Genomic DNA, 285857 nt, shown 5'->3' with positions numbered 1-285857 from the left:
TTTTTCTGACAAATCTAGATGTAATCGTCTAGTTTTATGAATTTATTTATAAATCGCTGAATATAATATGAAAATAATTATTACGACCATCTATATATTTTATTGACCCACACAAATGCGGTGGTATGCTTCCGTGATCCATAGTTCCACGCATAATTTTTACATAAAAACCAGAGGTATCGAATATCGATGTACACTGTTTTATTCTTACATTATACAAATATGAAACAATTGCAAATGCATCTTCAATTAAAACGACATTAGATAATTAATATTTTAAATTGTACAGATTATCAATACTCAATGCCTATTAAAAGATAATTTAAATAAAAATAATTTTCAGTTTGGCGCCCCTTAAGTGCTGGCGCCCTGGGCAGTCACCCAGGTCGCCCATAGCTTTCGCCGGCCCTGAGTTTATACTGTTTATAGATTCTTTAAAAATTCAAAATTGTATATAAAATGATTTAATTATTTAGCAAATTATAAATGACGTATATTATGGACTATGGTTACTTCGTTTTTATGAATAGAAAAAGTTAACTGAATTATATAATTAAAAATACGGTTTATGATTTCAGGAAAATATGTTGGAAGTCGCCCAATGAAAATTGAAAAAAGTAATTGGAAAAAAAGAAACACTGATATCGTATTGCATACCTAATTTGGAATTGCCATTTATATGGAATTAGTTTTTTTTGTATTATTTAAATATTTAATCGATCAATACAATAACTATACTATTCATGTATTATTATATTAATGTATTAATTTCAACTTTATAAGTAGGTTTTTATTTACATTTGGGAAAATTTTTTTTTGTTATATTGTTAAACTATTATCATTGGGTATACCCTGTGACCCTATATATAACATGATGTCAAGTAGTTGTTACAACATTCATAGAAGTTGTCAATAAAATAAACACAAAATTAGTCGTCATCCAGAGCAATAGACTCGTGATTTTATATTTTTATGTTTGTAACTTTAATGTATAAATGGTGAACACGACTAAAGAATAACGTTTACCGGACGACATAGGCGAATCTACAGGGTGTGCCTGGTGTGCCAGGGCACACCCTGCGACTCGTATAAACCTGTGTATAGGGCCCATAATACTCATTTCAGTTACAATGGTATTGAGTCTAAACATTAAACAATTTATATTTTAATTTTAAGAGGACGTGATACCTGCATGTGTTGTCTCTGTCTTACAAGTGCGTTTGAAGTCAGCAATTGTCAGAATAAGAAACAATCCTGAAGAGTATGAAGAAGTTTACAGACAAACAATTCAGATGTGCAATAAACATGAAATTACCATTCCAGAGGTAAAAAAAAGAAAAGTTTCTGTGAAAATTGATACAAACAAAACCACTCAATATTTTACAGAAATAATTTATGATGAAATGAAGATCAATGTATTTTTCTTATTGCTAGATGATTTAATTGGAGAAATTGATAAAAGATTTTTAACAAAAACATTAGACATTATAGGTGCTGTAGGTAATCTAATTAAGTTAAATCTGAGTAAATATGATTATACTATGTTAGCAGATTATTTCAAAATAAATGTAACCGAACTAACAACAGAAGTAAAATTATTAAAAGAAGCTGAAAATATTCCATCCGGAACATGTTCACATACTGTCTATAAATGGTTAGATTGGTTGGCCATTTCAAACCGACAAGATGTATTTAACAATTTCAATCAAGTATTATCAATGTTTGTAGTGATACCCGTAACTAGTTGTGGATGTGAGCGTATTTTTTCAAAAATGACTATTGTTAAGTCTAAGTTAAGGTCCACTATGTCTCAAGATCGCTTAGAATCTCTCTTATTTTTATTTGTGGAGCAGGAATTAACTAACTCAGTGGACATAAATAATGTAATTGAAGAGTTCAAAGTTATGACTCCTAACCAAAGAAGACTAATTTTATAAAATGTACCTATAAAAAATAGTTGTTAATTACTACCAGTTATATTATATATTTGATACAATTCTTTGTTATAATTATAATAAAATTAAGTTATATATTTAATGCATTTCTTTGTTATTAATGATAATAAAATTAAGATGTTATAGGTATTAAACTTCCAAGAATTTTAAACATAATTGATTAACAATTTAATTGTTGGTAGACATATGTCCAAAAAAAATAACTGAGTAACATATATTGAACTTTGCAATAGTTGTAGTTTATTAAATTGAATAATTTTGAAACATAACATGTATATTTTACAGCACGAAAAATAGCATCTAAACTAGGTAATAAAAATTCATCTTAATATTATTTAATATTATTAATATTGTGATTTCAAATGGGAAACATATTTTAAACGTGTGATAACTGAGAGGTATTTTGAACTACAGAGGGCCTTTTTGAGGTAAAGGCACACCCTGCTATGAATTCCTAGATTCGCCTATGCCGGACGACGATTGTTGTGTTTGCCGACTGCTTATAGGGATCTTACTAAAAACAGAATAGATTTTATATTATTTTATTATATTATCATCACCTTTCGATCTTTATATATAAGTACAACAGTTGTGTGCTGAACTGCTGATAATTTGTATTCTGATGAACGTCATTATTATTATTGAAATAACTTAGTCAAATTTTGTTTTTTTTATGATATAAATATAAATACTCGTATGACAGTAATTATTAAATAATACTGTAAACGTTGAAAACAAATATTATTATTAGTATTGAAGACAATATTAGGAATACAATTATACAAATTTAAAATAATAAAAATATATATAAATATAATATGTATTACAATGATCAAAAACTATAGAGGACTGAGGGGTATTTAATCCCGTTTCAATTATCTGCTTAGCAGTTAGCTCATAAATCATAATATGTAGGTACCTATCTGATTCCAAGTAAGTTACCTACTAATTATAATGTTTATTTAAAATTAATATTAGCCTGGTTGTAAAAAAATCTGAAAAACTACAAATAATTGAGCATAATATAGTCTGTAGTAAGTACTAGTAACTAGTGAATGTTGTTGAACTTCGTTAATCTATAAACAAATATGACAATTGATTTAGGGTGTAGTTGCAGTGTAGGTGAAAGATTTATGTATATGTAGGTAAATATTTATACATCTTGAGTAGGTATGTGGGAACACAGTTTAGTAACATAGTAATTATATATAGGTATATGAATATATCATATATATCATAAACCATAACGACAACAACAATGTAAAATCTGTGCATACCACTCGTAATTTGTAAGTAGGTACAATAAAAAAATAGGTACTCAACTACTCGAGTATTCAACCGTTAAATTAAGTAAACTTTAATACTAATATTGTCATAGAGATTAGACGTGATTAATTGTGTACATTTATCTTGTTACGATTTTTTTCAATGATTATTTTTATTTGATTCTTATTTCTTCAGTCTCAAGAAAGTGTTTCTGCAGTGATACCATTGACATTATATTATGTCAATGAGTGATACTCTCAACTCTGCAGCGAGTGGCGAGTGCAGAAATATCTAATTATTACTGTATCTCTATGGTGTAGTAGACTAAGGTGGATATATTTTTATTTCACATTAATTTATAGGTAGGTACAGTACCTATATTAATATTATTACATTGTATAAAATAAATAAAAATAAATAGATATCCACCTTGGTGCAGATTGTTTAAGTGTATAAATAAATGTAAATAGCAGTAAGACATAACTACATAAGTGTATAACTTCTATAACTCGTATAGTCGTATCAATACATAATTATAGTTGTATACAACGTAACTATTAAGGTCTATAAATATTCAACCTTTTTTACAAGATTAAAGATTAACATAATTTTAGACACCATCTAGTAAAGGTAAAGAGCCTTAATAATAAATAGTAATAAAAACCTTAAGGCTCTCTAAGTAAAGGTATACCTTTAATCATGGTTTTTAACACAGACTAAGATATAATATCTTAGTCCGTGGTCGGTAGTTTTTAATCAAACTTTTCAGTATGATAAAAAAAGTGATAAAACAAGGGTATGATAAGGCAAAAGCGGTGAATCAGTAAAATACTAAAATGTAAATGGTGATAGAAATTGAACAGTGCAAATAGCAAATTTAATTAGCCTCGTTATTTAATATGAAAACACATAAATGTCACAATTCGTTATTAATTATAGTGACAATCGTATAATAAAATTATTTTTTTTATTATTTCCCTGTATTTTTTAACATAATCTATTCTAATTTTATTTAAAACAGTATTGAAAGGTAGTCACCACCATGATTTAAACAACACTAGAGAATAAAAATGAACTTTAAAAAAAGGTTTATCTTATTACTTCTATTTATAGTTCTAATTATATGCTTCATTTTGTATTCTCTATTAGAGAATCAAAATATTTACTCAGTAAGTTTCAAATAATTTGTAAATAATTTATTGTATTTTTATTATATTTATCTTATGTAAATTATGTTTTAGCAATTTGAAACAGTGAGAACTCCAATTTCTTATGTTGAAAAGTTACAATTACCGTCAAAACACCTCGATACACAAGACACAAATAATTTGGAAAGCATTGATAAAAATAATGAGCCTGCAGAAACATCTAGTTTGTTAATGGTAAAGTTTTATTATTACAGACATATAGGAACTAGGGATCATTATTATTAAAGCATCTACTATACATTGCAGTTAACTATTTTTTTTTTTCAATAATATTTTAACTTTTTATTGTATGTTTTTAGTCTACATTACATAATAATGTCGAAGAAGCATATTTATCAAGTGGAATATGTGATCCAAGTATTAATGTAAGTTATTTTTATGAATTTTAGACCCATAAAGAACATAATAATACCAATATCTTATAAAACTGATTTTTAAATAATATTTAGGCCATGAGACAATAATAATACAAACTGTTTTAGTTGCGGATTTATTTATCTTCTAGGAATGGGGGAGGGGGGCAGTAGTCTTTTTTTTAAAGACGTTTATTTTATGAATATTTACAATCTGTACAAGGGGGGCACAGTAAGTAAAAGATATAACATAAGATATAAAAGGGATAGAGAATGACATGAAGGAGCCTCACATTTGAAGCACCTGAGCTTAAAATTATTTAATTTGATTTAATTTCCTTAAAAGGTATGTATTAAGTGTTGAGTAGGTCTGGGCCGTTTTCTTTTGAGACGTCTTGGCGGGTTTACTGGAAGATGGTTGGGGTGAAGTTAAGCGATGAGGCAGTTGGGGTGGTCTACCGTAGTCTTTTTTTAAAAATTATATTTAAACTATTTACCCACTGACCACTTAATATGATAACACATTTAACTACAGAGGTTATGATTATAATTTATAAACACTCTGAATTTTTACATAGATTTCTGAAAGAAATGATTATTTTTAGGTAGTTCATGGTGTCTAGAGAAGTTGCTCCCCCCCTTCCACCCCTATACTCTGTGCCTGAATCGTATTGGTATTTGATTTACCGTTTAGTTACCACTTACAAATAATTGAGACTTGTATAAATTATTTTGATTTTATGGTAAAATTTATAATTTTAGGTTTTATACATTTTAATTTAAAAAATTGATGTAAGGTATTGAATACATTTTTAAAATTAATTTATGCAATTTTATCATCATTAAATATTCTGTGGTAAATACTAGATTATTTATTAAAGGATATATTTTTCAAACTATATAAAACACTTAATACAAATACTTAAAGAAAAACCTATGTTTATTAGTAATGAAATAAATATTTGAATGCGTTTAGGGCTTTTTTTATCATTGCAATTTTGCAATCTTTTATTTATATTTATTCAAAATTTAAATGAACTGTATGTCAGAGTTCAGCATGAACCGGGCCATAAGACAAATATTTCAGGTTCATTATGATTGGGTCGTTGTGTTTGGCTTTGGACCGAGTTGGTCAAAAACAAAACATGTGTAGTAAATTTTACAATTACATTTTAATTAAAGTAACAGGTGTTAAATGCTGTTCTACTGAATTCAAATAAGCCTGTTAAAATGATTTTGTTTTATTATAAGATTTTAAATGTCTTAAACAATTGATGAAATTTAATTTTTAGATGTGGGATTTATATGATAAACTACAATTCGATAACATTGATGGAGGTGCATGGAAACAAGGCTGGGATGTCAAGATTACTAAAGGACGGTGGAATGAAAATAATAAGTTAAGGATATTTGTAGTGCCTCATTCACATAATGATCCTGGGTGGAAACGAACCTTTGAAGAATACTATCGTAGTGATACTAAGAATATTTTAGATAATATGGTTATTAAATTATCAGAAGACAGTAGACGCAAGTTCATATGGGCGGAGATGTCATATTTATCATTATGGTGGAATGATATTGACCAAAGTACAAAAATTAAAGTGAAGAAGTATAAACTAACATTCTTTAATTAATTATCTTGTTTTAATTTTTTTGTATTAAAACATATGCCTATGTGTGTGTAGATTGATTGACAATGGGCAATTGGAAATAGTCACTGGAGGTTGGGTAATGACGGATGAAGCAAATACCCACTATTCATCAATGATCACTCAACTTACAAATGGACATCAGTGGCTACTGAGAAATTTAAATGTCACTGCCAAGTATGATTAAATTCTTACAAAAACTATTAATTATTTAAATGTGGGGTGATAAACTTTTATATTTATTATGCTAACAACTCAATGAAATGATTATTTAAATTATTATTTGTACAGTTATAGCTGGTGTATCGATCCTTTTGGTGTGTCTCCAACTATGCCATATATTTTGAATAGAATGAAATTTTCTAGTTTGGTCATTCAACGTACTCATTATGCTATTAAAAAGTATTTGGCAAAACAAAAACAATTAGAATTTCTATGGAGACAACATTGGGGTATATATAATTATAGATAATAATAATTAAAAAGGTCTATGTAGACTTCTACTTCATCTATGGAATAGCATAATAATTTGTTCCTATTTTAATTATTCTTATTTAGATACAGAATGCAATAGCAATAAAAATGAGTTGTTTACACACATGATGCCATTTTACAATTATGACATTCCTCATACCTGTGGTCCAGATCCAAGTGTTTGCTGTCAATTTGATTTTAAAAGATTTCCAACATTTGGGCTTAATTGTCCTTGGAAAGTGTTTCCAGTACCAATAACTTCATCAAATGTGCACCAAAGGTTAAACATTACATTTTAGATAAAAAAAAATTTACTTTGATATTTTTTTAATTAAGATTAAACAATAATTTATTAATAGAGCATTAATGTTATTGGACCAATATAAGAAAAAAGCCGAGTTGTATAAAACAAATGTATTACTTGTTCCTTTGGGGGATGACTTTAGATATACATCGGCCCGAGAATGGGATTATCAGATGAACAATTATCAAAAATTATTTGATTATATCAATAGCAATAGTGACTCTTTATATGCAGAGGTAAGTTTTATATATAAATACTACATAGTAAATAGTAAAGTATTTTTTGGTTTCAATATTTTATTATTTTTTTCAATTTATTAGGCATCATTTGGTACATTAAGCGATTATTTCAAAGCTGTACAATTGTCATCTAATTATAAGAATTTTCCAACATTGACTGGTGATTTCTTTACTTACGCAGATAAAGACCATGATTACTGGAGTGGATATTTCACTTCCAGACCTTTTTACAAATGCATGGATCGAGAACTAGTTGCTAGATTAAGGTATGTTTCTAATGTATAAGCTAAATTTATTTAAATCAATTTAATATGTATCATATAATAATCTATAGGCGGGACAATAATCCACCCTAGCATATGTTAGGGGACAACAATATTATTACGGAGACTATTAATAAGTAAATCAATACTTTTGACGAAACAGAAAATTATAATTTAATAATAAATTTATTTATAAATTGTGTAAAATTGGTTCCCAATCTATAACTGTGATAACTTTTTTAACACTTGTTTTTGAACTTGATACACAATAAAATGTTTTAGACTGATTTTTTTGTATGGTTTTGTGGTCATAGTTACTTATTAATAAACTCATATTTATAATTCATAGATTTTCCCTGTAAAGGAAAATATTGAGTACCTAGGTTGCTGTTTTTATTTTTAAATGATCTCTTTTTTGGCTAGGTAGATTGACTAAATTAGATAGTAGATACCATAAATCTCTATCGTTTACTTTAAGCTTGTACTATATATCAATATATGAGTATGCTTTAGAAATACTATCCTTATTATTTTATAACAGAATAGATATCTAAATATTGAACTCTACAAAAGAGCAGTATCACATTAATTTATTATGAGAATAATAATTTAATATAATAGTGGAATTCAGTCCTCCATAAAAGTTGGTTCTATATAATTTATAATTATATTTAATTAATCATAAGAGTTATTTCTGATTTTGTTTGAATAATAAATATAGATACATGCCTATTGTATAAAAATACTGAAATAGGAAAAATTCATCATACATAGAAAAGTTGTTGGCTCCTAAATGTAGTTGCCCACGGGTGGCAAAATCTTAAATACAGCCTATCTATAGATCTAAAATAGTGGCTTTAAAATAAAACTTAAGTGTTATTTATTTTGTCTAATATTTATTCATGTTTATTTTTCTTTTTAGAGCAGCAGAAATTTTATATTCTTTAGTATGGCTTAGTGCACCTTCAAATTTGACTTCCTGGTTATGGAAACCAAATTCTGAGTTGTATAATTATTTGCAAGCTGCTAGAGACGCTCATAGTTTGTTTCAACATCACGATGGAATCACAGGAACAGCAAAAGATGCTGTAGTAAATGACTATGCACAAAAGTAAACTAATACTATTTGGTTATAATATGAATAAATAATGAACTATTATCATGATTTCAGGATGCTGGATTCATTAACTAATCTAAATCATATCATTCAACACTGTATATATTTTCTGTTATACCAAGAAAAGGTTTTTTTTTTTTGTAATTTACATACCTATCAGGACCGGATTGTCCTCTGGAATGGTCCAAACAAGTATAAGAAGGGGGTCTTAGGTAGGTTAGGGTAAGAAACAGTTGGTATTTGAAAGTTGGACTCAACAAACAACTTAATACTTGAAGCTGCTGCTTTTGATGATTACCTATATCCGGCCCTGATACATATTATACTTTGATGAATTTGTTGGTAATTATATTTTTAAAAACATGAAATGTTTTTTTTTTTTTTTAGGAACAATATGTATTTGATACAAACATTAAGTACTTTGATGTAGATCGTTCAAGAGTCTATACAAACAGTATTGCACAATGTCGTGTTATACAGTTTGCTCATAATCAAGATTCTCAGAGTGTTATTGTGTTCAACCCTTTGACATCCATCATCAGAAATGAAATAATCACTCTGGTTGTGGCAAGTGAAAATGTAAAGGTTAGTCTTGTGAAATAAGTCTAACGGATAATGCTTAAATATACACTAAGTATAAAAAAAAACATTGAATGGTTAATGGACTACACTGAGTATTTATATTCATCATTTAATATGATAAGTGATCATGTTAAATCGTTTAAATTAATTTTTTTGTATCTATACGACAACATATTGTTGATTCCATAAACAACTTGGCAACTTATGGATTTGTGTGAATGAAATCATTTGAATTTAACAGCTTATTATTAAGCATTTAAACATTTTGTGATAATTCTATTTGGTTTTGTATGTGATAAAATACAGGTGGTCAATTCAGAAGGTGCAGATATTTCATTTCAAGTCGATTCTACCTGTAATCTTCTAGACACACAGTTAATGACACCTTGTTTTCAATTACACTTTATTGCTGAACTTGGTCCTTTGGAAATCAAAAAGTATACTATCATCAACTTGCCCACAGACATTAGTACCAAGTAAACTAGATACCTTCTATTTTTTATACAAAACTTAAAGTTGTAGAATGTTGTTTCTTTCCTGTTTGAGGTGCCAAATAATTGTATTATTTATTTATAATTTTTCAATAGGAAGTATATGTCACTAATCAGCGTTTATAACCCAAAAATCGACGAAGTTTTGGATCCTAGGATATATATTAAAACTAGTGCTATTGAAGAATTTTCAATTGAAAATAATAAAATTGTTGTAACATTTGGTCGAAACGGTATGTTACAAAATATTACTCTTAAATCTTCTGGAAAACAATATCCGGTTTCTTTGAAATTTGTGCAGTAAGTACAATTACAGTAACTAATGTTGTAGAATAGTGAATACTTTTTACTTGAAATGCCAAATCATTATTTTCAGATACAATGTAGCTTATGGTCCAGACATGAGTGGTGCTTATTTATTCATGCCATCAGGGGATGCTGTTGATGCCCATGTCACAGAAAACAATCCCACAATTTATGTGATTAAAGGACATATTTTATCGCAAGTGGTAATTCAGTACAGTAATGTAAAACACTCGGTACTACTCCGTCATACAAAAGGTAATTTAAATAAAGTTTAAAATTTATCTTTTTGCTAAAGTGATGTATTTTTACTAACTACAAAGTACATAATGTGTATGAAAAAACAAAACCTAATAAAAAAAGTCAACATTTTTAATTTATTTACAACATTATAATGTAAAATCAAACACAATGAACTATATCTGGTGTCGGCAACCCCAATAGTAAAATTTAGAATTTCTATAAAAAAAAGACAAACTAAGTTTACAGACTTGAAATGGCGGATTAAAACATTGTTTGTTTTTAAATATATTGTTAAATTAATTTACTTGAGTCTGATAGTTATTAACTTGATTAAATTTAATTTAATAGGACTATACATTTTTATTTAAAATGAAATAAGGTATATTATTCAAATTGTAACTTATGAAAAAATTTCATTTATTTGTGACCCTTGACATCAAAAAGGTTGCCCACCTCTGAATCACACAAATAAATACTGTCCTAAATTAAACTTCTCAAGTGTTGAATTGAAAAACTTACGGGAATGTAACTAATGCTTGTGTCTAGTTCATGGACTACTTCAAGCAAGTTATGGAATTTTATCCATGCAATGATCCATGCCATAGATTCTGCTAAGTACACAGAGAACGTGAGAATTTAATTTTGCATTCATGAAATCTGACCCATTTGTCACAATGATCCCCATGGTTTTTGCATACATTAAATAAACCCAACTGAACTACTACAAAATATTATTGAAGGATAATATTTCATAAGCATCTATCAACTAACAATTTTTATTTTAGATGCTAGTGATGTTGAAATACGAAATTTAGTTGATATTAGACAACAAATGAATTATGAACTTTCAATGAGAGTTACCACCGAGGTGAAGAATGATAATATTTTCCACACAGACTTAAATGGATTCCAGGTAATAACAATAAGCCTAAGATTATTATACTTATACTGTTGATTTATTGTGATAATTTTTTGTTATTAGATGACGAGGAGAAAATATTACAAAAAACTACCGATTCAAGGAAACTTTTATCCAATGTCTAGTGCAATGTATATAGAAGATGACACTACTAGAGTATCGTTATTATCAGTCCAACCTTTGGGTGCATCTTCATTGTCTAATGGCCAAATGGAGGTAATATCACCTAAATCATATTTTAAATTAAATTTAAAAAAACAAAACAATTGTCGTCTGTTTGATAGGTCATACAGGATCGTAGATTGCGACAAGACGACAATCGTGGGTTGGGCCAAGGTGTTTTGGATAATGTTCCCACTTTGACATTATTCAGATTACTTGTTGAAGAAAACATTGGCAACTGTCAGGTAAATATAATTTCCGACAAAAGTGTTCAATTATACGATTTATATTCACAATGTAGATGGATGTACCACAACTGACAGCACTTGGGATGACATCTATGATGACAATGTTGTATCCTCTTGTACAGTTAATCGATACATCTAGACTCGATCATCTTGAAGATACATATGTTAGTAACAAGTTGTCATTATTACCAAGAGATATACACTTAGTTACCGCTTCGTTGATTATTCAGCATTTGGAACCAGCTGTAGGTTTGGTTTTTCATAAAACCCAAACAACTCAATGTTATGGTTTTAGGGAAGCCAATCAGGGTGATAAATCAAATGCAGTAAGTGATTGTTTTTCTTTGGTTTTTTCTTAAAAATATTATCATATATTATTCTTGATTTTGACTTATAGATAGACCTTAAACCACTTATATCTTCATCTACGGAAAACATCACTATTTATGAATCTTCACTGTCTTTTGTGCACATTGGACCAAAAGTAAATGTCCTAAAACCACAATTAATGGAGCCAATGGAACTAAAAGGATATGTGATAAAAAAGTAAAAAATGTTTCAAACAACTTTTTTCCTTAAGGCAATGGGTCTCAAGCTGTACAGCTAAAGCATAAAATCACAATTTAAGATATACATGTTACATAGAAATTGATCTCCAGCAATGTGCTGTTTATCGCCAAAATCAACTGTTCGGCATACGAATAATGACAACTAGGCTCTCTCAGTATAATATGTAATTATATTATATAATATGTATCAAATTAATATAAACATATTCATTATTTAACTTCATTAATTTTTGTTTGGGCTCTGAATGCGCTTACTCACTGGCTATAATCGAAGATAAACAATGCGCATCAAAAGAAATGCTCAGTTGAGAAACCTAAATGTCTTAAATTGTGGCTATTACTAGGAAGCTGTATACAATTTAATTATAGAACTAATTGCGTACTTTTTTCAGTACAAATAAAATCTAAAAACCTGGATTATATGTTAAATGCCCCAGAAACCCTTAAGTTATTTTAAAATTGAAAATAGTAAAAAAAAAAATATGCTTATTAAAACTTCTTATTCTGATTTAAGAATGCATAAAATGTGTAATAAAATGGGCATTTATAGCTATAGAAAACAAACTATGCAAAGTACATTGAAATCTCAACCTCTACTTATTACTTTATATGGTGGGTGTACATAGGTTTGACAGATAATAGAATAATCCAACACAAATAATTACATAAATCGAGTATAATAAATAATTTTTGATAATGTAATACTAATAATAGTTTTTCATATAAAAAAAAAAAATGATAAACATCATACCCTTTTTACTTAAGAGAAATATAGTGAAACGATAATACTAAATATCTAAACCATTATTGTTTTTGGAATATTATTTATGAAACATTTCTATTTTAAGTGACTATAAATATATTATTATATAATATTTAAAAAAAAACATTGCACACATTTCTATAAAATAAACTACATGAAGGTAAATAAAATGGATAGAACATAATTTATAAATATGTATTCTTTAAAGATATAATCTTATTATTTATTAAGTTGCAATATAAAATAACTATAATCTAAATTATACTAATCATATACTTCAGAATCGCAGGGATTTTTAGTTTCAATCATATTTTTTATATTTCATAAACAAAGATTTATGTTTACTTCTCTGAATAAATTATAAACTGATCGAGTTACAAAATGATGTTGAAGTAAACACGTTATATCATTATGAAAATTTATAAATCAATAGTGATAGATAGAATTAAAAAAATTAATTTTCTCATTGTGTAAATAGGTAATAAATTGATAGGCAATAGATAATAAAAATGATGTGTTAGTAATACATTTTTCTAAAACATTTATGTGAAAAATAAATAATTTATTACTAGGATTAATAATAGAACATAACTTTTGAATCACACGACCACATGGAATTAAGAAATAAAATTAATTCCAGAAAAATAATTTTGTTCTCTTTTCATAATATAGTGTATATTATGTTATAAGTAAAGAATTTTTATTTAATTAAAAAAAGGAATTTCAAGCGCTAATATTTGTAAAAATACACATTTATGGGTATAGTCAAATTATAAATATAAAGCATACATATTTTTAACAAAAAAAATAAATAATAATATACTATATATTAAAATAAACATAAAATAAAACTACAAGTATAAAATTGCAAACATAATTTTAACACAAAAATAGTTTCATAAAACATATTATAAAAAATACCAAACAGTCTCCATAAATGCGTAAAAAAATGTATAAAAGTTAATAAATATTATGTTAAATGAGTATTCTATTTCTTTGGAAGACTAGTAACCAATATAAATAAATGATATATTGAATTCTAAGACAATTTGCATACCTCTCTCTCACTCAATATTTAAGTACTAAATTAATGTTGGTGTCATATATTATACTCAATATGTATTATAAATGTGTAATATATTGTGCCAACATTCCTTGCACATTGTTTTTATAACCTATTATTTTTAAGTCTTTATTTTGTTTGATCTATTTCCAGGTCTTCAAATTCAATTATTAAGTACTAAATGAACTTCAGTACTTAGTATATATTATTATAATATAAATGTTTAATATATGCAACATTGCTTGCACAAATCAATTAAAATTTTTTTTATCCTATTTTTAATGTTTTCATTTTTCCCCCTAATTTAGTACTGCACATTTCATTTTTAATATTTTTATTGTTAAAAAAGGATTTCAAATTATTTTAAAAATGTATAATTATCTTCATTATTCATATAAAAACAATCTTTATCATGTTTTTTTATTAAATCACATTAAACTAAACACATTAGGAAAATATTGAGGTTGTGTTTTGTTTTTAAATTTTAGTTAATATTGAGAGCATATTATATATTCAACTATTATGCGACTAATACATAATATTATGTAATATAACTTATGTCTAATGATTATATTATCTTGTACAAAAAGTGTAAAATGTATAATAAAAAATGTTGTATGTTTATAAATATATTTGTTTACAATTTGTTTAAAACAAAATTATACCAATATTGAGCAATATAAATCTGTTTAAAAAACCTGATTTTATTAAATTTTATTTGTATACATTTATATTACCATGGGTTATAAACAATTTTAAAATATATTATTGATTCATTATTTTAATATATTTTTTGAGTTAATTTAGTCACGGTCATAAAAATATTGTATAATTATTTATTTGGTTTTAGTAAGTGTATAAATAAAAATGCTTATTAACAAAAAAAAAATATATGTAGAGTATTATAACCACCATAAACTATGATAATCATACATTTTTGTGTAGCCTTACAAGGTGCATCGATTTTACTACATTTTAAGTATTTAAACGTAAAAAATGTATTATTATTATAATAATAATAATAGTATAAATGGTACACTATGGAAGAAATCAAACTTTATCATAACCAAACACAGCTATTGTTTAGTCTTTATTATTATAAATAATGCCTGTGCTAGTTTACCAAAAAAATTAACTTCTCACTACAATCATATTATTTCAAACTTTAAAACATATACTTTAGATAGAGCTACTACATTATAAACAAATACTATGTATTAATGACATCATTTTTGACGAGTCGCAAGGATACTGATTTCTATTGTGCATGCGCATCAGTACTTGTTGCATATTTATCAAATATATCACTTAACTAGCTGTGATAAAAATTGCGCTTGATAACGGTTGTACCAATTGAACAGATGAATGTGTGACATAAATTGCTCTCATGAGCGTTTGCCCCAATACCCTTTAGTTATGTTGGCTTCAAATGTTTAGGCAGTAGCCCTATCCATTGTATATGATCTAAGATTAATAATCATGAAGTAAGATATTATACTATCTTAATTTATGAACCAAACCTGTTTCAAAAATAAAGAAAATATTTCACTAGTTATATAAAATAAAAACCAATTTGATCATACTATAGGATGATTCACTGTACAAGCATTTTGCAATGGGTATTTGATGGACCAACATTAATCGACAACAATGACAAAAGCTGTGTTAGTTAAGTTAAATTTATGATTATGAAACTATGAATTATATACCATTAAATATGTTTGAAAATCGGTTAAAGTAAATCACAAATTTTATCAGTACACAAAAAGTTTAGATACTCTTAGTGATAATATTGTTAGAATAGAAGGTATGATACTTTTATCATAAAATTACCATTAGGTTATTAATTATTGTTTCAATATTTAAATTATTTTACTCAGATTCTATATTTGTATTTATATTATAATTATGTTTATAAGTAGAACTAACGAGATTGAGACTTGTTTGAAATTTGTAATCAGGTATTTATAAATAATAAATAATAATAAAAAAACTTGGGTTTATATCATTAAACTATTTGATTTAACATTATTATTGTTTATTGTTATACATATGTATATTAAAAAAGTCCCGTCGTATTCATAAGCACACCTACTATTTTTTATTTCAGTTTTATTTGCCCATTTGGTAGTGCACACGTATTCAAAGATATCATAATATTGTTGTATATTATACTCATTAATATTCCCATTTCGTGGCATTGTTATAATCTCCATCACCAAGTTTAAACATTCCATTTTTTCCAGCAGACAGATAATAACCCGTAACACTTTTAATGCATATCCTCGTTGGTTCTCTTAATTCAATAAAAAATCCTTCAGGTACATCAGATTCCACAGAAACGCCTTCGTCATTTGCATGCCAATATTTGTTAGTTTGACCTAAATGAAGATGAATAGAAATAATAATAAATTCTTTAATCAAAACCTTATGATAATACCTTTAAAAAATACAATTCCTTTATCAGACCGTTCAACTTGTATAGTCTCATATGATGCCTTATTACATTCAAGGCGTAGGCTTGATGATGACTTGTATCCAACAAATCCTTGGTCACATTTTAATACCAATATTGGTCTAAAAAGATAAGCCAATACAAATGTGTAATATAGGTAATTTAATAGTCATAATTTGTAAATCAAAAACATAAATATTTTATGGGAGAGCATACCTGTTTATGAGGTAAAAGAAATATTTGCAAGCATCATCAATAGCATCAACATTTGCATATAGATGACCAGACCGCTTTGTAGAGACGTATTTACCATTATTCGCACGGAAGCAAACTGATCCATCCCCTTGCCATGCCAACTCAAATAGAGCATTCGATGATCTATTTATTTATTTTTATCAAAAACAATAATATCATTAAACAATGATCAAACATAAATAAATATTATATTAAATTTACGATTTATGTAAAATACAAGACGAATAATTCGCATACTTCTTATCGGCAACAGCTTGTATTCCACCTCCGGTTTCGAGAGTCCAATACCTGTCCTGCATTGTACGTATGTACCATCTTTTAGTGGAAGGATCGAATTCCAGTTGAAAAGTCTCGTGATCGGATATTTCGTCTTGGTTAGCTGTAACGTCCACCCCTGCAATCGGATTATATTTATTAAAAAAAATGTTATTCTATAAGAACCCATAGAAATTGATGCCTATATGAAACCGGTAGTTACAATGTACCTACTACCTACATCCCTGGATATTTCAATGAATTTAAAAATAAAATAGGTGAAATTAAGTAGATCCATTTTTTTGTTAACTCTACAATTTTTAAATCTTTACTTTACAACAAAATGGTAAACGAGTAATTACCTAGGTTGAAGTTTGATTAAAAATCCAAGGCTATATGGATCTATCTTAATTATTATATAGGCTATATAGTATGTATATACACGGAAACCGTTTTTAAACAGATTTAAGACATATTATTAAGAGGCCAGCAAAATTACCCACATTTGTTATCCCTAAGTAGTAAATTTACATAGCAAATGTATATTATTTAGCCGTTCACTTCTTGTTAGATTTGATATCAAACTGAATTGACCTATTATTTAACGTAATGGTAACGAAATTCTCAGTTTCACTAAAGAGGTTTTTTCGTTATTTTATTTAAAAAAAACCTCATGACACGTTTTAACATTCAAACATCGAAAAAACACCGCCAATAAAACCATAAGCGTGCACAGACATAACCAGGGCCGGATTAGTATGGATTTAGTATAACATAATAATTTAATTATTGATAATAATATTGAATACTTAGGAGGAAGTTGGCAAAGAAGTCAAGTGCCTACGTTGAATACCCCTTGAGCACGATCATCAATAAATGTTTTTACCCTTAAGTTTATAATAGGTGGTACGGGATAGGTGATACAATTGTCTTTAACATAAAAACTAACAAGATAAACGTTAACTGCCGAACGTATATATTGTGCTATTCATAATTGTCATGCAACCGTCATGTGGATTTACAGGAGCAAGACGGAGACAAAAAATACTGGTGACATTTTTAGACATGATAAGATTACTTGTAAACAGAACAGTTTTTACAATAACCTATTAGGTACGAAGTCATTTAGTTTTAAAAGAAGTGAGAATTCGAGAATGTTACAATACACTATTTAATTTAATTTATTTGAGATTAACTATAAAGTTAATGTTTTATGACTAATTTCAGTAGGTACACCTTAATTTAAATCTTACCACTAGACTGAATACAATTACAATTAAATTAATTGTTTTGCGCGGACTATTTATTTTAAATGTATATCTAAAAGAACTATCCATAAATACTCCCTCCTCCTGTTGTGATAATTGTTACATGAATAAGAAACGTAGGTAGTGCAAAATACAGAATTTCCAATTCTTAAAACAACATGTTACTATTTCAATGTGTTCAGTAGACTGTGGTTTAACTATAATTAGCTTCATTAACTGAGAAGAGAATTTAGTAAGCTTTTTGCACAGTTACCCATCTAAACATTTTAACAGTTCTAAATACCTAGTCTCGGCGACTGAATGCCATACAAAATATCACGTTACTCACGAATAAAATATTTTCTTTTCTTTAGAAAACATTTTTGAAAATGTCTACAACGCGTATGTTTCATATAATATTGTAGAATCTGCAGCAATATAATTGTATATTAAAATTTAAAGCATGATATTTTTATAATGAGTTTTGCCAGTCTTTAATTTCTTAAACAAAAAATAATATTACTATCAATTATTTTAATTAGTCATAATAATAGAGTATCATAGTCCCAGTTTAGGTAATTTAGGTTCGACACATATTTTAAAATAAATACGTTTACATTTGTGTAATATTTACGACAACTATTTAACTTACATAATTTCTAGAATCTTAACCCTTTAGAGAAACATTAGGAAAAAATAAAAACCGGTAATTAATACCGACAAAAGTTTGAATGCACATGCAACTCAAGTATACGAAGTTATAATATTTGTACAATATACATATTACATATATATTATTTAAAATATTAATTATTACTAGGTAATAAATAATATCGCTGTGATTGATACTTATCCCTCACACGTAGATGCATGCGACAGTAGACCGCAAAAAGACAGTTGGACCATTCTTAATCAATTTTATTCAATATTTTACTACTTTAAGTTTGTAAGGTGAAGCAACCATAATTGTATTTATAAAGTGTTGAGTAGGTATCTGAATTAGTGTATTGTAAACATAAAAAAATGATGGCAGCAGAGGAGTAATATTGTTCACACAGAGCCTCCCTTGCTCTATTTCAAAGCAAAAAAAAAAAAATGTAATTCATAATATAAAATGGGAAATATACTTTATTTATGCACAGGGATGAGCAGTATACCCATGCAAGATACATGCATTATACATAAATTGTATATAGTATTACAATATGATACTCAAAAGTATCGAGTATCTTTATTTGTACTTATGTTCATCATATATCGATTACATATAAAATAGTGATTAATGATTACAAATTTTTAATTTAAAATAATAACTGACATTTAATAAATTAAATTAAATATTTAAATTTTTAATATGTTTAATTTGTAAGTACTTTCAACAAACTCCAAGGTATCTTAAATATTATTAATTGTACAACCACTATAATAATTGTATAATGCACAGAGTAGTATACTATCAATGAATTTTGAATATCAAAAAAGATTAATTACCAATATTAATTATTAATATGGTATAGTCTTATATGAAATATTATATGGTTTACAAATCTAACAATAGTTATGTATTCAAGTTTTTTTATAGTTAATGGTCAATGTTTGGAGAAATTAAAAAAATATGAAAATATTGTGTTATCTCTTACTTTATAAGTCATACCTAACTCCTAAATGTTAAAAGTGTTTATCAAAACATAATTATTTTGATGACGCCATTAATTTATATTTATAATTATTTTTTAGTCAGTACTCATTACCCATTAATTATAAACCATTACCTATCTAAAATTATTAAACATTTATACTCAATAATAAATTATTTTAACCAAAACAATATAATTAAGGAAGGGTATTTTAATATTCATTGATATATCATTATCAAATTGAGTTATTGAACTAAATTCGTAGTACCTATGCCAACATGTTTATTATAAATTATAATTAATAATTATCACTACCTGCTAATAAAACCAGTACGTACAGAATATCTAAAAATATCTAAATTAAAATAGGAATGAGCTGTTTATAGATAATCAACTATTTGCGGTTAAAATACGTTACATAATGATATTATCCTTATGCTTAATAATAATATTGATGATAATAGTTCCTGATTTTTTTTTAGCATAGTTAAAAATAAATGAATACATTTTCTCGTCAGACAACGATGAACGCAGTAAAAGGAAAAAATAATATTGTTTGATTTCTTTTCAAATACACTAGGATTTAAATACAATGTAACAAGTAAATACTGCACGCAGCTGTTAAAAGTACTATTTGCGTAGTTTTACGATAAAATAAGGGTGTGTCACCCTACTATGCCAGTAATACAGTATGTAAACAGATTCATGACCATGTGTACAATGTAGCTATCAGTATGTATTGGGTATTGTATTCTAGGTGGTGCCATAGACCTTATCCTAATAGAGTATACCTGTATAAGGTCTATCGTCTATGAACAGTACCTAACTACCCAACTTTTGAGATCATAAAAATTGATATACCTACAATACAACGGTCAATGCACGTTCAAGTTATTTAAAGACAATTTTATCAAAGAGGCTCTGAAACGTTAATTATATTTGAATACATAAAATGCTTTAATACAATGAATAATGATACGTCTAACGCTTAATTCCTATACATCGGCAAGTAGTGTTGATTAAATTCGGATTAAATAACAAAAATACATCCGTATAATAATAATAAATTGGAAACAATAATGATAGAACTATATTATAAAGAAAGAATAATTTTAATAATCAAATTGTAATGCAAACAAGAATGAATGACGTAATGACGTCGTTAGATTATACAATATACATTATTTGTATGCGAACAGAATATCCGAAGATACGCACGGTAAGTAAAATTGGAGATACAACAACCATGTATTTTGAAGAGCTACGAAAATGCGTCTCCGCCAGACCGTGTCAAATTAAAACAACAATTATAAAGAAGAAAAACGAGGTTTATTCACCTGTGTTATAATTGGTTTAATCCTCGAACTGTGGTGTTTAACAAGACGTCAAGACGAGTAGTCGACGTTAATATATAATGAAAAAAATATAAACTAGAACATAATATAAGAAATTACTAAAAAGTACCTAACTGCATGGTGCAGTTTCTATAGTGACTTTTAGCAAATTTACTTTTGCTTGCATAGTATTATTTTTTACATGACATGGATGTTTGTAAATTCGATTTTTAGCTGAACACATTTTGTAAAAAAAATTGTTTAAGGATTTTATTAAACAAAACTAACACGAATGACGCATTATTGATTCATTGCATTCACTGTGTTTTATTATTCTATCCATGTAATAACTAATAATATAATAGTATGAACTTCCTTCGGTGTACCACAATATTATTATTCTTAAAACAGTTGTAACAACATAGTTATAAAAAATTATGATTTAAGGATGTATCAAAAAAACTCGTACATAAACAAAATATAGTATATTATTTATTATTTATTATTATTCTAGTGGATACCTATAGTTACTAAGTACTATTTAAATTGTTAACTATATAAAAGTACGATATAGGATATAGTTATTAATGAGCCACATTGAATTTCATCACGATGAATTTTCAAAATTAAATACTCATATAAATATATAGACATAGTATTTTAATGCTCGACGAATGATACTTAGTATTTCATATGAATTGCAGAGTTAAATATAAATTGTTAAAAATAAATCCGAAAAAACGCAACTATATGTGTATAATTCGATGTTATAATTAAAGAAAAAAATTAAATGCATGGGTAATTAAAATGAATGAGTAAATAAAAACATTATATGGAATATTACTACTAAGCAAATTAACCCATGTATTCATTGTATTAATTATTAACATGACAAATTAAATTTTAATAAAATGTAGTTTGAATTAAAGGGGTCAATTATCTGTGCGTAAAAAAATAATATGTAAAATGTTATAGGAAAGCAAACAGGTTTTAATGCTGCGAGTTGAATTCCATACAAATTACTATAGGTGCTGTAATTTAGGACAGAATCTTTGTTCAAAAAATGCCCATCATTCACGGAACTTCAAAACACATGTACTTATTTAAAATTATTTTTAAAACTTTCTGAGTATTATGAAAGTTACTTCTCCACAAATTGTCAAACTAACTTTGTAATTAGGTATAATTATGTATTTTGTTTTTTTACATTTTTGTGTATAATTTATATTATACCAATCACAATGACATAATTGTATATAATTTAAAATAAGAAAATTAAATATAATTTTTTGCTGGAGGGCAAGTTAAGACAGTACCCATAAAAACTGAGAACTATATTAATTAATTTCAATGGTATAAACTATTTGTTTTAAAATATCCAGTGTGTTTGGGAGTAACGCAACCCACTATTTTAACAACATTACTAACTTTGTTTGTAACATAATCAGTAATTGTGTTAGAATTGTATATTTGTATCAAAATAATAAAATGTATTATCGTATCGAGTATTGGGAATTTAAAAAAACTGTTGTTTTAATTTCTAAAAAGTTCATTCATTTAGAAAAAAAAAAGTTTATGTCTTTTTCAGATTAAACCTATTACTATTTTCTACTTTTTTTTGTGTGTCAAATGTTGAGAAATTAGAGGAATACCTGTGAACAATTTATATTAACATAAAAGATGAATGTAAATATGTAATTTCCTGATAAAAAAATGAAGTCATTTCATGACAATTTTATTTGATTAACAATCAACATAACTTCATTACTTTTATCTTTAAGTGGCGAATAAAGTGACATGTGCAACACTGTTTTCCACACATTAAAAATAAAATAAAAAAACAATATTTAATAGACTAAAAGTCAGACACAAAGTTTTTTAATGGTAAGATATGATCTACTTAAGTGAAACCTGTGGAGTAAAACTAACACTCAAACTGACAGAATTTAGCAAGAACACAGAGGATCTGGACAGCAAATAATTATTCATTTACACCTAATCGAATTCCAAATATTATCAAATATTTTATTAATTAGTTACTAACCTTGTTTAACTGATACATATTTTGAATTGAGAGCAGCAATAAAACTTGCTTGTGGCAAAGAATCTTCAAGAGTAAACAACTCGTCTTTGGTAACTGTCTGTGATCGTGTTTTAAGAAGTGCTTTAGAACCAATTGGAGATAAATAACCACCAACTTTGTCTCGCAAAGCTAAAGACCCAGCTGAGTGGTACTCAAGTGAAAATAAACAATTGGATGTACACGTGTCTACTAATTTTCCATCTCTAGATAGATATTTATTGTTACATGTGTGTATGGCATATTTGAAGTCATCATCAGGTCTCACTTCGAGGGTAAAAAGTGTATCCTCGCCCCAAGGTATATTTGCATCAACATGAATTTCATCTAAGTTTTCAGACAAATGAGCAAAACGTTTTCGTCCAACTGATCTCAGGTTCACCTTAAATAATATATTTAGATTAAATAGTGTCTTAACATAAACTACATATTATACATATTTGATCATAACAATTGTATTTACTTGAGGTCTTGCAGCTAAATGAACTAGCCATAGTTCACTGGATCCTGCTGCTTTCGCCGTGCATTTAAGATTATCTGAGGAAGCACCTAAAAAGTAACCTCGTACTACGTTTTTCAATGCCCAGCTACCAGAGTTCCCATCAGTTACAGAAACTTGAAATACAGTTCCGGGATCAGTAGGATCATCGCCATCACAAGTCACATTTCCAAAAGTATCTACTGCTAAGTATTTATCTAAATGTGATCGAAGTCGAATTGTCGTAGTAGGACCATCACTTAATAGTGAATTATTAGAGCTTGGTTCCAAGGTCCATAATTGTTTTTTTTTTAACGATGCACCATTAGCATTGATTTTGAACCCAAATGTTTCGGCTGTTAAATAACGCTTAGAATCAACATTGACCAAACCAATTGTCCAGCAACTGCATGGTGATACTGAATGCTTATGACCTCCTTCGTTGATTTCATGATTATTGAATCCGTTCATGACTGAAAATCAATCTGAAAAAAAAACAAAAACAATCTTATAGTTTATAAAAATCATAATAGGCCTAATTGTATAAATACATAAATTAATAATATCATTAGATTCTCTTAAATTAGATAGTTATAAAACATTATTTTTTATATATATGAATATATTATAATGATTGTTTTATTTAGTGCATCATTTATAAAAATATTAATAGTTTATTACTTGTATGTATTTCTATTTTTAGACATATTTCGTTAACAAATTATTTAGTGGATTAAAATTATTTTTTTTCCGAACTGTTTTTATCTTAATAAAAATTTTTCTTTTACGTACCAAATCTAAAAATCAAATTGATTACGTTCAACCTTGGATTCAATAATTTACAATACTAAATAAACCGTATCACTCTTAATAAGCACATCATTTGCATTACTTTCTGTCACCTAATGAAGCCTTCATGCAACCTATAGGTAATCTACTCTACTATTTAATGTACCTATGTTTATATAGTTATTTTTATTTTACTATGAATAACGAGTACACCATAACCATATACTGATGTACCAACAGCCAACAGGCTATCATTATAGATTATTTATCACTATAGTGTATAACCATAAAGCATATATTGTAACAAGTAGATAGGTACATCAAATAGGTAGAATAAACAGTTTCTAATTTAAATTATCAATAAGTAGGTACCTAATGGCTATAATATAATACAGTATAATTTATACACATAACGCACAATGTGAAATCTATACTTATATAATATTATAAATTATAATGCAGTTATTAATGCATATTTGTATTATTTTTAGATAACCTTAAATTTCAACTTTAATTGGTGATAATTTATAAACATTATTTACTTATTTACGTAAACTTTGGATTGTTACGATATTGTTGTTATTTGTTATGTTTTAAAAAATGCACAGGTAAGTAAATTCAAAAATGTTATAATATACCAACACGTATTATAATTATTATTAAGTACCCATTTAAAATTAAAAATAGAACTTTTTAAATAATTAGAAATATTGAAGTACTAACATTTAGGTATCTAATACCTAACCTTTATTAAGAGGATTTTCATTATACTAAATGGGAACAAACGTACAATGCTTTATATTTGTGTACTCATATTCACAATGTACATGAATATATAATTAAACAATACGTAGGTAACGTAATATTATATTTTACATTTATAAAATCAAACATTTTCATCATGTCGTGTTGAATGTCTATCAACAAAAAACGACAAACGTTAAACAAGTTGTAGAAGTTGGATTGATCGATACAAATAAATAATACCTAATAAATAATAATAACTAATAACTAATTTTATACAATAATAAATGGGAAATTATATTAAACCATTGGAACAAAATACCGGAATACCGATAATAAAGGACCAAAGTTTTTTAATTTTGGTGTTATTTCGCTGAACGTGCATAAAAACAAATGACTGACCTTTAAAGTTTTAAATATAAACCTCATGGCATTTCGTTATGGAGAATCACGTTAAATATACATATAGTCAGTGAAGTATACGTTCTGCAATAATAAATAACGTAGCAAAACCAACAAAAAACCAATTCTTAAGTTCATCACAATACTGTGGTTTGTGACAAAAACCTACGAAATCGTAAAATAGCTGGATCACTGGATTGGTCGTTGGTCGGGATTTTGCGAAGAATCAATAACATTTTTAATACGTATAAACATATTATTTGAATAATTACAAAGTACACTGGTACAGTAGTAATTAATCAACACGTCTGCAAGTACAGAGAAGTATAGTAAAAAAACACATTGATGGGTCAGCACTAGTGCAGAAATCAAATCTGTATACTATAACTGCAAGAAACTGAGTTTTCAAAGGAAAAAATATATCTGCGGGCAGACGAGTAAAAGCTCGGTGAAAATAACCAACTATCGAATATGACAACCCCCAGGGGGAGGGGGGGGGCTATTAAGCTATATTAGTTATAATTATACATTTATGTCGATTACGATATTGTCGGGAGCCTGAGAAGTATACTATAATAATAATATGATAATATATCACTAACATATTATTATAATTATGGTATTATTTAATAAATATTATTGCTATATGATTTAATATAAAACTCTTATACTAAATGAAGCCCGTCCAAACGTTTCGGAGAGACGGTGGACCGGCGGCGACGAGGCGCACACCCGGTAATGGTTTGGGGTTGGTCACAGACGGATAGGCGGAAGCCAAGCGGCTGCCACCCCCGCGGACACACCACGCACGGTTTTAAAGTACAATTCATACCTACCACCAAGACAAGAGCCCTTTTTTGGGGTGGTGATGGAGAGGGTCGTAGTACATCAAAATAATATTATAATATACTAGCGCCTGCGCGTGCACTGCGCCTTCAAAATATTTTAAAGTAAACAAATCTATGGCGGCTGCTGGGGAGACGAAAACGATGATGTGTTGTGAGTTTCCCAAAAATTCGATACAATCGGGAACACAAAATGATATCCGCGAGGCGGAAAATCGATTTTCGCCGCGACGAAAACGCCGGCGAGCGGTCCGACGTCGGAAAACCCCGTACGCTACAACAACCGCTCAAACGATGAACGCAAGTTTATTTATTAAAATGCCTATTGATCCGATAATGTGATAGCCGCAACGATCGTATATTCGTATTAACATAATGTAATACTGTCGTCGAGTCTCGAGAGTAGCCTTTATTCATTTCTTCATATCGTACATCAATATTGACATATTATATATTGACATGATAATACATTGCGATTGAATAAAAAAATAACCTGCGTTATTACTACAATAGTAAATGTCACATGTGCATACGTACCGATTGTGTCGTGATATTATCTATTTAAACGACGACGACGACAAGGCTTTTCGGACGTGGAGAAGACGATACGCGTTAAACAGCAGACAACAAGACGCGAACGACCGGCACGAGCGCACACGAAGAGTGCAACAACGGGACTGCAGGACTACCGCTGCCGGACGAGTACGATTCCGTACGATGTTATGTTGTTATTTGTTTATAACAGTGACGACTGGGAAAAGGGAGGGGTTGCCGGTCGAGTTGCAGTGAGCCGGTGAGGAACGTATTGCCCCGCGACACCTATCGGATTGGAGCGACAGAATATGTGGCGTACTATACTATTTACTATTACCCACGACTGTATAGTGTATATTATACTGGCGTCTGCCGTCCGAAGAGCACCGGTGGTGCGCGTAGCGGACGACTTGTGTCGAAGACGAGCAGAATACCACATCCGCTACCACTGTTACCACTGCATACCGCGGTCCCACCGCGCACGCGTGTCGTGTCCTACCTTGAACTCGACACTTGTAGTTTGTACTATGTGCAACGTTGACCGTCACAATTCGCGGTCTCTTCGGCCGTCGCCTTCTATTTTTTCGTCCTCTCCAGTCTTCGATTTTACCTTTTCAGTTCTTCTTATCCCAGGCTTTTATATTTAGTATTATTATTTGTTATTTGATATTTGCTATTCGGCGCGCTGTATGATTTCGCTTTATTAGGTATTTTGGTATCTAAAGCACGTCACAGTGCGGCGCGTTTAAGTTGCAGTACCTACTTATATTTTAATGTTTAGGTACGAATTACAAATATGATGCGATTTCAATATTATATGTTTGTACATAAAGCATACATAGTATTAGAAAACTACCTAACATATTATTATAGTATATTACATATTTACATTGTTTTCAGTGTAGACGTCTAGTGCCGGTTAAGTAAGGTTAGTTTGTTTTAACACCATGGAGATTGCACATTTATACCTCGATACATAATCATTTATATTAGTATATTACTTAAGTTTATTGTGTACTATAATATGTATAATAATTAATATTATAAATTATAATATATTATACGCATTTCCATCGGTCCCATCACCGTGGCAAATACGCCATGAACAGGTTACGAGCGCGTATTTATTCATACCGTGATCCACTTTTTAGATGCTTTAATAAAATATATCTGTATACTTGTAAGTTGTATGAACATGTATATTTTAAATTATAATTAAATATAATATATTATATTATGCAAATATTTATGTTTAACAAATCCATTGTTTGTAGTACACGTTACAGTGTTACACATATTTGCATTCCCCATAATATTCCGCGATAGACCTTACAACTGAGAAAGTCTCCTAGTGTATTCACAAAATTTCACAAAATTTCACAAAATAGTTTAGTTCATATTCTGCTATATGCGATATGACTGTATCAAGTTTATTAATCAACAAAAAATTAATAAAAAAACTGAGATTTAAAGGCCAAACCAGTTTTTGTGAAAATCGATTTCATTTTTTAATGTAACTCTAGGAAAAAATAACCGTAAATACATGAAATTGTACATGGGAAATTGTATGCACTATACAATTTTCGAAATATTGCGTCACTCTGAGCTATTTATAGGCATAAGACAATTTCGAGTATTTTATTTTATTTAAGTCAACGCATGACGACAATTTAACAAATTTTAATTATTACTCACATTATACTTACATATATATATACATATATATATAATGTATAATTTATTAACACAAAATGAGTAATGTACACACAGATAAAAAAATTCAAAAAAACATTTATTGTGGTCCTGAACAAGGATCTTACTGTTTTGGTTTAGCTTATATTATTAGTTTTTTTTTTAATTATTGTCGATAAAAATGTGGGTATTAAAAACAGTTGAGCGTCAATTCACAATATTTTTTTAAATCGTCTGAAGATTTGAAAAAATTCTTCAAAATCACGAAAATGAACTATTTTGAGTTAGAAATTCATAAGAATTTCCCTAGGTATTTGTATCTAATTTTTGGAAATTTACAGGAAAGTCAAATTAATTTCTTATACGAGCATTTGAAGCGATTTGAAGTTAGACATTAGATCATTATTCATTACCATGATATAATTTTCAAAATATTTCGACTAGTTTTGAGTTATTTATAGACATTTTCAATTTTATTGTATTTTCCTGAATGTCAATAAAATTGTATTCGTTGGGTCGAAAAACTTTAAAATTTAACGCAAGGCTCTTCGTAAGTAGTTTCAAGCATATAATCATAATTCATAAGTCATAGCAGTTAATAAATATTAAAGATCCATAGACACGATTTTTTTTATTAAAGGTCAAATTTTGACAAGATTTATCAAAAGCTCGAAAGTTTTTAAATTATTTTTTAGTTAATCGTTTGTGTATCATAAAATATATTTTTTAATATTGCAGGCTGACGTCCGTCTTCGCTAAAGATCGTTTTTCATATACAATGATTTTATATCACTATAGCGGTACTCGGAAAGGTCATATAGGTGGTACTCAAAAAACATCCCTTTATATAAAAAATGAAATAGAACATTATTTACATTAAATATTATTTGGGTTAATAGATATTGATAATAATATAAATAATAATTTTACATATTTAATTTTCTTTTTGAGGATTAAATGCTTAAATTGTCATAACTTTATAGTTCCTGATAAAATAAAATTGTATACATTTGAAGTAAAGTATACATTTTTGATACATTAAAAAGGTTATTTGGTCAAGTGGTGGAAATGTTCAAACTGTGTATATGTAGTACGCGGATATAAAAAGGTCGAGAACTGCTGAAATATATAAAATATTGGATCGAGTAGGTATTTATTATGTACTTGATCCATTTTTACAAATTATTAATATTGATGGATTAACATTAATCACTAACATTTTCAAATCATCATAGCCCCCATATCTTCCACACTTCCTATCATCGTGGTCGATGGTCATAATATTACCTATTATACATTTATACTTAGTACACAAAGTTAAATAACTCTAAAACTACTCATACGAATTTAGATTCTGATACATCAACACTTTCGGAAAAAGTATTTTCTATACTATTAACAGTATATAAAAAGGGGGTTCTCATTTGAAAAACAGAAGTTTGTATTTCCAAAAGACACCCTAAGGGGTACAAAAAAATCTCAAAAAAAAAATTGTCATATTGTCCAAGAGGACCCACATAAATTTAAAAATCAGATTTTGAAGAACTTCATACTAAGGTCATTAAAGAAATAAAAGGGGATGAGCATGCTTGGTGAATCACCCTGTATAAAATATGATTTCTAAATTATATAATATTCATATACGAAGAAATATATTTTAATTAATATTGATGAAAACTTTAAAATTAATTGCATGATAATCAAACAACAGTATATGCGATAAATTATGACGGACAACTGAAGTTCACTTCCTACACGCGTCGCGGTGTTATCGGCCAGATAGTAAATTACTTAAACGATAATATTTATATTTTATTTTATTGTATAGGTACACATAATAAAAAAAAATTTATAAGTACAGATATTTATGTTATATTATTAGTATTTAGTAACATCAAAATGTTCCAATAAATATAATACATGTAATATATATGCAGTGGTGTATTGGTACGGATACGCGGGTATACGCCGTATACCCGTCAGCAGATTTTCGATTTTCGGCGTATACCCAATGTAAAATATCATTTTACGGGTATACGCTCTTAAAATAACTCGAAAACCAATTATTCATAGGAAAAATTGTTATTTTAATATAATAATGAATTTTAAATTAAATTTATTAATAACATTTTGAAAAATAGATGTTATTAAAATATTATGTAATATTACCAATATGGAGTATGAATGCTCAGTCCATGGTTCTCAACCTGTATTATGTCATTTATAACGCGCGGCAAATGTGTTTCTTGCGATGTTATGTTTTTGTAACCACTGATGTTATTAAGTGTTTATCAGGCTATGGCCAATTAAATGGTTTATGGTGTTTATTTATAGATTTATTTATAAATTATTGTTACTGCAATAATGGGTATTTTCCTTCTTGAATCTTGCTATTCGAGTTTACGACTTATTGTACTTATCGTAGTATCGTTTGACAAAGAAGAATGAATACTAGTCGGTTCCATTGATGATCAGTGTTAATTTTAATATTATTATATTAGTAAAAATACTGAAAATTTAATAAAGAAATAAAATAAAAATAATATAATATAAGAGATTAAGTCACCTAATTATTGTAATGATTATTGACTACGAGCGAAGCGAGAAAATTTTTTTTTGGTAGATTATACATATTTTATTAGTGCGTATACCCATAAATATATTTACCAATACACCACTGTATATATATATATATATATATATATATAAATCTTAATATATATACTATAGGTACTCAAATATGCATTTATATGCAATAACGAAAAAATATGCTGCATAAAATGTTGAGTATGATCCCCTTGTATTAGATAACTCACATTGTTTTGTGACCTCAGCAGAAATTCTCAGCCCTAGTATTAACTTAAAATTAATCAAAATATTTTGAAATTATATCATTACCTATAGTAAAATTTATAATAATATGTAATATACATAAAAATATTATTCCCCACTCATAATATTTTTAAGTAAATTGTCAAACTACTAAATAGTCAATATATTTAGAAAATTTAAAAAATAAATATTTAGTGAAAATTTCAAGTATCCACAGTTATTCGTTTTTGATTCACAATAAAATAATTTTTTGCTGTAATTTATATAATAAAAAATCGTTTAAAGAGAAATAATTAATCATGGAATATAATAGTAATACCAACGTCAAAAAAATGTTGAACTTCAAACCTTTAATATATCTTTGAACTCAAATTTAATACTATGATGTCCATTACAGTGAATTAGTGACTCACTCGACACTTATAGGTACAACAGAGTGGTACCCACATACTCACTTTTTTACTTTTCTTACCAGAAAAAAAATTGAAGTTGAAAATCTAAGAAAATTTACTGCTTAAAAAGATGGTAACAGAAACAACCATTTTTACATAAAAAATAGACATACATTATTATAAAATGTAGTATTTACTAAATAATGACATAATGTAGTATAAACAAACAACGAACTAGCACAGGTAACACACATTTCCATAAATTAACTTCAGAATTTTAACATGCGACATTTAAATTCGTGTAGTTATATAGTCGTATGCCCATATTATATTGATACCTACTAAAATTTTACTCGAATAATTAATTCCCTATATAATTTAAACATATTTTTATATGTGCGCTTGTGACCAGAGCGCTTGTGTATTGTATAATTACACGGTACGATGACATGATGTGCCTATAATATTATTATTATTAATAATAATACTCATGTAATCATATAGAATGTAGATAATAGAGAAATTATATTATTATTAATTTATAAAAACATGAAATATAGGTGTGATTCTTATGATATTTGAAACGCGCGGAAATGCAAAAGTTCTTAACTTTTACATTTAAAATGATTTAACACACATACTTCATATTTCATATATTATTTTAACACGGTAAAATATAAATATTTGTTTTTCTAGCATTAATCCATATATTATTAAAATGTTATATTATATTATTAGATATCTATGTTCTATGTAGAAGATATTAAATTAAAGTAAATATACGACTATATCTTAATGTATTAAAGCTGGATATCAGAATATTTAGTATGGGTAACTATAGAAATGGTTTCAGGGGGGGGGGGGGCAGGCCCGCCCAGACATATTATTTCCAAAATTTTTTTAATAATTCTACAGGTCCTAATATTACTATATTTCAAATTACATGTATGTCTGATTATATAATACATTATTATACGTATCATCCTGAGGTGCACAAACTAAGATAGTACTATTTTAATTCATGGTGGTCAGTGATTCCGATATTGTAATTTTACATTAACAAAAAATTGTGCCCCCCCCCCCCAGATCTTTGATCTGGATCCGTGCTTAGGTAACTACTATAAGTTTTATGACACATTTACATAATATAATATTTTTATTATAAATTATTTATTCAAAAATAAATGTAAAGTTACATTCTTTTTTATTGAGACGTTTTAAAAAAATTATTTTGTTAGTCTGCACTTTCTCCACGCCATAAATTACTAATATAGGATGACAGTACTTTTATTACCTAAATTTCAAACTATATAGTTTTTGTGATCATTAAATAAATGAGAATAATCCTAGTATACTTTCGTTTCCATGTTTAACTATATATTATGATGATGTGAAAAGTCAAAGAAATCATGGAGGTACCTATAGTAATTCCAACAGCCTGATTAACTGAATACCAGAATACTTTAGTATATACCTATAGAGTATAGTTATTAGGTATACATATAAATACTAAAATAAAATAAAAATACATAGGTATACAGTATGTTAGTATACTCTATAGGTACACTATAAATTTATAACGGTGTAATATTATACAGGTATAGTAACCACTTAGGCACTAAACACGTTTATATTGACACTTTTATTGCAAAATAGCAATTGCAAAAAAACATCTGAATAAAACTGTAAAAAATGCCGATGTACCCGTAGTATTTAGAAAAGAGCAATGACATAGGTATATATGCGTAGTTATAATATTAAAAACCGCTAAATTTAATTTATTGTGTATATATGTTATTACTTATTATATAGGTTCTTATAAATTAAATATTAATAAATATATTGGTGTTATACATAAATTATAAAGATATAATATAGGTTTAGCCGTAAGACGTCTTAATAATATCAAGTATAACATATTAACATCGTACCTGCCATCATACCTAGGACTAATGATTCGTGAGCTAAGAACCAAACGGTGCTTTCTACCTCAAAAAAACAAATTATTCACGACGAGAGCCATTTTCCAACTATTGAAACTATACTATCTTTTTAATAAAAAAATATTAGTACAATTTTTTCTGATGTTCAAATTTCGACGAAATTACATAATATTTAAACGAAGAATGACAATGTGTATTATTATTAAATATACGGAACACGACACGATGAATTGTGAACAGCCGGATTCACAGCTACGTCGTGTGTCGTGTCGTGTCGTGTCGATTAAGTCGTATTGTGATTAGAGTATTGGACTTGGCTTTTTTGGTATCATGTAATAACCAAATTATACAAAGGTACACCGAGTATACAAATAATTGACTACAGCTCAACTTTTAAACCATATTGGTTACCGGTTACCAGTTTTAATCATATAGATAATACCACGCCCTCGCACGACACGAAACGCGACGCAACTGCTGTTAATCTGGCCTAAAATTTAATAGCAATAATAAATGATATAAACATTAAACATAGACCTTAATATATGGATTATACTTCTATTGACAAGAATTGTTTATGACAACAGCATTACGAGTGGCATAACAACATCTCGCACTCTCACAGTGATGAAGACCGTCTTTATGAAAAATTACAATAATCTATTCATCTATATATATATGTTACGGGCAAAAGTCGAAATCGGGCAAACCTCAGAAATGCCCGGGCAAAACTCGAACTGCCCACAATCCTTGGGCAAAATGTCATATTTCGGCTTTTGACCAGGCAAACCTAGTTATGACCAACCTAATTTGGGCAAAACCGTATACTGACTTTTATCGTAATGGCAAAACCGTAGTGTCTTATATACGTTCGATAATATTAAATATAAATAGTGATTTTTGTCACAGGGATGGTTTAAAAATTCTACACGAGAAGCCACGTCATTCGCAAAGCCATCTGGGGAGTGTTGAGCGAGCTAACCAGGATTATAAACTCTACGGTTTGGCTCAAGTGGGGTTTAAATGTATTAATTAAGTTTATTCAATTATATTTGTTCAGTCGCTTATTAGACTCAAAATCGTCTGGAACGGACCGGACGTATCAAAATACATTAAAAAAAAATCGGGTATAAGACTCAACGCTTCGGTTATAAGACTCACATTTCGTAAAATAAATAGTAGAAAATAAACTTTTTTGGTTATAATTTAGAAATAAATTGGTATTGAAAAATTAAATAATATTCGTGTTGATTATTCCTAGTTTCTGTTGGTACCTTATAACGTATAATAATTTTTATAGCAGATAAAAGTTCACATTTATCGCAACGATTATCGTTATTATAGTGAGGTATCTGATTATCTGGCGGCTGCACAGTTATCGTAATTACGGGTACATAAATACACATACGTATATACCTAACCTTTATAATTTTTTATTAATGTATAATTTTTATAATATTTTTATATGTATTATTTACCTATTATAATTTTAGTTTCTTTTTATCAGGATTATTAAATTTATTCAACAATAAAGTATGTAATATGTAATATGTGTTAAAGTATTAAAATCAAAGCAAAATATGTAGTAAAATAAAATTTATAAATACGTAATTAATTTTTTTTTCCACTTCGCCTATAAGATTCATTCGGTTATAAGACTCACTTTGTGCTGGTCCCAAAGTGAGTCTTATAAGCGGCGTCTACTGTATTTATTTTAAAATTATTTATATTTAATATTACCGAACGTATATAAGACACTATGGTTTTGCCATTACTATAAAAGTCAGTATATGGTTTTGCCCAAATTAGGTTGGTCATAACTAGGTTTGCCCGGTCAAAAGCCGAAATATGACATTTTGCCCAAGGATTGTGGGCAGTTCGCGTTTTGCCCGGGCATTTCTGAGGTTTGCCCGATTTCGACTTTTGCCCGTAACATATATATATCTTACCCTGCTCTCACACACACACGCGCGACGCGCTTGACAACCACAGCAACTTTGGAAACTTCGCCGGAGTCAATAGTTATCGCCACTCGCCTATACATGTATGACATTTCTCGCGGCGCATCGGTTGAGAAAATGAGAACCGCTGCTCTAGGTTGTTACGTTTTCCATATACACTCATTGCTTATCAAGTAGTATAATAAGGTCTATGAATATAAATATCTAGGTACAAGGCCGTAGTCAGGTGAGGGGAGGGGGGTTCTATTAAACGAATTACTATGGACACTTCAGATTTACACCATATGTTTATTTCATCAATTCATATACTTGATAAAATGTTCAATATATTTTGACTAGTTTTTAGCTGTTGATGGTCATTTTAAATTAAAATTTTTTTTCTATAAATGTCAGTAAAATTGTATTGGTTGGGTCAAAAAGAATGAAAATTTAATACAAAATGACTCTTGATGACTTATTACAATAGCAATTAAAAAATATTAAAAATACATAGGCACGATTTTTTTTATAAGTGTTTAAAGTTCAAATTTTGAAAATATTTATCAAATTAAATATTGAAAATGATTTTGTAGTTAAAAATTTATAAAATGTTCAATTTTTATAGCTAAGGATTGAAAATCTTAAATAAAGTTCCACTTAAACAATTTTAAATAGAAAATCTAAGAAATATATGAATACTGCAGTAATCGGTGTTATGTTTTATATGGTTTAATTTCGTATAATACGATGTCCACCTTTGATTTCATCTTTGTTGACATTTCTTTGTTATGAGCATTCGTATGTCACCGGAGGAAATGATTTGTGTGGGTGATGATAGTGAAGATGTGATAGCGTTTTTGGCTGCGGAGTCAGCGAGTTCGTTTTCTTTTATATTCAAATGTCCAGGGAACCAAAAGAGTGTGATCTTGAAGTTATTATGGTATTGCAAAGTGTACATTTTATTTTGAATATGTAGGCCAATGTCTGCAGGATTATATGTGTTTTTTATATTCTTAATCGAACTGAGGGAGTCGGTGAAGATTATAGTGACTTGTATGTGAATGTGATTATCGGATATTATTTCGAGCGCTTTTAATGTGGCAATTGACTCTGCGGCTGTGAATACTGAGCAGGAGTTGGGAAGTTTATACATGAATTCCACGTTATTCCAAACTACTGCAGCTCCGACACCGTCTTGGCTTTTGGAATGCAGTTATTTTGTACAGACATTTAAGTTCAAATTTGGACACAATTGCATATTAACATAAAGAATAAAGTTTATCGTTTTGTTTTATATTCGGTTCCAAAACAGCTCAATTTTCTATAGGTATATTTAATATTTTTCCATCATCACTCATGATTTTAGAATAATATTAATTCAACTTACCGGCTACCATATTAATAATAAGCAATAACAATACAGAATATCCGAGTCACCGATGAGAATCGTTTTTCTTATATAACGATATGATATAATTGAATTCAAATTTAATACCATTCATTACATCCATTAATATCCTACACACCTAATGTACAGTAGAGCGACATCCACTTACCCGCTTTTTACTTTTTTGGATTTAGAGAAACATACTTACTATTAGTTTTACAATGTGTATTATTTTATTTATAATATTTATATTTTTTTGCCTATTATGTTTTGGAACAAATTCAATTTAAATTCAATATTGTAAGCGCTTACTAGTATAGGGTTGCCATTTATACAAAAATACAAGTCGCGACACTATAATACCTCCCCCCCCACAACACATTCTTTGGAATTTTTAATAATACCTTTTTTAGTCCAACGTTATTTAATATTTTTATTATATTATAATTTATAATAAATAAAAAAGTCAAAAATTAAAAATAGCACAAAATGTAATAATAGTATTATTATTATCTTATTCATAAATATAATTTTAAATTATCTAAAAAAATTAATTAGGTACACAATTTTTAATTTAAAACAGAGTGGTCTTCCTTATTTAGTAATATGTGTATTGTTTAAATATGCATCATTATTCATCATCGATTTCATCTAACTTCATTTTTCGAATTTTTTCATGTTTGAGATCCAGAAGCTTCCGTTTCTGATTTTGGATTTGTTGTTGAATATTTTGCAGTTTTATGAACTCGGATAAGCAAATCTTTATTTTTCGAAATGTCTTCGTAAAATTGTTGGCATGGTTTATTTTCCAAGTTAGTCTTAATGACTAAAGCAGCTTCTATTGTATTGATGCATAAATTACCTCGTGACTTTGTCCAACAACTGTTCATCAATGAAAATATCTCTCCACTGCAGCGTTAGATCCAGGCAATGCAAATGAAAATTCTACAATTTTTAATAACATAGAATAATCAATATTATTCTCTTTAAATGATTTAAATCGGTCCTCGGCTATCTCGGAAATTTCCGACAATTATTTATTATTTGTTATTCACACTTCACACGTGAACAATTCGGGACTTATTTTAAGAAACCGGTACTTATCCACGTCCCGGCCGGGAAATGAAAAATATCGGGACTCGGTAGTAAAAACCGGTAGTGTCCCGGCGAAATCGGGACGAATGGTAACCCTATACTAGTAGCGAATTTTATCTAGTTGGTTCATATAAGGTATACTCTAGAACAGTGGTTTTCAAACTGGGTGCCGCGGCACATTGGTGTGCCGCAAGTATCCACTAAGTGTGCCTCGGGGTTTCCATATTATTGATTGCATTGCATTTTTCATCTAAAAAAAATGTTAGTGTGCCGCGAAAATTGTTTGAAGTGTAGGGTGTTCCGTGTATAATACAAGTTTGAAAACCACTGTTCTAGAGTCTAGATACTTTGAAAATTTCCAGTATTACTTTTAATAATTGGTAAAACTAACAAAAAACAACAGGAAAACTGGAATATTTGTATACGCTTTTATAACTCCAATAACGCAACGACGTTTTTTAAGCTTTATTTCAATTTATGTTGATAACACTTTTGTTTCAAAAGCTAAACAATTTTATACAAGGTTTCTCGTAAGTTTTCTTTTAGGTACCTAATCGGAATTTAAAAATTAAAAAGCATAATTTATCTTATATTTTCCGAGATAGTGCCTGCAGTTAATGATAAATAAATGTCGGTCACTTTTCTTCGATTGATTACCTTATATATGTATAATTCATTATTCATGAGCATTAACTATGTTTAATATAATGAGTATTTTTCATGTTATTTGTTATTAGTTATTACTTACTTGTATGCTTCATATTGGTTGAATTGCTTTAACCCTCCGTTAATCTTATACTAAAAACTAATGTATAATTAAAAATGGAAGTATGGAATAGGTATTGATAAAAACTCTTTTAGATTGGCTTAATGCACATGTCTCATGCATGAGTGCATAGTGTACAGCAGCAATATTGAAATCTTAAATATTTTTTTAGGAACACTGTCAAGAATTAAAATAACTAAAAATAAGATAAACCTACATTAAACACTTTAAATATGTATATTTATATAGTATAGAGGTATGTATAGTAAATATACATTGATTCGTTGATAAATATTTAAGTAATTAAGTGGAAAGCATGCCTTCTGCAGTCGAATGAGCAACTTAATGTACCAATCTACTAGTCTACTAACATCAGTGTAAATGTGTTTACTTGCTGATCATTAGACAATAGAGTGAATCGGTATTAATATAACATTAACAGATAGGTTAATGTAATTTTAAATTTTAATTGTTTAAAGTAAGAAATTAAAAATAAACAAACCCAGACAGGTTAAGCCGTTAAGGGCACCATGATGACAAACAATAAGATTTCCATAGGTAGGTACTGGTTCGACCATACCGATGTCTCGGTAAAGACGGTAAAGTGTTTCGGGAAAGAAGTTTTTTTTCCCCAAAATTAAACTTCAATAATCAAGTATTTATGTATAAAATCATTCTGTTTAAATCACATTGGTTACTTGATTGACTGACGATGCATATTTTTTAATTATTTTCCCAGCTTAGTGAAGAATACAATCATTGTTTCCTCTTTCAACTGTTTCCTATCAAGTCACGACTCACGACATTTTTTCTCATACTCCGCTCATAAAATGTTTAATTTAAAATCTACTTTATATCTTTATGAACTTTAAACATAGACCTATTAACAAATAATAATATTTAATGTTAATACTTTAATAAGCCTATGTCTATGACTTCACGAATTAAGATATACTTATATACGTATGTCTTAATTCGTGCTTTAAATACTAATTAGGTGTATAACGTGGTACTATTTGTAACCATGGTCACACTTAAACCGTTCATTCAACATACCACTGATACCACAGATAAAATACAACGTCCCATCGAGTAGTTAACGGAGATTAACATGATAAGAGGTTCGATTATCAAAATTAAAACGTTAGCATTTAGTACTTACTAGCTACTATTTATTATTTATTCAGCAATACACATTTTGGACTCCAATTTTTTGACTTAGTTATCGTAATAGACAGTTACCAATAAAGTAAATCTATTGATTAATGTCTCTTAAGTTGTATAGTAAATTAGTATTCAAATTTATACACACGAATTGCCAGTTATTTTATTTCAGTAATCCAAACACAATACTAAAACAAATGGCTAAAAACGTATCATTGTCTACTATTTCTGGTAAACAAAACCGAATTAAAATCAAAGGTAAGTCCAAATTTCCACCGGGTATTGTAAAATTTCAAGTTCTTGGCAGTGGAGCAAATGGTGCTCCGAGGTGTTTATATTTGTTTACAGATCATTCTAGGTAATGCATTTTTAAACTTTATTATTCTTAAGTAGGTAGTACACATATTAAAATTCAACTTGTTTGCATACCAAATTTTAGGTACCTTTTTAATTGTGGTGAAGGTACTCAAAGATTGGCACATGAACATAAAATGAAACTGTCAAAATTGGAACATGTGTTTATCACACATTCAAATTGGTTAAATATTGGCGGTTTACCAGGATTAGCTTTAACTGTTCAAGATGTCGGAGTACCAAACATTGAACTGCATGGACCCAAAGGAATTGTAAGTGTTTTTATAATGTTGCAGAATATTTTTCTTACAATATAATAAATTAAAGTTAAAGTCTAAGTTTAATATACATATATTTAAAAATGTTAAGTAATGAATGATATTGCTAAGTTCTGTGATGCTTTCTGTATAATTTATACCACGATTATCATATATTAACTTTACTTTACTCATTTAAAAAAATACCGGATAGGTTATTAGATACAAAGGGAGTGTACGAGTATAAATGAGTTAGTAACCACACACAGACACACAGAAGTATTAAAATATACACTGCAATTACACTATGTAATTGCCTGCATAATAATATAGAACACTGACAAATTATTATAGTATGAGTATGCATAATAATATTATTGTAATGATATTTTAATATTATTTTAACCACTGTATAGAAGCACTCAATCCGATAATGCAGTTGTATTTGCATACATGTGTACGTATATGTGGCCTGTACCACATCCATTGTCTTGGATTCTAGTTCAGAAGTAGAGGTAGGACTTATACAGGAGAGTCCAAAACAGCCTATAATTAGATATGAATTTCCAGAGCTTGAGTGAGCACCTTCTTGCTAGTCATGCTCTTGAAATTATAAATTAAACTTATAAAATATTGACTAAAATCGTATTTTCCAAACACTTAGAAATATTACATTAATTTGAATATTCTAGGACTTAAAATAGTTTCACAGTTTCATTTAAAGTACTTTAAGTCTTTAACATTTACTGATGATAATCAACACATTGAACTTATTTAACAACATCTAGTCATCCTTATCCATCAAAAGTCTCCTGTGCATTGAGGCCTCTACACGATTAACTAATTGCTTTGAAGTGTTTACATAATACTTAATAATAGTACCTTCTCATTTAAAATATTGATTATAAATAAATTTATTAATTTTTCATAGGAAGAATTATTTGTTGCTACAAAAAGATTTGTAGTTTTACGTGATCTAAAAATTACAGCCAGTAAAAGTGATCCTTTTAAACCATATGAAGACAATGCAATAGTTGTCCATTATGTGCCATTGATATCAAACAAACAATCTAATGAATTTCGATCAATGTCTGAAAAGTAATATAGTTTATTAATAGAAACTTTATTTATTTTTCCTAATATTTCTTCTTTTTTATAGCTCAATTGAAATAAGTAGTTTACATAATCAACAAAATATTGATGATTCATTAGAAGATGATACTAATTATTACGATTATGATAATTTACCACAATCAGATAAAAAAGAAAGAAATAAACGTAAAAGAAGCAACTCTGAACCTAGAACTGGTTAGCTAGCTAATTATGGTATTTTTGATGCTACAAAATTAATTTTATAGTAAAATCATAAAATATTTTTTAATTGATTTCAGATGATAAAAAATTTATTGCTGATAGTTCTTTAAGTAGAATTAGTAATGTTGCCATGTCTTATGTTTGTCGTCTTAAACCAAAACCAGGATTTTTAGATTTGGACAAATGTGTTAAACACAATGTTCCTCCAGGACCATTACTGGGCTTATTAAAATCTGGTAAAGATATTACCTTATCTGACGGAACACTTGTAAAATCAAGTGATGTAACATCTCCCGATGATCCAGGACCAGTTTTTATTGGTAAAGTATTTCATTATAGTATAAAAATATCTATAAGTATTAATTTAATGATAATGAATTAAGATAGCTTTTTTTAAATACTGGTATAGGTACCATGTATACCATTTATATCCCCACCCCATATCATATTTCATGTTATTCGTGTCTGATTATTGTATCTATGAAGTATGAAGAGAGCGCCATACTCGTATTTGTTGTCTTTGTCATACAAACATTCAACATACCAAATTTTAGTTTAGCAGAGCTAATTTTGGGGTGATATTAGCTTTAATATGTGAGTGAATTGGACCTATTATTAAAATTAAAGATAAGAATATTACCTTAGTCATCTCAAAAGTTTTTATTGATATTTTAATTTTAAAATAAATTATAACCATGTAAAATTTAACTATTTTTAACTGCAACATACCTCGCTTTAAAATGTAATGATCAATATAAATCAATGAGGTGCCGTAGATTTAAATTTGATAATAAGTTAATTCATTCCAATATCAAATCTAACAACACAAAATTGTTATTAATAAACCATGACCCTGTTAGCACGTATGTAAGATGGAAAAGACACATTTGGTGGGTATCCTCTTTAAATAACAAGCTTACTTTATGCATACAATTTACCTAAACTCTTAAAAAAGTTTTTTTTAGCCTTACATTAAGTTACATTTTTTTCAAATTTACTTTGACTATTTCAGTATAATCTGTTTTAGTTGTTGAATGCCCAAGTGAAGATTATATTGACTCATTATTAAATGAGTCAATTTTTTCGAAACATCAACTTGGTGTAATTAATGATGAAGATATTGCATTTATGGTTGTTCATTTTACTCCACAGGATGTGCGAAATGATCCAAGGTACTAAGTATAATCAATTATTAAAATGTGATTCAATTAAAGTTAAAGCCCTATATTCAAATATGATTGAAGAAAGTAATAACTTAAATATTTATATTTTTTAGGTATCAATCGTGGATGAAATTATTTCCTTCTGAAACATACCATTTATTATTAAATAATGAAAACAAATGTCTGGGTAGTACTGCAATACATAGAATACAATATAAGCTGAATATGTTGGATGAAAATATTTATCCATTATTAAAAGACAATGGAATTCCTAGTGAGAATATTTTGATAATCTAAATGTTATGCTACCTATGTCAATAGTATTTGTAAGAAGTAATAACTTGAAGTGTAGTCAATTATGGTGAGATTAGGTTCAAGTTGTATTCATTGATTTAAGGGGATTGGTGAAGTCAGTTATTTTAACTGAAACATACCAATCAACTGATTAACCAAGTGATATGATAAGATGTTTGAAAAAATTATTTGAATTTGTTATTATGTGTACTAGATTAGACCGCTTCTCCCAATGTTTCCCCTTATAAACTTGAATCAAATTTTTTTAAATTTAAAAACATTGTACATGTTGATTATTCAGAATTGAAATCAGGAATCTCAAAATGTGGACTGATTGATCTCAAATACACATAACAAATTCAGATCAGTTTTCAGAAGTATTATCACATTATGAGATTGATTGGTAGAATTAACAGAAAGAACATACTTTTAGTCAAACACAACAAACATTCTGAAACACTTGCTCACAAATTTTAAATAATTCCTGTATTGACTACTTAAACTCCTTAAATCCCCATGAAAATAAGAAGACTACTGTTATCTGTCAGCCTATATTGTACGAAATAATTCACAATTTCGACATATATCATTTGTGACTTTGCACTAAACCTTTTTAGAATCCTTTAATTCAATTTTTGAACTTTGTTATAAAAATGTAAAAAGTTCATTTATTTGTCTATAATAGAACCAATCAAAGTAGACAGTTTAAAAATGTCTTATTTTTTTAGTTATCGATTATCAAGAAAAAGTGATTGATGCAAATCCAAGCATAAATTCTTTGACGATAAATGGGCAAACCAATCTGTCATTTAATTTGAGACCAAACAAATACATAGACAGGTAAGCAAACATCATACTATTTCTAAGTAAAATACATGTTAATTTACTAAAACAAAATTTAGGACTGGCACATTAAGTTTAGATGTTGATGAGTTTATTGCAGAAACATTCAAAGTTGATGGTTTTAAAGAAAAGTTAGCTGAAGTAAAACTGGAGATTTTAAATGCTTCTCCTACAGATACTAATATTTATCCTAAAATTACATTTCTTGGTACAGGTTCGTGTATACCAAGTAAAACAAGAAATACTAGTGGTATTCTTATGTATACTGGGTAAGAAATTGTTAACTTTTTGTGTGGAAAAATATTATTTTTAAATGTTATCTAGTGAGAATGAATGTGTATTGTTAGACTCTGGAGAAGGAACTTATGGACAATTAGTACGACACTTTGGTATAACTGGAGCTGAAACAGTTTTGAGTGACTTAAAAGCTATTTATGTGTCTCATTTACATGCAGACCATCATATTGGTTTAATTGGAATATTAAGTGTGCGTCAAAAAATGAAAGCAAATAAACTGCTTAAACTGAATCAGCCAATATATCTACTAGCACCTGTACAAATTATGACTTGGTTAAACTTTTATCACAGAAGATTTTCAGAACTAAATGAAGAATTTCAAATTGTGTCTAACTTAGATTTGGTAAATTACAAATGCTTAAATACTTAAGTGCAATATATAACTAAAATAAACATCAAATAAAGTTTATTTGACAATGATATTAATATATTTTAGGATTTTGAATCATCAACCAAGTTAAGAATAAAAGATTTATTAAAACAAACTAATATGTCAGACATAGAAACTACTTTAGTAAGACACTGCCCTAATGCATTTGGTGTATCATTTACTCATATAAATGGTTGGAAAGTCACATATTCTGGCGATACAATGCCTTGTGATTCATTAGTCAAATTAGGTTTGTAAAAGAAAAATAATAGTTATGATAGCAAACTAATTTAAAGATAGGTGAAAACATATAATAAAATTATGAATGTTTCCTTATAATTATACTAATAAACTGTTTAAATTACATAAATATTTTTTTCTTTAGGAAAGAATAGTAATCTTTTGATACATGAAGCTACAATGGAAGATCAGTTAGTGTCTGAAGCTAGGCGGAAAATGCATTCAACTATGTCCCAAGCCATTAATATTGGCAAAAAAATGAATGCTAAATTTACTATACTCACTCATTTTAGTCAACGTTATGCTAAAATTCCATATATGCCAAATAATGATCTTCCAAGTAATGTTGGAATAGCTTTCGACAATATGGAGGTATTATTCATATCTTAAATATTAATTTATATTTATGTTAATTCAAATAATACTTTATAATATGTTGGAAATTTGGAACGCAAAAATAACAGAATTTAAAAGTTATACATTTCTGTTAATATTTGATGCTCCTAAAATAATAGTTCTCTGATGACGGTAAAACATTAAGTTAAAATTTGCCGACAGATACGGAGCTGACATCTTAAAAATTTATGTATGCTATTTTTCAAAAATTAATAATTTTATTTCAATAATCATACACATTCGAAAATTGTAATACTAATATTGTATTTTTATTGTAATCCAAGTTAAAGGATCTGTTTTTTTGGTAAAGAATATCCCTGACAGGAAAAACTCATGCTTTGTGGTGTAACAAGATTTCGCAATTTTTTTTCTTGTTAGAAAGAAGAATACTTCTTGCATTAGGCACATTAAACACAATTTTCAATAGTCTTTTTATAAATGATTAATGGTTAGGTTTCCAGATTTTATAAAATTTCATAAAATTTGAAAAACTGGAACCTGGACCCCTTAATGAAATAATACATCAAAACTAAATATAGCTTGTGTCAAACAAACTGGCGGTTGGTGACTTCTTCCGCTACAAATTTATTTGGTGCTCTTTACTTGTATCTATGGGAATCCAGTTTATGTAAGTGAATGTTATCAAAAATAAAACCGTTTTGATTGCTGGTAGTGGAGTCAGCAACCACCAGTTAATTGACACTTTGACAAATCTTTACTTATACTATTTTTAGAACTTAATATTTTTGTATTTATAGTTAGAAATTTTAAAATTTTAATTTTAAATGTTACTTTTATAATTATATATTAACTATCTATTAAGGGGACGCTACCCCTGTATATGTGGTCTCAATGCTAAACAGCAAAAGCTGTATTTCACGGTTAAAAACCACTCAGGCTGTAGTCGAAACGTAGCAACCAATATTTCACACTTTAAAGAAGAAAAATTTAACTGGCCAATATTGTTTTTAATTTTTCAATATCACCAATACTAAAAAAAATCTTATCGTTAAAACTTTATTATTTTTGAGTTTTTGAAACATGAATAACTTTTTTTTTAGTTACGATTTCAAAAAAAAATAAAAACAACACTGTAAATATCCTCTTTAAAGTGCAAAAGTTTAATGACTTGTTTTTGCTGTTTTGTATTTGTAAGGAGAGAACACATGCAGGAGTAGCGTCATTTTAATACCTGATAACAACATTTTATTACACATTTTGATGCACGCAATTAAATTAATCAAAAATTCTTACAAATTTACAGATTGCACCAAATGTTTTACACAAATTGCCACTAATGTATCCTGCCCTCAAGATGATATTTGCTGAACATTTTGAAGAAATGGAAGCAAAATGTTTTAAACTAAAATTAAAAGAAGAAAAGGCTAAAGCTCAAACATAAATGCAAATATTGTACTGCATATATATATTTTATTTTAAAATATAATTTTCAACTAATCTGATTGTAGTATTTATGACAGTAGATTTTTTTGAAGTCTACAATTTTTATTTCAATAATTTTAATGGTTATTAGTTTATTTTTAGTAATAAATTCTAGGTGAAATTCATTGATTCTTTTTCAAATTAATAATTACAATTATTTTTCTAAAGTACAATATTTGAATTATGAAATACATAAATTAATGAAAATAAGAATATATATTTTTAAATATTTTAAATTTCTTAAGACTGAATTAATAATGGTTTCTAGTTATAAACAAATTTTAATGTATTTGTATGATTGGTTTTATTTTGTCAAATATTACCTGATTTTTTTTCTGTTTTAAAATGTTCATTAATAAAATATACTGTTAATATTGTTATAAAAAAAATGTATTTAATTGAAAGATAAAAAGGGTGTCCCGTGAGGATGTACATATTAGCCTTAAGGGGGGCTCGCCTCTGTGTTAAAACTGTGTCTTAGCTTTAATATTAGAGTGAATTAATCAGCTACAAAACTTAAAAGTAAAAACATTTTCTATGTTATCTTATTGGATTTGTATGATATTTTAAATTTCAAGCATAGTCTATATACAATGTCGTATTTAAGACTGGTTTCAAAGAAATTGAAAGGATGTAAAGTATTATAATATGATTTATAAATGCTCATAACTATCTAAACAATTTAAATATTGTAAAAACTAACAAGATAACACATATCATTTACATTTCATAATAGATTAATTAAAGCTAAAATTGTAACTGCTAAACAAATAATTTGGTATGTTATGTGTTCGTAAGACAGAGAAAACAACATGTCCTCTTAAAACCTTTAATAAGTAAAAGGAATACTAAAAAATTAATTATCAAACTACCAATTGCAATTCATTTAGAAGCAATAAGTATAGAATTACATGAAACTTTAAAATTTTTTTAAGTTAATATTTTGAAAAAAATCATTGTAGAACTGATATATAATTGTATAAGTTCAAAAATTACATAGTGTGGTTGATTTTTTATTTATTTAATACAAGGACGAAGCCCTTGTTTACAAGATGACAATACAATAGAAAATAATTGTATCTTATAAGATATAATAAAGTGAAATATAGAAAACAATTAGTAAAAGTATATACACAATATGGTTGTTAAATTTCATGATCAGACATAAGAAAGAAGGGATCATCATTGAGTGAGAGATATTAACCGCCTAATAGGCTCAATACACGTGTAGTTAGTGGTATGCAGGGAACTGTTCTCCTCAAAGTACACTAAGGAACATTAAAATAAAAAGCAAAGAGATAGGGATGGACGAATCTACTTTATTATTCAAGAGACCTTTATTGAGATTTATAGCTGCTAAACATTTACGCTCAGCCAATAGTGTTAAATTGAGTAATTAAGACAGGAGAATAATCATGTGGTTCACATGGAACATACAACAAATGACTAGGGAGCTTGAGTTAAGACACTAGAGCTAAAGCAAATAAATTATATATTTAAGTTATAGGCATTAATACTAAATTAACTTATCTTTATACTTATATATTATTCTTATTTAAACTTCTTAAAACTATTTGAAAGGCAAAGAAGAGTAAAAAAGTTATAATTTACAAATTAGACTAGCAAACTTAGTTAAACGAGTAAAACATTTCTAGAGGTTTATTCACTTTCCAATGTTTGTCGTGGACCTGTCGCAAAGTCTGATTTCCGTTTAGTGGAACATATTGATCAGATGTTGATGATACATAGATTAAAAAGCTTAGAGCTCGTTCTGGAAGCTCCGGAACAAGATCTAATGTAAGTCGCATCGCTAAGTATTTACTTAAATGATCAACTAAAACAAAAAATATAACTAAAATAAGCTAACCAGTATGAATATGAACATCTTAACCAAGTTATGACTAAATAAAAATTAATAAATTATAAAATATATTTATAATACATTGGAACAACTCATTTTTTTGGAATAATATATTAAATAGGTAAGAATTTTTTCAGTTATTTTGATATAAATACTTTAAATTGAATGAAAAAAAAATAATGTATTTTCATCAACACTATTTAATTTAAATATTATGAAAATCTTTTAGTTTTTAATATTTTAATTTTATTATGTATACATTATAGACTCTTAAATGTATACATTAAGGATTAGAGAATAAATTATAAAGGGACACTCATACAGTAGACTTGAAGCTACAAATGGGAAGTAGATTGAATCAATGGGAGGAAATCTGGAGGATGTGGGCTTGATAGAACTGAACCTCCCAATAGTTTGAATTACAGCCTTAAAAGTCTTAGCTCCCTAACCCTTACCTAAATATCTATAATATAACATACAGAATTGGCTAGTTTGATTAACGCACATACTTTCTTGAATCTTCACGTAACACATTATTTTAAAGGTTGACTTGATCCAAATTGAAATATTAATAATAATACATTATGACCTATATTTACTTTTTTTTAAAAGAATTTATTTTACATGCATTGTTATAATTTTAATTTTGAAATTACTCTAATTAAAATTAATAATATTTTCTAAATGTACAAGAATAGGTACCTAATTGTTTTTGAACTTTTTTCAGGTAAAAGTGTTTGTAAAACTTTATAAGTGGCCTTGTTAGAATTAATAAATCTGAGAGAAGCCACCCCTTTCTCGCCCACAATAATTACACCAAATTTCAGCTCATGATTGGGTCTAATAATGTATAGTTAATTTTTTCAGTAATAAGTTGCTTTTTAGCAAGTGATAGTAACTAGTAAGATATAATAAAGTTTTTATTTTTTTTAAGTTTTGCATATTAAGAACTTTTAATATTAAATTAAAAATCAAAATATATTTACCAGTAGCATTTGCAGTAGTTTTAATATATCGCACAGAATTTTCTTTCAACACTCTTATTAATTGATTATCGCTCCCCATTTCAGTTGGGTGAGGCTTAAAAACAAGTTCAATTTCATCTACTGATACTCCTCTAGAGGAGCCTTCACACTCAGTAATATCTGATCTGTCAACTGACAAAGATGCTGGACCATCATTTTCAGAAATCATTACAGATTTGAGTTTTTTGGCTACCTTTGCTTGAACTACTGTTCTAGTAACATAATCTTTGCCAAGCCCAAGATTGTTGGAAGAGGTTTTTAGTGTAGACGAAGAACTACTTTCGTTAAGCTCATCTTGATTCTTTTTTGTACGCTGCAAACGATTTTGTGTTTGAATTTTTATGCCTTCATTTATGGACTGTACCAAATTTGCTTGGCTATGGCTTTTGTTCAATTTTTCTAACACTCTGGTTTGATGGGCTTCATATTCATCACGGCTGGGATAGATTTTGGATATTAGTAGATCAAAATTTGGGTCAGGGCGCAATGAACGTTTAGATACTAATTTCTTTCGACAAGTAGGACACTCTTTATTACCAGAACGAAGAGCAGTAACAATGCAATCTGAACAAAATCTGTAAGCCAATATATTAATAGGTAGTAGATTTATTTCCAACAGTTTAATAACATTTATACCTGTGAAGACATTCTTTAGTGGTCATGGTCTTCTTGAGCATGTCTAAACAGATTGGGCACATCAATTCGCTGTGTAAGCTACGGGGGGACACGGCAATCTCTGTGGTATCTATGATTGCCTCTTGTGGGGTTCTATGAAGTTCATACAATGAAAGTTCCCAAGTTTTATTCAAGCCTATTAAGTCTGCCGACGCCATTGCTTGTGTTCAAGCAAAAAGTATCAACGTAGTATAAACATGGGACTTACTTCAAGCGGGCATATCAAATGAAAGCTGAGAACGTATGAAATACAAAATTATTTATAACTCATATGAATAATGAATAAAAAACTCATAATGAATAAATCGATAGTGCACGGGGCTTGGACTGGGGAGGTAAATCAACAACCGCAATCCAAAAAATATTAGACGACATGTTAATGGCAAATTAACTACGTGTTGTAGTCTTTAAACTTTGAAGTCTTACACATTTTAAATTCTAAAAACATAACTTCACGTCAATTATTAAAATTATAATGATGGTTAATGGGTAATGTTTATTGTTTATCAAAGTTATCAGCTTATCCGGTTTATTATTTGTTATCATCGTAGACCCAATCTTGGAGCTATAAGACTACAACGGATAGGCTACTAGGCCGAATACTACGGAATCAATGTGTATATTATACTAAAAATTGCATAGACCTATTTCTTTATAGGTTTATGCCCTACGGTATATTGAGGCAAAATACCATAAACCTATTAACTAAATAAGTCAATCAAAAATCCAAAGAAGAAAAATGAGGGTAAGTGGATGTCGCTTTGCTGTAGTTGTAGGTTACAAGTGGGTCACTGTAATGGATGGGGTTAAATTTGAATTCAATGAAATATTGATATAAAACCATTGTATGCGAAAAACGATTCTGAGCGAAGAAGGTCTGCCAGCCTATAATATGACTTAGTAATTTAGTGATGATATTATTGTGATAAAAGTATTAGAAAATACATTTTAAAAGTAATTTTGTGTATAAAATATAATAATAATAATACAAAAAAGACTAAAATTTTCAAGTACTCACGAAAGATATTTTCAAATTGCAACAAAATAACTTAAATCGTTATTTATTTTGTACACATTTGAACATAAAACAACTAAAGAAAAAAACTGTGATTATGTATTTTTAGATTTTTCGGTTACAAAATAATCTATTTACGTGAAACCTCATTTTAAATTTTGAAACCTTAGCTATAAAAGTTGAAAATTTTAAATTTTAAAATTATTTGTAAATTTCGAATAATATAAATGTAGTCAAAATTATAACTTTAAATGCTTATAAAAAAATCATGCCTAAGTATTTTTAATATATTTCAACTGATATAGAAACAGTACCTATATCAGTAGCCTTGAATTTTCACACTTTTTGACCCAACAAATATAATTTTATTGATATTTATAAAAAAAAAACTAATAAAATTGAAAATTAAAAATGTCCGTCAACAGCTTCAAACGAGTCAAAGTATTTTAAAAATGTTGTTAAGTATATGAATTGATAAAATAAACATATTGTGGTGACGTGGTGTACATTTCAATTTTCAAGTATCTGCAGTGATTCGTTTTTGAAAATAAGAAATTCACTTTATGAAAAATCGAGTGAATAATAATATCCAATAAAATGTCAACTTTAAACGGTCATAAAAATTTATTTTGCCTTTCCTATTACATTTTTTTTTTTGTTTAACGTAAGAAAACTTAAGGTGAATCGTGTATTAAATTTTCAAACCATAAAATTTTTTGTGAATTTTGAATTTTGATGAATTTTGTCAATATTTTAACTCCACACATTTATAAAAAAATATATGGATTTACAGTCAAATTTTTTTTTTTAATGCAGTAACAACAGCAAGGAACGCTGTACTAAAATTTTAAGTTTAGTATACATTTTGTATCGACAGTAAATTTAAAAAAACTAATAAAACTCGAATTGTTCTTATGCTTATAAATACAGATTAAAGAGTTGAATATTCCGAAAATGTTATGGTGCATAGAAATTACTAAATAATCAATGAAATCATCTGTATCAATTATTTTTCAGTTGAGTTACGCAATTTTTATCAAAAACTGTTTTTGAATAAAAATCTCAGTTTTTCCTTAACTTTTTGTTTGTTTTTTTCTGCCATTTTGAGAACTATTGTAATTTATTACTTCTAACCCCCTCCCCCTAAAACAGATTTTGTTTTTAGTGTAACTATTAAAAAAATTATTTTAGATACAAAATATTTTGAGTCATGTTAAACTATTTATAGGTAGGTATATGAAATGTTCGACTTTTATGATTTTTTTTGGAAACTAATGTCGATACAAGACTCCTCGCAGGTAGCTCAGAAGTCTGTTGATATCTTTATCAAAAACAAAATATTTACTGGAAAGTCAAATTAAATTTCCATAAGTGTTTGAATATCAATTTTTACAGCATTGGTTATTCATTCGATTTCTCATGGAACGATTTTCCCATTATGTGTAATTCAAAACAAATAACTGTAGAAGTGTAGATACTTGAAATTGATTTAGTCATGGTATAAGGAAATAAGGAATATGGGTTATGATAACATCTCGATTATCGAAATCATTCTATTATTACATAAATAAATCCACTGATAGTGATTTCCCATCATAAAAATAGGCCCAATGTGACTCATTTCGGAACGTTTTCAGAAACGGAGTTGAATCTCAATATCCCATTGAATATTATAATATTATAATAACTTATAATAAATAATAATTATACTATATATATAGTTCAATGCATTGTTCTATATAGCCTTCAATCACAGTATAGATAATATTTAAAACTAGACTTTATAGCTAACTAACTGTCCAACTATGTAGCCGACTTCATAGGCGTTCAATTTGTAACATATGTTAGCCATATGGCTATGTTAGACAGTCTTTCTGGCCCTAGTTGTTCTGAGGTAAGTTTTAAGCCTTCGTAAGCAGGAAAAACAATCATTACTTTATAAATATTTAAAAGTTTGGCACTAGTTATACATTATAAATAGAGACAATTTAGGTCCAAAACTAATTAAACTAATCAAAACTATTATTTTGCACCCCCGAGATTACGCCGGCTTAGGCCGACTATTTTTTTCATAATCGTTATCAATGAGTTTTTCTGCCATTTGTTGGGAATGTTAAAATCATGATTATTTAGTCATGATGAAAGCTACAATATTCATACTCTCGTCTTCGTGGTTTACATTAAGCTTAACGCAGTTAATGGAATAATCGGAGTTGTGGCCTTGTGGGCTGTTAAAGAATTTTTAATTTTTAAATCTGGAACTCGCACATACAATTATAGCATTGTTGCTATTGAGTATTGTTCTTTGATAATGGTATACTTTCAGTATGTCAATGGATTATCCACCCACGCCAACGTGTTGGCATAGTGTTACCACAGTGACAACACTTGACCCACGGTGTTACCAACACTAAAGGTGGCAACTGGTGAAACTGGTTTGCTCGAGAAATGGAATCTGAAGATGTGGAAAAACAACAAATCTCTCACGTACAATAACATTACCTATATATATATATATATATATATGTATACATATATACATACGTAACTAAACGTAATATTGTTCTACGGACGTGTAGTGGTGTGCAGGAATGATAAATGATAAATTGCATTGCATGTGTCATGTATGTGTATGAAAGAGACGGTCTTGTCATGTAGAATGTAGATAGCGAGATGAATAATAATAATAATAATAATAATAATTATTATTTTATGTAGGATGTAACTTACGTTCGTTGTGCCTACGTTTATTCTATTTAATTTTTACGTAATTAAATAATCATTGACGAACTAGATACGAATTGTTCGAAGTGTTGTTTCTGTGTGAGCGGTCGCGAAGTCGTTTGAAATCAGTAATGAAATAATAGTGACTACAGTAATTCATAAGTCGCAAATAAAATCCAAACTCCAAAGTAATTTCCATATTATAATACTTGAGGATGGAGGTATGAAGCGTTTGTGTCCACCGACTATGAGTGCTCACCATCCAGATTTCGGGAAATGAAAATGAGCGAAAATTATGAGTTTGATTCGAAGAAAAATCAAATTGGTTATCGTTTCGATTTTCATTATTGCCGAGGCGCTATATTCATATGCAGGCTAGTAAATTGTACCACTTTGTGTCTTGCCATTACAATTAAGATTAAACATTTATAATTAATTGTAGGAACTTAAATTTATTTTTGCAGATAGTAATAGTGCAATAGAAAACTGTAACAACACACATTCAGACTGTTTAAAATGTGATACCGATGGTCTTTGCAAAAAATGTAGGAAAGTATTAATTGTTGCTACAGGTCAGTGTGCTGAAAGTTGTCCAACAGGGTATGAATACTCATGGTCTACAAATTATCATCAGATGGGCAGGGTGTGCTCAATAACTGGTTAGTGTATTAAAAATGAAGCATGTTATATTATGATGTACAGAATCATTTTTTAATTACTGATTTAATTTTTATTTTTATACTAGATAAGACTATATTTGGAAATATAAAATTGTCTGGTCAAATCGCTGCAATAACTGTTGGTGTTATCATAGGATTTCTAATAGTCTCAACTATTTTATTGGTAGTAGGAATGGTAGTCAAATTTAAAAAATGTTCAAATATTAGATCAAAATCTCGTATGTCACCTAGCTTAGGACCCTTAACTAGTGGTTCTCATCGAAGTCAAGGTATTTTACTTTATTATTAGTATTGTTTTTAATTTTATTTTTAAGTTAAAATGTGATTTTATAGAAAGTGACGACTGTGACAGATTGGAGTTTTTTAAACAGTTGGAAAAGTTAAGACCTGATGCACCAGTTTTCTTATCAATGTTAAATGAAACAAGGAAACAAGTCCGAGAACTTCGGGGGCCTAGCCGCCAACATTCTGCAATTCAAGCATATCGGTATGCATATTATTTATTTATTTTATACAATTTAATTTATGTTACAGTACTTTATGATTTCATTTTAGACCAGTTTTAAAAGATTTATCCAGAATTTTAATACTATTAAACAAAGAAGATTGTTTTTTAAACCCTCCTTCTGACTGGGAAATTTTATTGGCTTGGGGTGATAGAGTCTTGCGAAGATACAAAAAACAACACCCTATAATGGTATAAATTATTGTTATAGAGATTTATTCTGTGGTAGATAATTTAAATTTAAAATTTTCACAGGTTACTCAAACAAGTTCAAATGAGCATTTTAGTGATAAACCAATTCAGTTGACTACTTTTACAAACAGTAAAAAACATAGACCATTATCAGCATCTTCATCATCACCATCTCGCATTAAACAACTCGCAATATCAGTGTTTGATGATAATTATAATGATCACAACAGGTAAGACAATCACACTAATTATTATATTTACTACTTTATAGTTATAGCACTACATTTATTATAGTTAAAAGTTAAATCTTAAATATTGATGTTAATATTCCGTAGACATCCAGATGAGAACGATGAGGTGATTATGCTGCGAGATAAGACTGTATCAACTTTTGGTCGATCCACTAGTCCAGCTTCTCTTTCATTATTAGAAGCAAATGCATCTAAAAGTATGTTAGTAGCTGAATGGAATGCTGAAATGCCGCCCTACAATTGTTACTCAACTGCAACTGATGAAGATGATTTTTTCACTCTTGGCTTCAGACCGCAAGATGAAATAACAACAGAACTTTAGCATTTATTTATGGTTTGTATCACTTTTATTTACTTAATTTTATAACAGTATGGTTGTTGATTGTACTGGTTCAGGTAACAATTTCCAAAACTATTATTAAATTATGTACAGTCCATGTATATTTATAAATTTGTTTTTGTACCAAAAAAGAATATCAAACATTGTAAATTTACTTATGCCAATAAATTATTATTTTTATTTTTTTAATAATTGTTACTGTTTTATTTAAAATATATATAATTTATTTAAAAAAATGTTCTTCTTGATTGTCTAGTTGACAAATATAACAATTCATAAGTATAATTATTTAAAAATCAATTATAAGCTTCTATATTTATTTATTTAATTGTTTACGCCCACAGTTGGGCTCAGTTAGGTTACATATATAACAAAAACAAAACATAATAACATAAGCAAATCAACTTAATATTAAACTATTTAGTTTTGACATATTTATATAATATATTAGTATTTATATTTAATACATAATAGTACTTGGTACCGTTAACACTTAACATTTAAATATTGATTTCAACCTGGTTAAACTGTCATGGAAAAAATCAAAATTATTTATTGAGTTACCAGAAATTTGCATTCTATCAATCGGTGCGATTTGACTATAATTATTACAATAAGTGGGTACATAAAACGTTTTTGACACACGATTATTTGCTTGAGGAACATTTAGAAGTATTTGGCTTAGTAGTTTTCTGGACAATTTATTTGATAGTTTAGCAGTATATAACCAAGACACATCATGAAATGTTCTCCTATTTTTAAGTGACTCGATATTATATTTGCTAGCTAGTTGCTCAAGCGAGATATCAGTTCTATTATACTTAAATGCTAGTACTCTCAAAAATCGATTTTGGACCCATTCAATTTTACTAATTAGTCCGGCTTGGTAAGGATTCCAAATAACTGATCCATATTCTAGAATAAAACAGACTAAGGAACAGTATAATAGTTTAAAGCAATTCGGGTTTTTAAATTCTAAGCAGTTTGTTGTATAAAACCAAATACTCTGAGAGTTTTATTATAGATCATGGTTATGTGATTATTATACTATAAGTCGTTAAATAATAGAATACCTGGATATTTTATCTGGGTTGCAATCATTAGATTAGAATTTCATTGTATATTGAAACTGGGAATTTGTTTTTTTTACATGAAAATGAAAAATATTTAATGTATATTAATATATATTTTTTTTATTGATCTTAAGCCTGGCAACTATGGCCATTAGCTGTTTGTAGGAGAGAATGGTTAATTTGAGCACATGTTTTGTGTATGTGTAACAAGGATTTGTTGCTTAAAATCCCGGATGGGTACCCATTTGGGAGCTAGCAACACCGGCCTGTACTTACCCTCAGCTCGTATACAACTAAATGTAGACACCTCGCCACATCATTATTTTATATGTATTCCTACTGGCTATTAAAATTAGATATTAGATAGTAAGTACTTAAATGTAGCCTTGAATTTAATAAGAAAAGAAAGGCACACATATCATCATCTGTAAATAATTTTATTACTTTTCAAATGAAGTGTAGCATCTCACATTTGGTGCAATGAACTAAAACATTGGTAAAAGAATGGGCATGCTGTGTTATTACCTTAAATAAATAATTAAATAAAGTTTAATTTAATTTTAAATAGCATTAGCATTTGGTCCATTATAAATATCTAAAATTAATATGAATTATCATTGATCATAGTTTATAAATATTAAACTGTATTTATATTCTAAAATGCATTTTATTATTAATATTCGTTGGTATAATATGATTTCAAATTATTTTTAATTAAGACAGTTGATTAAAAAAAAAAAACAAATAACTATTGATTTATTGAAAGATAACAATTAATAATCGACGGATTATAAAATGTTTAATAAAATTGCAAATATACATAATAGTGTCCACTCATAATGTTATTAGCAGAAAACTCAATTCAAGTTAAGTTAACGCTCATTACTCACAAAAACTAACCGTATTTGGGAATCTCTCTCATAAATGTTATAGACTACCTGACTACAAGCACTGATGTCGAACGTTGCAACATCAGTATTCAGTACTTCAAAAGGTACCTTAGCTTTGTATTATCCAGTGTTTGGAACGTTCACTAAAAAAATGAATTTGTTCATGTTCAGTCCTTAAAAAAGGAACGTGTTTACCACAGTCATTGAAAAAAACAAACACGTTCACTAGGTTGTTTATTTAATTTTCTTACCTATTTTTATAATAGGAATTATAAGAAGAAAATATTTTAAACATATATTTATTAAATGGCAAATAAATTGACTCTTAAAAATTGTTCAAATGCATTAAAATATAAACATTGTTCATATTCACATTATTATGGTGTTATGACCATAATGATAAAATAGTCTCATCCTCAATTTACATATAGGTTTATAATTGTTACTTTTCCAAAAATGCATTAATTGTTTAAGTGTATCATCATTTAAATCGATCTGAATAAGGCTGACATAATAAAAAAAAGGACCACTGTTCTGATCAAAACGACATTGAAATATTCAGGTACACACATTTTTTCAAACTATTGTATCCTTCTCATTTGTTTTCAGTTCAAGCACTGATTTTATTATATTCATAATGCATGTAACAAATAATAGTTGTGTAATATGTTAATATCAACCATTATAACAACATAACAACATCCATCTTATTTAATAAGTATTATTAATTTAAACTATATTTAAACTATATTTAGAATTTGTAGGTACAAAATAATCAAAATCACCAAAACATTACACATAAGTCAAGTACAAAAGACAAGTAAAAATCATTATTTGAACATATGTGCTCATTTTATTTCACAATTAAGTAATTTTAATTTTAATATCCTTTTCCTTGTTTAAGGAATACAAATGTCCAATTTTTTTGAATTTGGAATTTCAAATAAATTCATAGTTGTATACATAAAGTTATATTATATGTTTATTTATAGGTATAACAAACAAGATGAGAAAATAAAATTTAAAAGAAATTTAAACGTTTGTTTAATTTTGTGGACAATTTCTCCGTGTATGACCTATAAAAAAGAAATTTGTGAACAAAACATATAATATATTTGGAATAGGTGTTGCAAATAGTATTAAAAAATATACAGTTTACATATTATGTAAAAAACACATCATGGATAAAATTTGTATTTACCTGTCTGCTTACAAAGTCCACATTTTCTTTGTCCAGCGGAGTTTGGTTGATCTATAAACATTAATAATGTATTAATGTATATTTTATGGTTAATGTTGACATTTGAATAATATCAGTATTAGCAATGCTTTTTGACTAATGTGTAATTTTTTGTTTATAATCATGATTCAAGAAATATCAACATTATTCAGATTATATTAACGTTAACCAGTTAATAATTGATTATGTTAAAAGTTAAATATTAAACAGAGAAAGAGTTTTTATTAGCATTCTGTATACTATAGTTCCCCTCCCCTCCCAGCCAACATTGTAGACCGTGTGAGAGTATTTACCTGACATCAAAAGAAGACTTGCGGACTCAAGAAATATCATATTAGCAGTTGTGCACTTGTATCTATCGAAGATGGGTAATCCTATAAACTTGGCAATAATTAATGTGCTTCGCCACAGTTATTACCAGAAACCAGTTTGGTGTTTATCCTCTGTGTTTGTAGAAAAATTATTTAGGAAAATTGTCAAATGTCAGACGAAGGTGGTCTAGGTTACAAAAGGTGTTCTGTGTTCATATAAAGGGAAATGTGACACCAATTGATGTAAGTGTTAATCATCTAGAATTTTGTGCAATTAAAAATGTCATGAAAGCATGCCATGCAATTATAAAGGATAAGACTTTCATTCTATATTTAAAATTTTAAATATAAAATAAAATAATAAATTTAATGTTGTATCATTAGTAGGTAACTCATTGAAAATAAACTCATATTGTTTAATTATAATCATATTATATTATATTATTAGTATTATGTCTTTTGTTTTGCCAATTATTAATTGTGTCTTAAACATATTTAATATTGTTAATAAATTTAAAATTAGTTTATCTCATGCATGAAACATTTTTTATAGTTCTTAATACATTATATAAAAGTTCTTAGCTAATATAATATTATTTATATTTTAATATTAAAATTAGCCAATATTAAATGTTATATTATCCAGTTAATATTGATATTATCCAAATGTTAACATCCGTAACACATATACTAGAGAAAGTATATACCTACATGTTTCGATTAATAACAAAATAAATACTAACTGTTTACAGCTCTAGCTCTGTATGGATTATTCATTTGTCCATTATTATTTTGACGATTATTTCTATTGTTAAATTGTGTACTGGGAGGACCAGCAGCAGGCATAGGTTGTTCATCTGCCCACAAAAAGAAAGTACATCTATCAGTTGCAGAAATTGGCTTTGGACATCCATAAAATTGGCGACCCTTATTTGCCGTTTCTCTGGTCACTGTTAATCTAAAAAATTAAAAAAGATAAGCATCATAACATTACATTAACAACTAAGACTTAATTAATGGGTCAAGATTAATGAATAATGTTAATAATTAAAATTATTTAACTAACTTAATTTTAATTAAATTAATTATTTCAATGATTTGTTTTATTGACCTGTATAATTTATTTTAATAAACTATTAACAATTATGTACTGAGCTACTATTTAAGGTATTTATTGTTACAGTTATTTGTTGCTGAAATATTAGGTAAAATGCATCAATTTTATAATTGTTACAAGAAACTTACAGTTTAGCAGCATTTCCACACTGACAGCAAACTTGATCTAGAAAAATATTTAGAAATATATAGAAATGCATTGTGTAAATTGTATTTAATATAATCTTGAGTTTAAACTATTCACTTAAATTAGTGCACTCGCATTAATACTTGATCTTGGATTCAAATTGATATAAAATGTAATTTAGAGAATAGGCAGAATTTTATGGAACACTTAAGAATATTATATACTAATTACCAGGGCTCGTAAGTTCCAGCATTTGCATGATTTCCTTGCAACACAGGAAAACATACTAACTGAGATACAAATTTTTTTCACAACAATAGTAATAAATATATAAAATTTGATACTGCATGTTCTTGAATTTTTGGATGTAAAGGCATATTTGGCACATAATAGATTTTTGAGTTATTAGAGCAGATTTTTTCATAAAAAAAATATTTGAATTCTTTTTTATTTCTTATTTATTTTTCAATTTACAAAATTGTAGTATATGTTTTTATTTTTTTTTATTCTCAAACGACCACAGCTTATATAATATACCACAGATTCAATACAAATAAATGATAATAATAACGTTATAATGACAAAAAAGTGTTTAGCTGTAAAGTTAGGTTTTATAGTGCAATTAAATGTATGCAAATTAAAAGAAATAAAATTTGGATAAAAATATTTTTGTATTTCAAAATTTGCATATGATTTTTTAAAACAATGCATATATTGAGTGCATAATTTAAAAATGTAAGTGCATATTAATGCATATTTTGCAAATGTTGAATGCATGAATTTATGCTAATTTATGCATTTTTTAGAGCATTAACTTACGAGCCCTGCTTATTACAATTAATAGTGGTAGAAAATTTCAATATTGATTCATAAATGTTTTATTTAAATATAATTGTTGTATATTTTTAAAATGTCGTCTACTTCAACAATAGATGAAAGTATATGACACTTACATACCTACAACATAGCAAAAACTGTTTTGCGACGGGTAGAACCAGTCATTCTGTAGTCCAAGCTAAGCAACCAAATTTTCACACTATAAAGAGTAAAAAATTTAATGTGCAACATTGTTTTTATTTTTTTGAAATCACGAATATAAGAAAAGTTGAGTTACTTACTCAAGCTTCAGTAACATTTTTTGTATTTGTGGTATCAAAAAAATAAAAACAATGTTGATTTGCATACCAAATGTTCTCTTCTTAAAAGTGTGAAAATTTGGTTACCTTGTTTGGACTACAGCCTGACTGGTCCTATGTCACACAAAAAAACTTTTTGGTACGTTGTAGGTATGTAAGACAGACAACACATGCGGGTGGGACAGGACGTGAAGAGGACCTTCACAATTTAATTTGTTTAAGAAAAGTATTCCTATAACTTTAAACTCAAGTATGTATTATAATATTAATCTAAAAATAAATGATTTATGTATTCATATAAAGAATAAAGGTTGATGTGTTAGTAATTTAAAAAATAATTACATAATTTTACTTATAAATACCATTGTTGAGAGGCTGAGTATTCTGAGAGCTGCCAGGTCTAGAGAAATTATTTGTTGGACGATGAACATTATTTTCACGGGTAGGACCTGAAGTTTTTATTAAAGCATTTAATAGGTGATGGTGTATAATGTACATACATCATTACAAGAAATACAAATAATTAAAATTGAAATTATCTCACCCCTATTAGTTGTAACAACATTTCTGTTAGAAGGTTGAGTACTTGAAGAAGATGAAGGACGGGATGTGTTCACTTGAAGTATTTCACACAATGTAGAATCACATCCATTTATACAACCCTCATAAGTGTCTGGATAATGTGGTCGCATACTTCTAGCACTGAATTGAAATTTAATTAACTTAATACCTCCTGAACACTAAAAAATTGTACAAAATTGTAATAAAATATGATTAACAGCTTCTAACAAGCATTCAAAATTGTATTATTTAAGTACCCGAGAACAAACATTATCACTGACTTGTGCGTCAATAACACTAGGAGGTAACCAGTATGTATTTCTACATGTTGGAAAGCCAGTACACGTTATAAAAAATCCTTGACTGTTTTGCTTTTTTCTTAATACCAGATTAGTTTGTTTACAAACAGGACATTTGCGAATATTCTTTACTGTCATTGATTCATGTTGAGCATTATTTTGGAAAGCAATAGGTTGTGTTCCAAAATATTTTCCTAATGATTGATCTAATTTTTCCACCTACAGTTTAAAATATTTTAGCCATATTAAAAATGCAATCATAGGTAGGCAAGTCAATTACATACCTGTTCTGTTGTTTTGATAAATACATCTTTATATTTAGCTATTTGTTCTCTAAGTACTACTGAGGGCGATTTGGTTCCTTCACATATTCTATAAATTTAAATAGATTCTAGATTTAAAAATAATAAGTAATAACATAGCAATTTTAGTTACTTTTTTAAGTCTGCTTCGAGTTCAGCTCTTAAATGGGGTTTGGACATATTAAAACCCATATTATCATATCCTTCAACAAGACCAATACCAAGTTCTCCAGGTACAAAGTATTTATTTTCTAGTCCAACATATAACCGTGACTTGATAGTTTCGATGTGTTCTGCATGTGTAGCATCAGTACCTATTACAATGATTCAAAATTATGTTATGAGTACAGTTTCATTTTTAACAAGAGTTATTTTATTAACTACAGTTTACATTTGAATTTAAGTAGTCAAAATAAAACTATATTAACTAATAAATCTCTTTTACTGTAAATAACTAATTCTACAGTTATACTTATGAACTATCAATTCAATAAAGAATAAATGTGGAGAGGTAAATTTTAACAATGCTACATTCCAACTACAAACAAGTTAAAATTAAATTTAAAAAATATGCTGAATAAAGTACAAAGATATCCAACAAACAATCTATATATTGAACTTCAGTGCTACCATTAAAAAAATATGTATGAAAATAACTGCTATTTATATGAAGAACCATAATCTACTATGGCTTATAGTATAAAAGGATTGTATTAACGTCTAATACTACTTTTAGAATTTTGTCCACTATTTATATTCCTACTTATTGTACTACTAAACTGTAGATTTACTATTAATAATATATATTTATGAACTTATAGTGTAATTAAGATCTCCTGACCCCCACACAAATTCCTTCAGTAAGGCCCAATATTTAGTAAAAAATATTAAATTTCAATAAATTTAATACATACCAATGCCGTGTTTATCCATCAGAGAAATTAGATCAGCTTCTGTAAGGAGGTTTGGAGGACTAGTTTGTCCATCAATCATTTCTAATCTAGTTGGCATAAATGATTGCCCTTGGTTGTAATTATGGATCTGTTTATTAGACCATTTATCATAAGGATAAACTTCTAGGTAATTCAATGCAATAATTCGAAGTCCGTTTGCTAAAAACTAAAATTAAAATGTTATTTTTATAATTATGAAATTAAATCAATTTAACAAGGTAATACATGAACATTTAAACATATTTAAATTCAAAAATCACCTTTTCTCCGTTTATTTCAATATTTACAACAGTTTCTTCACCCTCAGCATCTTTAGATAAACAAGCTAAGAAATGTCTAACGACATATTCATAAACCTTACGTTCTCTATCTAAAATAATATTTGCTTAGTATTATATTATGTTTTACCACAAAAATATTGTATACAAATTTGAAACTATTTGTTGTAATATAATTTACCTACTTTCAGTAAAGTTATTTCATAGGTGATAGCTAAGCATAGTCAATGTATGTGTAATATTAACAATACAATATACCTAGTAATTGTGATTGAATAAATAATCTCATCATGGCATTTAAAAGTCAAATATAAATCATTTATAAAATAATGACATACAATAACCAAAATAAAGTATAGGTTAGTGTAACAGTGAATATTTATCGCCTAATTTGGTATTATTTTGTGAATAGTGAATATTATAATCTATATTTTTATAATTAATTATTATGAAATAATCTTTATTTTCATCAAAAGGTATAAGTTATGTAAAATGAATGATAAGATATATCAAACCTTGAAGTCCATGCGTATATTTAGTTGGATGTATTGGAGGATGCGCCTGATCCGATTTTTTACCTTGTCGCGGAGAAGGACCGTTGTTTAAAACGCTTTGTGCAAAATCTAAGCAAATTAAATAATTTTTAGTTATATGTGTGCCTATATTTTTTTTACAACTTGTAAAAAATAAAGCTCTTACCACCCCAATTATTATCCTGCACTTGTAATTGAACTAAATTTGATAAGTTTAATTCTTTAGGAAATATATTTGTTTCAGTTCTAGGGTAGCTAATAAAACCTTGACTATACAGTTTTTCAGCAATTTTCATAGTTTCTTTAGCGTTAATTCCGAGTTTACGACTAGCAGCTTTTTCCAACTCCTTAAAATACACAAGAAGTTATATTTATTATTTTAAAAATTAGAATTTTAACATATTGTTTCACATTATATATTCATAGATTGATAAATGCATATAAAATCTAAAACTAGTTTTTTTACAAAAATTAAACTTGCAACGATTTTAATTGGTTATTTAAATTACAAATATAAAATATTGTTGTGGATATTAAATGTATTGAAGTATGTACAAATTTCAATTTAACAAAAATATATATCTTGTAATTATTTTCTATGACAATCTATGGTATTTATAACCAATGATCAAAATTAAAAATCTTTCTGTACTAAATAATTTAAACTGCATTTTACATATTATGGTAGGAGAAAATAATGCTAAGGAATAGTGATGGGAATAATTGATCAATTTTGTTAATAATATTAGTTACACTCTACAGACATTTGTATTCAAATCAAATTAATCAAATCATTCATAGAAGAAGACTTCTATAGATCAGTGAGGCCCTTCTCCAAATGGTATATCAATATTCAATTAAAACACCCACTTTAAGAAATTTTACACAAATGGATAATTAACCATTAGATTATTAAATGAACCAGTTCAAAAAACATAGATCATAATATATTTGATTAAATCATTTGGTAATTTGATTATTCTTACTAATACATTTTAATTATCTTAGTAGTAGAAAGTGAATAACATTGAACTTCACAAACATTTCAAGTGAAAATATAAATATAATATTATTCGACACATAAAGATATAATTACTTACAATAGTATCTAAAGGTACTGGTCGCCATTTGGATTTAGGTTTTTTAGTTACTTTCAACACCAAGGCAGTTGGATTTTCTTGGCAACGCTCATAAAGTACATTACAAAGAACTTCATCAAATAACCTAACTCGTTGCCACGAAAATTCTACATCTAAATTTTCAATTTTGTGATGGACTAAAAATATGTTATACAAATATATCTGTAGTAATATATTATAAAAAAGTAACTCATTTTTATATATTTTAAAATACCTTTAATTTTCCAAAAATGTTCAGGTATAAAATTTTGAATGTCTTTATACCTTTCAACTACAAATCCTAATGTTGGAAACTGACAACTACCATAACTAATCAAACTTTTAGATAATACATCAGGAAACACTTTTTGTAAACGCATTGTTTGATAACGCGTAAATGCTGCACCTAAAATATATTTAAAATTGTTAGAACAATGAAAACATATTAATGCAAGTAAAAATATTTACTAACCAATTCTTAAATCTAATTCACTTCTCACATCAACTGCATCACTTATATTTTTATTTGGGGGCCCAAGGCTACTAATAGCTCTTTGTACTGACTGTCTAGTAATTTCAGATAATATAGCTCTAAAACAACAAACATTAATCAAAATAAACATAAAATTGTTTTTTTAAGATAAATATTAACCAAAAACCTAACAGACCTATAAACTTGAATTCTAGGATTAACTTCTCTACACACATCAATTATTTCAAATCCAATATTTTCTCCTTCTCGATCAGCATCAGTCCATATTACCAAAGTATTACATGATCGAACTTCTCGAACTAATGTTTTCTAGAATTAAATAATTAATGTTATTTTTTTTTAAGTTTTGTCAACATAATGGTTACTAGTTTACAATATTATTATTTTTAAATTTGAATGCTTAATGTATTTATTATTTGATCAAATAACTTATTAATATTAAGCAATCCAGTAATCGTAATACTTTTTGTACATGTTGCTTTTTAGATCCTTTGCCGGGAAAACATGTTCTATTTAAAATATCTATACAGAATAGAATAATATCAGGTGAATATTATGCATTTTACATGCATTCATACATCTATAAATGTATTTATAATTTATTCATACATTATAATAAAAGATAAAGGGTTAAAGGTTTTACTAACCTTAATATTTATAAAGTCATTTGGACATTCTTTTACCACAGGAATATGAAATAATTCAAGAGGAGAACAAGATGTCCATGAACGATATGAACCTTCGAATTCATACCCAAGTAAATGTCCAGAAACAGATGTCATGATCATAGTGCTTGGTGACCCTTGGAAAGTATGGTTAAACTCATAAATTTTGTTAAATTTTGAAAGACCTTCTCTCTGAAATGTTATTAAAATAAAATAATTAAGCACTTGTTAAGTAGTGTTGTAAATAATAAACTTATGTTGATTACTCTTTGTAGATTTCCGCCAGACAAATGTCCAGCAATATTTTTTGCAGCATCATTTTTTTCAGCAACATTCAATACTCTCATTTTCTTGCTTACTTCTTTAATTGAGTACCTGTTGAAGTGTATTCGATACACATTTTTAAAGAGCACCCACGAATTAATTTCATTTCTTTTAAGAAACATTCAGTTTTCATTTTTTAAATCACTTGACAAAAAAAATTTAGCATACATAATATTATGTGTAGACTGTAGGTACTATTTAAATTTCAAACTAAGCTATACGTAAAACTAAATATTATTATAGTTATTGATAAATAATAAGAATAAGACATCGATAAATTTATACACAATATGTTTAAATATTAATTTCTCGTAGAGAATTATGAGCTGTACTCGTCTCTCGTCTATTCTGTAGACGATAATTCATACAAGTTGGAAGTTTAAACTGCTCAACTGCTTGAATCGACCGTGGTCGGTTACCAATAACCCAGGAATGCTGTGACTCCAGCGTGTCGATATCATGGAGAATTACTCTGTGGCCGATATACACACGTTATCATTTTTATCTTGTTTTCACGGTATATTATCACTAAAAATTCTGTGATATTATGATATTTATTTGATGAGTTTTATTTTAATTTTTAAACTTCTTGTACTATAGTTGTACTCACGGTATCACCATTCACTACTACACTTCCACGGCATTACGGCAGGTGAGGTTAGGGTTCTTAGTTTTGGATTGTTTTTTCATTAAATTTTAAATTTTTATTAAGTTTTCATTTGTCAAAGATATCTGTTTTCCATTTTTGGGTTTTGTTTATGTTAATGAATTCGTTAAACTATGGGTATTCTCGAAAAAATTTCGGAAATCGAAAAGGAAATTTCCAGAACTCAAAAAAATAAAGGTAAAATAATTGTTGCAGTTAATATTCACTGATATTTATTATTCATTATATAAAACTCTCCATTTCTTTATAAATATAATCCTAATTTTAGCTACTGAATACCACTTGGGCTTATTAAAAGCTAAACTTGCCAAGTATCGTGCTCAGTTGTTGGAACCATCTAAAAAACAAGAAAAAGGAGAGGGATTTGATGTGTTGAAGTCCGGTGATGCTCGAGTGGCTTTGATTGGTTTTCCATCTGTTGGTAAAGTATGTATGATTGTGGTATTTTTAAATCTTTCCGTCCACTTCCTATCTGCCAAAAAATTAATTCAATTTTAATATTAATAATTATTACTTTAATTCATTGTTTAATATTTTTTTTCTCAAATGAAACTGAACTAATTAAAGGATATGTATTTTATTGTTTAGTCAACCCTTTTAAGTACATTGACACATACGGAAAGTGAAGCAGCTTCTTATGAATTTACTACTTTAACTTGTATTCCTGGAGTCATTGAATACAAAGATGCTAATATTCAGCTATTGGATTTACCTGGTATTATTGAAGGTGCATCTCAAGGAAAAGGACGTGGTAGACAGGTAAATATTAAGAATTTAACATTTTTTTGTTTATGTACTTGAAAATGAATGCATAAATAATTTAATCGTAGGTTATAGCAGTAGCCAGAACTGCAGATTTAGTATTGATGATGTTGGATGCTACAAAGCAAGATATTCAGCGTCAATTATTAGAAAAAGAACTGGAAAGTGTTGGGATACGTCTAAATAAACGGAAGCCAAATATTTATTTCAAGGTTATATTTTTAATATTATGCTTCGTTTTCAATACCTGAAAGGTGTATGTCTAATTATATAGGTAAAAAAAGGGGGTGGATTGGCATTTAATGCTACTTGCCCATTAAGCAGAGTTGATGAAAAACTTGTTCAAGTTATTTTACACGAGTATAAAATATTCAATGCAGAAGTTCTATTTCGAGAAGATTGTACACCTGATGAACTAATTGATGTGATATCTGACAATCGTGTTTACTTACCGTGTATGTATGTTTACAATAAAATTGATCAAATATCTATCGAGGAAGTTGACAGGATTGCCAGACAACCTAATAGTGTTGTAGTCAGGTAATTAAGAGTATTAATTATGATTTTAGGTTATATTCAATTGTACCAAAATACTTTACCATAGTGTACTGATGAGTAGTAGTATTAATTTATTTTACTACTTACAACATAAGACAAATATTGTTTAGTATACCTACAAATATTAGTACTCTCATAATGATGGTAAATATTAATCTTATTATTTTTCAGCAATTAACCTTGTTTTCTAATTATTATAATTCATTTAAATATAAAAAAAATTCAATTTAAACCCAACAAATATATAGTTATCTGTTACATTATTTTAATTGTTATGGTGTTGAAAAAGGATCATGTTACCATCAGTCAGAGATAATTTATTAGTATGTTATTAATCTAAGTTTACTTAACTGTTGGTAAACGCTCTCAGTCCACAAACCAAAACTAAATTACTACTGATAATTAAAATTAATTATTTACTTTAGTTTGCATACTTTTAACGTTGGATCTAATATAATTATTTACTCAATATTTTTGTCCATATTCACAATCCTCAAGTATTCCTTATTAGATTTCTTGACTTGGTAAACAAAAATGTATAGAGAGTACACTGCTATGCTTACTTTATTCAGCGACCTTATTAAACACACATATTTAAACATTAGCATCCCCTCTTGGCATAGTTCTGAGGAAATAACTGTTACATTTTCTGTAGGTGATATACTAAAAAGTACTCAACGAATAACTAATAATTTTAGAAAAAATACAATTATAATTTTGTTACATAATAGATTATAGATAAGATTTGATAGCAATATTAACAATTTTATAATTTATACATTTTAAGACAAGAACTATTTATTAGGTATTTAAATAAATGTACAATTTCCAAGGAGTGATTTTTTAAAGACCCTTACCCCCCTAATAAATAACATTACTTAATATTTATTACCTTTTAAAAATTCAAAATGAGCATTTTATTTTTAGTTGTAATATGAAGCTAAATCTTGACTATTTACTGGAAGTACTATGGCAATATTTATCACTGATTCGAGTGTATACTAAAAAGCCAGGCCAACCACCAGATTTTGATGATTGTTTAATTTTAAGAAAAGGTGTTTCTGTAGAACATGTTTGCCATTCAATACATCGTACCTTAGCAGAACAATTTAAATATGCTTTAGTTTGGGTATGTATTTGATAACTTTAAAATGTGTACAATATTTATGTTTATGTATCTTGGTTTTAGGGTACAAGTACAAAATATTCACCTCAAAGAGTGGGTCTGCAGCATATCATGCATGATGAAGATGTTATTCAAGTTGTAAAAAAATAAAATGTTTTACAAGAAAAAAAATGAATTTACTGATAATAAAATATAATATATTACTTAATATTTATGAATATAATATATATTTATATAAGTGATAATTAAAAATTATAAAACAATTAAAGTAGAATATTTAAATTTGATAGTTAAAGAATTGCACATATTAAGATGCTGAAATTTGCCTGAGTGGACCATCTAAATATGAAGATAAAGCTGTTATTTTTTCTTTTAGCAAGCCAAATTCCACTGATCGGTTTGCATACAAACATAATAAAATGTTGGCAACTTGCTTAATCGCAATTCTGCCTTCCTGCAATAATTAAACAATACAAACATTATTTTAAATTCTGGTCGAAAGAAAAACAAGTTTAGTATTAAAATAATATTCGTGGATAGATGATTTTATAAGTTATGAATATTATTACAAGCGGAATGGAGATTTGATTAAATAAGTAAGAAGTTAAAGAATGTACATTCAATTCAAATTTATGACAAAAAATGATTAATTTTAATTTGATAAGTGTTATTTATAAAATTATAAATATATAATTTGAGAGATAATCTATGACGTTTTTTCCATTTCAGTATTTATTTATGATACTTTGACAGTTATTAAAGAACAAAATTTAGTTTATTAATATTTCAATAATACACAGTATTGAGAAATATAGAATTTGATGATGAAAGAATTGTAGGTTCAATGAATAATAATGAGATCATGAATATTTGGGTGTATGACTAATGGTGTAATATTTTAATTTTATTTAAACGTATTAAAGACCGGCGGTAATTACAAGTAACATACATAATCATGAGGAAATAATAATTTTTGATAATATATATTTTAAACAATGATCAGAAAATAGAAGGGAAAACTTTAATCTATATATATATATGCATTGAGTGTGTGTAGCATTTGATAGGATGGTTATGATCATAGGAAATGTAATGAGAAGGAATAAAGAAAGATTTCTGAAGAAATAAGATTGATTTGTACAAAAATAATAGGATTTTAAATAACTCCTTGGTTACCATGTAAATGTTTGAATAGGTTACCTATAAGGTGGGTTAGGTTTTAATTTTCAGTATTTTATTACCGTACAGTCCATGAGAACCAGTTGCAATTGATCCTCTTTCAATGTAGCTAAACCATTCTTATGATATGTATTCCACAAATTAGCTGCAATTATAGCTGTGATGCTTGAATCTCTATCACCATAACCACTAAATGCTAATAAGCTTCCATCATGTGTCAACAGCCTTTACCACATAAACAAAAATAGTTGAATAAAATATAGTTGTAACTTATTATACAACAGCACTGCCATTATTCAGTGACAATGTATGATAAATTCAATTTGGTTTTAAGTTAAAAATTTCAATATTTAATACAATTCAGTTGAGTCATTCAATATAAAATATAACATTTTTAATTAAATGAGTTAATTACATTTAAGAGCATAGCGCCATAGCTTGTATATCAATTGACCAATTTGAAACAGTAACTAATATCTGTACGACTTATAATATATCCTTTCATTCAAACGCCAATTTTTTTCTGATCACACAATTAAATATTTATGAAAAGTAAATTAAAGTAAAAATCAAGCAAGTATATTTATTCAACAAAAAAATTGATTCAACAATTGATTAACATTGACATTTCATATTTAATACATTATAAAAACTGTGTTTACTTTAATCTGCGAGTTTAAATAAATTATTAATACATTATAAAAAATAATGCATATTTTATTTTGGGTATAGGTGCATTATAACTTACATTGTATTTTCAACACCGTTGCTATTAGCTTGACTTAAAACTTGGGATAACACTTTGGGTCTTAACATTGTTATTACAGTTAACTATTACAATAAAAAGTTAATATAATACACGAACCAACAGACGATGAGTGTTATTTAGTCAATTCTAAGATATAAATTACAAATAACAATAATTTAAATTTTAACTTCATATCTTCTTACTAAAATATGAGATTATACGTCTTCTTTGCCCGTAAAGTTAGCTGCTCCCGGATGTTTATCACATATCAATATTCTGATAACGTAGGTAACCGCATTCCTGCATAATCTATTGCCTAGTCATATCTTACAAGGAGCTTTAATTCAAATATTCATTTTTCAGATAATATAACTCACAGGATTCAAGATGGACGAATAAAAATTTTCATAAAATATATTATTAAGTATAATAATTAGGTATAATGCAATTAAAAAACATGTGAAACATTTTTAATTATTTTAATATTCTGAACTAGTATGAATACCTATGGTTCCGTAAGAAATGATTATATTATAAATAGGTACAAGCTTACAAATATCTCCAATTTTACACCACTGTTAGATTTTATCATAACTACTCTTACCTTTTTGTAACTATGTATTTTAAATGTTTGAGTAATTTAACTATGTTTGCATTACACAATGTATGTACGAAAACTAGCAACATTATCATTGCATGGGGTGTACACTTTATTATGTTGATTCAGGCATCAATAAAGTGCTATAAACATAAAAGTGATTAAAATATTGTAAAACTATGATATTCGAAAATTATATAATAAAAATAAAATACTTACTCATATACAATCACTAAAAAATGTGTCTAAATCTACAAAAGGGGCTTTACAGACGATTAATTCAAATCACCTATAAGAGCAAAGTTTATACTATCCGGCAATCACTAAGTTTATACATAAGCAAATACTGCTAATGTATTTTAATATAATTTAGGTGCCTAACTGAGCAGGGGATGTATCCAGTCGGGGCCACTGGAGCTTAGGCTTCTCGGCCTTCAATGTTCCAAGTTGGGGGCCCACAGCAGGGCCTGTATTATTACATTACACAAATATATTGAACATTTTTTTTTATCATTTAAATTATAGCTAGGTATGTTGAGTATAATTTGTTTTGAAATATGACAAAAAATAAACAGTTTTAGATTTTATTTTCTTGAATAATATTGAATTACATCAGTCATTGTTTTTTAAGCGGCTAGATATAGGTGTAAAAATAAATTATCATAACTTGTACGCAGTAATTGCTGCACATGCTGTGATTATTATTTTTAAGACATCCACTATCTTATAGGCTTCGATGATCTATAATCTAACGATGAATTACATTTGTGAGTCATTCCGTGGTCGTCTCCTAACGATACTAAGCAATATTTTTATTATAATTAACAAATACAGCATCAGAGTTTCTGAAAGAAAATAAAGCTACAGTACCCAGGAAAGACTTGACATCAGAGATAGTAAACTAGTATAATAGAAGAAAGAAGGAAGCCTCAGAATGGGACTACGCTTGAACATAAGAGAAAATACAGGGAACTAAGAAATATTGTAATGAACATCCGAAGAAGCAAAAGAAAAATAGTTAGAGGAAAAATGCAAAGATATCGATGAGACCTGGTAGTAGAGATGCAGCGTACAAATCAGTTAAAAAGTTCTTTAATGATTATAAACAAAATAAGGGTTCAATAGAAGATAGCAACAGAGTAAATATTTATGAGAACATTCTATGGAAGGAATATCTAGAGCAGCTATATTATAAGGGACTAAAACTCACCGGATGAGAAATAGAACATGAAGAAGTACTGGAAAACGGGTTAAATTATGGTGTAATAAGGGGAGAATTTGATAAAGCACTTATAGGGATCTTAAAGGAAGAAAGCCGTAGAAATCAACAAAATCCAAGCAGAACTTTGGAAAGAATCTGGCGAAAAAATGTGCAGTGAACTTTTTAAAATTATAAAAAAAAAAATATTAACTCAGGAGAACTTCCTCTAGACTTTACGCTAAGTGTAAGAGTATTCCTATCTCAGAACAACCGGCATCAAATGTGATCAATACCGTACAATTAGCTTGCTGACACATGTGTCAAAATTACTGAAGATAATTATATCAAGAATAGAAAATAAAATTGAAGTCATATTGTCAGAAGACCAGCGTGGGTTCAGAAAGTGCATGAGTACAAAGGAAGCAATACTGATATTCAGAACAATCATTGAGAAGAGAATTAGAAAAGATAATCCTACAAACATAGCTTTAGTTGACATTGAAAAAGCGTTCAATAATGTCCACTGGTCAATAATGTTCAAGATGCTAAAAAGAGCAGGTATAGACTACACTGAAAGGAGACTACTCTTTAAGACTTTAAATTATACCAGAAGGAAACGGGAATTATACAATTTGGCAAAACTGAAGAGGCATGCATAAGAAAATGAGTAAAGCAGGGTTGTACTCTCTCACCTACCATATTCAATGATAAAACCAAGAGGCGATTGACATAATTAAAGGGAAAATACATTTGGGTCTAAAGATAAATGGCGGGAAAATTGATATGCTACGGTTCGCAGACGATATCACAGTAATAGCTGAAAACGAAGAGGAATTGCAAAGAATACTGAGATGTGTGGAAGAAGCTCTGCTCAATGAACTGAACATGAAAATTAATATAAAAAAGACCAAAGTTATTGTATGTAGCAGGAAATTAGGCCAAAAATACATCTGCAAAACCATCAAGCAATAGAGCAAGTAGAAGATTTCACATATTTGGGAAGCATAATAAGTGAAGATGGCAGAAGTAAAAGAGAAATAATAAAGAGAATATGCCAAGCTAAGATATCATTTAACAAAAAAAGAGGACTTTTTATTTCAAAAAATATAAGCATACCTACGCTTTAGGATAAATCTTCTGAAGACATACGTAGGTATGGAGTTTAATGCTGTATGGAAATGAAACATGGACAATTGCCAAAGAAAAACAGAAAATAATAGAAGTGTTTTGAGATGTGGTGTTACAGAAGAATTCTTTAAAGAAGTTGGACGGATATGATAACAAACGAGGAAATACTTGAAAGGATATCTAAACGAAGAACCCTTATGAAATAGTATCATAAAAAGGAAAAATGAATGGATTGGACATGTACTGAGACATGATGAATTTCTGGGATTAATGATAGAAGGCTGTGTAGAAGGTAAAAATGCTAGGGTATGATCAAAAAAGAAGTGCATACAAGATACAACAATGCTATATTGTGTTTTCACAATGTACTTTACTGCCATACGCCGTCTCAGCTTAGAATCATTTTTCGTAAACAATTATTTTATACATTTTAAGAGTTCAAATTGTACATCCATTGCAGTGACCCACACTACATCTAATGTACAGAAGAGCAGTACCCACTTGCCCATCTTTTTATACATTTTCAGCATTTTTAATTTTGACCTCCCAAAAGTACTAACTAAATCCAATTTGTTACCAAAAACAACCTTCAATGCTGGGTGTCATAAAAACTGTCATATCCAAGTTCCAAGTTATGTTATTTTCATATTATATTTTTGTATAGATTGTAAAAAAATTTTCTAATAAGTAAAAATATTGAAAAAAATAGTGATAGTTAGTGATCTAACCATTTTCCCAAAATTGTTGTACACGAATAATGATCTATTGACTATTAATGAATTAAAATTTAATATATCCACCCTAGCCTAACCTAACCCTAATGAGTAACATTAATACAAAGCAAATGTATGATTAAATTCTAGTATCCTACTGTGCAGCAGGAGCAAGTATCATAGTTTTTATTTGTATTATTATTACTTTTAAATAAACAATAAAAATATTTAAAAATTTTAAAGAAGCATATTCAAAATTTTTTTAAACAAAATTGCATTTATTTACTTTAAATAAATTATTTTGATTTAAACTTTTTCAATTCTGGTTCACCGGTTTGTTCGTGGGATATTTCCATAAAGATTTTATTTTCTTTTGTCACCTTATATTGATTTGGACCTATAAACAAAGATGATTTTAACTAAAAATATATGAAATAATAATAAGTAATCACCTTTTTTCATGTAAGAAATAGTGGAATAAGGAGTAAAATGAAAATCTTCCATTAAATATCCCTGTACAATAAGTTCACCGAGAATCATTTCGGCCCGTGTTCTTGAAAAAATTGGAGACTGTACATCAAACAGCAATATTTTTTTGTTACCTTTACCATACCAAGTGTCTAGTAGCATTTGAGCTATAGAAAATAAACAATTAAGTTTTAAAATAGTTTTAAAATTAAGTTTTTTTATTAAAATTTAAGACATACCTGTAAACTTTGTATCATTTTCTAAAGCCGCATTTAATATGCTATACACATCTAGGCAATATTTATTTATACAAATACTCTTCACAGTTTTAGGATTACAACAATTATCACACATTGCATTACAATCATTTGATTCCCATGATTCATCAAAATGAGTAGATATTAATTTGCGTCTACATCTATAAGTTGAAAAGAAAAAACTTAAATAAGTCAACAAGGTAGTCTTATGAACAGAGGCGCCAAAAGTTGGTTACACACTTTTACTTACAGCATACTTCATATGAGTAATAACATAATTTATGGTATTGTAAGGTTATTTCATGACAGGTAAAGGGTAGTAAATGTTGTTTTTTAGAATTTTATTATATGTTTTTCCAACTACAGTGCGCCTCTGGTTGCAGTTAAATATCTTTGAACTTACTCTTTTACATTTAAACAATATTTTATGATAGAGTACAAATTAGGTAACCCAGTCTGTGTTGTAAATACCATTGTGCTTAATTTAAACACGTCACTCAACTTAAAATATAATAAGCAAGTAGAAGGTTTTCCATCTCTTCCTGCACGCCCACTTTCCTATTTTAATAAATTATAAGTGTATTGATAAAACATATATAGTTAAACGTTTTTAATTATATCTAATGTAAATAAAAAATAATAATGTTGGGTTACACATCAAATTATCAATTCTTTATTTTTCTTACTTGGTAAAAATTTTCTATTGATTTTGAAAGAGTATGGTGAATTACAAATCTCACATTTGGTTTATCTATACCAAGACCAAATGCAATAGTAGCTACTACTGCTTGATATTCACCATTCAACCATTTGTTATGAACTTTTGATCTTAGAGGTCCTTCTAGTTGGGCATGATAAGCACCAACTCTACATCCATGTTCTCTACGTATAATACATTTAATGTTTGTTTAAGTCTTAAATGTACAGAAAATAGAATATTTATTCTATTATGAATTTAAAACTAATTTAGTTTCTTAGCTAAAAATATAAAATAAATACATTTGATTATCTAAAACTATATTACTTTAAATCTTTTCGTAAGTTTTCACAATCTTTAATAGATGTAGTGTAAATAATGCCTGATTGATTCTTGAATTTATTTTTTAGCAATGAAGCTAATTCATCCACACATTTTTTACCTTCAGGCTTCAATTTAACCTAATGAATAATTTAAATTGTTAAATAAAACTTGGAGCCAAATTATTAATACTATATACTTCGTAATATAAATTTGGCCTGTTGAACGATGCTTTTAGTAAAGCACATCCTTGTATTTGTAATAGTTTTTGTGTATCAATAATAACTTTTGAAGATGCAGTAGCGGTGAGACCCAATATAGGGATATCAGGAAACATTGGTTTGAAAATTGTTAAATGTGTATAATCTATAACACAATTAACATTAAATTAAACGTCACAAAAAATAACTTAAAATAAAATACCAGGTCTGAAATCATGTCCCCATGTTGTACAACAATGGACCTCATCTATGGCTATTCTTGATAAATATTTCAAACTATGAGCTTTTTGTAATTTATTCATAAATGTTTTACTTTTAGCAATTCTTTCTGGGGTACAATATACAAGTTTTAAACCTGATTTAATGTCAGTCATCATCTAAAAACAAAATATTTTTCTTTAAATATAAAGGTAAAAAAGAAGGGAAGTAGGTTAACCTTAACCATTCTCCTGTGCAGTAGGTATAATAATTTATGTTAAAAATTTCAAGTACCAGCAAATAACATTTTTCAATTACAATAAACTAACTGAAAACATTATTTTTTGTTTAAATTTTAAATCTCAATTTTCGTCCAAACTTTGACTTTAAATGTCTATCAAATAAAAATTGAACCCTCAAAAGTACTAGCAAGGTTTTCTTAGCCACCAAAATGTCTATTGAAGCATTTTTTTTTACTGTTCCAAAAGATGATGATAGAAGAAAAAACACATTATTACACTAACATCATTAGAAAATCAATACATGAATTGTTCCACTTAGAATATGAAATACCAATATATAATAATTATATTAATACCTGAAATAATGATTTTACATCTTCTTTTGACGAATAAGAACTTATCATTTTAGCATTAACATCAAGTTTTTGCATTTGAATTATCTGATCTTCCATAAGTGATACCATAGGAGAGACCACAAGAGTAAAACCTTGTAAAACAATAACTTTATAGAAATCATTTTGGATAAGTAAAAAACAATATATTATAAACTATAAAAATTAATTATATCATTTAATGTGAAGCATAAACATCAACATTTTTTTGTACAAAATAAATAATATTTTTATAGATATACTGAGTTACTTTATAAAAACAATCCAGAGACTCTGAAAACAACTCACAAAATGCAATTATATAAATTTTAATAGTTTAATAGGTACCTTGATCTATAAGAGCAGGTAACTGATAGCAAAGAGATTTCCCTCCGCCAGTTGGCATAATAAGTATGGCATCATGTTTTGATAATGTAATATTAATAGCTGCTAACTGCTGTGAACGAAAAACGTCCAACTTAAAAACAGTTTTTAAGGTATCTTGTACTCTTCGATGCCAAGGAAAATCTACAAAGAATAAAATTATTTAATTATAAAGAAATTATAACATAATTCATATTAATATATCATTGGTATTTTGTTATGCTAAATTTCTAATACCTGTGTGGGTCCATTTATTCTGGTCACTAATAGAGTTAGTTTGTTTTTGATAAGATAACTGCTTCAATTTTTCTTTTTGTTCTAATAATTCAGTTTTACGCTTTTGAAGTTTGATAACTTTAATGTTAATTTCCTTTAATTCTTGTTCAATTTTTGATAGTTTATCTAAAGTTGAGAAGTGTTAAAAATACATAATTATATGCTCTAATACTATGTTAAAATGACGTTCAAATAATATGTAGATGTATTATGTTGTAGTTTAAAATCTGGTTTTAAATACCTAGACAAATATTAGTTATAAGAAAATATTGAAAAAGAAGAATTAAAATACTTCTTAAGCAGAACACTTAATTTTTTTAGTTTCACAAGAAAATTATAGCATAATGAATACGAATTAATTTTGGAAAATAAAATTGAGAGAAGAATGGCTTATGCAGTTATTACCTTCTTCATCTACTTCCATTATTTACTGTTTACTTTAATGACTGTTAATTAATTAATTAATATTTACAAACGATAAATAATTTAAAGTATTCAACAGAAAAACACCAAAAAGTGTATAGCTTGTATTATGCAATAGAACACTGAAGAGTGAAGAACTGAAGATTAAAATTTGAAAGTTACAGGCAGTTGAAATTTTGAAAAAAATTGATCTCACCAGGGCACCATGCTTTGATATGATACCATTATTTTATTCTGGTGCAGGATTTAAGATATGTGTATTTAATATACTATATAGGTATCTCATGGTATCATAGGTATCTCGATGTTTTATCTCTAATATTCATGGATCTATCCACCTTGGGTCTATCCCACGGTCTTAGACTCTTACATTATTACGATACTGTAATAGGGTCTATCGGTACTCGGTGGAGACCATATATATTATTAAATAATGTTATAAATTATAATATTATTAAATTTGTATTGGTGACCAAGTTCCACCTTAATTTGATAACGTCTCGAAAAGACTAAAAGAGTCTCACGATTAAACGGCCACAGCCTGCCCTGCCATCGCTTAGGTTGCTACTTAAACCAGTACAATATAAGGATTAGTAATGAATTTTGTTTTTTTTTGCAAAATGTATGTATTATTTTGAACAATGGCCCTTTATAAATTGAGTAGCTTGTACGATTACATATATACATGTGCATATTTGTTGCATATTATTTGCCCATGACATTTCGGGATAAGTACCCCAATTCTGTCTATAGCCATGATTGATACTAACTTCACTGATAACACAAAACAACAATAATAATAATCATAAATAAAAAAGATAGTAACAAATCAAAACATATATTAATTATTATCATTATTGTCTATGTTATTATTAAATTATTACCATTTCATTAGCTATATTAGAATTAGATCATTTTAATTTTGTAATTTGTTCTCCTTAATTCTCAACTGCAGTCTTTAGTATCCATTTATATATATATATTAGTACTCAATAATTTGGAAGTTATCAGAGCTCAGCATGATTTGTAGAAAATATTTTTCAAATTGCTTAGTGAAACAGAATTTTAATCCGTCTAAACTATATGTAAGTTGATGTTTTTTGTTGACAGCTATTCTTTAACCTATTATTATGAGTAGCTTTACAATATTTCAGGCTAAATATTTATTTAACAGTATGAGTAAATTTAAAAAAAAAATGTTCATGTTCATTTTTTAAAATATGATTGAAAATGAGAAATTACTACCTATTGTGCAATATAAAATAATAATTAAAAAAAACAATTGTTGTAAAATCAGATTGGTTTTATAATTTCTCTCAATAAATTAGCATGTTCACTGCGGATGATGCTAAATGGCTTTATTTGACATGGTTTACATAATATGCTGAATGACACCACTTGGTATCGTGTACTTTGTTATTAAATGCACTACAATATGGTCAGTGTTATAATAAAACTTTTCATTTTTTGTTAACGTCTCCTCTAAGAACTAATTCATAAACATATGTAAATTGTACATAGATTTTTTAATTTTTCAATTTTTAAGATTTTTTTTAGACTCTAAATTTTTTCAGCATCATAGAATAAATTTGAAATTGGAATTGACTTGTTCAATGTGTTTTGCTTGCTTGAATTCTTTCACTAATTAAAAATAATAAAATTAAATGTATTTAAATTATAAAATTAGATATTATAAGTATCCTTAAATCTTGACTCTAGCTGAAACGTTATACTACTTTTCTTACAAATATTTGAGGTTGACAGTTACCCACAATTCTACAGGCTCACTATATGGTATATTTAAACTTAAACTGTTAATAATTCAATTATCTGTCAATGTAATAAAATTGTAAATAATAAGTAATAATATAACACTGCCCTAGAGCATCTTCTCAGCATTTATTAAAACTATGTAGGTAATGTTTTATAAATTATGATCATATATTTGATCTGTTTTAATTGTTTAGCTAATTTGTATGACCAGAAATTCTAGTATGACAGCTAAATCAGTTGAATTAAATTCATTTAGTCGAAGGAAAAAGAGTAACACAGATATTGGATGGATTTTACTAGTAAGGTTAAATCTTTTTACTTATAATTTATTTGTATTAAATTAAAAATATGCTTTGTATATAAGGTGCTACCAATTTCTGCATTTGGACTGGGTACATGGCAAGTCAGACGAAAAATATGGAAAGAAAGTCTGATTGAAGAACTCAAAACTAAAACTAAATTTCCTGCATTGGACTTTCCTGAAAAGTTAGAATCTTTTCCTATTTGATTATAGTTAAATATCATAAATAGTTTCATAATTTTTACAGTGATGAAGAACTTAAAAACCTTGAATATCGTAGAATAAAAGTAGTAGGTGAATTTGATCATTCAAAGGAGTTGTACTTAGGTCCTAGATCCTGTTTAACTGATGGTGGAGCAGAGAATACCAATGGATTGTTTTCTGGATCTACAAAAAGTGGTTATTATGTCATCACACCCTTTAAACTGTCAAATAAACCGTAAGAAATGTTTTCATTCATTTTGTTCTACTTCTATTACTAATAGTAATTGTTTTAAGTTTCTCAATTTTAGTTAACCGTGGTTGGGTTTCTATGAAAAATAAAAACCCTGCATCCCGAATTTCTGGCCAAGTTGCTGGTGAAATTGAATTAGAAGGTGTCGTACGGTTAACTGAACCTAGACCTCAATTTGTATCAAAGAATGTAGCAGACTCTCGTTTTTGGGCATATAGGTATATTATTTATATATTTAAATTTAGTTGGTTTAATATGCTTAAAGTATTTAAAAAAGATTAGTTCATTGAACTAAATGTATTGAATGTTGTCTGTTGTTGTAGAGATTTAGAGGCAATGTCAAAATTAGTTGATAGTGAACCTATTATGATTGATGCTGTGGTTGAATGTAGTATTCCTGGAGGTCCCATTGGCGGTCAAACAAATATTTCATTGAGAAACGAACATGTTTCTTACATTATTACTTGGTAAGGCAATTCATATTATTTCACATTTTTAAATCCATCTTAATTATTTATTCTAATTTGGATTGAATCCCAGTTTTTGTATAATTTATCAAATTAATTTAGGTTTTTTGGGGGTTCATAATAGTAATATTAAAAAAAACATAGGCTGACAGACCATCTGTTTCTCAGAATAATTTTTTGTGTACAAGGATATATTATTGTATTCAGATTTAAGACATGTATTACAGTGATTCACTTGCTCCTTGCATTCTATTTTGAATCAGAGTATAGATCATATAAATATTGCAGATATTAAAATATTAAAACTTATAATTTTTTATATGTATGTGTAACAAAATAAATTGTATTATTAATTATTACAGGTATGGTTTAGCAATTGCAACAGGATACATGTGGTATGCAAAATATTCACATGCATTAAGATCAATTATTAAATAAATACTATTAACTTATGTATCCCAGTCAAAATATACATGCTAAACATAATATGAGGTACTTTTCATCAACTATTTGTTTCACAATTTATATTTTATTATGGTCAAATTAAGAACAATAGATAGAATTTTAAAAAACTAAACTTTATTATGCTTAACTTATGTATTAACTATTATAATAATATTTTGTTTTGCAGATTATATATATTTAAAAAAAAAATGTATTAAACATTTGTATTATCTAATCTAATTATTTTATATTATGTCTTATTTAAATTAATATGGCATAGAATTAGTTAAATATAAAATGTATAATACTATTAGAATATTAATGCTAATTTCCAATTCTAAAATTAACTATAATATATGAAAAATGCTCATAGTAAAAGCGTAATCTAAGAATGATAAAACTATATTATTAAAATAATAATACAACAAATAATAGTAGCTCATCTATAAAATTAATTATTTGTATAAATATAATAGATAGTCAGATAGTCAATAAAAAAGATAATTTTAATACTAGAAACATATGGTGGACATTTTTATAAATTAGCATACAATACAGAATATAGCAATACCAGAGAAATATAATTATACAATTATGATTTTCATAAAGTTAAAAAAAAATCCAAAATGAAGACAAAAAAATATTTTTATAATATACATAACCTGATTGTTAATACTTAATAACTTAACATACTTTAATTTCGTTTTGGCATTGGAACACTTGCTCGTTGGTCTTCCATACGACCCGATTGAAGGCGCATAATTAATGTAAAAAAGTCTTCATCGGGTACAGTTGGTCCTCGGTTTGGTGTACGTTGTGACTCTCCATCACTGCTAATGTTGGACACAGGTAACTCACTGCGTTGATCTTCCAGTCGTTCCCCTTGACATCGCATAAGAAGTTCTAAGAAGTTATCATCAGGTTCACTATCTGGTTTTGCAATACCAGGAAGTTGGTCCAATTCTACTCTTTGTTCATCCATTCGCTTACTCTGCATACCTGCTATCATGTCCAACAAGTCATCTTGACTTTCAACATGTCCGCCTAATAAAATAATTATGAATGATATAATTATAGGACGACTAAATTGAATTTTGCACTTAACAATTAACACATTTAATTTTAATGAGACTAAATATCAATTAAAATAATTAAACTAATGTAATAAAATAGTTGGTACTCAATAATTATGCATAATATATCATATTCAGAAATTATCTCTGTTTGTATTATAACTTACACCTGAATACAGAGAGTTCCATTTAACTTACAAAACGTAATAACTATTTGGCTGAAACAGAGGCAATAGAGTGTATAATATTGAAACAAACTTTCAAAAACCCAGTAATTGGAACTTGGACACAAAATAAAGTACCTATAGTCAGAAAGATTAAAATGCATAGTAATAATATTGTAAGCTACCAGAACGGTGATCGGTCAATCTGACCATATGTTTGAACATTTTTTAGTGAAATTTAAAAAGCAACTATTAATAGGACACTTGTAACACGCACGTGCGTCTCCGTCTTATCAATGCATAATATACCAAATTTAACATTCAGAAATTCCAATTTTGTGTTGTTAGCTTAAATATTAATATAAAATTCAAAACTTAAAAGTAAGAATATTATCTGTGTTTTCTCGTTGGTTTTGAACAGTATTTTTATTTTTAAGTGAATTATGAGTATGTAAAGTATTCAGTTAAAAGTAAATTGATAAAATACTGACCAATTTGGGAAATTAGTTTGTTCGCATTTTGATTTTCTTTATCTTCTAAATTTCTTGAGGAACCAAGAGTACAACGTTGATCATCCATTCGCCCAGCTTGGAATCGTGACAACAAATCAAAAAATGGATCATCTTCAGTTTTTTCAGACTATTTAAAACAATAAAACAGATATGAATAAACATGATAAATGAAAAAATACATCATGTTATACCTTTTTGGAAACAGTTGATGTAGACTGATAAATCTTGTCGTTGGAGCTGGGTACTTTACCTTTGTTGTCTGGAGTCAACTAGAATTATTAATAAATAATATTTTAAATCAAATTTTTAGTTATTGACCAAACTTAAAATAAAAGCATTTGTATTCGCAAGCTTTAAACTACTTGTTTACTTGATATAACATCATTGTATGCCAAAATGTTTTAACTGAACACCATAAAAATGTAATTAATGCATTATGTTTACATGAAATACAATGACAAACAAAAACTAGACACACATAAACATGCACACGCTACCTTAAGTAAATCAAGCTGTTCCATGCTTTGACGTCTCACCCGATAACGTCGTAGTTGAGGTGAAGGCTGTGTGTTAGAGATGGTATCCAACAATTCTTTACTGTCTGGTGAAAGTTGTCCATTTGACATACCCAAAGATTTTTTAATATCAACTATATTTATCTGTGCAGTTGCCTGACCAACTGTATCACCAATCTAAATAGAAATAAAAAAATTGTTATACAATTGTAACTTGTACAATCAAGTTATTAGTATTTACTTCTTTTGATATTTCCAAGTGTTTAGAAGCAAAATATAATGCTTTTTCATGATTTCCTAAAGCCAGATTTACATTTCCTAAACTCCAGCAAGCTCTTCCTATAATTGAGATAAAAATGAATTCAATATTTAATTTATACAATTACCTAAACACATTTTTATTACATTATTCAGTTTAATTAAAATTAACATTGAAATAAATTAAAATTCATTTAACTATACTCTGTCTTGTATATTAGAGTAACTTAGGTGGCAACCAAGTATTGGTCATACCCTTAAATAAACCAGTATTTGCCGTCAGTTTTTGTTTCTAAAGATCGGCCATGGCCAAAAATTCCTTTACCGTGTAGTCAAGGCAAAATTCAAGCTTATTTTGTATAAGTGATTGTTAGAACAATTAAGTAATGCATCCAAGAGATTCCAACAATTTGCAGTTTAAAAAAAGATAGGATACTTATTTTACAAACATTGTTAAAAATGCTTTACCTTCGCCAATCCTATCATGTAATTTTTGTGCTATGTCTAAATGTCTTAAATGGTAATCGACTGCCGTGTTATAATCTCTCAATAATGTATAAGTATTTCCAAGACTATAACAAGCTTGTGCTTCAACTGCTCGATCTTCCAATTCTTGAGCAAGGATCAATGTTCTCCTAATTTAATAGTAAAATTACTATTTATCTAATTTTTGATTATTTTAGTAGGTTAATTTTTTAATTTTACTTATAATGATCTGCTGCTTCTTCAAATTCACCAAGAAAAACATGAGAATTTCCTAAATTGCTATTTGCTCTGCGCTCAGCTGATTTGTCACCAAATTCTCTAGCAATTTTCAATCGCTAAACATAAATAAAATTTAGATTGTGATATTAGCATATTATGTTTAATAACCTTCAAAAAACATTACCTCTTCATGATATTGAATGGCTTCTTTAAAATTACCTAACAGATAGTAGGTATTTCCTAAATTACCACAAGCTCGACCAACAGCTGCACGATCATTGAGCTCTTTCATTAACTTTAAATTTTCTCTGCAAAAATTTTCATAGTAATATTCATATATATTATTTATTACCAATAAGCTTTTACTCTTTTAATAAAAGATTAGATACAATATAAAAACAAAATAAGGAACTATTGGCTATTGCGACTTCCTCTAAGATTTTCCATAAACATAATTCTGTTATTGGAATAACCACAGGGGGTTAACCTTGAGTTATATTATTTTAAGACAATTTAGGTGATCTACAAGACAAAATTATACAGTAAACAGTTCTAGCCAACAAAACTTAAAGTGTAAATTATATGCTAACAAATAAATTCCCTTTAACATGCATAGATACCTAATTCTGTTTTTCTTATAGGATTGAACATTTCAAAAAATCTGTTTCTTAATATTACGCTTGCTTTTTTAGTGAAATACTATTTTACTCAATACTCTATGCAAAAAAAGTCACAACAATTTTTATGTATCATGGTAAATCCTAGATTATTTTAGATGAAAATTAGCTTTACTGGCTTTATGCTCTACACTTCAAGTTTAGTTGGGCAGATCTACTTCAATTATTTTGTCTTGTAGATTACAAAATTGCCTTTAAGTAATATACAGGATAGATCGAGGGAAATAGGCCAAAAATATATAGACATAATTCTATTTTTAGCCCTTTTCCCAAAGCTTACCCTGTATATAATACAGTTTTAACCAATGTTGGTCGTAATAAGATAAACATGTTAACCAGTAAATTGTAAAGGTAGTTATAATTACCGATAGTAACTAATATGATATAAAAATACTACTTACTCATAATATTTAACAGCTTGTTCAATGCAAACTTTTACTTCTTCCGGAAACTCCCCTGGATCTTGCTGACCTACTCTTCCTATATGTTTGCCCTTAGCATGATACACATTCCCCAAATTGTATAAGGCTCGTCCTTCACTTAACTATTAAAATAATTAAAACCATTTTATAATTTAACAAAAAAAAATTAATCAGATGAATGCATAAAAGTGATACTGACTTTATCTCCCAATTCTCTTGCAATTTCTAAATGACGTTTACAACAAATCATAGCTTCATCAAAATTGCCCATTACTTTCAAAGTATTTCCCAAGTTTCCACTAGATTTGGCTTCACCTGGTTTATCCCCTAGTGTTCTAAATAAAGTATTTAAAAACAAGTATTTTAAAACAGTTTTATTGTAATATTTTAATATATTAATACAAATTGACAACAAATCTAACAATAAGGAAAGTATTTTTACTATTTTCATTAAGACTAGTAAATAAATATAAAATATAAAAACCTTGCTAAAGCCAAATCAAGCTTATGAAAGTGCAATGCTTTTGGATAATCTGCTAAATAAAAATAAGCATTGCCTAATTGACTGTATATGGCACTAAGAGTACGTAAGTCATTAGTTCCTGCTTGAACAGCAGCTTGGAAGAATGCTACCCCTGAACGACAGTCTCCAGCTTTGCACAGTCTTTCACCTTCCAGAGCCAATTCCAAACACATGTTGCCAGCATCTCTAGGGTTCTACAACAGTTTAAACTTGAGAATAAATGTTGTTAAATAAAATAACAATTGTTGATTGGTATAATAGTTAATTATATTAGTAAATATATTTTTATTACTCTCATTTATGAAGTAGGTACTTTTGCTTAATATTCATTAACTATATAGATATATAGGCATATAGCACTGGTTACGTATACCAAATACTAAATGCACTTAATCGATTTATTTTCAAATTATGTTAATACAATTGTTTATAAAATTAAAATCATAAGAATTGTAAACTCAAATTTGTCTGAGCATATAATAGATTCAGTGGCGGTACGTGTCTATTTGCAAAACCTACCCAAACTCAAGAAAAATTGAAAACATAAATCATAATAATACAACTAAGTACCTGTAGGGTTATTATGTTTAAAAATATAAAAATTCAAAATAAAAGAAACGACCAGGCGATTATCCGCGGCAGAACAGTATCTGTATGTATAGTAGGGCAGACTTATGCAGTAGAGCACACAATCGCTGTGCACATTTATACAATGAAAAAATTAAAACAAGTCAAAACATGCAATTCACATTACAATGGAATTGATGTGCACATCATCAATCAATTCGTTTTCAGCGAATTATTTTTGACATCTTCGCCGCACTTCAGCATTATAATTTATTTTTACTCCATTTACACACTGTTATACTCTGATTATTAGTTGATAATGTCCATTAACAATCATTTAATACAACCTATTAAGTATATTATACATTATGCATATTGCATAATATTGGTTACATTTTTTAGGGTGTGCACTACTTCATTAAAAACCAACGAGCTGACACTGAATAGCTTGGATGAAATATGATTATTATATTATGTTGTGATAAATATGCATTACATTAGTGCACTGTAGTTCTATTGTGTATCAAGTCGAACAAAATAATTACCTACTAATTGAGTATAATGAGTGTTTATTTACAATAATATTTATCTGACTGACATCAATTTAACATAATATTTAAAATTATTTATACTGATGTGGGTCACTTGACTTACTTGATCTTCTGAATTGTCAGACATTTTAAGTTTCAGATAGAATAGTTGTTCACACTATGATCAAAATACAATATATAAACATTTCATGTCAAGTGAAAATAAATTTTAATCGTTGCATTAATGAATAGTTACAAATTTTAATTTTAACTCAACCGTAACACATATAAGATTCAAATATATAGTATTTACTACCAAATGTATTGGACCAAAATGTAATGCCTACAATTAATATTTATTGTTATTAATTAATAACAGTATAACACATATTATTGCATGTATATGGTACTATTATATAGAATTTGAAAGAAGAAGTAAACAATAATTTTTAACCAATTATATTAAGACGATAACAACTCGTTGATAATATCAACAAATCGGTATGGATCTAAACAAAAATGTGGATGAGGTCATGAATGGATCGTAACAGGAAAAATGTCTTACTGTCCATGACGTCATTTTGACATATTTTATCATTGTTATCAATTACCATAATAATAGATAAGATAATATCTAAAATATACACAGATATATAAAACAATATAATAATAATATAATAATTTAATATATCTGTGAAAATATACGATAGTCATTGGAGTGGCGAACTGGCGACATATTGAAGAACAATTTTTAAAATTTCATTGTGTATAATGAATAATCTACATGATGGCTAAACGTTTAAAGTCCCTACAAACAATATTTTTTTAATACCAACTAAAAATTAGGTCGTTAATAAATGAAGAGGTACCTACCTAAAATTGTTGTATTTTGCTTCAATATTCAATTTTACTTAAAATTTGAAAATGTTCTTATGCATTTTCAATATTCATTAAGCAATAAGAAAATGTATGAGGAAACTTGTATCAGCTTTATTCAAGTTTTTTAACTAAGCATACAATTTTCTATTTATAAAAAAAAATTTAAATGTCTAATGACAAGATAGGCTAACCATAAATCTAGTCTAAATATTTTGAAAATTTCATAGTCTAGAGAATGATACGTAATAATCAAAATAACATGTTTCAAGTTTCTAATAGTAATACTTTTAGAATTACCTACAATTAAAAAACAAAAATCGTATGAAGATAAATCTTTATTGACTTTATTCCTTAACCCAATTTCGTTAAGACACTCACAAAAGGTGTTCATACAAGTATACCTAAGCTGAACTTTTTTGATATGAAACTTCTTCAGACGCTGCTTTGCCGCTTTCCATACAATCATTGCTTGTCTAGTCTAGTAGTATAAGGTCTTTTAAGATAAATTAATTCATAAATATATCTTTAATCGTGGTAACCGCAAGATGTATCAATCCACCTTGGGCCAATGTACATTTTTATCAGTGTCAAGGTCAACCATAGTTAATACAATGTATTATCACAGAATAAAATTAATGGTCAAGGTGGTTATATGAAGGTGTAAACAGGGAAAGTCTAATTGACTGAACCACAGACTATTGGCGATAGAAAGCTTTCAGTTCAGTCAATTACACTTACCTAGAAAGCTCTCTAGACTTACCCAGTTACCCTTGTATGAGACTATTTTCATATTGGCAATAAAAAGTGTAGGCCGTTACGGGGCCGCTTTGTATAATGTTATTTTTCCACGAGTCAAATTACAAACCACTCCCCGCCGGCATACAAATTGATAAGCTTTCTATCACCAATAGTCTGTGGTTCCACTGGTTCAGTTATTCTGTGGTTCAGCTTCAGTCAATTAAACTTTCCTGATAGAATCTTACATGCCGCGATATAATATACTAGATCATGATAAAATATATTTTATATATTAATTTATTTTGTTACTTTATCAGGTAGTAGATTATAGTCTTGTACCTAGACAGTGTATAGCACAACTAAAACTAGCAGGTTTAATTTCATATTTTTATTTTTCACTCATAATATATTACGGTACTACTTTTAGTACCTGCATTGTGATTAAAATACTACGATTTAACTTAAATATTCACTACGCTGACCTTAAGTCTACGACTTCGTGCATCGAACAAAATGGCAGAATACAGATAAGATAATAATAATTAATAATACTGTTGGCTAACTCTAAGCTGTCAATATTCAATTAAAATAACGTTAATCGTGATAATTAATATCAATATATTATCATATTGAATAGAAATCAATACAATTGGTTCATTTTAGTGCAAGAAATTTAAATTGAACAGTAAGAAAACTAATCTTTTAAATTAAAATAATTATATTGTAATTGCAAAGGACTATAATCAATATTATATATTTTTTTTAAATTACAGTACTTATTGAAATTCAAAATGTTGAAAAAAAATATTATTTTAAATAATCAAATGCACCGACAGATGTCTGATTTTGTAACTCAATATAATGAAAATCATATACCCACCACACCGCTCCAAAAGCTATTATTATCAATCGGTTCTGCAACTGTTTCATTGCTTGATCCTCGAAGAGCAGGTAATAACACTTACAATTGGAAAACTACTATTTTTTATAATATATATTATTGGTATTTTTGAAAACTATATTGTATTTTAGATATGATTGCCACTATGGGAGAAACTACTGGAACACATGCATTGAAATATATTAGAGATAAAATGATTAATAATCCCGAAGGCAACGAAATATTACAGTATATAGTATATAGTATAAAATGCTTAAAATTATCCAGATATTTCTATTCCATGTCTTATTGGTTATAATTGTATGAAATACTTTTTTGAAGGTTACAACCACGAATTAACACATCAACAGTTGATCTTGGAAAGTTAAAATATATGCCAGAAAATACTCTCGGATATGCTTACTTTAAATTTTTAGATCATAATGTAAGTTAAAATTTTTTTTAAGCTTTTAAGATTATATCAATGAAATGCTAATAAAAAAATGTTTCATTATTGTCTAGAAAGTAACTCCAGACTCTCGAGGATCAGTACAATTCATTGATGACATTCAATTGGCATATGTGATGCAGAGATACAGAGAAGTACATGATTTATTTCACACTGTATTGGGAATGCCTACAAATATGTTAGGTATTGTTTTTTTCTTATTTATTAAATATTTATATATATAAATATTAATAATATTTAGGAGAAGTAACAGTAAAGTGGATTGAAGCATTTCAGACCAAGTTACCAATGACTTTGACTGGAGGTCTTTTTGGAGCTGTACGACTTAAACCAAAGTAAACATTTATAAACTTAATTTAGATCTACTCTAGTTTTCAATTTAATACCTACTTACATTATTTTAGGCAAAGAGAACAGTATGTAAGACATTATTTACCATGGGCTATTCAAACTGGACTAAACAGTAATTTTATGCTAAACATGTATTTCGAAAAAAGATGGGAACAACCAATAGAAGAACTACAAAAAGAATTAAATATAAAACCTTTAGAAATAATTGATTTAAAATAAAAATTGTTGCTATGTGTAAGTAGTGTTAACAACTTGTTTTGTATTTTTTTCTAGCTTAGTATAACTTAATTCTTATGACTTAATCAACATTTGGAGCAAATACAAATTCTGTAAAACAAAATAAATATTTATTAAATTTAAAGAAAAAAAATAATGTAATAGGTGCACTGACCATTTTGACCTTCAAATGTTTTAGGCTGAAGTTGAGCCATGGGAATTTGTTCTGTTTTTGTTGATTTTATTGTATTGGAAATAAGTTGAAGTTTTAGAGACTCGTACTTGGACTAAAATTTAAAAAATGATTCTATAATAAACTGATATTTAATATTGATTTTGTATTAAAATTGCTTCTTCAACATTGTTTATTTATATTTTATTGAAAAATAAATAAAATTGAAATACTAAATACCAATGTAAAATTATTTTTTATGCAGTTTTGGAAAATATATGGCATTATAAAATGTACACAATATGCAATGAATAATATATACTATACTATAAGGGCAATTCACTGGCAACCAAAACTTGTAATATATAATACAAATTATAATTAAGCCAAGTAAGGTTAACTTAATCTTAGAATGTAAAACAATACTTATGTTCATATTTTTATGCTTTTTAGTAATTTATGCCACTATAAGTCTATAACTACATACATAGCCACCATGTAGACAGTTGCCTGGGTGCCTGAGCACCCATTGAAACTAGTTTAGAATGCTGAGGAATCTAAGGAATTTTCACTGGGTGACAGTAAAACATATTCTCAAAATAAATATTAAATTATAGCAGTGATGTAACTGGATAAAAATCTAGGCTAAGCAGGAAAATAATTTATTTACCATAATCAAAACCCTGATCTACCTCCATAAGTTTATTAAAACTCATTTTATGGTATAGAAAAAATTGTTGGTAGCTGGGTACCCATTTTGTTAAATGGTATTAAGAACCTACATAAGATTTCATATCAATACATATCAACAATATAAACGTGCTAAAAGTAGTTTAAAAAAGTAACTAGTATACATATTATTCACACATTTAAATTATAATGCATTCTTTCTTAACTTAAGAAGATACAAAGATTTGTGTTCTTGGATCATCTTGGTGGGGGCAAAATGATACCTTTGCCCTCCAAAATAATGCCACAGAATTATTTTTATGCTCGCCAATCATAGTTATTAAAAATAAATATTAATGCTAGAAAGTGGAATAGTAAAAGTTAATGAAGATGAGTTATAATTTATTTAAAATAAGTGGTGATTTCAAGGAAGATCATTACTTCATTATTTTTTTTACAGGTAGCATAAAAATTGTGTAGCCTAGTCTTTCAAAATACAATTAACTATGTGACAAAATATTTTCAATGGGCGATATACCTGTTGCCTAATTTACTAGTTTAAAAAATGTACTAATATATCTGAATAGTTTTTAGGGTTTTTTGTTAGGTACATTAGATTAACTAATTATCAGACGCTAACCTTTAATTTTGATATTCTAAATCAATTTAAATTATCATGGTGGTATAATCCAAATTATTAAGAATGGATGGTTAAATCTTTTACATGTTATTTTTTGATAAGGGGAAGGGGTTTTGACTTGGAGCACCCAATGATTTTTTTAAATCTTGGCATCTATGACTAAACATATGTTTACGATTTCTATTGCATATTGCTTATAAGAATTTGGTATAGATAGTAGATAAGTATAGATGTTAAATCCTTATATGCATAATAATTAATAATATATTCTGTTAATTTTATTTTATTATCACCTGAACTTGATGTAAGATTCTACTCTTTTCTATAAGCTTCTCTTCTATCTCTTGAGTTTTTCGTCTTTGTAATTCAGCATCTTTCAAAGCTGCTATAAATGTAATTGTACACTAGTTATAAATAGGCAATTGCATACCTATATATTATATTTGTAGTCATGTATTCCTAAATGTATACTTGCACTCAGATTTTTTTGTTTCAATTAAAATATGTTTTTGAAACTGGTACTCCATGGTTTCTATATTGATTTTAACCTGTTCAAATTTTGCTTGAAGCCTTTTCATACTACTAGTCTGAATGATTTTTTCTTGGGTCATTTGGTAATTCCAAAAAGACACTGCTCGTAATGATATGTCCATTACAACTTCTGGTCTTAAACCACATAATATCATCTAGAATTTAAAAATAAAAAAGAATAAGAAAGCCTAAATTTACAAATTTTAAAATAAGGAAGTGGGTAATTCGTGAGTACAACTGTATAAGGTACTCAATAATTAGAATACATACAGATTTAAAAGATTCATCTGGATTTAAGTTTATCTGAACAATGTCCAATCGTCTATTAAGGACTTCATTACAGCAAGGACATTTTTTTTCACGATTAAATGTCCGACTACCATCGTAGTCGCAAAATATGTGTGAGCAACTCGTTACCCACGCAAATGTGTTTAAAGCCTTGCGACATTTTTTATAATTGCAGACTAAATAAATTTCTGACATTTTTCAAATATTAATTTGATTGTTTCAACAATTGCTTCCGGTTGCAAGGAATAACGATTTTACAATATATTTATTTTTCACAATACAGTCACTGTCTACTCAGTACCCATTAATATATAATAACCACGTTTGTATAACCACCTAAACCACGACGGTGGGATATTATGTTTATATGCTATATTTTGGTTTATTGCGGTAACATTAAACGTGTTAACCATACGGTTAACGTACCTACACGAATAATAAATAGCTTCACTGCAATTAGTGCAATTACATCTATTCTGTGCAATTACTGCCTACCGTTGACTACCACAGCACCACTGACGTACTCGTAGTTGCCAGTTGGTAGTTCGTACAGTGTGAATTTTTAAAAGAAAATCCCGTCTGTATGACTGGTAATATCAACTATGGTAATTGTAAGTTAAAGTGGATGTACGGGAGTAAGGGACTACGGGATTTTATTGTATTAACAATCAACTAAAGTCAGTAAGTAAGTTGTAGACTTGTAGTTTGTAACTGTTTGGTTTCCCCCTACATTCGTATTATGTTTAAATAAATTAAGTGTACAATTATCGTAAATTCGTAAATATCAAATACTTGACATACGATGGGTAGATATTAGAGCACGAATTAAGTTATTACAACTTATTAACTAATTGTTATAAAAGCCGACTGGCATTAATTAATAAAATAAATAATAATAAATGTATCCTAATTCGTAGACAAGAGGTATTTAAAATATATAAATTTATGATGTAGAGAACTAGAGAAGATTTGTCTGTGATACCGTATACAACTATTACAACTGAACAATAATTAATATAGTAGAAGTACCTATAGAACTGTAAACACAGAATAACTTATTCTGTGCCGTACATTTGAAATTAATACAAACGTTGGAAGAAATAGTTATTATGTGCGTATGTTTCCATGAACGTGTCTAGAATATATATTGTTATCATTATAATATATTATGATTAGGTGTATATTGTGAATGCGAATTGTGAAATTACCATGGAAATTACTCAAATTAGTTATTACTTTTTTATGTAACGATCAAGTTTCAGACTTCTATAAAAACTAATTTTAGTTATAAATTATTGGATTATAGATTACGTGCAGGTACAGTATTTTAATTGTGTTAATCCTAAATGCTTTTATGGATTTTTTAATAATAGAAAGTGTTCAAAAAGATTTGGCCTATAAAATTGCTCTAATATCCCGTTTTATTTGACCTTAATGCCCAAAACGGAAATCCATTAGCTGTATTATGTTTCGAAGTGTATTTGATATATTTTAAAATTGTACACACGTAATATAGGTATTGTTATTCATTTATTTTGTTAATGATACCAAGATATTTATAGAACCATGAGCAGCACATATACACCAGGCACTGTTCCGACAGCACCATATGGATGGAATCAGCAGACAAGTGTTTCACCTGCAAGTCCTTTCACCCCACAACCCGAATGTAAGTGACTATCATCCAATTACATTAATTTAATTTAATATTTTGAAATTTATCTTATTTGATTTAGTTGTGAAAGCACCATATGAGCTTATTACCACTGTTGTTCCTGTTGGTCCCCATAGTACCCGAATGGTCTGCTCCAATTGCCGAAAAGAGATAACTACAAAAATAAATAAGAAACCAAGTTCAATGGCTTTTATATCCAGTTTATTGTTGTGTGTGTTTGGGTAATAAACAAATTAATTAATTATTCTTATAATTTTAAATAGGTATTCATTTTTAATTAGATTAAAATGCACTTAAGAGGACGCTTCAAAGACATGTGTTGTCTTAGTCTTATAAATGTGTAACATAACAAATGCACACTCAGTAGTAGTACATCATGTTTAGCTTATCTAGCTTAAAAATTAGAGTGAATCTATGACGTAACTTGATGGTGAGAACATTATTTGTGTTTGTATATGGGTTTTTTACAATAGTTCAATATTTTTAGCAGTTTTGTGTATTTAATATAGCATATATTAAAAATGCTCATAACTTACTTAAAAACTGAATTATCATAAAAATAACCCCATTCACAGATTTTTTATTTCTTCACCATCTTGTTTCATAATAACTTGTTGACCCTAATTTTTTAACTAAGAAGCTTAATGTTATCTACTGAGTGTATATTTTTTATGTTACGCGATTGTAAGACGGCTGCAACAAATATCTGTGTAACATCCTCATTAACATGCAAGTTATTTGTTTATTTTATTTTTTCTAACTTAAAAGGACGTTATACTTACATATTGTGTTACCCCTGTCTTACCAACACTCAGCATACAAATTGTATATTCAGAATAATTAATTTTATTCTGTTTCTTTAAAAATAAAGTGGATTGGCCTATTATAAAATTTTAGAATATCATCCATATAATATATATATATATCCTTATAATTATTTTAGAGTATTATCCAAGGCCCCACTTATACTTTTTAATTCTAATGTCAAAAATTATGATAAAATGGATTATTTGGAACTTAAAATTTGGTATGTTATATTATGTTTTATAAGAAGAAAACAACACATTGGTGTTAACCACAATCATTTCTATATTTCCATTATATTCTATTACAGTCTTGTTTTACCAATGTTAACTTTCAATTTTCATAATAAATGGCGAACTTTAATTTAACTTTTTTTTTAATTTTTAAAAAACAACGTTGATTATCACAGTCAGTTTTTTGTATTTTTGTTTTGTTTATAATATTTCAAAAGATAACGGGTGATCCTGATGTACGTTTATAATAATAATAATATGTATCCGTATTATTATTATTATACACACATTCTTATTAGTTCTCTTTAGAAGAATGTGTGTATAATAATAATAATTCGGAAGAGATAATAAAACCTTTATTTTTTTAATATAATTCAAGGTTTTTAATGATGACTCTATTGATTAATTTTTTTCAGATGTTTTTGGGGTCCATGCTTAATACCGTTTTGTATGGATCAATGCTTAAATGTTGAACATAAATGCCCTAAATGTGAAGTTTATTTAGGGCAGTATTTACGATAGGTTGTGTATAATTTTTACAAAAATCTTATTAAATGTTCAAATTAACAAACTTACAAAACTTAGTATACTAATGCTTACTCAAAAAGGCAGCTTGTTTGATGTATTCAAAAGACATTATGTATACTTACTAACAATTATTGTCTTCAGTGACTTGTAATTATGTGCCTTAAAGTATTATTGGAAGTATGAAATCTCTAAAACTACTTATAAATTAAACAAATTTTTAATATCACATTAGAAATTTAGTTACCTCATATCAATATTAATTATAAAAGTTCTAATGTTATCTGTTTATATTTTTATTATTTTATATTATTATATAATGTGTTATTTGTTTTTATTATACTTATTAATTATTCTTGTTATGACTAATAAAAAAAATTTCAAAGACTATTTTATTAATTTAATACATACAGTTATTAGGAATTTTAATTTCTATTATAGTTAGTTATAGTTCTGTGCATGTACAATATAGGCTAGAGAGTTTACTTTTGTACATTTTGGGTTCTAAAAAAAACATCAAATTTCTTCTTTAGTTTTGTTTTTTTTAAATATACCGTATCTGAAAATACATAATAAATTTTAAAAAAATAATAATGGTTAGCAAAATATATCCAAATGCAAAAATAATTACTATTTTAATAATAACTATGATAACTTGACAACATTACTGACTAACGTGCAGTAAAATAGAATAAAATAAGTAAAAAATGAATAGTACACCAATACTTAACTATAAAATGGATGCTATTCTCCAAAATAAAAGTCATTACTATTTTATAGCTGGTAATGAATTGTTATCTTATCTGATATCACCCTCGGCCACATCATAGGCTGGTGGGTGTTTGCCGTTTGGCTATAGCTGTGTTGTGGTGCTTGAGCACTCAACAAAAAAAAAAGAAAAAGAAAATCTTGAATATTGTATAAAAGGTTTATTAAAAAACGAGTCCAATAAATTGTATAATATAAAATGTACAATGCGAGACTTATATTTACAATTATTACTTAACTGTTATTGGATTTGACGCACTACACGTCTTCGAGAGTATCATTTGTTCTATAACACTCAGCTATATTGTACCTTAAAATTTGTTCCAAGTGATCAAACTTCACATTGATCTTCCCTGAAACCATTTCGAGTTGGTCTTGTAGTGTTTCGTACATTTGAGATAGACCCATATATTTTATCATTATGTTTTTAACGTCGTCTAAACATATAGTTTCATATTGATATTATAACTTAAAATTTGTTTGAAACACCTATAAAATCTATAATTTCAATTATAATTTATAAATACTTTCGACGGCAACCAAACGAATATTGTTGTTATTCAAATTCAATGTCAATCCTTTGAATTGTGTGTCGAATATGTATTTTTGATCTAAACGAAGGAATTCGATGGTTATTTAGAAGCTTATTATTAAATACGTATGGGATTCCAAATTATTATAACTTATAAGGTTAAATATTATACTATCACAGTATCAGTGTCACCTCCTAATTCCTTTACAGTATTTTGCAAACATTTATATAATTCTGTACACTGCGGAACTTGGTCTTTGATGGAAATAGTATCTTTCAATCTGTCTTCGATATCTAAACTCAAAAAATGTATTTAAGACTCGTTAGTACTTAGTTAAGACTTTAAGAGGACGCTTCACACTCATGACGCGTTGTCTCCGTCTTACAAACGCGTAACATACCAAATGTACGCTCAGGAGTTCACGTTTTATGCCGTTAGCTTAAAAATTGAAATATTATGAAACTTGATGGTAAGAACTTTATGTGTGTTTTGTTGGAAGTTTTTTCTACGATAATTCAGTTTTTAAGTGAGGTATGCTTGTATAATAAATGTAAATAAAAAATGCTCATAACTCAATTAAATACTGAATTATCGTAAAAAAAACTTCTAACATATACACATAAAGTTCTTACCTTCAAGTTTCATAAAAGGTCGATTCAGTCTAATTTTTAAGCTGACGGCATAAAACGTGAACTCCTGAATGTAAATTTGGTATGTTACGCGTTTGTAAGACGGGGACAACACATGCGGGTGTGGCGTCCTCTTAAGTTATTTTAAATATAATAAAAATATATTATAAATTATAACGTATATTATATAATATATTATAATCTCTAATATGTTTTATCCTGTGATAGCCGATTGAACATTCGTTGGTACCTACCACCTTTACGTTCTTTTGACAATTTGTTTTCGATGTCTTGAATTTTCACTCTCAAAGCATTTAATTCTGATTGAAAATGTTCAGCTGTATTCAACAAATTTATGAAACGCCAATATTAATACAATTAAATTACAATCGTACCTATACTGATATTTACTTTCTACCTTTAATAAATATAAGAAAATCAATAAAGTAAATACATTATACATAATTATATTATATTTATATTTTATATAGACATACATAGTACATATTATTAATAATTTTAAAATTTGTATTGCTTGCATCAAAATTAATACATCGGAAAAAAACTTACATGGGTCACTGGGTCTCTAGATAATATTCTTATTCCTTATATTTAAATTGTATAATGTACAATGTACCAATTCACTCTAATATTAAAAGTACCGTAGTTAGATGGATTATTTTGAACTTAAATGTGTAATGTGTGAATAATGACATGCCAATGTAATAATGTAATATGTTGAAGGTTGAACATTTGAAGTCCTCTTAAAAGAACAAAATTGAACATATTTCCCAACTAGATAGTATTGGTGTGTACATTTTTACTGATATTGATACGTACAAAGTACATTGCCTAAGAAGATGCCACCCACTTATACTATACACACATTAGGGATGCAGCCATAAGTTCTTTGTAAAAACCAATCTGACAAAAATAGTCAGTGTTTGGAACGTTCTCTAAAAATGAATTCGTTCATGTTCAGTCCTTAAAAAAGGAACTCGTTCACGTTTACGTTGATTGAAAAAATAGATGCGTTCACTAGGTCGTTCATTTAATTTTTTTGTAATAGAAATTATAATAAGAAAATATTATTGTATGATAAAATTAATTTTTCTTGTAATTGTCAAGTTATAATCAGAAACTCTAAGGAAGAAAAAAAATATAATTAATCAATATATTTTAACATATATTTATAAAATAGCAAATAAGCTGAGCGTTTTAAAAATCGTTCAAATGCATTAAAATATAAGCATTGTTTACGTTTTGTTTATGTTCATTTCGAAAAAAAACCAGTGACGTTCGAGTAGCGCTCACTAAATATGAACGACGTTTTTTCCAAACACTGAAAACAGGTTGCAGACTTGCAGACAGTCGCAATACATAAAAGCTATATATTTAGGTAACCTAATAGTTAAAAAATCACACTAACATAATAAGGGGACAATATTTCCTGTGTGCTTGTGTTTTATTTTTTTTACATAATTTATGCATAGAACCTATACAACTTACATTGCAGTGTGTACTGTTGTAGTAGGTTTTGAGTGTAGGTACCTACGCTGTTTTGAGTTCATTATAACATTTATAATGTATAAATGGATCACGGAGATGGATGTGCTAAAATTAAACGATCAATATTGTTATACATACCTTAAAGAAAAACAGGTCTGAGTAAAAACGTCCTCCAGGCTAAACTGCTCCAGTTTAGGTTTACATGGATATTTTATATTATTTATTCTATTAGTATAATACGGTATGTTTTCTTGTAAAAAAAATTACATATAGACCATGTATACGTAATATTTTTTTACTGTTATTATATAGTTGTTATTATGACAACTAATAACGAATTTTGCATAAAACTGCCAAAAACTTTTGATCCAACAAAAATGTTGTATTACATTTTCAATTATTTGGACAGAGCAAAAACATTTTACTGGCGATAATTTAAAAAAAACTAATTAAAGTAGAAATTGTCTTATGCCTATAAATAGCCAAAAATATTTTGAAAATTGAATGGTGTATAGAAAACGGTAGTATAAACATCGTCTTAACAATTAAAGTATCTACGGTTATTAGTTTTTAGTAACTATAAAAAAACAATCAATTTTGTCAAAAAATGATGGTTTTGAGTTAAAAAGTCCGTGTTTCTTTAATTTTGTTTTGGTTTTTACAGACCAAATGCACATTTTTACTTTTTAACCCCTCAAGGTATCAACTAGGTTCTTTTCTACCAGAAAAGATGCTGCAGTAGAAAATTGAAACATATACCAAAAAAGCCAATAGTGAATAGGGCGAGCATGCTTGATACATCACTTAGTATATCAGGGATTTGCAGTATAAAGGTCGAAATATTATTATTTATGTTAACCTTTCCCTATAATAATAAATAAAAATGAAAACTTATTTAAATTTCATGAAACTATTAACATGCTGGTCCGTACATTAATGTATAACGATAAATGTAATTTAATGTAAACAATTTAATTGCCAGTTAATAACCATGTATGACGTATTGGTATAAATTAATTGATAACTTAAAATAACATTCATGTTGCATGATTTTAACCAATAAAAAAAAATGTATTGACTCACGGAATTCACCCATTTTATCTTAATGTCAAACACATTAGAATAAATTGTATGCTAAATTGTTAAGAATATCAACAAATTACTGTAATAATATGATAATTTTTCCATTTAAATTTTGCATCTCCCTCTCCAATATCAAGCTTCTCCATAGTAATTTCCATTAATCCTCTATATACTGTATAATATACAGCACTAACATAATATCACTTTATACTTAATAATATCGGTATTTTTTTTAATGTATAATGTATAAATAAAAAACCAGATATTCTTCTTGTACCTAAACTTATATTTTTGAGTCTATGTGCATAAGCTTTTACACTTATTAAATTAGGTAGGTACATCGTACATATAACCGACAACCACTGTTATTGCATGCTACAATGACTTTAAAAAATAACCCATACATTTTATAATATATAATAATTGTAGTATAGGTATACCACAAATATTATGTCGTTTGCTTTAACACAAGGATCAGTATATAACTTGGGACCCATAGAAGAACTTACATAAAGAGAACACATCGATTTCATCTCGACTAGGATGCTCCTCAATTGAATGTTTCGAATTTGTTGATTTTATTGTTGATGTTGAAATCGAATTCCACTCCTCTTCCATCATAATATTGTTCTAAATATTTAGTATTTATATATTATGTTTTTATTAAATCGTAATTTTTGACATTTGTAGACAATTGAGAATTCATATTTCGTATACCAAATAGTCCTTAGAATGGTCTTCAGATTCAGAACTCTGGTGGTTCTTTCCAAAAAAATATTGGTACAGATTAAAAATTAAACAATCCATTTGTTAAAAAAATATTATGATCAACTTTCGTCTATATCAAGTTTAATCTAACATGTATTGTTTAAAAGATTATTATTTATGTACTTAAAATGATTTGAGCTATGAAACCATATAAAATGTATAAATTGTACACATAGGTATTGTTCTATGGTATTGCTTTCAATAAAATATATTATGTTGTCAATCAATATTGTCCTAACAATATTATTTTTGGAGTAGATAACATTTTTTTTGAGCCAGTTAAAATATAATTAAACCTATAGCTTTTATTAAATCACAACGCTATCACTGTGACTCTACACATCATATACCTACTCGTAGTATATCGCTATGAGCTAGTATGATAGTAGTATACTAATAAGTGTTATTTTGATATTTAATTCGATAATTTATAATATTATATGTACCTGAAGTGTATATAATATGAAATACCTAAATAATTTCTTTAATCGTGGTGCTTATTGACTATTGTATAAAAAGGTATTTGGACGTTTCCCTCCTGAATCAATATATATTTATCGTACACATAATAATAGATTGGAAAATAGGTTCATTGGTTTTCATCCGAAATATACCATCATCTATCGATTATCATCATGCACCACCAGGCCAGGTTCAAGTGATTTTACACACCTAGACAAACTTAAGTATTGCCGCCCCTCATACATGTAAATACTATATCAAGTATTTTTTTTATATAAACATAACTAAAATTTACTTAATTTTGAATTCATTAGGTTAGGTCTTTGGTGTCATTAGCAACTTGCTGCGATCGACGGTCTACCAAAAGCGTAAAATACACTTTTATATTTGTCCGATCATACTGACCAAATTTTATATTTTTATTTTTTAGTACACACGATTTAATATAAGTAGGTACCACCAATTTTTTTAAAAATGATGTAATATACAAACATTTTAAAAGCCGTCCTTGAAAAATGACGCCATAGGCAGTGGGCCTATGTCACCTACCTCTTCAGCCGGGGCAGTTCACGACTCACGTTAAGGATTTATTACCCAATTGAATGGGGTAATGATTGATATTGATAAACAAAAGTTATATAAAAGTATTATTGAATTTTACTTCTACATTAATTTAACAATTTGTTTAATTATTTAATAAAAAATCTCGTCAACAGAGCCAACATTTATTTATATAATCATCTGTGTTTGTAATTTGTATATTGTTTAATATTTTTAATATTTATTTAAGTGAATTTTGTATTGTGTTATTATAACGTATTATATTAGAATTATATTAATATATTTATAATTATTTATATTAGTCACAAATTATTAAACACTGCAGACGAATTTATTTCATCTGAAAAAAAATACTTGACTAGAATTATCGATGAATGAATATAATTTTTGAACTGTACAAATCGCAAATCGCAAATAATAATAATAGCCTTGAATAATATATATTTTTTTATAAAGACAGTAATAAGTTTATTAGTTTTTAGATTTTTAAATAATTTAAATAGGTATTACATAAGACAAATATTTTATATGATTAATGAAAAAAAATGATTATGTTTACCTAATAATAAATATATATAATATGTATATAAAAATGGACCCCATCCACGTTGGAATGGGGTAGTTTAATTAACGCCTAACTCTAATGTTACATAATAAAACTATGTTTAATCGATCTTTTTAGCGTTTAACTTTAGACAGTGAAAAAATGTATCCGGACTTTTCGTCCGGGATTCGTCTACACTACTTAGACTTAGACTAGTTATTTATTAATATTTAATCATGGTCCCGATAAGCGACAACCATTGTTGAGTACTGAATTGCTAATTTGTGCCTACTTGCCAGTTGGTCTACACACAGAATATTATTTTTGACCAAGTACCTAGATAAAAATATATTGATTATTTATAGACTAATTCCAAATATTGTTTTTGGTTAATCCCAGATAATTTTAGTACTGTCACCAATAAATGTTCTACATAATTATTATACAATATACTTGTAACTTGTGCAATGTGCTCTCTTCTACGCCTCTGCCTCAGTCTCTATTTTCTAAAAATATACTGGACTATTATAGGAAGAGATTATTTCCTTTCTAGCAGTCTAGTATTTTAAAATTCATACCCAAAACTGCAGAAATGTTGAAATTTAACAAATCTATGCAACTATACACGTCACAACAATAGAGTTGAGTGTTATATTCAATCGACTCTCGACAGACGAAAATGCAGTTTTGATTGAATGTAATCGGACGTACAATTTATTATTATTAGTACAAACGAATCATGTTATAATCATGTTATAGATACAACATAAATAATAATTATCGCTTATCGCCTAGAAAATAGTAATATTGCTTTAATGACACCAAATGGCCATTGTGACCGCGGGTTTTATAGTGGAAAAAATACTTAGTGGAGAAGGGAGAACCAACACTGCCCGAATACCACACCCCTATAGTGCTCGGACGATTGTATAATGTATTTTTACAATCGTCGACACAATATTTGTATTCTGTGACAGCAACTGGCATTCGGCGCAGTTGTCTCAAACGACTCAAACTCTCAAACAAACAAGTAAATACACACACAACAAAGCGTACCGTACGTTTATTGCCCGATAACTGCGCCGTCAGCGGAGACAAGACAGACCAGAGTGACTTCTACAGTTCTATAATACACTGCGTGTCTCTGTCATGGCAGTCACTGTTTAGGGCCAATAGACTAGTAGAGTCGGTGCTCAATAGTCATTTCGACATAGTACGTTGGTCGCGTTGTATCCTATAGTACTCGTTATTAGTTTTTTTTTCTCTCAAAATCTTTGTTGAACAAAATAGTTTTAGTACCTACACTAAAGCGTTTGAAACTGATTTCATCTTCAGTGGTATTAATACGTTCACACGCAATACGCTCGAGATTTTTTTGTTTTGGATAAAAAAATAAACATGAGTGAAATGATCCAGCCTATTGCTCCGCTTCAAATACAATGTGAGTACCTATAATACCTATAATTTAAAAATTAAAAATGAATAAACTGATATTGCGTAATAGCTTATGCTGGTTATTGGGCTGAGACCAGAACTTAAGAGTTTTTTTTTATCATTAAGAAGCTGCGTAGGTACTTCGCAGTCGTTATTAGCAAAGTATTGTTATAGTATGCAAAAAGCTGAATTTGTCCATCTCCACTGACAATTAATAATTGTACACTATTTAATTAATAAGATTGTTATAATTTACTATTTATTCTTGAGAGGTGTTCAAAGGAAAGAAACGGTTTGTTCAATTGTTAATTTTTTAAATGCATTATTTTGTATTTGCACGTGCTTATCTACTGGTTTGCCGCTGTCCGTAGACGACAATTCACAAGTGGTTTACCGGATTCGTTTGATGCCGGCGCATGTATTAGGAGGACGCCACATCCGCATGTGTTGTCTCCGTCTTACAAACGCGTAACAGTTAGCAGTTCAAGTTTTATGCCGTTAGCTTAAAAATTAGAGCGAATCAACCTATTATGAAACTTGATGGTAAGAACTTTATCTGTGTTTTTTTACAATAATTCAGTTATTAAGGGACTCATCTTATGAGTATTTTTAATTTACATTTATTATACAAGCATACCTCGCTTAAAAAACTTCCAACAAAACACAGATAAAGTTCTTACCATCAAGTTTCATAATAGGTCGATTTATAATAATTTTTAAGCTAACGGCGTAAAACTTGAACTGCTGAGCGTAAATTTGGTATGTTACGCGTTTGTAAGACGGAGACAACACATGCGGGTGTGGCGTCCTCTTAATGTTTGTACCTATAAAAAATAATACAATACTTAAAATTTAATAAATATTGTATGGTCTCTAATACTCATTATATTACTCTAATATATATTATTATGAAATATGAATACTAATTTCAAATTGATACGATTATTATTATTATTATTTAAGAGTGGGTAGGTACTAAGTTAGTAATATTATATTTATTATTTATCATTCTGTTTGTTTTTAACTGTAGTGGGTAATGTATTTAATGTATTAATGGATGTTTTATTGTGTTTTTGTGTCTTAAATTATGTGGACCTTTTACACTCACGGCCCATCCCTTACTTTTTTAGTTTTTGTTTATGTTAAATACTTCAGATCTTAATCATTGAATAATGTATAATCCTAATGATTAGTAATACATTCGACCATTGTCAATCGTCGTTGTGTATATCGAAAAACACGCAATGATCAATAATTCATATTATTGTTATTCTTGGTGTTAAGAAAATAAAAACCCTCACACAGTCACACAATTATTCCACTCGCCAGTCACCCACGTGGTCACGTCCCACAACCATATTTTGTTATCGTTGGCAGGCTGGCAGCAGTCGTGTGGTGACTACGCGGCGTCAATATTATAAAATTCTATATTATAAAATGCGATAAAACAAAATTAATCTATTTAGTTAATTTATTTTATACGCTAATTATGTTTATATTCTATAGTTTTAATTATAATATTTGTATTTTATTATTAGTATTGACCATGTTACTATGATCTAAATTCTAAATATATTTACAATATCAAGTAACCGGACGTTGAAGTCGTTGAACACGTTTGGAACCATAGATATGAAATTTTACATAATTTATTGTACTTAATGTTTTATATTCATGATAGGTACAAGGACGGACCCAACACTATTTGTTGTGTATGAAATAATTAAAATAATAGAAATCAAAATTAAGTGTATACTACTATATCAACAAGCAAGGGCGGATTCAGTAATGTTTCACGATAGGGGTTGGTTCATAATTTTCTTTATATTTACGATTAATCTGCCAAAATTGTTACATAATACCATTGATTATGGAATAATCAATGATAATACTTACGTAAAAGCAACAAAAGTCAAAAAGTATGTCAGCCACTTTGGCCTCCAAGAATATATTTTATAATATGCATTATTATAAATTTATAATGTAACCGTCACCCACACTAATTTAGCAAACATTATATACTATATATATACTATACTATCCCGTTACACGGGATTTGATAATATTATGTGTCCTATGCCTTTGTGTGATATACTGATATGTAGGACTTCCGATTAACATTCACATACTTGTCCAACGGATGGCAATCGATAGTCAATCTCCCATATTGACATATGGTGGGCAAGTTTGAAGTTAATGAAAATAATTAACTCAAGTTAAATTAAAAGTTAATAGTTAACAAATCATTAATTTAACTCAAAAAGTTAAAAGTTAATACGGAAAACAATATTTACTTCTTAGTTTAAAAAAAGTTAATCTACTTTTTTAATTAGTATAAATCACTTCAGGAGTGACTGCGGTCTGCGATCTTGAGAAAGATTTATTTTCCAAAATTATAATAATCTATTTTATTGAATTAGTGGGGTGCCGACATTGTATATATCGTATTTATTTAACTTTGTAGTTGGAATTTTTTATACATAACATTCTGTGTAATTTATAGTTTTATTAAAAAAATTGTCATGGTCAATGCAAATTGCAAGTGCACTATAATAGTTTGAAACTTTGAACAGCAAAGTATTATTATATTTGACGTGTATAATGTGTAATATACAACTATATTTATACGATAATTTAATTTTAAAGTTATTTTTAACATTTTTTTTCCAATTTCCGGAATCTGGTTGCTAGCCGTATTTTTCTTATCGTTAATTGTTCTTTGTTCTGGAAACATTAATTTAATAATATTGTGTATGTCATGGCTTTATGCTTATCTAATCTACTAAAATATATCTATAAACAAAATTATTTTATCAAGAAAAATAACATATGTTTGTGTTATTATGGTATTGAATGATTTTTATTTTTATATTAATATTTACGTATAAACGAAATTTTTTTCGTTTCACTTGATGGATAATTTGTAAGTCCACTGAAAAGCTAAGAGTATTTCAACCGCCAATCAAACTAGTTAAGTTCAAAAGTTTAAAAAAATTATCTTTTTAACTTGTTTATGTCCACCTCCACCTGCATAGGTGCCAATATTGCTTGAGATTTTTTTTGTTTCGGGATGTGAAGGCTTCTATAATAATGTTAATAATACTATAATGTTAATTGAATAAGCAAGGTTAGGTTAGCCTAACCTTGCTTATTAGGTTAATAATTACCATTAAAGAAAACTTGATGTATTAAACTCCCCCTATCTCTGTTCCCCTTTAGTTTCGATATAACGACAGTTTACTGTATTATAGGGCGTAACAGAAAGACTTGACAAATGAAATACATTTTATTCTAATCAATATTTAAAATTTTTTTTTCCTTTCATTTACAGGCGTTAGTGTCACACGTTTAGCTTAAAATTTTTAATTTTTTCAATATTAAAAATAAAAAAATGTAATCAGTTAATGATGTAGTTTATTTTTTACGATTTTTTTAAAATCTCATTATTTTTGTTAAGTTAAGTTGATCTAGTCGTAAAAATACATTTTAGATTCAAAAAGAATAAACTTGTTTTAAATATTTAATGAGAATTTATAATAGACACCTACTTGTTAAAATAATCTAAATATTTCTTTATAAAGTTTTTGCTTTTAAAATTATTGAGTTATACTTCAAAACTTTTTGGCATTTTAAAAAATCATAAAAAATAAACTGTTTGACTTAGATAGATATTTTTATAGCCAAAAGTTTTCTAAAAAAGATATTTACAAATCGGTTATTTTGAATTTTTCTTCTCAGTGCTAACAACATTATTTTTAATATATTGATTGTAACAAAAGTTATTTTATTTATACAGCCTTTCAGGTTTAAAGTAAAAAAAGTAAGGGAAAAATACATTTCTTAGAGTAATAACACAAAACAATTAATTACTTTATATACATGACATTTTCACTGAATGTTAGTATTTGCATTTTCTATACACCATACAATTTTCAAAATATTTTGACTCGTGTTGAACTATTTATAGCCATATACAATTTTTGATTAATATTAGGTCTTTTGATTAATGTCCCTAAAAAAAAATGTGGTCAGTCAATAAATAACATTAATCTGTATATGTATTATGTACCCAAAATCTTAATGTTTTGAATATTTATTATTTCAATTTTTAGGGCCTCAATCGCCTCCAGCTGCTGCACCACAACCGATGGGTCCTAGTAGTACACAAACTGTATGCACTGTATGCGGAAATTACATCTGTACTAGTACATCTAAGAAAGCCAAATCTTCTGCTTGGTGGAGTTGTATACTGATGTGTATCTGTGGGTGAGTATTAAAACAAAACTTACAACTTTTCTGTATATGTTACAACAAACTCAATTTAAAAAAAAAAAATGTAATTTATATACAGTAGAGGCCGCTTATTAGAAACACTTTGGGACCAAGGTGAAATGTTGACACATTTGACATTAATCGATTGTTTCTAATTACCAATTGAAAAAAAAATGAAAAATATATGTATATATGTATATTTAACTATGTATTGACAATATATATATTATATATTCATATATATATATTTTACTATATTATTTGAAACATTTATCAATCGAAGTTTATTTTGTCGAGTAACTCCATGAACATATTTTCATACATGTAATGCAGCTCAAAACTTATTTCATCCGCACGCTGCTGGACGGCTCTCCTGAGAACACTTAGAGCTTCTACAAATTCCTTATCTGATGGGAGTGCCAGGGGTGTCTCGCTGTTTTCTTCTTCATCATCAGTATTGGCCTGTTCAATTTTTTGTGAATTCATTGCCACATTACAAATCTCCTTTTCAATTTGAATCTCTGCCACACCGAGGTGTGAGTCCACATCAATAGATATAAACGTAAAGACAGTAAAGATAAGAATATAAGATGAAAGTAGGTACATTGGTTATCTCCAGATTGTTTCAATAATCTAATTTATTTTCAATGTTCTAATATACGGCCGATCCGTCCCTAGACATTTTGTTTCAATAACGCGATTGTATCAATTATCCGTGTTCCCAATAAGCGGCTTCTACTGTATTATGTATATTTTTATCATTGTTAAGTATTTTTACAGAGTTAAATTAATTTTTTTGTAACAATGTAACTCTTTGTATGTAGATAAAATTACATTATATTTTTTATTAGATGTTTTTGTGGATGCTGCCTAATTCCTTGCTGCATGGACTCTTGCAATGTTGTCAACCACAAATGCCCAAAATGTAATGCTTTTTTGGGACAGTACAGACCATAAACTAAAATACAATACTATATTACAATAACAATATGAGTTTAAACTTTAAACAGTACCTAATTTTTTTTCTTTATTATTATTTATTAATTATTATAAATGACAATTGAATACAGGTTGTTTTCAATGTTTTGTGTATTATTTCTATAAAAAAATTTTATTTTATACTCAAACATACATATTATGATGGCGATAAATTTAAAAATAAGGTACCATATTATTATTTTACTACTAATCATGTTAAATAAAAATTGAGCAGTATGTGTTATGAATGTAATAATATATCATGATAAATACATATTTCTTTGTATACACTGCTGTCTTACAATAATTTAGTATGATTATTACTGTCACTAAGTATAAATTATTTGGAAAAATGTATATTTATATTGTTTAAGTTTTGTTAATAAATTAAAATAATGATTTTACTATAACAAAAGTATAGAAATAGTATGTTCAAGGATTTCATTTTTTTTTTTTGTCGTGTGCCTTAAATGTGAAAAAATATATTTTAAATTATGCAGAGTTTGTTTTAAATTGTGATTTCCAATTGCTTTATATATTTCTATGTAGACCCAAATTTAATAATAGCAGAACAGCATTATTGCTTACATAAAAGTAATTGATGATCTCAATTATAGAAAAAAAAAATTATAAGGCTAATTTTTGTGTACATAGTCAATGTATCTGAAACTGTATATAATAAGACAGATGGAGAAAGATAAAGCTTCAAAAGTGACTAAGAAATTTTATTGAGTTTGTCAATAAAAAAACGTCTATGTACCAAATTGTTGTGTTCATTAAGAAAATTGGTCATTATATGCTTACAAAATATGTACAATCATGATTTCCTATAAGGGCCAAGGGGGAGTAGGGCAAGACAGGGCACTTTATAAAATGGCTGGAGAAATAATATGAACTTAAAGTTAAATAAATATCTGCTTCTATGATATTACCTGTACTCACTATTCTGTAGTCTGGCTCTAAGGACTAAGAGGATAATAAGTGTGCCGACCGATTGTTGTAGGTGCTGTACAAAATCTAAGAAAAAAAGCCCCGTATCAACTAAATACATTATTCTTTTTTAATTTAATTTGCATGATTAACTATAAGCATAATATAATCATTACATTTATCCATATGACCATGTAACACTTCTTTAACATATCCATAACCATAAATATAATATTATAAACTATGTAATAGTCAATAGGTAAGTCTGTTGTGTCACATTTGGTTCGGCTATTGTTAAAAATTAGCAGGAGTGCTATTGTCTGGAGTCTGGATCTTTCTGCAGTCTGCATACACAGTTTATGTCTTCTTTCCCCCATTGATTATTCTCCACTTTTCAGGTTCTCTCATCAGTCCAACTCCTGTGACCCGTGATTCATTTGTTGTTGTGTAGAGGCTAAATTCTTCTTGACTTGTTTGCTCTCTAGCTCACAACATTGTAGTCTCTTGCTCTCTGTGGGTCGCCTTTTAGTTTCTTTGGGCATTTTAGGAAGCTCTTTTTTGACTTGAGTCGATAAGCTTTATATTATCCACTATGGCACTATACATATCCACGTCGGGTGTCTTTCATCCGAGATCTGTTTAGTTAGTTCTATGTCACTAGCAATATGTCTACGTTTATATGATGGCTCTATTCTTAGAGGTTATAGTATATATTTTCTATGGTTATAGTTTTTCTAGTGGTGTTGGCTTTATTAAGCAGCCTTTCAAAATGTGTTCACTGTTCATTCTCATTTAACGCGGTATCAATTTGTTTAGTGTGTGTTGATCTACCACACACCAATACACCATAATGCATGCATATTCCGCTACCAAAAAATTGGTTTTCCAAACCAAAAACCAAATTACTCTTATCCGCCTAAAAATAGACTACTCTATAGGTGATATAAGAAATAAATCATATTTTGGCATAATGTTACCCATATGCTGTAACACTAGGAACGTAAGTTGTATTTATTTTTATATTCTTTACATTATTGATTATTATCATAATGATATAGGTATTTTTAATTTTGTTTTGTACCTATTAATCATGAATGCACAATAATTACTCGTGTGATTCAGTGGGGTGCTCAGCTGTTTTTAAAGGAAGGGGAGGGGGTGTGAATTGTTGGCTATTCTCGGCCACGTTTTATAGTGATAAAAAACCATTGTTAACATTAATTAATTAATGTTCGGTGTATTAGCTGATTAAATATTATTATGACATAAAACAATAAAAGTTTATGCAAATTATTAAACTAGTATTTTATAATCAGGGTCTGGACTTGTATGCACTCAAAAATCTTAGAATAGTATGCAGTTATGCATCAAAAAACCTTTAAATATGTTCTTGTTTTTTTAATAATATGCAAAAATATGCTCTTACCCAAAATATATGCGTTTATAATTTTTTTTCCATTTGTATTAACACAACTTAATTAAACAAACTTAATTTTTTTACTATAGACACTGAGACATCAACTTACAATATTAATTAAAGAACAATAAATGATTCAAAATATGTTAAATAATAAAGTGGATAATTTAGTTAAAAAATAATAATTTAAAAAAAAAAAAAATGTAATCTTTGGTAAATATTTATGAAAAAAATGAATGTACAATGAAAACGGTTTATAAAAAAAAACAATTTGAACAAATAAAAACATATTGATTATATACAAAATATGCTTGATAAGCCAAATTCTTCATATATGCTCTCATATCTAAATTCTGCATTTATATGCAAAATAAACTTTTTTCTATGCATTCTTTGCTACCCAAATCGTTCACATTTATTATTTCAATCCAACTGCTTACGCTCATTACTATTTACTAGGGCTGTGAATTTGTAGGAAAGTGCATTTCTTTAGTGATTGTGAAACGTAGCTTTGTAGTCATCATTTGAATTATGTAACTACGAATCCAATTATGCAACTTTTTTTTTTTTTGTATTTTTCGACATTTTTAATTGTTTGGATCATTTTTGTGCGTTTTTAGGTCATATTTTCCTTTTTTAGTTCATTTTCCAGTATTTTGAATCGAATTCCGTCAATTTACGGAAAAAATGTTTGAAAATATAAATTTGTTTTTATACACAGGCTGTATATACGTCGATAAAATAAGGCAATTGCTAGATAACTACATAAGTTATTTGTAAGCTATTTATCTCTAAAATTTTTAAAAAATGTTCTAGATGAATAGCATTAAGTAAAGAAAATTCAAATTCAATCAACATTTTTCTATTTTTTTTTATTTAATAAACACTTTTATGCAAGTAATGTATTAAATACTAATGTATAACATCCTGTACCTAATATTAATACAAATATTAAAATTAAAAACCATTTTAAATGAATTTCACACTATAATTTTTGGCATTTTATATTGCATTTTTGGTATTTTAAGTGCATACTTTACTACATTTTTTTGACATTTTTAATGCACTTTTTAAGGTTCTTTAGTGCATTAAATTCACAGCCTTACTCATTTAAAAATATGTAAATGCATACAAATCCGGGCCCTAGCTATTACAATCCGCAAACATCAATAGGCTATGCAGTCATGCAGATATGCAGAATAATGAAGCAATGAATTATAAAAGCGCTTATCATATACTTTACCGTTATTACCATAATATTATTATTTATTTAGTAGGTATATTTTATTTTTGATCTACTGAAACTTATTGATTTCTGACTAATTGTTAATTGATATTATGTTGTGTTATCTAAAGTTTATATGTAATATGTATCTATCCTTAAGATTTATTTGTCACTCCCATTATAAAAAAAAAGAATTCTCATCAGAACAATTTCAATTGGATGATTTTCTTACTTTGTTGTAGGTGATTGAAAAACAAATAACTATTGATACTTAACATTTTCACTAAATGTTTATTTTATAATTTTCTATATTGAGCAGTGAGCGACAGCAGTCTATTTTTTGATACGTATACATAAAAATAAAATAAACAATGATTTTAAGAGGACGCTACGCCCGCATGTGTTGTCTCAGTCTTACAATAAGAGCGTAACATATCAAACTTTACGTTCAGTAGATCACGTTTAGCTCAGCTAGCTTAAAAATTAGAGTGAATTGACCTCTTATTAAAACTAAAGGTAAGATTATTACGGAGGGCTTCTCATAGGCTTTTTATTATATTTTAATTTTAAAGAGAGTTATGAGCATTTAAAAGTTGTAAATTGTTTATTAACTTAAAATACTATAAATAACTACATAACTATCTTTAAAATAAAAATAAAATAAAAAGCCTATGAGAAGCCCTCCGCAATAATCTTACCTTTAATTTTAATAAGGGGTCAAATCACTCTAATTTTTAAGCTAACTGAGCTTAACGTGATCTGCTGAACGTAAAATTTGATGTGCTCTTGTAAGACGGAGACAACACATACGGGTATAGCGTCCTCTTAATAATACTACAATTTTAACAATTTTCCTAATAGTTTTTTCCGATTATGTTAAAAAGTAAACGAATAGTGAATGCGCATATTATGTCATCGCTTATCAAACATTTAATCATCATCTTATGACGTACCCACTCAAACACTATCCGTTATTCGCCATGATATAGTTATTCGTTAATCACACGTTCGAGCATTTAGACATAAGACCATTCAATTTTACATGAAATCATAACATTTAACTTTTAAGTTATAATATAATATAGCTGCTAGGTTACCTACTTATTATTTCATACTTAAAATTAATTCGTTTTGAACACCAAAGTAAAACAAATGATGCCATCAGCTCCTCCTCAAAATGTTCAATGTAAGTAAAAGTAAAGTAATAAGCACGCTTGTTTAACTTGCTTTCATATAATTATTTATTTTGTTCGTGTTTCTTATTTTAGATATACCTATTATTAATTTTTAAAAATTCAATGTTAAAGACAATATCATTGTCTTACTTAAACCTGTCTGTTGTATTTGTTTTTTGGTTGAGTTCAAATTAGATTATGCTAGGTATTTCTTTAAATTGTTTGAATATACCTGAGTATTGAAAACCTTCCCTCAGCGGTGTATTTCAGGTTTTACTAGATGGGGAGCTACCTACATTTTGATGTTTATTCTTATATCCCGGATTTTGTAGGCTGTAGCCCATTTTAGCCCCGAGGGTTATGGACATTTGTGCCCGAAATAAAAAACTTAACACCCTGATTTATAGCCCAGATGCGCCCATTTTGCATGCAACGTTGTCGTCAATTATATTTAAGATCGTTTAAAAAAATAAAATTGTAGATAAAATCAAAATTAATAATCCTTAAAAGTAATCGTTTTGAAAATAATGATAAATACTACACAGTACACAGTATGCATATTTCATACCTAAGTATTATTTATATCGCATTAAATTATAAATTTCAAATAGTTAAATTTTTACTTAAAATCAAACTAATTAATAAATACCATTACAATACTACACATATATATCTCAATTTTTAATACACATTACTCACATTAGTCAATAATACAAAATATAAGTAAGTTTAAACTTTCTTCAGTTTCTGGATCATGGGTATGACTGTCTTTAATTCCGGTAAATTCGTTTTTGAATTATTGGTTTTGACATATGCACTACAGGTTTTTTCACACAACGCCGAACTTATATGTCCAGAAACAAGGTTTCTACTCACATGATATTTGAAATAACGAAAAACTAAACAAATTTTTAGATTTTATAGTTACACGCCAATACACTCAATAAATGGCAACGTTGCGCGATTTTCACCTGATCTGAATCGGGCACATATGGGCTATGATTTGGGGTGCAAATGGGTTGCGCCGATTTCCGCAAGTATCAAAGCGGTCAGCCCTCCGTCCCCTTAGCCACAACCTAGGTATTTATGCATATTTCATTAGAAATGACGCATCTGCCTTACTTATATGATTTGTTTTTCAAAATATATTATAATATTATATTTTTTATAATATCATTGTTTAAATAGGATAAATTTGGTTATGTTGTATCAAATAAATGTACATAATAATATTATAAGGTCAGATTAATTTTTGTTTTCTTTATGACTTTATGATTGTTTAGGGGTTCAATCGCCTGCACTTGCAGTACCATTAGGCCCTAATAGTGTTCAAACTATATGCACTTCATGTGGCAGGGCAATACATACCAATACTTCTAAAACACCAAAATCTTCTGCTTGGTGGAGTGGTTTACTATTGTGTATCTGTGGGTGAGCATTGACCTTATATTAAAATTGTTTTTATTTATCCAATTGGCAATAAGATATTATCATTTGATAAAATTAATATTATTATTATGACGTTTGTTAACTATTCCTACAAATGTTATTTTAATTATTGAATGAGCGGATATGATTGATCAATCGTGTAACTGGCTATGTATAAATGTATAATTATATATATTTTTAGATGTTCTTTTGGATGCTGTCTAATTCCTTGTTGCATGGACTCGTGCAATATTGTCAACCACACATGCCCAAATTGTAATGCGTATTTGGGACAGTACAGACCATAAACTATATACGATATTCCTAATGATAAATTATAATTAAGTATAAAGGTACGTTTTCCCTGCAGCGTCAAACAGCAGAACAGCACGGAGGAGGCTGACAACGCTCAACGACTTTATCTAAGTCCGACGCTAGTTGACGCTTGATGCTGCAGGGAAACCGCACAGGTAAAAAGTATTTCAACAAAATAATAAATATTAATTTTAACTTTTTAATAAAACAAATACAAATAGAAAGTAGTTATACATTTTTGATTGGGTGGAGTTCGACGAAATGTTTTATTGCTGTCTCCTCCAAAACTACTGGACCAGTCTTCATGAAACTTTCAATATATATTCATTATTCTAAAATATAAAGGGTGCATAGATTAAGTTTAACACTTATAAATGCTGGCATTAAGTAATTATGATTAATTACTAACCTACATAATAAATATAAGCAAGTATTACGCTTTGTGTCCACTGCTTAAATATAAGTACATAATAATAAAATAATATGCTTGTCCTATTTGGGATAAATACGCACAAAACCACTTGAAAAACTACAAATATTCCAAAATAAAAACCTAAACTAAAACAATAACTAATGTCCCGTAGTTTGGAAGTAACGCCTAGCCTAAACGATAAACCAGCTACTATTTTTCTTAAAAATTCGTAGGTACTAGGTACACATTTTTTTATGTACCCATGAGACATTATTAAAAAAATTAAAAAAACATTTTTATTTTATAAACTAAAAAAATATTCTTATGAAATATAAATATAACAATAAATGACTGTATTAAAATTAAATAAATACATTATTTTATGTAAGATATTTCATTTAAAATTTAATTCATATTATAATATTTGGTTCCTCAGAGTATTTATTTGTATAGCACAATATAATTGTTTTTCATTATTAATTTTTGGTGTTTTTTGTTTCTTATTAATTATTATTTTTTATTGTACTCTAATATTTCAACTATGTCTTTAAATGTTTCACATCGTATAACCATTGGGCTACCAGCCTGTACTATCAATATATAAAATAATTACATAAATAATTTATTATTTTGAGTTTTTACCTATTTTAATAGTGATAATCAGTTAATAATAATATATTATTTTGTACCTCGGTAATATACCTAACTACATTATACGTGGAGTAGACAACATTAAACAAAAAAAAATATGACGAGGAATCTCCTTCACAATATACGTATACTGATAATAATACTAAATATATCTGGTATCTATATCCGACGTGTTCACTATTCACAATTAAAAGTAGAAAATTATAGATCTATTTGGTAAAATTTAATTGAAAACAATTTATTTTTGTTATCTTGGAAACTTTCTTTTTCAAAAATAAAAAAAAATGTTCAATTGTAATGTAGTGTAGGTAATAGGTATCCTATAGGTCAGTAGACAGTAGTCTTGTATATTGGTACACACTTCTCAAATCCGAAATGCACATTTCCAATTTCGGACTACACACTTTGTGTTCACTAAAAAATAGGGACTTCTGAATAAACATACACAAAGGCTTCGAAATTCCAAATCTTAAAGTTTCTTTAAGTTCATTCACTAGTCAACGGGTTCTATAATCTATGACCTACCATTTCAAAGTAAAATCATTACTTCAACAGTTCAACGCCAACTTAAACGTGGACTTCGTCATGATTCAATTATTAAACGACTATTAGTATTAAACCAATACCTAATCACTTAGTCACTTTTCCACTACTATTTAAAATTAAATTTAATAATCGCACGTATATAGTAAGTCACAAAACATGTATGCATATATTTATTATCACTAGATATAGTTGGGAGGAATAAGATTCCGCACGTTTTTTGTTTTTTGAACACGATTCTGCACAATTTTTTGTTCATAGGAATTCAATAGGAATTGGGTGCAACGTTGTCAAATTTATTACAAGTGGTTTATTACAATCTCATAGACGTCATTACAAAAAATAATGTAAAATAATTTAATATAATTTTTCCCTTGATACATAATGCCAATAGATGTAAGATATTTTATACTATTTTTATGTACTTTATAATTATTGTAGTGTTGTATAATATTATGTATATGTTTTAAATCGGATGGTTCCATTTTATTGTGCACGTTTCTAGCAATTGAATTAATTTTTGTCATAGTTTCGGCTTGTATTTCCACTACAGTACAGATATTACTACATGCTTCGATGGATATGAGCACTGTGAAATTGTCCGTTGTACATTTTATGAAAACTTTCTGCTCCATTTGTGGTTCTAAGTTCTAACAAAACAATTTTTTTCAATATCCCTAAATAAAATGTATTTTGAAAAATAAAATGTTAGTTACCTTGGAGTAATTGAAGGTTTACTTGCCCATAATTCAAGTGGGAATAGACAACCAGGTTCTTGTTTCTATGTACGATTTAAGTATGTAATCAGAAAATTCACTTTCATTTGGACACTTACTCATGAGTTCTAAAAATCCTTCTACAACCTTCTCCAATGGGAGAAACGGTAGTCCAAAAAATGATTTTAACCAAATGCCTAATTCATCTCCATCCATGAAATATAAAGTTCTTAAAATATTGTGTTCTTGTATCTAAATAACAAGTGTATGTTATATTATTATACGTAGTATGTTTTACGTAAAATATAAAAATTAAGTAATAATATTATTTAAACGTGCGGAATCGTGTTTTACCCATATAGTTTACGCAAGCTAGGCATATCTTATAAAAATAAAAAAAAACACATTCAAAAGAGGATGTCTTGACTGACTAATCAACCTCGTAGGTACCTACACTATAGGTACACCAAAACTATGATACCTAGAGACTTTACATTTTCGTGGTACCTACGTATCATAATTTAGGGATGCACTGCAAATAAAATGTAATTAAAAATTTGCATTTTATTTATTTATTTATTATTTTTTTTTTAATTGATCCTGAGCCCGGCAACTGTGGCCATTAGCTATTAGTAGGTACTGTAGGTTTTTTGTATTGATGGTTATTTGTATGTTTTTGGTACGGTAGGGGGGAACACGTGTGTGTTTGTTTTGGCAGAATTTCGAATGGGGCACCCGTAGGTTTCTGCCATGCCCCGGGGGTAGGGGGATGGCAGCACTTGCTCTCCGGTCACCGCGACTTGTTCGGAGAAAAATGCCGCCCGGTGGCCGAGGATCGAACCGCGACCGGCTGAGTCGCAGCGGAAGAGTCAGACCACTCGGTCACCTCGTCCCCCCAATTTGCATTTTAATGATGGGCTTACACAGTTACACAGGGATTTTAAATCAATCATAAATATTTTGATAATGATACTGTATTATATTATGTGTAGTGATGAAAAACAAATATAATATATAACAATTTTACTGACTAGGCACCTATATCGCTCAGCCTCACTTTTATCCCCAGGCACATCTAGTATAGGTTGAACAATTTTATGAAAAAGCTTTATCAAAATATTTCTTTGTACAATATTATTCTATAAACAAACAATATTTTCATTCTTAAAATTCATTATATTGTTGATTGAACAATTTTAGTTATTGTAGTTTAGATAACTTCGAATTACCGCGCAGTAAAATAATGGTTATTGATATAAACAGTATACTAATGTATCAGTATTTACTATTTACTATTTACTATTACTAGATATTTTATTATTTGTATATGTACTTATATAGTTATGGCATATACTATATAGGTACTTCTTCCTTATCTTGACTGTTGTATTCCAAGGTGAGCGGTTTGTGTTTAGTTAAAGTTGGGTCCCAAGAGTGATTAATATTACCTATTAGAGTAAATTACATTCGTATGTTTTGTTCATATACCTACTGCAATAATACAATATACCTACACACGCGACGTACACGTGATTATATTACCTGAAGACTTAGGGCCGTTCCGAAAGACAAATCATGGAGGCTTGCCAACTCTGAAAAAAATGTTTTCACTCTGCTTGAATTATTATAAACATACCTGCCTACATCTCATTAACATATGCATAAATATTTATTATTTAGGATTTATAGCCTTTTACCCTTACAAAAAGTGAGAGGAAAATTGTTGATATTGGGTCAGTACTCAACGCTTATCATTAGGTACTTGGTACTGACATAAGGTTAGTACATACATAAGGCGAATTACAGGAGGGGCTACAAAAAATCCGAAAATATTTCCATCCATTTTATGAGATCTCAATAATTACAGGTTATACAGCCGCATATGAATTCTGGTTTTATTGTAGTCGTCGAGTATGTCATTCTAATAGATAATGGATGTGTTATATAATATGTATTCAATGATAAACCATTATATAGGTAGGTAAGATAAACGATTCTGTCGGAGAAGTGTCATCCTAACATAATATACTTGTATATAAATATATTAATTAAAAAACAACCGAAAATATCTCTTGACTATGAATAGCGTTAATTTTTTTTTTGTTGAAGATACAACAATTTGTGTGAAATCTTCTATTAAAATGTCTAATTAATATGGAAAGAAAAACTTTTATACATTTCTAACTGAAAAATAATTTGAAAAGTTATTGTGTGTATAAAATATAATAATATACTTTAAAAGTTTCAAGTACCCGCTAATAATATTTTTAAGCTATACAACAAAATAAATTATATCATTATTATTGGTTACCTATTTAACAATATACAATTTCGCCCAAATATGAACATAAAATAACTATAAAAAAACCTGTGTTTATATATTTTTTGGTTACAGTTTTAACTAGTTGTGTGCAACTTAGCTAACAATTTGAACATTTTCAATTTGATAAATTTTGTCAACATTTGAACTTTAAAGTTTAAATGCTTATAAGAAAATTTGTACCTTTGTGTTTAAACTATTTTTTAGCTAGTATTGTAGCAATATATCAGGAACCTTGTAGTAAATTATCACATCTTTTGACCAGACAAAAAATTTTTTATTGACATTTATAAAAAAATACCTTTAGTTTATTTATATGATTATTATATGCACATTTCCAAAAAGGTTAGGTAACCTTTGACTTAAAATAGATTGAACCAAAATTACAAAAGTTAAAAGTTAAAACTCTTAATTTTGGTGAAGAAATATTTCTAAACCATTAAAAATATAAAAAATGTCTTACAATAATGTTGTTGATATGATCAATATAAATATTCCCTTTTAAATTTTTATCCATAAAAATATCTATGCATTTAACATAAATAGTTGTTTTTTAAATACATTCTCCATCATTATTTTGATTCGATATTGTATTTAATTAATATATAGTAAATTATATAATCCTCGTCCCTCTGGATGTGCCACTATATACGGCTACACCAGGGGCGGCCTTCAGAGTGGGGCCTAAGGACTGCGGCCCCTTCGAAAGCCTATATTTCTAAAAATTGTATATTGTAAAAACAAATTATAATATCGAGTTTCCTGAAAATTATAACTTAACCCCCCCCCCCCCCAACCTTGTTTCACGAGCTACTCCTGGGGCCTGGGCTATACTTATGTAAATAAGTATGATATTATTGAATTATTCTGTGGTATTGTGACGTACTGATCACTGATGTATGTCTGAAATAATAGTCTGATTACTAGAATAATTTTTAACGTTTTATTGTTTATCGATGATGTCGATTTAGTCGTTATTAGGATAGAAAAGTTAAAGGCTTATTTATATAGTAGTTTTATATAACTATATTATATACGTTCACAGTGATTAGAAAATACTTAATACATACGCACGATACACATAGCTGATAGTTTATGCACATAGCACATATATTATATATTATCGAATAAAATAATATTATTTGTATTGTCATACCACAATGCAATTAGAATGACAATCGACAATTAGATATAATCGTTATTTTAAATTATCTATAAAAGAATAATAACGATAATTTATAATTTGTATTGTACTTCGACGTCTCTCACGCGATATTCTTCATAAAATATAATATTTTATAAATCTCAGTTAATAATAGTCTTATTTTTTCGATTTCGTACAATTGTAACTGTGTATATACCTATATGTATATAGATTATAGACGCAGTTTTTTTTAACCTTTGTGAATTTTAATCGGTGAGTAGCCAGTAGGTCTAGGCTTATAATTGTTCATCGTTGAATGTTGCAAATATATTATACCACATACCTTTCGCATCCCTGGACACATCACGTCATAATAAATTATTAAATAGGCAACTTACTACCCAATAAAGGTACGTCAAATTATCATTCGAATTTATGCATTGATTCGACCATATAAAATTATGGACGATGTCAACTTTGGCAACTGTCTGCGTTCAGAATTTTTCGAAACAGACGACCGCGACGATTACATTCATTGCTCATCGTCAACAATAGCGGACACGCTGGACTTGGCAGTGCAACGACCGACGTCGACGGATCACGTGCGCCCGCTAGAACGATTGAGTGGACGATGGACATTCCGGTCGATGCCGCAGGACGTCAACTTGGCGGCGTACGGTAAACAGTTTTCCGGCGAGTGGCCGTCGTTTCATGTAGAAATAGATTGTGGCGGCAGCGTTGTGAACGCGAAGCCGACATTTGCACTAGCCAATGACTCCGCCAATGAGGACTCCCAGGACGACGGCACTTTGTTACCCGGTGCTGATGGACACAATTCGTCAGTCCCGAGTTGCCCGAACACGTTCACGGGACAGTGTGCCGCTTTTGTCGGAAGGGTCTTTACTTGGGATTTCTACAGGGCCGTGTGTCTGTTCTTTCTACCAATCGTCACACTTCGAAACCGTAGGTGATTGACCATTGACGTGCATGGCAGTTAAGATGTTAAATAATTATTTAATAAATTATTATTATTATATTTATTTATTTTATAATAATAAAAAGTAAAAACATAGTCATTGGTCACGGCACATCAATATAATATAAGCATTACTAAGGGATGAGCTCGGATAGTACTCACTACTCACGCAGTCAACTCTTTACCGAACAATATTCACACCTATATTGCGCCACCTAGTGTTGTTTACTTAAATTAATATATAATTAAATCCTGATTTTAATATGTACATTTGTAAGGATTGAATTTTTATTTATAGCACAGCACCATTGTTATACACTTCATAAATATAAGATTATAATTTTATTATTAAATATTTTAATTGTATGATTGTTTAGTGGCAACTAATTATATTTTTCAACAATGTAATCATAGTGTTCTTTTGTTATTAACTATTATAATTTCTTTGAAATTTGAATATTTAGAAATACTATGGGATTATGAGATTATAAGTAATGAATTCTATGATTTGTATTTACAAGTTCGATAGTACCTACTATTGACACATTTTGAACATCTTTGTCCCCTAAACTCAGTCTGAACGTCAGAGTAAGAAGAGAAATTTAGCACAGAAAAATGCAAAAAACATGACCACACAGTATATCGCTTCACCTAATATTTGGTAGAAGTTTCCCTGTATTATGATATTCTGATAAGTTTTATTAATCTATACAAATGTTTTTGCTTAAATTAAAATCCATTTTAGTAAAAATTATACTATAGGTCACAACAACATATAATTTAACTATAATTTTTTTTTATTGTAAGAAAAAAACACCCTTGACTACATGGGCTTACATGGGTTTACCTATTATAAATTACAATTGTGTATAATGTTTTAATTTATATTATAAGTGCCAAATATGAAATAGGAAAGGTTAGGTTAAGTTTAGCCCACCGAGTTTTAGGATTTTAACCGGCCCTAAAAAAGTTTAAAAACCCATTTTTCAATAAAACGTAACATTTATTATCTATTACTATTCATATTTTATTGTTCTGAGTTCAACTTGGTAGCTCGCTGGGCCTATCCAGGTCTGTACGTTATATATTTATAGTGAGTGCATATCTGTATTAAAATGTGATGATTAATGAAGTATAATTCAATATAAGTATTTAAACATTTGCACAAATAAGCTTAAGCTCATGAGTTCTTTAATCAGAATACATATTTTAATAGTACAACTATTATTATCATAGTCATGACAATAAATAATAAAACATATAATATAATTATATATGTAAAAACAGTTTTGATTTATATGACTATGAACTGCAATACACACAAAATATATTATTATTTTATTTTATGTTATAAATTCATAACCATAAAATTAACTTATTAAAAATCATATACCTAGTAATAAATAAAGACAAATAAAAACATATTTTTTTCATCTTTTTAATTTATTTTCAATAAATAATTATTAAATGTTTAAAAATTAAATCTGAATAAAATATTTTGCTTTGTATATAAAACATAAGGTTAGTTAATTAATCATAAAAATAGTTAAAACTTAAGATTGAATCAAATGTGCGTTTAGTAAATCATACAATTTATCCAAATGTGTATTATCTTGAGTTAACATAAAATTTTTCATTTGATTTTCCAAAAGGGTTTTAGTCTTTTTCTTATTTGATTTAGCATTTTTAAGATGTTTTACATTATTATCTTCTAGATTATCAATTATTTTACTCGATTTGTCAGTCTTTTTCTTACTTGATCTAGAATTATTAAGAAGTTTTACATTATTATCTTCTAGTTTATCTATTATTTTACTTGATTTGTCGGTATTCGTGCTCTGAGTTTCTAAAGAAACGGGATCACTTTTAACTTTTTTTTTTTTTGACACTTTTTCTAATGGATTGTCTACTTTAGCTTGAATATTTTTTAGTGAAGATTCAAAAATTGAATCTTTATGTTTTTTCTTTTTATCTTTTACAATTAAATCACTTAAGTTAACATCGTCTTTATGTTTGGATTTTTTCTTTTTCTTTATCGTAACCTCAGATAAATAACCATCAGCATTTTTACCTTTAGAACTATGTAGTTTTTCAATAGTCAAATTATGATCTTTTTTTTTCTTTTTAGAAGGGGAATAATCACTTGAAGAATTTTCTAAAGCACTTATTATACTATCTAAAAGGAAATCCTTAGTTTCTCTTTGTCTCTTCTTATTTTTTTTTATATCAATACTATTTACTTCATCTGTCATTGATACATTTTGGGATTTCGATTTTGTTTGCAGTTTTTCTTTGATTTCATTCTGTTTGACTGATTTTGTTGGAATATTAATTTTCATGGATTCCTCTGGTAAATTAGCTTTTTTAGTTTTTTTAAGTTTTTGTTTTTTCAAAATTTTTTTTATAACATCTTTTTCTTCATTAGTGCTCTCGTCGGATGATGGTTGTTTGATTAATTGTGATGAGTTAACTTTTTTGGAAATATTTAAATTTGACCCATCAGGTTCTCCAATAGAAATGTTTAAGTTATTCTGAATATCCTTTTTATTTTTAGTTTTAACTATAAGTTTATCTTTTGTTCTTTTGTCATTTTTAAAAACTATTTTTTTACCATCAGATGCTTTTGAGTTATCCTGTGAAACAGGTAACATTTGTTTTTGTTTTTTATCCTTACGTTTTATAGAAGTCAATACTTGATTTATTAAAATATTCTTTTTCTCCTCTTCATTTACTAATAGATTCATTTTTTTTTTCTCAGATGATTTTTTTTTTGATTTAAGTAAATTTTTAACAAACGTTTCATCATCAGAACTTGAGCTTGTTATATTTTCAGTATATATTTTTAAAAATGGGTTTGAAATGTTTTTATTTAATAACTCATCATTTTTATTTAGTTTTGATATATTTAAAGTTGATTTTTGTCTAGAAACTTTTTCATTTGTTTTTTTCCCATCACTACTTTTGTTTTTAAGAGCTGTAACTTCATCATCACTACTAGAATCTCCGTCCAAAATATGCTTAATAATGTCCATTTTGTTAACACTTTTATTGGACAGTGGAGGATACTCAGATTTTTTATTTACTTCTTTTTTTTTGTTATCTTTTTTTAATGCTTTTTTTTTTGAATTATTGTCATGACTTTTGTTACAGCCATCAGTTTCTGATATATTAATAGAGTCATGTTTTGTTACATTTGATTTAATTAACTTTGAAGATAACTTAGATGTATTATGAAACAATTTAGAGGATGTATCACTTTCATCAGTACTAAAATATATTTGATTATAAAGAACTGATTGACTTTCAGGTTTTTCATTATTATCATGTGTATTTATTTGTGTTTTTGATATATTTTGTTTAAGTTTTGAATAAATTTCATCATCAGAGCTACTTGTGTCACTGTCAATTTCTTTATTAAAATCAGTTGTGCGACTTAAATCAGGTACAGGTGATTTTAAATCTTTACTACAATTACTATCTGAATCGGATATCATTGATGATATAATATTTGAGTTTTTTTTAAATATTTTATTTTTAATTTGCTTTTCACTGTCATCCATATTTTTCTTTTGGGAAGTATCTTCTTTTTTTTTATTCTTAGTACTCAAATTTAATGTTGAAGAATTTTTAATTACTGGTTCCTTTAATTTTTTGGGATTAATCAGTAATTCTTCATCCAAATGATGTTTATGTTGAGTATAAAGAGTGTTTTCTTCCTTTTCGTCATTATTACATTCATTATTAGAATCAACGAAATTTTTGGTAATATTAGCATTATATTTCATTTTATTTAAATTAATGGAGTTTAAAATTGCATTTACAATTTCATTTGATTTTCGATACTTTTTAGTTCTTTTTGTAGATTTTACAGATTTGTTTGAAAATGAATTATTAACTGAAATGTCTTTATGTTCAAGTTCACTGTCACTTACATCAGCATCATCTTGAAGATTACCATGTTGATTTATTTTGTTAGAATTGCCCAAATTATCTTCATCGCTGACCGAAGCAGCAAATACTTCAAGTGGATTATCATTGTTATCATTATTTTTAATATTTTTCAAAATGCTATGAGATTGAGAAAGTCTATCTTTAGAAAACTGATTAGGTACTTTAACAGAAAATGATTTTTGTTTTAAAGAACTATTTTTAGCCAAATGTTTTTGTAATATTTCTAGTTGCTTGTTTCTGATTAAATTGATGCTATTTACAGAATGCTCAGAATTTAAAATTGGTGTAGAACTATATAATGGACTTTCAATGTGATTAATATTGTTGCAAATATGTGATGATGTTCTAGTAGATTTTTTTTTATCGCATTCTTCAAAATTAGTTAACTTAACTTTATCATTAGAATCTGAAAATTCTGAGTCAGATGATAACAATTTTGAAGAATTATCAGCATTATAAAGTTTTGAACAATCAGTAGTATCCTGACGTTTAATGGTGGTACTAGTCGATACAGGTTGTTTCGTAGTAGATTTATCTTCATATATTTTAGAGCTAGTTATCATATTGTTAATTTCAACAGAAGATTCAGAATCACTCGATGACACTTTCGAAGAACTAACTACAATTTCCTCTATTTGTGCATGTTTCATAGAGGTATTCATTGACAATGGTGATGTTTTTGTAGATACATTAGCAAATATTTTAGACTTAGTTATCATATTGTTCATTTCATCTGAAGATTCAGAATCACTTGATGAACATTTTGAAGAACTAACTGCAGTGTCTTCTTTTTGTACATCTTTAATAGTGGTATTCATCAATGATGGTGATTTAGTAGGTTTATCAGACCATATTTTAGACTTAGTTAACACATTGTTCATTTCATGTGAAGATTCAGAATCACTTGATGAAAATGTTGAAAGACTGGCAGTATTCTTATTAAAAGATTTATTAAAATCACTTACATTTTTTTTAGGGGACAAAGATTTCTTAGAAGTGTTTTGTATATCTTTAGGATCATAACATTCATCCTTCCTGAAATTTAAAACAAAACAGATAAATAAATAGGATAATTCATTTTTATTATAATATAACAAATTAAGTTTGAAATTACTTTTTAATTATTTCTCCTGTAATATGAGGAAGTTTTTTTGTGAGATCAAATGATAAAACTTTAACATCAATCGTATCATCCTTTTTAATTTTAGATCCTGACCACTGGTCGCACGGTTCATTTTCAGGCCGTACTATTGAGACGTTGAACAAATTGTGCACCAAGCAACTGACATGGTTATCACTAGTTTGATTTACTACAGCTGAAAAATAAAATCAGCTATATTTAAGAATAAATACAAAAATAGACTGGTAAATTCATATCATAAAATTATATAAATCAAACAACTTCTACAATTCAAAATTCTTTATGGTCACTAACCATTTAAAGTAAGGCTATATAAGTATTTAAAAGAACAATTGTATTTCAAACATATTTTTGGCATTAAACAAAATAAAATACCATATTTATTTTGAAATTAAATATTTAGAATCTATACTTTATTTCATTATCACTAATTACCGTGTAGAAGAGTCTACCTATAACAAAATATAATATATTATAAAGAAAATAATGTCATAAATCATTATTATGTGTAATTTCTGTATAAATGTAGTATGCATATACCTAAGGTGTTATACTTATACCCCTGATGTTTTTTGACTTATAACTTATAACACTGTGTATTGTGTATAGAAGAGTTCATATTTATATTTAATTTTTTTTTACTATTACTAGTTGTTTTTTATATATAATTAATAGTTAAGCATAAACCATATTCAGACATAAAATTATTTATATTTGAAATTTTCCATTGAATAAATGGGTATAAAAAATATTTCTTATCAATTGAGTATCCACATATAAAATTACCTATATTGGCTATAATAGTTTATAAATTATAAATTACTAATTAAGAGTAAAGTAGAGGTACATATGTTCAAATTTTTATTTAATTTTTTTTCTCGACTTTTTTTCCGCCTACCATATCGACTATGATAAGTAATTATTTATTATTCACCGTTATTTAATATGATTTAAGTAATACTTTTTATTGAAAATATAAGCCACCATATATATACTCCTGTAGTGTAACAAAAGATTTGTAGAAAATTAATTGATAAAAAGTGAATACTCATATCCCAATTCAGGAACTAATAAAACCAATTTGTTATAGGATAAATAAATACATTTTTTACCAATTTTACTATACTTACCAAAATAATATACAATTCACATCTTAAACAGTTCAACTAGAGTTGAAAGGGCCCCCCAAATATAATAATAGGGCTTTTTGGAGAGTGTGGTGAACCCTCGCACCACCGCTAATTGGGGAGTAGATTTTAAAGTCAATAAATCAATAAGGGGGGACAAAATATGAAAGATCGTAATATAAACTTATGGGCTTATGGCTTATTTATATGAAAAATAAATTAGGTATCTACATATTGATACAACAATGCATAATTAGAGAAAAGAGAAATAAAACTATCCATAATTTGCTACAAGGTACTATACTAAAATTATATTTAATGATAACAATATTATTTTTAATTTGTAAAGAAATTGAAAACCTTTTAAGGAATAGTTAACATGTATAAGTTATACTTTTTTAATTGGATTATTATAACTAAAGTAAACTTATTAGCAACTAACAAGTAACAGAATATTATTACTGTATAAGATACATATAATTTTAAATTTAAAACTGAAAGATGATATCTAGATAGTTAAATAAGAATCAGAAAATGGGGCTACGGACTTCAACCATTTTGCACCCAAATATATTAGTACCTAGGTATATAGAATAGCCAGCAATCTCACTAATTCACAATTGATAAATATGTCTGAACTCTAAACTTTTAAGACTTACCTTCAATTATAGATCCAACTGGAGGTCTGAATATATATACATCAACATTGACAACTACATTGATGCAATGTCTGATATCAGCTGGAATAAGTTCGTTTGAACTTATTTTACCAAATCCCATAATCAGTCCATTTAAACTGAAAATATTAAAATAAATGATAATTCAAAATTAACAAAATTAAATTAATACAAATAAGATATTTAACAAAGAACAATATCAACTTTTAACTTACTCAGAACAGTATGTAAACTTTAAATTGTGAAGTTCATCTCTAATAGCTTTTGAAAACGCTTTTGGATTGCTGGGAGCTGCGTAAAAGCCCAATTTCAATCTGTACTTATGGTCTTTGTGTAGATACACATGATGTGGTAAATTATTGGGATCCAACATTTTTATACAATACTAAGAAGACATTATAAATTTAAAAGTACATCACAGATAACATTAGCAAGTACGGAGGTACTGAGTACCAGCTACTTGCATAATCGTAGGGGCACTGCCGCGCTGAAAGCCCAGTACTACAGATTTTATAAAACCGTAGTCTGTGCCAGTCCTATGTATGTTATCTGTGGTTTTTAAATAAGCACATGTAATTGTGACTAAAAATAATGTATAAGCACCTAGACAGTAACAGTTGAACAAAAATAATCAAAATTATCAAAAACAACTAGATATTATTATATAAAATATATTATATATATATTATAACAAATAGGAATCACATTACCCATCACGGCATCAAAATTCACAGTATCACCACAGAATAAATATCACTGTTGGAATTATAAAAAAAACACGATACTATTGGCGCGTGAAATGATATCATTTTATCTCATAAATCATAAAAGAAAAAATTCTACACACCCGACCACAATGTAGATAATACCAATCTTTTATAAAAAGGAAATTCCAAAAAATATAATTCTTTGTATTTTAAGGCTTTAAGCTCAAAAACTCGATGTTTCCAAAAATTGACCATTTTAAAAAATTTCGACCGAAACTTACAAATTAAGTTCGAGTCATTTTTTTTGAAAGTGCAACCAAATTAAGCATGTAAAAACACTAAAAATAATTCAAAAAAATTGCTTGTGAGCTAAACTGCATTTATACTTACAGAACTTAAAGTTGTATTTTTGGATTTTAATCTCGATATTTTTGAGTACCTACTCAAGAAAGTCAGATTTATACTGTAATAAAGGTAATTTAATAATCATATTATTCATATTAATTACAATAATTGTTAATCAATGGGCCATTACCATGTCCATTTATTCAGAGTGTTTTTGGAAACATCATGTTTTAGACTATACAATACTAAGAATTAACATTTTTTCGAATTTTCTTTTTAAGAAGATATTATAAATATTATATAGAAGGTATTCTTATGCTCAATGTGTTGGTGTAATCAGAATATACTTATACTATTTACTTTTTTTTTTATTGTTAATTAACCACGTTAAAACAACAATTAAGTTTTAGGTGGTGTAAAAACAATAAAAAAAAAGTTAGTAAGACAAGTAAATTCTGATTAATGACTATACCGATACGTTGAGCATAAAAATATCGTCATTTTATAAAAAGAAAATTCCAGTTAAGTATCTATATCCAGAAAGCCTAGATAATAATACATTATCAAGGCTCTAATGTTCCATACCTAATACCATTGATTAAGTAAACAGTAGAGTAACATTCAAGGTGGATTTATAAAATTATAACAACATTTATAAATCCACCTTGGTAACATTAATTTACTAAGTTTACTTAGGTAATCAATAGTACCTATATCCATTAATCATTATCCATAGATATATCACATAACAATTTAAATTACTCGCAGGAACTTACAGCAGCTATTAAACATGAATAAAAACAAATTTATTTAGTCATGTTGCTTATAACGTAAGCTGATCGAGGGCGTTCTCTACATATTTTCGATTTTATGAATTGGGATTACGATATAACATTAAATATAGTACAGAAATATTCCACCGGGTGGTTTACGAGCGCTACAAAAATGTTTTATCAATTTTTCAAAAGTAATAATTATTGAGATAACAATATTTGACATTGTTAACCATTCTATTATTATTATTATTATTATTAATTATAATCGTGGTAGGTACAACAGCGTACATTTTCTTGAAATCTACTGATATATCCATTCACAATCACAAGCCCGGATAGCTCAGTCGGTAGAGCATTAGGCTTTTAACCTAAGGGTCCAGGGTTCGAGCCCCTGTCCGGGCGGAATAAATTTTGTTTTTTTTTTTCAAAATTATCGTTCATAATTATTATTATTTTTTAAATTTATTAGTATAATTGTGTCACCTGGTATTTTTATAATGTTTTTACAATTATAAATAAAGTTTACAATGAGTTTATGGATACAATTCTAGCTTAATTTAGATGGTCCTAATAATTATAGTTTTGATCTATTAACGTGAAATTAGTATTAAAGTGGACAAAGACTTTCAAACAGGAAATTATTTATTAAATATCTTAGTTTTCAAAAATGTGAAAATATTATACAGATAAATACATTTGATTACAATATTTAATTATTGTTTGTTATTCAAATCCTTGTTTGTAGCTTGTTGTATGAGACGGACAAATGGTAATAAATGGATTAAGAATTGGCCTTACAAAGCTAACTCACGAATACTTGATAGCCTAAAAATAATTGCAGGAATTCTATGGCTATATATTATATGCGTTTATTATTAATCTTATATTAAACTAATCGATAGTCACTGACATGAGATATAAAAAAAAAAAAAGAAAACCTGATTAACTGATTAAAATTCTTACGCACAAATTGAAACGACAACAAAATTAACAATTTTTAAAACATACATATTTGGAACAACAAATTTAGAAATTGTAAATAAACAAAAATGTAAATAGTTTATATATTTGTCATATATATATACGATATACATTATACAGATAGCTAAAAATGTATGAACTATGAAGTAATAAGTTATATTACTAATAACCACCCATTAATAATAAATAAAAAAAAGCTGGTAAGTGGATGTCACTCTGTCGTACAGAATAGGTTACAAGTGGGTCGCTGTAATGGACGGTGTTAAATTTTAATTCAATGACATAACATAATTGTATGCGAAAAACGATTCGAAGACAGTCTGTCAGAATATAATATTACTTAGTAATTTAGTGTATTTTATGATGTTATTGTGAATTGTGATTAATGTAATTTATTTTATTATTCAGCATTAGTACTACAATAGGTTAAGTTTATTTTTGCTAAAAAAATTACATTTGAAAGTCAGTGGGTGTATAAAATATAAGAAAAAGTATAAAAGTTTTAATTAGGTACCCAATAATAATTTTAAATTGAAACAAAATAACTTAAATCATTATTCTTGGTTATTTAATAATATGTAATTTTTTCAAAATTTGAATATAAAATTACTATAAAAAAAACTGCGTTTATATATTTTTTAGATTTTTTGATTTTAGAATTAGACTTGTGTGCAACTTTGTCAGGGGAAATTAATTTCGGATTTTCGGGGAGGGAAGGGTTGTAAGCAAACAATGTGTGTTGTTCTAATTTTTACAATTTTGTATAGAATTTAAATTTCTGCAAATTTGAAAGCTTTTAATTCCGCAAGGCTGAAATCACGGCAAGATTTTGGATCTCGACAACGGTGATTTTTTCAATATAGGGTAATATTTAACAAAGGTATGTAATACAAGTAAATGATGTTAAAATATGTAAGTAAGCTTGAATATGTAAAAATATGTATTATTAAGCATACCATTATAGCATAAGCATTATGTATTATGTATTATCAAATATTGAAACATACTTACATACCATAAGCATTCAGATGGTTCAGAAACGTATTTCTATAGAAGAATTGTTCGATTACCATCACTCATTACAAATATGTATAAACATATAAATCTGCACCCTAATCATAAATATTTACGCTTGAGGTAGATGTTTCACTGTTCAAGTTTGAAATTAACTCGATGTATGTGGTGTGTCATTAATTTACGCTCGAGGTGGATGTTGGTGTGTCTTCTTTTTTATTTGCCAATACATTTAATTTAATTTAAGCTTTTTTCTAAAGAAATCCATCTTAAAATTTTGTCTTTTTGCGTTTTGCCATTTGAAAGCAAATTAGTTAAAAATTAAATACAAATTAGTGATTTTAACACGTACCTACGTAGTCTTAACACTTCGTAAATCGTTGAACGTAGAACTAAATGTTGAAATTGAATACTGCCAGGGAAAAAAGTTTTAACTATTATCATATGGTATATTATACTATTAAGATAAGATTACTAAAAATAAGGTCTTAGTCGATTACACATTCTAATGGTAATGCATTATATGTGTAGCCGTGTAGATAATATTATCAAAACATCAGGTTGATACACCCGAAGCATATTTATCAGGTATTGTTATTTATAACGTAGACCATAGCTGTAGGTTCTTCATTATTCATAAGTTCTATTGTTGAAACTTAAAAATCTAAAAACATATTATACTTATTTTATTATGTATTCAGTGCTTACGACAAAAATTAATTCAACCTACAGTATTACAATTACTAATAGTAAAATAAATTACTTTAGCAGCAATATAAATATATCTCAAAATAAACTTGAAGTATCTACTTCAGGCTGACAGACCGTCTTCGTTCAGAATTGTTGTTCGTATATTCAATGATTTATCATTGAATTCAAATTTAACACAACATTACAGTGTTTTACTCAATGACGAGGTCTTGACCTACCCGCAGCATACAGGGTGATCCATTTAAAAGGGTACACTAATTATCTCGAAAAGTATACTTTATATATTTATTAATATATTAACTTTTTAAAAAATGTTTTTTTTTTAACTTTTAGGTTTATGCTTTTCTAAAAGTTAATACTTTTCAAGATAATTAGTGTACCCTGCTCTTAAATGGATCACTCTATACTGTACAGCAGAATGGTTCCTGTTTTTTGGATAATCATTTTAATTTCATATTTTAACGAAATATAGGGCAAGAATATTGAAAATGTACAAACTATATTTTTTAGTTAAAATAAAATTAATTTTTGTTCCTAAAATTTGAAAATGTACTGTCATGATAGCCACTCATTAACTAATGACTAACTGCAAGAGCGTCATCATAATCCTATATATATGTATATCACATTGTATATACACTATACAGTCATACCCACTCGGCTCATGTTTATATTACAATATAGACAAGTGTAGTTTCATATTGTTAAGTCCTTATCAATATAAACTCTTCTATCGCCTCCGATCGACCATCAGCCCGATCTACAGGACATCACTCCTCCGGAGTATATGTACGAGGGGCTCTGGTCATGTCACTTGTGTAATGAGCTTTAGTAATATATATCCAGTAATCAGTATAATATATTTTGTGTCTTTAAATAATAAATCTATTCTTTCAAGTATTTCTGATAAAACAGGTATTAACTGTGTTCTTAATTGTTATTACATTTTAAGTAGGTACATCAATATTAAACCTCTTTCTTCTGCCTTCGTTTAGAGAATATATGACAAGACTGTAGTTGAATTAGGGTGATTTAATTTATTATATAGGTAATCAAATTCTTATATATATATATATGTACTTATATGTGTGTACACTGAACATATATATATATACATAATACATATACAAGAAGGTAGTAAACTAGAGAGTGCACGTAATATATATATATAGGTAATACATCACACATGATTAAAAGAAAGGTAAATACTTATACAGAGTGTTTCTGAAGTGTGTGAGGTAATTAGTATAAGCATACTCACTGTGATGCCACAATAAAGATTTGTTTGGAATATTTTTTCTAACTTCAAAATGACACAAATGTATGCTAGTAAATTTGATCGTTTAAAACTCTGTTAACCCTAATTTTGTTATTATTTCATATTTTTTATTAGTCTACAATGTAAATCAATGTGTTAATTAATCGTGTATTATCAATGACAACAAATAATTATCACCACTGGTTATCTTGCAGTATTCTCATACAAATCGATGTGTCACACGACTTTTTTTTTTGGTTTGCGATTCGAGCGCGACAAAGCGCAAAAATGATGTGATATCTCGATTCGTAAGAGAATTTTGCAAAAAATACGACTAGAGTGTTTATTTTTACATTCAAGATAATATTCTACAAATAAATTAAAAAAACTCAGATTTTGAAGTTAGAAAAAAAATTCCAAAAAATCTTCATTGTGGCATCACAGTGAGTATGCGTATACTAATTACATCACACACTTCAGAAACACCCTGTATATTACGCACACATCCTATTTTTATATTTTGCATTGCTACAGTACCTATATAAAAGATTTCTCATAAGTTTTCTCTACAAAAATTTTAAAAAAATGTTGAACGATTTATATAACATTATACTTAAGCGTATGATTTTTTTTGTATATTGATATTCTTAAATCGAGATACTTGAACGAGTAATTTCTGTGTTAAGAACATAGCGAATTTGGACTCAGCAGAACCTGCTTTGTGTTGCATTATAGTGAAATTATTTTTGAACTTTAAACTTTTAAAGGTAAAACTAGTATCTAGGCCTAGATTAGTTAAACCCACTTAAAAATGAAAATATCAATAACATAGGTACAAACTTAAGAGACGTCCTCAATAATAATCTTTCCTTTAAGTTTATTAATATAAATTTAAATAGTATTTTTAGTGAAAGACTAATTACTTATTCATTATACCTAATATAATAATATTAAAGTAACAATGCAAATTTAAATTTAATGAGGGTATATAATATTGAATTTGCAATGTTATATCTAAATTATTTTGTAAAACGGAAATACTACATACGTCATGAGGTTTCATGGTATTCCTTTGTAGCTCTATATCAATATAGATACTCTTATTATAATAATTATTAGTCTGTATAATGCAAATTATAAGTTTAAGATGTTTAAAGATTTTGATAATTTTCAATTAACAAAATTAATATACTAAAATTGTATAATTTGTAAACATTGTTGATGTTTATAAAAAATCCATATGATCATTATTAGCAACAAAATAATTTATACAAAATAAAAACAATTTTATCAAGCATAATTTTATTTTTTATCTGCTTACATATAAATACTTATATATAATTCATTAATAATAAATGACAAAAAGCACCTACTGTACATTTTTATTTACTATCGAATTAACTACTTTTATATACATATACAAATTATATAAATGCAATAAAATGCAATAAAATGCTCATGTAAGACATTATTGTAGGCCATGTCTATTTCTTCAGATTATTGAGCGTGTACGTGTACCTACAATCTACATTATAAATATGCCTAGGTATAGTGTATACTGTGTATAATTGTCAATCTCTTTAAGTATTTATTGCCTTTATAATAGTGTACAGTTATATAATATACTACTACTTTTATATTTTTATAAGGTACCTACTTTACCACTAGAGTTTTACAATTCTTAAAAAAAATGTGTATCATGTAATCATATTATTATAATGTAGGTAATTGAATCTGATTTCTTGGTCAGTTGAAATGTTAATAATATATTTTCTCTATAATACAAGATATACTTTGGTAAAAAATATTAATTTAAATTTAAGATTATTTATCTTAATATTATTAACTAAACTAACTTATTATTTTACACATTAAATGAGTTAATACAGTATCACATAAATAAATTAAAAACCGCTTTCCAGCTGTTAATGTAAAATAATCACTTACAGTACCTACGACAAACACAGTATTACACAAAATCTATTTTGTATACGCGTAATAAATTAAACATTTTTGGCGCCAATACATAAGTTGAGCATTATATTATATAAATAAAAATCATGTAATTTATATCATCATTATAATAATAAAATATACCAAACATATGTACAATATACAGTTGCGTCATGAGAATTCTTATTTCCGAGGGGTATATTGCAGAGTTGCCCCTTGCATATATTTTTTTAGGTGAGTGGGCAGACTTTCTATTACATAATCCTAGTCATGTATATTGGTGTTAAGTTTTCAGGGATGGATGCGGGTGGATATAACTTCAATGTTGGCCCCAATAATAAAAATAAAAAATGCGTGACGCTACTGTACCTACTCATATTCACGCGTAAACGTAAAAGTACACGCGTATACGTGTATATGGGTACCTAAACAATAATCAGATAGAGACGAAAAACATATTATAAGTAGAGGTGTGTTACGTCATGGAGTTAACGAGGCATTCGTTTTTTTTAAACGATTCTCATGAACTTATTGAATAGTACCCATATATAGTAATATAATACGACATTTTAGTATTGTATATAATATAATATACAATAATATGGACTATATTGTACACGACAATAATATGATATGATATAAATATAGACAAATATAGTATAAACGGCGAGGTGTATTTTCTTCTATATTATGTAGGTATACGATGACGTTTAAACATCTGCAGCGGTCATATGTATCTATAAACGCACTCTAAGGACGAGGCATTGCCGGAATAGTAGATACCAATTCGTGTGAGGTGGACCTGGAGCCCTTTGGTTTGCATACACATCCACTTTCCACGAGAACGTAATCCTGGCCGGTCAGCGTCACCGGTCCCAAAGGTATTACCAGGAACAAGTATGGTACGTACGTTTGTGTACACTCCCCTCTGACCATGTCACACTCATTTGATCTGTAATCAAATCAAAAATCAATTTCTCACGTAATCTGACAAACCGTGTTCGTATTTATAACATGTTGTTTATATATTATTTATACAGTACGATAATATACATATTTGTACATAGCTACGCAGTGGAAACATTTAATATATACATCAATAATTATAAGGCGAACACGTGGAGTTCAACGGCTGAACGATGGATGTATAATAAGTAGATAGTTATGACTCATAACTTATGAGTTATGACCATAGTACTTACTCGCAAACTTCGTAAACAACTTGTTGTAATAGATCCGGGAATTTTTGAACGATAGTCACAGGTTGGCCAGACGTCAGCGACACACCGTACATGGGTGCAGTCGTATTGTATCTGGTACGGCACAGCCTGTTCGGCGTTTGACACAGTTCACGATTGGCTGGTGTTGATCCATATTCTCGAGCTGAAAAATCATAAAAATAATGGTTAATAAATAAAGTGGTAGATTTACGGGGAGAGAGGAGGGGGGGGGGCTAACTTTAACTTTAACCGGGTGGGCTAGAATAGAAAATTTTTGCTATAAATTTTTGAAAATTATAAGTTTTTCTTTCATATTCAAAGTTGTCCGCTAAGGACCCTTTGTCTCCCTCCCACTCGTTTGTTCGAGGTACAACACGTGCGGTTGTTCCGTCCGTCTTTTAACTTTTTATGCATTCGGAAAATAAAAACTATTATTGATATTGAAGTTAAAAGCAAAAGAAATACAAGTATTTCACAATTAGAACTATGATTTCTGACTCTCAGACAAGTTTTTTATGGTAAATTTGACATTTTTATTTTTTTAGTATTGTATACTTATATTAAATAATAATAATCATTTCATTTTATGGGCCTGGAGTGTTTATTTACTGCTAATTCATGTACGCCTACTAAAAAATGAGAATATTTTCAAAATGTATTACAATTACATACATCTTTTGTAGATCATAATATTACAGTAGCCACAGTAGAATTTAAGTTGTGGAGAATAAAACTTTTAAGACTTTATTGAACCCCCATCACTTATATCGATGCACTTTTACTATGTGATAAACACATTTTATGTCAATTTAGGTGAAAATTGACACAACCCCTTGTTGAAAATTGAAAATGTAAATGTAAATATGATATAGAATCGTATTTTATTTTTCACTAGTAGTATCATATTATGTTTCCCCGGAACCGTAATTCATCTGAAATATTTTTTTGTTGTATATTTGAACTAAATCGTATTTACTTGGAATAATATATAACTGTTAGCTACATACTTAATTGAAATTTATGGTGATCCGTATTTCATGGTATTAATATAATTAATAGATAATATATTTCATTGAACCATATTATATTTTATTAATTTCAAAAATATTATGTTAAAAATATGTGTATATGTGTATTGTTCCAATAATTGGCATTACACCCGTGTTATACCTATTGTTTGTGATATAGGTACTTGGAATTAATAATTTTTAATAATCGATTTAAAATAAAATTGCTTAACAGCAAACTGGTTCAAAGAAATACTTTTAAAAAATAGAATAGAAGATTTATTGTAAGATGTGGTATTTATTTAGGTAGGTAATTACTTGAACATTTTTATAATTTTTAATGAAATAAAAACTTCCATTATTATTGTCATTGAAATGTGAAGTAGTGAGCATAAATAATGATTATTCTATAATATAATCGTAGTAAGTAATGTAAAACACACTGAACATAATTTAACATTGAAAGTATTTAATTTTAATAATAATATTATAGGTACATATTATTATAATGGTAACCCAATAATAATATGATATATATATCAGAAATATAAGATCTATTTAACCATTTTTATTTAGGATATAAAATTATATACACTTCATTATTGCATTTACAGGTACTTATTTATTTTGTTAAATATCCCAATAAAACTCGATTCGTTGCGCAGTTCAAGTAGAAATATAATATGAAAAACGTTTATTCTTCAAAAATATAAATGATCTGAAGTTTTACATATTATAGGGAAGTATTATATACAATATATAATATGACTTATATTTCGTTTCGAGAGTTATTACATTTATTTATGATACCGATTTAGTTTTTACCTATTTTTTTTTTTTTACTCATTAATTGAACGGTCGCAGTGACCAGTGGTCGTGCAATGTGAGAAGCAATAAACAGAACAAAATAATTTCAATTATCTTGTCAAAATGTATATTAGAAATAAAAAATATAAACCAAGTATCAGATTATATTTGCTAAACGCCTGGAAATAAGTATAATAATCATATCAGGTTTTTTTATTTATTATACTTACATATTTAACCTAAATGTTCAAACTGTCCAATACATGAGTATATTATATTGATTTTTTATTTATTACTTTAAAGATATTAAACAAAAAATTATAACATAACACTTTAAAATCGACTGTAAATAAATCGTAAAGTAAATAAAAAACCTTCACAATATACATTGGTTAGGTTTTAAATTTTACTAAAAGCTAAAGACTTACTATAAATGTAATACACCACTTACCAGTTCTACTGATAGTGTAATCTTCGTTGTGATTATTAATTTTATATGTTTTGAGCAGTGTTTCTCGTACAGTTTCGGGACTGGGTTTTGAGTCTGCGTGAAAAGCATCACGCCCTGTCCTTGATGATCCCCAGTTGTGGGTGCGCCTATAAGTGCCGGCTACTATCGACCTGCACATTTTTGAATATGTAAACAAACTTTAAAATTAATTGAACTTCGGGTTCTTAAATTAAGGTAATTTCCGAATAACCGAATAAACGGAATAGTTTATGATACTAATAATTGAATTGTTCAACGATGCCAACTAATTAAGTCTCAAAAACTGGGTCAATTTTTTTTTTATCGATTTTTCTAACTTTGTTGATATGTACAGATTTTTTATGTAAACATATTTTGTACTCACTCAGGATAAGGTTTACCATTGGGACCGATGCAATCCAAATTATCGGTGAGCGCATCGCCCCGCAAGTATTTCAACGATTCACCATTGCCGCCACAAAGTTCAGCCCTCGTATACTTGCACAAGGATAAAACAAAAACCATACGCAATAACTGTAAAAATAAAATAGATTGATTATAATTAAATACGAATAAACATTTATAAAACCCTTCAACATTTGTTATTGATCACGCAACAACAGAACAAGTTACCATAAACATAAGCTTTGAAATATGTTTATAAATAGTGTAAACTAATCCATAAATAATAATTATTTTATTTCTTGAGACCAAAATTGTATTGTTTTGTTTAAACTATTGTTTATTTAAAACATTTTAATAAAAATACATTGATATCTGGTATATAAAATATTAATTCTTAATTCCATGAATCTATACGTTATTAATTAATACATTATAATAATTATTTCATAATTTGAAGAAAAATAAAACCAACAAATTGGTAGCTACCTATATAAATTATAATCTGGTTTTGGAATCCAATTAATATTTAATCAGTTTACTGTTCTGAAAATTATATTCAAGTTCTGCCTATTATTACAGATATTTTTCAATAACTCTCATTTCGAAGTCATTTTAATTTTTAACACAATGTTGTATAAAAGTAAATTCATCCAAATATATTACCTATCTGAATTGGCGTCATTATTGTATTTTTTAACTCAATAAAATTGTAAAACGTATAAAAATAAATACCCTATAAAATAAAACTTAAATTTGCAATAAATCTCTTGATACCTGTTCCCTTTTATAGGCTGCAGTAATAGACAATATGATGTAACACAAATGCGAACGTTTAAAAATATTAAATTTTAAACAGCTAATAATATTTAGATGTGTTAAATATATAAACGTATATGCAAATACAGAATAATATGAAAATAGTAACATCATTTTATAATTATACAGCACATAGGTATATAATATAATATGGGAAATGGATAAAAAATTGCTGAGAAAACAAAACGTCGCATCACGTAAATTTCCATGTCTTTGTATATTATGTATGTTGTATTTGGATAATAAAGCACCGATTGACCTACTATGCTATAATGTATAGTTTCAAAGACGCTTTTGTAATTAATCGTGTAATTAGAAACCATCAGTCGCGGCAGTGCGGTCTTCCGGCAATACTCCTGCGTGTATAATATAATGGGTATATACCGTATAAACGTGAGCGTAAGCGCCTGTGTATGTCGTATTTGTATGTGTGTGCGTGTGTGTGTGTATAATATCTGGACCAAATACATTCATAATAGGTCTTCGGGGGTATATTATAATACAGCTGAGTGTGTTTAATGTGTTTATAATAAGTCGAGGAAGAGGGAAATAAAAAAAAAAATCACCGCATAACGGTGTACACGCATTATTACGTCCAAGCTGTACGTTATTTTCATTTGCCATTTCCGATCGGCAAATTGATATTCTACAATCTATACATCCATTACAATAATAAAATACATATCATATCATCATTGTAAAATATGTCGATATATTTTCGATTACTGCATTGATGCCAGTGACGGCTGCAGACTGCAGTGACTATGACATATTATTTTTTACCCACGGCCGCCGAGTGATAAAATGTAAAAAAAAATCCACGTGAACGCAATTTAAACATATTTGGACTTCGGTATAATATTGTGCGCATCATAACGCATATATTATTATACCTGCTGGTCATCTCGGAACGAACGTTTACAGTTTACACCAGCTGTACAACGACTGTGTGTAACCTTGACCGCTACGTATGAATCGAATATTCGTATACACCAGGATACAGGTACGACGATTGTAAAACGCGATGAAAAACGCGACACACCGCGTGCGCAAGACGTGTGTGATCGTCGTGGGGCCCGATCGTAACGGGATCACCGCGCCGCCGCCGGAGACTTGAACGCGCGTATCCCACATGCGATTGGGTGGAGATCGGGTGTACAGATACACCGGGATAACCCACATTTTTATACCGGCTTTATATAGCCACGTTCGACAGTCGGCCATTCGTATACCACGCACGGACTCCAGCTGGCGGCGGCAGATATTTTGACGATGATTCATGGCGGGCGATTGCGCCCGAGACCCATTGACCCAAATCCTCAACGACGAGGACGTAATCGCAATATCATTATTATTATTATAGTAATTTATTATTGTATTGTTTTATTCCGTGTCTGTCGGCGCGGCGTATACCTATATGCGAATCACAAGTTCCGCTGGTCTCGTACATCGTATAGCACGGGACTATTATTATCTATTACGGGGTGATTCGCCAAGCATGCCCACCCGGCACCCACCGGCCACTTTTATCCTACATAATATAATGATGCATCTATTTGAATTTAGGTTTTTGCGAAGAGTAAAGACCATATTATTTCTCATTCCCGAAGAAACTTCTTTTTTTAATAACTGTTACTCCTGATGATTTTTGTTTAAATGTTGACGCTTCCAATTGAAATTTGAACGTGTGGTTTAGAGTAGGTAATTACATTTTATTTACTTAGAATGATAGTCCTTAGTATAGTAATTTTACATCAAATATTAAACTTATATGTAATATTTAGTCTAGCATACTCATTATACTCGGATAATCTACACAAATTACGCAATTTTAATGCATTTATAATAATATTGTTATAATTTTCAAATCATCATGGCCTCCACGTATTCTACACCTATTGTGTACTATTATCCTTATTACACATAGCTTAATAAGTCAAAAACTATTCATTCAAATTTCGATTTAAAAAGTTTTCAAACAAATTATTCAGTTGACATATTATAATGAAAAATTGTGGTTCTCATTTAGGAAATAGAAGTTTGTACCACCACTATACACTTCTTAAATGGCATAAAAAAATTCAACTATTTGAAAATTAGCTACTTAAGTATTGGTAATTGAAAATGCCAAAATTAGAACAATTTAAATAAATGCATTATCGTATGATAAAATGGAGTACATGGGAACATAACATGGGACCCCATAGGGTAATTTTCAGAGAGAGGCAAAATGAAACTAGATTGCAAAACCTATTACTCTATAGACGAACATAAAATGATTGGTTCACCGATTTCGCATTAAGCAAAAGTCTATGATGGTATCGAGTATGGTATTAAATATGAATTAAAAGCATAAATAATTGGTCTTGCATACTTTATTATTTATTCTAAGGGGGCCCCTCTCCTTGTCACCCCACCAAAGGACGCCCTTGAATCATTCTGTTTATATATAATTCTTATTACTTATATATAATAACTGCCGGACAATCGTGTGCAGTGTACGGACTACGGACTGTGCGTGTATAATATTATTCCATTGTGAGTACCTACCTATATATGACGTCTATACGTATATTTGCGAATCGAAGAGATTTTTCTCTATACCTACTTGACATAATAAAATATTTACCGGCCGTTATTATTAAGTATTAAATATCTCGTACATATATCGTCATGTCGATAGTATCGGGGTAATTATGATGATATATCTGCTACGAATTTGTTAGTATACTTCTGATATCATGTGGTTTTGTACTGGTAATAGCCAATAGGTACGATCCATTTCGTAAATGCCGTAAGAGTTAATAAGGAGTTTAAAGATATCCGTTAGTCTATACTCTATATAATATGTACACAAATCTTCTCATCGAGGGGTTTGGATTTATTGCAGAACGGTATTTTGACGAAATTATATATCCATCAATTACGTTTTTCGTTTCGGTAGCGGCAATAAATATCTTTAAGTACCTAATAACTGTCTGTGGTCTGTCCGCCTGTATACATCTGTTGCTCCAGGAGATAATAGTTCGTATTAAAATACATAACATAACATTTTATGATCATTACATTTTTCAGTTGAAGATTTTTATTTAGTTTGTGATTACAGCACCTTATTGACATCAGCTATATTCTTATTTAATATATTGATACTTACGCACTTTAATTGTAATTTGATCAAATCATTATTTGTAAGCCTGTGCATTACGCACTTAAAAATTAAATTGTTTTGTTCTCGCGGATTCGATGTATAAACACAGTTATTACAGAATTAATGGGTATCTATTAGTATATACTTTAAATCACAAACTATTACTTAGAATATTGAATAATTCGGTCAAAATGTCAAAATGTCTGACTTTTTAAATATTTTTGTAATAATTTCGTTATTCCACTCTTTCGGACATAACTATAAACTATATGATTTGCCAGCTATATACTTCTGCACTAGGTGTAGACATTCTACATAGCGTACCTAGTACTACCAACTATGTAGGTATTGTAACACCTAAATACATATAATTCGCTTCCGTTATGCGATACACATATATTAGACTTTATAGATTTGTATTGTGTCCTATATGCTCTTTTATGTATGTTACAATATAACGGAAAAGTAATACAACGCGAAAATCTATTTAGTTTCCATGTATAAGTTTTATAGGTTCTGACTTTCTGTGCGGAGAAAAAAAAGCTAATGGCTTTATGATTTGAAATCACACAGCTAGGTAGTTACTACGTACGTGTGTAACACATCCGTCGAGGTCTACACAAATATTATATTGCATTGCAATAATACAGCATTATAACTCTCACGACAATTTGATGGGTTTATCAGCCGTCGACGGAGTGGTGCAGGGAGTATTATGTTATTGTCTAGTTTGACAATATATTATATTATATAGAACTGCATACCTATAGATTTTTTATATAGAGTATTTCAATTAATACCCACTGTTTGAAAAATGTCGTGCAATCGTGGTACCGATACACATAACTACATAAGTATATTATAACACAGCACACCAGCAGAATTGATTCACTGAAGAATTTAATGATAGTGAGCTTAGATTATATAACAAATATAAAATATTATATTATGTACTATGTACCTAGTACTAAGAGTAAATAAAAATAGATCGGTCGTTGTCAGCGTCAAGTTTGCAGATTTTTATAAAAACACTTCAATTATTCGACTGCCATTCAGTACCTACATTTTAAGCATTGATATCTTTCTTAAGTTTCTCACAATAAACTATGTTAAATATTTTGCTTTAGGCTCATCGCGTATATGCGGCAGGTATATACTTATTGTACTATTAGAATTCTGTGGGGTATTTTAAATCTGTTTTACACCCATAAAATATTATATCCATAGGCGGGCTCTACTTTCGTCTTTATTCTAGATAATCCGAAATGCACATAAACCAGTTCAATTAAACCTATACACAGCATCCCTCGATGATAATTCAAATCATCGTATATTCGTATTATCTATTCAAAAAGGCACGTCAGTACAAAAGATACACTATAACCTATACAGTATTCAGTAGCTTATTATTTATTGTGTCTAAGGTATCCCGTTGTTTTTTAATCCAGTAATTGCCAACTAGTATATTTAATATATACATTTGTGAACACGATATTTACTAATACCCGTTGGTTACCTAGTGCCTATAGTCGTTTCTCTCTTCGTATTATTTTATGGTGCAAACTGCTAATCATTCGACCAAACGCCGCCACATGCGTTCATTATTATATTATTGACACTAGTAATAAACTGTATGGAATAACTGCTCTTGAGTATTAGTATACCTGTTACCTACGCACAATATAGAAATAGGTGACTGTCTGTATATAATATATATATGTTTAGGGTTTAGCAGTTAAGCTGTGTGTTTACTGTTTCAAAACAGATTAAAAGTTTGGAAATATAACTTGAATTTTACTATTCACTAGTCAATATCAAAATTATAACATTAAATTAATCAAAATATGTTCATATAGAGCAGCTGTCCCCACAACATCTAAAAAATATTGTTATATAATACATTATTTGTAAATTTATAATATCAAAAAACTGAAATTAACGAATACGAATATAAGAATAATAATATAGTCAAATTATAAGAAGTGCTGAAAATAATGATATATTTTGGTTTCAGTACAGATATTTAAAATAAATATAATATTGATAAAAAAGTATAAGATACAGGGTATTTTAAAAAAATGCATCGATTTACCAGTTTAATACGGCTATCAGCAAAATCAAGACTTTATCTTTCTTATAGCCCCACAGAAAGAAGTCACGTAGTGTGAGGTCTGGTGATCTTGGAGGACAGGAATTGAGATGCCAGTCCTGGCACCTGCACGACCTATTCAGCGTTGTAGATGGTGATTAGTGGAAATTTAGGATATTGTTCGTGTTAAGAGTGGTGGCCACATTAAACATTTGTAGGAATATATTTACTTTTTCAGTTCCATTTTTCAATAATGAGTTACAGTCATTCAAAATCGATGCATTCTTTTTGAAATGCCTTTATGAAAGACTACTTATTGATATCCACAGTTTTAGACTGAATCAGTGCTTGGTGGCAATAATCGATATGTATCAACTTTTTGCCAACTTCTATCGAAATTTTTAGGGTACATTTATTATGAATATTTTTTTTACGATTTTTTCATTGTCTATATGATTTTGAGATTTTATTTAATCCAGCAGCATATTTGGGAACGACCAGGCCTGTTCGCTCGCTTTGATTGTCGAAAACGGAAATGTTCGCTCATTTGGACTGTCGAAAACGGAAATACCCACAGATCTGTTATGAAAACGTTTGTTGGGTTATAAAAAATTGTCTTAATTTCGTTTATGTAGTACCTATGTACATATGTGGTAGTTACGACACAAATCACGATAATGAGGAAGTGTAACCTTCATAATATTTAACTTTATACCATCACTAATGGATTGAAATGTTATTAAATTGTCTTTCGTACACTGTATAAGTGTTTTGAAGTCACGGTACCACAAATTATTCCATTTGGATTTAATGTAAATACCTCTTATACATTCCTACTGACGGAGTATGGAGTATCCAAGACAAAATAGTCAAGCTCTTAAACACAGAGTTAACGAGACAACGAGCTCGTTAACGAACAACTGATATAAATATCAGTTTATAATAATCTCTGCATGCATCACGTCCAATACATCTGGTATATATACGTATTATGTATAGTATGTATCTTGTAATTTATAATATTATGTGGACCATGAACTTTAAGGATGTACTGCAGATGACATTTTATATCTACTACATACCACACGGTAACCCATCAACAGAATATTCGATAAGAGTATAAGATAAAATCGGTTTTCAAAAATTGTTTTCGCACAGCACAAAATAGCGCGTGGGTCTCTCCGTGTTTTTTGTCCTTGTTCATAATTTAATAATTTATCCAAAATCACAAATATAATTGTTCGAAAACAACTTGTCGATGGTGACAAACGTAGCAAGAGACCCGCAATAACTGTATAAAGTAAATATGCAATTATCATAATAATTCAACTCGTATACATAGTGTGTGTGGTGCTGGTAACTTATAATTATTGTAGTTTTTGTATATTATAAGTAAATAATCATTTCCGTTAGAATTTTTTTTCTTATTCCATCATAACTACATACATAAAATGTTTATGCGATATATTTTTTTCCTCGGATGACGCACCGGAAATATTTACGGGAGACTCATGAGAACCGGTCTATGTTGATTTTTCAAAAATAAAACGAATAAAATAAATAAATATTGTTACGAGGACTTATTTCTATATACATGTATGGGTACAGTATTCTTCCAAGATACTAAATCCGTCCTCTACGGTATCCGCCGCCGCCGCCGCCGATATGAATGAAACTTTTAAACGAACAGTAATCGTAATTGTTCCCGAGTCACGCGTGACGCACGTTTATACGGACATTGCGGTCCGCGCGGATTCCTGCGGTCATTCGTGCTGCAGTCATTGAACTTGCAGTGTTTTTGTTTCCCAGCCGTTTTTCTACATGAACGATGCTAAATAATTTAGTTAGGATTACTTTTTTCTTTTTTAAAAATGGTTTTTACTATTTCTGTATCATATATATATATATCCATCGTCAGCTGTCGTATATTTATATACATACTATATATATATATACATTTGCTGCGACTCATGACAAACGTGCGTGACCGACAACCAATTAGGATCTCGGCTCGTTGTTAATCAGGATCACAAAAGAAATAACTCGTTATAACCCCTCATCAAGCCATCCAACACTTAAAAAGAGTTACATGGAATATCGATTATCGTTTACGGGACTGCGTCGGGGTAATCTGACTACATATATAAATAGTATATGACGTATTGACGTTTATTCCTTATACTATTGTTATGTACGAATGAGAATATGGTTGTCAGATGAAAACGCGTCTCACTTTGATCTGGATATGATTATTTTGTCTTAATCGTGTTCGTATACAGTCGATTCCCTGCAGAAGAGCATTTGTATGTATATTATGTATGTAGTGCTGTATGTATAATAACTGATTGAAATATAACGTCGAATTCCACACAGATACACCTAACTAGGTTTGTTTGAATAATACCGATTCAAATCGTATAAGTATACGTTATTCGTGCGAGTTTTGAGTCCGGTTTATGATTTAATTGATAAAAGTATTTATTTTAAGCTTAAAATCTTCATCGGGTACCTATATACAGTGTCCTACACGTGACACGTCTACAAGTAGAGTACTTAGTGATTAAAATATTTAAATTGTTCGTTTTGAAGCGTGTATTCATATTTCATAAACTTCATTTCAAATTTCAAATAGTTATAAATCGGATATCCTAATCGGGCATTCAGTTATTTAGTTATAATATGTATATAATATACTTGTTCAATATTGATAGTATACCTATGGGCTATGATATATTATAGGCGTAGAATAACAATAAAATCTTCAGTTGCAGAAATATTCATTGGTAATGTATAATATTATTTCAACTTCTAGTAAATAGGTATGTCGTTAATTCAATTCATACAAAGCCATATCATGTTAAAAAAACGAAACAATTTAAAACCTGTTGAAATTTAACAAGTTGAAAGTATAAAAAACATTCTGTAAATGATTTAAGTAAATTTCCGAGTGGATTGAAAATGTGTACCAACATACCTCAATACATATAAATGAGGTAAATGTTAAACGCATAATACGTGTTGAATGAATGATGATGAGTTAGAAATGATTTTTGAGAGCATACACAAATGATTGATTGGTTATTGTTTACGATTACTATCAATCGACGGTCTACACGTTCGCCTAAAAACATTCGATTACTTAGAACGAATTCAATAGGTACACCGTGTACAGTACGATAAGATTTAAATTTGATTGGGCCTCGATTCTATTGTACTCGTTTTGATTATAATATTATATTTATATATAATCATTTAAATCAATAGTGTGACGATTTGAAGTTTCGACTAAATTTGAGTACTTATTTCTATTATTATCTGGAACGTATGAACCTACAAATATATCGTCGGAGCACGACTATATATCTGTATTATTAAACATATTATTCTTATATTATGTACCTAGGTTTTAAAATAATCATAAATATTTTATACAAAATGCATTATTATTAAAAAGATTTACTTAGAAGATTTATTTGCACGTTCTGTGTAATGTGTATGAAGTATATATTGTATAATATTTGTTATACACGTGCGTACATTTCAATATTTAATTTATATACATTATACATACATTTAGGTTATATTTACTTTTTTAAAACATAACGGAGTATTTTTTCTTTATAAATATACAGTTCGCATATATTATACCCACTACCTCTCAGTCATAGTTGAAATTTTAAAATTGCATTAAATTGGAATGCAAATTATTCAATTATTAGGAGGACGTTTTACAAACATGTGTTGTCTACTTATATCCATCGTACAAACGTATACGTCATGTGAAATTTGAATTCAGCAGAAACAATTGAATGCAGTTAGCTTTAATATGAACAAACTGGTGAAAATATTATCTGTTTGGTTTTTATTATTTTATTTCTCTTTGGTTAATATTTATGTGAGTTCTGAGAATTTTTAAATATATTTTACTTGCTCGTATAACTTGCTTGAAAATTGAAATATCGTAAAAACCAACTTCAAAGAACAAAGATAATGTTTGATAACTCTTTCTAATATTACTAGTAAAACTACACTGCTATACAAAATTGGTTCTGCTGAACGCGAATTTTCCATGTCGTACATTTGTTAAAACGCAGACAACACATACCTATACGTTTTACTTTTACAACTAGATAATACATTTTAATTAATTGATTTTTATTATTGAAATCAAATGCGTAGTCATAATCTGTAAGTTATATCTTTATATGTGTAATAAACTAATAATTAATAAGTAATGACTAATGCGCACAGACAGACAGACATTACAGGAGACAAATAAATCAGATTATAATATAATATAATGTTTTACAAATACAGGTATAAGAATGAAGAAGTCATACATATTGGAAGCACCTCTGCAGAGGTGATTTACCACTAGTTTATTAATCTATTACTCGTTAGTTGTTATGACAAAAATATTATTAAAAAAATAAAAGTATGTACATCAAAACTACATTGTATTAAACATAAGTAATCAGTAAAATATGTTATTCTATTCATATAACTCAAGAAGTCAAGTTTCTTCTTACTGGAGTTAACAAAGTATTAGCCGATATTTAAAAAAATATATTCAAATAAATACGGTACAAAATGTTTATATAAACCTACTATAGTATTATATTATACATATTTTATAATATAAACCACCTATATATATTATATATATCTGTTAAAATTTTTCAAATGTAATTCTTATTACTTTTGCATTTATTTGTTATTTCTGTAGTATTTATATTAATTATTTTGTTGTCAACTATTAAAAAAATTGTATTGTGGTTTATGATCGAGTCTGAGACGAATATCAAATGTTATGTTTAAGCGAAATTTGTACTTAAAGTCAATAAATAGAATATAAAAATGCATGGATAGATTACATTACATATATTTCTTTAAAGAGTTTCAACTGAGCTTCAACCGATTGAAATTGTATTATCGATAATTTGATGATGTGAGGGATTTCAGTGATTAGCATAATATTACGTCGTATACTCGTATACAATACATGTACTATAATTGTACTGCCTACTATTCAGGACAGTATTAAGGTTCGGTGGTGCATCTGTCAAATCATTTTTATTGTGAATGTAGTTTTGTTTTTAGTCAAAATTTAGAGCTGCAAGTCAATAATTTACAATTTTTATCATACATATATTTTTCTCTTTTTTTTTCAAACCACAAACCCGTACGCGATTTCAATGCCATTTTTTTGTCTATTGACGATTTTAAATTTAACATATACTAAAATAAAACATTTCTATGGTTATAAATTATAAATTATAATACTATATATTTTTATAATAGCTGTTTTTATTATTGTAGAAATTAGTAATCGAAATATATTAAAAAACATTACTACGAGATATAATACTCTATATAATTAAGGTGATATTAATCGTCATACTAGGGTATTTTAAATTTTAACACAAAAAATCAGTTGAGTTTCAGACTGTAGAAATGATTACAAGTAATCGGATTTATTTAAAGGGCTCTATTAAGTATTATGTCCTGAAATGTTGGGCCCCTTATCCAAGCCCTCTCGTTCTATTTTCAAGTCGATTAATATGGTAATTGGAGTCGCCAATTCTGTATGACACATCCCCCCCCTCAGCACAGATTTTTCTGGAGCCGGCCTTGTAGGTTAACCTAACTACTTGTCGCAGTGACAATACGACAATTTACGACTTTACCTTGAAAGACGACGACCGGTGGTGGTGACTAGGAACTCCTTTGCCGGCGACAGTCATGGTGACAGAGATCGCTGGCGTCCGTTCGACTCGACGTGACGACGGTGCGCCGGTGACGGTAGCTGCTTCAGCTGCTGTATCGGCGGCGTTTGTAACGAGAGGTTACGAGCGGTCAGGCTGGACGACAGCTACTATAGCGGTCATGTCCCGTGTATACGCGCGAGGTGGACGACCAACTGCTACTGCGCTACGCGCGGTTGTCGTATGTGGTCGCGCGCGCGCGTGTTTTCCGTTTTGCGGCCCCGCGGCGGATTGTCGTCGCGGTGCACACGCGCACGTCCAACAACGGTACGGGTGTTTTTATTTTTATTTTTCAAATTTTTCGCAGGAACTTTGCGGCGACGACGACGACGTGTGTTTTTGACAAGAGTAACGCGCACGCGGAGGAGTCAACGACCGGCTTGGACTTCGGATGGCTGGTGCTCTGGTGGTGTTCTGCGCCGGAGCCGACGAACGCGATCGTGACCCCTACTATTATAATAGGTACGCGCCGTGATCGTTGACGGATCCACCCCACTGCCGTCCCGCGCGACTCACGAGATCTTGCCGACTCGGACCCGCCCGCCCGCCAGCCGTCATCGAGTACGAGTCGACGCCACGACGGCGGTGTATCCACACGCGGCGGCCACAACCGGTCTGTGCGGACGAGCGCGAGCTGCACTCGTTCGCGCTTAGCATTGCCTTAGTGACGACTTCGCCGCAACACACACCGACTTGACGTAATTCCGTCATATTTTTTGTTCTGCTGCTGCCCCGCCTAAAGATTTTTTTTGACATTTTCTGGACTTGAGTATTTTTCGGAAATAATTCTTCTGATGTGCACACCATTCGCGTATAACCCGATACTATATACTTTTCTGCCTAGACATTTATTATTTATACATTTTTTTAAGTTTCAGATAGAAGGTCGTTGAGAATGACAATGTGTAAACTGTACATGTTATAACTTATAACGGTTATTTTTCCGCACTCCGCCCATGATGATGTTGATATATTATTATATTAAATCCATTCGAAACTTTATCTAAATGTATACATTATACAGCGACACAGAGTTATTTATCAAGCATGAACAACTAATCAACAAATCAGCCAATAACAAAAGTTTAAAATATTAGAACTAAATAATACGAAACTATGAACACCGCTGCTTGCGCCACGTCCGTCCATAGTCAATCTATTTACTTAATCTACACATTTTCTTAATAAATTAGACAATAAATAAATACACGTTTATTAAAATGTTATTTCATAAAATCTGACCAATTTAGATCAAAAAATAGGTCGAAATGAAATATATCTCAAAAAGTCCAGAATAGGACTACAAATTATTATAAAAAAATTTCAATATATGCAAAAATATGCTTAATTAAATTTTTAATGTGTATCATGAAACAAATTTTAAGCTTATTCTTCTATTTCTAAAACATTGATGGGAAGTATTGAAGGAAGTATAGGTACCAGGTACCTGGTACCTACCTATGCAAATGCTATATCCCCACCCTGTTAATAATTAATATACTAATCCATCAATGTTTTATACTAAGTATAATAAACGCTATATTCTATAAATAATTAATATTATTCTTTAATACCTCAGAAACTACTGGTAAGATTTTTGATTCAGATAGGTGCATCAAGATTTCATAATAATTATAGTCACTTCGCAATTTTTATTAATAAGGTAGGTTTTCATTTGGAAAAAAAATAATTTGTAATCCCTTTTCTACAACTAACCTATGACATTCCTTGAATGTTATAAAAAGTTAAATAATTGCAAACATATTCCTTAAGAACGGTATTTAAAATTTCCAAAAATCAGGATTTGAATAAATTTATTATTGAAGGAAAAATGTACATCAATATACGACGATAAACCGCATTTGTCCAATATTATAAAGATATCACTGCAGCAGATCTATAGTATAGCTACGGAGTTTTCTACATATTATATAAGGAAAAGGTCCAACGCCTCTAAACTGTGTCCTGTACCTATAATGTGCATTGCAAACATTTTCAGGAAAACACACACAACACAGTTTAGTTTTTAATATTTACGAATAATAACTGCAAAAAATACAATTAAAAACAGAAAAATGTTTCCATAAACATTACGTCTACGTATATTTTCACCAGTTCAAGATCAACTCTGCAGTAAGGTTATATCATAAAGAGTTTTGTAACAGTATAATACAACTATTTATAGATTTTTTTTTATTGTTGAATATTATTAGCGTTGTACTATTTTATCGGGTTTCGACCAGTATACCTACCTATTATGACTTATTATATTCTAACACGTATAGACAATTCGTAACGAAAACGATTGCTCATCGCGCTCTCGTGGAACACACTATTATTATGGAGCAAAAAACTGTACGTGACTACGTTATATGTAATAAAAAAAGAAATAAAACGTTTGAATACTATTTTCGTTTGAATTCGAATTTCGGTTAGAAAAAATGTTTTAGATTTTTTAACGCACTTTAAAATAAATGGCCAACTACACGTAAAAATATTTTTGCCCTGACTTTGGCAATGACTAGAGAAACGCTATTGTATTTTCAGATATTTTAGACTAGAATTTGTAAAATGTTTTTTTATTTAACAGTAGTCTATGCACTGTCAGATCACTTCTTGATGGTAAATTGGAAGTATAAGAATCTATCAAACAAAAGTTTTATTAGAGATTAAACTAGAAAGTGAAAATATATATTATTATTAATAGTCAATAGGTTATAGATTAACACGTCATAATGGACGGTTTTTTTATAAAAATAAATATTAGATCATATTGCTGCATTGATCTTCCAAAATATTTTCCAATATTATTTAGTAAAAAGATTTGAACGTTATAATAAAAATCCTACTTTTGACATTACTGAAATTCCAACCGACACTTGGGCTTAATGTTTTCAATTCGCCAGTTGTCGATCAGTAGTTACATCTCCAATATATAATTCACACTTGAGTTCAGGGTCAAATAAGACCGGTTAGGTTAGGTTCAAGATGGTTGTTATTTAAGAGTGTGCAATGAATCAAAACGACCAATACCTCTTGACTCTCGTAATCATACACTGAACAGACTTTAAATAATAGACTACCTATCTATAACTAATAAATGTAATGTCTGGTTCAGGGTTACATAAAACTTTAATGGACCGTTATGTGCAGTAATCAATTCACGTACAACGGCCACACGTAAAAGTTTTATGTAACTAACTGATTAGTGATTACCATTAATGTATACATCACTTAAATTAATTGTACCTTAAGACTTAAAGTGACTTGAACGATTAAATGCAGAATTAAATAAGAGCAATGAAGTACAAAAAGTTGAATACGTTGTATTTAACATTAACGCGTATATAGGTATATTAATGTTTGTCGTTTGAAGCAGCTTCAATTAAAAATTAAAATTAAAATATTATTATTAAGTAAACATCATTTTTTACATTATTTAAATTTAGATTTTGAATGATTTAAATTTCTTAAGAGGACGCCACACCCGCATGTGTTGTCTCCGTCTTACAAACGTTCAACATAGCAAAAACTGTTTCTCGCGAAATAGGACCACTCAAGCTGTAGTCTAAGCTAAACAACCAATTTTTCATATTATTAAGAGGATAACATTTACTGTGCAACATCGTTATTTTTTTGATACCACAAATACAAAAACAAGTTATCTAAGTTTGAAATAATGAATTTTTAAACAAGAGAACTTTTCTTGTATTTGTGATATCGAAAAAATAAAAACGATGGTGCACAATAAATGTTTTCTTGTTTATAGTGTGAAAATATGGTTTCTTAGCTTAGATAGCTTGAGTGGTTCTATGAGGGATCTACTAAAGTCCCAAACGAAGAACTTAAATTATTCTAATCTCTAATCCATAAACCTTCGTCCCATATTAATCAACTCCTCTAGTACGTTTGAAACCACACGCTAAACTACGACCTCAAAATTTAAACATTACCTTCACTCGCATCCCATTATTATGAACAATTTAAAAAAATTTCACAATACCTAAAATACTGGTTGAAGTGGGGGGGGGGGGGGGGAGTCCCTCTTCTTATTTTCGGGAAGATTTTGAGTCCTCTTTCATTTAAGTCTCCAAAGAAGAAACGCTTAACAAGAAACGTAATGTAAATTTATATTGTGTGTTAATTTTAATAAATTACACACTCTCTCACTAGGCGATTAACCGTCGAAATTAAATGTAATTTATCTCGCCCGAATAATATCCACTTTTCTGAAGATGGGGACGCTTAAGATTATTAATCGCCTAATGTAGTAGTGCACTGTCTGGTATGTATAGTTACAATCAGAGACTTTATATCTTAGTCCGTCACCACATTAGACACTATGTCTAAATAAAGATAGATACCCGGTGGCCGGTTGCTAATGTAAATAACCTGATAACACGTACATTGGATTAACGTTTTATGAACAAAGGTAAATGAAAGAAAAAAACTATGAAGGATATACGTAGTGAGTTTAATTCTTAAAACAGTTTGGATAAATATAGACTTTGGAAGAAGAACTTTGGAACGTTCCTTAATTTTTGGTGACTTTTAGTCCCCCTTGAAATTTTCCCACTTTAACCACTGCCTTAAATCGTAGCCTCGATGAAAATTGGTCTCGTGAATATTATAATTTTATGTCCATTTTATTTGATAATAAATAATAATGATAAACAAAGTTTAAATTTATTTAAAGCTAAAATTAATAATAATAATTACTTAACCTAAATTCATTTAATACAAGAAATAGTAATAATAATTACACAGTGTGTACAACTGTCATATCTCGCTTTTTTTTTATTTTACAATATAATTTTTAAAATTAACACATAAAATCATTTTTAGTAATACATAATCATAAATAATTAATACATAATCATAAAACATGGCGCAATAGTATTGAACCTCGTTTGATATCTATAATTTATAATTTATACACGTCAAGAGAATCAATTAATTAATGGAGTTCAACAAACCAGACCCACTGAAGTTGACAGGTAACTTGGCTAAACATTTTAAACATTTCAGACAACTACAAATTTATTTTGATGCAACTGAAAGTCATGCAAAGAAGGAACCTACGCAAGTGGCAATACTATTAAGCCTTCTGGGGTCGGATGGTTTAAACATGTACAACACACTTAAAATTCCAACTAAAACTGTATTTGAAATATTGAAAGCATTAGAGGCTTATTGTATATCATATCAAGACGTAATGAAACTATGGAACTATACAAAGTTTTCACACGGAAACAACTCGATGGTGAACCATTTAATAAGTATTATGCGGATCTTTGAGAATTAGTAAAGTCATATGAGCTTGACACCCGTGAAAACAAATTATTAAAAACTCAAATCATTCTGGGAATATCGGATAAAGAATTACAGGCAAGGTTATTGCGAGAAGAACTAACCTTAGAACAAACTGTTAAGCACTGTCAAATAGTGGAACAGTCTGAAGTCAATCGCAAACTCATCCAGGAAGACGCAAAAACACTTCTCAACATTGAGGCAGAGAAACATAAGAAGTCAAATCAGTTAAGCGAAGGAGTGAAATCCAATTTTCGAAAACTAACTCAACATTCAAGCAGAAAAGGCTATGGAAAGGTAAATAATCACTGTAATTGTAAAGCAAGTCCAAATTTACAGAGAAAAATGAAAAATATATTAATGATTGTATAAGGTGTGGGAGGTCGCATAAAGTAAATGATTGTCCTGCGTATGGTAAAATATGTAATCAATGTGGTTTAAAAAATCATTTTAGAAATAAATGCAGAAACGGAGAATTAAGTGTTTTTAAAAGTCAAGGTCAAGTTGATAATAATTAGATAGTGTGTACAACTGTTGAACCGTCACAAAATCTAAATATTATATAAACACAGTTTTTTCAATAGATAGTTTAAGTTAAAATTTGGCTGAAATTAGATATTTAAAATTTTAAACGGTAAATAACGGTTTTAGTTATTTTTATGTAATTTAAAAATATTATTTGTGGCTACTGGAAACTTTTAAAATATATCAAATTAAATATTTACTTAATTTGATCTACTGTTTTAAGAATAGTGAAATAAATTACTTTAATAGCAATAATATCATAAAATATTATATATATAAGCTATATAGCATATACGCATGCCCAGAATCGTTTTTCACCTATACAAATTTAAATCATTTAATTACAAGAAATTTAAGACATCCATGCTACTATAGTGACCCACACGACAACTAATGTACATCAGAGCTAAACTCACTTGCCTGGTTTTTTAATTTCATATTTCTAAATATATTAAGCAGAATATTTTTCGCTAATCATTTTAATATATGAAAATTGTGTTTTGAGCGAGTATAATATAGTTATTTTATGAAACTTAAAGTAGGTATGTATGTATACTTGTGGGGTTAAAATATAGCCGGTAGTTTTTCAATTCAGAGGTTAAAGACGCCCATGCCAAATTTTGAGTAACTATAGTTAATTTCGTTCTTGGATCCCACGAAGAATAATATAGGTATTATACCTCAAATCTAAATTAATAGTTAATTATACTTTTTTATTTGTATAACCACACTAACCTATTTACCGTATATACAGACGCACATACATATATATATATATGTATAAGATAAGTATCATATGCCTATTTTATGTAAAAAATTCAAAAATAAGTATACCGTGAGATGTCCTATACCTATTTAGCTTATTATGGATGTTTATAAATTATACATGGAGTATACTCTAATTATATAATATATAGCTGTATAGGTGCCCACTATCATAAAATATACTGTTTACTATAGCTTTTATAACTATACATGTAGTTCCTATATTCTACAGTTAACAGGTAACATATTTTTTGTCAATGCAGATATGTGTGACTGTGTGAGTTAATTCGTGGGAGAGGTCGTACCTACATAATATTGTGAGCTGTAAAGAAGTATTTTTAGTGCATCATTATGAAGGATATCGAGCAGTTTGAGCTACTATTACTATTTACTATTGCCACCGACGATTTTTTTCTGTAACTAACGGGATTATTTCAATACAATAATATAATAAATAATAATATACGTATGTCAAAAAAATAAGAACGTTTTAATGGGTACTTATCGGTTATCGCCACTACTTACAATTTATACATTTTTTCAATTTTAATTCTCACCATGAAAATCTGGGATTTACCCTCAAATATTGCTGGGATTTTTTCCAGCAGTCTAAATCAGCGGTTCTCGACCTTTTTGTATCCATGTATCACCTACAATTTGAAAATGTTCATATACCACTTGCCAAATAACCTATTATTTTTTTGTTTGTCAAAAATGAATATGTTATTTTACATGTATTATATTCACATACATATAAAAAATAATAATAATTCGAATTTTATTTTATTTTATTACCACTTATGAGCTTTTCATTTACCACATGTTGAGAAACGCTGGTCTAGATCATTTAACCGAAGAGACAAGTATGTGTGTCACGAACCAAATTATGCTTCGGAAACGGATATTTGGGAATGCGTGCTGGGAATTAGTTTGTTGGCAGCCGTAAATCGTTATTTGTTCCCATACACAGGTACATTATGCTTTTTGTTTTGTTGGGTAGGTCTATTATAATAAGCCACGTATTTATATTATCTAATCTTAACTACAACATTTTTGTTAAATTATACAACACTGTCAGCGATGATAACTATAGTTAATATATTGTGTGGTATATAATCACAATAACTTCATAATTAAGTTTGTTTACAGGAAAATCATTGGTAGCCATTCGCAATAAGTGATGAAGTACCTTTACCTATAAATACCTTTCAATGCTACAAAATAATCAAAAACGAAAATAATATTGTTGAAACACGAAGAAGATATTTTTTTATACGTTTATATAATATGAAACTTTTAAATAAGATTTTAAAGACTAATAATAACTAGGTATATTAATTAAAAATCATTCATTATTTTCTTCGTAGACTTTTAGAATTGAAGATATTTGTTTGTATAATCCATTGATTTACATCCATGATAACATTAAGTTATTTATTATAACTTAACGCATATTTCTTTACAAAAATAATTCAACCAAGAAATATAGCCAATAAGTAGGTATAACGATTAAATACCAATTGTCTTGGCGGTGTGTTTAACTATATATACCATATACGGAGAGTACATTATAAGTTATAATATAGTTGTATAATGTATCATGTTTTTTTAAATGATTTTAATGAGCAAAGGATCTTTTACATTTTTAAAAATAAGTCTGTTTATTTCTTTTTATGGCTATTTATTTTATGACAATTTAAAATTTGAATTACTTAATAAAGAACTAACATTTTTTTAAATTTAAATATTGACAACATTATTTCTAATGCATTCATTTTTTGGAAATTTTGATGGCCTAATCAACATTTTCGTTATATTATTAACTACGATCTCCTGCAGAAGTCTGTAAATTGTCAATAGTTGTAATTGAAATAATGTTGGAATAAGTACTTATTTGTATATAATTTTTTACTGGTAACTGGTAACTCTCCTAAAACAACATTAAATGTTATTTGTTTATTTATATGCTTCGTAAGATTTCCTGTTTAAGTATATAAAACCGTATGAAAATTGTATTGAATGATAATTTAAACTACATCATTTTAGATTCTGGTTTTACATTAATTAGTGTTTTTGATGACTCAATATTGAGTGGTTTTTAGAAAAAAATTTGATCTAGTTTGGTACCTACTTCAAGAGACAAAAAATATGAAAATTCTAGTATTTTCCTTACTAATGCGAAAAAAGGGAGAACTGTGGGAATACTTATGCAGTTTTTCTACACTAATTTCCAATAGCATTTATTTTGTTTTTCTGTTGTAATAAGAGTTCAAAATAAAGGAATAAACATAAAAACTTTGAATTTTCGACAAATATTTCTATAGGCATTTTCTAAATATAATTTACAAAAATATTTTGGATCATTTTCAATTAATAATATAGACTTTTAAAACTATTACATTTTTATTTTTTTAATATATGAAGATTGAATTATTTTCTTTCGGTTAAAAAGCAATTTATAAATACCAAAAATAAAGTTACAATATTTTAATATTTGAAGCTTAACTTTTTAAAAAATTAAATATTTTAACAAAATATAATGATTTAAAAAAAAAAATATTTTAGTTAATTTATTGTAATTTCAAAAATATTAATTGGAGATTTGGAGTGACTTAATATCAATTATAATATGTTATTCTTTTCTATGCATGATGAAATGTACATCATATTTAGACTAATTTTAAGCTATTTATTTCAATAACCTAATCACACTATTTTACGTGACCTACATTGAGTAGGTCACGAGGTTTGTACAACTAAAACTCGTCAAGAAAACAGACAGTATCATTCAAATTTTTAAATTATAACGAAATGCCTAATTAAAATAAATGTTGTCAAAATGTTTAACTGCAAATACTTATAAAAAAATGTGGTTATGTATTTTTGATATTACTTAAATACTGTTAGAACAACTTATAAAGAACTTTGAACTAAATTGATGGATATTATTTTTTCCTGACCCCTGAAATCAGTCCTTTTTTATTGCGTATAATCACTGTTTAAAAATTATTCATTTTTTACATTTTAAATCAAACTTAATGTAAGAATATTAGAGTCAGTATTTGAAAAATGGTTATGTCATATAGGTCATATTAAATTATTAAATGTGTTCTTATTGCACTTCTATAGCCTTACCGATGAGGATGTTTAATTAACAAATTCATGGGTGTGTTTTCGTCAAAAAAACGGTCAGTTCTCACACGATACAACAGAACAAATTTGTGTTCATTAGAACCATTACTATGTTAGATATTGAAAATTCCAGAGGATTGATTTATAAATTGTAGTCAAACTCAAAGGTAAGAACATTTAACATTATTTGAGTTTTTACTATTTTTATATTGTAATATTTTACATAGTAATTGGTATAGGTACTGTCGGTACTGATGTAGAATGAATGTATAATACCCAAAACGAATTAAATTATTTACATTAACACGTGAAATATTTCGAATAAAAATATTTGATAAACATAATAAATCATTTAATAAATATGGCCAATAATACATTTATACTAATATACTATGTATGCTGAAAATTAAATTTTCCCCTTCTGTACATTTTTGTATTTTAAGGGGAAAACTATAGGCAAATTGATGTCCGCACGAATAGTTAACTTTTAATCGGTATTTTCCATTTGTTGCAGACACTAGACACATTTCAATGGATATTGCTTACACATTTTTTACAAATATTCTGTAGTCACTATTTTCAAGCTATTTTAAACGTTAAAACCATGTAAAAGATGATATCGCTTGACAAATCTATAAGACTTTACGACTAACATATTTTGACTATGAAAACTGCAGATTTAGAAAGTTGACAATGATTTAACTATTAAGCAAAGCGGTTTTTATACACTAACAAAACTGTTTATATTATAATGCAAAATATAGTTTTTATTTTGCTTGCTAATTACTTTTTCAAAATACGAACATTGAAAATCGCTTCGACTAAAACATAGTGTTTTTGTATACCTAATTTTCACAACTACTTTTATTCTTAAATCAAATTAAATCGAATAAATACAACATTGTCTGTATTTTGTAGCTATATTTTGTAGTAAATACGTTTTCATGTAAAATATAGTAAAATATATTATAACAATTAAATTGGTTAAATAATTATTATTATCCTCATGACTATAATTTACTAAATTATATCATTATTCACCATTCACCAAATAATGAACCAAACACAAATAATAATTTTCCAGCTAACTTGTAGATTGCAAAATAATTAATAGATTTAACAATATAATATTATTCAAAAATCAATCAACGGGTTACTAATTATATAATTTAAATATTTAATGTAGTTTTTATTCTATTCACTTTAGTTTTGCTTTATAGTAAGTATTATACCAAAACAAGTACAAAATAGGTACAGTATATGTATATTCAAACAGTAATAATGTCTTATTATATTATAAGTATAAATAATATATTCTATTACCTATATATAAATGTATTGCTTACCTTTTAGCTATTAGTTTAAATATTAAGATGAAAAATAAACTAACATTTAACTAGGTAGGTACTTATTTTCTGAAATTTTTTGTGAAAATGGTTAACATTACAAGAGAATATTTGGACATCAATATTATTTTATCTTGATAGGTCAAAAACTCACAGCCTATATATTTATGCAGCTCTGAACTCTGAGCTCTATATAAATATAGTTAATCTATAATATAATTATTTAATACATTTACCGCTAGTTTTTAATGACTGCCACTGTGAATTATACTCTATCACTACATTGCATCATTTTACAGGATAAAATTACGATTTATCACACAATTATACGTTAAGAGGACGTCATAGTGTCATACTCATTCATGTTGTCTCCATATTACCAAAATGTATGTCCAGCAGTTCCAATTTTGTGTTGTTGGCTTAAATATTAGAGTGAATTAACCTGTCATCAAACTTAAATGTAATAACATTATCCAATATTATCCATAATTCTCTTGTTGGTTTCTCAATTTTTATTTTTAAGTGAATTATGAGAATGTAAATTATATTAGATAGAGACTACAAGTGCAGGTCCGACGTTCTCTTAAATAAATAGTTGAGTAATAAAATTTTGTTTGAGTTAGTCTTAGTTTTCATTACAAATACCTATTAACATTTAATACTTCATAATATTATACAAACATTCTTGAGTTTAAGTTTTTAAATGCTTAATGGAAATTTAATTTGTACAGTTTCATTGGCATTTAATTTACATACTACTTTTAACATTTGACAAAAAATGTTATGATATTTTATATCGTTTTATCAACTAAAATGTATTGAATAAATTATGTAAAAAAATATTTGTACAAGCCGATAAAAAATATTGATTAATGTGGTCAGTCTTTACCAAATCACAATATTAGAACAGACTTGGTTCTTCAGTGAGAAGCTATATTTATATAATGTCTAATACATTTAATACTCACTTGTTATTTATCAACTAAATTTATTTATGAATATTTTAAAGTAAAGTATAATTACTAATTAGTAATAATTAGATACTAAAATATTATACTTAGTATAGGTAGTACATTAATTCCTACAATACATCAAATATTATCAACAATTAAAATTATAAACCAATGCTATTTTGAAATGAATTCTAAAAATAACATGAATTTAAATCATTAGATGGAATCAAAATGAGTTAAAAATTAAATTTGCTTGGAACAAGAACATAAATTAATTTTATTTTAAGAGATTCTAACTAATAGTTAATAGTTATATTAAAAATATTTAATATAATATATAATTATAAAAATATGTATAAAATAATGTGACAAAATGTAGGTATAATTGTGCCCTATATCTATTAAATACTGTACTCACGTTTTAATAGAAGTATAATATGTAGGTAGCTATTACAATTAAATAAATATTTTAAATTATGAAAACATAAGTAATAAACTTACTAAAAGGTCTAATATTACAAATTATGACAAATCAAAATAGAAAATTATCTTTAAAAACATATTATTGAACACAGATATTGCACAACCTCAAAGTTTAATGGAAAAATACAAAAATAAAAACAAGGTAAACAAATAAATCAAATTAAAATTACAGGTAACATTAATCAGTCATTATTAAGTAATTTTAAAGTAAAATGAGAAAAAATACATATTCACATCAGAGATCCTTATTAAATTCTATTCCAAACTATAATTAAATATAAGTTTTATTCATCATTTCCATGTTAGCTGTAGCTAATGTAGATTGAATTTGTTGAAATAATCATTTCCATTTATTTACATGATTAATTGTTTGCAGTTCTGTTTGCATTGGTATAGTTTTATGAACAGGACTGTAATCCTTAATTTTAAACTTTTCTATATCAGATTCAATTTCTATAATTTCTTCGTCATCATAGTCTATAACCATATGTTGATCGCAAGATTCATTAGAATTTTCTTCAATAAGTAATTGTTTTGGTTTTTTCATTTGACTATGCTTTTGTTTTAATTGATAGTTATTGTGTCTTTGAGCGGCTTCTGCAAATTTCAGGTTGCATTTAGTCATGTTATTCCTGAATCTTAAGTATACGGTTGATGGTTCCATTTCATTGTTTAACTCTTTGGCTATAGCTGTCCATACAGGACTTGTACAGCTTGCAATCAAGTCATTATGGAATATATCACTTTTATATTTATAAATGGCATCATAAAATACATCATCGTTTAAATTTGAAGTTTTTGTGCAATTTTTTTTATCCATTCTCGCAGTTTGTTCTGTTTTTAATGTTTCTTTCCACGATGTTTCTTTTGATTTAATAACTTGAATTCGATTTTTAATAACCGAAGAAGGTTCGTTGGTCCAATCCTCTAAGCATTTTTTTATTAATTTCGTTCTGCACGAATCACTGTTTTGACGAAATTTCCAAAACGCTTCATCGGGAGACAGTAAATTGTTCATTAAATTTGAAACGTCCAACCAAACTGGACTAGATTCCATAGCAAAAATACCATTATTGATAATGGAATGTTTGAAAATTGATATTGCATCAAAGAACATCTCATCTTCAATGCTTTGGTCTTCAACTGAATATGCATCTTCGTCTCCTTCGTAAGAAACATCGTTTAATTGAAAATGTCCAAACAATTTACCTTGACAATTGTGAGTGTTTCGTTTAAACCTCAAATAAGCTGTCTTAGCTTTGATTGCATAATTAAGGTGTTTCGATATATCATTCCAGACATTATCAGTAGAAGGCACTATACAGTTTTTTTTCACTAATTTATCTTTGAACACTAAACAAGCTCCAATGAAGTCGTTTTCTTGTACATAGCCAACTTTTTGTCTCATGGATATCAAATCTTCAAAACTAGTGTCTGCGTCACCTTTTGTGTAATCATGGTCCATCTGAGAAGTAATTTTTGATGAAATTGGTGAAGAAATTACTTCTTTTTTATCTGTCTCGCAAGCTTCTAGAAGTTTTTGCTGGCAATTATGTCTATTTAACATAAAGTTATTATAAAGAGTTAATGGTTTAACTAAAAAGTTAAGTTTAGATGCAATTTCTCTCCAAATTGGATCACTAGGTTTAGCATGTGTTCCATTTTTAAGTATAGAGTCCTTATGGTTAATTATCACATCTAAAAACTTGTCTTTATCAATACCTTGAGAACGACAAAAGTCTTTTTTTGAAGATTTCAACAGCTTTGTTCGGCAGCCATCTATATCTTTAATAAATCTCATATAAATTTCTCTGGGTTTCAATGCATAGTTTAGTTTTTGACTAATTTTCGTCCAGACTCCATTATTAATATTTGCGATGACATTATTGTTTATAACCGACTGTCGGTGAGCATATAATGCTTCAAATAAGTTGTTTTTAGGAACAGAATTAATACCAAAAAGTCGAGTACGGCAATTTTTATAATCGTTAATGATATATGAATAAACTTCATCTGGCTTCAGATCTTTCAAACGACTAGAGATTTGTTTCCATACAGGATCATCTTTTAAAGCTATTTGTCCATTGGCTAGTAAAATAGAATCCTTAAATTCACTAATTACTTCAATAAAATCGTCAGTAGATTCATTGGAAATATTGCATTCGACTATGGGTGTGAATTCAGTCATATTTTCAGAAACTTCAGGATTTTCTCCAGAAAACACACTACGTTCTGTTTTAAGAGCTTGAATCATTTTTGTCTTACACAAATCTTTATCCTTAGAGATTGTATCATAGATAACTTCAGGAGATAATGCAGAGTTTAATCGAAGAGAAATCTCATTCCAAACGGGATCACTTAAATCTACAACTTGATCACCATTCATTATTGAATATTTATACAAACATATAGTTTCGAAAAAATGGTCTTTATTAATTGTATCTTTGTAAGCGTAATCTGTCAATAATCCAGTTGGCTTAAGAAGTCTATTTAAGCATAGTTGAGAATTTCTTGTTACCCTGAAGTATACAGTTGCTGGCTTTAAGGTATCATTAAGTTCTCTTGAAATTTGAGTCCAAACAGGATTAGAAAATTTAGCTATTTCACTTCCATTTTGTAAAATATCATCACGGTATTTACATAATACATTGAAAAATGTTTCATCTGATACACTATTAGGTTTGTTCAATTTTGGAACAACTAATGGTGTGAAATTTTCATCTTCCTTACATTCCTCAATAAGTTTAGTCTGACATAAGTCATGATTACGAATAAATTTAGAATGAACATCAGATGGCTGTAAAGCGTAATCTAACATCTTTGCCACTTCATTCCAAACCGAATTATTGTATCTTGCTATTGACCCATTTTGTATGATTTTATTTCTATGAGTGTATAATGCTTTGAAAAATTTGGAAGAATCTTCAAACTTCAAACTTTTCTTTTTTACTTTGTTTTGTTGCTTCTCCATAGACGGTACAAACTTTCGACTAGGAACGTCATAGGTTTTAGCTTTGGACGGATCAAGTTTACAATGAGTAAGCAATTTTTTATGACAGTTGTGAGTATTACGTTTGAATCTCAAGTAAATGCTATTGGGCTTTAAAGCATGGTTCAAGTGTGCTGAGATTTGATTCCAGACAGAATCAACACTTGGTGCTACCTCTCCATCCTTTAGAACCTTATCTTTGAACACGAACAAAGCATCATAAAATGTTTCATTATCAACATGACCCGGTCTTTTTTCAACAACTTCATGGTGCATATCCGTTTTCATCATATGGTTTAGTATTGATATATCCGTAGTTTGACTTTTAGGGTCTTTAAGATATGCTTCGATTAATCTCGTTCTACAAGAATGTTTATTTAGAATAAAACGATTGTAAATACTTTTTGGTTTAAGTATATTATCTAATTTTGAAGCAACACGTTCCCAAATATGATCAGAAGAACTAACAATACGACCATCTTTCACAATTTCGTGCATAAAATCTAGAAGTGTACAAAAAAATGTTTCTCTAAACATTTTCTTTTCACTCTTATTCATTGAAAAATATTTTGAAGTAGATTCACGCTCTGTATTATCATCTGGATCTGATTCGGGTTGGAGCTGGTTTTGATTCAATTTTAGCATGAAATGATTAGAAGGTAATAATATACCAGAGACGGGTTGTCCTTCTACATTGTTTATCAGCAATATCTGATTTGATTGGACGGATGATGTAGATGGTACAGTTATTGATGTTTTCTCGGATAACTTTGATAAAGTAGAAGCATTGATAAGCTTAGTAGTTGGTTGACTTTTAAACGTATTCATTTCTTCGACAGCTTTACATATGGTTATGACCGACATTTTAATCTGAAACATAAAAAATACATATCAAGTTATCTTGAACTGGTGGTAAAATGGTATATACGTATTACATTGTACATATATGATATAATAAATATATCCATATATTAGTTAAAAAACAATATAATTTCTGAAACCATATGAAAAATAAGAACCCATGTTTATACCTCAGGATGTTCCTAAAAAAATATTTAACAACATTGGTAATATTTAATGTAAGGCTTAAAGAAGTTAGGTATAATAATTCATAGACCATAAGAGATATTGTTGTTTATACCTATTTATATTTATATGCTTGTATTTATAATTTGTACAATTTATATTTGATTTAATGATATAAATAAAAAAAAATTAATTAATTAAAGAAAATATACCAAACTGATATTGAAAAACTGGCAGGACAATTATAAATAATATAATATACCAATGATACAATTATACCTACATTATAATATAAATTTAAACAATTGTATAGGTATAAAAGTAAATCTGTAAACCCATACTGATTTAGTTAAAATAAAAATGTTCAAATTTTAATAATGTCTCAAACGTCTTTATAGCGAAAAAAGTGTTTTAAACAAATGTACAAAATAAATGTTAGAAACAAATATTTGTCGATTTAAATTATAGCTCAACAATTACTGTCTGTTTTTTAACTTCCTTAATTTTTTTTAGGTTAGTATAAGCCTGTGACCGTAATAAGAAACTAAAGAAACATCGGTAGTTCGAACCCAATAAGGCAATAACAGTACCAATATTTATAAATATGTATATACAATTATTATGGTATTTAGAATAAGTTTAATCTTTGATTCAATGACCACCACTCATCATAGATAAGTTCCCTACATAAATTAGTATTTACTAATCGATGGAAAACCACAAAGTTCCGGAAAACACTTGCAAAACATACAATACAATTAACAAAGAAAGTCAGCAAGGGATGAGTTTTCGATGCGCGTAAAGATTCGGGTCAAATGCGCGGCAGACTAATCTGAAATACGAACCTCACAATAATTTTATATTCACACCTGCAGACTGCAGCAGCAGTGCACGTTTCGTACATTTATAATAAATCATATAACTATGTATAATAATACAATAATGTATAATACATGACATTATAACCACAATATCGTAGTAAATTCGTACCTACTCATGAGTGTATTTATTAAATTATTTATCAACGGGGGTAGAACAGTGATACCTTTATGATTTTTACTGAGGTGAGAAAGAGAGAATATTTATTGGTCAAAAAAGAAATTCATGAACAGTTGATTACATCACATACTTCATAGTAATAGTAAAGTATAAAAATAATACAAATATTGATTGTTTGGCTCAATTCATCAGTAAGATTGTCTTACATTAACGACAAATAACAATGAACGCAAATTATAATGTGATTAAAATATTTGCCATTTAGAATATTAACAGAAGCCAAGTCGATCCTTAATTCTTATTCCTTATTGACTGTAGATATGATATATAGCGGGGATGGGCAACTCAAAGTCACTAGATGGCCAATTTTTAGAAAATTAAAATCTAGTGGGCCAGAGTATAAAAAGCAAAAAAAGGGTCATTCAAAATATACATTTTATTTGATGTTAAATAGATTATATAGTATAGACGATAATCTTTAAAATTGTATGATGTAATTTGAAAATGTTCTTGTATTGTTATTTGTTAATGTATCTTTAGTTGTAATTGTTAAGTTGTAATAATTTTATATTGGTAGCTTAAATAAAATTAAAAAAAAAAAAAATTTGAAAATGTAGCTGGGGTCAGATAAAAAAGGTTCGCTGGCCACCAGTTGCCCACCCCTGGTATACATATAGCATAAACATTGGTGCAATTAGAGTGTCTAACCCGAGAGCTAGGGTAACCCGCTCCTGGCTCCTCGTGTCAATTTTCCATTTTTTCAAGACCAAATTGTGCCAGCCATATAGAGCGAGAAAACTTTTACGTTAACACTGCAGTTGAGTTTGAAAAAATGCACAAGGATATACATCGATATAAAAAAACGATCAAAACGCGGATCCCAATTGGCAGTCATATTTACATCGTCGAATCCAGTGCTCAGTTTTTTTAATGAGAGAGGGGGAAAGGCTGCACAAAACTTTATTAGGTAGGCACAGATAGATATTTATAGGATTTATCGCTTGAAGCCGTGAAAGGCTTTGTGCAAATGACGATTACTAAATACGTTTACACAGAATTTCTATAATTCTCTTACGAATCATTGTCCACATAATATTATTATGTGGACGAATGTGTACGAATTACGTTTATACGGTTTATTGTGTGGACTTAAAATGGAAATTGTAATCGTGTGTGGTGTATCTATGTGTTAGTGTATTCCTATTTAGGTATATAATATGATCAGTGGCGCACCCCCCAAAGAAATTTTTTATATTAGATTTTACATTATTATAACATACTATTGTTTTGTCATGGATATATTAAAATGATGAATGATGATGGTTTTTATTTTCAAATTTCATTGTTATGTTAGATAACGATATACATTAGAAGTCGTACCTACATTATAAGGTTTGTGGCAATCGCCGATCGATTATTTTGTAGAAAATTATTTTTATAGATTTATAGGTACTTACTAAAAAACTCTAGGTACCAGTAATTACGTCGGATTGCTGCCTTTGATCGACAACTAGGATACCTAACAATTATAATTATGTTATGACTTAACTGCCGAATCTCGAGACTATCTGTGGCATGAAGTCTCGTTTAGACAGCTGAACTGTCACAGTTGCAGTTTATTTGATTTTAAGTTGTGTTTACTACGTATGCCGTATTCGTGTTCAAATTTGATTATTATTTATTAGTTTAAAATCTAAATTAAATTTTTTTGTACATATCCTTAATATAAAAAACACTTATTACTTTATTAGTTATTAGTTACTCCGAAAAAACTATCATATTTGATAAAAACTGATTACATTTTGAATTGATACGTCATGTTGAGTTATAAACATTATATTATGAATATAAATACACACATGATATTATGAACTAATTTGTATAAAAAAATGATTATTAAAAATTAGTGGTGATTGTTTACTTGTATGTAAGGAAAGGAGGAAAATTGTCTGTCCCCCCCCCCCCAAAAAAAAAAAAACAACAACAAAAATCTTGAGTTTAATTAGAAGATATTTCTAACTCAAACTTAAAACAAAGTAACACTTACGAGTATACAAAATACCTACGTACTCGGGAAAAAATACACCCACCAACCAAAAATCGGAAATTCCCTGAAATTACCCTTCGTCGAGCCACTGCATACAATGTCTCAACCATTCCCTCTCGATCCTTGGATCCTCCTCCACCGACTGGACCATGTGCCTGTGTGTGTGTGTACATATATTGGGACATTGGGTGCTGTCTGGCCGGAAAAGTGAAGAAACCACTTCAAGTTATATCTCTAAAATATTTGACCCAATATTGCATATAAGAAAATAACAGATATTCAGTCATTTTATCGTATGAACGATACCGCTATATAAGAATAATATTAAAACTATTATTTCAATTGGTTTTTTTCCTAGCCAATTCCTACTCTCTTTCCACCAATTTACATCAATACGTAGAGGTATGCAATATAATAATGCATTATGCATTATAGAATTGAGACATAAACACTTTATGCTTATTTTTAATGAATTCGATCATATTATTCGGTACCTATATTATAATATCATCGAATTTGTACTTATTCCCATTTATTGAAAAGGCATCGTTTAATAGTACTGCTGGCCCGATGGGTAACGTTCAATATTATATATATATTATACTTCTCTTCCGGGCACGAAGACATCCACACTAAAATTACCTCCGGCGATTTGTCCCCAGTCGGACATCCGCGATCAGCACTGCAGGCACTCCGTATGGACTCCGTCGACCGAACTCGATTGGGTACCGTTCGCAGCGGACAGGTACACGCAACGTACTACTGTCCAGCCGTCGACGACGGTCGGAGAGTTTGTCGGAGTGCGCCAACCCACACCGCCGCACCCGAACACCCGAGTGCAAACGACCGTTTTATTTATAGCGACGCGACGACGTGTGGCTTGACGCGTGCAGCTGCTGTCCGGCGCGCTAACCCACCGCCAACTATACTGCAGGCGCCCGGCCAGGCGGTCGAACGCCGTGCGCGCGTACGTCGGCGTACGCGCGTGGGCGAATCAATAATACGCATAAGCCTTAAATCAATCCACCCGGAGCGCCAAGACAAAGCTCAGAGGTGCGCGCGGGATGCAGACAAAAAATAAAGCTCGCGCCGCCTAAATTGGCGAGTTGCGCAGTGCAACCAACGTTACCGACATCGCCGCCCGTTTTCGGGTCCCGCCAATATTTCGACGACAACAAATGAACAAACAGCGGAATCGTGATAATTTACTGATAACAGACACCGATGGCCGATCGCTAATCAGTGATCTGTCGAAAAATCAAAATTAAAACGATTCAACAATTAATAACAACAATTTATTAACGGCGACGACGCACCACGCACCGCGCATCGCTTCGGTCAAGAGGCGCTTTAACGAATTATTATTTCATTGATATATATCAAACCCTCATTCGCGGTTTGGGCGGGTAACGACGGGTAACGTATTCGAGCGGTAGATACTTGGCACCGTCTAAGCCCGCAACGCCATGTCCAAGTCGTCAGGTTCCAACGACTTGCGCACCGAGCTGGCCGAGCTCGTCAAACGCAAATCAGATATCGCCGTAAGTTTGCTTTGCACGGACGATTCGAACGCACCACACGTTGTCTAGGTTTTTCAACATTACCCCCTAATTTTAACAGATTATTATTTTAGATTGTAAATTACATTCTACGTATTTACGTGTGGCATAATACTATATCATAATCATCACAACCAGCCGTAATCATTCAAACTCGTTTAAGATTGATATATTTAATTTAATAATTTACGTGTTAAATGCAAGAGTTTGACCAGAGATACAGTACGTGTTGATACAACAATAATTATATCGTGTTTACCAGCACCCGTGTACCTATGTATTTCATGTTCAAAAATATTTGAATTTAAAAAAGTTAGTAACTACCAATGAAAATGCGTTTGACTCAAAGTAATTCTTTTGGAATTAAGATTTTATAGTAATAGAGAAAAATAATCAACTATTCTGATTATTATAGACTATGTTTATTCATACTGCACTTTAGCACTAAATATTTAGACAAATAAAAAATGTGTTTTTTACATTGATGGTTACATTTTATTATAACATTTCACATTGAAATAAAATAAGATTTTTAATATTTATATGAAATACTTGTTTCTTTCTATGACTAATAATTAATTGTGGTTGTAGGAAACATTGGCCAATCTTGAACGTCAAATATATGCATTTGAAGGAAGTTATTTAGAAGACACTCATTTATACGGTAATATCATTCGTGGTTGGGACAGATATCTTACATCAGCAAATAAACTTCCCAATTCAAAAAATGAACCACGGAACAGGAAATTTAAAGAAGCTGAGCGTCTTTTTTCCAAATCTTCCATTACTTCTATGGCTGTAAGTTTTTATTTTCTATAAATAATAATTGTATAGTATAGGTAGCTTAAAAAAAAGCAGTTTTTTGCATATTAGCTAAATTTTCTGTTATTATTCTATAAATCTTCATTTTGGCTGGACACTGCCATACTGATATTTGTAACTTCCATAATTATGTCCGATGAAAACTGTTTAGATAATGTATTATAAATTAATGTAATCTCCTCTTTACTTATCAGTGACCAATTAAATATGCCTACTTATACATTTAAATTACACTATACTCTGTTTAAAATGAGACGATACCTCGGGGGCGACCAGTTATTGTTTTCAATGGTCACACTTCCCCCACCTAGTTGACACGCAAAACCAGTGATTTGGAACTTAGCCACTCGGGATATGCACAAGTTGCCCACCGAGGTATAGTCTTATTTTGAACATAGCATTAAATAAATAAATATTGTGTACTTCATTTCAATTTATTTTTATATCTATTTAAACTTTAAACCTAGTTATCTATAAGCCACCCTTTAGACTGTTATAATTACTATAACATCTGAATTTATCAATGCAAGTTCACATTCTAAAAATTTTGTTTTTTTAGGCTGTGAGTGGTTTGGTAGAAGCTCAAGAAAAAGGTATTTACAAAATCATTTATTTTTTTAGTAATTAATCAAAATTAATATGATAAATTATTTATTATTGTTAGCTGAAATAAACAGTGAAACTGAGTCACAAACAGGAAATAGTGGTAGTGAAGATAATATGACCAAAGATAGTGGAAAATCTAATAGTTTGACAAATGGTCCAACCACTCCTAGAAATCCATTAGCTTCTGCCAAACGAGCGTCTAGTACAAAAAAAGTTAAGAATCGATGATCTTCATTCAACAAACTCAATAGAGTAAGTATATACCTTCTTTTTTTTATATGCTATTATATGTAACACTAATAATAATTTTCATAAAATATATTTTTGACTATTTTCATAATAACATGTTTGCCTTTATATTGTATTTATACACATAAGTAACTACTAATAATTAATAATAAATAATTGAGAATTTGAACTTGACAAAAACCTGTAGATTTTAAAATTTTAAACAATTTACCTTATTTATTAAATATTGTGCAAAATTACACTCGTACCAATTCGGTTTTTTAACAAACAATTTTATTTCATTCAGGTTTTAAAACAGTTCCAGCGACCGCAGTGAGAACGTAATGTTATGTTAATACTGTTTAACTAACAAAAATTTTGTAAATGTGTTATAACTATAATCTAGAGCTTAGAATTGCTTATTATTGTACGAAAATAATTTTAATTGTAAATTATTGTACAGTAATGTAAATCTAAAACATAATGGTACCTACATTTTTTAACATAACACATTTCATAACCTTTTTTAATTATAAATGTATAGTTTATATTTCAATTAACATTAATTCTAAGACATTTATTCATTATTAAGTCACAAAATATTTAACACAACAATTATTGATCAATTTTTAACTTAATTATTATTTTTTATTTACTTAAATAAAAGCATGATATACATTTATTAAATCTTTATAATAAAATACTCAAAAACAAATTCAAAAAAGAATATGGAAATACTCGAATATTACACTATTTTCAAATAAACATTCCAGCCAACTATAACACTGTAAACTATCATCAACAATTCGATTTATTGAACATTCAGTTGAATATTATAATTTTGATGATAAAACTGTTATCTACAAATTAAACAGACACGTCTTTCGAAACTCAATGAAAAATTAATCATACATTATGCAAAATAAGAATGAAAATAATATCATTCATTATAATTTTAGAACAAAACTAGTTTTTTTTTATTCTTACATCGTCACTTAGCAGGTAGGTATGTTTAATCAATAATCAGTAGTTGAATGGCTGTAAAATATCAGTAAAATAATGTTTATGATAGAAATTAACAAATATATAAACGCATAGAATAGTATCTCTGAAAAGTTGTTTTGCATTAATTTTTGAATTATAATTATATTATTACTATCTTTTGAAATTTTAAGATAGTATAGATAAATATTCAGTAGTTTCAATTGTCATTGGACAGGAATATGTGGAATTAGACCATTGCTGTAGACCAACAATTTGCATTTATTCATACATGTTTATATATACATAGAAAAATAATAATAGACGAACACATTGATAACTGCATCCAATCACTATTTCGCACCATTTTTCAATGATAAGTTGAGTAGAAACGACCGTCCACTACATCAGTTTAGCATTAAAAGAATACAGAACCTTCGACACAATGTGTGTATGAGTATTTGGGCATTTAGAATGACGAGTTACAAAAAAATAAAATATAACACAGTATAATTCTATAAAAATAAAACAATAATAATAATAATGATTAAGTTACAATTTGTTTTCAGATACTTTAGGTTGAACATATAATATTTTTATTTTTTATGTCTCATAATTTACAAATATCACAGTCGACACTAAATATGATTAACTAACTTAACAATTGATGTTACACCAATAAACATATTTTCTTACCAGCTTATATCATACTTGAGTCACAGTAAAATGAATGCAATAAACATTTCTGAAGTACTGATAGTCCAATCAACAGAAACACTAACTTAGGATATGACAACGTAACCGGAAGTTGATGCTGCATTATTAGTAAATCTTTGATGCCAACGGTTTTCTATGAAGCAATGAATATTTCAAGTTAACCACAACATTATTTACTATCAAATTAACAATTAAGTCCAAAAAAATACTTACGTGATAATAATATATTGGATCTTTCCTGGGATACTAACCAATTTATAAAATAAAATAAGATAGGCAGTAAAAGTACAATAAATGAAATGACGAGTAGAACCCATTCAGAATCATAGTTGGATACATGACATTTCCATTTTAAACTCCAATCACTTTGTGTGTTATTAACCTACAATAAATTAGTGGTTAAAAACATAACTTTTAAAGTTAATTACTTAACTAGCCAATCGATTCACTCACCAAATCAACGACATCCATACAAAATGTGTTCTCATTTTTATGCTTATTATAGTAATCGGTTAAATTCATGTAGTATTGTTTGCAATCTGCACAAAGTGATGTGTTTGAATGTTCTGTGTTATTTATGTGTTTTGATATACACTTATCTAAACTATCACCTCGTATCATCACTCCTCTCGTCTTTTCATTGAAAACAGTACCATTTAAACATACTATAGTTATAAAATAAAACATCGGTTATATTACAAGTGGGAAAAATAGATATTAGTTGTAGTAACTATTTAAACACTAACATTTGCAAGAAGCCTTTTCCCACATGTCCAACACATAGTTATAACTTGCGTATACAACTTGTAAGCGATCAATATTAGTCAAAACTGCACGACAGTCCACCTCACTATCATTGTTGTGTAACTGTTAAAAGAGGACAAAAAAGCAGTTTAATATATTATGCAACTCGTGATTATTTCACAATTTTACTAACCTTTTGAATTTCTTCATATCTCTTGAATACTTGATTGAACTCGTTCACGCATTTTTCACACACAGTGATTGGCCGAGCATTAGTTACTACACACAGCGTGAACCTGGCTGTCTCGTTGGCAAATGATTGCAGGAGATTTTGACATCCGTCGGGCAATACATCTCTAGACCGAGAATTGAATGGACATCAATGCAGAATTTATTTAAAAACCATTTACTTAAAAATACTATACACTATTCATAGATCTTAAAAATAAATCACGAAAAAATGTATACTTACATGGATACGGACACATTTGACGCCAATGATGATCGTGCGTTTAGATAAAACAAGTAAATATACAAAAAATGAACAGTCTTGGCCATGTCCAATGATTTACAATAGTATTTTGTTAAAATATATCATTACTTTATATAAGTTTGCTGTGAGAGTTTAAAATTTCAGCATTTGTTGAGAACAAATAGCTTGTACAATGTTATTCAATACCTATTCACACTCTTTGTTAACTGAATCACTAAAAATTACGATGATAATAATCCATGTCCCACTGTATGAAAATAAAGAATAAAAAAACAAGTGTCATAATTATTCATTGGTAATCGTAAAAGACAGATAAACCTTATCAAAATTGGACACTACAGGTAATTATTTGCTATTATCATTATTCTGTGCTATTATCAAGGTAGATTTATCAATCCCAGTATCCCCCATATATAATTGTTTAATACATCAGAAATTCAGAACAATTATAATTTATAACATGACAAAATGTCATGAATTATAAGACCGTGATGGGTCAACGGTCTTCATTCTTAATCCTGATCGCTATTTTTTGTCACAAAAAAATTGTCCAATCCGTGGAATCTGATTTTTAAAAAAAAACTAGTCAGGTACCTACTTTGACATTCATTTATAATATATAAACTTGATTCATACCTGCTCTCGAAGGGTTTAAACTCTATAGCCACCAGTGTGCCGTGTGGCCAGTACCTAACTATAATAAAAATAGTATTATTTGGCCTTGGGACATAAGCACCTATGGTTTACAAATTACATATAATTTGCCCCAATATAAAACTACATCCAATATATTAGGTATGTCAAAAATGATACAGTATATGGTTTTTTATTTGTAATTGTTTTTGTAAAATTAATTTTTGACTTTCAGTATAGCTTACATGAAATAGGAATGTTTACTAAGTAGTAAGTACATGCCAACAATATATATGTTAGGTAACTATCTGCGATTTTGGAACTTTTGTAAGATTTATTTTTGCGCTTACGTCTTTCACCAACATACAATTTGTATAAATGCCAGTAAAATTGTATTCGTTGAGTCAAAAAGCTTGAAAATGTAATACAAGATTGCTTATAAGTTGTTATAATAGCAGATGATAAATATTAATGATCCATAAACGCAATATTTTTTATAAGTATTTTAATCAACTATTTTTAAGTTAACAAATATTATTAAATGTTCTATTTTTAAAGCTAAGTATGTACCTAAAAACTAAAACAAGGATTCTCATTAATAGTTCATACTATAACCAAAAAATCTAAGTAATAAATTAATAATTATTTGTTCAAAATTGTGTATTAAAACCAAAAAAAACTATTTGTTATGTTGTTGAAATTTATAAAAATATTGTTCATGGCTACTTGAGACTTTTGGAGTACATTATTATATTGTACACTTACCCCTAGACAAAATAGTACCATACAATTTTCAAATGCAATTTTTTTAGCACAAATTTATTTAACCAATTGTAGTACTAATGACTACTAAATAAATTACTTTAATCACATTAGTATACAATTTATTTAGTAATATTATAGGCTGACTGTCTTCTTCGCTCAGAATTGTTTTTTATGGACAACGATTATTGAATTAGAATTTAACGCATCTATTAGTTATACTTTCTAGACACCTAATGTACAGCTCAGCATTATCCACTTACCAGCTTTTTTTTTTTACTGAATTTATTAATTTCCATACAATTTATTATATAAACAACTTTAAAAATTGAAAAGAGACAATTTACAAAATTAACAGAAGTCATAAGAACCTTAGTAGTAGTTTGTACAACTCTCAGTATAAAATCTACGTTTTCAAAACACAGATAATATTTGTATATTTATATCATGGAGTAATATAACACTATAGACCTTTAGATAATTGTATAATTACTCAAGTTTTTATATGAAGTCTTCAAATCGTTTTTCATTTGGAATAGTTACAAATGTATATAACATATAGTCATAATTGTTTGTTTCTAAAAGATTTTAGATTTAACGGTTTTTTATAAAATTAATTTAATACAAAAATGTTATACTTGACATTTATGGATAATGATCAAGTATCAACTATCGATAGCTCTTATATACATTTTATATGCATGACCATGGATGGATAGGCCTACTGGGAAGCCTAGAATTTTCCAGCAAGCCCCCTCCCTTTTTTTTAAAGTTTGACATAATGAATTTGTAATGGCTTTTTTTTCATTGAAAGATATCCACCCATGTTGATGAGTACATCTAAAAACTATTAGTTATAAACAAGTTTTGAATACTAATATAGAAACTTAAATTATTATTGTCTTCAATATGCTAGTTAAGAAGACATTATACCCGCATGTGCTGTCTTCGTCTTAGAAGTGCATAACGTACAAAATTATGTTCAGCAGATCCCCTTTAGATCTGTTAATTTAAAAATTAGAGTGAATTGACCTCTTTTTAAAATTAAAGGTGACATTATTATGGAGGGCATCTCATGGGCTTTTTATTATATTTTAATTTTAAAGAGAGTTATGAGTATTAAGATGTACAAACAAAGTACAATTGTCAATTTTAAAATACTCATAACTCTTAACGTCCTCTTAATAAAGAATGTTATGAAAAATTAACAATTTATATAGGGTGAAAACTTGAAACACAATTGAAGGGGTTCGTGCAAGAACGAGATAACTCCATTTTTCAAAACTTTTCAGGAAACAATAATGTTAATTAAAAAATATTTAAATTATTGATAAATATAATTTGGCAATTAATTTAGATACATTAGACCACGATAAAAAAAGATGCCGTAGTAATTGATTTGATTTTCTTAATTTCTTTGAGATGATAGCTAATATTAACCTACATTTTTGGAGTTGTCTTGTTTTTTGACCAGAACCGTGTATTTATTATTTATTCATAATTTGTTTTAATACAAAAAAAATATTATTATTCATTCTGTTTTATTTATTGAAGTATGATTTTATGAATCATTTTCAGACAAAAAAAACAAATTCAGAGTAGACAACAATCGGAGCAAAAACCAGATAACTCCAGAGTTATCTGGTTTTTCAACGGAAAAAAAAACCAGACAACTCCATTTACTTTATATCTCCTATACAAATGATCGGAATTGTCTCGTCCTTGCACAGATATACTCATAATTTTTTTCTTGATAAACAGCCAAAACCTCATTTTTCAAAAAAAATGGAGTTATCTATCTCATTCTTGCACGAACCCCTTCAATTTCCTTTATGTACCTATTTCAAGTACTATAACAGACACAAAAAGACAGTTTTTATTTTATTTTTGGATTTAAGCAAGATACATAGTTGGTTATTGAAATTTAATTATTTATTTTATAACAAAAAAAATGTACCAAACTTTATAATAAATCATAAAATCATATCTAAATTAAAGACAATTGATTTCAGTTTTAAAAATTATATACTGCATGAATTCTTTTTCATAAAAAGTACATACAATTTATCTCTGTTCCTTAAAAAGTTTTTGAACCTAATTTTATTTAGATTTGAACCAAAATTTAATTACTATACAATGAATAGCAATATTTACTTTTTCAAGTTATAGATTTATATTATTTACAAAATGAAAAAAAAAATTATAAATGAAATAAAATTATTACAAATATAAATCTACTAAATGTATTATAATATTTAAGCTTAATGATCAGTTATTATTATACATATAGTAAAATATAATACATATACATTATAACTAATAATTTAAATTGTTATTATAATCTCCACCTTGAAGTACAAAAAATTTTTTTTCATGGTCACAAAAAATAGAATCATAACGTGAAAGGTTTCTCATGTAAAGAAACAAATGAATACTACAAATTTTGTTTAAAGATCAGTATAGTGTTCACTCAAATAAACTCTAACTGTTCCAGAAAAGGGAACCTTAATTACCTTAGTCTTAGCATCAGGCATCATTGTATCTAACAATTGCTCTAGAGCAGGAACTGAAAGTATATCAACATTATCTGACTTGTCTTTTTCTTTTTCGGGAACAAGCTCATCTCCTGGTCGCTGTCTGGGCTTTCTTGTTCTCAGTATAGGTATATTGTTGGTTGCTTCTTTGGTTTGGGATATATCTAAATTATAACCAATAGTATGCTGATTCTGCTGATATTGAGTTATAAATAAGTCTGTAACACGGAGTAACTCATGAGTCAATCCCCAAACCAAATGAGTTAATGTCTTGGAGAGTTTTTTGAGACAATCAATTAGGTGACAGTTAGTAGTTGCAGACTAAAAAAAACAAAACAATATTGGATAAATATTAATAAATAGATTTTATATAATAATATAATACATAATAAGTATACATACTTGGCTCACATAAGCAGGAATAATCAGTAAAGCTTTAATACCATAACATTTTTCCAATTCATCTTCAACAGAGTTAGTGAATTCTATGTTTATCAATTCCAAAATAGTGAGCTTTTCAAGACTTCTAATAACAGTAAAAACATCCTGTGCAAATAGTTCCCATCTACCACAGCAATTTTCTAATCTCAATGATTTCAGATTGACAAATTTTTTAAGGGATACTGCAAAATCCTTCGATAAGCAATCGCAATCTCCAATTTCCAAAATCTCAATTTTATCAGTGATAGTATCCAAACTCGGACAGATGTCTTTTGGAAATGATTTAATAGAGGTTAATGACTAAATAATGATAGTAAAAATAATAAGAGTAAATATAATTATTTAATTTTCTTATATATATGATTGGTTGTTACTAGACTTACAATTTTTTTCAAATTTACTAATTTTTCAAATGATGGCAATGACGTCAATTTCATTCCAGTTAAACCTTTTAGTCTTAATTCTGTGAGCTTTGTCATTTGTCCCAAATAATTTAAGTCTAGGACCATCAAATCATTAACATTTTTTGCCTCTTTTGTTACATGTGGATTTCTAAAAATAAAATCAATTATTAAAACCGTTGAAAAAAAATGAATTCTATTTTCTTTATTACTTTATTGAAGAAGCATTAAGTATTTCAATTTGAGGTAATGAGTAAATAATATCTTCAACTACATGGGTAGGACATCTATACAATTCAATGGTTTTTAATTTTTGTGCTCTTTTCATTGCTTTAGAAAAACGCAACCAAAAACTTTCGAATTCTTCAACTTTAACAGGTATCAACATACGTCTAGTGTCTAATGTATCAGTTCTCTGTTGATCAATAGAGTCTACGAATCTTTCCCAGTCATAGACCATAGAATTTTTTAAACGTACATTCTGCCACTAAAAATATATAATAAATTAGCAAAAATACATTACATAAAATTTTAAAGTTAAAACTTACTAAGAACTTATTCATTGCAATTATATGCCAGGCGGTACATACTCTAGAAGCTGATAAAAGCTCATGCGTTTTCAGATGTTTAAAAACATGCCTCAACGATTTGACCATGTAATTGAATGACTGCATTGATGCGAAAGGTGTTACAATTTCTCTTACTGAACCATTCATTTCAGAATTCCTGGAAAATTTGATTGAAAAAAAAATATTAAGTTTATAATTATTTTGTTGTTATTATTGTAAGAAAGCATTCTTAAATATTTATTTATGTTCTTGACCAGGCACATATAAAGACCACTAGCTTTAACATGCAAACAAAATTAGGCCTCAGAACATGTATGAAACAATCATTTAATAACAAATAGGGGTTGAAAGGAATATAGGAATGCTGACTTTCTGCTCAAATCTGAAAACAAACACAATCAAATGATTAAAGTAGTAAAAAACTGAACATTTAACATACACTCATTCATACAAATAAGACCAATGACCAACGCTACTGTGTGCCTGGTCCATTACTACATTCCTCCAATAGATATAAAATATAAAAATAGATTTACTTACTCATCCAGATTTTTAGGTTCTTGAATAACACAAGTCATCAAACTAGGTCCTCGTGTTTGTTTCATTTCATAGACATACTGTTCATGAAAACTACCATCAACCATAGTAGTTTTGTATACATTTCCTTGACAAATAACTGTATTTATTATATCAGAGTCACTATCATCACTATATTCATCAATTTCATAATGGGTTTCTTCAGTTTTAGAAATTGGTGTTCTATCAATAATAAAGTTAGGTGTATCTGACGCTTGATGAACTTGTCGTATACGAATTGGTTCAACACGTAGTTGTTCCGGTTCAGAAGCACCAACAACCACTGTATGCGAAGACTGTACACGTCTATTTCTTTGTCGCACAGTAGATCGACAATTCTAAATAAAAAATATAAATAAAAAAGGAATAGTTGTTTTGAAAAAATAATGACAACTGCAAATAATCACTTACTATACAGACATAACCAACAATTTTTAAATTAGCATTTAAATTTACACATGCTGGATGATAGTAGACCAGACATTGAGCACACATTAAAGTGGCAGGTTCATCACTATTGGGGCACCGTATCCCACAAGGTGTCTGCATAATGACTTCACCATCTGATGTTGACAACCTATTTTTATCCATTCACGTATATGGTTTGATTGAGGAAGGATTATGAAGGAAGCATAAGGATAACAACCCCTTAATTTTGCATTACATTTGTGAAGCCAAATAATAAACTAATAAGCAAAAAACTGTTTAAGCATAATAATAAAATATGAAGCCAATATGTTACCGTCTTTTATTGGTTGTGTCATTTAAATCAATATCATCAAGTTTTGGAGAAGAAACTTTAGGTGACGCACTAGATTTAATAGCTTGCCAGTCTTCAGATATGTATTCAGGTGTAGATGAAGATGTATTCATTGATTCTGAATTACCTATGTAATAATGTAAAATGTTCATTCTGAATTTAAATTGCACAATAAAACACAAACAGATAAGAAGCAGATAAATACACAGGGACAGGGAGTTCCACCGAATGGAAAATTATATTGAATGCACATTTTGAAATTTGTGAATTATATTTTTTTTTTAATATTTCAGATAGATTACCTGTATGTGTGCATTTTAAAATTTTACAATGAGATTTAATATTATTTGGGATATACAAGTAGCACTTGACAATTTCAAGTCATTACCAATTGTTTGAATTTGGTTAATTTTATAATTTATAAGTTTATAGTAAGATACAAACAAATTATAATATATTTTTTTTGGTATACAAAATTAAAATTGATTCCCTTTATCATATTTTAAAAAATAATAATAAAATAGTGTGAAAAATGTATTTACTTTTACCTTTTTTAGATCTCGATCTTGAGGAAGTCTTAGCATTTTTAAAAACAACTTTCATTTTACTCGAAGACTTGTTGTTTTCATCATCTGACAATTCATAATCAAATGGTGGCCGCTGTACTACGGGTGTTTTAGATTTTTTAGGTCTAACGGCAACACCAACAAAAGAGTCTTCCTAAAAACATAAAAATGTATGAAGAATTGAAAATGACTCTAGTAAAATGTATAATATTGTAAGTTCTTTTTTAGTAAGGAAAAATTATTTCATAAACTCAAAATTGAAAGTTATGCAAGCTGACAAACTTTTAAAAAATTCTATTTTATTTAATTAAAAATTTTTTTTATAAAATAGAAGCAAAATAACTTTTGACTTTTAATTGTTAGGTTTTAAATTAAAATTTTTTTTTAATAGTTATTACTAAAAATAGTCTAAAAATTTTTAACTGTTCAAAATTCTTGAAGTTTAAGATATTCAAAGGTTCTAAGAATTCAAGAAAAAGCAGGGAAGAAATAAAAATTTTTAATATAATATACCAAGTAAAGCAGGCAAATTAAAATTTTTTTCTTAATTGTTTAAAGACTATGGAATAACTTGCTACATACAATAGACAAAAAATAGATATTTTCACTTTAAGCATATACAATTTGTTTTCATTACTTTAGATAATTTAGAATTTGCATCTCTGATCAGTTCTTTAGACCGGTCATTCATGCCAATTGGTTGTTTTAAAAACGTAAAACTTTCTATAGTTAGATCTTTATCAGCTGAGATGTCCAATTGTTCCTGAATTTCTCGTAATGATCTAAGTTTTCGGTTACTTGGAGAATAATAGTATACATCACCATTTCTATTTGCCCGATTAAGAATAGTAGATTCACCCGATGTTCTGTAAACTAATTCTCGTTTCCATCCTAAAAATTATTAAACACAAATAATACAAAAATATAGAACATTAATACAATTTACTTACCATGCTCAAATGGAAGTTTATAAATAGCATCACTGATATCAACATTTATTTTTCTACCTGTACTACGGCGCGTTCTAGAGTTAGAAGAGGTAAGGTTGAATGTTGGAGTACTAAGTTCTACAAATATTAAAAAGAAATAAATATTTTATAATATTACACATATTATGAAACTTATAACGAACAAAAAATATAATTGGTATTATTAACTTTTATTACATAAGATACATAAATAAATAACTGTTACCCTTTTAATTTGAAATTTCTGAGAAACATTATAATTCGTAAATATAAGATATCAAACCAAACAAATATAATCTTAATATTTAATATTATTTACATTAGTTGGTACTTAATACTATAAAATTATTGATTGTAGTGCAAATCTACACATTATTTGAACCAAACACCTACCTAGTGAATTGTGGGGTGTAACAAATTTATACTCTTAAAATTATTCTCAAGCTACCCATAATTCTTTTTTTTTTTTAAATACTAAGGTTTAGCGTACACAATTTAAAATTAATAAAAAAAAATATGATTCTTTTTGAGTAAAAAATGTGAAGTAATTATCATATTATAATTGCAATAAAAAATAAAATGTTTAAAAACAATCAAAAACCCAAACAAATCGCAATATAATTATTTATTATTTAAATAAAATGAGAAATTGATAAAATATAATAGAATATTATTGTTTTTTAGATATACAAAAATTAAAACAAATAAGTATTTCTGATATTTTTTATTTTTCAATATTGCAATTTTAGATTTATATTATTAAGAGGATGTCAGTGCAATATTTGATTTTGCCTTCAGACACACTAACAACATAGATCCATCAAATTCTCATATATTTATTTTTTTTTTGAGTGACCTTAGAATAAAATTACATATTACAAAAATTATAGAGGATAATATTTTTAAAAGGTTTGACATTGCTTCATATAATAAAAAAAAGTTGTAGTATAAATAATATGTTCTTTACTCATGTTATACCTCTGAACCTAAGACAGAATTACCCCAATTTTTTCATAGGCTGTTAATATCTATATTTATTTATTTTATAGTTTTAATTTCTTTAATTTAAATTTTTTATGAATTAGGTATATTTATAAAATATAATGTTATTCAGTACTTAATTAGTAACCATAAATAATATATGATATTGTGTTGGTACTCCAATACACATTTGAATTTTCATTTCCAAATACCAAATGCCAATTCAAAAAGATTAAAATTTAATATACCAAGTTTTCCACTATACTTTATCCGCATCTTAATGGTATAAAACTTAGTTGTCAACTGACTATTAATTTAAATTGATTAATTTATTAATTATAATGTAATTGATATTTTATTCAATCAAATAAAGTTTAATGATAATGCCTAAGAGAATATTTTTTTAATACACAGCAGTTAGAAGTTCAGGTGATGAACAATGGGTGTGTGTACAATAAAGAACATAAGATAATTAAGATGTAAATAAAGCAACACAACAAATATGTTAGAATATAATAATAACCATGGAAGTTAATGTTTAGTGTGTATTTATATTGAGTATGAATGAATTGGAGATTTTTTTCTTTCTCTATTAACGACAGGGAAAATTTGTTCATTTTCCAATAGATGTATTTTACATTATTTTCACTCACCTAAAGTAGGAGGGACATGTAATTCTGAAGATTCTAAAGTATCACATTGTAAATTGTCTTTCTTAAGCCTCTTACTTCGACTGTTTTTGTCATTAGGTTCTGGTGATGATACTACTAAAAATCAATTATAAAAACAATACATATAAATATTAAAAATTTAAAACGCATTCACCTACATGATATAAAATATAAGAACATAAGCCGGTTTACAAATATAGTCTTTACAACTTACAGTTTGATTTAGACTGTTTCTTTTTATTAACATGATTATTGTTAACAATTGATGGCTCTTCTATTTCCATAGGTTCGCCTGTTTCTTTACTGAGTTCCATTTTTAATGCTAAACGCGGTCATAAACAAAAAAAGTTTATAAAATGTATAATTAGTACAACACACATTAAATTTTAAGTTAAATACAAAAGTTATTTAAACGTATCATAAACAAAAACCTTACATTTTTTCTTATTATCAATAATTATCAATAGTTCATCATCAATATCAAATCCAATAAAACTTTGTTCTGGTTTTAAAAGCTTATTGGTTTCCTAAAAAATAAACAAATAAAAATTAGGTATAATTATATTTTTTTAAATTCATCATACACAATCTTGTTGTAATACACAATTAATACGACAAAAAAATGGAATGTTATTTTTGATATAAGCTAATCTATATAGACTTAATTCTTGGTATGAAATGAAATTGTTTTTATATAAAGAATAATACATAAATTAAGCATTTTTTATTCGCACAAGTATTAAGTGGGTAGGTTTTATTATATAATATATTTGTTTTATTATATTCACATTAGTTAATAAGATTAGTAAATATTAAATTATGACAAATTATCTTTAACATTGTTATTATTAATCTGCACTAAAACAATACACACTAAATTGTTTTGCATGTAATTTATAACTTTTACACTGATAGAAATACCTTATAGAAAATAAAAACAATATATTAAACTTACCATATAGGTACTCATTTTTTAAAACCATAATAATAAAAGGGCAAATATAATAACTTAAAAATGTTGAACAACTAAAATGGATAAGAAAACTCTTTCGATGTACAGTTGTCAGTACTCTAGTTAATGAGATAGGTGGTCAGTGATACCAACATAGAAATCATCTACTATATATTCTTAATCAATGTATTACAACACATAAAATGTTTAACTGAGTATAATTGACTAATGTTTTATAATATTTATAAAAAAATACAAAATGATTATGAGTTTGAAAGGATGTACACAAAACGCTAAAACAAATTCAAAGGTAAAAATAAAATGTTTATAATTAGACATACAGTCATCAACTATACAACTTTAAAGTTATTAGTATATTACTAATGATTAAATTATGCTGTTTTGGGGAAAACAAAGTTTTAACAAATCATACTTGGTACTTATAATTTAGTTCAAAAATTTTCCTCAATTTGTTGGTATAAAACCACCTTGAGTAGGTCTATAAAACCACAAGAACGACAAACTTCAAGTGACTTTTCACCTTTTTAGGTTTCTACAAAATTTTGGATTCCCCATAATTTTTGGCATACAAAAAAAAATGTATTTGGGAAATTTGGGGAAAAAAATTGAAAAAGAGTAATTTTATGAAGTAATTATACATCAAATTATTGTATAGCATACAAATCAATGTTAAATAGGTAGTATTAGTAAATATAATTTTTACTTAAAATATACAATATACAAATCTGTTCATTACTTTTAAACCAGCAGATTTCTTCCTCTCAGATTTATCCATTGTTGATAACTAGAAAAATACAAAGTTACCAAAATATTATTAGTTATTTTTTAAAGTTATAAAAGATAAAATAATTATTTGAAAATAAATTTGTTGGTCGTAGAAACTAAAACCTATAATTAACTATGGAATACAAGCCACAAAATAGATGTTATAATACTCAACACTGGTGTTTCGAAATCAAAAATTAAAATTTATAAGCTATACATGAAAAGTATAGTGTTCAAACAAAAATGTTGAAAATTCAAAAATTAATAGTTCAAAACTAAATTAAAAAAACAATTTATAAAAAATTATTAGTCACATAATAATAAGGATGAGTTCTTGAACTTATTAAATACCCCAAACTTCGAGAAATTCAAACAATTTTGAAGGTTGTTGGAAATTAATACTCAAAATTAAATATTTCAAACTCATCATTACAAACAGTTTAAGGAAAATCAAGTTCAATATAAATAAAAAATATCCACACCTTATAATTTCCAATTTGTCCCATTTACCCTTTATTAGCTTTTACAATTTTAAAAGTGTGTATCTGATTTCAGTTTGAAAGTTAAAAATGGATTTAAGTTTGACAAAAAAGTTTAAATTTTGAGTTCATGAAAATTGTAGCTTGACTCATCACAAGACACAAACTAAATTAGGAATAACTTAACAACTTTGTAATACTCAGCGTATTTGCCAACCACTTTACATCTCGTCAATAAGACTAATTTTACTCTTCTCATTGATAGAATATAATATAATATAATTTTTAGTATATAGGTGAGATTGCCTTTTGGTGTTTGCTATCAGTATATAGAATGTGTTGGCTGGACTAAAAGTCCTATTGCAGTTGACATACCCATTTATTTTGTTATGGTTTGTCTAATTCATACATAATAGTATTATACATGATATTTGGTGATCAAAATAGGTGGTAGAAAACTTTGAAGATAAAAAAATATGTTAATACACCATTATGATGTCAGTGTATATCAGTCTCTACCATCTAATTAAGAGTGGGACTAATAAACAAGAAATTATTAAAAAGTTGAAATTTATTGAAAAAGCTGATAACCTACTTCATTTAAACAAATCTTTTGAAAAATAAAAATAAAAATTCTCAAATAATTAGGTAAGTATAAATAATTAACAGACAATATATTTTTTTATACACTAAAATAGATAGGTACCTACAAAAATATAATAATTAGAAAATGTGAGAGGAATAGAATATTTTGATCATAGAGTGACTAATAGCAGGTTAATGAATTCATGTAGGTACCAAAATTATTAATTATTTTCTTATTCAGCAATAACCAATGTAATTACGATCGATACTGAATTCTACTGGTCCAATTATAATTTAGTTTATTTCATTAAAACACGTCAAGAGTACGGGAAAGCCAATTTTAGTGCAATCAAACGTGGTTCGAAACTCATCGAATTGAAATGATGGCCCTATTTCCATCCTCTGATATTTTCATGGTGACGAGCCCGAGCTTTATTTGAGTCTTACCCAAACACACATAGGCACTCAAAAGTGGCAAGGACAAGCAAATGACAATTTTATATTGTGCCACAGTGTCAGTATCAATGTGAAAAAAGTCATCAATTTTGCATCTATTCTAATTAATATTTGATTTAAACCAGTTTTATGAGATAAAATATTGCCAAGTAAATTCATAACATGTTGTACAATTTTACGTTAATGTAAAACTGTAAACATACGTCAACCGAATTTCGTAGAAATAGTTCGATCAGACCCTTACGCAGTGCCCCAAAGACTTTCAAATGAAACTGTAACGGTTTACTTCTCTCCACAAGCCCGTGGGAAGTTATGGTTAGAATATTGTTCACTAAATTTCCGTCATTAGAAGGTGATGACATTATGATTCGACGGGCACACTGTACACACAAGACGCGTCCGCAACGACGTCTTCAATGACACAAAATTCATTCGTAGGTATGAGTGAAACTGTTCACATATAATGTATAATATGTCCATATATTATAATAATAATAATATAAAACCACTAATAACCGCAAGTGTGCAGCTATCATGTGGATACATACGTACTCGGTTGAAATACAGGATATTATCGTGACAGGAATCGCACGATTCACGTGTGATGAGCAGGACGGACACGTCCAAGGATCGTTATACAAGCGTCTTCGAACGCCACAGTTGCCCGGGAAAATCACCACCAGTCAGATTACATGGATGCGGTTTTCGGTGGACGACCGGACAGAGATGATGTCACGATAACGCGCGAGCAGGATTCGAATCGCAGAGGCCGTTCGAGACCGATAACAAAATTAGTGAGGAAAACACGATAGCTCTGCTGCATTCGGCGAGTCGTCGTCGTTAATGCGTTCGTCCGTCAATCGGGAGATGTCAACAATATCAACAAATAAATCGCGGGAACCGGTGAAGCACGAGCGGGGTAGAGAAAAGCCAAGAGGTAGTGTGGTTGTGGAACGATGGGACGGGTCGTCGTGGGAAGATCGCGGGGATGACGCTTGTGGCGGCACCCGATAATGGTGCGGTGATGAAGAGGGGCGGACCAACCGTTTTTTCTTTCGTTATCCACGCTTTTTGAGGTTATGCAAATTATTGGAAAACTAGCCAATTCAATTTGATTGATCACCTCAACGAACGTGAAAATTCCATTTTCAGTTATGCACTCGCGGTCGTGATGATTTTTGCTAGGCGATTAAATTTTACAAATCAAAACCATCGAGTAATGAAGTGAAAGTGAAGTAAACGCACGTTCTTAACCTCAAATATGTTCCCGCTAGTCTTCGGGCCATTCAAATTTAATAACAATTTTAGTTATTATAACCATTATTATATTTTATTGGCGTAAAAATATGCCTATTTTCATAATATTTTGAAAAATTATTCTATTGTATACTATGAAATTATTGTTACTCAATGATAAATTAGTAATTATTATTCGGAATACTTATGAGTTATAACTACTATGTACTCATTGTAGTATTATTATTACTATTATTATTTTAGGATTAAAACACTCAATGACTTAGCCAAATCCTACTACATTAAATTTCACTCAAAGCTTCGAGCTCATCCAAATCCCATAGTTAAATGTATATCCTCTACCTCAATTATACCTAGAAGTAGGGTTACCATACGTCCGGATTTCAAACACCTGTCCGGATTGGCGTCCGGATTTGAAAAATGTCCGGATTTTATAAGGGTAACCGTTTAACGTGGTTATATTGATACAGAAAGTTATGTTTGGTGACAGATTTCTGGGTTCACTCTGTATAAATTAATAATATCTAATTTCTATTTATTAGTATAAGTTAATTAATTATAACATGTTTAACCTAATAACTCTTATGTAGACGTTTTATTTATAGATTTAAATAAAATTGTATTAATGAAAGAACAATACTGTTTAACTTTAATTTTACCCCCCCTCCCCCGGAAACGGAACTGATGTCCGGATTTGGTCTAAAAACATGATGGTAACCCTACCTAGAAGGCTAAAAAGGCAATGGCCAAGAGATTTGCTCAATAATGAAAAAAACATAATAAAAAACATAATAATAAAAAAAAAAAAACTCTAATTTCTGGTCAATCAACCACTTGCCCCTGCACAATGCATACGTTACCTTGGTATCCTTATCGACCGCCGTCTCACTTGGAAACCTCACATAATTAGCAAAACCCGTACACTAAATGACCGCTTCCGACTCCTTCGTTCACTTCTAACATCAAAGCACATGAAACTTTCCAACAATTAACAAACACCTGCTTTACAAACTCCTACTCAGACCCATCTGAACTTATGGGATTCAACTATGGCGCGCTGCCAAAATCTCCAACATCAACCGCATTCAAAGATTCCAATCCAAAACTCTACGCACAATTCTAAAAGCTCCATTCTATGTCTCTAATCACACCCTCCACACTGATCTCAAAATACCATTTGTCTCTGAACTAGCCAAAACTCATTATAAACGTTTCAATAGCCGCTTAGCTCGCCATAAGAATCCGTTAATCTCCGACCTATCATCTGCTTCAATCCCAGGTAACCCAGTTAAAAGACTTAAAAGACAGTGGTGTCGCGACCTGCTAGCCTAATTTAGTCCTACTCATGTCGTAGTACCTCCGCTGGGAGGCCTCTACGGGATAATCTATCATTTATTTTTTATTTTTATTTTTTTTATTTTATTTTATTTACTTCATCTCTTATTCTGATTGTTCATGTATTGAAACAGATTGAATAAAAATACTTTAATAACAAAAAAAAAAATTTCTGGTCAGGTGGCACTGCTGGGAGCCTTCCTTTTCTGTTATTAATGTTATTTTGTTATTATGTCATCACAGTATCACACTTACTGTCTTACTGATTATACCATTGTATAGATTGTAAATACACTATGTTTAATAAAAAAAAAAAGGATTAAAACTTTAAATTTATATCATGCTGAAGTACCTCCAATGGGTCGATGGGTGGTCTCTTCCCTCTGTCTTTCTCTGTCTGTTTTGTTCTATTTTTTTTTATCACTTAAGCTTATTATTCATTAATTGTAACAGATAGGGTAATATAAAATTTTGTTAAAAAAAAAAATTATTTGGAATATATTCATATTTAAACTAATGGACGTTACGAACGCGAGCATGTGCATGAAGGTTGATACTTGGTGTATATGTGACATGTGTGTTTTATCAAGGAAAAGGAACAAAATATATTTATTTGTGTTAACGCTTTTGAGCTGGTCAAAACTTTTGTCCCTTTCTATTAAAAACTGAAATTACATTTACGTCACTGGGTATTTCCGAAACATTTTATGAGTTTCCCGAATTGTTGTGTATAGTCAAAGTTATTTTCATCGATCTTGGTTTGTCAAAACCCTTTGCTTGAATGATTCAGAGTTAATATTTTTAATTTTTTGACAATTCAAAATTATATTGGCTAGTGGGGCTATCTACTGTTATATTTTACGTTCAATTGTTACTAACTTACGAATAAATGTGAGGTTAGAAGTACATTGATCAGTGGTGTGATTAGTAATGATTACAGGGAGGTTGGGGTGTCGTACCCCCACCCCCCACAAATGAATTTTTAAAACCAGCGAATCAAATACATTAAAACCCGATTCCCGTAAGCTAACTGTACATAAACATAACTAAGAAAATATTACAGATTACACACTAAAAAAAACATTACCAAATTATGTCACCGTAGAAATATGAATTATGAAGTAATATCGTAAGAACTAAGAAGAATGATAAACATTTTGTTTATTTATTGACAAAAAGACAGGTCTATAAATAAATATAATACTACATTACTACCTATAATCTTTCAACGGCAAACATTCATAATATGAATGAATTTTAATTTTTTTAGCTTTATGAAACTTCTAAATAATGTTTTATGACTATGATTTCAATTTTAAAATCTGAAGTAAACAATGGTTTTCTTGTATTAGTATTTGGTGCTTGCCCCTGGAACGGTGTATCATTGCAGACCGAGACCACTAAGGAATTCCTATTTTCTTTGATTTGGTTATGAGTTAGGAGATGTATATTGTCTTCTTTAACCAACATATGTATGAATAAAACAAGTAGAACTACATTTATGGCCTTATGGGGCTTAAAGTAATTCACCTTTTTGAAATCGAGTCACTTTTAAAGTCACTTTTTATAAAAATTTGTTGTTGTTAGTAGGTGTTTATAAACAAAAGTGTTTGAATTGTATTGTGTTAAAAAAACTTAATTCCTCAAATATCTGTTCGTGCAGACTTGTCTTATATTCTACAAACTACTTGTATCACATTGGAAACAAAAGTCAATTGGAAATTTGGAACAAATATTTGTATTTATTATAATTTTTATTTTTAATAATTTTTATAAAAATAAATAAGTAAGAATCAATTAAATTATATTTAGTGGTTTAATAACAGTAAGTTATAAGAATTTACTTATAATTTATATATATGTCACTTTTTGGCACTTTTATGATTTAATTCAGTCACTTTTTTAAATAGCTTTAACCACTTCCAGACCTGCAATTAGGCAACCATAGACATTAGTTTTTATGACATAAGCATAAGCGTGTGAAAGGGGATGTGCAGGTGGGCCATGGTACTTATTATTATATTGTAGATTGCAATTTGCAAATTAGGTAGCATAGTAATTTTTAATTTTTGTATATCACAAAACCTTAATAATAACTACCTAATCAAATATCTAGATAAATTAAATCATATAATTATTGATGGACGATATTACCTGTAGACGCTGTAGTGGAAGAGCTTGTCTATCTATTATATGTTATTTTACGATGTTGTTCTCTGTTATACATCTTTTAATCTTTAATTCACTTATAGTTAAGAGAAAAACGTGTTTTTTTTTGAGGGAATATTGTTCTTGTAATAAATAAATAAATTTACACCTTAAATAGTGGTTGAGGATTGGTGAGTAAATAAAAGTAATTTTATATCATCTAAATTAATTTTTTCAAGTATCATTGGCTTTTCCTACTCTGTCACAATGGGTTGAGCATGCCCATTCTTATAAGTTTCAATTTTTTTCATTTTTTCATTCTAATGACTATAATGGCCCCTTAAACATAGTTCATTAAACTATGGTTGGTCAATTAAATTTTAGTGAAATTATTAATCGATCGCTTAAGCAATTCAGCAATTGTCTTTTAAAAACACTAAAATACAAATTGTTATTCATAGATGTTGTGTAAATGTTGTATAGCTTAAATATTAAATTATTGACACAAATTATGAAATTGCTATAGATATATTTCTAAAGGATAGGTACTGTATTAGAAATAAAGGAGCTATCAATTTCAAATAATTGTTTATAAGGAAATCCTGCTCTTAACACTTAAATAAAAATCATAATATTTCTTTGAACATTTAAATCAACTTAAACTATTTATTTATGTTTAACTTCTCCTGCAGACGAATACATTGTGGATCATTTAGAAAAATAGTTAACTTCTCCAAGACTAGTTAAACTTTCAGCTTCACTTTCAACTTCTTGAGTAGACTGTTTCAATGAAATCTATGTCAACAATAAATAACAATAAAATATTAATATCTAATAGTTCACAAAATATTGTTTACATCAACATCATAATTATTTACACATATAATTAAGTTAACTTGGTCATTATATTGATGTAGGGGACTATGTTTTGTATTTTATGTGTGGTACCTAGTGTACAATAATAAAAGTCCAAAAGAATCATTATAAATCCTGCTTAGAGATGACTTTAGAATAATAAGCACATTTAATGTACAAAACACATAACTTTTTACAATGATAACAAATAGGTATACCAAAATCTACTGAATACATTTAATAACCATTAATTTGTTGTCATTAAAATATGGGTAGGTACTTGGAACTTTGAAGTTATATAAATTACAATATAAGATTAAAGTTTAAAATACAAAAATAAATGAATTTTTATGAAAATATAATTTGAATTTAGTATATAATAGAAGCTAGGTCAACAACTTATTTTTGGATGTATTTAAAACATCAAACTTCTTCAGAACTCCTTTTAAATGTGTTAAGTATATGCATACATTTCTCAGTTAATTATCATTTTTTCTAGTCTTATTAAAAATACAGTTACAACTTTCACTTAGGAGTTAAGCTGTACATTTTACTAAACTTCTACTAGTTTGTTATTATTTTGATTACTTTCTAGTCTTGTAACTTGTAAGTTGAATGAAGTTTAAACATAGATAATTAATAATTATAATGTATTATTACCATTGAAGAAGTCGTTGAAGCAGAACTGTGTGTTCTTTCGTCTATAATTTGTGCTTTGTCTGTGTGTTGATAATTATTGGATGTCAATGATGATAAAGAACTTAATTTCCAATCTTGTATGTTTGATTTAAGATCACCATAGTCCTCACTGATATCGTTGATTGGAAAATGTTCAATATTTTTATTTATCTCTAACATCTCGGTGTTTTTATCCTTCTCAAATTTAGTTAATTGATCGTTTTCTAAAAATATTTTTATAGAATTTTTTTCAAATTTAATTATATGATTCAAATTCTAAAAACTTACTTCTGAATATCATGTCTTTATTATTGGTTTTACAAACTGTATTATTTATTCCTGAATTTATCTTCAAACTATTTTCAGCTTCACAATCATATCCATTAGCCGTAGTCGCATAATCATAATTTTTCTATTTTAAATTTCAATATTTTATTACAGGTATTCAGTGACACCACAGAATAAAACCCAGGAGTAGAGACCACACTTTTTTAAGGTGGGTGGGGTTTCGTGGGTACCCAACTGTGGATGTCCCCTGAGTCCAGTGCTGTAGCTAGAGGGGGGGAGGCTTTAGCCTCCCCCCACCCCCACAAATATCAAATTTACTATGCAAGGTACCAGTAGTACCCTAGCTCTAGCAATAAAATATTGTAGCCCCCTACCCCTAAAAATAATCCTGGCTATGGCACTGCCCCTGACCTTAACAATACCTTGACAATAAGTTTGTATGGCCAGCATAAATATAAAAGGTATGTAGGGCCATGTATGGTGCAAAAGGTGAAAAATAATTTAATATTAAAAAATAAAATATCTAATATTCAAAATAATTCCCCCCCCCCTCATTAAATTTTGTTTTTTCCCACTGAATGTATTAAACTAATACTCATTATTACTCTGGTAAATTACTAAATAAGAAAATATAAAGTAAAATTGTTTACGTCATTATTTTGATTTTCATCATCAGATGCCTTCAATTGATGTTTTAATATTGCATTTGAATGGCTTGATCGAGGTTGAGATGATACAGAATCTTCAAATAATGTACTCTGATCTTGAAATTTTAGTTGATGCTTCTAAAAAATATAGTTAAACATTAAAGATACACTGATTCAGAACTAATTGAAAATAAATATGACTATCATAATAAATCTTTTTATATTTATTTATAATTTTAAACTTTTTGATTAAGAATACTTTTAATATTAGAATAGTATTGTTTGTTTATCATTGAGAACCCTGTTCTGGGTTTTAGATATGTTTCTTTCTGAGCAGGATATTAGTAGCCCATAGCTAGCAGGGCCTGTTTAGGGAATAGGTGATATAAGTACAAGTCTATGATGGAATTAACAGCTCTTTAACAAGAACGGCATTTTAAGAGTCAATTATGAAAATAATTAAACTATAGATTAAAGTTATAGTATTTTAAATTTTATTTGAAACATTGTACTTTTAAGAAAATACAAAATATATTCATTATAATGTATAGTTTCTTTACAATAATACGAGTTTTTCAAATTTGTGTATTCTATAATAACATGGAATGATTTATTATATGAAATCATTGCAGGTATGTTGTAATTTTTTCACAGACAATATTTTTGGATATTTCTGAAACTATTTCTAAATAATAAAAACCAAAATATTTTTTAAGAGTATCTTACTGATGATAATTTTCAAAATGTTCTAAAATAAACAAGGATGCAAATAATCTGTATGTTGATAATAGTTAGAATAAGTTTGAGCTTGACATAAAAATACATTTTGCATGTGAATCTAATGATAATCCTGTACATTTCATAGATCCCATACAGTATTTCAAAATAAACTAGGTTAATTGGCTCTCCAATTGCTAATTGTCGGTGCAACATTAAGACCATAGTTATCGATTTAATAATACTAATAATTATGAAAATGTAATGAAATATTATAAAAGGTAGCAACAAATGTTGAATTAAGTTTCAACATGAATACTTTTAAACTTGAAGAAATAATAGCATTGCATAGACTTTTGAAAAAGGAAGAAAGTGATTAACAAGCAATTTTACAGTCCATGAAAACTCAAGACTGAAATACTATTTTGCTTCATTATTAAAATAGTTTAATATCACAAACACATATTGGTACACATTTTTACTTTTAGTTGAGATATATTGTTCTGATTGTTCAAAGCACTTTGAGTATTAAATATATTTTGATTTTGATTAATGTCGTTGTTGGAGCATAATGTTATTTGAGAACCACATTCCTTTATAACTGATGCATTTTTAAACCTAAAATAAAAATGTAATGCATAGTATTATAGAGTCTAACCCTAAGTACATTTAAAATTAATATATAATACAATAAATGCTATTCCATAATAACAAAGATTTTTACATTTTCAAGCTTGTGAAATTACAACCATGACGCAAAAAGTCTTTTACACTGACACATCGGTTTGATGATATTTCATGATGATCTATAAAAAGAAAAGAATTGAAAAAAATGTATTTAATATTTTAATCTTAGTAAGATAACATTGCTATATTGATATTTTACTTTTTGGGGACAAAATATTGCTAGGATGATGATTTGTATGACTTTCATCAACATATTTTGCTGCATCATCAAGTTTATTGTTAACAGGTAAATTTGGAATTTCCACCATTGGATTTAATGCCATGATGGAGTTTTTAATTTTACTTAGTCGTTTTAACACTTGACGAGAATTGTTTTCAATGTCTACAGACATTTGATCAAATGAAATTCCTGAAAAAATTAGTTCTTAGTTAAAATTACCAAAAAAATTATACATAATTACTCAATTAATTATTAATATATCTTTATTGAAGTACCATCACTGGCGTTCTCTACTAAATTTTCAGCTATTTCCAATAACCTTTTTTTGATTACTTCTTCACTAAAACCAACCATACTGTGTTCTTCAATAAGATCTTCTACTTCACTTGATTCGTTATAATCAAAGGATTTTGTATCTTCCAACTTTGTTATTATTTTCTGCAATTGACTAATTAATTGATCGCTAAGAGGATAGTTTGACGCCGTGTTATCTAACATTCCACATATAATTTTGCGTATTTCGTGACGAGCAACTATTTTATCATTAGAAATTTTTGGCTGAACTACTGAATGGCATTTGCATGTTTCCCGTTCTAATTCAAAAGCAAACTCTTGGTAGGCTACATTAGGTTTATAATTACTAAATATAAAACATATTTAAAAAAAATAGGATCAATAAAATATTTTAATTTAAAAATAACTATTAATATTCTATTACCGTAGAAGCTTTTTATTATCTGGTTTTATTTGAATATTAACTAATTTTTGAGTAACTAGATCAGGTTTTAAATTAACACACGGAATTCTCTGCACCGTCAATTTGTTAACTTTACAGTCATTAGTATATTTTCCATCGGGAATATTATCCTCAAAATTCACATTCGTTATACTAACGTTTCGGCAGTTGTCTTTTGATAACAGTTCAATTGATGTAGACGAGTCGTTCAATTGATGAGGATTGTTCGTTCCACCTAAATCTCCCGAAGAGTTGTTAAAATGAACACGTTTTTCTTGTGTCGCAGACTTTGGTTTCGAAATAATTTTTGAATTTTCATGATTGGTATAGATATTCTTACCCTAAAATGTATATTTAAATAAATTAAATTTATATTAATGATTAAGTTTTTAATCTTACTAATTTTTCTTTAAGGTCAGGTTGAAATCGCCGTGTGATTTTTGATGGAATATCTGCATAAATATCTCTATATATAAATAATAATTAATTGATTAGGTATATTTATAATGAATTGCAATTTGAAATTTGTAATTAATAAAATTGTTATTTTTGTAATGAATGAATGCTAATTATATGCACAGCATTTTTTTTCCTATTTGCCATAATATTATAGTCTTATAATCGAATAAAAGTTATATCGAATCGTTGTTACGGGATGAATCACGAATGTCATCCACACTGAAAAGCATGTATTTTATTTAGGGATGGGTTCTCGAACTAATCGAACAGCCCGAACTTCAAAAAAGACAGTTCTTGAAAAGTGGAAAGTTCAAGAAGTTTTATATCAATACTATTATACCTAAACGACTATATATATTTTATATTTTATAAAATATAAATAGCCGTCCTGTATACTATTTATATTTGTTAAAATTGCCACTTTTTGCCATATGCCCTTATATCAGTTAGAGGGTATTAATGAAGGGTTTGTTACAAAATTGAATTTCGACCCATCCCAAATTGTATTTATTGTTAACGCCACAGCCCACCTTCTCGAACCGCTCTGAACGCGAACGAATAAAACAAAGTCGTTTGTTCGGCCTACCGTCCATACTTGTATTCGATGTACACCAAATTCGCGTTAGCGGCTTATTGTGCACCCACCTTATTAATATCTAATGAGAATCGAGCATAAGTATACATTATACTTGCATTCAATTAAAAAAAACAACCTTTTAACTATGTCACTTGTGATATCTGCAGACTGACACCTTGGCAATATTTTTTCATGTAGCTTTTTTAAATACAAATCAGTTTCTTTGGCCTTCTTTTTTGCTTTATTTATCAATGTAGACGCATTCACAAAGTCGTTCTTGATCATTTCATTATTCATACTGACTACATTATTCGTATCAAATTGGTATCCCTAAAAAATGTGTTAACAAATTTAAAATTTTTAAAAAACAGTGTTATTAATTTTGTCTCAAATAACACAATTGTTTCTGTACATATCAAATATGTGTAATCGATTTCGTCTAATTATAATTTATACTTTATAGACTATAGTATTACATATATTGCCTACTTATACAGTAGGATGTTAATTAATTAGAAAGTCAGCAGCTCTAATTCGAAATATAATACTGAGATTGACATATAGATGTTAATTATTTTAAATGTAATATATACATAATTAATAGCCTCCCTTTTACCATGCTTAAAATCTATTTCAATTTTTTAAAAATTTGAAAAGGGTAATTTTGTAGTTATTTAATTGTATAAACGAGAAAAGACAATTTTGAAATCGGTTGAATTTTGAATGAATGAAAGCAACTTCTATTTCAAAAATACAGTAAAATATTGTAAAATTGTATGGTTTTCACACTTTGATAACTAATGGTAATCCAATAGGTAATAAAGAACACCCCACTCTTTAATGTTTGATGTAATATTTTTTATTTATTATATAATATCGTTCAATATATCCACCACGAACTGCAGTCAACTGTCAGTGTAGTGTCCTCTTAAAAAACTTCTTTACAGTCTACAATACTTGCATTATATTTCGAATTAGAAGTACTTAGTTCCCATTAAATATTATATGTTGCGTAAGTGTGTTGTGTTACTTACAGTATATACTTTAAGTTTTGAAAATGCATCGTGGGGGTCGGGCACTGTAGTAACTTCAGATATTGCATCTGGTATGTTTTTGTTTTGATTAGTGTCGCTGAAAAAAACAAAACAAAGAATATTAAATTAACACAAAATTGTTAATGATGATAATTAAGTGTGTTCACAATATACAATAATAATTTTGCAAGATTATAAGGAATACTAGCTAATTATTAAGTTATAAATACATTAATAGCGATAATTTTCAAATTTAATGCTATCTGCGCCATATTTACAGATCGGATAAAAATTACATTTAATATTTTGGCGAACACGATTATATCTTATCAAGTCATAATATATTCAAATGCCTTTTAACTATGTATAATAAAAAATATTTAGAGGATTTAATGCTAGTGTGTATTTTTAAAACTAGCTGACGTATTGATGCGCGCGTATGACATAGTCATTATAATACGTTATAAAACCTACACTAGTTACTAAGACGAGTTTTTTTAAATATATTTTTATCAAAATAAATACGTTGATAAAGGTTACGCGAGTAAAAGATTTTAGGATATCGGGATGCAAGCGCCTAGTTCTCTAAAATACTGTTATACATAAATTATTTGTATGCTTGCGCGGCGATGACGGTGTATTATTATTATATTATCAATGGCCGAGCGTAGAGTGAAAATTGTCAACCACCCGGAGATAATTCACGATGTACAAATACCTATTACGAGTTATTATTATCATAACTCGTTTCCGTGTATAAAATTACAATAACGCGATGGAAAATATTACAGTGCGCGTATAATATATGTGTGCGTGTAAGTGTGTAACTGTACAACCGTGTTAAACAATAGAAACTATTATATATTATATTATTCTCGCGGTCGTCCCGCGAAGGTCGTATGACGTATACATATTAAGATTATTTACGCATTTTGGAGCTTCGCACAAAACACACACACATGCATACACTCGAGAGTTCGAGACCAATGAACTCGTCGTAATGCAACGTCCGGGAGCTTGACCTCCAACCAAAAGGCCTCCTCCATACGTTCAGCCGATCAATAAAATATTATATTATGAAATACGAACTACGAAGCCCGCGTTTTTATTTTTCATACGAAATTGAATATAATAAATAACAGTGACGTCACTCCCCCGGTATAATATCGTCCCTGCCATGGCTTTAAGATATATTGACAATAAATGTATTATCAACCGTATTTATATAGACAATATGCCACTCAACATTTCGTGGGAACAACCCTGTGTAAACACGTAAGTTTGAAATCAGATATTAATATTTTATATAAGATAATTTGCTAATGATTTTAAACGAACGAATTTTATAACAAGGCGCATTGAGTATGCAATTTTAGTGCATCGAAATATATCAAATAAACTCGATAATATACATAGATACTAATTTTACTTAATTTCAGGGGTACCATATCGAAATTCGTTCACAATATATCGTTTCGTTATTTCATAAATGCCTTACAATGTGATGTTTAAAATATCATAAATATAATTTTTTTAAGTTATTTGATTTTCGTCTAAATAAATGACAAAATGTCCTGTTATTGTAGAAACTAACTCACCATCACCCGTAGGTATATAGTACCGCAGACAGTCGAAACCTTTTTACATTTGAATGCCAGAACTCAAAAGACCAAGTATATTGCGTAGAGTTTTGTTTCATCCAGGCCGCGTGTTCATGACGTGTATACCAGTATACATACCGGTTGTGAAATATGGGGTGCACATATTATAATATTAAGATACCTATAAATATTTAATCTATAAGAGGAAGTTGATGGATGCGAGTTAATTATATCGATGCGCCCTAGAACACGACGTTTGGAAATCGATAAAAGCCACCCCATCGCGCGTCGGCCCGGGCGATATAACATCATAATATATATTAATATATATATACCGTGTGCCCAGGATGACGACCTTTTTCTGTTCGCCAACACAGACCTCACGCCGTCGTATTGATCTTGTAAGACTTCAGGGGCGGCCGCCGAGCGCCCTCGTCGCTGCGAGACAAGAGCTCAGCGTATTCCCACTTGTTAATTATCAGTTATCACTGACTTTTGGAGGACTACCAAAGGCGTATTCGGAATCAATATCATATAATTTATACCTTAGAAAAATATTTTTAAAAAAACCACACAATCGTTGGATTTTAGTATTACACCTATACGGCTTTATCAAATTATGGTTCACACTCACGCGTGTGGTTTAATTCAAGTTTATTGTTTTGTCTTTTGTTCACGTTAGAGACACCTATAAAAGTATAAACACTGTAGAGAGTATCGAGGCGCGTGGTTTCGCATATGACACGAGTGGAACACGTATATCATACACACGTGTTTTTTGTTTGTGATGTATAACAATTATGAACGCATGCGGTATATACGATAGCGGTCGCATAGTGCAAACGCACAACGCACATGATAAACATATATAGGTTACACACTATTATTGATGAATTATAATTGGTAGAGTATGAATTATACGAAAAATTGTGGCCCAAAAAAAATCAGCTTTCCCTTTTAAAAAAGTACAGTCATAAAATAACAAACCATATTTTATTCTCATTCATGTCACTATTTTTTTTTTTTATTATTATTAATTCATAGATTTCAGCATTAAACTATTATATATATATAACAGTTTTATTTTACTTTCAGTTTTTTGTTTTAAGAACATTTAAATATAATAAATAATTACTTCCAATGTGGGATGATACTGATATTTTGTATATTTGCCATCGATCAATTGTCATGATCAAATGTCTTATATTAAAAATGTTCTATGCTTTGGCTATATGATGCGTCTATGCGTACATATTGTATTGTTGTATTATTGAGCCGATACTGTTAGACTGGGTGGTACGTTTTCGACGCGATATACAACGCCCCAGAAAACTTACAATATCAAACCAGACTGAGGTTGACTTCCCGTCTATCTCTCTATAATTAAAGACGCGTCTATTTCCGTCCAAAGGATCCCGGTCGAGCCAAGAATTTCTAGAGGGGGGGGGGCGAAAGACTTTTCGTGCGTACATAAATATACTAAAGCATGCGCACACATACACACAAGTTTATAAACGGAATCTCGGGGCTGGAAGCCAAAAATGTGGCAGTGACGTAACCCCACAAACAGCCAGACGACGGTTTTGTCTCATCCTCGAACGCCGGTGCGACGCAAGCGCACAATCGTCGCTACGAGAAAAATCGAAGGGTTAACGCGGCTTGCACGTTATGAAATAAAACTGTGTTTAACTAATATGTACAGTACACAGTGGTATAGAACTAATGGATGGTTGCTATTGTAGATATTTTAGGGGAGACGTGGAGACTTATAGGTCCACCGAGGATGTTTTTTTTAAAAAACCTCCTCCTCCCAGAGTCCCAGAAGGTTTAGTTCGTCTCTATAAAACTCATCATGATATTTATCTATCCTAACATTCAAATAAACATTTAAGTATAATTTATAATTGACTTACTTTATTAACGAGTTTAGGGGCAGGTTAAGCCTGCTAGAGGTTAAAAAGCGTAAACACGTTGACCGCGGAAAACTGCGACGAGAGATTTCGCGTGACGTCAAAGCTGTAATATCGGACAATAATAATAATATTAACGATAAGTGTTTTTCCGATATACGTAATACGTAGTTATTCCGGCGATGCAGTCTAGAAAACAGCGGCCGGTATCGCCTCACATTGGTAGGTGGACGTTCACACGTTTTCGTTTGAATTTTACGAGTGCGCGTTACGCCGTTACCGAAATGCGTTTACCACGAAGATACCATATAGCTTTAGCTTATTTCGGGCAAGCAATAAAGCTCTGGAATTATGTTTAGTCTATACTTAAACTCGCGACTTTTTTACAGTTTTCCGGGGTGACTATATTTTGTATATTATACATAAAATATAATACGTTCCACTTTATAGACATACACTATACAGGAGCCACTATAACCCACAGTACATACTAGACTATTACTAGTATAGTTAGTATACCTATACTATACACATAAATATTAAATATACATTCTATGTTATAGGTATAAGAAGTATCTAGAGCACATTTGAAGATTCACCAAAACCCGAGGTACCTGAAGACTGCAAGATGGAGTCACAATAGTTATGGCAGAGAAACATATAGCACTAGATTTAATTATTATTATAGAGTAAATCGGTTTATCAGAGTTTCAAGCCAAAAATCTCGGAAGGAACGGTCAGTACTCTATACGTCTCTATACACCTAAACAAATCATAGAAAATACTATCGGGCCTCGTTGCACAAATCGTCCGTTATCATTCGCGAATAATTATTTCACTGTCATCGATTTTCTTGCGCTGTCCCAGTACTCACAGCCGATTACGATTTTATATCAGCTACTACCACGAGTGGCTATATTATAGACAGCAGGTATACATTTGTATACTATATCGTATGTATATATGTATATAGATATGGTCTGCCCAACAATTTATAATGAGAGCAATTTCCTCGTGAGCCCATGACGTAAAATCGATAAAATGCTGAAACACGCAATATCGCCTGCAGGACACTATATACTATTTCGTACAATGTCGTATTGTCGTCATACTATAATCTATAGACAATTACGAATCACTCTCGCTTTTATACGATTGTCCGCGACAAAATTATTAATATAATATTAAGTATACGTATAGCCGTATAGGCACCTACGTACCTACTGCAAGAGTTATATACCCATAATACTCAGCGCGACGGACGTGACTCAGTCTTTAAATGTCATTTAAGCCAATGCTCGAAATGGAAACACGAAAAGTATGAACTATAGACTAAAAAAAATTAAAGAGCCTTAAAACTATTTAACTCAACCTAAATTTTATTTTAAGTAATCAAATGTACCTGGTATATTCATTTTTATTTTTTAAAATTGTATCTATATAGCTTGTTGTCAGGGGCCGGATCCAGTCTCAGTTAACGGAAGACGGGCGCACGGAGGATTATTATTTATTTTATCTATTAGATACTCCTACATAATGTATTCTTAATATGAAGTAGGTGTCTATACCTACTGCTCAATGAATACTCATATGTAATATTAAATTAAATGTTTGACGTCGAACATGGGGAGGGAGAAGGGGTACTGCCACTTTATGTAGTATCACAATATTACTAAGCTGATTTGATTAATCATTAATCAAATTTAATTTGAATATCTTGTTAAAATCAATTCCTGTACAAAATAAAAATTCCAAAATTAATGTAAAATATAAATACTTGCCTATACGCTATACAGGATAAAAAAGTATTTTGTCAAAAATAAGGTACCAATGCATAACGAATTATTAGCGGCTTGAGGAGCTCTCAAAATATAAAAAATAAAAGCTGTCGATCTACCCCAACCATTTTCGATCACTCGTTAGTGATATTAGTGAGAGCAAATCTAACGAATGGCGACGCCAACAAATTATCATAAAAAACTAACACTCCATTGTTATATATTATATTCCTATACTGTAACACGCCAGCACATAAAGATTAAAAAACGTATATTTTAAATAGTTGATAGTTCAATCGTTTTTAAATTTACTTTAGGTATAAGTACATTACAATATAATATCATATAGCTGACAAGTGACATGACTTCGTCACGTCTACGAATAAAGAAAAAAAAATACAAGAGTATTGACAATATATCAGATATGTAGATAGGAGATACTATTGAGTAAACGTATTTTATTATAGTATATACATGTACATTATACATGTATCCAACAAAGCGATAGACGATAGTCGATAATATTACTATACGTCTATACTGTATACACGACCCACGCGCGACACTTATAGAATAGCATTATAATAGAATATCATATTTTACGATCGACTCCGGTAAAATTCGTCATAGTTATGACTTTATGACCATGACTACAGATAAGATAAGATAAGGTTAACTATAATCGCAGTTATGAAACACGTGCCTCTGAGTATAAGAGGAGAATGTGACAACTACGAGAACAACATATTTATCTCAAGATTAAATTAAAATGTTAGAAATTGTGAACTGAGTTAGTCAATTTTTAAGTAGGTAACCAAAACGAAAACATTTCGTCTAAGACGTTTTTATTCTTAGTAATGTATACAAAATGTTGTCGTAGAAAACGAAAACAAAATCAAACAACACGAAATTGAAATATTTCATCACGACGAAAACCTCTGCGTTAAAATCAACTCATGTGAATACACGTAACAAACAATAATACCATGTACATAAGACATGCTACATAGCGATGATATTTAAAATATGTAAAAAACGAGGTCGACGAAAAAAAAATTAAATAAGACCTTATCAAATCATCATCGAAATGTGCCGCGTACAATATTCATGTTCTTATAATATCAATCATAATTATATACACATAAACACTTAGCACACATGCGCGCGCGCATTATACGTACCTACGTATGGGTTATAGGGTAGGTGTACGAGTATAGGCGCTTGACAATTTCAATTTGTCTGGCGTTGCGTTTCCTCGACGAATTTTATATTCTAAAAGTATTTGCGTAAGTCATTTTCAGTGATGAAATTCGAGAGGAAAAAAAGTTCATAAACAAATATTAAAAACAGCTAGGCACGTTGTACAATGCAATCATGGAACGGATTAAGGTCATTGCTCATCGTAAACAACCTATAAATATTTAAATATTAAATTTATTATTATCGTTGTACACCAGCTGTATGACTATACCGTGGTCATGGAACGACAAATCCCGATCGCGCATGGTAATACCATAAATTATACAGGACGGATCGCGCGGGAAAAGGCCGCCGCGACGCTCGTCCTGTATATACTCAGTGTACACGTGCGCAGTGTTGCGACACGACTCGCCGAAAGTGTATGGCACTGCGGCGTGCACATGACGACGACCATTTACAATAATCGATAATGTTTATGTAACGATCACTTACGACGGTGTGATATTTAATATTATTATCGTAGGTACGTAAAAATTAAAATATTGAAATTGTACCCTGGGCCGTTCTCAATACAATTTATTATAGAATATTGTTGTCTTAATTTAACTTATCGGCTGATACCATATCACAATAATTCATAGCTGGCAATTAGGTAATTGAACGATGGAACCCTCGAAGTACCATTTTTATTGTTATTTATTATTATTTATTGTTGTTGTACACAATAATAAAATATTACAATATGTGCTAGATATCTCACATTTATCTGATCGTAAACAGTATTATTTAATATTATTGCTACCCAACTCTAGTAGGTATTAAACATAATTTTCCTAAGGAAATTAAAAATCACACACTTATTGTGAAATCAGGTCCAACTCCCACCAACTAAAGCGTGTCATATACACTTCAGCTACCGGTGAACTTACATATTATAGGTACCGGGGGGCAAGTAGTGTATCGTGTATACGTCTGGAAATCGTATAAAAACCATTTTTCGGTACGACCAATAACAACTAATAATCATTACAAGCCGCCCGGAGCACCATATGACGTATACAACAGCTAAATAGGTATATATCATATTATATACCTTTAACACACCCGCCACGGCTTTATCGATCGATACACTAAGTATGTCCGGGAAGGGTGAGCGTTGGTTTTAATGTCGTATACGCTTAAAAACAGCAACAGCCCGGCAGCGATTCGACCCTTTACGGTGCGCTTACACAATATATATATTATCGCGATGCCGCCACCGCCGATCAATACTATAACGTACCAACCCCTCCTCGGCAAGCGAGAGACTAAAATGCCTGTCTCGCGTGTACCCGGCGGCGTTGGAGGCGTGTACTTATACACAATATAAATTTAGGTCCTATAATTTATAACACACGAGAAGGTCTTGCCGTGAAGCACGACGAGGTTTAGCCCTGTGATGACGTCACTCGAAAGTGGACGATGTGATGACTATACACACGCCGTCAGTTTTTACGCACGCGAACGAAACAAACCCCGACCGCCCCCTGCGTAGTATCGCACCATCACTCGTAAATGTTGGCGTTTACATTTTCATTCATAATAAACTATTACGGAATGTCGCGTGTACATAATAGATAAATTAGAAGGGCCCCATGAGGACATGTGCCCGACGCGATGGGGGAGGAAACAGCACTACTCGATTCTCGTCATCCGAGATGACGACCTTGTTGAGCGACAGCGAATTCGACCGGATATTGATTAATCAAGCGTTTTTGCGCGTAAAATCGTGTCGATTATTACAGAAAATTCGCTCATAAACAATTATTATAACGGCAAAAGCGCAGCAGTGTATACAATTCAAAATAGTGAGTACGGGAGTACGGAGTATTTAACGCGGACGAAACATTTGGACGCAGTCCAATCGGCCGCCACGTGGGCGAGTTTTATTTAACGAATTCGACCGAGAATAACAACTTTCGGGTAATGCTGCAACGATACTAAACGGCACATAATTTTTTTCCCATTAAATGCTTACGTACCACATAGATATTAAATTGTAAGTATCGAACACGCTAGATGACGAGCGCTTTGGATAAAACGACAAAAAAAAGTAATGAACATACAACATCAGGTATACATAATATGTACCTACTTATAATGCATAGTGTTGGTAATAAAATATTAAACGTATCCGATGATTACCGATTTGTATTTTTTATTATTATCATTTTTCTTATTAAAACACATTAGGGAAGAGGCGGCGGGTGGGGGAGAAACCACAAAATCTAGTACGATATTTTTAACAAAATATACACACGCACGAGATGCAAACAAGCGAGATTGTGAGTTCCTTTACAAATAATCTCCGTTCGAAAACAAAAATGTCAAAGTAGTTTCAACACTACCGGCCTAAATATTAATTATAGAGTACATATTAGAGCTAAAAAACAGTAATATACATTTTGTGCACTTAAGATTTATATATATTATACATATACTTGCTTTGACTAGCAGTCTTAGGACCGTTTTTCTTAATAATTGTTTTACTTAAAAAATGTAAAATACAAACACGACTTGACTCAGTCTTGACGCCAAAGATTGCTTCCTTTCGTCTTCCTTCTACGTCCCGTCAACGACAAACTAGCCGACGAGATTTCGAAGAAAAACGGCGGGAAACAAGAACATAACAAGGCTAAAATTATACTAAATTTCGCCTAAAAAGTAAAAATAAAGGACTGCCCCTACGGGAACGTACAATACCGTTATAATAGCTATTGGCATTTTCACGTAACGTAATAAAATTATTTTATACATAATGTAATATACAGTGGGCTTAATAAATAAATGCATATTTTACACCGGAGGCCTCGATCCTTCCAGGCCTAGAAGTCTGATAATCTGATAGGATCCGTAGGTGGTGAACTTTCATATAACATAATATGATTATGTGAAACACGTTTACAGTATATAATATGACATAATGATAATAAAAATAAAAATAAAAATAATAATAATAATAATAATATAATTATGAGTCTCGTTCTTTTTTCACTTTGAATTCTTCACCCAGTATGGTGGCTATCTCGCCTTGCATGAAAGCCCAGGGCACGTTTGAATTAGCCAGTGGGCATTTCTCGCCACTCGGACAATACACCTGCGAAAAAAGCACGCAAGTTATAAAACAAAAACAAAAACAATAACCAAAACCAAAAAATTAGACTTTAGGGTCATCGACTTACCTCGGAGCCGGCCCCCTGTCGTTTGATGCTGTCCCTCGAGCAAGGGAAGCAGAACTTATGATGGGGAACAGACGGGCACTGGACAAAGTGTGTGTCTTCCAACCGCTCTTGACACAGCGTACACTTGAGTGTAGCCGTGTTGGCGGCTGCAGCAGCAGCGGCGGCCGCCGCCGACGCATTCGTCAGCGGTACGGAGGGTGGCACTTGCGGCAACGTCGGCGTGGTGGCGTCCATAGGGGTTCCTGGTACGACGCCGTCAGAACCGCCGCCGACCGGAACCGACGCGTTCAACGCGTTTCCTCCACCGGTGCCGTTGGCGGCTGGACCGCCGACGCCACCTGGGCCGTTGACGCCGGGACCATTGACGCCGGGCACACCGGCACCAGGAGCGTTGCCGCCATTGGCCTCACTCGACGTTACAGTTGTGGAGCTGACGTGACGGCTTCCGGATGATCTACGTCCGCTGGACGAACCGCCTACAAAACGCGACTTGTTAAAGAAAAAAAAAGGACGGCAAATCAACAAATCTACTTCAAGCAACAAAAACTAGTGTACGGAGGGGTAGAGGGAAAACGGAAGACAGGAAAAAAATATCAGAGGGGGGTAGTAAAATATGATTTTTATTTAATAATATTTTAACAGAAATTAGGGAACTACCTATGCCAAAAATAATATTAAAATTATTAAAATCCCCACCACACCACACATGATATGATTATTCGTGAATTTAAATTGCCAAATATTTTTTTATACATTTGAATTGGTTTAAATGTCAATAAAAATGTGTTGACTGACCACTACACAAACAAACTTTTTTATTATCTATAGAGTTATTACTTCAAGTTTCAAATTCCTTTTACAGACTATTTAAATTATTCCACAGGGACTTCCTACTTTGAAATTGTAGCTCGCTTAGAATGAGGCCTGCGGTCCCTATTCCCACGGCGGCAAGTTATGATACCAAGGTCCACAACACATGGTAAGACAGTAAAAATAAAACAAAATAATTTCTCATCATAGACGGGACAGACAATATTTAAAATTATTGTTTTAAAAACAAAAAACTGTTTTGTTTTGATTTTTAAGCCTCGAGAAAAGTGTGATAAATCAATAAATTACAAATTTACTTCAAGCAAAAACTTGTGTAAGGTAAGTAGTTGTATACGAGAAAAGAGTTTCACGGCAGCGGTTATAAACGAGATTAGAAAATAAGTTTATTGCGTTTAACGCACATTCGTCTGGTTGGCAATGTGTCAAAAAAAATGTTTTTGCAATATTAAAAAGGTACAATATTATTATTAACGGTGCTGTTGTGGAATTCGTATACAGGTCGTGGACGCGGCTTTGAAAAAATAAGCTCATAGCACGCATTTTTCAACGTTATGGTTTTTATCCCGTAACACGCTGAGATAATCATTTTTGACCAATTTACAAGTTATATTTTAAGCTATTATGCAATGAATACGCGATAATTCAATTCCGTTGTGTAATCAATATTTATTGCCACTAATTAAAAATGCACGTGCGAAAATATAAAATATGTAATGAAGGAATTTTTGAAAACCAGTGATTTTCAACCTAAACTTTCGACTATTAAATGCGCGACCAGATACGAATTGTAACAAAACCAACAATCTGAACATATTTTCACCGTGGTACCATTACTACGTAGCTGAACAGATACAATTTAATTGGATTTAAAGAATTTCCTAGCAATGTTGTCCTGGCTGCGTCGAACGTAGCGAGATAAGATAATATTATGGTACTATTTTCAACCGGCCGTGTAAGTACTTGAACTATGCGCGCGTGATAATAAATTCGACGGAAAGCTATCGATCTATAAATACGAGTAATCTAACAAAGTGTCACATGCACAAGTTGATAAGACGAGCATTTAAAGTGCACATGAAGAGAGATGTACACGCGGCCTTATCTGACCTGGTCGCCCCTATATGTCAGAGCCCACTTAACAGAGCGCATGTTTTATCAGCACAACAACAAAATAAAAAATTACAGACTGACGAGATAATATAATGAAATATAGAACTCGTTGATATTAAAAATGAACTGCTAAAGAAATGAATAAATCGTCGGTTTGTTTTTAAAGAAAGCAGCAATATTAAAAATGACTGGTGCGTTAGTATTCATAGAGAGGAGCGGTTCAGCGGTAATTGTAGTGGTTGGAGGGGGTGAGTGTCGAGACAGCCAAAAACTTAAAAGTTCTGCGGAGTACAATAAACGTGTGTTCCATCGAACTTTAGATACATTTAAACCACCCCTACCCCTTCGTCACAAATGGATGGATGGATTTGGCGTGTAAAAATACATACCGGTGGAGTTTGGCGAATGTTGAGATCCTCGGGATGCGGACCTGGGACCACCGGGCGCTTGGGCGGTAGGACCGATTGACCCGGGCGGGCTGCCGCGGGCGCTCTGTGGAGAACCAGGTGGCAGGTTATCGGCGACGCTCATCAGCGCCGCCATCGGGTTCGTTGGCCCGTTCTGTTGGTTTTGCGCGCCCGGCTGCCCGCCGACGCCGGCACCGATCGTCTGCATGGACGGCGGTCCGTCCGTCGGCGACCCGGTCGTCCGGCCGGCGGCCAGCGGTGATCCAGCCGCCGGTCCGTTGCCGTTGGTCATGCATTGTTGTGCCACGGCGGCCGACGCATATCCACCTGGCGCACACAAGGGACGATCAGTAAAAATAAAAAAACAAACAAAAACAGACAAACAAAAACTGGCCTGCAAGTCCGAAAGATAAGAACGTGTAGTAAGATGTTGCCCGAACAGGCAGTGCATTTAAGTCGTAGTAGAAACAAAGTGTTAGTAAGAAGAATGAAAGAAGAAAAAACCCAAGGCGCAGAGCTGTCTGGAAATGTTATGATATATTATGTATTTTATCTTTCCACTCGTATCCGATAAAAACTCGTTTAGAATCCCTTTTATTGACCACGTGTTATTTCGTATTTAATAGGTCATTGGACGACAACAGTTACCACACCCCCGATCAGTAATTTGCTCAAGAATGCACGGGAGCAAAATATCCGCATTCTAGTCAAATTACACGAAAATGCACCACCGAACAGCACCCGTTGTTTCCACACGCCACCACAACAACCCACCTGGTACGCTATCAACAATCAATCAACACAATGACGGGGGAGAGGAACAGGACGATCGGATCATCCGATGAGCGATTGTCGTAGAAAATGCACGCAAGCGCAATGGAACGTATTACGTGAGTGTGCATGTGTACGCGTTACGTCACTAGACTCGTTGTATATGAGTAACGTTGCCAAATCTATAAACGGTCGACCAACCGCTCACCCACCCTCCAGAAACACAAAAATAAATAAATTAGGAATTCGTACTTTCTCGAGTCCAAATACCAAGGTCATAGTACCATAGAATGAGTCGAATTTTGACGATTGACTGCACGGTAAATCACGTCTCAAAATATGAATTGATATAGTGGCCTGCCGGTTGAACCAGGTCGGGGAACTAGATCCCATGACGTCACGGCCCATTCGTCAGTCGACGTATTGTTGTTGGCCGTCGGCGAATGTATTATCGACGATCTCGATACGCTCACGCCCCCAACCATTGCGCGCGACCGCTCAACGCTAAATATAACCGCTCGCCGGCTTTTCAAAATTACTACGTCACAGAGGAACGTCCGTGATTATGAATAATAATCCTTCAATGATAGTAGTATTATGCCCAATAAACACCTACGTAGGTAAGGAAGGTAATATTTTTTTTCGAAAAAGTATGAATACAATAATTATAATTTCGGGATGTGAAACACAGTGGTCATTGACATAGCAATCACCATGCTACCTAACGCCGGAAGATTAGTTAAATACTTAATATGACACTTACTGGATGTCTTGAACGTGGACGTGTCGAATGATGTAGTCCTAATCGGGTGTTTAGGTTCAGCTTTGAACGACCGCTCGACGAACGGCACGGCGAGACTGACGGCCGGCAGCGATTCGCCTCTCTGTAGAGGCGGTCGCTGCTGCTGTTCTTCCATCATGCGCTTGTTGCTTTCCGAGTGGTGATCGTCGTCATCGGCTTGCGTGCTCAGACCGCGTTTCAGGCCCTGGCTGCCGGCTTGAGCCCGGCTCGGAATGTGATGCGCCATGTGTTGCTGCTGCTGTTGTTGCTGCTGCTGTTGTTGCTGCTGTTGCTGTTGCTGTTGTTGTTGTTGTTGCTGCTGGCTCTGCGATAAACGCACCGATGTCCGACTCATGGCCACCTCGTGGTCGACAACGTGACCGCCACCCGGCCTACCGGGATATTCCATGAGTGTGGACCGCTGATGGTGCAGTGCCGCGTAATGCGATGTGGCCGCGGCTGGCGGAGGAGGCGGCGGAGGTTGTTGTGTTTGTCGAGCGGCCAACTGGTGTGCTTGCGGCGGCAATCCGACCACTTCCAGAGTACCATTCTCGTGTCGATGCGAGTTTTTCGGGTGATGCGCGTTGACGGCGTTGGACCCACCGCCCACGGACGTGGACCGCGCTGATTCCTGGAATCCATGTGCCCGTTTCATTTGCCTGGCCGTTTCGATGACCAACTCAATGCGGTCAGCTCCTTCGTAGTTGACGCATCCGCGACACACGGGTTCGGTGAAATCGTGCAACATTGCCCACGGCATGCGGGGCAAGTCACACAGGTAACAGTGTTGTCGCTTACCCATCTGCATGGTTACGGATTTTTCAGACGATGTGTGCGCGTGGTCTAGTAGTATTCGACAGGTATTATTTACCAGTACTGAATACTCGATGTAATCGTTGAGTCGTTGTTGTATTTGCTTTCAATAAACGTCACTCGATTAAAATCCATATGATCAAATTTAATTGTAAAAAAAAAACACGAAAAAACAAAACTAATAATAATAATAATCCGTAAGCACGAGAACACGGACACGGACAACACAGCCGCGTACACGGGCACGTACACACGGAAACTGAACGTAACGTCGTAACCGCGCCACACAGCAAGCGCGATGAACAGCCGTAGTCGTAGTGGAGTGACGTCGCCGCGGTGAAGGCGAGAGCTGAGGGGGGTGTGACCGGTCACAGGATGGAATCAGCGGGGTGGGGGTGATGATGATGATAATGGAGGAGGAGGTGGTGTAGGTGTCCGTGCGCGCGCGGGCACAACGATCCGCGTGTGCGTGTGTTGTCGCAGCGCTGCCAACCTTTGGTGTGTGTTGGTGTGGGGAGAGCGGGGTTTCCGCGGCGCGGCCAATGAACAACCGGCTTCTCTGGAGCTCGACGCGCGCGTGACGTATCTACCAGAACTCGTACGTGAGAGCGACCCTCCAGGACGCGCATGCGCCGGCAGTCACCTCCGTAATCGTCGTATTTTATTTTTATCATTGATCCGAAAACCCCGCGCGCGCGCGCACACCATCATGAAAAACACACCGCGCATGCCGACCCTACTCTTCCGCTTATTCGTCAATCGGGTCAGACGTCGTCGACGACGCCCACGGCGTACGGGTGTTGTCGGGACGCGGGCTGGGAAGGCGGCGAGGACACGGCAGCTCTGCGTGTTGTTACGGTCGTCGGCTACGGTGTGTCGGTGGATGGGTTGACGGCGGGTGGCTGGGATGGAGAATACGTCACGCGAGATAAAAACCGAACCGCTCGTTGTTCGGCGACATGAGCGCGCCGACGCAGAGGAGCAACGGTGAATAATGAGCAGAAAAAATACACAATATCGAATACATTCACACGAACGTCCGATACCCGTGTAAACGATATCGTCAAGTATCAATAACTGCTGATTACTCTGTTATAACGCCCCCGACGTTAGAATATATACGAATTGCATTTCGCGATATACATAACAGTATAATAATATTATGGCACTGCAACTATAATAACGCAAAGTCGCACTGAAATATTGTTGGTCCAATATTCAACGTCGTCGGCCGCTGTCCATATAATATTGTATGTGTATAACCCCTGTGGCCCTGTGTACTGTTTTAATATTTTAATTGTGACCATAAATGCATTGTTGTTATTGTTATTTCCGAGGTGTCCGAATGATTGCGATGACGATAACTCTACAATTCGCGACAGATTCTCACGACCTATGGATGTGTGTGCATTTTGTTTTCGAGTTTTTCACGCGGTGTTCGATTTCATGTGTTCATTGTTGCGACTTGGTGCGCTGAAGCATTCGCGGAAATGCGACGGTCGGCGGTCGCCACGTTGTAAAATAATACGACTCTTGCACTCTTATCATATTATTTACAATATTGGATTAAATCCGATATGATTCGTTGAAGAAATATTATGAATTTACAAAACTAAATATAGTGACTAACCGTAACATTCACTGAGTACGATGACATAATATTTTCATATGGAAACTCAGTCTTTAAAATTCGTGTCCGAATTATTATCCGGTTTCTAAATACACATGTAAAATATATAATTCGGTTGTTTATAGGCGGCGGGTGCAACAATTACTATGAGAGGGATTGGGTGAGGTGGGTGAAGGACCGTAGAGACCACCCTCGGTGAGTGAATAGTAGTAAAAAAAAACCAACTACCAATGATTCCCATGTGTTTCATGAATAACAGGGATGCTGAACAATGTCAAGGTCACTTTTTCCCTCTACGACCAGAAGTGGAACATAATAAACAAACCCTCTCACGTTCGTGAGAGAATCCCAAACCCATTGTTTTTTTTCTTTTATTTTGTGCGTCCGTTCTCTACACAAGCACGTTTTTGTATTCACCTGCTGTGATATTCTGGACGAGGTCGAAACCGGTATAAGGTCTCTATTATTATTATTATTTTTAAGAACTTCGTTTTCACAGTATATAGTTATTATTATCACCCAGCATTGCTCTTTTGTCATAATAGAGAAAACGTTCCGAATTAACAAAAAAAATAACATCCAAAAGACTTCATCGAATATTTTGTCAGAGCATTTTAGAAAGTTGTACAACCGGTTGTTTTAATGCACGATTTAAAAAATGTTTATACTACACATCTTTAATAAAACCATGCCTTAACGATATTCCTCGTAAACACTGTAATTTTTTTTTTAAACGATATTCTATTTTTTTAAATAAGCACCCCAACATTTCAACTCTGTTATTTAAAAGTTAGAAGTTATTAGTAAACTTTTAAGTTGGAAGTTATAGTTAACTAAGATGCTTAAAATGAACTTCAAAATCATAAAATTTAGTTGTAAGAACCTTATATTTATTTCTAAGACATCGGCGTTATGTTTAAATAATCTACAGACTACAAAGATTACAGTTTACTCATTTATCGTTTCGCAAAAACATGGTACCTAACTGCACTTTATCAAATAATTGAAATTACTAATGACTAATGAGAAAAACAGATAGTACTATGAGATAACTTGGACGTGTAAAAGAAAATTGTTCTGAATTTTAGTAATAGTTTATATGATAAATTGGTGGATATAAAAGATTATTGAATATTTTTTATTATTTACACTTTACATTGTGACCGAAATATTCTATAATAATGGATCGTATATTACTAATAATCTTATCGTAAACAAACACAATAAATGTCTACATAATGTGTAAAAAAGTTAGTACGTTTTAAATAAATCACGAAATATAATAAATATTAAATTCGTATTGTAATAAAAATGACTATTAATGGCATGTATACTTTCCAGAATTTAATCAAAAATCTGAGACAAATCTATTTTAATATTGTTTTTGTGAGTGAAAATAATAAATTATGTTGAGTATGCGTGTGTCGTGTACTCCTTTAGTGTTGATAATAAAAAATGTTATATTTAAAATTTATAAGCCAAAAATAATTTCGTTATTTCATTTATAATTGAAATAATTATTATATAATTAATATAGTTAGATATTTATCATGATTTAATTAATAGTAGTGATTAATCTCTCTTGGTTCACAACTGTATGAGTTCAAAAATAATAATTATTAATTATTATGGTCAACATTTTATTGACACACAATACTCGATCGATAATATTATTAACAATTCACTTTTTTGGAAAATTAAAAAGCGGATACTCGATGGTTGATGAAAAATAAATATGCCTACAGCCTATGTAAAAATAAAAATAGTACCTTCGATGGTTTTAAAGAGAATTATAAATTATAATATATGTAATATTTATTTATTTTTCAAGCTCTTGAAGCATTGATATTTGATAGGCACTAGGTAAGTTACTACTTACTAATTAACTAATAAATAAATTAATAATCACGCATACAGTGTTTGATGTATTCTAATTTATATTTAAGCTAAACAGATATCGTTTAACATTATTCCGATAACTTTAAAGGAAAATATCCATAAAATGTTGGTATTTTATCATTTATTGGATAAGTAATGAGGATTACGTTATAACATTACTGTTTCTAAAATGTATCAAACTGATCAAGGTAATATAAACATAAAACTATAAATTATAAATAATTTACCTTACAGCTTTAACTCTGTATAGACTTTATAGTTTATTATCCCTAAAATAAGGATTTATGATAGTAAATAGTGAATGAATACCGAATATTAAATTGGTGAAGATATTCTAAATCAATGATGTTGTAAAATGTATGTTTTCTAATGATGTGTCCCAGTCTCACCTACCTAAATGTTTCTATTTTAATAACAGCTGAAAAATAAGTTTTGACAAAGTAACTGGTAACTTTGACTAGACAAAAGAAGACAAAACATATGATAGTTTTTTTTAGTTTTGTGTAGTAAAAAAAAAAAAGTTCGAATAACAAAACATTACAAAGAACAGTTTAAAATATATAATTAATTTTACTGTAATTCGTAGAGTGTTTATATGACTGTTGAAGCATGATTTTTTCCCAAGTTTTTGGCCTTAGGGCTTAGAAGTTACATTTTGAAATCTGTTTACCTACAGTAGTCACTGAACAGAAACCACTCAAGCATTCAAGTCACAACACCATCGGCACAAAATATATAGACAAGGTCGTCCAGAGGTGGAGAGGTGGGAGGAACCATTTTGCTCAGGGCCCTATTTTAGGACAATTATTAGGGGCTCCCTAAAAAATTACTGTCACACTTGTGTGTTAGTCAGATAATGATACTTATTATTAGAATTACTTGGCGTTAACTATTAGGACCTATCATTGCTAAAATCTTTTTCTTTGTGCAATTGTTTAATTTCTGTTAATGTAATTATATTCGTTTTACTTCGGTTTAAGTTATCTTAAATTATAATACATGATTGGCATTTATTATTATCGGAGTGCGAAGATTATTGAATAATAAAAATATCCAAATATTTTCGAGAATTTCTAAAGAAACTTAGTTATTTAAATTTGGCAACATTTTGCAAATCTCTGAATATTTATTTATTATGTCTTGTGCAGATGATTCAAGGGCCCCACAATTAATTTGCCCTTAATGCCAGATTACTTTATGATGGTTTTGAGTATAGACAGCTCACTTGGTATAGGTATGAATATGTCATATTATGTAGGTATATATAACGTTGGGATGTGTCCGTTCGGCGAGCAGAATAAATAGTGATCGCTTATGAATTTGAGTTAAGCTCCAAAAGTGGAGTAGTGTCTTTTAAAAATTCATAGAAAAACTATCCACAAAATCATCGATGGCCGCACCCCGCCAATCCACACATTTTGAACTTAAAAAACGAGCTGTATTGAAGCTCTAAAGCTCGTCGGTTTTTCGTCAGTGTAGGTGTATGTACGACATGACATTTCAAGTCCACCGGCACCACTCGTTGACACGACATGATGCACCAACGCCGACGACATTGACACGGTCGTGATGAGGACGATGGTCGCATCACGAACGAATTTCCGGGTCAATAAACTCTGTGTTATCAACTCTCAGCAGCCGAACTGCACGACTTGCACGCGCGTTGCAATGGACGGACGGGATAGGATATTTTCGTATACGTTCGCGTAGCGGTACTTTAATATTATATTATGTTCGATTACGTGGCGTACACCGTAATAATAATAAAATAAAATATTATACGCAAACCCGTTGTGACCGCGCCGGTTTAAAACGATTACGGAGATTTTTGAAGAGAAAATGCCGGCCCGGCAAGAAGAAGAGGGAGTGAGAGAAGATAAATTATAAAATTTAAAAGAAACACAAACGGGTATTAACTATTAATGTGTAATTCATTCAATACTCCTCGGCTTTCACCGGACGAATCGTGACGGATGCTACAAATGATAATAATATGATATTACGCGATATCGTGGTATGTGAGCGGTGTTCTGAGCCGCCGTTACGATAGAAGAACGCTCGAACTCACGATATAATTATGGTTTTTTTTTCAATCACACGCGCGGTTAACATGTTGCTTCGTACGTGCATGTATATTTCAATACGACGCGTTAGAGACAGTGACAACGTTAGTAATATATTATTTTAAACACGATATTAAAATAATAATAATAATCTAATATCTTACGCGATGTTATTATTATTATTATTATTATTATTATTATTATACATTGATGATAGCGACCGCGCGTGGAGATCGAGTTCATTGACCCTACCGGCCGTGCCCGGGTGCGTGTACGGTGCACTGGCGGGGCGGGGCGGGGCGGCCAGTAAACGGTTGCGGCTACGACAGAAGGCGAGCGGGATACGCGGAGACCGTCGTCGGCGGCGGCGGCGGTACGACCGTGTGACGTCACGTTCTACATTCACACGGGAGTGGAAAGAAAGTTCTTGGTTACGTTATTACGAGCGTTGTTGTAGGTCAAACGGTGGTGCCTGGCGGTCGACGGTATCCGTCGCCATCGACGCTGTTGCGGTGGTGGTAATAGTGGACCCGTTAGTGTCCTCCTATCATCGTGTATAATATGCACGTATCATGTACAGAGTGTATGTCGACCGAGTGCGTAAGTATGCGACGAGTGTCCGCGTAAATATGCGAGCGTCTATAAGTAGGCGTGTGCGTCCCGAACAACGGCTTCGTATACATTCGTTTGGCTCGGCGTCAAACCGCCTCATGAATTATGTATGAACACTATGAACATAGTATTTGTGTGTGTATGTGTGTAACATAAAAGATGAAATTATCGCTCGCCACACACTCCTTTTTCTCGTTATCCTTCATATTACACAGTATGGGCACAATATTTATTGTCTTGAACATAATATATGACGTTACATATTATTATAATACAATAAGTGAGATCGAAAAACGAATCTTTCTCACAATCACGGCACCCTCAAATATATAAATATTATATGCCATATATCATAGTATTATACATGATTGACGATTTTACTTTTTTGGTTTAAATAATCTATGTATAAAAGTTATTAAGCCTATCTCCAAAACGCGATTAAATTGTATTTACAAAATATTATTTATAAATAAATATTCCAATTTGTTAATTATATAGTAATTCATAAGTTATAATTAGGTATGTGAATTTGATACCCTAAAAGTTACAAATAAAATAAACAAAAAACCTTAAATTACGACAAAATATTAGGTATACCTACATAGGTAAATAGTATAAAGAGAAATACCCTATTTTAATTATTTATTATGATGATTTGGTGATATTTTGATTTCATGATCCTGAATTTTGTTAATTTGTGTTCAATTAGTAGTGATCATAAAAGTTTAAGTTCTATATAAGTATAGGTACAGTTCTTACATATAATAATGTCTGTAGGTCCGTATCGATTTTATTAGTTGCATGGAATTGCAATACAAATTAGATCAATTTTAAATGTTTGCGTTGATATAGTAGAATATATTATATAAAATTCAGTTAAAATCTGGGAATACAATTTTTAAATTTAAAATTTCGTATGAAATGCTCTCAAAATCATTAAATAATCTTAAAAAGGTGGGCAAATGGATACCACTCTGATGTCTATATACCGTGTACGAGATATAGTAGGTATCTATAAAAGGGGCCACTTTAATGGATTTGTTAAATTTGAATTCAATTATATATAATCATTGTATAGCCGCATATAGGTATTCGAAAAACTGTTCTGAACGAAAACGGTCTGTCAGCTTATTTCACTATTAGTATATTTAATGATATCATTGCTATTAAAGTAATTTAATTATTTTTTTACTATAAGACATTACTACATGAGTAATACAGAAGTTGAATTAATTTTTGTCCAAAAAATTACAATTGAAAATGACATTGTATATGTAAGTAAGTCAATGACTTAAAGTCATGTAAGTTTTACGGTTATTTTATTTTTAGTTACACCAAAACAACAAAATAAATGTTGTCAAAAACTGGTTTTGAATAAAAATTCCCGTATTTGCTTCATTTTTATTTTAACACGACGCTGTTAAAAACTACTGTTAATTTTTAATTTTGACTTTTCAAAAGGACCAACTAGATTCAATTTCCCACCAGAAATAATACTGAAGTTTAAAATCTAAGCATCATTTGGACTACTCGTCGGCTTTATGCACTATACAGAGACAAAAAACACACATAATTGTAAAATCAATACATTCATCGCTCCGCTCAGAATTTAAAATTATAAAATGCCCTAAAAAATGAAATTTGGAGGAGACTTGAAACAAAATATGATCATTATATAGTATAATATACAAAATTATAGTATAAATTAATTCAATACAGAAATATTATAATAGTGTTGAACAACTGAGATTGTTCAACAATTTAAATTCAATTTTCTTTTTATACAAAACGATTCAAAAAAGTACTTAACGACACATTTTTGCAAAAACTCATAAGAAAATCAGAATTTTGCAGGTGACCGGTTTAACAGTTGTACTTGTATAACCATACTATACATGGTTTAATATAAAATCTATCAATATTCGCAGAAACTTGATTGATAAGTATAAATACTAAAATATACCATCATCTTAAAATAATAAATACATCACCGTAAAAATGAAAAGAAATTATTATTCAATTAAAACAAATATTAATGCAATATATTGCAAATAATTATGTTGTAATTAAAAAGTTATTAATCGTAGGGAACTTAAAACTTCTTGCCAATGTACAATTAAATTTCCAAAATATTTTGACTAATTTAAACTAAAGCGACCTATTCACACCACTCTACGTGTATATATATATATATATATATACAATATACAATATACATATGTTATACAAATGCAACGATTCATCGTCGAATTCAAATGTAAGTTGAATACTCGAAACTTTCTGCACAGTATAGCAATTGGCGACTTCCTCGTGTTTTTTCTTTTTTATTAAATGCCTATCCTAATGAATTTATATTAAAATTGTTTCGTTGTCAATTGTATTTTTAACGTAATTTGTTATTATTATCAACTGGGGGTTAAAACAAAACTAGTAAGTATTAAATTTTTAGTCAAAAACTGAAACGACATTGATGTTAATTGTAATCTAGATATCTAGTAGTTTACACAAATACAATTTAAATTATTAAGAATATATATACCTACTAACAGGATATTAACCTGTAATAATATATTTTATCTAAATATTTCTCTATAAAAAAAATAACTTTATCAAGAAATTAATGATTAAAAGTAACTTTCTTTGAAAAATATTTAATTATTATTTCATGATAATAATAACAACAACAAAAATATAATTAATAAAAGCTATAATATAGGCCTATAATAGCCTTTATCATTAATAATCCTTTATCATTTTAACTATATTGAGGTTAAAATTACATTAACTAATAATTAATTACCATAGTATAAAGTCCATAGATAATAATGGTTTAAATAGTATAATATAGATACTTACTGCAGTTTCTAAATAACTACATGAAACTACTTAATAATAATATATGAACCAAATAGTTAAAATATACCAATATAAAACGTAGTCCCAAAGATTATTAAATAGAAAGTTAAACTTAAAAATAATTGTATTTTTGAATAATTTATAGGTTTTTTACTTTATAAATTAAAATAATATTTATTTATACTGATTTCCGATTGGACGATTGTGTACAGTTTTAAAGTTTTTTTAAATACAAGCTATGAATAATAAAACTAAAGATTACAAAAAGAAATAGAGGTACCTATAAAATTACACAATATTTTATTTTCTATATAATATGAAACTTAATAGGAGGAGTTCAGTTCACTGTTTGTTTTCTTTCTGACCCACGAAAAAAGCGAATATAGCAAATGTGCATTCAGTAAAACCAATTTTGTATTATTTAATTAATTTTAGTATTAGAATGAATTTATTTGTTATTAAATTTAAAGGTAAGAATATTATCTAGGGGACCAAGTAGAATTAGGATTCTATTGATGTTTGAATTTTATAGTGAATTATAACTATGTAAAATATTACAAATTTAAAATGTTCGTAATCCGCTTAAAAATCAAAATATCAATACAATTAGGTGCTCTATTCTAACCTTTAAGTTTGGGAATAAGTTAATTCACTGGGACATTAAAGCTGACAACACAAAATTGGTCCTGCTGAATACAAATTTGGTATGTTGTTGCGTGTAAAGGTCAAAGAGAGAAAACATATACATCCTCTTAAACATGGTGCGCTTTATAGATTTATTTATCATAACTGCAGGTATAGTTACCAATTTTAAAAATGGTATGGGTAAAAATCAATATCAATAAGAAATATTGAAAATTCGATAGGTTTTTTATTTAATAATAATATAATATTAAAATAAGAACATATATATTCTTTCTCGGTTACAAAGTATCACGCTATTATCACGTGTTACATATTGAACACTTGTGACTCGTGTAGTTGTGTTCTACTTCTAATAAAATTACGTTGAAATTAATTAAAATAACGAGAAAATGTATTCAAATGTCAAACGATAAAATATAACCGATTATTTAAATTGAACTAGTTACTTAACAAGTTCGTCGATAGATTGTTGAGTATAGATAAATCATTGACTAAATAAAAGGTAGATAGTATATGACTTATACAATCAAAAATATGTTAATTTGAAATATGAAAAATGTAACTTCCTAAAGTCTCCTAAAAATTCGGTGTATACTGATATTTACATTGGAAATAGGTATATATTAAGTTATATGAATGTATAAAATTCAAAACGCATGATATTACTTGTTTTATATTATACAATATGCAATGAGGATGAATTCTAGAGATTGAAAGTCTTGTAACATATTTGTGATTTAAAATCCATTTCTATTATTTCTTATATGTGTGATAATATATTTAATGTACATGCTCGTACATTTATAATATTTTAATACGTCTAAAGTATAAATATTTTAAATTGCAAATAAATCAATTAATCAAATAAAGTAAATTTTAAAGTGAACAAACCACAGCAATGCAAGCAAGTACATTCTAAAAGTAGTTTAAATGTGATTTTATTTTCATAATAATTGACATATTGTACACGAGATTTTTCACTAGAGAGAGTTTATACGAATTTAATTTGAATTTATCATATTAAAGTACATACAGTATTTGGTATATCATTGTATTTTAATACATGTACATCAGCTTAATGACTTAAAAAAACACTAGTATTAATTGAGTAACATATTAGTTAATAATTTGCATATTTAATACCCATTAGGTACATTAAATAATTATTTTAATACGGACTTGTTTAATATATTTGTTTCTTACTCATTGGAAATCTATAGGTTGGATAATATGTTTCTTTAGTAAATAGTTAATCTAATTTTCATACGTTTTTTCGCAATAAGTCTTATATCACAAAATTATTTTTTGTTGCTCACTTATTCATAATATAATGCATTTTAAATTTTATAGACTTTTACTTGTATTTGTTAAGTTAATATTTACTTTAGTTTAAATTATATTATTCGTCATGTATTTCAAGTATTAAAATATAAATATTCACAAAAGCTTGATTAGTTTAAAATATACATATTAGCTATTGGGCTCGAATTTATCAATCATGCATTAAGTCATGCAATGTATTAACATGATAAATAATTTATAAGTTATAAGCATAAAATATTAAAATTAATTATTTTTTTTTTACAATTAGATATGTAGGTACCTAAGTGTTTTTTTTTTGCCTAAGGATATTTGAAAGCTTGGTAAATATTCATTATGATATTATGTTTGTTTTTATTATATTTAATTTTTATATTATTTGTATATTTACTAAAAGTACGTATGCCTTTATCTAGTTATAAACATTATCACATTTTATCGGAATTTAAGACCTATACTAAAATTGTGGGGTGGGAAATTTAATTTTAATTCTCCTCTCTCATTTATGTCTGTAAATGTATATTTTAATATTTGAATGTCGGCTATTATTATCGCGAAAAAAAAGCACTTAAGTGCTCAATCCCTATCATATAAATACATGTTTTTGAAATAAACAAAAGATAACCTATATGATGTAAGAGGTCGAGCTCATGGTCGCCTCGTGATCCATAATCATGTTGTTTTCTCAATAACTGCGGTTGATAATGATGTTTTTATTTTTTATTAGAATATTCAAAATGCTGCAAGCTTCTTATCTCAATGGACTCACCGATCAATAGTGAACATTATATTATTATATATTTATATCACATATGTTGGTGTATAAACACATCATTTGTAGAAATGACCAGGACCAAAGTACAGTAATTGTTTTATCAGTCAATTGCACTATATAGCAGGCAATACGTTGATAAACGAAGGGTTAAATGTCAAGAAAGTAAAAACTACGCAATCTGCAAAGCCACGTACATATGGTTAAAAAATGTAGGCTCTTATTATAGTCTTATCAGTACAGTGCAGCTGATTTAGATTGGATATTGAAGATGTACAATTTACATTGTACTACATATTAATATTATACATAGAGAATTGAGCAATGAGATTGTTCGAATGTCAGATATATAATGTGTAAGATGAGTATTTATTTAGTAGATACCTATCTACCTACATAAACATAACCATAATATACATAATATATAAGTCTGAAGTCAGATTGTTTCTACCAAGTCGGTAAGGCAACAGTGCAACACTTTTCAATAAGACGTTGTTCATAAGTTATAACTTATAACCTATCGTTTATAGTGTTATTGTTGTCAAAGATTTATTAATTCAAAAAAATTGTCTAAATTAAAATTAATTAATCAAATTTTTTAATTGGCATTAAAAAAATATTCAGATGCGCATTTCTACAATTTGTAAGCAATAAGTCCCAAACCTTATTTATCACCAAAAATATAATAATGATGTCTACAAAAATGTATATTAAATATTACGCTGTTGTATGTTTATACTTTATAATAATATATAACATGATAGAGTGTTTAAATAAGGCATAAGTGAACCAAAGAATTGTTAACTAACAAATGCCAATACATTTTAAAGTTGACTGTCGATAATTAATTTTGTCATTAAATATTAAAAGTATGTATATAGAATTATTATACTTTATAGTAAAACATAATAAAGTATAAACATATTATAATTTTTAACATACCTACGTGGCTACATCCTTTATGTTATAAAGTTATCTTGGGTGTAAAATTATTCAATAAAGTTTAAATAAATTACCCAGTACAGAAACAATAAAAATACATAATTTATGATTCAAATTAGTTGTGAAAAGTTACTTAATTGCACTAATAACTAATAATGAATAAGATTTATGTTTCCTGTAGTTCAGAATATAAAGTGTCATAAATTTATAAATAAAAAAATAAAAATGTATCCACTGCCAATAGTTATAACTTTAAACTTATGAGTTATTTTGATTTGACTTGACGATTTTTATTTACAGTTGCAGTATGCATACTGATGCAGATTGCATACATATTAATTTATAAAGTGTCTTATACAACACATCGTTTTCGTTAATTATATTATTTAAATTTTATAAAAACGCCCAGAACTCCAGCATGACTAGTAGGTTTGAAAAATAGTACTTGTTTTGCGTGCATAGACACATAATAAAACACTAAATATATAATAAATACATCTGTGGTGTCAGTCATTTTCCTCAACTCTACTTTGTTTCCCCGTATCGGTTTTATGGAGCATAGGCACGCTTTGAGCTTGTGACAAAGAGTGAATTAACGATATTTCTTATGTTGATAACACACAAAAATAGTTTCCAATTCAATTATTATATAAACCGCTACATATACATAATTACAACCACCATCATGCGCTTTTTAGGTTCGAAGATGCTTTAATTTATATACACTATACTGCAGTATACAGAGTCACACACCCGGCTGTACTAAATTGCAAGTGATAGGGCACGGACTTTGATGAAGTTTGAAGAAATAATGTCAATTAAATGCCCAAAAAATGTAAGAACCAAATAGAAATAACAATATAAATAATACATTTTCTAACAAATTATATACCTATACGACCTATCTATAAAGGAAATATTTATATTAAATAATAAAATATAATAAACCCAATAGTTTAATAACATTTTTATGAAAAAGTTTATTAAAATGTATTTATCAAGTGCCTATGCTTAAATATTACAAATACTTTTTAATTATTGTGATATCAATGTTATTAAAATTAGTCATAAATTATTCAATTAGTAGAAATTGGTTAAAAATGTAAAAACAAATGCAAGCTACATTTTTATCACCGTCGAAGGAACATAAAACAATAAAAACAAAAATTGCATGTATTTACCGTAATTTTTCTTAGAGTTACACAAAATATCAAAATCGATTTTGAAAAAACCCGTTTTTCTTAATTATTTTTTTGTGTTTTTCGACGCTTTTGAAAAATCTTTAGAATTTTTCATTTCAAACTCCCGAAACTATCAACTAGATTCACTTTCACACCAAATAGCATAGGTACTGAAATATAAATATGTTTTTTTTTATTTTGACTACTTAACTTGCATTCAAACACAAAAAATTAAAAATTCATCCATCATTGTAAAATCAATACATCAATGCTCAGCTCAGAATCTGAAATATGAAAACACGTTGGCACAACCTGCAGTGATTAGATGCACCAGCCACAATACGGGAAACGATAAACAAAATTAATTAATCTATCATAACAACTAACATGGTAATATAAGACTACCCACAAAATCCAACAATGGCATAAATAAAATAATGCAATGGTACGTTGTGTGAGGATGATTGTCATACAACTCGAGCGTAAAAACAAGGCGTTCAAAGCCGACAAAAACCGTTTCGATGAAAAACCGAAAGTATGATATAGTAACGATGACACTTATAATATGAAGTACGATGTCGGCAGTTGACGATCATGAGAAGGTGATGGGAGTGGGATAGAGTGCGTTCAACTCTCGTGTCGGGTAGTGTCGAAATGGGAGGAAATAAAAAAAACTCCTTTCGCGAGGACGACGTGCGTACACGTTGTCATATATCTACACAGGACCGGTCGTCGAGAAAAGGCGATGGAAAAAATCTTCCGACAGACTCTTCGTCGTGTATACCATTATTATTATTATTAATTATTGTACGCGTGTACATAATATTATTATGTTATAACTTATAATCTCGTACCGAATTTGGTCATCGCCGCATGTTACATTATTACTATTATAAATTATAACTGTCCGTCGGCGGAGGGGCGAGCGAACAGGCCTACCCCGCCGCGGACTCCTCGCCACGCGGAATCTAGGACGCCGCGCGTCGGGTTCAACAAACGGTTACAGGTTGACTATAAGTGCATGCGTGAGTGTGCGAGCGTGTTTTGTAAGTTTTTTCTCCGTCCCGGAAACCGGTTCGATTACATTATGCACGTTATTGCCACAGCTTTCGAGCCTCCCGGGCAATGCGGCGAGCGCACGTCTTAAAAGTTTAAAATTTTAATGTGTACACAGCTGCAGTGCGCATGTGCGACCGCCACGTACATTATTATGTACACCTTTCGGAGGAGCGCACCGAGCCGCACCACAATATAATTTAATATATTAAAATGAGTCATTGCGCCACCTTTTTGATTTTGTTCGTTTCCCCTTTATTCCCCCCCCCCCCCCATTCGTGTGTTATTTATTTTTCTGACAAGTACGATTCGCGTCGTCACACCGTTACTGTACGCAGTTTATAATAATTAACAACATTAATAAAAGATAATATCGAGTGGCATTCAATTAAAAAGTAACAAGTGTCATTTGATTTTTTTCCAAAGCATATCTTTTTTACAGCACAACATCGTTTTGATTCAAAATATTATTATGTTGTTATACCTACACACCGTATAACATCGGGTATATTCACGACGAATGAATAAAAACTTAAAAAAAAACAAATCAGCAAACACTTTTTTCCGCGTGTTACATTATTTTAATATTTTAATTCAATTATTGTCGATTGCGTTTGACGATTCTTAACTTGCTAATTTGAAATAATTCATCCAGTTCGTATAATATAATATTAAATAATAAAAACTTTCTTGACATGCACTACACATGCACACGCACGTGAAACTCAGCTGATTTCGCAACTGATGACACCGGCTTTTATTTTACGCTGTACATATACACCGCGTTGTCCAAAATGTATACTCTGATAACAATAATTGATTACTAGTTTTCAATCAAACTCGCGACCCCACCAATAACTGAATTTGATACGCATAATATTATTAATTGGAACATTGGTTATATTATTAATTATGTAGGTAGGTGCATAAAGATATTAATAATTATAACATATAATATTATCTAATATACATACGATAGTATTATGAGAATGTATTTTACGAGTATGATAAACAAATTTATTGTTGAGTATACCAATACGCTTTTTGTAACTATGCTTTGATGTATATTATCCACATCACCTTGAAAAATAATATACAGTTATCGTTCAAGCTATTACATTATTCATTTTACAAATATATTTTTATATACCATTTACCCGATTTATTTTAATGGCATTTGATACCGTAGCTACTAAAAATAAAGTAAATATACATGAAGATTTGCACTCAAAAACAATAATGAAAATAATAATTATGGTAAAAATAACAAGATATCCTCTTTAAATCGAATAAATATAGACAAAAGTACAAAACTATTGTTAATTTACTATTAATTTAATAAAACAGATTTATTGCTTAGTGCTATTAAGTAATACTACTTTTTAAGTAACTTAAAAAATATGCACTTGCAACAACAATAAATTAATAAAAAACAAAATAAAACATTTATCATTTTTATAATAATTGCCAACATCTATTATTATTGTTGAGTAAATATATACCATTTAGATCGATTTTGTTTGGAATATACCTCAACATTTTTAGAATCGTCAGGGTGTAAATTCGGTCCTGTGTCATAAAGTTAATCTTAAATGAAGTTAAGTATTAACACGTCTCATTGTGAAAAATAATCACTCACATGATGTCGAAGTAAAAAATTGGTAAGACTAAACCTACTGCATATTTTAGTGATTTATATAAATTTAGAAAAGTATATTTTTTATAGAATAAAATTATTTTATGTTTGTGGTCCAGTCCATTATTATCATTGTGAAATTGTCAATATTATTTTGAATTCAGTTTTTGATAATAATCGGCTTTCGGTAATAATATAATACAACATCAAAAATGATACTATTATTTATTATATTCTGACATGATTATTATGATAAATAATTACAAAAATGATAGTGTGAGACTATGATTATTCACTATAAGTTCAATATAATAAGCACAAATAACCAGATCGATATAAATAACAATAAATATTATTTGTTTAAATTGTTTCAAATATTAATAAATAATATTTTTTAAATCAAGATGGCCTAAAATTCTAGGAGACTAATATTCGTATTAAGGGGCTATCAAGCAATCTCAAGCCTAGATACGACTATGATCAGTATGATCTCACCGTATACTCTCATTTTGTTATACTATTCTATAATTTTCAAAGTTACAAACCTATTAACATTTTAATTGCAATATAAAAATTATTTTAACTACCACTCGTGAATTGTGATAAACTATATTATATTATCATTATTATCTAATAAATTTAAGTTCTTACTTTTATGTTAACCGTTTCAAAAATTCGATAAACATGTTAATAATTTGAAAGTATAATTAATATTCGATATCAATTTCCAAAATGAAGAACAAAGGTTAATATGGACAAGAAACTTAAGAAAAAAGTGTATAAAAATTAAGCGTTTTAAAATAATCATATTATAGTCTACTAACACATCGATTTTGCATGTTTATGCATATTGGATATCGATCGTTGAATAAATACATTTATTTCGAAAATAATAAATCAAAAACACACTTTATATAATTATAAAATTAGTAATTTTTCTCAATTTTAAATATTCATTTTAATGGTTGTATTGAATGATTGAAAGTTATTTTAAAAATTAGCCAGTGTGGCAGTGTTCACGATACTTTGTCGTCCACCTATTAAGATCACTTTTATATTCAAGTTCTAACTAAAAATGTTAATTCTTTTTTGAGTGGATTAATTTCATAAGATTCAGCTTGAACTTTTAATGAATACAATCCTACAGACTTTCATAATGCTTTAAAATAAACGTTAAGGTTTATTAAATATTCTTCAAGTAATGTTGACATACAATGCTACACAATAGTAATTATTTTATTTGTATGTTTATTATTATTCACTCTATTCACAAAATGAAACCATAAGTAATAGATTTTACGATATATTATGTTTATTTACAAAAAATCGATGCAACGTATTTAACAATAGAATTAAATCGTATAGTTTGATGAGAAATATATTATGATCAAACTTTGTTTGTCGTGTTAAAATATGTTTAACTTTACGATCATTAAGTGCAAACTTACATAGCAGCAGCTTTGTAAATAAATATGAATCCCATTTTTCTATTATAATATTAATCACGTACTAAAATGTATGAGCTTACTTCACACATAACAAATCTGTAGATTATTTAATACGGTTTTAACATATTATACTTAAAATTGGTTCTTAAATACATTATTCAAATTAATGTATAAGGTATTAAAATTTCAAGTATTATTTTGTACTATTTATGTAGGTGTCGTTATTCGTAGACATAAATTAGTTAAATAAAATTAAAAATTCATAACCATGAACGTCAAGTTTTTTTGCTTTAATCCATTCTTCGTCTTGATTTTATCGTTTCCTTTTTTTTTTACATAGCTTTTATAGCACGATTAGCACAAATGTCTACAAAAGTGGTTTTAAATATATTTTATTCAACACTTGAAAATGAATATATAAGTTTTATACTATACAGCTATATTTTCTAATAAACAGATTGTCAGATAACCATAAGTGGAGATTCGTTAGAATTTGCTGGGAGCAAATTTGTTTTTTCTAACTTCTATAATGCAAAATGCAATTTAATTAATTTCTTAGGTATATTGATTTATGTATATGAATTGTGTAGCATATAATGTGTAGTACTATTTATAATAAATGTTAAATATACTGATGAAGAGAATAGGTACTTTTTTGAGTGTTAAATATTCTTAGTGACCAGTGTTATGAGCTGGGTCTTGATTAAATTATGTATATATACGGTCGATCTGCAAGTGAGTAAGTATTATTTTAACGTGGTCCACTCTATTTAAAAAACATATTATAACGTTATTGCTTGGTAACGGTAAATCGGTAAATACATATAGAAGGAAGCTGCTATAAAAATATTTTTATCTTATTTTTTAACGGAAACAAAATTACTAACACTAATGTTTTATACTATCAAATACTTATACATTAAATGTGATTATATTATAAATTAGAATAAACTGGTACTTGTCATATTTTAAATTATTAACAATAATATCACTTTTAACAATCGTTTAATATCGTAATTATTATTTTCGACGATACAATAATATTATGAAAACTACGAGAAACGGGTTTTTGGTATAGGTTCATCACCTGGCCATTGACCTATCTATGTGCCTGTGTCTTACCGTACAAGAGTAAAAAATATGTTTCACATAAAATGAATGCGACAAACAGTTTTTTGAAAAAAAAAATGCCACGGTGTTTATTCATATCGCAGTTGTGGTTAAAATTATTATTTGCTGAGACCCATAAATTTCTACACACTATACAACATTAATCATTAGTCATTACAGATGACGCTTCGGAATTTCCAATAAAATTGTACAATAGTTAACATCTATATTATTATTGTATTACAATTAATGAAATATATATGCGTATAGTTAATGTGAATTATACTCATATACGAATTAATGAATTCATACTTATTTGAAACTCATTATTCGACGAGCATAAATATACATTAGAGAACATATTTTGTTATTACGAAATACAAATACATAAACAAAATAGAAACAGATTTAAAAAAGGGATTTAATGTAATCAATTAAATCTATTTTAAAAATCGATACAAATATCTGAATTGTTTCAAAAATTAAATTTATTATTGTCTAGTTTCCTATATTGAAAATATGAAGTATATTTTTTAAGTGCCTCTTTAAGTTTTTATTGTTTTAATTGAATTTTTCCTCCAACTATATAAGTATTCAGCATTATAGTTTACATTATAATTTATAATAAATGTAAAAATGATTACTTTCTTCATAGTTTCTGGCCACTATAGAAAGCGGACTATAATAGCAAACAGGAATATCAAGGCATCAAGCCCGAGTACCATACTACACCACCCTATCGGAACTGGTAAAGAAAAAATTATTCTGAACTCAAAAGAAAAAAAATTTGATATTTTAATTTTTTAAAATATGAATTGATTATAATATTGATTCGACTCGTTGGTCAGTAGGGTTTAAATTAATTTCAATAGTTTTGACAGTTTGATAACATAAGTTATAGTATTTATAAGTTATAACACATAGGTCAGAATATAAGTGTTAAACGATGATAAGAATAGTTACGACTTACAACTAATATGTATAACTGTAATAAGGTGACATTGTACCAATAAAATAGTAGAGAGCATAATGATTTTTTGGGTATGAGCAATAGACAGTGTTAAAAACGAGTCCAGTGTACGCTCGTATCATGGAGAAAAAATTTCTGCAGAAAATGTAACAAAAATTATAACTAGCAAAAAGTTGACAGTTGACACGTGGTATGTTTCCTGCATTTCGGCATCGTTGTTTTAAATATTTATATATATCTATTGTCAATTACTAAATTGTTATAATCGTAAACATATTTGCAATATTTTGTTGCACACGACATAGACGGCTGTAGTACAGACAACTGCAGAGCGCAGACTCTAAAACTCTAAACTAAACTCTAAAATACATCAACCTAGTCGAATTGGATCTATACTCATACTCGCATTACAGTTTACAAAGACATCTCACATTTTACATAAAATACATCAATAAACAAGTTTTTAAATTTTAACCATTCGAGAGAGGCTGCATATGATTGGGTTTATGGGTTTGGCTGTTTGAGACATTGTCACCTGACTCGGTCGGATCAAACTTCAATAACCTTTAAACTAAATTAAAATATTTTGAATTGCGTATACCTTAAATTGACTTAAAAAAAATTAGTATTATTTTCAGTTAACTTTAATTTATTGGACTTACAGAGATTCCACAATACACAAACACAATATCCTAAAAATTATATCATTTATTAATATTATACTTTAATAATGCAATTTAAATAATATCATTATCACAGTTTTATAAAAACTCTTTTCTCCCATTTAGCCGTCAAAAACTTCCTAAATACGCCATTGTGTATCTACATACAAGAAGTAATATAAGTAAACGACGACACATAAGCACAACAAACATCGGGCGAGTGTTTTTGTTGTGTATTTGTGTTGCCGCATCGCGCGATCGATTTTTCTCGGAGTTCGGTTAGGGTTAGGTTAGGGATACCACCACCGCCGCCATGACGACGACCGCGAAAATTTTTGGTCTGAGATTTTTCCACTACGACAAATCAGTGACAACGGTGGCGGCGATCCTTAATAGTTACTATATATAATATATAGTAAAATATATATACAGCAAATAAAACTTATATTACATTTATAATTAGTTCTTATATATTTATACAAATATACAATATCTATAATTATACCAATATTATATATATCAGCGATCAGAACATCCCGTGCAAAAACTGCAACACATGATGCCGAAGCCTTTATAATTTAATACAGACGAGATTACCGCCATAAATGACGTAATAACAGCAGCCGGTCACGTTATCGTCTTAGACCCCGCCACCACCTCCGCCACCACCTCCACCACAACCGACGCCATGACGACTAGTAATTGCATAACATACATTATTATCTCCATACAGGAGCAATATAATATACACAAATAATGTATATTTTTTTATATTATCTAAAACATATTATTTACAAGCGCATGCGCACGAGCTAGCGTCAAATAATAATAATAAACAGCTGATCGATACGACCGCATGCCGCGCACAGCAGCCGCGCCGGAAGCGGATGAAAAAAAACACACATACGTATTATATTATTAATAATTATTTTAATAATATATGCGCTCACATCCGGGATGTCTGTTTCCGGACGACAGACGTACGGGGATCCGTGGCTGATAACGAAAACGACGATGTCGTTCGGATTATTTATTATTATTTGTTTTCCGCATTTGCCTGTAAATGATAACGGATTGATAAAATACCGCAGTGTGTTTAATTTTTATCATTGTGGTGGGTGACTCGTCGAGCGTGCGTGTGATTACACAATTTTTACGAGGTCTTTTCTATATTATTTTTATTATAGTTTTTATTAAACAGTTAATGCACATAAGAGAGGTGGTAACCAGCGGTTCGAGGCCGTCGCTAACAAAATATAAAAATCGAGACCAAAAAACAGGTGGCAATCTTAAATTGTTTTCTTCTTTCTTTTCGAAATATTATTACTATTATGAATAATTTTTGAATTCATGTTTGGTGTTTAATGTTTACAACCTGCTGGCTGCTAAGCACACCTGTTTGAATATTTGTATAACAACAAATGGTTATTAGACTAAGATAACGAAAGTGGGAAAATAAATGTATTTTACATATAATATATTATAATAAATTATATTATTTTATTACCTGGCTATGGTGTTACATAGTTTCACAAAACGCAATAACTTAAATGCAATAGTAATATTTTCAAAACCATGTAGTTTTGGGCTTGAACTAGGTAACTCAATTATGTTATCTAGTTATCAATTATATATATCAATACGATATTACTTACTAGGTACTACATAAGTTGAAAGGCCCACTTTCCACGATTTGTCAATATGAGATTATGAGAATGATCAATAATCTTGAATACCCATGAATCATGAATGTGTAAACTCTTATTACCATCTTGGCATTTCATTAAAATACAAAATAAACTAGTAATGAGTCAGCAAAATGTACTAATTGCAATTTATAATTTTTAATGACTATTTCAATTAATTGTCCAACAAACATATTTAGAATATTTTGAACAATATTGTAGACCAAATTATTTCCTTTGAACTCTCAAGTATTCAACCACCGAAGTATCCTATATTATGTATTTCCGAAATTGCATCACTTATTTATTTACTCGTCTTGAGCCCTTGCTACATCAGTTTTAGAACGTTCAAAATGTCTTAATGGCTTACTGTCTATACCATAGAGTATAGTTACTACTGTTAGATTTTCAAAACAATCAACCTAAATAAACATTAGATATTTTTAATGACTTTTCACATTTGGATAGGTATCAAAAAATGCTATACTCATTTCTCAATAAATATAATATAACGTTACCATCACCAAAAAAAACCTATGATTATTTTAGCCTACAATTTTAAATAATATTCGTACATGATGAATAGCTGAATAGATACATCGAAACTCATTTTATTTGCCCTTGTTTTGGTATTATTTTTTGAAGGACAATTTACAAACTAATCGACATTAAATACCTATGCAACGAATATTAAATTATTAAAGTAAATCGTTAAATCGTTTATTTAACAATCTCATTTTCATAAACATTAAAAATAATCATCTAGAAACTATAAGACTATAACCAATATTAAAAAAAAAATCAAATGAGTTCATAATTATACCTAAAGTATATATTAATTGAGTTGTACTTGTCTTATGTCTAATGATAAGACTCACTCAAAGAAATTCATTTAAGTAATATTGTATTTTAAATAAACTTAAAAATAACAGAAAATATTTCTTTTAATTATTGTATACTTTATGTATAGCATCAAAGTTCAGTATAGTGAGTATTTCCAATGACTGTATATGTAAAGAAACGCATATATGTTTAATTAAAATATTAAAATATTTAATGATATGGAATTATAATATCAACAATATCTAAAAAATTTGAATGAATCCCATTTACCATTACTACTAAATAATAACACACGTAGAGCAAATAATTAATAAACGCAGGAAAATATACATGCAGGTACAACCATTGAAACTCATCCAAATTTAAATACTTATTATTAATCAACAACGGTTCTGTTAGTTGTTTGCGTGTAATTTGGTTAACTAAAGGTACTTATTTAAACTCAAAACTGTTTGAAGTTAAACGATTTATTATAGTTTTATGAAGCTATGGATTGCTAAGCACATTTTTCATTGAAAACACTATTTTAAAATATTCATAACATTTTTACAGCTACAAGTCAGCAGAATAAAATATATATTATATATATATATGTATGACAATTCAACATTTCAATAGAATGGAGAGTTCTGTAAAGTGCCAACAATAATATGTGCTTCAAAGATAAAACCACAATTATTTAATTACTGTTATATTAAGGGTTATTCATAATATCATATTTTTTTCTTATACATTTACTATTTTCTAGTTCTAATGTTATAACTTATAAAATATCACAATTTTAAGGCTTTTTACGAATTCAGGGGAGGCACGCATGCAGACAAACGATCTGAGGGGCAACAATTTTGTTACAACACGAATATAATATACTAGATACGTAAAAGGCACTAAATTGTTTACAAAAACCGTGGTTTATTTCAACTTTTATAGTATTATTATAGAATTATCAGGATCTGAGATTAAGAAAGAAAGAAAATTGGTTAAATAATATGCGTTGGTTGGGGTGTTAGGCTCTTGATAGAGGATCAGTGGGGCGTGAGCAAATTATTTAGAAGTGGTGTTCTGAACAAACCTCTGAAATTTCTGAACAAAGTTATACACATATTATAGTGTTATCCTAGTGTAAGATATTAAAATATGTTTGAGTTTTTAATACAATAAATTAAACATATTAAACATATTAAACATATCGCTACTGTATATATTTAACACCGTCTTGACTTGAAACTTTTGTCGAAGGGCAATGTAAAACTATCCAAATTTCAAAGTAAATCCAGATTTTATGTAGGCATGTATGTAATGGTAAGAAGTAAGAACTAAGAATAACATAACTCTTTGTTGTTTTAATATAATCCGGTTTAATTTATTAGACAAAAATCGATCAGATGTGTGAAAAAAATACGTATCCAACAGACGAGTGGATCGAGAGATAAGTCGTGAAACAACTGTATTACAATCATCACATTAAAAAACTATAAAATAATAACAATTATCAATCATAGTCGCTCGGTACGTGCATCCGGTGTGGTGGACACGTGTATTATATACTTATATTATACAGGTGAACTGGTTCGACATGGGTCGATCGACAAAATCTCTGCAAAAATGTAAGAATATTTTGTCAATCTTGTTGATTGACTGATGTTGAACCAGTGCATTTACATGATTAGAAGTATTTGAACTTTATTCCCATCTCTACCGGGCGGGCCTGTAACACCGTGAGCAGTCGATATCGTCGTCGGCTTCGCAGTTCGCCGTCGTCAGCGTTCACACGCACGAACGTCAAGGTCATGTTTTGGGCGCGCGCGCACTTTCCTTTGTGAGTCCGCCCGGTTGACCATCGAAAGGGGTCGCTCGTGATAGGGTGAGGAGGGGAAAAGAGAACTTATATATAACCGACGTTCTCGTCGTCGTCGCAGGCTGCCGCCGCAGCCACAATGCTGCCGTGTGTGCGCGTTAATGGCGTTACGTCATTGCGGCGGTGGCGGCGGCGGTGGCGGCGGCGGCGGTCGGTTTCATGAAATGTAATGTGTTATTATTCGTTGTTGGTCGGTCGACAGACAAAATATGGCAAGAGAGACCGAGTAAGAAAAAATATTTTTAAGAAAAAAAAACCCGGCACAATAAAATAATGTAACAGAAAGGAAAAACCAGTGTCGTTTTTGATTACATGCGTCGATCGCATATTATATTATTACTATCCATCTAATACTACTCGGTGGGATAGGATAATAATAATGGTAGACCTTCGGAACCGGTGTGTGTTAACTCACATAGTATAATAATATAACATAAATGCATCGCATGCGACGTGTGTTGCGTACACGTATTATTATTTACACGTATAATATTATTGTTGTACTGTTGATGATTACAATTCGTATTGTCGGGTGTCAGACGGCGTCGGCGGCAAAAGCAGACGTGCCAAGGGTATCGACGCCGCCGACGTCTCGGAGGTTGAAATGTTGAATAGCTTTCGCGCGCGCGCCCATTGTTCTACATTGTGTACGGCAAGGCGACGGCGGCATGGCGATGTGACGTCACACGGCCGACCGCGCTGATTACACACGTTTGTTGTTGTTATTATACTGTAGTTATTATTATTATTATTATTATTATTACCATGCACGTATGTATGATCTTACGACAGGAGGGGGTTGGTTGGGTCGAGAATCGTTCCTTTTATTATTACAATGATTGTCGTCGTCGCCGTCGGGGTCGTTGATGTTTTTGTAATCATTCTCGACGTCGGCGCCTATGATATACTAATTATTATAGTAATTATTACATACCGCGGTTTGATGCGCTCGAGAAGAGAATAATTATTAGTGTTTATTACTAACAATACGGAGGAGAGTATAATAATAAGGGAAAAGTGCATAACATCAACAACACACGTTACGTCACGATGAAATCTTACGAGAGAGACGGAGACGGACAACTACGTGGAGTAAACCATTACTACTGTCTACTACTACTACTACTACTACTACTACAACAACTACTACTACTACTACTACTCATAATAATAATAACAATAATAATAATATCCCTCGCTGCAATGGCGAGGGGCCTGAGCATCATTGAGCCGAAACTTCCCCGTCGGCGACTGTCGGACCTTGACAACGTCCGTCAATGAACCTGCTGCAGCAAAGCAGAGCCTCTCACTCGCACACGATATTGTTGTACGCACACGTTATTAATACGCAAACGTTATTATGACTATTGTAAGCGTGTACGCGGATTGGTGTCCTTCAATGTTACCCCCCACCCCCTTCCGCTCACGTAGCTCCCCGCTGGACGGACGGCCGCCCTTGTACAGACGTCCGGCAGTAATGACGATTACAATAATAATAGTGATGAAATAATAAAATATTCAGGAGGCGAGACCACGTGGTGTGCCGCATTTGTAGACGGGCAAAAATTGCTCGGAATAATTTTTTTTCTTACTGGAATAACGAGTAACAGCGCCAATATATTTTTTCATAATAATGGGTAATAATGGTTTTCGTCTTTGGGGGCAAACAACAATAAGCTACGATATCTCTTCCGTCACAAGGTCGACGACGGAACGTTTTATATACATACATAACATAATATTTCGTACGAATAATTATGCATGCACATTTTGCGATTTCCTATTTAACTCGAGAACGGAGCTGCTGTTCCCTCTCCAACCTTATTTTAGGCGAAAAAAAATTAATATTATGAACCGTTCCTGTATCGTTTTTAGAATCAGTACACACACAGGTTATACTGTCCCATTATGCTTGCCACATATAATACCAAATGATTTGATCATAATATTATAATATATTAATATCATACGAATATTATGTTTGCAAAATATTATACCGTCAATCATGTGACAGTTAATATTAGTAATATTACAACGAATGAATATTTTCTAACTTCAAAATAAACAAAGAATATGCTAATTATGTGTGTTAATTAAAAACATATTTAATAAAAGTTAATACATAATATTGTTAAGGCATATACAGTATACACACTTAATAATCCGTACGTATTTCAAGTTTCAACCATAGGAATATATATAATACTTGAGATTTTAATCATAAGAATTACGATACATTTTACCAATACCAAATGCGTATTGTGCACTGCTATTATGATTTACATCAAAATGTATGGAGTATCTAAGAACAGATTATATATAAAATAATTTTAATTTTTAAACTATTTTTCACTCAGTTAAGAAACAGCAAATTTAATAATAACAAATATTTTCAGTTTATGGTGTAAGTTACTCTTCTACGCCAATTCACAAATAAAATTAAAAGAAAATATTGTGATGTGTCCATAAGAAATATTTGCAGAGCAAATTTTTGAAAGGTTGCTAACAACTAGATAGGCCAATATAACAATATTATATTGTACTAGATTTATTACAAAAAAATGTTTTCCTAGAATCTTTATATTTTGCTTCTAATAATGAAATATAATAATTTTATGAATATTGTATACCTTATAATACTATAAGGTTGTACTTGAATTATTATTGCAGAATTTTTATTTCAATATTTATAGACACTACTGTCCCTAAAAACATTGTACATAAAACAAACCCTAAAATTCTCAGCTGCACATAAAATATTGAATATAAAAACTAACATTTTTGTATTTCATTGCATCAATAATAGTATCACATGGCCATAGTTACCGATAATATTATAAGACCAACTTTTTTTTTAAAAGTTAGGTATTAATAAGCATACCCTGAAACACCTCAAATAATGCTTCTGATACAAACGTAATATGGTATACATGTAGCATTTTATAATATTAATATTTTACATAAATAATTCATAATAATAATCATAATAGGTACTCATAACTCACTTAGAATTAAAATATCGTAAACAACTGATAGAGATAACAGATAATGTTCTTACCTAAAAGTTAAGTAAAAATGCGCAACATATAGCAAATTGTACGTTCTGAATAATGCATTAATTTTTTTTTCTGTTTGATTTTAGAATGAATTGACCCATTACCAAATTATAAGTGAGAATATTGTCTAGTCAATGTCATAGGATTTTTTTATACTTAAATTTTACTGCAAGTTATGAACATTTTAAAATGTATACATAAATTACTATTTTAAAATACTCGTAACTCAATATTTCGGTCACCAATGTAGTAAACGCAATGAATTATACTTAGATAGTCTGATTATCAACTGTAAAGGTTTATCAAATTCTTCGAGGATCATCATAGACAAATTTGGTGGTTTTTGTCGAATTTACCGAAATTCATAGAACTCACGTTCGGAACACGGTTTCATATGGAAAAGAGCATCATCTAACAAAAATTTGCTGGAAAAATTATTTAAATATTTAATATTACGTATAAGTTGTAACAACAATAATAATATTATGTCTATTGGCCAGACGAACAACTATCGTAGCGCATTTTACAAACAGCTGAAACAATGGGTGTGAAGGTGTAAAACGATCAAACGAGGTAAACAACAACGTGTATGTGTGTGGATGTGGGTGTGAATGCGTGGTGGGGACGAAGTCAAAAACTACTACGCAGTTTTCGGGAAAACTAATGCGCCGAAATTTAATATTTACGATAATACTATAATAATATAGTAAATCGGTTACGTTTTCGGAGAGCGATACATTTAATAATGATGATGTTGACAACGGGAACACGACATAATATTCTGTACGTAAGCACTCGGACGTAGAAAACGGTAACGGCCGCCACCGCAAAAATACCACACGAGTGATAGTGATAACATCATCATGACGCGCGGGTGAGTAGGCGGTCGGAGAGAGATCGGTGAGTCCGGTGCGTACCCAGCAAGGACCTTGGGACCGGCGGCATGGAAATATGGAATACACGACGCGCACGTACGTCCACAACGTGCACGGCAAGTCGGATTCGGCGCTATGCGCGCGCAAGCGGTGGTGGTAACGGACAAGATCGTCTGGGAATGCTGTCGGGACCGGTTTGTTTATTTTTTATTTTCCTTTCCATTCCCCGGCGGCGGCGGCGGCGGCGGCGACGACGTCGTTGCACTCGAGCGTACCTCCACCCCGCACCGGGCCACCGTAGATGCCGAGCCGCGTGTGTATTGACGGTGGAATGCACCTGTGCGCGTGCGTGCAACCGCCGCTGCACACGGGAGATTTTTTTTGCGCCTGTCCCGCAGCGTTTAAAACGAAAAGAATTTTTTTTCCATTTTTAACCATTCCGTCGACTGTACAACCGGTTATTGTTACTACTATATTATTATACAGCACAAGCGAGTGCGTCGCAAGATATTATTCATTCGTCACCGCCGAGTCTCTGACGATAACCCGTACATACTACACACGTGTATAATGACCCGTGGCGGGAGAGGGGGCAGGCATCAAAAGGGTCTGTGAGACGTTCTTTCCAACGACCGAGTTGGCGAGTTCGGTATTTTTATTTATTTTTTTACTTTTCATTTACTCGCCCCGAAGACACGGTCGACGTCGCGGCGATTGCGTCACACCATACCGGATGTGACGAAGGCGCTCTGCCCGCCGAAGGTTCCGCACCGAATCGTTTTCACGTTCATGCGCAACGGCGCGTCCACGATTTCACCGTCGCGTCATCGTACAAAATGTAATAAAATACGGGTTTATTTTTTCGTTTGTTTATTTTCATAGCTCCAATATTGACCTAGACCCACGCGGTTTTATGGGAAAATGCGGTCGGATTATAATATTATTATCAACGGTCTTAAACCCATCGCCAAGGGTAATCGTAATAATGCTGCCATACACTTTCGCGATTACGATTTACGTTAGTTCTGTTGTAACTCGTAGTTCTGTACAAGGCTACACGTCATTTTTATTATTTCGAAAAATTGTCATCTAACGCCGTAATAATATAATATATTATTTAGACAATTCAGACGAGATTTTGTTAATAATTATTTTTACTTTATAACTGAAATATTTTTTAATTGGTTAACAGTGAACTAGTAAACCAGATACGTAAGAGACTTCATAAAAAAATAGCTGATATTATGTTCGTTACAGGACTATCGACAAACGATGATTATATTATGTGTACACTTATTGACTAAATATCCAACAGTTGGGAATTATAAAATTAAAGAAAAAAACAAAAACTATAGATTGTAGAATACAAATATTAAAATGCTCGTTGAGTATTTGATATTTACATAAGATATGGCAGACAGCTACTTCATAATTATTTAATACGTCAATTATCACGATTCACGAACAACGTCAGATATTACTACATTAGTGTTATTATTTATTAATCGTATTAATGTATTATCTTATTGTTATGTAGTTTATTATGATTATAAGAATATTTATTGCGTAGGTATTTTATACATAAACTATTTGATAATATCAAACTTCAACATCAAGGTGAGATAAGTACATGAAATTCAAGTGATTTATTGAAAAAAATTGCCGAGTTGAAATAAAAGCTATTAAGTTATACAATATAATAAGATATATGCACTTAAAATATATAATATGACATCAACAGTGGCCACTGGCAACGTGACATGTCACATCAACTTAGTATTATTAGTAAAACTTGAAGACAGTCACAGAGATAATGTGTGTTTTAGGTTGTACGGAATCGTTTGTAAACTGTAACATTTATTATGATTTAACAAAACTAAAGAATGATTAATCTAATTTTTATCAGTATTCGTTATTTAACATAAAACAATAAACTCTCATAATATCAAATATGATACTTTCGTAAGTACTAGAATACAATATTCCCATCTCCCATCAGTTACAAAAAAAAAACAGAATAAGCCTTCCATGAATCGTCATCGTCTAGTAGTGTAGTTATAAAGACATTAATACATACTAATAGCAGCGTCCTTAAATCTATTTCTGGCGTGAACTATATACTCATTTATCATTAATAAGGGACAAAAACGTACTTAATATGGGTAAACAAAGTATCACAGACAGAAAGGGTAAATGCCTACTTCACGGCCTCTCCCTTGAGAACACTTGTGCATATTATTATATTAATATATTCTTCTTAATTCCACATTGATAAGTACATATTTTGATTATATTTTATTTTATATAAGTACCTGTGTAACCATTTCATGCATTGAAGATTTAATTATTTAATGCACGTTGGCAGTTCTATACGTATCAATATTTAGAACTTTATGGTAACTTTAAATTTTTACCTTTGAAATTTACAATAATGATTTCGATTGAATTTAAACATTAAATATTATAAAAAAAATTCTTCGAGACTCTGGGAAGATCTGTATAGTTTCGTTTTTCAAACTATATATGTCGTTAAAGGGTGGTTCACAGTATTATCACACACGCATTATGATTCAACTAACGGAAATCGTAATATTTTTGTTTTGTATATACGTTTCCATTGGTTAAAGTCTACAGATAACACATTAGTCAACATTTTTCATTTTCAGTGTTGTTCTATATTTTGTCATTTATACCAATAATGCTATTACACATAAACGTAAAGTTAAGAAACAGAAAATGTTATTTTATATATTAGACGTGAAGTATCTGTTTAAAATTTTTTTTTTTTATTAGCCATTACAAAAAAATTTAGCTCAACAATTAAAATTTGTCAAGGTAATTTGGTCTCGACGAAAGATTTATTTACCAAAAAGAAACTCGAACGATTTTGAGAATATTTCAACTGAAGCAAAACGGAAAAGATAGATAGTCAGCTAATTGACTCATGTGCAATCCACAGTTTTTGACCAATTAGCACCAAATTGTTCACACATATTACTTGGGATCCCAGGTGAGTCATAACAGTATTAGAATAGAAGTTAAGAGAACATCAATTATACGTATACATAAAAAGCAAAGTGTATGGCTAAAGCTAGGACCAATAATACTTGATCGATTTAATAACTTGTTACTTGACGATTCAAGGAAGGTTTAGACTTTAGATAATGGATTGAACCTGTTATTTTAGGACGGCTTACCCACTATTAATAGTATTATTCAATGCCAGTGTAATGGCTACGTCAGTCACTGTGAAACGTAGATAACATACAGCGCAAGTCCCTAAAATCATAACCACATATTCGTTGATTTATGATTGTAATTGTTCAAGTAAGCAAAAAAAAGTTACTTATTGTTACTACTATCCACCGCTGATAATGGCGTGATGCCCATTCCGGACTAATTTTTCCTCGGACAACGCAGGGGTATAATACTGCTGCTAGTATTATATAAAACCAACAACATTTCGATTTAATAAGAAATACATGCTTTGTAATTAGTAACATTTAAGTTAAAAGTGAATATACAATGCTATTTGGTATTACTACTTGGTAAATCGTAATAGTACTAGAATAGCTGTCAATAAGCCAAGCCAAGCATAATTTCGATAAAAAAAATTATCAACCGATACACGTGCAACACACGACTACACGAGCGTATGCGTTTATTACATACGGGGACATCGAACATTACATTTTATCGTATATTTAATGTATTTTATCATTATTTTACTACGTAAGTGTATAATATCAGTCGATATAGCCAATATGGGACGATAAAAGTTTAAGTTTGCAAAGTCACAGACGGAAGCGTCGCCAGATACGACGGCGGTTACCTGACGATGGTCAAACGGCGATAGACGTGATAGGTGTTTTGGAGGGAGTGTGAGTGGAAGCCTTTGTGCGCGTGACCGATGACCACCGCCGCAGTAGGAAAGAGCGCTCTCTGCAGTGCGGAGCGCAGAGTGAGGATTGAAGATGTCACCCGAAATGAAGTACGGCTAACCGCGGCGGTCGGGCGATCGTGGCGTAGACGTGACAACACGAAACGACGGTTGACGGGTAGGCGGCGGTGGCGAGGCGATTCGTAGAGCGCAGAATTTCCGGTCAAGAGTTTCTATTGTGCGTCCGCGGAACCATGACGACGGCGGCGACATGGTTCACGGACGGCCTCCAAAATATTCCGCCGCTGTACTTTGTGTGCGTGTATCGGCGCCGCCTGCACGCATCGCTTGTGCCAACACGGTCCGATTATTTTAATACAATAATAATATATAATAAGAAATCCCTCCCCGCCGCTGTCTTCTTCCTACGTCCTATAACACAACTGTTGCCCCGACGTAGCCGCGTCGTCACGGTAACGCAGCCGCGGTCGTTCGATCTCGGGAGTCGAGACGACAACGACCGCACACCACCGTTATTACTATTACCAGGCAGTCTCTTCCATCCTGCGTAGCCCGTCAATAAATTCGTTTGTACGGAGGAAACACTAATACTAAAAATAATAATAATAATAATAATAATAATAATAATAATAATAGTAAGAGTAATAATAATAATAAATCGATCGGTGATCGTACCGCGGTGGGCTATCGCCATGGATACAGGAAGCGCATGCGCTTGGCAACGAGTTAACCGATGCATGACACGCACGCACACTAAAGTTATAATAGTAGTAGTACTACGTGTACGTGGCGAGTGGCAACCATCGATTGCACAAACGAACAAGCGCTCGGCGGCCGACGAGCCGCTTCGTGCGTCACCAGCCCTTGAACTCTATTCTTACGTTATAATATTATTATGGACGTCGCCGCCGCTCCCGCCATCGTGTCGACCACCTTCCGACCGTCGATAGAATCCCACACACGAGGAGGAGGTTCTTTCTTTTATTTGTTTATTTTTCCGATCGTCACCTGCTCTCGAGCGGAGTACTACTACCACTACTCACTACTACTACTACACACTACTATTATCGCTACTACTACTAGTTACTACAAAGACTGCCACTTCTTCACGTATACGATGGTTGTACGTGTTATACACTGATAATAGCGTTATAACCGTGTTCCGCAGTTTACATTCTTTTTAAAATGTGTGCCAAATTTGAAGTTTACTGTTTACTCCCGCGGACCATTTCAAAAATAGTTTCGCATCACTGCCGTGCAAAAGGTATCAGTTACCAGAAAAAAAGAATGAGTTTTAGCGGTAAAATGGTGTAATACCTATGCGTAGAACACTAGTGGCGCCGAACTCGATTTTTCTTGAATGGCAAATTATTCAACCCCCACACCATAGACTTGTCTAACACTCGTGGGGTGAGGAAAGCCCTCAACGGACTCTCTTTCAGACCCCGTTAAATTCAACTTTTTAATTTTCAGTTAAAAATATTATTAAAGGTTCAACTATTACAAATTACTAGCGATGAATTATGAAAAATAATTTAAAATATATGATACAATAATAAAAATATAAATAATTAGTAATTATGAATAAACAATTAAATATGAAATTATCTTCTATATTATTAATATAGGTCTAGAATTTTGTAATTTTATTTAAATTGTTGCCACAAAAGCAAAAAAAACATAAATTAAACTGATGTAGTAAAAAAAATAGCTGAAATTTTGGTGAAAATTGTGTAAAAAATAACATTGGGTGAGTCTATATGTATATAGTTTATACCAGACCGACCATTCGTGAACTTAATGTAGGTAAGATCCACTCCGCCAATACGGTTTCTGCGACGAGAACGAAAATCGTAATTATAATAATATAAGTAGTATACGAGTCATAGAGTAAGATAATATGAGATACTATATGAGACAGAACTCTATGATACCGTCGACAATATTGTGATAACGGTGCACGTGAACAGAACTCCGGACGAAACGTTTTGTTCGTTGTTGTGCTATTACTTTGCGTTGCGGCGTGGCGTGGCAGTGCCCGTTACGGCGTTACATCATTCGAATTTGTGGTCGATCGATCCCGTTCGTGTGTAATGAGTAATGACTAATGAGTAATGAGTATACATATTACATTATAGTTGTTCTGTCTTCTGTGGTACAAGTGTTCAACAGTTGCGATCCACGAAAAATAAATAATAATATCGAGGACATTCGAAAAACTATATACAAAATAGGTACCTCTAATAAATTATAGTTGCCCATAACTGCACATCATTACTATCATAACTTTTCAGTTTTCGTGTTCAATAATAAGCCATTATTAAAGTCGGAATGCGAGTTGTATTATTTACCATTTATGCGGGCAATACACCGCACAACTTAATCGTAACCGCAGTCAGTTGTTTGTGTAGTTGTGTTGAATATCTGTTTTTTTTTACCGCCCGTTAGCGCACAATAATGATGAGAACGAACAGTATAATCAGTATAATGTAGTAAATTATCGTATATAATACGTATTATTTCTCAAAATATGTTGTATACTATCACGATGCCTGATAAATGATAATGCTCACGAAAACTAGTTTTTGTACAAGCAACTTATGTCTCATTCGACGAAAACGATAAAGATTTACAAAAATTTCCACGTACGAATAAATTAAGGCCCCGGATTCTCACTGTGACTTTACAATTTAGTAAATTCTTATTTTTTACATAATATATGGCTATATTTTTTCGATATCATATTATCATAGTATTCTGTAAGCTGTAGAGTAAATGAGGGTTAACAGCTAGTAGTTGCTACGTCATGTGTCGTGTCGTATCCAAAATTTGAGCTCAGCCCAAAACTGGAAATTTCCCGGTAGACTGTGTTACTAGTTAGTGAATGATGCCATTTTTAGAAATACGATAAAAAATACGATTAAAGGCACACGTGTCGCTGTGTCGCTTTGAATCCAGCTTTAGGTTTATAGGCAGTGACGTATCTAGGGGGTACAGGGGTGATCATCCCGGGTGACATCAGATATTTATATTGCTCATGGCTCATCTTCTGTTAACTAGAATTTATTAATGGGTGGTCAACGCAAGGTAAACTCCGACTGGTTTGTAGGTGGAAATAATCAATTAATTTTTTTTTTTTGGGGGGGGGGGCAGAAAACAATTAGCACTCGGGTCCAAATTTCTGAATACGTCTCAGTTTATGGGTTAATCGTTAGAACATTGTATAATAAATGTAATGAAAAAAATTGTAGTCAGAGTGGGTAGGTTATCCAAAAGGTATGGTCATTAATTTTTAAATACGCATGGTTGATAAAAATAATAAAATAATTTGAATTATACAACGCATAATGTACATTAAACGCCGTACTTTATAAACTATTTCTACATACTATTGTTATTTAATGTGTATACTCGACTACTCGAGGATTGAACAAGGCGTTCGAATCATTTACCTTGCGGGGTAACAGCTGATGTTAAAGCGAATCTACTTGAACCGTTGTTGTTACATGAGTGCACGACCTACACCAATAATTCGAACATAATACTTTAAATAATAAATACCTATTGGCTATTACCTATAGGCTACAAATATATAATAATATGCTTATGAATATTAAATAATAATATATACTCATATTTTGTAAACGTAAGTAGAATTAATTTCATTTCGAACACTATTATTATTATTGTAAACAGTTTTTTTTTAATAATTAAGCAATATTAAAATGATATGAAACAGATTTTATTGCAATAAAAAAATTGCAGCAAAGCGATTTCTCAGACTGATAGAATTATACTTTTATATATTTTATTTATTTATTTATATATTTAATCAATTCATAATAAGGTTTACACAGCGTAAGTTGTGTTATTATTGTCTATAAGTTTTCAAGTTCAGTGAAAATTATATTTCAAATCTTATGTTACGTAGGTAAGTATTGTACTCGTATTAAAGTACTGGTGGATAATGGAATCAATAATTGAATAATATATGATTTATATCATGATTTTATTAATTACAAATATTAGTTAATAGTTGACGAACGACATATACATATTTAAATATTTTTTACAATTTCTGGTAATGCTTTGTTGAATTTTTACTGTTCTCAGCGTTTGGAAAAATATGCATAATACAAAATATGATATCTGAAGAAATTGGTACTAATAAAACTATAATAATTTTTTTATGAATCATTAATCAAAATCGCATGTAACCCATTCATCCACGTTTAAATTTAGAGAAAGTCTATCAATATGGTAAATTCCATGGAGAGCCTATTAATGATAGATTTACCATTTTAGGTTAAAAAATATTACTTTCTATAAGCTTTTGAATCGAATTCCAGTGCACAGCTTTCAAAAATTGAAAAATGTAACAAGTTACTATTGTTGAAAATTGAAACTATAACAACGTACAAAATATACTGAACGACTAAACAAAATTATGTCCCTACATAATAATATTTGTATTTCTATAAAAACTCATCCAAAATATATAATCTATATCAAATTTAAATATAGCTTCAAAAATAGAACTAAAAAATTATTTTGAAATATTTACTTAGCATGATTTAATTTTAATCATATTTTTAATTTAAGATCAAAAATAATTTATGTAAAATTTTGAAGAATTAATAAGCTAAAGTTTTTTAAATTTATATATTACATCGTACATTCAATGACTTTTTATAAATAATATCGGATTATTCTTATTACCTAGTTATTATTATTATTTATAGGTAGGTACTACAAAAAATATCATATACATGGATCCGGTGTCTTTAATTTTACATATTACTATTATATTATGCTTTCGATTTTTAATTTTTATTAAAAAAATCTATACAATAATTACTTATATATTGAGGCGGTTTTGTTTTCACTTTTTTTATTTACTTGCCATTTATAGTAGAAGGGACAATATTATAGAATCTTAAATTTTAGTCTCTGCAGCAGACTAAATCGTGCTCAAACGCCAACGCAGCCAATTACCAACGGAGTTGTATATACATATTATACTGCAATTTTTTCTTCTTCGTTATATTATACCTATACACAATTTCAAACCGGTTTTTTCATACACGTCCAACCGTAGAAATTGCCATCATCTGACCTCTCAGAACCGGTCCTTTTTCAGAGTCGCCTTCGCGAAAACTATGCGTGAATAAAATTAAATACGATTTTTAATGGTCGGGTAAAAACAAAAAACAAGGACGTTTCAAAAAGTATGTACACACACACACACACACACATGTATGAGTATAAATTGGTGGAATTATTGTTGGTTATTTTTTTAATGCGAGTGGGTACGATTTGATTATTTGAAGTACTATATAATATGTGGGCGCTGCACACGCAGACGCAGACTGTTATTATTACACATTCCAGACGGTCAACATACGAAAAATAACATGTCTTATACCAATAATATGCATATAATACTATAATATACTTGAGCTGTGCATTTGGTTTGTTCCTAAGATCTGGGGACAAAATTATTTATTCTGTTGTTTAGGATATACGATTTTTCTAATGTAGTTTCATTAAAATTTGAACCAAAAAATAATTTTTTCATAACTTGTTTTGGGTCCTAAATCCTAATAGTTGTCGAACAAACAGAAAAAAAAATTTTAAATTCAAAACGATAAATTTTATACATCCATCATCCGAATAATGCTACAAATTAATGCAAACTCTTTAAGCGACGAAAATAATTATTTATTTTTCTTATTTATCTCATCTGAAATGTATTACATTTAATTTATCATTTTACTATATTATTATAGATTGTGTTATAATATAACGTACATTTATTATAATTTGGACCTTTTAATTTTATAAACCTAATTAATGTATAATAACTTATACATTTATAATCGATGTTATAGTAATAAGTATAATAAATAAAATATTTGAATATGAGTATTGACTACTGAGTATAACAATTTCAGTCATTCATTGAAGTAGGAATTTTGTGTGGAAAACGTTTCATTGTAGTGTTCATCAATTATACTTATAGTTCTAGCTAGTGTTACATAAAGAACTTGTATGTAAGAATGCAATATGTTAGAATATCATCTTTAAATGTCTCCCAAAACTGCATAGTGTGCACAATATACATTACACAATATATTCGGTCAACATTACAATTACACATTCAATTTAAATAATAATGAAATGTGAATATTGAATGTAACACGTGAGTTTTATAAAATATAAGACAATATGTGTATGTTAATATATCTAAGTGCGTGTAATTAACTATAACGGACGATGCTGAGATTTTCAGCTTATATGATGACCCGGTAATTTATAAAATACTTAACACGTTAGCATACTTTATACGCAGTTATCACCGCATTCCGTAACGTGACTTGAAATTGATTTACTATAATCTATTATTTTATTAATATTTAAATTATGCATAGGTATTACTGGCCCTCGCTCCTAGACACTTTTAGTACTGATAAAGGGATATAATACATAGGTATATAAGTATTAAGTATATTAAAATATGTTATTATATTTAAAGGTTGAGTTGTATAATACATATATAATATATTAATATTATGTTATATAATAATAAGCAGTAATACTTATTATTGTTTTTCCATAATAATAATTTTTTTTTTCATTGTCTTATCACTCATAGTTTCTAGGTACAACTCGACAATCTTACATTTTAAATCAATGTCAACATTTTGAATTATACGCAAATATAATATGTATTATTTTGAAAAACATAAACATTATTACAACCTGTCCATGAATATTTGTCATATTAATGAATATCTGTCAAATAATATCAGTTCTGCACACTGCAGAAACTATATTTTTTAATAGGTACACACAATTTTAAATTCTTATTTAACAGGTTAAAAATAATAGATTGACTATAGTATTATTTTAAAATTAATAAAGTAATAAAATAATTTCTTTCTTTTAAATAACGAGTTTTACATTTGCAAAAGTAAAAAAGAAATTACTATTTTCGTTGCAATAGGTCTTAAACATACGCTATCTTGTTATGAAATGTAATATTTAATCCAGAAGATTTAACAAATACACAAAATAACAGGAGTGGATAGCTGGTAAAAATTGGACAAAGTTTAACATTGCATAAACATATTTATACCTCATTGATAAATCTTATATAATAGGGAAAAAAAGTTATTTATTAGATATTTCAAAATAATATAGTCACCTACCAAACTTAGAAAAATCATCATTAAATCATCATTGCAAGTTTATCCTTTTATATAGTTGTATGTACATATTAGACATTTTAGGTACATCTGCGTTATTTAAATTTAATTTATAATCGTAGCTCAAAATAATCTACCTAGGTAGGTCGTACACTCAACTTTAAAAATACGTCATTGTAAAATTAATTCTCTATACTGTACAGTGCAAAATAGTACATAATAATATAAAATTGTTCTAATTTTATAATACAAAAATTGTATAAAAGCGTTAATTAATTGTACATTATAATCTTAGTTAGAAAATCATAAATTTATTTAGACCAAGGCCAATGAAACATATTATTAATAAACATTTAAGCGGTGTGTTTGCATTTCATATTTTCATGAGTGTTATTTACCTTATATAATATTATGATTTACGACGTTTCTATATAATTTTAATACCAATATGATGATGTTTATGTTTTCATTACTTATATACATATCGTGTTTGTATTACGTAAGTATTAATAAGTTAAATAGTTTGTTTATATTAACAAATACATAATATCACATTCATTACTTTGAAAATTGTATTTCCTACGGATATGCATAAGAACAATGGTGTATTACTTTGAGGGGGAGAAGTTCAATTATATAATCAATTATCCATATGAAATACTGCACACTAGAATATTAAAATTATACCAAATTAAGTCATTGATTAATAAGGTCTAAAAATAGAAAGTTTTATTTTGTATTTTTGTGTATAGATGTCAATAACTCTGACTATGTGTACACAAACCACTGGATGTTATAATGTTTAAATGCTACTTAATATATTTGAGTATTATAATAACTAATATATTTTTGTTATTGCTAAATAGGTTATATATTACATTTTTGCAATGTATTTTGTGCTTATAAATTATAATGTAATGAAGCTATCACAGTCTCAAGGTATCTGGATAAATATAGACCCCCTCCCTCTACAAGACAACATTTTAAATTACCTTAGTGAGTAGTGACTATGTTTCATAAATAAAAATATGAAGTACACTGCAAAGTGCAAGGTATGTTTGCACTTTGCACTTTGAAAACGATTTTGAGAGGAGCCGTGGCTCACTAATTTAGTCATCAATTTTTAAAACAATTTAAGTTATCATTAAAAAATTAATGAATAAATATTTTCAAAGTATATTATACTTAGAAGTATAGAGAATAGACCTACTTATTACACACATATCTTGTGTAGTTATGTTGCGTACAAAAATAAAATACTCGGATACTTAAATACTGGACCTTTTGTATTTATAATTCATGCAAGTTTTCATGTATGAAATCTAGAGAATAGTGTAACTACAGCAGCAGCAATGTATTTATATTAATATGTACAAATTATATTGTGTTATAGAATTGAAACTAAATATAAAATTATTGCATAGATCAATTGTATTCTAAAATTAATATTTCATATTATATTAATTAAAAATATATTTAGAAAAAATTGCGATAAATGTTTGATAAGTGACAACGTTGAAATTAGTTATTTTTGTACCTACCAAGGGTCCAAACTATAATATTTTTATAAATTCTAGGTTTATTTTTCTAATTTTTGGTAGCGCTTTTGGATAGTGATTACATTGTATATAATAATGAAATATAACATAATACTCGGATGAAATGTATCTATAATAGTAATATAATGGTAGGGCTTAAGTTGAGTAATTACATAAAAAAATAATTGAATAATGAAATAAAAAAAAAATGAAAAAAAAATTGATCTAATTTAGTAAATATAAAATGTTTTCTAAACAATTGTGCCTCTTTAGCTCAGTGGTAGAGCACTGGTCTCGTAAACCAGGGGTCGTGAGTTCAAACCTCATAGGAGGCAATTTCTTTTTTTTCCAAGTTAACCAATTAAAAAACTAATGTTAAATTAACTTATCAACTTGATTAAGTTGAAATAATCGATTAATCATTCGATCAAACTCGTATGTGTTTATATTTTAGAATACGTAAAGTTTTAATTGATAGATTATAATTTATAAGTAAATAAAGAAGTATAAGTTGTATAAGTTGGGTTATTCGAGATTAACATTGAAATGCAATGTTCTTACAGGTATTATATGAAGTATTAAACAAAATAATAAAAATTGATTTACTGTATGTCTGTGTACTGTATAGTGGTTTTGGTCAATAAGTAGGTAGGTCACTAAAATATATATGTAAATGTAATTAATTTGGATTCAATCGATATTTATAAATATCCATCATTGTAACAAATAAACGATTCTCAGCAAAGAGTCGGTATCGATTTCTATAATAGTTCGAAAATGGCAACGTCCATACTACATTATAATATATTATATTATTAAGAAACAGATGCGATCGTTTCCACCTTTTTTGGCCAAAACCATAAGCTTAATGTATACTTCATATTAAACACATTAATATATTATAGAACATTATTAAAAATATAATAATATTTACCAATTAATTTTTTTTAAAGTAACTATCAACCATTTTGTTTTGACCGAAAAGTGAATCAGCCGAAAAGGAAAGAGTACGATTTTGGTCGAAAGGAAAAGAGTAAAATTTTGGTTGAAAACTCGAAAAGGAATCCACCTTTTTTTAATTTCATTAAAAAACGAATCAGCTGAAAGGGAAAAAAATGAAAGACACGTTGATAAAATCATTTTTTCACTACTGTAATGTATGCATATATCACTATGGTTTAACTTATATTATATTTACATATATTATTATTGGTAAATGTTGCTCAGTATGGGTAGAGCTCGAGAGTTGATGATTTTTTTTTCGGAGAGATTTATTGCTGTCCTATTTAAAAAGGTCCTGTTAAAAAATGTGTTTCAATAGGTAACAAAAGTTTCTAAATAACTAATTATATTTTTATTTTTATTTTTGAAGTAATTTTTTGTATTTGTATTATTTTTAACCACATTTCACTAAATTGAGTCAAAACCACTACTTTTTTTTCGCCAATGATTTATTTAAAATTTTTTGATAAAATCAAAAATTTTAATAATATTATTCAATTATAGAGATATTCATTTGAAAAAAAATATTTGTATTGGTGTTTTTCGGTTATAATGACTACTAACCATGTATGTACAGATCCGGCGAAGCGGGTTAGGTTACTTTGAGGTACACCCAAGATGTTTTACAACAGACAATTGAGAGATGTTTTTGATTTAAATTGTCCGATCGAGCGTAGTGAGCGAGTGATCCCGCCGGATCTAAAAGTGCCAACCATTTGGTTTGTAAAATTAATTAGATAAAAGTATTAACTATATATTGGTGTTTTTAAACATTGTTGGTCTTATTTTTATTTTTAGATATTTTTTAATTTTTGTGACTGTGTACACAATAAGCAGTCAAAATAATGTTTCAATTTTCAGCTTCAGTTTCTTTTTCCCATGGAAAAATAAATTTATAGTTGGTGCATCTGGGAAGTTAAAATTCACAGTAATTTTTAAAAGTTCCGGATAAAACAGAAAAATATTGGAGAAAAACTGGAATTTTTATGAAAAATCTTGGTTTTTAGAAAAAAATTACAGTAGTTGCAATTTTCACTGAATAATATAATTATATATTATATTAGCATTTATACAACATACAATTCTCAAAATATTTCGATTCAGCTTTAAGTTATTTACGGCATATGAAATTTTCGATTATTATTAGTTATTTTTTTTTACTTATGTCGTTGAAAATTTTGATGAGGTCAAAAAGCACGAAAACGCATTACAAGGTTCCCAATAAGTGTATGGTGTATGTTAATGGAAATTTAAAAAAAAAAGTAGAGCGTAAATCCACAATAATTTTTTATGAATGTCTAAAGTTCGAGTAAGACAAAATTCGTAAAAATCACGAATATTTGCAAATTATTTTGGGTTAGAAATTCATACAAATTTATCTTTCAAAATCTAAGGTTAGACAATTTACAATTTTTCTGATAAGTTTGTCTACGTTTAAAAAAAAAAAAATGTCGATCAGAAGACTAATTAAATTGTTATGAGTGTTTGAAGTTCAAATTTTTTAAGACAATGGATATTCAGTCGATTTCTTATGGAACGATTTCCTTATTTTGCAGTAATTCAAAAACAAATAACCGTAGATACTTTAAAATTATCGATCATTTTTTCATTTTCTATGTTTGTTACAATTTTTAAAATATTTTGACTCGTTTTGAACTGTTTACAGATATTTTCAATTTTGTAAGTTTTTTCTATATCTTTCAATAAAACTTTATTCGTTAGGTCAATATCGACAATATCACATTAAGTAACATTAGAATTTTCAAATTTATACGGTTAATATTTTTTAAATTATAGCAAAATAGTTTAAGGTAAAATAGGTTTTTAATGTTTAGATACATATTTTTTTTAAATTTGAACTTCAAACATTCAAAAATAATTGTTCATATATTATTTCGTTGTTTTTTTTTTTGGCATCTTAGAAACTAGATCAAATTTCCACCAGAAAATTGAGAGTGCTCAATGTTGAAGATTTGAGCTAATTTTCCGCTCCAAAATCTGATGGCAATATATAGTATATAAGAATATAATCTAAACAAAAAACTTACTACTTTACACCTTTCTGAAGTTAAAATACTAAAAATAAGTCTACAGTATTAAGTAGAAAAGTGTAATAATACGAGTATATTATTAGTGATAACAAGTATAAATAAAAAACATTTTTTTTTTTTTTGATTCGTTTTTAGTAAAGCGTTTAAACATACTACATAGAAAAAATAAATTAATAATGTATAATTACAATATTACGTAATACGGAAACTAAAGAAATTATTTTGTAATAAAATTTACATCAATTTTTAAAATATTCTAACACAACATACAATGTGCTTAAATAAATTCATTTCCTACAGGAATCGCAACGCGCCTCTTTAGCTCAGTGGTAGAGCACTGGTCTCGTAAACCAGGGGTCGTGAGTTCAAACCTCACAGGAGGCATGTAATTTTTTTAATTTTTTTAAGAAGTTTTTTATATCATTTTCATGTAGTTGCAAAATTGTGCATGTAATAAAGACAAAATAACCTTTAGTCATTAATTTATATCACTAATATATTGTCAAACCCTCCAAAATATTAAAATTGTTGTTGCAGGTGGTTTTGCCCTTAAGTTATTCAAAAACAGACGTGTGCTGTTTGCATCGGGCCCAAAGTGTATTTCATCAAGGCTCTAACCGAGCATTTAAAAAAAGATACTGTGAATTGCTGTTATTTATAATTTTATGTTTTTTAGATTAGTTGGTTCTAGAATTGGTTGGATAACTGCCTAGAGCTCTAGAATACAGCCAATACAGATCGAATCATCATTGATTAATATTAAAATTAATCATGTACATCATTCTTATGAAATAAGAATCGAATTTCGAAAGTATCAAATATGACATAAATTGAATGTACAATTGAATGTACATTACAAGTACACGATACACCATAAGACATTTTAATACACATTTATTATGCGCGTGTCGAGTGTGTGTATATTATGTATGTACGTGTAAGTATGATACGTGTATTTTCTAGACTACTTCAATGGTATTCAGGTTAGGCGAGTTTTTTGTATGCAAAACACATTTACGGATCACCCATGCCAAGGTTGGTTGGTTTCTTTACGTTATCTTGTTTGTGTGAGCAACGTGTTGTTATTTCTTATTTATCAGAACGTTAACTGCATTTCAAACTCCGACACTCGGGAATGACTCCACAATTCAAAATATATTCCAAGCAAGTAAACAGTAATGTCACTTTTGTATTCCTTTACATTATCATAACCTATTATTTTTATATTTTAAAAATTGGATTTGGTGGAGGGGATTATCATCACAATTTGCAATAATTGAGGGGACGCGCCGGCGTATGCGCAGTACTCGGTAATGAATTTATAAGAATATAAAAATGACACATGTGCGACATGCTGTTTTTCTTTTCCAATGACCTTGGGACTGCTCGGATTTCTATTACCTGTTAATGAATTTTTAAGTTGTAGTGCGACTGTAAAATTAAGATATAAAATGGAGTAGAGACGTAGAGTGGGAGAATAAACCTCCGAGTGTAAAGAGTAAAGACTAGAGGCACTAACGAAACGAAATAAGGAATTTCCGTGATGGCGTGATAGGTATAGTATATTGGTATTTTACTTATTTGTATGCATAATGCATAATATTTTTTTTATTTTTAATGAGATTTTAACATGAGTTTTATAATTTATAATGCATCATATTACATTGTCTAAAGATAGACGTAATAGAAATGAGTTTCGGGAAACATACGTATAATATATGTCCGTTTGGACAGCTGTAAAACCTATATATCTACGTATGTATATATATGTATAGAACCTTAACGTTGATCATAAAAGCACTAATCCTTTTTCGTGGTGAGGAGGCTAAGTTTTTTTGATGAAAACCCAGGAAAAATAGAAATTCTAGGTGGAAAAATCTTTCTTATTTGTTTTTACGTTATATTGTACTTGATAAGTTTTTTGGTGGAAATAACATTTTCAGAGCAGCCTAGCCTCTCTATAGCCTTGATGGGCTTCCTACACATACTATGATTGTGACGTAGGTACCTAGTTATAATCATTAATAATTGTTGTGTATACATGGTTTTTTTAATTTTTTTTTTCGGAAGGACAAGATATGTTTATGAGTTTTATTCAACATGTAAACACCTAACAGTACCGTATTAATTATGAATATATTAGCAGTAAAGCAAAACAAAACTAATATTACTAATTAGTACCTACCTAATCATTAATAACTCAGGTTTATAAAAATAGGTATCTAGTTAGAAGATAACGAATATTTACGATTATATAAAATATTGTTTAATGACACTTTAGTGTTAAGACACTCTAGGTAAAAAACATTTAAAAACGAGTACAACGTATAAAATTATCTAGGCATAATAAGTATTTAGTACGGTGTATTTGTGTAATCAAAAACCATTACTTAGACAGTTAGACATTTTATAAATAATGATATTCGCGATTCATCTATTCAATAGATAGGTTTCTTAATTTTGTTTTGTAATGTCTAGGTAGTAACAAAGAAGCATAGGAATACGTATGATGTAAGCCATTGAACTAGGTGAAGAAAGCCTTTGAACACAAAAGAGTAAGGACCCCTTCCTTCACACTCCATTATATTGAAGAACATATTATGGTAGAACCCCACTCATATTATGTTCTATGGCACGAGCACCATCTTGCATCATACATTTCTGAGGCAGCTGATCAAAAATGTGCACACAACTATAAAAAGTACTCTTAACAATAAGTCCAAAGACATCTGCAGTTTCAGTTGATCGTGTTTGTCAATAAGAGAACACCGGTTTCCTCATGGCTCAGACACGCACCCAACCTATACTTATAGAAATATATGCGCCCTTCCATTAACACGAGCGAACAACTGCTTTAAAGTAAAAATAAAATCGGACCAGGTACCTCATATAAGTTATAAAATATAAAAGTGTATTATAAAAATATAACGTTATATTAAAAAAAACCTTCGTAGGTTATACCGGTACCTTTTTTTGCTGCAATTTATGTAACAATTTTTGTAGCTATATATTTAGGTATAGGTACTGAAAATTATGGTGAAGTCAGAATTATGCGGTCAGACTTAGTATCGAAATTAAAGAGATTTTAAATTGGTTGTTTTAACGGTACTACTTACAAGCTATATCTAAGTGTTTTTTTCTAATGGTCGCGGCGCAATGGAAACGATACGTAATCGATATTTATATATTATCTAGTTTGAAAACTAGTAACTATACGAATTTACTTTTTTTCAATTTTTCGACATTATACACCGGTAATCCGTATAGGTATTATAGTTAGGTAACAGGTTATGTCTTATGTGATGTTATAAACACGAGTACCAGACAACACTTTTCTTATTATGATTATTAAAAATAGTCACTTTTAAGAACTTTGTCCATTGAACGTACGTAAAATGCTATTATCAGCCCACAACAATACAATATTGTATCATATTATTGAGTAGCTATCTACAATATAATATTATTAATTATTATTATATAACTAGTAATTACTCTTGATTCGTGGACTAGAGAATTAGACTTGATTATAATTTAATTCTAAGTTATAACTGTGGTTTATTAGTATTTTTTTTTTATTATTGATCTTTTGCTCGTAAACTCCAAAGTAAAATGTTAATAGATACAAATAGTAATAACTGTCGACAAGGATGAGATGGGTATACGGTAACACCGCTCTGCTTATACCATTAGGAGGATTTAATCATTGAAGAGAAACTTAAAATATATTTTAATTTTCAAAATTCCTAATGTAAAAAGAAATTGTGCATTCACTCGTTATTTTATGAAAATGCAGAATATTCAGATATTGTATACATTACATTACATTTGTATTCTATATTTTTGGAGCTGCGGACTACTGGGAATATTCCAAATATTCTGCTGGAATAGCCCGACCCTCATCACCAATAAAATGTAGTAGTTTACTCCAAGTATAACAATACATTTTTGAGTATAAGTTAATATATTTTAGATAATAAAACCATAGTAAATAAATAATAAAATACTTTGAATTTAACAATATCCTAGACATTCTAGTAAATAATATGATCAAATAGTAAATACTAAAACAATCATGAATGGAGCTGTCAAGCTTTGTCATGAAAAATAAATGTATATCATTTAAAATAAAACTATTGTACTCTTACCTGTATGAAGTCTTAGCCGTAGAGTTAGGAAAGTCTTCAATTTTCTTTTCATCTTCTTGATCTTTTAAATAACTTATATTAGATGTATCTAGAAAAATACATGGGTATTAATATATTGTTATAAAAGTTATAAAATTATAGCTCATCAAAAAATTAATAATTTTGTTAGGATTATATTGGTTATAAATTACAGGTTCATAAATACTATATTCATTAACATTTAAAATTTAGTGTTATTTTTGAAAATGTTTGGAGCTATTTATACCTCGAACGTATTCAAAATTTAAATGACAAATCTTTCAACGGCTTACGCGGTAGATACTGATTTAATAATTTAGCTAATAACAATAATACTAATAATAGGTATACCTATAGTATAGAAATTCATAATTATATTATAATTTATATGTAAAATTAGTTCAACCCATGATACTGAACTATAAATAAAAATAAAATAAAAAAATATCCCAAGAAATACAGAAATCGTTTTTTGTAGGCGATGTTTTAACATTGAAATGATGAGATCACTCAAACCCAACTATACAGTAAACCGACTTCTTCGGTTTTAAGAAATCAGTGATCCGTTTATATAATAATTAAAGATTTATAGATTACAGTAACGCCATCTATATTTAAATTAAATGTACTTTAAAGTCGCCTTACATACTGTAAAAATGGCGTCGATTCATACAGCCGAAATAGCTCAGTTGGGAGAGCGTTAGACTGAAGATCTAAAGGTCCCTGGTTCGATCCCTGGTTTCGGCATATAATTTTTACAAATTTTTTTTTGATAACAATTTTGTTTTTTTATACTTTTATATGGCATATATGGGCATTAAGCGTATCTGCCGAAATAGCTCAGTTGGGAGAGCGTTAGACTGAAGATCTAAAGGTCCCTGGTTCGATCCCTGGTTTCGGCAATAATTTTTTATTGATTCATTAAAATGTTTATTTAAAAGGCTTAGCGAGTTTAACTCATACGTATTTAACAGGATTAATAAAATGTTAAATTTAAATTCACATGCAGTTTTGCAGTTTTGGAGGTATTTTGCAAGTATTATCAAAAATCGTCCGATAAGAATTCGTTAATTTAAGGCTTTTGAACATCAAAACTCATAAAAAATGTGATTTTCCGGTAAACTTTTTCTTTTACTAATGGAAGAAACCTTATGAGCATATATTGATAAATTTTCTAAGTATAAAACAAATAGATTTTTTTGACTTTCTAACTCAAAGTAATTTGCAAATTTCGTCAAAATTCTAACTACAGACGCTCATAAAAAAATGTTAAGAATTCACACTTAACCTTTTTTTTTTAAATGGCCACGAACAACAATTTATGAATTAATAGGAACCTTGTATACAATTTTATGACCTTTTTTTGACCGAGTGAACATTGTTTATCTACAAAAATTAAAAATAAACTAATACATTTTGTTATGCCTACAAATTACTCAAGATTCAAACAAATTTGTCAAAATTACGTTTATTTTTGTTAAGAGTTCTGCAAAAAAAAACAGAAAAATAAAATACATTATTGAAAAATCAATAAGTTTATTGTTCCGCTCAGAATCTAAAACGATAACATTTTTAAAATAAATCTTTTCGTAAAGATTATTTTTTATAATATTGTTATTTAATAAATTATGAGTTACAAAGTACTCTTATTTATATTTATAAACGTATCATGTAAAAACGCCACAAAAAGTCTAAAACCGATTTTGATAGTTGGTATGGTACAATACTACAATGGTATATATTTAAACAAATTCGACATTTAGGCCTATTTATTTTATTTTTAGAATAGGTATGTAGTATTAATGTATTATAGTATACTACTCGATTCTTTCAATATAATATATATGATACATTTTTGGAACAAATGTAGTTTAGCTCCCAACTTGATTTGTGTGAATTTTACTATTCAAAATGTGTGTTTTTGCATGTTGTTTATGTGGTACTTCAAAAATACGTCGGCTAAATTATCTTTGGGATTTAAGGTCAAAATACTTCAATAGTCAATACTTCATTGTACTTCATATGACAGATTGAAGTACGTGTTTCTAAAAAACACTAGTGAGCTAAACAGCATTCTTCACAAAATTGAAAATAGTACCTAGCAACAAATAAGTTTTTTTGGTGGGGGAAGTTAAAATACGGCCCTAAACATTCATACTTAGTAGCGATTTTCAATGGAAATTTGGTTTCATACTTGAGTTCTAGACGATTACGGATTAATGCTAGACGCAAAAATTAATTCAAACCAAATAACGGCGATTATCACTAAGTGTGTAGTGTGTAAGTCTTTAAAGCTATTGCCTATTAAAACATTGTGTTTAATTGAAAAGCCCATAGCTGCACTTAACATTTTGCATACTTAATTTCTTGAGAAATAATCTCCCTTTTATGATATTGAAATAGATACATACAACTTAAGGTTAAAATAAACTATCGTAGAAAAAGTAAAACGAGGTTAATGCTGACCCATTGTGTTTTATACACCCAAAATTGGGTGTAATATACAAGCCGAAATAGCTCAGTTGGGAGAGCGTTAGACTGAAGATCTAAAGGTCCCTGGTTCGATCCCTGGTTTCGGCAATGATTTTTTGTTTTTTTTTTTTTTTTATGAGGAGTATCTTGTTTTCACAATAATATATTATGTATAATTGATACTATAATCAAATATTTAAATTAATTACGTGTTTATACGTTTCTTAACCAACCATTCGCATACGGTTAAACAAATATTAGCTTTGATCCAGAATGTTAACTAAGTTGTGAACAATGCATTATTTGATATTTTGGAAGTTTTAAGTAGAAAGTACCTAATACAATTAATTTTTTTATATGAACTCGAAACTTTCCTTTAATTACAACAGTTTTATAATTGTGACGATTACATTGTTTAAACAAGTTTGCCTGAACCTCACTTCAAATATTTTTGATCAAAGTCTAACTGGAAACTATGAAATACAAATTAGGCCTTTGGGTATAGAATTATAGAGATAAGAGAATTTTTTTTTGGTGTGCTCGAGCGCTTCAACATTTTAAATCCGTGGTTCAATTATACCATTGTCTTCTAAAACGGCACACTTGTGATAAAATACAAGACAAAACCATACATATTAGGTTAAAGTGTTAAAATAAGCACTTAAAATTTTTTGTAACCAAAACCGCTCACTTTATAAGGATGTACAAAGTATAAACTATTATTTATTAATTTAAAAAAATAATTATTTGCAATTAATCAAATTTAAAGATATTGATTCAAAACAAAATGTAAAAATGTAAAATGTTCAGTTTTTTTTTTTTTTTAATACTTCCAAACATTTCCACTATTATGCACTCTAAATTGTCCGGAGTACTTAAAGTTAAAATTATCAAGTACTAATTACTTGCCCCTTTATTACTATAAATAATTTAAATATCCATTATGATTTCAAATATTCAATATAACAAAACAACACTCATTTACATGTAAAATTTGTTCTTTTCATTAGAAGCTTTACTATGGATTACAAAACTTGAAGTACAGACAACCTGGGATATATGATCTTACCAAGAACTGTCACATTGACTCAGATCTTTCAAATTAAGTCTACAACCTGCGTTATAAAAATATTAAAAAGTATTTTTTTATCTCTCGATGTTTTGTCAATGGACTGGGGGAGAAATCCTTTCATAGACTGCACTGTTTACTACAGATGAAGAAAATGGATTGATCTATACTAAAAATGACCAGGGTCTAAACCAGCGGTTCTCAACCATTGTGTAGTGGTGACCCAAGTTATTTACAAAATTTTTCAAGCAACCTTTTTATTAATAATATGTAATGGGGGAATAAAAAATAACTATTGGATACACTCAATAGTTAATTTTTTTTTACTCATATTACTTATACTAATAACAGATCATAATACTCTTAGCCAGACTCAAAAATAAAAATTTTATATCAATGTTTTAAATTGTTGCCCTATGTTTGAGAACCGCTGGTCTAAACTACAGTAAGAGTACTCTTAATTAGTTGAAGACATTGAAATAGTCAAAGTTGAAAAAGTCAAATTAAAAGAAAACGTCTCATCTTTTTGGATACATTTGTTAATTTAGTATCCCAATATTTCAAGGAAAGCTACTCAACATTGTCTAGATCTTATATTTGTGGAGCAGAATTTTTTTCAATGAATGTCATCAAGACCAAAAGTCAATCAAAACCGAAGAACTCTGAAGGCAATATAAGGGTGTGCTTGTCAACCATTTGATCACAGAAGAAACTTATAATGAAGGAAAACCAGTCTCAAGTTTCTCACTAGGTCTACATTTTAATAATGTTATCGTAATGTATTTGTTTCTTCATATCAATAAACTTAATATTTGTAATGCGTTGAAATATGATTTTACATGAATTTTCATAACCTAATATTAAAATTCAAATAAATATATACACATGTAAGTCAGTGGCAAGTCTGCCAAGGCTAAAATATGGGCTGAGATTAGTGTGTGGGGAGGGAATAAGGTTGGGGAAAGCTGATCTAAGTGATAATTCATAATTGATAATTGATATATAATTTTGGTCATTTCAGAATTATTAATTCATTGTGGTGAAAGTGGTCACTGAGCTACGTGTCATACTGATTTGGTTTACATTGATTCAACTCACCTTAGGGAATCAACTCATGAAACAAATAGCTTTTGAAAAAAGAATGTATAAATACCACTTTTGAAAAAAAAAATCTTAAAAAAAGGTAATAATAAGTTGAATAACCTTCATAAATATAAAAATCTCAGAACCTGAAATCTATTCAAGTTTTTGTGGAATATGCTCCTAAGTCCTAATATTAAAAATAATTATTTAAAAACCTGATCTATTGTAGTAATGTATAATAGAGTTCAAGCGTTTGAGATAATTTTATCACTTGATATGAATACTTGAATACAATTCAAATGGGGTAGGAAATCCACTTTAGTTGGGTCCATATGATATGCTTTGCTATCAAATGATTACATTATAGTTGGGTTAGGTTATACTGTTATAGTATTTGATTTGTACAAAAAATAAAGAAACAATCTAGATATTTTCAAAATGATGATAATATATTTGTTATAAATTATAATTAATGACTAAATCTTAAAGAGAGGAATTTCTCCTAGATCAGTGCAAATTTGCAATCAAAATTTTAATATAAATAATAAAAAGTTGAATTTAAGGTTTATGTTCAATAAATTTATAATATTGTTTCATTATTGTAATATTATACGTACATATTTTTTGTATTATAATTATAACTGTTATGTACAATATAATAGTCGATAGAACATAAATAATATATACTATTTATTACCAATGTCATTAAAATAAATAGTCTTGTAAACTGTCAGTCGTCAAGCATATTAAATAGTTTTTTTTTTTTTTATTGTGTACATAAACTAATATTTCTAAAGAATAAAATATAAGATTACTAATACATACATTTATAATGTTTAATACTTTGATACTAAAAATTGTGTAACTTAAAAAAAAATTGTTTGAAGTCTTCAAGAATCTTTACAGTTTAGCTACATTTAAAATTTGAAACATAACATCACAAGTTAGATACATTTAATTCTATTAAAATATATTTAATTTACCTTTAAGTTTACCATCATATGCATTGTTAATTGGATGAATAGATGATAGTTTAGAGTCAATCATTTTCAGTTTGGAATTAACATATTTCATATCTTCTTCAAATTTCTAAAATTAATATTTAAAACTAATTAAACACAGCTATATTTTTTTTAAATATGAAGTATTATTAAAATAAAATACATAATTACCTTAATAGTTTCTGGCTGATCATCAAATACCGAAAATTGCATGATTAATTAATCAGAAAGCGTAGTAAATTAAATATATAGCATTAAATGTTCCAAATAAATATTATGGAAACAACAACAGGCCAGCAAATCATTAAATGTTATGAATTAGTGAATTACATTAACGATAGAAATTATTCTTAATGACACTAATATTTACTACAGTATTCTAGTACAACTATATAACATTATAACAAGTTTTAAGTCTATGGAGTATGGTTAATGATAAACTATAACTTTTCAAATATTGAAGAAAACGGCGCTTATCTTTTATCTTATCATTACGATTATATGTTTTGCAACGAAATGAAGAAAAAAACCGTTAATTATTCAGAAAAAAACGAGACAACTGATATACGTAGGTAGTTCCACAATAATTTGTTCCAAAAATGTTTGGGACAAATGAACATTGGAGAAAATCGTTTTTATTTTGCGGTTACTAGTTACTGTGAGAAAACTTTTTTTAATAAATAATAATATTGGAAGATGTTTTTATTGAAACAAGTAACAACTAAGTACTATTGATCTATATAATATTATGAATATTTAAGTATTAAATAGTTCAATGCTAAGTACTAACAAGTGATAACTAATAATTAACAAACAAGAGGACATTGGAATTAATATAATTTGAAATATAACTTGATCAAATATCTAATTTCACTAGAGTGTTTTCGTTATGGCTTATTTATTTGGGAAGAGGGCACAAGGGATCCACGTAAAAGCGTGTACAGAGTAAACGGCGGCGGCGAAATTATGACGTCACGCCACGGACCAAGATATACTATATATCTTCTATATATATGTATATCTTGGTCCGTGCGTCACTCGAATTTTTCAAATACCCATAACTGGCTAAATATTGGACGCTAACAATTTTTTGTGGTGCCAATAGTCTTTTATTATTTAGTTATATTTCACATAAATAAATAAAAAAAAAAATTTTTTTTAGTTGTGTAGTCTTTTAAGAAGTTGCCTGTTAGAATTATAGTAACAGTAGTCATTAGTCAGTAACTACAGATGAGTATATAGTGACAATACTGGGTATTTGGACGTCCCCCCGTACATTTTAGCGTTATTGGACCCCCCCCCTGGAACAGAGATATTTCCCACCTGAATCAATATATTATATATTTTTTTACACATAATATTAAGTTGAAAAAGAGATTCTTTGGTTTTCCCGAAATATACAATCATAATATCGATATCGACATCATTAAACTTTTTTGAAGCTGTACAAATGAGCATCTCGAGTGCTTCAATAAAAATTTTAAATAATAGAGCAGGAGTTTTTCGTAATAATTTAGGTAAAGACGACAGGTTAAAAAGTTAAGAGAAAGTTTTGTAAATTATGATATTTAAAATTTTTTAATTTCCGTGAGCTATATTACCAGAATACTTCTACCTATAAGTATTTATAATTTGTATTTGTATACTGTTTAATATTTTTAATAAGTGAATTTGTATTGGTATTTGGCAAACATAACAAAAGTGTTATTATGACGTATTATTGAATTATATTTATAAATTAATTTAATATAGAATTATATTGAGCAAATTTATTTGCATTGTATATTATTATTCTTGTTTAACATTTTTATTTTTTGTCCAGGGGTAATTTGTCCCATCCAGGGGACGTCGGAACGTCCTAGATTCATTTTACTATTCCTAGTACTTTGCATAATATGTGCATTTGGCCATGTGCGCAAGATATGACCAAAACACTATTGATCTAGAATTTTCAAAAGATAATTTATAGCTTATTATATTATATCTTAAATTATAATTATTACCTACTGAGTTTCCACGAATTCCCGAAATACTTATTTTTGTTAAAAATGTGTGTAAAATAATTAAATCAATAGGTAATGATTTTGCCTTTTTGAATGTTAATATTATAACGACAGGTCTATACATAAACTTAAAATGCAGTTCAATTGTTTTTCATCACATTTATTTTCTATTTAATCTTTACTCAAAGACTATTGTTAATCTTTAAAGTTAACGAGTTACAACTAGTTAATATTTGATTAAAGACTATTATATGCGAATTTATAAAATAAAAATGTAATTAGAACAAATATTTTTCTATAAATATGCATTTAAGTCACAGAACTTATTCTACTAGACAATTATTGAGTTAGAAAGCGGCAAAACAGGGCATTCGTTTTTTATTCCTTTATATTTTATACTCATATAGTCATATGCATGGCGGTGTGAGGGAGTAGAGTAAGTTCTATGATGCTATAGATAAATTATTGAATATTGTTGTCAAAATAGACTATATGTCTATATCACAGCAATATATTTGCACGCCACTCGTAATGCTATTGTAGTGTTGTTATACAGTTCTTGTCAGGTTTAGTGGGTAGTATAAGCTCTATGATTGAAACAAAATGTGTAAATAGGAATAAATGTAAAATTTGGAAATTAATATCATTGGAATAAGTTGTCTTGGAAAAAATTTGTGGTACAAGAGGTACTTATCCCTGCAAACACGTCGTTTCGCTACACAGTGTTTGTAAACAACTATTTCATGGAATGAAAGGTAGTGATTTGTGATCAAAAAAAAAAAAAAACAATTCAAATTAATATTAATTAATATTTGTCAAACTTGTAATTGTAGTAAATTACTAACTTAAATTTTTCCAAACCGTCTGCTAGAATTATAGTTACGTTTTCCAACAATTAATATACTTGTAATATTAATGCGATTGTTAGAATTTTCTTGAATAGTGAAATTTAATTTCTTCCACGATAAGAGTTGTTTACTTATTACTTATCAATTATCATTATTTCAGAAACCTGAATGCAGATTGCAGATTGCAGATTCTACATTTTTCAAGATTTTAAGTCAAATTTCTTTTTAATTTCAATGTTAATTGGAAGTACCTTCGTAAGTTAGTGATCTACGTTTCGTTATCTGTTTGCTAGATAAAACAAATTATATTTTCATTTTACTCCATTTAATCAAGGTAATAATTTATTGCTTACTTAAGAGTTACTAGCACAACATTTTAACCCATTACTCTCAATCATGTTTGTTGTGTTAGACTTAAACTTAAGCGGCCTATACGTGATCAATATTATTAATATCAATAAATATCAAAACGGTTTTGATATTTTCAATATAACCGTTCCATGGTCAATAATATTGTCAATATTGATTATTGATCGTGGATGAGCCGCTTTATACAATATATTTAAGTATTATAAAATATCATACATTTGTAATTGAATACGTTTTTGGCTTGAGTTATGTTATGTATTACTTACTATGTTGGATATAAATGTCTATGACAATGTACAGTGTCACTGAATGAAATTATAACTGACAGTTCAAATAATTTAATGACATTCCAGTGTTTAATACAATTGTAGCAAAAAAACTCAAAAGTATACTCTATTATTATTTTATTATTTTAAATATTTTTTTACCCACCAACCCATCCAATTTTTAAGGCAGTTCATTTGAACTACCTGAAGTACATGTTTGCTCCACTGTCTGTATTATTATTAGTACTTGTTTTAATCTGTTTAGTTTTTTACAGGCTGCATATGGCCTAAGTGCTGCAATTTGATGATCCCTGTTATAACTTAAGCATTCTTATGTACAGTTGCGGTTAGATGATTGGATGTAGTAGTGGTGTCAAGCTGCCACATACTATACTAAGCAATGATTCTCAACATTTTGCATATTTTAGTCTACATAATATTCTAATATTAAAACTACAAAACTCTTGGTTATGTGGACATGGTATGTGTCAATTTTTTGAGATGGATAAGCTCCATGTTGGTTTTTTTGTGGTTTGTGTTCCTTGGGTGGATTGCTGGGGCGAATTCTATAGACTATATGTTGTTGGATTTGAACAATTTTTCTTCCAGGATGTCCTGAAGATTTTTTTAGAATGATTTCAGGTGGTAGTCTTGATAGGGTTTTGAAACAATTGCCATTGTGCATGTCTGAGGAGCAGACATATTTTTGGTTCCATTCTTAGACATGAGGAATTATTGTCTGATGTCAATTGGTAGACAGTTGGCTGTTATATACTATACAAGTCTTTATATATACAGATTATACTCTGTCCAACGAGATGATTGTTTGATGGATGAAAAATCGTCATTTCTTCCTGTTATAGCACAAAAACGTCTATTGCTCACCAGTTTCTTTCAAGTTGGGACAATATTTACAGTCGTGTTTAGTCGTGGAGACTGGAGAAGGAATTTTTGACAGTAGTATGCACAAAGTAATATTATTCTGTCGTTGAGCAGAGTGTATTGTTTTATTTTATTTGGTAAATGGAAATGGGCCTTTTAACATCAAAATGACATATTTGAGATACTAGAATTTGTTGCAAAAGAAGAGAGAAAAAAAATTAAATCTATACATTAATACATTTATCCGATTACAGTAATTTATGTTATAAATATATACGTTAATAATTTAGCAAATTTCCGAAGGCTGGGTCTGTATTGGGAAACGACATTAGACACCTTAAAGGCTCATTAGCCATATAGTTGGTGGTGGCATGCGGGACATAGAAGAGGGCTTTTGAGCGGTATGGGCGAGATGGAACTCTAAAGGAGATTTGAGAGAGAAGAACTGGAGAATCTATATTATTCAAAAGACCCTCAAGGAATTTAATACCGGCGACGTTCGGCCAAGGAGGCCATACCTAGGTGAATAGCAATCGGTGTATAGTTATGAGGCGCACAAGGTATCTTGAGTATGAGACTAGTATAGCTCAGGAACTTCAATTTGTCGTACATTATCTGCAGTATGAGGGTCCCATACAACTGATCCATATTCTACAATTGTGTCTACAAGCGCACACAAAAAAGTGTTTTTAATGGCGTTATATAAATAATACATTATCCTTTTTTTTTTTTTTAAATGTCCAATCATGTTTTGTGATTAGATTTACTTTTACAACTTGTAAACATTACGAATATATGTTACACATACAGGTTCTTTATATTATCTGATTTTTAAAAAATAAAAATTACCATTGTCACTCTTAGCATTAACAAATAACCTCAGTGTTGTTACTGCCCGGTTGCTGTATAGTAAATTTATCCAATCTAAACCTTGTTAGTAATAGTTATTTTAAGTTATTAACCGATTTTATTTAAATTAATAAAGTCCATAATTATTTTAACATTTATTAGGTATTTAGTATACAATTATACAAATAAACTGATTAATACTTTAATGTTTCCATTTTTTTTTTATAATTTACAGATATTATATTTATCTATACTTGAGACTATGGACGATAAAGATATCAGTGATAGTTCTGCTAAAACAGAAACAATTAAATCTGAAATTATTGATTCTGATCAATTAGCTACCATAGAAAAAATAAAAGATGAACCTTCTACAGTTGATGAAGAAGACAATGAACCAATAACTAATCCTGAACCAGAACCAGAACCAGAACCAGAACAAACATCCATTGAAGATACTGATAAGGTCAAAGAGCCCGAAAAATTAGAATTAGTTCCTGAAAAAACATTGGAAGGTATTGTAAAAGTTGAAGACACTGCAATCGTAGATAGTGATCCAATTCAACAAGACAGTGTTGATGATCAACCTACACCAGTATCAGAACAATTATTATCAACATCAGATAATCTAACGGAATCTGCAGTTCCTACTCAAGATAATTTAATTGAACCAACTCAAGATCAAATTGTTCCAGTTAGTCAAGACGGTTTAATAAAAGAGAGTCAACAAATTATTCCTGTCACCGATTCAGCTTTGAATAATGATATAAAACTTGAAGATAACGGAGTCGATTTAGATCAACAATCAGTGTTAAGTATGAAAGATTCAGAACTGAAAGACTTGGTTATGAGAGAGTTATCAGAGTTCTTAACTGATGAACCATCACAAAATGTTGGACCTCCTTTACTTGAAATAAAACCAGAGTTTATTAAAACTGATGACCCAATTAAAATTGAAAATCTTGAAAATTCTTTATGCAAGGTTGAAAAAGCAAATCAGAAAGAACAGAAGAAATCAGAAAATGATATTGCTGATGCATTGTCAACATTAGCAACTGCTGCTTTAAATCAGGCTCCTCCTACTAATGGAACTGCAGAAAGTGTAATATCAAAATCTATACAGCCAATAGTACCAGCTAAACAAGAAGGACCAGCATGGTGTGATGTTGGTGTAATTAAAGGTACTACTTGTTTGGTGAAACAATTTTATTCAACTTCTACTACTGATGAACATGAAAATACTAGCTTAGATCATTTACCAGATTATACACATAAATTAAAAATTGATATTCAACCGGGTACAGCTTACAAACTTCGGATAGCTGCTATAAATACTTGTGGCCGTGGAGAATGGAGTGAAATATCTGCATTTAAGACCTGTTTACCAGGTTATCCAGGTGCTCCATCTGCTATTAAAATAACAAAAGCACCAGATGGTGCTAGTTTAACATGGGAAGCCCCTCCTACTAGTTCTGGAAAGATTTTAGAATATTCTGTTTGTTTGGCTATTAAAAATCCTAAGGATATACCACACCAAAGTCCAAAACCAACTTCGACAAATTTAAATTTTGTTCGTGTGTATTGTGGACCTCATAATGCTGCTGTGGTCAGTCACGAGTCACTTGGGGCCGCGCTGATCGATAGGACTAATAAACCTGCTATAATATTTCGAATTGCTGCAAAAAATGAAAAGGGATATGGACCAGCTACACAAGTTAGATGGTTACAAGATAGCAATGTGCCAGGATCAAATAAGAATCCTTCAATGAAAAGGGAAAAGAGTGTTAATCTTTTAACTGGGGTCCCCAAAAGGCCCAAAATGTAAAATATCTACTGAAGTACTGTAAATTAAATTTTTCATTATTTTGTTTCAACCAAAATGTTTTAGGGTTTATTACTCGTATAATAAAAAAACGATATTGTATTTACTTTATATGTTCTAAATAATGGTTTTAGATGTACATCTTATTAGTTAATACACCTGTAGTATTATGTATTAATGAAATCGGTTTTCAATTTTTAAGGGAAATCATTATTTTTTCATTATTCATAAATAAACTAATATTTATCTATCATTAAACATAAGATATGACAAATACATAATACAAATTATTTTTGTTTAATAAAGTCATTTTTTGTATGAGATTATTTTATAATTTGAACTTTTAGACACCTCATTTTATTAGCTTGAATTTACCACATTAATTTAGATATTTAATATACAATATGATTACTTGATTAAATTGTATAGCACATATTATTTGTGTGTGTAATATGTTTGTATAGACGTTTCATGAACATGACCCTGAACGTAATAAAGAATCAATCTTATCATCTCTGAAAAAATGTGTGGACCCATCTGGTGGTAGTTTATTGGAAATATCTTCTGGAACTGGTCAGCATATATCATATTTTGCAGAAAATTTTCCAAATATTGAGTTTCAGCCAACTGAAATTTATAGACGACTCTTTGAAACTATAAATGCTTGTACAAAATATAATTTGTCAAATGTATTACCAGCAAAATATTTGGATATATCCTCTGATCTATCTGTATGGCTTAGTGGTCAATTGATGAATAAACAATATGATTATATATTGAATATAAACATGTTGCATGTTTCTAATTATATATGTACAGGAGGTTTAGTTTTTAAAAGTAAAATCATTTTAATTAATGGTTTTTATTAATCTTAACTTAATGTACAATAACTATTTTATATATTTTTAGGATTGTTTAGGGGTAGCTGTTGTGCATTAAAGCCAAAAGGTAAAATTTTTACGTGTGGACTATATACAGATAATTATAAGCTAACTCCTACTAGGAAATTTGTATTTGATAGTAATTTGAATATGCATAATGCAAAATGGGGGCTAAGAGACATTACTCATCAACTTATTCCAAATGCATTCATGTATGGATTTACATTAACAGAAAACGTGAGAACATATCCTCATGAGACACCATCTGACAATAGTTTTTTGGTGTGGTCTAAAACCTTTAGTTTACTGGTTAACAATAACATCCCAGGATAACTAGTGTGTATTATTAATTTTCCATATTTATAAAGTACCTATGAGTACTAAAAACTAGTATTTTTAACCTAATTTAAGTTTTTCTAACTTTTAAGTAATTTTAGTTAATTTTGTTAGGAACAAATACGTATTTTTTATTGTATAAAAATAGTACTGTTGTCTGATACCCTAACCACATAGTTGACAAATTTTTAAGTCTTGTGACCTTAATCAGAGAAGCCTTGAGCTACATTATTTAGGAAAACTTATTTTGGATTCCTCCCCTGAAGTTAGGACTGTATTATTTTAATTATATTACTTGGTTTTAAAGTGAATGATGTATAGGTACTATTTAGAACAAGAAAAACGTTTAGTCATTAAACATTCAAACAATATTGGTGTGGTACTTCCAACATATAATCAAATTGATTTTAATCGCCGTAGATCTCCTTATATATAAATATAATTAAATTAATTTTATCTTATCCTTTAAATTGGAGAAAGGTACATAGTACATGTTAATTGTTTTCGGAATTACAGGTGGACTGTGTACTGCATATTATTTATGTATTATAGTTATAAATATTATATTATATGAAGTGTATGGCTTAGGTATATAATATGTACCTACAGCTTATTGTAATAATGAAATAGTAATGTATTATGTTTGATCGATTATATTAATACATTTGAAGAACATGTAAATTACAATAAGTTAAAAGAAAAATAAAATGGTCAAATTACAATAATACTTACCAATTACAAAACCAATTAATTTTCAATACTTAATTATTAGGTTAAAATAAGATATATTTTAAAAAGTTTTTGAAAATGAAACTGAACCTATGGGAATGATGAGTTTGTAGTACCTACCTTTCGTCATTTAGACTCTGGGCTTAAAAACTATAGTAAGTATAGTGAGTAGATAGTCTCAAAGAGCCATTAAACAGAGCACATTTGTACTATGAATGCTGAACATTTTATTTCCTCTTCATCTGTACCTATTAATATTAGTTTTTCATCATTATTATAATTTATAGTAAGTATTTTTAAATGTATACATCTAATCAACAAATTGCACTATAAATGCAATGTGAACTGTATGTTGTCTATGTCAATATGTCATATTTTATTATGATATTAGTATATTACCCCTTGCGTCCTTATTTGCATTTTATTGCCATAAATTAAAATGGAGTTTTTATAATTAAGTTTGAATGTAGCTTGTGTTGCATAATATTTACTCTAAATTGTTGACCCAAATTTGGTAGTTATTACAAATTTATAAAGATTTTAGACAAGATTTTTTAAAATAGTTATGAAACATTAATAAAAGAAAAAATGTATTAAAATATTCTAATAGGTAGACATCATTCGTTTTAACTGAAAATTCAGGTCAATAATAATAGTAATTAATTTATTAATAAAAATTATATTTATCTAAAGATGTATATTTAAGTAATAAATTATAAAAGTCATCTTGTTTTTCAATTGTTCCCATGCATGTTATATGTTTTTCTTATTAATGATATTTTATACTTTTTATTACTGTTTCCACGTTTAGTACGTAGTTTCCATGTTGGGATAGTTGAGAAAAAAACAAACAAATAATTAAAAATAATATTTCTGTTGTGTAGGTACCTATACATAATTAAAATTAAATAATTTTGCGTTGATAGAGGTAAATGAATACGAGTACAATGTTGTTTTTATAATATTATTAATTATCATCATTGCAAAATATTTTTTTGAATAAATTGATGCAGGGGCGCCGATGTATTTTGAACCACCTATTACAATTTTATTTTGAGTCAATCCACCCACCACCCACCAACTCGCCAACACAATAATCCTCTTC

At 29.2% G+C, this 285857-nt stretch overlaps 28 protein-coding genes, 1 long non-coding RNA gene and 6 other non-coding genes across 53 annotated transcripts in view; 20 read left to right on the top strand and 15 right to left on the bottom strand.

Annotated features, from left to right (window-relative positions):
* Nucleotides 1-714, top strand: part of LOC111032242 — a 4058-nt gene extending 3344 nt beyond the window's left edge. Inside the window, exon 5 of the mRNA XM_022312514.1 lies at nucleotides 579-714. Within this exon, the coding sequence (XP_022168206.1) occupies nucleotides 579-661 (83 nt within the window). The 3' untranslated portion in view covers nucleotides 662-714. The remainder of the gene's footprint in view (nucleotides 1-578) is intronic.
* Nucleotides 715-4034: 3320 nt separating this feature from the next.
* Nucleotides 4035-14470, top strand: LOC111032235 (alpha-mannosidase 2). Of its 2 annotated transcripts, none has more exons than XR_002604292.1 (21): nucleotides 4035-4390; nucleotides 4463-4603; nucleotides 4729-4794; nucleotides 6075-6394; nucleotides 6471-6611; nucleotides 6726-6886; nucleotides 6993-7188; nucleotides 7268-7448; nucleotides 7533-7717; nucleotides 8637-8825; nucleotides 8886-8958; nucleotides 9219-9416; nucleotides 9720-9889; nucleotides 10001-10204; nucleotides 10281-10465; nucleotides 11236-11363; nucleotides 11433-11585; nucleotides 11654-11776; nucleotides 11833-12105; nucleotides 12177-12512; nucleotides 14328-14440. XR_002604292.1 is itself a non-coding variant. In XM_022312503.1 (21 exons), the coding sequence occupies exons 1-21, from the start codon at nucleotides 4292-4294 to the stop codon at nucleotides 14353-14355; spliced, it is 3363 nt and encodes a 1120-aa protein (XP_022168195.1). In that variant the 5' UTR covers nucleotides 4035-4291; the 3' UTR covers nucleotides 14356-14470. The 2 variants fall into 2 exon arrangements, 1 of the variants encoding a protein (XP_022168195.1); XM_022312503.1 differs by having other exon boundaries at nucleotides 12177-12325; nucleotides 14328-14470.
* Nucleotides 14471-16188: 1718 nt separating this feature from the next.
* On the bottom strand, nucleotides 16189-27432 carry LOC111032232 (protein singed). Of its 2 annotated transcripts, none has more exons than XM_022312500.1 (7): nucleotides 27233-27432; nucleotides 23901-24400; nucleotides 23402-23819; nucleotides 17122-17278; nucleotides 16846-17007; nucleotides 16615-16751; nucleotides 16189-16555 (listed from the first exon to the last, which is right to left on the bottom strand). In XM_022312500.1, the coding sequence occupies exons 2-7, from the start codon at nucleotides 24384-24386 to the stop codon at nucleotides 16353-16355; spliced, it is 1563 nt and encodes a 520-aa protein (XP_022168192.1). In that variant the 5' UTR covers nucleotides 24387-24400; nucleotides 27233-27432; the 3' UTR covers nucleotides 16189-16352. The 2 variants fall into 2 exon arrangements, with proteins under 2 accessions (XP_022168192.1, XP_022168193.1); XM_022312501.1 differs by lacking the exon at nucleotides 27233-27432 and adding an exon at nucleotides 24708-24829.
* Nucleotides 27433-40404: 12972 nt separating this feature from the next.
* LOC111032222 (ribonuclease Z, mitochondrial) lies at nucleotides 40405-47486 on the top strand. Of its 3 annotated transcripts, XM_022312479.1 has the most exons (14): nucleotides 40405-40798; nucleotides 40880-41066; nucleotides 41983-42149; nucleotides 42211-42359; nucleotides 42443-42685; nucleotides 43393-43537; nucleotides 43642-43802; nucleotides 44551-44662; nucleotides 44725-44806; nucleotides 44880-44934; nucleotides 45013-45305; nucleotides 45399-45582; nucleotides 45718-45944; nucleotides 47233-47486. In XM_022312479.1, the coding sequence occupies exons 1-14, from the start codon at nucleotides 40542-40544 to the stop codon at nucleotides 47368-47370; spliced, it is 2400 nt and encodes a 799-aa protein (XP_022168171.1). In that variant the 5' UTR covers nucleotides 40405-40541; the 3' UTR covers nucleotides 47371-47486. The 3 variants fall into 3 exon arrangements, with proteins under 3 accessions (XP_022168171.1, XP_022168170.1, XP_022168172.1); XM_022312478.1 differs by having other exon boundaries at nucleotides 40406-40798; nucleotides 44725-44934; nucleotides 44990-45305; XM_022312480.1 differs by having other exon boundaries at nucleotides 40613-40698; nucleotides 44725-44934; nucleotides 44990-45305.
* An 880-nt stretch (nucleotides 47487-48366) lies between these two features.
* LOC111032223 (E3 ubiquitin-protein ligase RING1-like) lies at nucleotides 48367-51484 on the bottom strand. 2 transcript variants are annotated; one of them, XM_022312483.1, is made up of 4 exons: nucleotides 51181-51484; nucleotides 50934-51065; nucleotides 50259-50872; nucleotides 48367-49245 (listed from the first exon to the last, which is right to left on the bottom strand). In XM_022312483.1, the coding sequence occupies exons 2-4, from the start codon at nucleotides 50993-50995 to the stop codon at nucleotides 49040-49042; spliced, it is 882 nt and encodes a 293-aa protein (XP_022168175.1). In that variant the 5' UTR covers nucleotides 50996-51065; nucleotides 51181-51484; the 3' UTR covers nucleotides 48367-49039. The 2 variants fall into 2 exon arrangements, with proteins under 2 accessions (XP_022168175.1, XP_022168173.1); XM_022312481.1 differs by lacking the exon at nucleotides 51181-51484 and having other exon boundaries at nucleotides 50934-51130.
* Nucleotides 51485-54576: 3092 nt separating this feature from the next.
* Nucleotides 54577-56868, top strand: LOC111032247. The gene is made up of 7 exons (XM_022312519.1): nucleotides 54577-55085; nucleotides 55176-55370; nucleotides 55457-55660; nucleotides 55725-55878; nucleotides 55947-56088; nucleotides 56152-56318; nucleotides 56424-56868. The coding sequence occupies exons 1-7, from the start codon at nucleotides 55007-55009 to the stop codon at nucleotides 56659-56661; spliced, it is 1179 nt and encodes a 392-aa protein (XP_022168211.1). The 5' UTR covers nucleotides 54577-55006; the 3' UTR covers nucleotides 56662-56868.
* A 2595-nt stretch (nucleotides 56869-59463) lies between these two features.
* LOC111032225 (DNA topoisomerase 3-alpha) lies at nucleotides 59464-68595 on the bottom strand. The gene is made up of 19 exons (XM_022312485.1): nucleotides 68041-68595; nucleotides 67757-67966; nucleotides 67285-67418; nucleotides 67089-67207; nucleotides 66852-67022; nucleotides 66599-66774; nucleotides 65665-65845; nucleotides 65481-65588; nucleotides 64948-65057; nucleotides 64649-64853; nucleotides 63868-64048; nucleotides 63717-63804; nucleotides 63391-63651; nucleotides 63117-63312; nucleotides 62935-63021; nucleotides 61439-61475; nucleotides 60937-61151; nucleotides 59844-59894; nucleotides 59464-59718 (listed from the first exon to the last, which is right to left on the bottom strand). Exons 1-19 carry the CDS (start codon nucleotides 68218-68220, stop codon nucleotides 59687-59689), a joined length of 2742 nt encoding a protein of 913 aa, XP_022168177.1. The 5' UTR covers nucleotides 68221-68595; the 3' UTR covers nucleotides 59464-59686.
* Nucleotides 68596-68655: 60 nt separating this feature from the next.
* LOC111032226 (developmentally-regulated GTP-binding protein 2) lies at nucleotides 68656-71421 on the top strand. Of its 2 annotated transcripts, XM_022312488.1 has the most exons (8): nucleotides 68658-68750; nucleotides 68827-68942; nucleotides 69034-69191; nucleotides 69354-69524; nucleotides 69596-69739; nucleotides 69802-70067; nucleotides 71013-71214; nucleotides 71275-71361. In XM_022312488.1, exons 2-8 carry the CDS (start codon nucleotides 68879-68881, stop codon nucleotides 71359-71361), a joined length of 1092 nt encoding a protein of 363 aa, XP_022168180.1. In that variant the 5' UTR covers nucleotides 68658-68750; nucleotides 68827-68878. The 2 variants fall into 2 exon arrangements, with proteins under 2 accessions (XP_022168178.1, XP_022168180.1); XM_022312486.1 differs by having other exon boundaries at nucleotides 68656-68942; nucleotides 71275-71421.
* On the bottom strand, nucleotides 71374-73356 carry LOC111032227 (ragulator complex protein LAMTOR2). The gene is made up of 3 exons (XM_022312489.1): nucleotides 73139-73356; nucleotides 72453-72615; nucleotides 71374-71665 (listed from the first exon to the last, which is right to left on the bottom strand). Exons 1-3 carry the CDS (start codon nucleotides 73204-73206, stop codon nucleotides 71519-71521), a joined length of 378 nt encoding a protein of 125 aa, XP_022168181.1. The 5' UTR covers nucleotides 73207-73356; the 3' UTR covers nucleotides 71374-71518.
* A 3679-nt stretch (nucleotides 73357-77035) lies between these two features.
* Nucleotides 77036-80637, bottom strand: LOC111032246 (ATP-dependent DNA helicase Q1-like). The gene is made up of 12 exons (XM_022312518.1): nucleotides 80619-80637; nucleotides 80175-80339; nucleotides 79902-80081; nucleotides 79539-79669; nucleotides 78945-79119; nucleotides 78721-78887; nucleotides 78528-78661; nucleotides 78190-78385; nucleotides 77907-78061; nucleotides 77486-77664; nucleotides 77231-77413; nucleotides 77036-77175 (listed from the first exon to the last, which is right to left on the bottom strand). The coding sequence occupies exons 1-12, from the start codon at nucleotides 80635-80637 to the stop codon at nucleotides 77075-77077; spliced, it is 1785 nt and encodes a 594-aa protein (XP_022168210.1). The 3' UTR covers nucleotides 77036-77074.
* Nucleotides 80638-81512: 875 nt separating this feature from the next.
* Nucleotides 81513-84117, top strand: LOC111032259 (surfeit locus protein 1). Its single transcript, XM_022312532.1, has 7 exons — nucleotides 81513-81721; nucleotides 82604-82708; nucleotides 82774-82895; nucleotides 82958-83149; nucleotides 83209-83382; nucleotides 83488-83631; nucleotides 83994-84117. Exons 1-7 carry the CDS (start codon nucleotides 81656-81658, stop codon nucleotides 84067-84069), a joined length of 879 nt encoding a protein of 292 aa, XP_022168224.1. The 5' UTR covers nucleotides 81513-81655; the 3' UTR covers nucleotides 84070-84117.
* Nucleotides 84118-84377: 260 nt separating this feature from the next.
* On the bottom strand, nucleotides 84378-96064 carry LOC111032248 (G-protein-signaling modulator 2). Of its 3 annotated transcripts, XM_022312522.1 has the most exons (14): nucleotides 95837-96064; nucleotides 95511-95721; nucleotides 95329-95420; nucleotides 88886-89118; nucleotides 88601-88736; nucleotides 88381-88523; nucleotides 87487-87610; nucleotides 87303-87418; nucleotides 87066-87232; nucleotides 86581-86678; nucleotides 86322-86516; nucleotides 86016-86093; nucleotides 85804-85951; nucleotides 84378-85119 (listed from the first exon to the last, which is right to left on the bottom strand). In XM_022312522.1, exons 1-14 carry the CDS (start codon nucleotides 96047-96049, stop codon nucleotides 84770-84772), a joined length of 2304 nt encoding a protein of 767 aa, XP_022168214.1. In that variant the 5' UTR covers nucleotides 96050-96064; the 3' UTR covers nucleotides 84378-84769. The 3 variants fall into 3 exon arrangements, with proteins under 3 accessions (XP_022168214.1, XP_022168212.1, XP_022168213.1); XM_022312520.1 differs by lacking the exons at nucleotides 95329-95420; nucleotides 95511-95721; nucleotides 95837-96064 and adding an exon at nucleotides 90146-90458; XM_022312521.1 differs by lacking the exons at nucleotides 95329-95420; nucleotides 95511-95721; nucleotides 95837-96064 and adding an exon at nucleotides 90146-90458 and having other exon boundaries at nucleotides 86361-86516.
* Nucleotides 91606-93888, top strand: LOC111032249 (ubiquinone biosynthesis protein COQ4 homolog, mitochondrial). The gene is made up of 8 exons (XM_022312523.1): nucleotides 91606-92323; nucleotides 92412-92589; nucleotides 92671-92767; nucleotides 92861-92963; nucleotides 93041-93170; nucleotides 93229-93322; nucleotides 93392-93572; nucleotides 93754-93888. The coding sequence occupies exons 2-7, from the start codon at nucleotides 92430-92432 to the stop codon at nucleotides 93555-93557; spliced, it is 750 nt and encodes a 249-aa protein (XP_022168215.1). The 5' UTR covers nucleotides 91606-92323; nucleotides 92412-92429; the 3' UTR covers nucleotides 93558-93572; nucleotides 93754-93888.
* A 960-nt stretch (nucleotides 96065-97024) lies between the features above and the next one.
* On the top strand, nucleotides 97025-99479 carry LOC111032252 (lipopolysaccharide-induced tumor necrosis factor-alpha factor homolog). 2 transcript variants are annotated; one of them, XM_022312526.1, is made up of 4 exons: nucleotides 97025-97171; nucleotides 97407-97523; nucleotides 97591-97750; nucleotides 98983-99479. In XM_022312526.1, exons 2-4 carry the CDS (start codon nucleotides 97421-97423, stop codon nucleotides 99086-99088), a joined length of 369 nt encoding a protein of 122 aa, XP_022168218.1. In that variant the 5' UTR covers nucleotides 97025-97171; nucleotides 97407-97420; the 3' UTR covers nucleotides 99089-99479. The 2 variants fall into 2 exon arrangements, with proteins under 2 accessions (XP_022168218.1, XP_022168217.1); XM_022312525.1 differs by having other exon boundaries at nucleotides 97026-97171; nucleotides 97417-97523.
* A 199-nt stretch (nucleotides 99480-99678) lies between these two features.
* LOC111032251 lies at nucleotides 99679-104420 on the bottom strand. Its single transcript, XM_022312524.1, has 5 exons — nucleotides 104331-104420; nucleotides 104123-104243; nucleotides 100584-100685; nucleotides 100387-100470; nucleotides 99679-100296 (listed from the first exon to the last, which is right to left on the bottom strand). The coding sequence occupies exons 1-5, from the start codon at nucleotides 104418-104420 to the stop codon at nucleotides 100118-100120; spliced, it is 576 nt and encodes a 191-aa protein (XP_022168216.1). The 3' UTR covers nucleotides 99679-100117.
* A 2472-nt stretch (nucleotides 104421-106892) lies between these two features.
* Nucleotides 106893-112642, top strand: LOC111032253 (lipopolysaccharide-induced tumor necrosis factor-alpha factor homolog). The gene is made up of 3 exons (XM_022312527.1): nucleotides 106893-107389; nucleotides 111495-111648; nucleotides 112506-112642. Exons 1-3 carry the CDS (start codon nucleotides 107347-107349, stop codon nucleotides 112609-112611), a joined length of 303 nt encoding a protein of 100 aa, XP_022168219.1. The 5' UTR covers nucleotides 106893-107346; the 3' UTR covers nucleotides 112612-112642.
* A 4340-nt stretch (nucleotides 112643-116982) lies between these two features.
* Nucleotides 116983-119742, top strand: LOC111032254 (lipopolysaccharide-induced tumor necrosis factor-alpha factor homolog). The gene is made up of 3 exons (XM_022312528.1): nucleotides 116983-117390; nucleotides 118663-118810; nucleotides 119010-119742. The coding sequence occupies exons 1-3, from the start codon at nucleotides 117357-117359 to the stop codon at nucleotides 119113-119115; spliced, it is 288 nt and encodes a 95-aa protein (XP_022168220.1). The 5' UTR covers nucleotides 116983-117356; the 3' UTR covers nucleotides 119116-119742.
* LOC111032255 lies at nucleotides 119625-121632 on the bottom strand. Its single transcript, XR_002604296.1, has 2 exons — nucleotides 121445-121632; nucleotides 119625-121378 (listed from the first exon to the last, which is right to left on the bottom strand). It is a non-coding gene; the product is annotated as an uncharacterized LOC111032255 (long non-coding RNA).
* A 2675-nt stretch (nucleotides 121633-124307) lies between these two features.
* LOC111032256 lies at nucleotides 124308-126237 on the top strand. The gene has a single exon (XM_022312529.1). The coding sequence runs from the start codon at nucleotides 125370-125372 to the stop codon at nucleotides 125877-125879; it is 510 nt and encodes a 169-aa protein (XP_022168221.1). The 5' UTR covers nucleotides 124308-125369; the 3' UTR covers nucleotides 125880-126237.
* Nucleotides 126238-127364: 1127 nt separating this feature from the next.
* On the bottom strand, nucleotides 127365-133547 carry LOC111032234 (homeobox protein 4). Its single transcript, XM_022312502.1, has 4 exons — nucleotides 132996-133547; nucleotides 132763-132899; nucleotides 130950-131151; nucleotides 127365-130870 (listed from the first exon to the last, which is right to left on the bottom strand). Exons 1-4 carry the CDS (start codon nucleotides 133151-133153, stop codon nucleotides 127438-127440), a joined length of 3930 nt encoding a protein of 1309 aa, XP_022168194.1. The 5' UTR covers nucleotides 133154-133547; the 3' UTR covers nucleotides 127365-127437.
* Nucleotides 133548-134937: 1390 nt separating this feature from the next.
* Trnak-uuu lies at nucleotides 134938-135010 on the top strand. Its single transcript has one exon. It is a non-coding gene; the product is annotated as a tRNA-Lys (tRNA).
* A 4847-nt stretch (nucleotides 135011-139857) lies between these two features.
* LOC111032237 lies at nucleotides 139858-156731 on the bottom strand. The gene is made up of 5 exons (XM_022312506.1): nucleotides 156174-156731; nucleotides 144414-144562; nucleotides 144011-144180; nucleotides 141728-141908; nucleotides 139858-141477 (listed from the first exon to the last, which is right to left on the bottom strand). Exons 1-5 carry the CDS (start codon nucleotides 156228-156230, stop codon nucleotides 141276-141278), a joined length of 759 nt encoding a protein of 252 aa, XP_022168198.1. The 5' UTR covers nucleotides 156231-156731; the 3' UTR covers nucleotides 139858-141275.
* Nucleotides 156732-168616: 11885 nt separating this feature from the next.
* LOC111032228 lies at nucleotides 168617-176827 on the bottom strand. Of its 2 annotated transcripts, none has more exons than XM_022312490.1 (2): nucleotides 176469-176827; nucleotides 168617-172624 (listed from the first exon to the last, which is right to left on the bottom strand). In XM_022312490.1, exon 2 carries the CDS (start codon nucleotides 172616-172618, stop codon nucleotides 169106-169108), a length of 3513 nt encoding a protein of 1170 aa, XP_022168182.1. In that variant the 5' UTR covers nucleotides 172619-172624; nucleotides 176469-176827; the 3' UTR covers nucleotides 168617-169105. The 2 variants fall into 2 exon arrangements, with proteins under 2 accessions (XP_022168182.1, XP_022168183.1); XM_022312491.1 differs by lacking the exon at nucleotides 176469-176827 and adding an exon at nucleotides 176321-176428.
* Nucleotides 176828-177035: 208 nt separating this feature from the next.
* On the top strand, nucleotides 177036-179475 carry LOC111032229 (chromatin modification-related protein MEAF6). Its single transcript, XM_022312493.1, has 5 exons — nucleotides 177036-177367; nucleotides 177977-178183; nucleotides 178767-178800; nucleotides 178872-179065; nucleotides 179349-179475. Exons 1-4 carry the CDS (start codon nucleotides 177293-177295, stop codon nucleotides 179039-179041), a joined length of 486 nt encoding a protein of 161 aa, XP_022168185.1. The 5' UTR covers nucleotides 177036-177292; the 3' UTR covers nucleotides 179042-179065; nucleotides 179349-179475.
* An 809-nt stretch (nucleotides 179476-180284) lies between these two features.
* LOC111032245 (osteopetrosis-associated transmembrane protein 1-like) lies at nucleotides 180285-182337 on the bottom strand. The gene is made up of 6 exons (XM_022312517.1): nucleotides 181956-182337; nucleotides 181677-181839; nucleotides 181486-181606; nucleotides 181193-181404; nucleotides 180953-181121; nucleotides 180285-180872 (listed from the first exon to the last, which is right to left on the bottom strand). The coding sequence occupies exons 1-6, from the start codon at nucleotides 182039-182041 to the stop codon at nucleotides 180805-180807; spliced, it is 819 nt and encodes a 272-aa protein (XP_022168209.1). The 5' UTR covers nucleotides 182042-182337; the 3' UTR covers nucleotides 180285-180804.
* A 3344-nt stretch (nucleotides 182338-185681) lies between these two features.
* LOC111032231 lies at nucleotides 185682-196060 on the bottom strand. 5 transcript variants are annotated; one of them, XM_022312496.1, is made up of 16 exons: nucleotides 195649-196060; nucleotides 193548-193595; nucleotides 192275-192365; nucleotides 192053-192160; nucleotides 191821-191931; nucleotides 190169-190285; nucleotides 189856-190109; nucleotides 189201-189372; nucleotides 188635-188779; nucleotides 188304-188469; nucleotides 187857-188230; nucleotides 187296-187473; nucleotides 186960-187234; nucleotides 186730-186898; nucleotides 186308-186646; nucleotides 185682-186226 (listed from the first exon to the last, which is right to left on the bottom strand). In XM_022312496.1, exons 2-16 carry the CDS (start codon nucleotides 193584-193586, stop codon nucleotides 185819-185821), a joined length of 2946 nt encoding a protein of 981 aa, XP_022168188.1. In that variant the 5' UTR covers nucleotides 193587-193595; nucleotides 195649-196060; the 3' UTR covers nucleotides 185682-185818. The 5 variants fall into 5 exon arrangements, with proteins under 5 accessions (XP_022168188.1, XP_022168187.1, XP_022168189.1 ...); XM_022312495.1 differs by having other exon boundaries at nucleotides 185683-186226; nucleotides 191821-191934; XM_022312497.1 differs by lacking the exons at nucleotides 193548-193595; nucleotides 195649-196060 and adding an exon at nucleotides 192794-192909 and having other exon boundaries at nucleotides 185683-186226; nucleotides 191821-191934.
* A 4285-nt stretch (nucleotides 196061-200345) lies between these two features.
* LOC111032239 (putative uncharacterized protein DDB_G0286901) lies at nucleotides 200346-276388 on the bottom strand. 4 transcript variants are annotated; one of them, XM_022312508.1, is made up of 15 exons: nucleotides 275939-276388; nucleotides 275750-275855; nucleotides 270125-270212; nucleotides 206735-206831; nucleotides 205837-206030; nucleotides 205064-205130; nucleotides 204647-205005; nucleotides 204204-204568; nucleotides 203908-204117; nucleotides 203746-203827; nucleotides 203486-203639; nucleotides 202308-202442; nucleotides 201658-201781; nucleotides 201352-201593; nucleotides 200346-200631 (listed from the first exon to the last, which is right to left on the bottom strand). In XM_022312508.1, the coding sequence occupies exons 1-15, from the start codon at nucleotides 275978-275980 to the stop codon at nucleotides 200545-200547; spliced, it is 2352 nt and encodes a 783-aa protein (XP_022168200.1). In that variant the 5' UTR covers nucleotides 275981-276388; the 3' UTR covers nucleotides 200346-200544. The 4 variants fall into 4 exon arrangements, with proteins under 4 accessions (XP_022168200.1, XP_022168201.1, XP_022168203.1 ...); XM_022312509.1 differs by having other exon boundaries at nucleotides 203504-203639; nucleotides 275939-276382; XM_022312511.1 differs by lacking the exons at nucleotides 270125-270212; nucleotides 275750-275855; nucleotides 275939-276388 and adding an exon at nucleotides 213205-213568.
* Nucleotides 215396-221745, bottom strand: LOC111032240 (interferon regulatory factor 2-binding protein-like A). 2 transcript variants are annotated; one of them, XM_022312512.1, is made up of 4 exons: nucleotides 220327-221745; nucleotides 218775-219119; nucleotides 216445-216920; nucleotides 215396-216359 (listed from the first exon to the last, which is right to left on the bottom strand). In XM_022312512.1, the coding sequence occupies exons 1-4, from the start codon at nucleotides 221150-221152 to the stop codon at nucleotides 216234-216236; spliced, it is 1773 nt and encodes a 590-aa protein (XP_022168204.1). In that variant the 5' UTR covers nucleotides 221153-221745; the 3' UTR covers nucleotides 215396-216233. The 2 variants fall into 2 exon arrangements, with proteins under 2 accessions (XP_022168204.1, XP_022168205.1); XM_022312513.1 differs by lacking the exon at nucleotides 218775-219119 and having other exon boundaries at nucleotides 220327-221730.
* Nucleotides 263187-263258, top strand: Trnat-cgu. The gene has a single exon. It is a non-coding gene; the product is annotated as a tRNA-Thr (tRNA).
* Nucleotides 266289-266360, top strand: Trnat-cgu. The gene has a single exon. It is a non-coding gene; the product is annotated as a tRNA-Thr (tRNA).
* On the top strand, nucleotides 270817-270889 carry Trnaf-gaa. Its single transcript has one exon. It is a non-coding gene; the product is annotated as a tRNA-Phe (tRNA).
* Nucleotides 270972-271044, top strand: Trnaf-gaa. The gene has a single exon. It is a non-coding gene; the product is annotated as a tRNA-Phe (tRNA).
* On the top strand, nucleotides 272650-272722 carry Trnaf-gaa. The gene has a single exon. It is a non-coding gene; the product is annotated as a tRNA-Phe (tRNA).
* A 2381-nt stretch (nucleotides 276389-278769) lies between the features above and the next one.
* Nucleotides 278770-283124, top strand: LOC111032236 (host cell factor 1-like). Its single transcript, XM_022312505.1, has 2 exons — nucleotides 278770-278952; nucleotides 281220-283124. Exon 2 carries the CDS (start codon nucleotides 281247-281249, stop codon nucleotides 282807-282809), a length of 1563 nt encoding a protein of 520 aa, XP_022168197.1. The 5' UTR covers nucleotides 278770-278952; nucleotides 281220-281246; the 3' UTR covers nucleotides 282810-283124.
* Nucleotides 282931-284595, top strand: LOC111032224 (methyltransferase-like 26). Its single transcript, XM_022312484.1, has 2 exons — nucleotides 282931-282942; nucleotides 283271-284595. Exons 1-2 carry the CDS (start codon nucleotides 282931-282933, stop codon nucleotides 283673-283675), a joined length of 417 nt encoding a protein of 138 aa, XP_022168176.1. The 3' UTR covers nucleotides 283676-284595.
* Nucleotides 284596-285857: the final 1262 nt, after the last annotated feature.

Source organism: Myzus persicae, unplaced genomic scaffold (genome assembly GCF_001856785.1).
Source record: "Myzus persicae strain clone G006 unplaced genomic scaffold, MPER_G0061.0, whole genome shotgun sequence".
Lineage (NCBI taxonomy): Eukaryota > Metazoa > Arthropoda > Insecta > Hemiptera > Aphididae > Myzus > Myzus persicae.
This window is presented reverse-complemented; position numbering and strand designations above follow the sequence as displayed.

Bases quoted from the DNA above. Each gene is read 5' to 3' on its own strand.
- LOC111032235 (XM_022312503.1), top strand. From the start codon at position 4,292: ATGAACTTTAAAAAAAGGTTTATCTTATTACTTCTATTTATAGTTCTA. The intron at 9,890-10,000 runs GTAAACTAGATA...ATTTTTCAATAG, and splicing joins CCCACAGACATTAGTACCAA to GAAGTATATGTCACTAATCA. The intron at 11,364-11,432 runs GTAATAACAATA...TTTTGTTATTAG, and splicing joins CAGACTTAAATGGATTCCAG to ATGACGAGGAGAAAATATTA.
- LOC111032232 (XM_022312500.1), bottom strand. From the start codon at position 24,386: ATGAACGGATTCAATAATCATGAAATCAACGAAGGAGGTCATAAGCAT. The intron at 23,820-23,900 runs GTAAATACAATT...ATATTATTTAAG, and splicing joins ATTTAGCTGCAAGACCTCAA to GTGAACCTGAGATCAGTTGG. The intron at 16,752-16,845 runs GTATGCTCTCCC...TTATCTTTTTAG, and splicing joins TTCTTTTACCTCATAAACAG to ACCAATATTGGTATTAAAAT.
- LOC111032222 (XM_022312478.1), top strand. From the start codon at position 40,542: ATGTCTCTTAAGTTGTATAGTAAATTAGTATTCAAATTTATACACACG. The intron at 42,360-42,442 runs GTTAGCTAGCTA...AATTGATTTCAG, and splicing joins CAACTCTGAACCTAGAACTG to ATGATAAAAAATTTATTGCT. The intron at 45,306-45,398 runs GTAAATTACAAA...AATATATTTTAG, and splicing joins TTGTGTCTAACTTAGATTTG to GATTTTGAATCATCAACCAA.
- LOC111032223 (XM_022312481.1), bottom strand. From the start codon at position 51,130: ATGGCGTCGGCAGACTTAATAGGCTTGAATAAAACTTGGGAACTTTCA. The intron at 50,873-50,933 runs GTATAAATGTTA...ATTGGCTTACAG, and splicing joins ACTAAAGAATGTCTTCACAG to ATTTTGTTCAGATTGCATTG. The intron at 49,246-50,258 runs GTAAATATATTT...TTTTTGTTTTAG, and splicing joins AACTACTGCAAATGCTACTG to TTGATCATTTAAGTAAATAC.
- LOC111032247 (XM_022312519.1), top strand. From the start codon at position 55,007: ATGAGTTTGATTCGAAGAAAAATCAAATTGGTTATCGTTTCGATTTTC. The intron at 55,086-55,175 runs GCTAGTAAATTG...TTATTTTTGCAG, and splicing joins GGCGCTATATTCATATGCAG to ATAGTAATAGTGCAATAGAA. The intron at 55,371-55,456 runs GTTAGTGTATTA...TTTTTATACTAG, and splicing joins CAGGGTGTGCTCAATAACTG to ATAAGACTATATTTGGAAAT.
- LOC111032225 (XM_022312485.1), bottom strand. From the start codon at position 68,220: ATGTTTCTTAAAAGAAATGAAATTAATTCGTGGGTGCTCTTTAAAAAT. The intron at 67,208-67,284 runs GTCTGTTAGGTT...TTGTTGTTTTAG, and splicing joins CCTAGAATTCAAGTTTATAG to AGCTATATTATCTGAAATTA. The intron at 64,049-64,648 runs GTATGTATTAAA...TCATTGTAATAG, and splicing joins GATGGATAAACACGGCATTG to GTACTGATGCTACACATGCA.
- LOC111032226 (XM_022312486.1), top strand. From the start codon at position 68,879: ATGGGTATTCTCGAAAAAATTTCGGAAATCGAAAAGGAAATTTCCAGA. The intron at 69,525-69,595 runs GTAAATATTAAG...ATTTAATCGTAG, and splicing joins GAAAAGGACGTGGTAGACAG to GTTATAGCAGTAGCCAGAAC. The intron at 70,068-71,012 runs GTAATTAAGAGT...TTTTATTTTTAG, and splicing joins CCTAATAGTGTTGTAGTCAG to TTGTAATATGAAGCTAAATC.
- LOC111032227 (XM_022312489.1), bottom strand. From the start codon at position 73,206: ATGTTAAGACCCAAAGTGTTATCCCAAGTTTTAAGTCAAGCTAATAGC. The intron at 72,616-73,138 runs GTAAGTTATAAT...TATGTGGTAAAG, and splicing joins AACGGTGTTGAAAATACAAT to GCTGTTGACACATGATGGAA. The intron at 71,666-72,452 runs GTAATAAAATAC...TAATTATTGCAG, and splicing joins TGGTTCTCATGGACTGTACG to GAAGGCAGAATTGCGATTAA.
- LOC111032246 (XM_022312518.1), bottom strand. The intron at 78,888-78,944 runs GTATTTTATTTT...ATTGTGTTATAG, and splicing joins GGGACATGATTTCAGACCTG to ATTATACACATTTAACAATT. The intron at 78,062-78,189 runs GTAAGAAAAATA...TTATTAAAATAG, and splicing joins CAATAGAAAATTTTTACCAA to GAAAGTGGGCGTGCAGGAAG.
- LOC111032259 (XM_022312532.1), top strand. From the start codon at position 81,656: ATGATTTGTAGAAAATATTTTTCAAATTGCTTAGTGAAACAGAATTTT. The intron at 82,709-82,773 runs GTAAGGTTAAAT...TTTGTATATAAG, and splicing joins ATATTGGATGGATTTTACTA to GTGCTACCAATTTCTGCATT. The intron at 83,632-83,993 runs GTAAGGCAATTC...TAATTATTACAG, and splicing joins GTTTCTTACATTATTACTTG to GTATGGTTTAGCAATTGCAA.
- LOC111032249 (XM_022312523.1), top strand. From the start codon at position 92,430: ATGTTGAAAAAAAATATTATTTTAAATAATCAAATGCACCGACAGATG. The intron at 92,590-92,670 runs GTAATAACACTT...ATTGTATTTTAG, and splicing joins GCTTGATCCTCGAAGAGCAG to ATATGATTGCCACTATGGGA. The intron at 92,768-92,860 runs GTATATAGTATA...ACTTTTTTGAAG, and splicing joins GAAGGCAACGAAATATTACA to GTTACAACCACGAATTAACA.
- LOC111032248 (XM_022312522.1), bottom strand. From the start codon at position 96,049: ATGTCAGAAATTTATTTAGTCTGCAATTATAAAAAATGTCGCAAGGCT. The intron at 86,679-87,065 runs GTAAAGCATTTT...TCTCAATTATAG, and splicing joins ACATGATAGGATTGGCGAAG to GAAGAGCTTGCTGGAGTTTA. The intron at 85,120-85,803 runs GTCAGTATTTTA...TTATTTTATTAG, and splicing joins CAAACTAATTTCCCAAATTG to GCGGACATGTTGAAAGTCAA.
- LOC111032252 (XM_022312526.1), top strand. From the start codon at position 97,421: ATGAGCAGCACATATACACCAGGCACTGTTCCGACAGCACCATATGGA. The intron at 97,524-97,590 runs GTAAGTGACTAT...TATTTGATTTAG, and splicing joins TTTCACCCCACAACCCGAAT to TTGTGAAAGCACCATATGAG. The intron at 97,751-98,982 runs GTAATAAACAAA...AATTTTTTTCAG, and splicing joins TTATTGTTGTGTGTGTTTGG to ATGTTTTTGGGGTCCATGCT.
- LOC111032251 (XM_022312524.1), bottom strand. From the start codon at position 104,420: ATGGATTGTTTAATTTTTAATCTGTACCAATATTTTTTTGGAAAGAAC. The intron at 100,686-104,122 runs GTAAGTTCTTCT...TTTTGAGTTTAG, and splicing joins AATCGATGTGTTCTCTTTAT to ATATCGAAGACAGATTGAAA. The intron at 100,471-100,583 runs GTGACACTGATA...TCCTTCGTTTAG, and splicing joins TACTGTAAAGGAATTAGGAG to ATCAAAAATACATATTCGAC.
- LOC111032253 (XM_022312527.1), top strand. From the start codon at position 107,347: ATGAGTGAAATGATCCAGCCTATTGCTCCGCTTCAAATACAAT. The intron at 107,390-111,494 runs GTGAGTACCTAT...TTCAATTTTTAG, and splicing joins TGCTCCGCTTCAAATACAAT to GGCCTCAATCGCCTCCAGCT. The intron at 111,649-112,505 runs GTGAGTATTAAA...ATTTTTTATTAG, and splicing joins ATACTGATGTGTATCTGTGG to ATGTTTTTGTGGATGCTGCC.
- LOC111032254 (XM_022312528.1), top strand. From the start codon at position 117,357: ATGATGCCATCAGCTCCTCCTCAAAATGTTCAAT. The intron at 117,391-118,662 runs GTAAGTAAAAGT...ATGATTGTTTAG, and splicing joins TCCTCCTCAAAATGTTCAAT to GGGTTCAATCGCCTGCACTT. The intron at 118,811-119,009 runs GTGAGCATTGAC...ATATATTTTTAG, and splicing joins TTACTATTGTGTATCTGTGG to ATGTTCTTTTGGATGCTGTC.
- LOC111032256 (XM_022312529.1), top strand. From the start codon at position 125,370: ATGGACGATGTCAACTTTGGCAACTGTCTGCGTTCAGAATTTTTCGAA.
- LOC111032234 (XM_022312502.1), bottom strand. From the start codon at position 133,153: ATGTTGGATCCCAATAATTTACCACATCATGTGTATCTACACAAAGAC. The intron at 132,900-132,995 runs GTAAGTTAAAAG...TAATATTTTCAG, and splicing joins AAGTTTACATACTGTTCTGA to TTTAAATGGACTGATTATGG. The intron at 131,152-132,762 runs GTAAGTCTTAAA...TTTATTTTTCAG, and splicing joins AGTTGGATCTATAATTGAAG to CTGTAGTAAATCAAACTAGT.
- LOC111032237 (XM_022312506.1), bottom strand. From the start codon at position 156,230: ATGACTGTCGCCGGCAAAGGAGTTCCTAGTCACCACCACCGGTCGTCG. The intron at 144,563-156,173 runs GTAAAGTCGTAA...TTATTTTTACAG, and splicing joins ACCGGTCGTCGTCTTTCAAG to TTATTGCGTATGGTTTTTGT. The intron at 141,909-144,010 runs GTAAGTGGTGTA...ATGATTTTTCAG, and splicing joins TTACACTATCAGTAGAACTG to CTCGAGAATATGGATCAACA.
- LOC111032228 (XM_022312490.1), bottom strand. From the start codon at position 172,618: ATGTCGGTCATAACCATATGTAAAGCTGTCGAAGAAATGAATACGTTT.
- LOC111032229 (XM_022312493.1), top strand. From the start codon at position 177,293: ATGTCCAAGTCGTCAGGTTCCAACGACTTGCGCACCGAGCTGGCCGAG. The intron at 177,368-177,976 runs GTAAGTTTGCTT...TTGTGGTTGTAG, and splicing joins AACGCAAATCAGATATCGCC to GAAACATTGGCCAATCTTGA. The intron at 178,184-178,766 runs GTAAGTTTTTAT...TTGTTTTTTTAG, and splicing joins CTTCCATTACTTCTATGGCT to GCTGTGAGTGGTTTGGTAGA.
- LOC111032245 (XM_022312517.1), bottom strand. From the start codon at position 182,041: ATGGCCAAGACTGTTCATTTTTTGTATATTTACTTGTTTTATCTAAAC. The intron at 181,840-181,955 runs GTAAGTATACAT...TTCTCGGTCTAG, and splicing joins TCAAATGTGTCCGTATCCAT to AGATGTATTGCCCGACGGAT. The intron at 181,405-181,485 runs GTTAGTGTTTAA...TTATAACTATAG, and splicing joins GGAAAAGGCTTCTTGCAAAT to TATGTTTAAATGGTACTGTT.
- LOC111032231 (XM_022312495.1), bottom strand. From the start codon at position 193,586: ATGGATAAATCTGAGAGGAAGAAATCTGCTGGTTTAAAA. The intron at 192,366-193,547 runs GTAATGAACAGA...TTTATTTTTTAG, and splicing joins AGAAATCTGCTGGTTTAAAA to GAAACCAATAAGCTTTTAAA. The intron at 188,780-189,200 runs GTAAAAGTAAAT...ATTATTACATAG, and splicing joins AAGATCGAGATCTAAAAAAG to GTAATTCAGAATCAATGAAT.
- LOC111032240 (XM_022312512.1), bottom strand. From the start codon at position 221,152: ATGCAGATGGGTAAGCGACAACACTGTTACCTGTGTGACTTGCCCCGC. The intron at 219,120-220,326 runs GTAAGTGTCATA...TGTGTGCGCCAG, and splicing joins GTCCACGTTCAAGACATCCA to GTGGATATGCGTCGGCCGCC. The intron at 216,360-216,444 runs GTAAGTCGATGA...CTTTTTTCGCAG, and splicing joins GACAGGGGGCCGGCTCCGAG to GTGTATTGTCCGAGTGGCGA.
- LOC111032239 (XM_022312508.1), bottom strand. From the start codon at position 275,980: ATGCAATTTTCGGTATTTGATGATCAGCCAGAAACTATTAAG. The intron at 204,118-204,203 runs GTACTTCAATAA...TAATTTTTTCAG, and splicing joins AGTAGAGAACGCCAGTGATG to GAATTTCATTTGATCAAATG. The intron at 202,443-203,485 runs ATGTGTTTGTGA...TATATTTTTTAG, and splicing joins AAGTAAAAATGTGTACCAAT to AAGCATCAACTAAAATTTCA.
- LOC111032236 (XM_022312505.1), top strand. From the start codon at position 281,247: ATGGACGATAAAGATATCAGTGATAGTTCTGCTAAAACAGAAACAATT.